Genomic DNA, 243793 nt, shown 5'->3' on the forward strand with positions numbered 1-243793 from the left:
CGATCTGAGAAACAAGGCCAGAAGGGCATTTTATGCCATCAAAAGGAACATAAAATTTGACATACCAATTAGGATCTGGCTAAAAATACTTTAATCAGTTATAGAACCCATTGCCCTTTATGGTTGTGAGGTCTGAGTGTCGCTCACTAACCAAGAATTCACAAAATGGGACAAACACCAAATTGAGACTCTGCATGCAGAATTCTGCAAAAAATATCCTCCGTGTACAACGTAAAACACCAAATAATGCATGCAGAGCAGAATTAGGCCAGTAACCGCTAATGATCAAAATCCAGAAAAGAGCCATTCAATTCTATAACCACCTAAAAGGAAGCGATTCCCAAACCTTCCATAACAAAGCCATCACCTACGGAGAGATGAACCTGGATAAGAGTCCTCTACGCAAGCTGGTCCTGGGGCTCTGTTCACAAACAGACCCCACAGAGCCCCAGGACAGCAACACAATTAGACCCAACCAAGTCATGAGAAAACAAAAAGATAATTACTTGACACATTGGAAAGAATTTTGAAAAACAGAGCAAACTAGAATGCTATTTGGCCCAATCACATGCTGGTATTTTCAGTCAGTCGGGCTGGTACTAATACAGCCTGGACACACACACTTTTTTTCTCTCTCTCTCTCTCTCTCTCTCTCTCTCTCTCTCTCTCTCTCTCTCTCTCTCTCTCTCTCTGTCTCTCTCTCTCTCTCTCTCTCTCTCTCTCTCTGTCTCTCTCTCTCTCTCTCTCTCTCTCTCTCTTGCTCTCTCTCTCTCTCTCTCTCTCTCTCTCTCTCTCTCTCTGTCTCTCTCTCTCATTTGATTACAAATTAAAGGGATTGGAATGTAATGGCATACTGTTCTGATGAGAGAGAGCGAAAGAGAGAGAGATCTGATCCTAGCCCCTGCTGTGCTGAGTTAATACAGTATAATGGCTTCTGATTAATTCTCATCGTGCCAGTATAAAGAGATGTAATGACCTGCATTTCTGCCCCCTGCAATTTCTCACTCTCGCTCTCCTGCTCTCTCCTCTCTTTCTTACTCTCTATCTTTCTCTCTCTCCATCTCTCTCCTTTTTCAGTTTTTGATTATGAATTAAAAGGATTGTAATGTAATGGCGTACTGTTCTGTTGAGAGAGAGCGGTCTGATCCCAGCCCTTGCTGTGCTAAGTTAATACAGTGTAATGGCTTCTGATTAATTCTCATTGGGCCAGTATAAAGAGATGTAATGATAACTCTCTCTCTCTCTCTCTCTCTCTCTCTCGTTGCATTTGAGCGGATCGCTTTTGTCAAGTTGTTGACCACCACCCTTCAAAGTGTGTTGCATTATGGTTATAGAAAATGTCAGACTACACTGCATGAACTTTACAAAAAGCTACGGGATCATTTCAACAGACACACTTCTATAAACAGTAGAAGCTATGTTGACACTGCCATGTTGATCTGAGCCTTGCTGTTACAATGTCCGACTTCCGGCTGCCGCAGATGAACATCCCCGACTTCACGCACCGACTTTCATTTACAGTCAGCTTTTTTTTTTTTAAATTTTATTTTATTTTTTTTTTTTTACACCTTTTTCTCCCCAATTTCGTGGTGGATTGCACTGCGCCCGGCACACCACAGGAGTCGCTGGTGCGCGATGAGACAAGGTCATCCCTACCGGCCAAGCCCTCCCTAACCCCGACGATGGGCGTCGCCCCACGGACCTCCCGGTCGCGGCCGGTTACGACAGCCTGGGCGCAAACCCAGAGTCTCTGGTGGCACAGCTGGCGCTGCAGTACAGCGCCCTTAACCACTGCGCCACCCGAGAGGCCTACAGTCAGCTTTTTTAGGCTTACTGCTCTCTCTCTCTCTCTCTCTCTCTCTCTCTCTCTCTCTCACAGTCTCTCTCTCTCTCTCACAGTCTCTCTTTCTCTCTCACTCTCACTCACTACTCTCTCTCTCTCTCTCTCTCTCTTTCTCACTCCCCTCTCTCTTTCCTCTCTCCATTTCTCTTTCATTTTTCCAGTTTTTGATTATGAATTAAAGGGATTGTAATACAACGGCGTAGTGTTCAGTTTAGTCTCCTGATTGCCGTATTAGATTAAGAAATGTCAGTGTGCATGTTTCCTCTTCCCTGCTCTCTGTTCAACAATACCATTCTACCATCACACACAATGGCCTCCAATTCCACCATGATTCTTCACAGAACATCAAACCTAACGCTAATCAAACGCATTCTTCCACCGCATTCTTCCACCTCTTTCTTTCTTCTCTCGTGTTTTCCTTTTGACGAGACTTTGTGGTGTTTAGTGTAGGAGACAGCAACAAGTGAAAATCAGGTTTAATCACAGTCTCCACTTGTCTTATCCTTCAAGATGTCTTGAAACTCTGGACCAGGGCTTTCCAACTCAGCTTTCTTGTAATCTTGTTATCTTAAACACCGGGAGCTTCTGGTGACAGTAGTTAAGCAAAAGTAAAAAAGTATACACAATTATTTATGTTCCTCTTGGGTTATAGATCGTTGGAACCAATTCTGTTCATTTCACTTCTATGACCTTCCTGCTCTCAATTCCAGAACATGTACTCAACCCCCCCCCATCCTAAACCTCAATCACAGAGCAGACAGCTATAGTCCATGTTAATCTCTTCTCCACACCGACCCCCCCCCATCCTAAACCTCAATCACAGAGCAGACCGCTATAGTCCATGTTATTCTCCACACCAACCCCCCCCATCCTAAACCTCAATCACAGAGCAGACAGCTATAGTCCATGTTAATCTCTTCTCCACACCGACCCCCCCCCATCCTAAACCTCAATCACAGAGCAGACCGCTATAGTCCATGTTATTCTCTTCTCCACACCGACCCCCCCATCCTAAACCTCAATCACAGAGCAGACCGCTATAGTCCATGTTATTCTCTTCTCCACACCGACCCCCCCCATCCTAAACCTCAATCACAGAGCAGACCGCTATAGTCCATGTTATTCTCTTCTCCACACCGACCCCCCCCCGCCAATCCTAAACCTCAATCACAGAGCAGACCGCTATAGTCCATGTTATTCTCCACACCAACCCCCCCCATCCTAAACCTCAATCACAGAGCAGACAGCTATAGTCCATGTTATTCTCTTCTCCACACCGACCCCCCCCACCCATCCTAAACCTCAATCACAGCGCAGACAGCTATAGTCCATGTTATTCTCCACACCGACCCCCCCCCCCCCCCATCCTAAACCTCATTCACAGCGCAGACAGCTATAGTCCATGTTATTCTCCACACCGACCATCCCCCATCCTAAACCTCAATCACAGCACTGACAGCTATAGTTCATGTTAATCTCCACACAGCTGAGCCCCCAGTATACCTCTGTGCTGTAAAGCTGTGTGTGTGTGTGTGTGTTCGTTTGTGCATGCGTGTGTGCTTGCGCACGTGTGTGTTCATGTGTGTGTGTGTGTGTGTGTGTGTGTGTGTGTGTGTGTGTGTGTGTGTGTGTGTGTGTGTGTGTGTGTGTGTGTGTGTGTGTGTGTGTGTGTGTGTGTGTGTGTGTGTGTGCATGCGTGTCTGTATGCCTGTGTCTGTGAAAGCCAGATTTATAATGGTCTGTGGCCATCAGTACACTGAACATGACCCTCAGTATCAGGAAGGAGACACACTTAATGCCTGCCACAGCCACAGGGACAGAGACCGGGACAGCCACAGGGACAGAGACCGGGACAGCCACAAGGACAGAGACCGGGACAGCCACAGGGACAGAGACCGGGACAGCACAAGGACAGGGACAGAGACCGGGACAGCCACAAGGACAGGGACAGAGACCGGGACAGCCACAAGGACAGAGACCGGGACAGCCACAGGGACAGAGACCAGGACAGCCACAAGGACAGGGACAGAGACCGGGACAGCCACAAGGACAGGGACAGAGACCGGGACAGCCACAGGGACAGAGACCAGGACAGCCACAAGGACAGGGACAGAGACCGGGACAGCCACAGGGACAGAGACCAGGACAGCCACAAGGACAGGGACAGAGACCGGGACAGCCACAAGGACAGGGACAGAGACCGGGACAGCCACAGGGACAGGGACAGAGACAGAGACCGGGACAGCCACAGGGACAGAGACAGAGACCGGGACAGCCACAGGGACAGAGACAGAGACCGGGACAGCCACAGGGACAGAGACCGGGACAGCCACAGGGACAGAGACCGGGACATCCACAAGGACAGAGACAGAGACCGGGACAGCCACAGGGACAGAGACAGAGACCGGGACAGCCACAGGGACAGAGACCGGGACAGCCACAAGGACAGAGACAGGGACAGCCACAGGGACAGAGACCGGGACAGCCACAGGGAAAGAGACCAGGACAGCCACAGGGACAGAGACCAGGACAGCCACAAGGACAGAGACAGAGACCGGTACAGCCACAGGGACAGAGACCGGGACAGCCACAAGGACAGAGACTGGGACAGCCACGGCCACAAGGACAGAGACCAGGACAGCCACAGGGACAGAGACCGGGACAGCCACAAGGAGAGAGAACGGGACAGCCACAAGGAGAGAGAACGGGACAGCCACAGCCACAAGGACAGAGACCGGGACAGCCACAGGGACAAAGACAGAGACCGGGACAGCCACAGGGACAGAGACCGGGACAGCCACAAGGACAGAGACCAGGACAGCCACAAGGACAAAGACAGAGACCGGGACAGCCACAGGGACAGAGACCGGGACAGCCACAGGGACAGAAACCGGGACAGCCACAAGGACAGACACGTGAACACACACGACAGAGACCGGGACAGCCACAAGGACAGAGACCGGGACAGCCACAAGGACAGAGACCGGGACAGCCACAGGGACAGAGACCGGGACAGCCACAGGGACAGAGACCAGGACAGCCACAAGGACAAAGACAGAGACCGGGACAGCCACAGGGACAGAGACCGGGACAGCCACAAGGACAGAGACCGGGACAGCCACAGGGACAGAGACTGGGAAAGCCACAGGGACAGAGACCGGGACAGCCACAGGGACAAAGACAGAGACCGGGACAGCCACAGGGACAGAGACCGGGACAGCCACAAGGACAGAGACCGGGACAGCCACAGGGACAGAGACCGGGACAGCCACAGGGACAGAGACCGGGACAGCCACAGGGACAGAGACCGGGACAGCCACAAGGACAGAGACCAGGACAGCCACAGGGACAGAGACCGGGACAGCTACAAGGACAGAGACCGGGACAGCCACAGGGACAGAGACCGGGACAGCCACAGCCACATGGACAGAGACCGGGACAGCCACAGGGACAGAGACCGGGACAGCCACAGGGACAGAGACCGGGACAGCCACAGGGACATCCACAGCCACAAGGACAGAGACCGGGACAGCCACAGGGAAATAGACCGGGACAGCCACAGGGACAGAGACCGGGACAGCCACAGCCACAGGGACAGAGGCCGGGACAGCCACAGGGACAGAGACCGGGACAGCCACAGCCACAAGGACAGAGACCGGGACAGCCACAGGGACAGAGACCGGGACAGCCACAGGGACAGAGACCGGGACAGCCAAAAGGACAGAGACAGGGACAGCCACAGGGACAGAGACCGGGACAGCCACAAGGACAGAGACCGGGACAGCCACAGGGACAGAGACAGAGACCGGGACAGCCACAAGGACAGAGACCGGGACAGCCACAAGGACAGAGACCGGGACAGCCACAAGGACAGAGACAGAGACCGGGACAGCCACAGGGACAGAGACAGAGACCGGGACAGCCACAAGGACAGAGACCGGGACAGCCACAGGGACAGAGACCGGGACAGCCACAAGGACAGAGACCGGGACAGCCACAGGGACAGAGACCGGGACAGCCACAAGGACATAGACCAGGACAGCCACAGGGACAGAGACAGAGACCGGGACAGCCACAAGGACAGAGACCGGGACAGCCACAAGGACAGAGACCAGGACAGCCACAGAGACAGAGACAGAGACCGGGACAGCCACAAGGACAGAGACCGGGACAGCCACAAGGACAGAGACCGGGACAGCCACAGGGACAGAGACCGGGACAGCCACAGGGACAGAGACCAGGACAGCCACAAGGACAAAGACAGAGACCGGGACAGCCACAGGGACAGAGACCGGGACAGCCACAAGGACAGAGACCGGGACAGCCACAGGGACAGAGACTGGGAAAGCCACAGGGACAGAGACCGGGACAGCCACAGGGACAAAGACAGAGACCGGGACAGCCACAGGGACAGAGACCGGGACAGCCACAAGGACAGAGACCGGGACAGCCACAGGGACAGAGACCGGGACAGCCACAGGGACAGAGACCGGGACAGCCACAGGGACAGAGACCGGGACAGCCACAAGGACAGAGACCAGGACAGCCACAGGGACAGAGACCGGGACAGCTACAAGGACAGAGACCGGGACAGCCACAGGGACAGAGACCGGGACAGCCACAGCCACAAGGACAGAGACCGGGACAGCCACAGGGACAGAGACCGGGACAGCCACAGGGACAGAGACCGGGACAGCCACAGGGACATCCACAGCCACAAGGACAGAGACCGGGACAGCCACAGGGACAGAGACCGGGACAGCCACAGGGACAGAGACCGGGACAGCCACAGCCACAGGGACAGAGGCCGGGACAGCCACAGGGACAGAGACCGGGACAGCCACAGCCACAAGGACAGAGACCGGGACAGCCACAGGGACAGAGACCAGGACAGCCACAGGGACAGAGACCGGGACAGCCAAAAGGACAGAGACAGGGACAGCCACAGGAACAGAGACCGGGACAGCCACAAGGACAGAGACCGGGACAGCCACAGGGACAGAGACAGAGACCGGGACAGCCACAAGGACAGAGACCGGGACAGCCACAAGGACAGAGACCGGGACAGCCACAAGGACAGAGACAGAGACCGGGACAGCCACAGGGACAGAGACAGAGACCGGGACAGCCACAAGGACAGAGACCGGGACAGCCACAGAGACAGAGACCGGGACAGCCACAAGGACAGAGACCGGGACAGCCACAAGGACAGAGACCAGGACAGCCACAGAGACAGAGACAGAGACCGGGACAGCCACAAGGACAGAGACCGGGACAGCCACAAGGACAGAGACCTGGACAGCCACAGGGACAGAGACCGGGACAGCCACAAGGACAGAGACCGGGACAGCCACAGGGACAGAGACCGGGACAGCCACAGGGACAGAGACCGGGACAGCCACAGCCACAAGGACAGAGACAGAAACGGGGACAGCCACAAGGACAGAGACCGGGACAGCCACAGCCACAAGGACAGAGACAGAAACGGGGACAGCCACAAGGACAGAGACAGAAACGGGGACAGCCACAAGGACAGAGACAGAAACGGGGACAGCCACAAGGACAGAGACAGAAACAGGGACAGCCACAAGGACAGGGACAGAGACCGGGACAGCCACAAGGACAAGGACAGAGACCGGGACAGCCACAAGGACAGAGACCAGGACAGCCACAGAGACAGAGACAGAGACCGGGACAGCCACAAGGACAGAGACCGGGACAGCCACAAGGACAGAGACCGGGACAGCCACAGGGACAGAGACCGGGACAGCCACAGGGACAGAGACCAGGACAGCCACAAGGACAAAGACAGAGACCGGGACAGCCACAGGGACAGAGACCGGGACAGCCACAAGGACAGAGACCGGGACAGCCACAGGGACAGAGACTGGGAAAGCCACAGGGACAGAGACCGGGACAGCCACAGGGACAAAGACAGAGACCGGGACAGCCACAGGGACAGAGACCGGGACAGCCACAAGGACAGAGACCGGGACAGCCACAGGGACAGAGACCGGGACAGCCACAGGGACAGAGACCGGGACAGCCACAGGGACAGAGACCGGGACAGCCACAAGGACAGAGACCAGGACAGCCACAGGGACAGAGACCGGGACAGCTACACGGACAGAGACCGGGACAGCCACAGGGACAGAGACCGGGACAGCCACAGCCACAAGGACAGAGACCGGGACAGCCACAGGGACAGAGACCGGGACAGCCACAGGGACAGAGACCGGGACAGCCACAGGGACAGAGACCGGGACAGCTACAGGGACAGAGACCGGGACAGCCACAGGGACAGAGACCGGGACAGCCACAGCCACAAGGACAGAGACCGGGACAGCCACAGGGACAGAGACCGGGACAGCCACAGGGACAGAGACCGGGACAGCCACAGGGACATCCACAGCCACAAGGACAGAGACCGGGACAGCCACAGGGACAGAGACCGGGACAGCCACAGGGACAGAGACCGGGACAGCCACAGCCACAGGGACAGAGGCCGGGACAGCCACAGGGACAGAGACCGGGACAGCCACAGCCACAAGGACAGAGACCGGGACAGCCACAAGGACAGAGACCTGGACAGCCACAGGGACAGAGACCGGGACAGCCACAAGGACAGAGACCGGGACAGCCACAGGGACAGAGACCGGGACAGCCACAGGGACAGAGACCGGGACAGCCACAGCCACAAGGACAGAGACAGAAACGGGGACAGCCACAAGGACAGAGACCGGGACAGCCACAGCCACAAGGACAGAGACAGAAACGGGGACAGCCACAAGGACAGAGACAGAAACGGGGACAGCCACAAGGACAGAGACAGAAACGGGGACAGCCACAAGGACAGAGACAGAAACAGGGACAGCCACAAGGACAGGGACAGAGACCGGGACAGCCACAAGGACAAGGACAGAGACCGGGACAGCCACAAGGACAGAGACCAGGACAGCCACAGAGACAGAGACAGAGACCGGGACAGCCACAAGGACAGAGACCGGGACAGCCACAAGGACAGAGACCGGGACAGCCACAGGGACAGAGACCGGGACAGCCACAGGGACAGAGACCAGGACAGCCACAAGGACAAAGACAGAGACCGGGACAGCCACAGGGACAGAGACCGGGACAGCCACAAGGACAGAGACCGGGACAGCCACAGGGACAGAGACTGGGAAAGCCACAGGGACAGAGACCGGGACAGCCACAGGGACAAAGACAGAGACCGGGACAGCCACAGGGACAGAGACCGGGACAGCCACAAGGACAGAGACCGGGACAGCCACAGGGACAGAGACCGGGACAGCCACAGGGACAGAGACCGGGACAGCCACAGGGACAGAGACCGGGACAGCCACAAGGACAGAGACCAGGACAGCCACAGGGACAGAGACCGGGACAGCTACAAGGACAGAGACCGGGACAGCCACAGGGACAGAGACCGGGACAGCCACAGCCACAAGGACAGAGACCGGGACAGCCACAGGGACAGAGACCGGGACAGCCACAGGGACAGAGACCGGGACAGCCACAGGGACAGAGACCGGGACAGCTACAAGGACAGAGACCGGGACAGCCACAGGGACAGAGACCGGGACAGCCACAGCCACAAGGACAGAGACCGGGACAGCCACAGGGACAGAGACCGGGACAGCCACAGGGACAGAGACCGGGACAGCCACAGGGACATCCACAGCCACAAGGACAGAGACCGGGACAGCCACAGGGACAGAGACCGGGACAGCCACAGGGACAGAGACCGGGACAGCCACAGCCACAGGGACAGAGGCCGGGACAGCCACAGGGACAGAGACCGGGACAGCCACAGCCACAAGGACAGAGACCGGGACAGCCACAGGGACAGAGACCAGGACAGCCACAGGGACAGAGACCGGGACAGCCAAAAGGACAGAGACAGGGACAGCCACAGGAACAGAGACCGGGACAGCCACAAGGACAGAGACCGGGACAGCCACAGGGACAGAGACAGAGACCGGGACAGCCACAAGGACAGAGACCGGGACAGCCACAAGGACAGAGACCGGGACAGCCACAAGGACAGAGACAGAGACCGGGACAGCCACAGGGACAGAGACAGAGACCAGGACAGCCACAAGGACAGAGACCGGGACAGCCACAGGGACAGAGACAGAGACCGGGACAGCCACAAGGACAGAGACCGGGACAGCCACAGGGACAGAGACCGGGACAGCCACAAGGACAGAGACCGGGACAGCCACAGGGACAGAGACCGGGACAGCCACAAGGACATAGACCAGGACAGCCACAGGGACAGAGACAGAGACCGGGACAGCCACAAGGACAGAGACCGGGACAGCCACAAGGACAGAGACCAGGACAGCCACAGAGACAGAGACAGAGACCGGGACAGCCACAAGGACAGAGACCGGGACAGCCACAAGGACAGAGACCTGGACAGCCACAGGGACAGAGACCGGGACAGCCACAAGGACAGAGACCGGGACAGCCACAGGGACAGAGACCGGGACAGCCACAGGGACAGAGACCGGGACAGCCACAGCCACAAGGACAGAGACAGAAACGGGGACAGCCACAAGGACAGAGACCGGGACAGCCACAGCCACAAGGACAGAGACAGAAACGGGGACAGCCACAAGGACAGAGACAGAAACGGGGACAGCCACAAGGACAGAGACAGAAACGGGGACAGCCACAAGGACAGAGACAGAAACAGGGACAGCCACAAGGACAGGGACAGAGACCGGGACAGCCACAAGGACAGGGACAGAGACCGGGACAGCCACAAGGACAGAGACCGGGACAGCCACAGGGACAGAGACAGAGACCGGGACAGCCACAAGGACAGAGACCAGGACAGCCACAGGGACAGAGACAGAGACCGGGACAGCCACAGGGACAGTGACCGGGACAGCCACAGGGACAGAGACCGGGACAGCCACAAGGACAGAGACCGGGACAGCCACAGGGACAGAGACAGAGACCGGGACAGCCACAAGGACAGAGAGGAGAGAAGGAGAGAGGAGGGTGTTAATGAGCGGAAGGAGAGAAGGAAAGAGGAGGGTGTTAATGAAGGGAAGGAGAGAAGGAAAGAGGAGGGTGTTAATGAAGGGAAGGAGAGAAGGAGAGAGGAGGGTCTTAATGAGGGGAAGGAGAGAAGGAGATAGGACGGTGTTAATGAGGAGAAGGAGAGAGGAGGGTGTTAATGAGGGGAAGGAGAGAAGGAGAGAGGTGGGTGTTAATGAGGGGAAGGAGAGAAGGAGAGAGGAGGGTGTTAATGAGGGGAAGAAATGAAGGAGAGAGGAGGGTGTTAATGAGGGGAAGGAGAGAAAGAGAGAAGGACAGAAGAAGGTGTTAATGAAAAGAAGGATATAGGAGGGTGTTAATGAGGTGAAGGAGAGAAGGAGAGAGGAGATTGTTAATGAAGGGAAGGAGAGAAGGAGAGAGGAGGGTGTTAATGAGGGGAAGGAGAGAAGGAGAGAGGAGGGTGTTAATGAAGGGAAGGACAGAAGGAGAAATGAGGGTGTTAATGAAGGGAAGGAGAGAAGGAAAGAGGAGGGTGTTAATGAAGGGAAGGAGAGAAGGAGAGAGGAGGGTGTTAATGAGGAGAATGAGGGAAGGAGAGAAGGAGAGAGGAGGGTGTTAATGAAGGGAAGGAGAGAAGGAGAGATGAGGGTGTTAATAAAGGGAAGGAAAGAAGGAGAGAGGAGGGTGTTAATGAGGGGAAGGAGAGAAGGAGAGATGAGGGTATTAATGAAAGGAAGGAGAGAAGGAGAGAGGAGGGTGTTAATGAAGGGAAGGAGAGAAGGATAGAGGAGGGTGTTAATGAAGGCAAGGAGAGAAGGAGAGAGGAGGGTGTTAATGAAGGGAAGGAGAGAAGGAGAGAAGGAGAGAGGAGGGTGTTAATGAAGAGAAGGAGAGAAGGAGAGATGAGGGTGTTAATGAAGGGAAGGAGAGAAGGAGAGAGGAGGGTGTTAATGAGGGGAAGGAGAGAAGGAGAGAAGGAGAGAGGAAGGTGTTAATGAAGGGAAGGAGAGAAGGAGAGAAGGAGAGAGGAAGGTGTTAATGAAGGGAAGGAGAGAAGGAGAGAGGAAGGTGTTAATGAAGGGACGGAGAGAAGGAGAGAAGGAGAGAGGAAGGTGTTAATGAAGGGAAGGAGAGAAGGAGAGAGGAAGGTGTTAATGAAGGGAAGGAGAGAAGGAGAGGAGGAGAGGAGGAAAAAGGTTCCAGTGTATTTTCTCTCTCTCTTTTTTTTTGGGGGGGGGGGGGGGGGGGGTTGTGAGTGGCGGGAGGTGCGGTGGCCTCTTGTATTATGCTCTTGACTCTCCTCTGGGAGGGCCTAAGAAGCTCTCTAGTCACACTGGACCTGAGGTGACACAGAGGGATGGGAGAAAGAGAGGAGAGGCACGCCAAGAGGAAGGGGAAGCTCAAGAGAGAAAGACGAGGGGGAGAGACGCAAGCCAAGATGAAGAAACAGCACACAGCACTCCTGGGGTAGAGCGAGAGCTAGGTGGGGGAGAGGGGGTACATGAAGGATGAGTAGAGAGAGAAAAAACATGTCAAAATAAGAAAAGAGAGAGGGCGTGGGGGGGGGGGGGGGGCAAGAGGAAGGCTCGTCATGCAAGAGGGCCTCTCTTTCTCAAGACTCTCTGTACCCCCATGTTGTCCTCCTTTGCTCTCTATCCAACCTCTTCAACCTATCTTTCTCTCCCCCCCTCTTACAAAATCCTTCTCCCTCCACCCTTCTCTCTCTCTCTTCCCAGTGGAACAGGCTGGTCACACACAGAACTTCCTTCTCACATACATTACTGTCAAAATGAGACCCTGCATGCGATTTCCACAAAATGTCTTGAATATCTGAAGAATTTCACGTTGTCCATGTTCATGGTATAGACAGGCATAACGTACACAATTGCATTATATCAATGGCAATTTGAATGCACAGAGATACCGTGATGAGATCCTGAGGCCCGTTGTTGCGCCATTCATCTGCTGTCATCTCCTCATGTTTCAGTATGATAATGCACGGCCCCATGTCACAATGATCTGTACACAATTCCTGGAAGCTGAACATGTCACCTATCGAGCAGGTTTGGGATGCTCTGAATCAACGTGTATGACAGCGTGTTCCAGTTCCCACCTTTATCCAGCAACTTCGCACAGACACTGAAGAGGAGTGGGACAACATTCCACAGGCCACAATCAACAGCCTGATCAACTCTATGTGAAGGACATTTGTCACACTGTATAAAGCAAATGGTGATCACACCAGATACTGACTGGTTTCCTGATCCACGCCACTCTGCCATTTTAAAAAGTATCTATGATCTATGACCTGTTGGTATCTGTATTTCCAGTCATGTGAAACCCATAGTTTAGGGCCCAATGAATATTTCCATTGCCTGATTTCCTCATATCAACTGTAACTCAGTAAAATCTTTGAAATGGTTGCATGTTGCGTTTATATTTTTGTTCAGTATAAATCAGAGGGTACGGTAAGGTCTCTAATCAAGGCAATCAGGGCTGTTTTGAGTGATAACACACACACACATGTAGCACACACACACAAACACATAACATACAGGATCAGATGAGTGTGTGTGTGTGTGTGTGTGTGCGTGCGTGCGTGCGTGCGTGCGTGTGTGTGTGTGTGTGCGCAAGACACTGACAGAGGGAGATTGTGCTTTATCACCTATCTCCCAGTATAAAGAACTCACTAATTACACTGTTTGGATGCTAATGATTGTGTTTCATTAGTAGCCTGCTCTCCTGCTCTTAGCCCTCCTCACCCGCTTAAACAGATGAATATGCTGTAATTTCAATTATTTGAATTATGAAAATTGCTTTTTAAAAAGACGCAGTTCCGCCGAGGCGGGTATCATCAGTTCTCCGCTGTGACATAATGTCAGTTTAATTTCTAGAATGGTTTTAATTGTGGGTGGCCCCGCTGAGCGTTAATCATTTAATTGTATTGTCTTTTTTTCTTACTAAACACATAGGGTTGTGTCCCAAATGATACCCTATTCAATTTATAGTGCACTTATTTAGACCAGGGCTGGTCAAAAGTAGTGCACTATATAGGGAATAGAGTGCCAATTCAAACTTACGCCCTCTCCATCCTCGCCAGCACAGATCACTCCACCACTCCAGTCTAGCCAAGCTTTGACCATACACATCCCTTCGCCACTTCGATCTAGCCAAGCTTTGAACATACACATCACTCCGCCACTCCACTCCAGTCTAGCCAAGCTTTGACCATACACATCACTCCGCCACTCCACTCCAGTCTAGCCAAGCTTTGACCATACACATCACTCCGCCACTCCACTCCAGTCTAGCCAAGCTTTGAACATACACATCACTCCGCCACTCCACTCCAGTCTAGCCAAGCTTTGAACATACACATCACTCCGCCACTCCACTCCAGTCTAGCCAAGCTTTGACCATACACATCACTCCGCCACTCCACTCCAGTCTAGCCAAGCTTTGACCATACACATCACTCCGCCACTCCACTCCAGTCTAGCCAAGCTTTGACCATACACATCACTCCAGCACTCCAGTCTAGCCAAGCTTTGACCATACACATCACAATCAGTTATCTTTATCTCAGGAGTTGATGAAGACAAGAGAACGAAAGTTGGAAGGAGGATTCAGAAGTTTGAACGTGTTGATAGTCACCATGGTTTGGCCTACATGACCAATGTCATGGAACAAAGGCCAGGGACACTGCTGTCCCTCTCTCTAAAGCATCAAGGAGAGAGAGAGTGTAGGCAGGCCTACATGACCAATGTCATGGAACAAAGGCCAGGGACACTGCTGTCCCTCTCTCTAAAGCATCAAGGAGAGAGAGAGTGTAGGCAGGCCTACATGACCAATGTCATGGAACAAAGGCCAGGGACACTGCTGTCCCTCTCTCTAAAGCATCAAGGAGAGAGAGAGTGTAGGCAGGCCTACATGACCAATGTCATGGAACAAAGGCCAGGGACACTGCTGTCCCTCTCTCTAAAGCATCAAGGAGAGAGAGAGTGTAGGCAGGCCTACATGCGAGTGGACCGTGTCAGTTGGCAAAGAAAGCTATATAAAACAATGTCATGAAATGAATGTAGAGCAGATATTGACAGAAGATTGAAAATATATATAAAGAGTTGGTAGTTAGAGGAAGCTTTACCTTGTCAGTTAACTGGTTTATCCCTCTCTGATTGAATGGGTGAATGAGAATAAACCATAAGAGCAAATTGTTAGACTTCAGTGCAGCTTTTGACATTATCGATCAGAATCTACTGGAGAAAAAAACGTAAGTGTTATGGCTTTACACCCACTGCTATAATGTGGATAACGAGTTTACTTGTCTAACAGAACACAGAGGGTGTTCTTTAACGGAAGCCTCTCCAACATAATCTAGGTCAGGCATTCTCCAGGGCAGCTGTCTAGGCCCATGACTTTTTTTCAATCTTTACTGATGACCTGCCACTGGCTCTGAGTAAAGCCTGTGTATCTATCTATGCTGATGACTCAACATTATACAGCTACCACAGCACTTATCAAAGAGTTGCAGCCAGTTTCTAAATGGGTGGCAAGTAATAAGTTAGTCCTAAATATTTCAAAAACTTTAAGCATTGTATTTGGGACAAATAATTCACTAAACTCTAAATCTCAACTAAATATTGTAAGTGGATAATGTGGAAATTGAGCAAGTTGGGGAGACTAAACTGCTTGGAGTTACCCTGGATTGTAAACTGTCATGGTCAAAACATATTGATGCAGCAGTAGATATGATGGGGAGAGCTCTGTCCATAATAAAGCATTGCTCTGCCTTCTTAACAGCACTATCAACAAGGCAGGTCCTAGTTCTGTCACACCTGGACTACTGTCCAGTTGTGTGGTCAGCTGCCACAAAGGAGAGGAGAGGAGAGGAGAGAGGAGAGGAGAGGAGAGGAGAGGAGAGGAGAGGAGAAGAGAAGAGAAGAGAAGAAAGGAGAGGAGAGGAGAGGAGAGGAGAGGAGAGGAGAGGAGAGGAGAGGAGAGGAGAGGAGAGGAGAGGAGAGGAGAGGAGAGGAGAGGAGAGGAGGAACAGGGCTGCACGGCTGGCCCTTAAATATACAAAGAGAGCTAACATTAAACAGACAGCTCGGTGCATTCAACATGTCAATACTTCTCACAAATACAAGAAGTGATTAAGTCAATCTCTCCTCTATTTTGAGCCAGGAGAAATTGACAAGCATATTGAAACTACTAGCACACAGCACAGACAACAAGACATACCCCACAAGACATGCCACCAGAGTTCTCCTCACAGTCCCCAAGTCCAGAACAGACTATGGGAGGCGCACAGTACTGCATAGAGCCATGACTACATGGAACTCTATTCCAAATCAAGTAACTCATGCATGCAGTAAAATATGATAACAGATAAAAATACACCTTAAGGAACAGTGGGGATTGTGAAGAGACACACACATAGGCACAGATTCGCATATGGACACATGATAACATACACACTATAGACACGCACACAAGAACATTGTCATAGAGAATCTGAAGAAATCACAATAACAAAATATTGAAGATCGTTTGTCTGCTCCCCTGTACTGTACTCTACTGTACTGTACTCACCTTTTCTCTACTGTACTCTATTGTACTCTACTCTACTGTACTTGCCTCTACTCTAGTCTACTGTACTCTACTCTTCTCTACTGTACTCTACTCTTCTCTACAGTACTCTACTGTACTCTACTCTACTCTACTCACCTCTACTATACTGTACTCTAGCATACTCTACTGTACTCTACTGTACTCTACTGTACTTACCTCTTCTCTACTCCACTCTACTCTACTCTACTCTACTCTACTCTACTCTACTGTACTCTACTGTTCTCTTCTCTACTCTACTGTACTCGCCTCTACTATACTGTACTGTACTGTACTCACCTCTTCTCTATTCTACTCAACTGTACTGTACTGTACTGTACTCTACTCTACTGTACTCGCCTCTACTATACTGTACTCTACTCTACGGTACTCTACTCTACTGTACTCTACTCTACGGTACTGTACTCTACTGTACTCACCTCTTCTCTATTCTACTCAACTGTACTGTACGGTACTGTACTCTACTCTACTGTACTCGCCTCTACTATACTGTACTCTACTCTACGGTACTCTACTCTACTGTACTCTACGGTACTCTACTCTACTCTACTCTACTGTACTCTACTCTACTCTACTCTACTGTACTCGCCTCTACTATACTGTACTCTACTCTACGGTACTCTACTCTACTGTACTCTACTCTACTGTACTCTACTCTACTCTACTCTACTCTACTCTACTCTACTGTACTGTACTGTACTCTACTGTACTCACCTCTTCTCTATTCTACTCAACTGTACTGTACTGTACTGTACTCTACTCTACTGTACTCGCCTCTACTATACTGTACTCTACTCTACGGTACTCTACTCTACTGTACTCTACTCTACGGTACTCTACTCTACTGTACTCTACTCTACTGTACTCTACTCTACTCTACTCTACTGTACTCGCCTCTACTATACTGTACCCTACTCTACGGTACTCTACTCTACTGTACTCTACTCTACTGTACTCTACTCTACTCTACTCTACTCTACTCAACTGCACTGTACTCTACTCTACTCTACTGTACTCTTCTCTACAGTACTCTTCTCTACTCGCCTCCACTTTACTGTACTGTACTCACCTATACTGTACTGTACTGTACTGTACTCTTCACTACTGTACTGTAGTCTACTGCACGCACCTCTACTACACTACTGTACTCTACTGTATTCACCTCTACTGTACTCTATTGTAATCACCAATACTCACCTCTACTCTACTGTACTCACCTCTACTATACTGCAATGTACTCTTCTCTACTGTACTCTTCTCTTCTCTTCTCTAATCTACTCTACTCTACTTACCTCTACCATACTCACCTCTACTCTACTCACCTCTACTCTACTCACCTCTACTCTACTCACCTCTACTCTACTCACCTCTACTGTATTCACCTCTACTCTACTGTACCATACTATACTCTACTCACCTCTAATCTACTCACCTCTACTCTACTCTACTCTACTCTACTGTACTCACCTCTATTCTACTCTACTCACCTCACCTCAACTCTACCCTACTCTACTCTACTCTACTGTACTCACCTCTACTCGACTCAACTGTACTCAAGTCTACTCTACTCTACTTTACTGTACTCACCTCTACTGTACTGTACTGTACTCTACTCTACTCCACTGTACTGTACCCACCTCTACTCTACTCTACTCTACCGTACTCACCTCTACTCTACTGTACTCTCCTGTACTCACCTCTACTCACCTCTACTCTACTGTACTCTACTGTACTCTACTGTACTCACCTCTATTCTTCTCTACTCTACTCACATCTACTGTACTCTACTCTACTGTACTCACCTCTATTCTACTCTACTCTACTGTACTCACCTCACCTCACCTCTACTCTACTGTACTCTACTGTACTCACCTCTTCTCTACTGTACTCTACTCTACTGTACTCACATCAACTCTACTCACCTCTACTCTACTCTACTGTACTCTACTCTACTGTATTCACCTCTATTCTACTCTACTCACCTCACCTCAACTCTACCCTACTCTACTCTACTCTACTCACCTCACCTCTACTCTACTGTACTCTACTCTACTGTACTCACCTCTTCTCTACTGTACTCTACTCTACTGTCCTCACCTCACCTCACCTATACTTTACTGCACTCTACTGTACTGTACTGAACTCTACTCTACTGTACTCTAATCTACTGTACTGTACTCTTCTCTACTCTACTGTACTATCCTCTACTCTACTGTACTCACCTCTATTCTACTCTACTCTACTGTACTCACCTCACCCCACCTATACTCTACTGTACTCTAATGTACTGTACTCTACTCTACTCTACTGTACTCGCCTCTACTGTTCTCGCCCCTACTCTACTCTGCTCTACTCTACTCACCTCTACTGTACTCACCTCTACTGTACAATAACTCTACTGTACTCACCTCTACTCTACTCGCCCCTACTCTAATGTACTCTCCCCTACTCTAATGTACTCGCCCCTACTCTACTGTACTCGCCCCTACTCTACTCAAACTCTACTGTACTCGCCCCTACTCTACTGTACTCACCTCTACTCTACTGTACTCACCTCTACTGTACTGTACTGTACTCTACTCTACTCACCTCTACTCTACTGTACTGTACTGTACTGTACTGTACTGTACTCTACTGTACTCTACTCTGCTCACATCTACTCTACTGTACACACCTCTACTGTACTGTACTGTACTGTACTCTATTCTACTGTACTCTACTGTACTCACCTCTACTCTACTGTACTCTTCTCTACTCTGCTCACCTCTACTCTACCGTACTCACCTCTACTCTACTGTACTCTCCTGTACTCACCTCTACTCACCTCTACTCTACTGTACTCTACTGTACTCACCTCTATTCTTCTCTACTCTACTCACATCTACTGTACTCTACTCTACTGTACTCACCTCTATTCTACTCTACTCTACTGTACTCACCTCACCTCACCTCTACTCTACTGTACTCTACTGTACTCACCTCTTCTCTACTGTACTCTACTCTACTGTACTCACATCAACTCTACTCACCTCTACTCTACTCTACTGTACTCTACTCTACTGTATTCACCTCTATTCTACTCTACTCACCTCACCTCAACTCTACCCTACTCTACTCTACTCTACTCACCTCACCTCTACTCTACTGTACTCTACTCTACTGTACTCACCTCTTCTCTACTGTACTCTACTCTACTGTCCTCACCTCACCTCACCTATACTTTACTGCACTCTACTGTACTGTACTGAACTCTACTCTACTGTACTCTAATCTACTGTACTGTACTCTTCTCTACTCTACTGTACTATCCTCTACTCTACTGTACTCACCTCTATTCTACTCTACTCTACTGTACTCACCTCACCCCACCTATACTCTACTGTACTCTACTGTACTGTACTCTACTCTACTCTACTGTACTCGCCTCTACTGTTCTCGCCCCTACTCTACTCTGCTCTACTCTACTCACCTCTACTGTACTCACCTCTACTGTACAATAACTCTACTGTACTCACCTCTACTCTACTCGCCCCTACTCTAATGTACTCTCCCCTACTCTAATGTACTCGCCCCTACTCTACTGTACTCGCCCCTACTCTACTCAAACTCTACTGTACTCGCCCCTACTCTACTGTACTCACCTCTACTCTACTGTACTCACCTCTACTGTACTGTACTGTACTCTACTCTACTCACCTCTACTCTACTGTACTGTACTGTACTGTACTGTACTGTACTCTACTGTACTCTACTCTGCTCACATCTACTCTACTGTACACACCTCTACTGTACTGTACTGTACTGTACTCTATTCTACTGTACTCTACTGTACTCACCTCTACTCTACTGTACTCTTCTCTACTCTGCTCACCTCTACTCTACTGTACTCACCTCTACTCTACTGTACTGTACTCAACTCTGCTCTACTGTATTGTACTGTACTGTACTCTACTCTACTCTACTGAACTCACCTATACTCTACTCACCTCTACTCTACTGTACTCTACTGTACTCTACTCTTCTCACCTCTACTCTACTGTACTGTACTGTACTCACCTCTACTCTACTGTACTCACCTCTACTGTACTCACCTCTACTCTACTTACCTCTACTGTACTCGCCCCTACTCTACTCAAACTCTACTGTACTCGCCCCTACTCTACTGTACTCACCTCTACTCTACTGTACTCGCCCCTACTCTACTGTACTCACCTCTACTCTACTCTACTCTACTCTATTCTACTGTACTCTACTCTACTCTACTCATCTCTTCTGTACTGTACTCACCTCTTCTTTACTGTACTGTACTGTACTCTACTCACATCTATTCTACTCTACTCTACTGTACTCACCTCACCTCTACTGTATTGTACTGTACTCTACTCTACTGTACTCACCTCTACTCTACTGTACTCTATTCTACTGTACTCTACTCTACTCCGCTCACCTCTACTCTACTGTACTGTACTGTACTCTACTCTACTTACCTCTACTTTACTCACCTCTACTGTACTCACCTCTACTGTACTCAAACTCTACTGTACTCACCTCTACTCTACTTGCCCCTACTCTACTGTACTCTACCCTACTCTAATGTACTCGCCCCTACTCTATTGTACTCGCCCCTACTCTACTCAAACTCTACTGTACTCGCCCCTACTCTACTGTACTCACCTCTACTCTACTCTACTCCACTGTACTCACCCTTACTCTACTGTACTCACCTCTACTCTACTGTACTGTACTGTACTCTACTCTACTCACCTCTACTCTACTGTACTCTACTCTACTCTGCTCACCTCTACTCTACTATACTCACCTCTACTCTACTGTACTGTACTGTACTCTATTCTACTGTACTCTACTGAACTCACCTCTACTCTACTGTACTCTACTGTACTCTACTGTGCTCACCTCTACTCTACTGTACTGTACTCTACTCTGCTCACCTCTACTCTACTATACTCACCTCTACTCTACTGTACTGTACTGTACTCTATTCTACTGTACTCTACTGAACTCACCTCTACTCACCTCTACTCTACTCTGCTCACCTCTACTCTACTGTACTCACCTCTACTCTACTGTACTGTACTGTACTCAACTCTGCTCTGCTCTACTGTACTGTACTGTACCGTACTGTACTCTACTCTACTGTACTCACCTATACTCTACTCACCTCTACTCTACTGTACTGTACTGTACTCACCTATACTCTACTCACCTCTACTCTACTGTACTCTACTCTACTCTTCTCACCTCTACTCTCCTGTACTGTACTGTACTCACCTATACTCTACTCACCTCTACTCTACTGTACTCTACTCTACTCTTCTCACCTCTACTCTACTGTACTGTACTGTACTCACCTCTACTCTACTGTACTCACCTCTACTCTACTCACCTCTACTCTACTCTACTGTACTCACCTCTACTGTACTCGCCCCTACTCTACTCAAACTCTACTGTACTCACCCCTACTCTACTGTACTCACCTCTACTCTACTCAAACTCTACTGTACTCGCCCCTACTCTACTCAAACTCTACTGTACTCGCCCCTGCTCTACTGTACTCACCTCTACTCTACTGTACTCGCCCCTACTCTACTGTACTCACCTCTACTCTACTCAAACTCTACTGTACTCGCCTCTACTCTACTCAAACTCTACTGTACTGGCCCCTGCTCTACTGTACTCTACTCACCTCTACTGTACTCTACTGTACTCACCTCTACTCTACTGTACTCTACTCTACTCTACTCACCTCTTCTTTACTGTACTCACCTCTTCTTTACTGTACTGTACTGTCTGTACTCTACTCACATCTATTCTACTCTACTATACTGTACTCACCTCACCTCTACTGTACTCTACTCTACTCTACTCTACTCTACTGTACTGTACTCTACTGTACTCTACTGTACTCTACTGTACTGTACTGTACTCTACTCTACTGTACTCTACTCTAGGGTACTCTACTCTGCTGTACTCTACTCTACTGTACTCTATTGTACTCTACTCTACTCGACTCGACTCTACTGTACTGTACTGTACTCTACTCTACTGTACTCTATTGTACTGTACTGTACTGTACTCTACTCTACTCTACTCTACTCTACTGTACTCACCTATACTCTACTCACCTCTGCTCTACTGTACTCTACTGTACTGTACTCTACTCTACTCACCTCTTCTTTACTGTACTCACCTCTTCTTTACTGTACTGTACTGTCTGTACTTTACTCACATCTATTCTACTCTACTCTACTGTACTCACCTCACCTCTACTGTACTGTACTGTACTGTACTCTACTCTACTGTACAATATTGTACTGTACTGTACTGTACTGTACTGTACTCTACTCTACTCTACTGTACTCACCTATACTCTACTCACCTCTGCTCTACTGTACTCTACTGTACTGTACTCTACTCTGCTCACCTCTGCTCTACTGTACTGTACTGTACTGTACTGTAGTCTACTCTACTGTACTCACCTCTACTCTACTCACCTCTACTCTACTGTACTCTACTCACCTCTACTCTACTCACCTCTACTCTACTCACCTCTACTCTACTCTACTGTACTCACCTCTACTGTACTCGCCCCTACTCTACTCTACTGTACTCTACTCACCCCTACTCTACTGTACTCTCCCCTACTCTACTGTACTCGCCCCTACTCTACTGTACTCACCTCTACTCTACTCAAACTCTACTGTACTCGCCCCTACTCTACTGTACTCTACTGTACTCTACTGTGCTCACCTCTACTCTACTGTACTCACCTCTACTCTACTGTACTGTACTGTACTGTACTCTATTCTACTGTACTCTACTGTACTCACCTCTACTCTACTGTACTGTACTCTACTCTGCTCACCTCTACTCTACTGTACTCACCTCTACTCTACTGTACTCAACTCTGCTCTACTGTACTGTACTGTACTGTACTCTACTCTACTGTACTCACCTATACTCTTCTCACCTCTACTGTACTGTACTGTACTGTACTCACCTCTACTCTACTGTGCTCACCTCTACTCTACTCACCTCTACTCTACTCTACTGTACTCTACTCACCTCTACTCTACTTCCCTCTATTGTACTCACCTCTACTGTACTCTCCTCTACTGTACTCGCCCCTACTCTACTCAAACTCTACTGTACTCACCCCTGCTCTACTGTACTCACCTCTACTCTACTGTACTGTACTCTACTCTGCTCACCTCTACTCTACTGTACTCACCTCTACTCTACTGTACTGTACTGTACTGTACTCTATTCTACTGTACTCTACTGTACTCACCTCTACTCTACTGTACTGTACTCTACTCTGCTCACCTCTACTCTACTGTACTCACCTCTACTCTACTGTACTCAACTCTGCTCTACTGTACTGTACTGTACTGTACTCTACTCTACTGTACTCACCTATACTCTTCTCACCTCTACTGTACTGTACTGTACTGTACTCACCTCTACTCTACTGTGCTCACCTCTACTCTACTCACCTCTACTCTACTCTACTGTACTCTACTCACCTCTACTCTACTTCCCTCTATTGTACTCACCTCTACTGTACTCTCCTCTACTGTACTCGCCCCTACTCTACTCAAACTCTACTGTACTCGCCCCTGCTCTACTGTACTCACCTCTACTCTACTGTACTGTACTCTACTCCGCTCACCTCTACTCTACTGTACTGTACTGTACTCTACTCTACTTACCTCTACTTTACTCACCTCTACTGTACTCACCTCTACTGTACTCAAACTCTACTGTACTCACCTCTACTCTACTTGCCCCTACTCTACTGTACTCTACCCTACTCTAATGTACTCGCCCCTACTCTATTGTACTCGCCCCTACTCTACTCAAACTCTACTGTACTCGCCCCTACTCTACTGTACTCACCTCTACTCTACTCTACTCCACTGTACTCACCCTTACTCTACTGTACTCACCTCTACTCTACTGTACTGTACTGTACTCTACTCTACTCACCTCTACTCTACTGTACTCTACTCTACTCTGCTCACCTCTACTCTACTATACTCACCTCTACTCTACTGTACTGTACTGTACTCTATTCTACTGTACTCTACTGAACTCACCTCTACTCTACTGTACTCTACTGTACTCTACTGTGCTCACCTCTACTCTACTGTACTCTACTCTACTCTGCTCACCTCTACTCTACTATACTCACCTCTACTCTACTGTACTGTACTCTATTCTACTGTACTCTACTGAACTCACCTCTACTCACCTCTACTCTACTCTGCTCACCTCTACTCTACTGTACTCACCTCTACTCTACTGTACTGTACTCAACTCTGCTCTGCTCTACTGTACTGTACTGTACTGTACTCTACTCTACTGTACTCACCTATACTCTACTCACCTCTACTCTACTGTACTGTACTGTACTCACCTATACTCTACTCACCTCTACTCTACTGTACTCTACTCTACTCTTCTCACCTCTACTCTCCTGTACTGTACTGTACTCACCTATACTCTACTCACCTCTACTCTACTGTACTCTACTCTACTCTTCTCACCTCTACTCTACTGTACTGTACTGTACTCACCTATACTCTACTCACCTCTACTCTACTGTACTCTACTCTACTCTTCTCACCTCTACTCTACTGTACTGTACTGTACTCACCTCTACTCTACTGTACTCACCTCTACTCTACTCACCTCTACTCTACTCTACTGTACTCACCTCTACTGTACTCGCCCCTACTCTACTCAAACTCTACTGTACTCACCCCTACTCTACTGTACTCACCTCTACTCTACTCAAACTATACTGTACTCGCCCCTACTCTACTCAAACTCTACTGTACTCGCCCCTACTCTACTGTACTCACCTCTACTCTACTCAAACTCTACTGTACTCGCCTCTACTCTACTCAAACTCTACTGTACTGGCCCCTGCTCTACTGTACTCTACTCACCTCTACTGTACTCTACTGTACTCACCTCTACTCTACTGTACTCTACTCTACTCTACTCACCTCTTCTTTACTGTACTCACCTCTTCTTTACTGTACTGTACTGTCTGTACTCTACTCACATCTATTCTACTCTACTATACTGTACTCACCTCACCTCTACTGTACTCTACTCTACTCTACTCTACTGTACTGTACTCTACTGTACTCTACTGTACTCTACTGTACTGTACTGTACTCTACTCTACTGTACTCTACTCTAGGGTACTCTACTCTGCTGTACTCTACTCTACTGTACTCTATTGTACTCTACTCTACTCGACTCTACTGTACTGTACTGTACTGTACTCTACTCTACTGTACTCTATTGTACTGTACTGTACTGTACTCTACTCTACTCTACTCTACTCTACTGTACTCACCTATACTCTACTCACCTCTGCTCTACTGTACTCTACTGTACTGTACTCTACTCACCTCTACTGTACTCTACTCTACTCTACTCTACTGTACTGTACTCTACTGTACTCTACTGTACTGTACTGTACTCTACTCTACTGTACTCTACTCTAGGGTACTCTACTCTGCTGTACTCTACTCTACTGTACTCTATTGTACTCTACTCTACTCGACTCGACTCTACTGTACTGTACTGTACTCTACTCTACTGTACTCTATTGTACTGTACTGTACTGTACTCTACTCTACTCTACTCTACTCTACTGTACTCACCTATACTCTACTCACCTCTGCTCTACTGTACTCTACTGTACTGTACTCTACTCTACTCACCTCCTCTTTACTGTACTCACCTCTTCTTTACTGTACTGTACTGTCTGTACTTTACTCACATCTATTCTACTCTACTCTACTGTACTCACCTCACCTCTACTGTACTGTACTGTACTGTACTCTACTCTACTGTACAATATTGTACTGTACTGTACTGTACTGTACTCTACTCTACTGTACTCACCTATACTCTACTCACCTCTGCTCTACTGTACTCTACTGTACTGTACTCTACTCTGCTCACCTCTGCTCTACTGTACTGTACTGTACTGTACTGTACTCTACTCTACTGTACTCACCTCTACTCTACTCACCTCTACTCTACTGTACTCTACTCACCTCTACTCTACTCACCTCTACTCTACTCTACTGTACTCACCTCTACTGTACTCGCCTCTACTGTACTCGCCCCTACTCTACTCTACTGTACTCTACTCACCCCTACTCTACTGTACTCTCCCCTACTCTACTGTACTCGCCCCTACTCTACTGTACTCACCTCTACTCTACTCAAACTCTACTGTACTCGCCCCTACTCTACTGTACTCTACTGTACTCTACTGTGCTCACCTCTACTCTACTGTACTGTACTGTACTCTATTCTACTGTACTCTACTGTACTCACCTCTACTCTACTGTACTGTACTCTACTCTGCTCACCTCTACTCTACTGTACTCACCTCTACTCTACTGTACTGTACTGTCTGTACTCTACTCACATCTATTCTACTCTACTCTACTGTACTCACCTCACCTCTACTGTACTGTACTGTACTCTACTCTACTCTACTCTACTCTACTCTACTCTACTCTACTGTACTGTACTGTACTGTACTGTACTCTACTGTACTGTACTGTACTGTACTCTACTCTACTCTACTGTACTCTACTCTGGGGTACTCTACTCTACTGTACTCTACTCTACTGTACTCTATTGTACTCTACTCGACTCTACTGTACTGTACTGTACTGTACTCTACTCTACTGTACTCTATTGTACTGTACTGTACTGTACTGTACTCTACTCTACTGTACTCACCTATACTCTACTCACCTCTGCTCTACTGTACTCTACTGTACTGTACTCTGCTCACCTCTACTCTACTCTACTGTACTGTACTGTACTCTACTCTACTCTACTGTACTCACCTCTACTCTACTCACCTCTACTCTACTGTACTGTACTCTACTCACCTCTACTCTACTCACCTCTACTCTACTCTACTGTACTCACCTCTACTGTACTCGCCTCTACTGTACTCGCCCCTACTCTACTGTACTCGCCCCTACTCTACTGTACTCACCTCTACTCTACTCAAACTCTACTGTACTTGCCCCTACTCTACTGTACTCTACTCTACTTACCTCTACTCTACTCTACTGTACTCTACTGTACTCTACTCACCTCTACTCTACTCTACTGTACTCTACTCACCTCTACTCTACTCACCTCTACTCTACTCTACTGTACTCACCTCTACTGTACTCGCCTCTACTGTACTCGCCCCTACTCTACTGTACTCGCCCCTACTCTACTGTACTCACCTCTACTCTACTCAAACTCTACTGTACTTGCCCCTACTCTGTACTCTACTGTACTCTACTCACCTCTACTCTACTCACCTCTACTCTACTCTACTCTACTGTACTCACCTCTACTGTACTCACCTCTACTGTACTCACCTCTACTCTACTCGCCCCTACTCTACTGTACTCTCCCCTACTCTACTGTACTCGCCCCTACTCTACTGTACTCACCTCTACTCTACTCAAACTCTACTGTACTCGCCCCTACTCTACTGTACTCTACTCTACTCTACTTACCTCTACTGTACTCACCTCTACTGTACTCTACTGTACTCTGCTCGCCTCTCAGTGACAGCCTTGAGCAGCTCTCTATCCGTCTCCGCCTGCGCCTCTCTCTAGCCCCGTTTATACCTGGTTCTAATTTGTATCCTGATCTTGTCCACATTCTGATTGTCTACACCTGTTTAAAAACGTGGGCACAATCAAAACACACATTGTGATCAGATCATCCTGCCCATCTCCAGAGGTAGTCAGACACCATTGTGTCTGTATATTTGTAGAGAGATCCGGACAGAGAAATCATTCAAATCGTCATTATTCCTCCCTCTAAAATAATTGACAGGTGGCGCCATTGACTGATAACATCAATATGTGTCTTACAATATATAAATTATTATTATTTTGAAAGAATTGCTGTGAAAGAATTTGTGTAAAGAAAGGGACCAGGAAATCTGGACACAATGCAGACACAGTGGACAGATAACAGACACATTTTGATATCATGTGTAGACACTTTCCTGGAAATCAGGTCACAATCGGAACGTAGACAAGATCAGGACAAAGGACGAATGTTAGCACCAGGTTTAAATGGGGCCTCTCTCTCTCCTCTCCTTCAAGAGAGACGGGAGGTGGGGGGGGGGGGGGGGGTGGTCAAGTGTACCCCTCAAACAAACATGAAAAAAGAGGTTCAGCTAAGATGGATACCCATGCAGAGCACCTTGCCAAACCTTTTAACCACTGCTACTTTTCTTAACCACAGGTCATCAAGAGAGACAGGCAGAAAAGATGGAGGGGAGAGAGTGAGTGAAAAGAAAGCGAGGCATGGAAAGAAGTGAGTAAAAAGAAATGGACAGAAAGCTGTGGATGCAGGGAATGGATTTGGAGAGGACTTGGCCTTGGTGAGTTTAGATTACAGGACTCCGTAAGAGGCACTCCATCTCTATCTGAGCAATAGATTATTCTCCCCGTATCTGACCCACAGCCATTCACTTGACATGGGGGAACAAGGCCATTCAGGCTGCTGCTGCTACATAACAACACATACAAACAGAGGCCTGTATAATGCAGACAAGACCCTGAAGATACTGAACTGAATGCATATACAAATGACACTACGAGCCATAAACTTTCCTCAGACAGGATGCTGCTCATTCTGCCACATACATTGTTATCAGGGCAGACGTCTCAGGAGACGGAGACAGCCAGAGACAACAGGGGCTGGAGACATGAGACGATAATGAATGACAGAGTCTGGAGACAGAGAGAGATAGAGACTGAGATGTAGTGAGGGGGAAGTGAGAAAGAGGGTATAAGGGCTGGAGACCTTGGAGGCAATCAGTTCCTATGCAAGTATGCCACCTGCTGGTAGAAAAGTGAAGCGACTGTCTGCAAATATATATATATATGCCCCCCCCAAAAAAACATTTCCCTCAAATAAATATAAATAAAAAATATTTATCAATTAGATGCATATAGACATGGAATGATTATGATAGCCAAAACGGGGCATTACAATCCTGTGAAGTTGCAATCTATACATATTCCTGACCAACATATAGCATGAACCCTCATATACAGGAATCTATTAACATAACCATACACACATACAGAACCTCACAATCATCTGATACTTTCATTTCCATTCATTGTATATCAAGATCAAAAAGATATGGGTTGGGCTGAAGGAGGAGGACATGAGAGGGGGGATGGAGGAGGGGAGAAGGGGAGGAGGGGAGGAGGGGAGAAGGGGAGGAGGGGAGGAGAGGGGGAGGGGAGAAGGGGAGGAGGGGAGGAGAGGGGATGGAGGAGGGGAGGAGGGAAGGAGAGGGGGATGGAGGAGGGGAGGAGGGGAGGAGGGGAGGAGAGGGGGATGGAGGAGGGGAGAAGGGGAGAAGGGGAGGAGGGGAGGAGAGGGGGATGGAGGAGGGGAGGAGAGGGGGATGGAGGAGGGGGGGATGGAGGAGGGGAGGAGGGGAGGAGAGGGGGGTGGAGGATGGGAAAAGAGAAGGAGGGGAGGAGAGGAGAGGGGGTGGAGGAAGGGAGGAGAGAAGAAAGGGAGGAGAGGGGGGTGGAGGAAGGGAGGAGAGAAGGAGGGGAGGAGAGGAGAGGGGGGTGGAGGAAGGGAGGAGAGAAGGAGGGGAGGAGAGGGGGGTGGAGAAAGGGAGGAGAGGGGTAGAAGAAAGGGGGCAGAAAGAAAAAAAAGCCTGGAAATGATTAAATCGCTCCACAAATGGATTTGTCATATAGAACCAGTCTCTCTGATCCTGATGGGTACACAGCTGGAGGACTGCTAATTGGAGAGGGGAGACGGGGAATGAGACAGGAACGAGAGAGGAGAGGAGAGGAGAGGAGAGGAGAGGAGAGGAGAGGAGAGGAGAGGACCTTGCTTGAAAGTAAACATATTCCAAGTATCAATAGGGTGCACTCTGACACAGAGGCTAACGGGAGGCCTGATTTAAGAGAGACTTGGGGAAATGTAACAAATCAATGACATTTTATTTGTTGCATGCTTCGTAAACCACAGTGAAATGTTTACTTTTTCAACAACGCAGAGTTAAAGATAAAATAAATACAGAGACATTGAGACAGGAAGAATACGTATAGAGTGAATAACGAATAACAATGACGAGCAGAATATAACATATATATATATATCTATATATAGGGAGTAGAATATAACATGGCTATATATAGGGAGTACCAGTACTGAGGAGATGTGAAATGGTGTGAGATAATTGAGGTAGCTATGTACATATAGGTAGCATTAAAGTGACTAGGCAACAGGATAGATAATAGAGAATAGCCATTTGATTAGCTAAAGTGAGCTCCAAAAGTATTGGGACAGTGACCATTGTTCTGTTGTATTGGTTCTGTACTCAACTTTGGATTTGAAATCATACAGATTCTTTTGTGCGCAATAGAAATGAATGATAAATCATGTAATATGTCATTTTAGAGTCGCTTTTGTTGTAAATAAGAATAGAATATGTTTCTAAACACTACTACATTAATGTGGATGCTACCATGATTACAGATAGTCCTGAATGAATCGTGAATAATGATGAGTGAGAAAGTTACAGACGCACAAACAGCATACCCCCAAGACAAGCTAACCTCTCACCATCACAATAACAGGGGAAGTTAGCATTTTATATCATACCCCCAAGACATGCTAACCTCTCACCATCACAATAACAGGGGAAGTTAGCATTTTATATCATACCCCCAAGACATGCTAACCTCTCACCATCACAATAACAGGGGAAGTTAGCATTTTATATCATACCCCCAAGACACGCTAACCTCTCACCATCACAATAACAGGGGAAGTTAGCATTTTATATCATACCCCCAAGACATGCTAACCTCTCACCATCACAATAACAGGGGAGGTTAGCATTTTTGGGGGGTATGATATTTATGCGTCTGTAACTTTCTCACTCATCATTATTCACGATTCATTCAGTATTTTCCGTTATCATGGTATTATCCACATTAATGTAGAAGTGTTAAGAAACATATTCATTTCTTATTTACAAAAAAGGGACAACAAAATGACAATACATTATTTACCATTCATTTCTATATTCAGAAACACACATGGGAAATAGGTATTGTGGGATACCAGGGCTGTTACCTACGACCAAAATACAGACAGACAGACACAGATAAACAGACACCTCTCCCCCCCTCCCTGTCCGTCCCTCCCACCATGTTTCCTTTGTGCGGTTCATTGTAACAGTTTTGTCTAGGCCATATGGAGGGCTTACAGAGCTGAACCTTTGTCCCGGGGTCACGGAGGTCACAGGGATTGTGTTCAAGGCTAATTCCTCCTTTCACTGACTCTAGATCTGAGTCTATAATGATCCGACAAGCACAGCACAGGGGATTTGGGTTGGATCTGACACCTACAGGGAGGGAGGGAGGGAGGGAGGGAGGGAGGGGAAAACCCCATAGGGATGACATCTTCAGATTAAACATTGTAGCCACTCCTTTCACAGCTGGGATCAATTGATATCCTGACGATACAGACCCAGGAGACACCCTAGAAAACCCTCCTCCCCTCACACTTTCCCACCTCAGCTTGGACCAACATTATCAAAAAAGAAAGAAAGAAAGAAAGAAAGAGAGAGAGAGAGGAAGAGGGAGAGGGAGAGGGAGAGAGAGAGAGAGAGAGAAAGAGAGAGAAAGTGAATTTGTTGAAGAGAAAGTATTGGTTTCTGTGACATTAATAGTGCTCATGAGACCATGTTTACCCTCCGTGGTTCAGAGTTAGGTTTACTACAGGAACACCACCATCACAGAGCAGAGGGCAGAGACGGGAAAAACGTTTATTTTTATTTTACATTCTGCTACTATTACTACAACTCAGTTCCATGTACACTGAGTGTACAAAACATGAGGAACATTCGTCGTGGCATGGACAAGGTGTGGAAAGCGTTCCTCAGAGATGTTGGCCCATGTTGACTCCAATCCTTCCCACAGTTGTGTCAAGTTGGCTGGATGTCCGGCAGGTAGCCTAGTGGTTAGAGCCTAGTGGTTAGAGCCTAGTGGTTAGAGCCTAGTGGTTAGAGCCTAGTAGTTAGAGCCTAGTGGTTAGAGCCTAGTGGTTAGAGCCTTGTGGTTAGAGCCTAGTGGTTAGAGCCTTGTGGTTAGAGCCTAGTGGTTAGAGCCTAGTGGTTAGAGCCTTGTGGTTAGAGCCTTGTGGTTAGAGCCTAGTGGTTAGAGCCTTGTGGTTAGAGCCTTGTGGTTAGAGCCTTGTGGTTAGAGCCTTGTGGTTAGAGCGTTGGGCTGGTAACAGAAAGGTTGCTGGATGGAATCCCTGAGCTGACAAGGTAAAAATGAGTCATTCTGCCCCTGAACAACGTTCCCAACGTGCCGAAGACATGGATGTCGAGTATGGCAGCCCGCCGCACCTCTCTGATTCTAAGGGGTTGGGTTAAATGCAGAAGGTGTTCAGTTGTACAGCTGATTAGGTATCCCCCTTTCCCTTTGAGTGGTGGACGCATGGGAAACCTTTGAGCGAGTAAAACCCAGCAGCGTTGCAGTTCATGACACAAACCGGCGAACCTGGCACCTATTACCAAACCCTGTTCAAAGGCACTTAGATCTTTCGTCTTTCCCATTCCACCCTCTGAATGGCACACATACACAATCCATGTCTCAAGGCTTAAAAATCCTTATTTAACCTGTCTCCTCCCCCTCATCTACACTGATTGAAGTGAATTTAACAGATGGCATCAACAAGGGATCATAGCTTCATCTGGATTCACCTGGTCAGTCTATGTCATATTCCTAATGTTTTGTCCACTCAGTGTAAATTGTAATAGAGTAAAACATGTAGTCACCATTTCAAGGTAAATCTTACCAGATGTAAAGATCATATTGTAGACATAGTTTTGAATGGATAAGTCCGTTTCAATGAGCCACCCCCCATACTTGCTTTTTCAAAATGTTGTATTTTTATCCATTTCCCTATATGCCTCTTTCCCAATTTCAATCTCTTTCTTCTCCTCCCTTGGAAAGCGCCGAGCTATCATTGAAATTAAATGAATGTTCTCAAGGACCTTTTCTCTTCTCTTCTCCAGTGGTGTCATTAGGCCTGGGCTTCCGGGGCTTCAGCCCCAGATGTTTTTGGGCCAACCCTGAACAGCACTGGTTTGATGTCACTGTCATCAGTCAGCAAAACGCCTGTCACTCAGTCAGAGTACAGAGCAAACATGGATATTCAGAATATCTTCCAAAAGAGTGGCAATAAAAAGCCAGCAGGTCACAGGTCGAGCAGGTCGTTGATCGAGCAGGTCGAGGCAGCAGTGAATGAGGTGAACGGGGCAGAACAGCCAGAAAGTCGAAGTGCAGCAGCAGCAGCAGAGTTATCCACAGATGTGTGTACAGTAGGGCTGGTGGTAGCTAACTGGCTACTCTCACCTCAGCATAAGGGCTGGTGGTAGCTAACTGGCTACTCTCACCTCAGCATAAGGGTTGGTGGTAGCTAACTGGTTACTCTCCCTCAGCATAAGGGTTGGTGGTAGCTAACTGGCTACTGTCCCTCAGCATAAAGGTTGGTGGTAGCTAACTGGTTACTCTCCCTCAGCATAAGGGTTGGTGGTAGCTAACTGGCTACTCTCCCTCAGCAAAAGGGTTGGTGGTAGCTAACTGGTTACTCTCCCTCAGCATAAGGGTTGGTGGTAGCTAACTGGCTACTCTCCCTCAGCATAAGGGTTGGTGGTAGCTAACTGGCTACTCTCCCTCAGCATAAGGGTTGGTGGTAGCTAACTGGCTACTCTCACCTCAGAATAAGGGTTGGTGGTAGCTAACTGGCTACTGTGAGGTTCTGTGTTATACACTATAGCCCTTACCATATCATATGTGATGGAATACTATTTGCTGTTGGCTTGTGTGGGTATATGTGCTATGCAACATAGCTGACTTGAGACATTGGTAACAGTTTCAGGGCCATGGGCCTTTCTCATGATGGAAAAATACAGAATAACATGAAGACAAGAACTGTGCAATGAGTGGTGGGGGCACATTCAGAACGTAGTGTTGCGAGAACAAACGGTCTTTTGTTAGATAACAGGAGCCAGGTGTGAGATAACTGTATTGAGTGTGTGAGCGCATAGATATTCTACACAACTACAACGACTGACCGCTGAAGCGCCTAGGAGGCTGGGACCAGCTCGTGCGCCAACAATCAACGATAGGCTGGATGAGTTTAAACCACGGCCAGTCTCTACTCTGACAGGCCGGCTCGGAAGCAGGAACTACTTCTGTCAAGAGTATATTACAATATCTTTGTCAGGAACAAGTCAGTTCTCTGTTTGCCCTGCGAGGTGTGACAGAAGTCACACAATTTTTTCAGAATGGCACAAATTCCCCGATATCAGGGTACTCATGTCAACATGTTTGCTTTCAGAGCATATTTGATCCCAAATTATAAGGGGGAGAGATACCTCGGTGTCTCAGTATATACGAAAATTGCATTTACCACTTATTGCTTAGCTAATAAAAAATACATAGTATACAATTCGGTGACTCAGTGCCATACTTATCCTGATACTGCTCAGCATCCTTAAGCTATTGTGTGTCAGTCAGAATTATTTAACAGTATATTTAGTGAATGGGAAAGCTAAGGATCTTGACTTAAGTCATGATATTAGCAAAAGTGTTTATTTCCAGGAAGTTTCTGTAGCTAGCTTGGCTGGCTAGCCACTTCGGTAGCTACTACCTGGCTAGCCACTTCGGTAGCTACTACCTGGCTAGCCACTTCGGTAGCTACTACCTGGCTAGCCACTTCGGTAGCTACTACCTGGCTAGCCACTTCGGTAGCTACTACCTGGCTAGCCACTTCGGTAGCTACTACCTGGCTAGCCACTTCGGTAGCTACTACCTGTCTAGCCACTTCGGTAGCTACTACCTGGCTAGCCACTTCGGTAGCTACTACCTGTTGAGGTGGTAGAACCGACAAAATGAAAGGAATCACAGACGTTTTATAACCAATTCCATTCTACAGGTAAAATGCATGGATCATATCTGTTTTTTCCATATAACAATTTGTAAACCGAGTTTTGTGACTTACCTCAAACCAACTATAAATTGTAGAAATGCATATATAAATATTGAAATAATTTAATGAGAAGACTAAAAGGTGTGCAACATGAAAATATTGACTAATTTCCATTGTGTCATTTATTGGCGGCCACTAACTAGCCAGGCTCTCCAAAGTGAGGTCGCACACCAGCCAGCTGAAGCTAATTGACTCAATAATTTGTCTAACTCTTCCGACCTGTGAATACACACACAAGACAGCCACATCAAACCACACCCTGAAACCAAATCACAGTTGAATTCAGTTATGGATGTGAGCATTTTTTAATGAACCAAATCTAAAACAGGGCCAAATCAGGAAGGGCAGTTGCCCTTTAAAACTAACTAATTAAATGTTGCACCACTATCTTGCTACCTTTCTGATGAGGAGGAGGAGGACAGCAGGTCAGTGGAGCACTGAGAACAGCAGCAGCCAGGGGCAACTGGTAGGGAAGAGGATGACTTGGGTGACAATGATACAGGCCCAAAACACTACCCCAGTATCCCTTTAACCGTTTTGGATTGCAAAACTAAAAATACACACCAGACAAGACACAGAGCCAGCAACAGAAGAATAGGATATGATGGAGAGAGACACCAGACAAGACACAGAGCCAGCAACAGAAGAATAGGATATGATGGAGAGAGACACCAGACAAGACACAGAGCCAGCAACAGAATAATAGGATATGATGGAGAGAGACACCAGAAGAACAGAACAGGCCATAACAGAATAATATGATATGATGGAGAGAGACACCAGAAGAACAGAACAGGCCATAACAGAAGAATATGATATGATGGAGAGAGACACCAGAAGAACAGAACAGGCCATAACAGAAGAATAGGATATGATGGAGAGAGACACCAGAAGAACAGAACAGGCCATAACAGAATAATAGGATATGATGGAGAGAGACACCAGAAGAACAGAACAGGCCATAACAGAAGAAGGTAGACAGAGCAGACAGTAACAAACTAGAACCTGAGAAAGCAACAGACGAGACACAGACAGCACTAGACAAGATACCGAGAAAGTGACAGAAGAGGGCAGATGGAGAAATAACAGAGAATGGTTTAGCACGCAGTAGACTGTATCACTTAAAACTGCTCTATAGATTCTAATTAGTTGTACAGGTGAAATACAGACAGTGAAGATGTAAAACATGGATTACAAAGAATTTGCAGGTGAGGTGAAAAAGTTAGTGAAATGATCATTAAAACAAGTGTTTACTTTTACACACAGGACAGGCTGAGAGATAGTAGAAAAGAGACATTAACATAGAATACTAAGAGACAGCAACAGAAGAGGGAAGACAAGACATCAACAGACGACACAGAGAAAGAGATGGAGAGGGGCAGAGGAGGGGTGAACACAGTACACTGTATCACTTAAGGCTGCTCTATGGATTCTAATTACTGCAATGTGTGTGTGTGTGTGTGTGTGTGTGAGAGAGAGTGTGAGAGTGTGAGAGTGAGTGAGTGAGTGAGTGAGTGAGTGAGTGAGTGAGTGAGTGAGTGAGTGTGTTTGGGTACTGTGGGATTATTTAATCAATTTAGATAATTGGACAGGTCAGAGTCTGTTTGAATATGTTGAGTGGTTTTTGGCAATACACTGTAGACGTATGTGTTCCAGAATAAAGAGAGCCCACAGTAGCAACAGTAATTGAGTACTGGCAGTGTCTGCTGTGGCTGGTGGGAAGGTGCAAGTTACCATAAAAATATGTTCTAATCTTTCGATTAATGTCGAAGCGCAACAAATATGTGTATTTAGGTGTTGAAATACTTGTTTTTTTTGCCAGGGATTGGACATTGGACTTGCAAATGTGATAGAAAAACAGAGGCAAGTACTGGGTCTGGGTGAACCAAAAGCCAGAGCCTGGGTCGGGTTGTGAAATGAATCTTGCCAGGGCATAAAAATCCCCTCTCCTTCGTCTCCACTGATCAGAAAGAACAGGTGAACCAGGCTAATGATGAGCACAATGAACACAGTTTTCACCTGTTAAGTATTGTATTTTCCAATGATTAGAAAAGAAAAGGAAGGCTACAAGGAAAGGATATAGCTATACTTTAGAGATGATTGAGAAAGAGCCCAGGACCAGGCCTGCAGGACAGGGCTCAGAGAGAGATGATGATGGAGAAACTCAACAAGACCAGGGAGAGGAGAGGAGAGGAGAGGAGAGGAGAGGAGAGGAGAGGAGAGGAGATGAGAGAGGAGAGGAGAGGAGACGAGACGAGACGAGACATGCAATGGCCTGTTCTGTTCTTCTGGTGTCAGACCTCTTGACTTTTTCCACATTTTGTTACGTTACAGCCTCATTCTAAAATTGATTACATTGTTTTTTTCCCATCATAAATCTACACACAATACCAAAAACAGAGAGAGAGAGCGAGAGACAGAGAGGGGGAAAGAGCGAGAGAGAGAGAGAGAGAGAGGGAAAGAGAGAGAGGATGCAGTAGGGTTCAAGTCCAGGCTCTGGCTGGGCCACTCAAGGACATTCAGAGAATTGTCCCAAAGCCACTCCTGCCTTGTCTTAGCTGTGTGCTTAGGGTCGTTGTCCTGTTGGAAGGTGAACCTTTGTCCCAGTCTGAGGTCAAGGATCAATCTGTACTTTGATCATTCCCTAAATCTTGACTAGTCTCCCAGTCCCTGCTGATGAAAAACATCCCCACAGCATGATGCTGCCACCACCAGGCTTCACCGTAGGGATGGTGCCAGGTTTCCTCCAGATTGGCATTCAGGCCAAAAAGTTCAATCTTGGTTTCATCAGACCAGAGAATCTTGTTTCTCATGGCCTGACAATCTTTAAGTGCCTTTTGGCAAACTCCAAGCGGTCTATCATGTTTCTTTTACTGAGGAGTGGCTTCCGTCTCGCCACTCTACCAGAAAGGACTGATTGGTGGAGTGCTGCAGAGTTGGTTGTCCTTCTGGGAGGTTCTCCAATCTCCACAGAAGATTCTTGGTCACCTCTCTGACCAAGGCCCTTCTCCATCGATTGCGCAGTTTGACCGGGCGGCCAGCTCTAGGAAAAGTCTTGGTAGTTCCAAACTTCATTCATTTAAGAATGTGTTTGTTGGTGACCTTCAATTATGCTGACATTTTTTGGTACCCTTCCCCAGATCTGTGCCTCGACACAATCGTGTCTCGGAACTCTACACACAATTCCTTCAACCTCATGGCTTGTTTTTTGCTCTGACATGCACTGTCAAAGGTGGGACCTTCTATAGACAGGTAGACTTATGTAAATACAGTTTTATTAGATTTAAAAAAAAATGCTATCCACAAATTTCAGAAGAACGGTTTTCACTTTGTAATTAATGTGATTGATGAGGAATTTTTTATTTGTTTAATACATTTTATAAAACACAGTCTGGAGGTGTGTTGGGTCATTGTCCTGTTGAAAAACAGTGCAAACCAAACGGGATGGCGTATCGCTGCAGAATGCTGTGGTAGCCATGCTGGTTAAGTGTGGTTTGAATTCTAAATTACTCACAGACAGTGTCACCAGCAAAGCACCCCCACGCTATCACACCTCCTCCTCCATGCTTCACGGTGAGAACTACACATGCGGAGATCATCCGTTCACCTACTCTGCATCTCACAACGACACGGCAGTTGGAAACAAAAATCTCACATTCGGACAGAATTCCACCAGTCTAATGTCCATTGCTCAGGTTTCTTGGCCCAGGCAAGTCTCTTCTTATTATTGGTGTCCTTTAGTAGTGGTTTCTTTGCAGAAATTTGAACATGAATGCCTGATTTACGCAGTCTCCGCTGAGCAGTTGATGTTGAGATGTGCCTGTTACTTGAACTCTGTGAAGCATTTATTTGGGATGCAATTTCTGAGGATGGTAACTCTAATGAACATATCCTCTGCAGCAGAGCTACCTCTGGGTCTTCTTTTCCTGTGGCGGTGCTCATGAGAACCACTTTCATCGTAGAGTTTGATGGTTTTTGCAGCTGCACTTAAAGAAACGTTTCACTTTTATTGGTTACTACATGATTCCATATGTGGTATTTCATAGTTTTGATGTCTTCACTATTATTCTACAATGTAGAAAATAGTACAAATAAAGAAAAACCCTCGAATGAGTAGGTGTGTCCAAACTTTTGACTGGAATATATATATATACAGTTTATATACACTGCTCAAAAAAATAAAGGGAACACTTAAACAACACAATGTAACTCCAAGTCAATCACACTTCTGTGAAATCAAACTGTCCACTTAGGAAGCAACACTGATTGACAATACATTTCACATGCTGTTGTGCAAATGGAATAGACAACAGGTGGAAATTATAAGCAATTAGCAAGACACGCCCCAATAAAGGAGTGGTTCTGCAGGTGATAACCACAGACCACTTCTCAGTTCCTATGCTTCCTGGCTGATGTTTTGGTCACTTTTGAATGCTGGTGGTGTTTTCACTCTAGTGGTAGCATGAGACGGAGTCTACAACCCACACAAGTGGCTCAGGTAGTGCAGCTCATCCAGGATGGCACATCAATGCGAGCTGTGGCAAGAAGGTTTGCTGTGTCTGTCAGCGTAGCGTCCAGAGCATGGAGACGCTACCAGGAGACAGGCCAGTACATCAGGAGACGTGGAGGAGGCCGCAGGAGGGCAACAACCCAGCCACAGGACCGCTACCTCCGCCTTTGTGCAAGGAGGAGCACTGCCAGAGCCCTGCAAAATGACCTCCAGCAGGCCACAAATGTGCATGTGTCTGCTCAAACGGTCAGAAACAGACTCCATGGGGGAGGTATGAGGGCCCGACATCCACAGGTGGGGGTTGTGCTTACAGCCCAACACCGTGCAGGACGTTTGGCATTTGCCAGAGAACACCAAGATTGGCAAATTCGCCACTGGTGCCATGTGCTCTTCACAGATGAAAGCAGGTTCACACTGAGCACGTGACAGACGTGACAGAGTCTGGAGACGCCGTGGAGAACGTTCTGCTGCCTGCAACATCATCCAGCATGACCGGTTTGGCGGTGGGTCAGTCATGGTGTGGGGTGGCATTTCTTTGGGGGGCCGCACAGCCCTCCATTTTGACTTGTTTTAAGGACATTACATCAAAGTTGGATCAGCCTGTAGTGTGGTTTTCCACTTTAATTTTGAGTGTGACTCCAAATCCAGACCTCCATGGGTTGGTAAATTTGATTTCCATTGATCATTTTTGTGTGATTTTGTTGTCAGCACATTCAACTATGTAATGAAAAAAGTATTCAATAAGAATATTTCATTCATTCAGATCTAGGATGTGTTATTTTAGTGTTCCCTTTATTTTTTTGAGCAGTGTATATATATATATAAATATATTGTTTTTGTTGTTGTTGTTGTTGTGAAGTGTGTTGTGAGTTTGTTAAATGCACTTTCAATAAATTGTGATTTGATTTTGATTGATTGTAATATACATCTACACAAAAACAACTTCTCAAAAGATGTTTTGTTCATATGAATGTGTTATTGAATGCATGGCCATGGTCATGGTCTCACTTTAAATGAATGAAAACTATGCATGAAGATATGCATTTTGGAAAAGGCTTTTGCTATGTATGCATGCTGTGTGAATAGATCAGGGCAAAACTGATTTTTTTTGGTGGAACTGTTGAGAGTAAGTATATAAAATACACAAGGTGCAATTTCTAAATTTGGTTGTGTATCAGCAGTCACTCAATTAGCCCATGTCAGCCAAAACCATTTAGATTGTTAAGTTAGTCTGGCGGCCAGCTATCTAAACTTGTAGTAGGAATGGTTGAATTACACACCGGGGTGGGGCCCATTGATCATCAGTTATCCTATTAAAACCTGCAAACATTTAACTCCATCCTATGGCAAAATGTGTAGAACTGAATGAAATGAGTTATAAAATTGCTAAATATTCTCTCCATCGCATGGCAAAATACGTAGAATTGCAAAGCCATTGCAAAGCTGCATTAAAATCAATACCCTGAGAGGATAGAAAGAAAATACCAAAAGAAAGAAAGAAAAAGGCAGGTGATTGTTCAGAACGAGAGCATAGAACCATTGTCATGGTAACCAGCAAGCACTTCAGACTAGTGGCAAAGCTCCGGACACGTGCACACACGGACACACAGATACGCACATGCACGCGTACAAGTGCACAGGCAAGGGTGTGTGTTACAGATGCTAGAAAGATATGGACAGAGAGAGAGAGGCAGGGAGGGAGAGAGAGAGAGAGAGAGAGAGAGAGAGAGAAAGAGAGAGAGAGAAAAAGAGAGAGAGAGAGAGAGAGAGAAAGAGAGAGAGAGGGAAAGAGAGAGAGGGAAAGAGAGAGAGGGAAAGAGAGAGAGGGAAAGAGAGAGGGGCAGGGAGGGAGAAAGAGAAAGAGAGAGAGAGAGAGAGAAGAGAGAGAGAGAGAGAGAGAGAGAGAGAGAGAGAGAGAGAGAGAGAGAGAGAAAAGAGAGAGACAGGGAAAGAGAGAGAGAGGGAAAGAGAGAGAGGGAAAGAGAGAGAGAGAGAGGGGGGAAAGAGAGAAAGAGAGAGAGAGAGAGAGAGAGAGAGAGAGAGAGAGAGAGAGAGCGAGAGCAAGAGTGAGAGAGAGCGATGATGCAGTAGGGCCAGTGTGCTGTTCATTGGCTCACAGGGCCACCGATCCACACACAAGGAAGACAAGTGAACAGACCAGGCCTTCTGAACAGGTTCTAGAGTGGCCATTCTCCTTCTGCAGCAATTCACCTACACACAGACATTCATATCTTCTTCATTCTCTCTTTTTTGTCTCACTTGAGAAAAAGCACAGTGGCTGCTTTATGGAGTCCCTATGTGGCAGGGTGACAGGGGACACTACTCCTTCCCTTTTTAGACAGAGGACAACTGAAAGGGGATCCTCAACTCCCTGCCCCCCCCAGGCCCCTTGTCTCCCCTTTCTCCCTCCCCTCTCATTGTGTGTGTGTGTGTGTGTGTGTGTGTGTGTGTGTGTGTGTGCGCGCGCACACATGCATATGTTTTTAACACCTCTGGTAGGGTATTGTGCAGACTATGTAAAGAACAGGAAGCTAGGAGATCATTGGGGCAGGACTGAAGGTCAGCTCAATCAGTTTCCTCTCCAGCGTGATGATGTCACAGTGGCAGTGTTGGTGTGATGGATTCAGAATGGGTGTCAGGTGGAACACGAACGACAAGATGGAACACACAGTACATACACACACATATCCCCCCTCTCTCTCCCTCTCACACGCAAACACACATCCTGTCCCCTGTTGTATCGATATCATTGAGTGAGTCATCCTGTCTGTATCTCTAGCATTAACAAAGTCCAACTTGTTGGTCGGCAGCAGAGCCATAAATACAGATATAGAGTTCAGCAAACTGACATGGTAGAACCACATGTGGACTAGCCAGCCATAGGACATTAGGAATACATTGAAAGTTGTCTAGATGGATGGTATATGGCTCTGGGTGGTCAACCTGGACTCAGGGGTAGAGTCCAGGTTTTAATTGAACCTTTATTTAATGAGGCAAGTCAGTAAAGAACAACTTATTATTTACAATGAAGGCCTACCCCGGCCAAACCCTAACCTGGACGATGCTAGGACAATTATACGCCATCCTATGGGACTCCCAATCACAGCCTTGTTGTGATACAGCCTGGAATCAAACCAGGGTCTGTAGTGACACCTCTAGCACTGAGATGCAGTGTCTGCATCTCATTGGGCTGTAGGGAGGGTTGTAGGGAGGGTTGTAGGGAGGGCTGTAGGGAGTGCTATAGGGAGGGTTGTAGGGATGGTTGTAGGGAGGGTTGTAGGGAGGGCTAAAGGGAGGACTATAGGGAGGGTTGTAGGGAGGGCTGTAGGGAGTGCTGTAGGGAGGGTTGTAGGGAGGGCTGTAGGGAGGGCTGTAGGGAGGGCTGTAGGGAGGGCTACAGGGAGGGTTGTAGGGAGGGCTATAGGGAAGACTATAGGGAGGGTTGTAGGGAGGGCTGTAGGGAGGGTTGTAGGGAGGGTTGTAGGGAGGGCTGTAGGGAGGGCTACAGGGAGGGTTGTAGGGAGGGCTATAGGGAAGACTATAGGGAGGGTTGTAGGGAGGGCTGTAAGGGAGGGCTACAGGAAGCTATAGTGAGGGTTGTAGGGAGGGCTGTAGGGAGGGCTACAGGGAGGGTTGTAGGGAGGGCTATAGGGAAGACTATAGGGAGGGTTGTAGGGAGGGCTGTAGGGAGGGCTACAGGGAGGGTTGTAGGGAGGGCTATAGGGAAGACTATAGGGAGGGTTGTAGGGAGGGCTGTAAGGGAGGGTTGTTGGGAGGGCTACAGGAAGCTATAGGGAGGGTTGTAGGGAGGGCTGTAGGGAGGGCTGTAGGGAGGGCTACAGGAAGCTATAGGGAGGGTTGTAGGGAGGGCTGTAGGGAGGGCTGTAGGGAGGGCTACAGGAAGCTATAGGGAGGGTTGTAGGGAGGGTTGTTGGGAGGGTTTTATGGAGGACTGGACCTAATGGGGACACATGTAATGGACTAGGGTTAGGACACCTGGGGGAGGAGGACTGGACCACATGGGGAGAAGTTCTCCTCCACTGGAAGGGATGTCTGTCAGGATTCTGGGGTTAGATTGAATATATCCCAGATACCTCTCCCTCCCTCTCACCTCCCTCTCACCCTCTCCCTCTCACCTCCCTCTCACCTCCCTCTCACCCTCTCCCTTTCACCTCCCTCTCACCTCCCTCTCACCTCCCTTTCACCTCCCTCTCACCTCCCTCTCCCTCCCTCTCACCTCCCTTTCATCTCCCTCTCACCTCCCTCTCACCCCCTCTCACCTCCCTCTCACCTCCCTTTCACCTCCCTCTCACCTCCCTCTCCCTCCCTCTCACCTCCCTCTCACCTCCCTCTCTCTCCCTCCCCTCACTCACTTCCCTCTCACTCCCTCTCACCTCCCTCTCCCTCCCTCTCCCTCTCTCTCCCTCCCTCTCTCTCTCTCACCTCCCTCTCCCTCCCTCTCACCTCCCTCTCCCTCCCTCTCCCTCTCACCTCCCTCTCACCTCCCTCTCACCTCCCTCTCTCTCTCCCTCTCCCCACCCCCCTCTCACCTCCCTCCCTCCCTCTCACCTCCCTCTCCCTCCCTCTCACCTCCCTCTCTCTCTCTCTCCCTCTCCCTCTCACCTCCCTCCCTCCCTCTCACCTCCCTCTCACCTCCCTCTCACCTCCCTCCCTCCCTCTCCCTCCCTCTCACCTCCCTCTCACCTCCCTCTCTCTCACCTCCCTCCCTCCCTCTCACCTCCCTCTCCCTAACCTCTCCAAATTCCTCCACTCTCCCCAGGACAAGACGACCAGTCAATTAATTAGACATTGTCTCCTCCCCCAGAGACTGGTGCACAAGGGGCCACCCAGGAACCAGCAGTCCTCCATCTAAAGCCGCTTCACTGGTGGCCCCCAGGAATGCAGCACATCGCTTTGGGAACGGGTCAGGGGGACGGGGGTCCGGGGGTACGGGAGGCTGGAGAGAATAGAAACAGCCCCATCATCATCATTCTGGGCAAGGGCCAGCCAGTCAAACCTGGAGGAAAACAAAAGGAAACAGTATCTAGGGTTCCAGTCTCTCTCCGGGATCCAAAGCCACTTCACTTTACCCTTCTATGCTCTGCAGTCCAGTCAAACCCCCCCACCACCATAACCCACCCCAAAGCACTCCATCACATGGCTGCCACAGTCTTATTAAATCCCCAGACAGTCCTGACCCTGAGATACCTCCCAGTCCCATGCCCTCTCCCACAGTCCCTGCCCTCTCCCACAGTTCTGACCTTAAGATACCTCCCAGTCCCTGCCCTCTCCCACAGTCCCTGCCCTCTCCCACAGTCTGACCCTAAGATACCTCTCAGTCCCTGCCCTCTCCCACAATTCTGACCTTAAGACACCTCCCAGTCTCTGCCCTCTCCCACAGTCCTGACCCTAAGATACCTCCCAGTCACCTGCCCTCTCCCACAGTCCTGACCCTAAGATACCTCTCAGTCCCTGCCCTCTCCCACAATTCTGACCTTAAGACACCTCCCAGTCTCTGCCCTCTCCCACAGTCCTGACCCTAAGATACCTCCCAGTCACCTGCCCTCTCCCACAGTCCTGACCCTAAGATACCGCCCAGTCCCTGCCCTCTCCCACAGTCCTGCCCCTAAGATACCTCTGTCCCTGCCGTCTCCCACAGTCCTGACCCTAAGATACCTACCAAGTCCCTGCCCACTCCCACAGTCCTGCCCCTAAGATACCTCCCAGTCCCTGCCCTCTCCCACAGTCCCTCTCCCACAGTCCTGACCCTAAGACACCTCTCAGTCCCTGCCCTCTCCCACAATTCTGACCTTAAGACACCTCCCAGTCTCTGCCCTCTCCCACAGTCTTGACCCTGAGATACCTCCCAGTCACCTGCCCTCTCCCACAGTCCTGACCCTAAGATACCGCCCAGTCCCTGCCCTCTCCACAGTCCTGCCCCTAAGATGCCTCTGTCCCTGCCGTCTCCCACAGTCCTGACCCTAAGATACCTCCCAAGTCCCTGCCCACTCCCACAGTCCTGCCCCTAAGATACCTCCCAGTCCCTGCCCTCTCCCACAGTCCCTCTCCCACAGTCCTGACCCTAAGATACCTCCCAGTCCCTGCCCTCTCCCACAGTCGCTGCCCTCGCCCACAGTCCCTGCCCTCTCCCACAGTCCCTGCCCTCTCCCACAGTCCTGACCCTAAGACACCTCCCAGTCCCTGCCCTCTCCCACAGTCCTGACCCCAAGATACCTCCCAGTCCCTGCCCTCTCCCACAATCCCTTTCCCACAGTCCTGACTAAGACACCTCCCAGTCCCTGCCCTCTCCCACAGTCCCTGCCCTCTCCCACAGTCCTGACCCTAAGACACCTCCCAGTCCCTGCCCTCTCCCACAGTCCTGACCCTAAGATACCTCCCATCACTCTCTGTCTTTCTCTCTCTCTGCCTCTCTGTTTGTCTTTCTGTCTCTCCCTTTCTCTCAGTCTCTCTCTTTCTGTCTTTCTCCCGCTCTCTCTTTTTCTCTGTCTGTCTCTCACTGTCTCTCTGTTATTCCGTCTTCCTCTCTGTTATTCCGTCTTCCTCTCTGTTATTCCGTCTTCCTCTCTGTTATTCCGTCTTCCTCTCTGTCTGTCCGTTTTTCACTCTCCGTCTTTCTCAATGTCACTCCGTCTTTCTCAATGTCACTCCGTATTTCTCTCTCCGTCACTCCGTATTTCTCTCTCCGTCACTCCGTATTTCTCTCTCCGTCACTCCGTCTTTCTCTCTCCGTCACTCCGTCTCTCTCTCCGTCACTCCGTCTCTCTCTGTCACTCCGTCTCTCTCTGTCACTCCGTCTCTCTCTCTGTCACTCCGTCTCTTTCTCTGTCACTCCATCTCTCTTTCTGTCACTCCGTCTCTCTCTCTGTCACTCCGTCTCTCTCTCTGTCACTCAGTCTTTCTCACTCCGTCACTCCGTCTTTCTCTCTCAGTCTTTCTCTCCGTCTTTCTCTCCGTCTTTCTCTCTCCGTCAGTCCGTCTTTCACTCCGTCACTCCGTCTTTCACTCCGTCTTTCTCTCTCCGTCACTCCGTCTTTCTCTCTCCGTCACTCCGTCTTTCTCTCTCCGTCACTCCGTCTTTCTCTCCGTCACTCCGTCTTTCTCTCCGTCACTCCGTCTTTCTCTCCGTCACTCCGTCTTTCTCTCTCCGTCACTCCGTCTTTCTCTCTCCGTCACTCCGTCTTTCTCTCTCCGTCACTCCGTCTCTCTCTCCGTCTCTCTCTCCGTCACTCCGTCTTTCTCTCTCCGTCACTCAGTCTTTCTCTCTCCGTCACTCAGTCTTTCTCTCTCCGTCACTCAGTCTTTCTCTCTCCGTCACGCCGTCTTTCTCTCTCCGTCACGCCGTCTTTCTCTCTCCGTCACGCCGTCTTTCTCTCTCCGTCACGCCGTCTTTCTCTCTCCGTCACGCCGTCTTTCTCTCTCCGTCACTCCGTCTCTCTCTCCGTCACTCCGTCTCTCTCTCCGTCACTCCGTCTTTCTCTCCTTCACTCCGTCTTTCTCTCCGTCACTCCGTCTTTCACTCCGTCACTCCGTCTCTCTCTCCGTCACTCCGTCTTTCTCTCTCCGTCACTCCGTCTTTCTCTCTCCGTCACTCCGTCTTTCTCTCTCCGTCACTCCGTCTTTCTCTCTCCGTCACTCCGTCTTTCTCTCTCCGTCACTCCGTCTCTCTCTCCGTCTCTCTCTCCGTCACGTCGTCTTTCTCTCCGTCACTCCGTCTTTCTCTCCATCACTCCGTCTTTCTCTCCATCACTCCGTCTTTCTCTCCGTCACTCCGTCTTTCTCTCCGTCTTTCTCTCTCCGTCACTCCGTCTTTCTCTCTCCGTCACTCCGTCTCTCTCTCCGTCACTCCGTCTCTCTCTCCGTCACTCCGTCTTTCTCTCTCCGTCTTTCTCTCCGTCACTCCGTCTTTCTCTCCGTCACTCCGTCTTTCTCTCCGTCTTTCTCTCTCCGTCAGTCCGTCTTTCACTCCGTCACTCAGTCTTTCTCTCCGTCACTCAGTCTTTCTCTCTCCGTCACTCAGTCTTTCTCTCTCCGTCACTCAGTCTTTCTCTCTCCGTCACTCAGTCTTTCTCTCTCCGTCACTCAGTCTTTCTCTCTCCGTCACTCCGTCTTTCTCTCTCCGTCACTCCGTCTTTCACTCTCCGTCACGCCGTCTTTCTCTCTCCGTCACGCCGTCTTTCTCTCTCCGTCACGCCGTCTTTCTCTCTCCGTCACGCCGTCTTTCTCTCCGTCACTCCGTCTCTCTAGCCGTCACTCCGTCTTTCTCACCGTCTTTCTCTCCGTCACTCCGTCTTTCTCTCCGTCACTCCGTCTTTCACTCCGTCTTTCACTCCGTCACTCCGTCTTTCTCGCTCCGTCACTCCGGAATCAGGAATCGCTCCGTCACTCCGTCTTTCTCTCGCTGTCTTTTCGGCATCAGTTTCAAAATGGCACAAATGTGACCAATGTTTATTAATTGAATAAGGTTTACCTTTATTGAACAAGTGCTGACAACTAAGGACTGTACGTGTCGCGAGAGTCCCAAGAAAAAAAATAGAAGAATTCAGATCCTGACTGAACAAGGAATTTAGGCTGAAACGGTCACATAAAAGTGATTCATTGCAAGCAGTGTGTAGAAGCTTCTTTTATGAATATCATGTCAACGTTTCAGTCAGAGGCACCTGCTAAGCTAAAGGAACCATCAAATGTGTGTGTGTGTGCATTGCATTTACATGGTAGAATGATGCTGCCATAATATTCACCTTGCGGATACCAATCCTGACAGTCATAGTCTGTCATGGATTGTCGTGGACTGACAGCCACTACAGCTCACACAGCACTCACTGGAACTACCACTGACACAGACCCATCTGCTGTTCCAATACTGAACAGTAACTATTGGCAGGAAAAGACCGTTTAAAAGACCAACTGAAAATGTGCAACAATCTCTATTAAATCAAGTCACCATGACGTAATTAAATAATCATATAGAGATCTATTCCTTATAACAAATCCTTATATTCATCTCTGCAAAATGTGTTAAATCATGTATCAGTCAGATTTAGCCCATCCAGCAATACCAAGACATCCTCACCACAAGAAATTGTGAACTTAGAAACTTTATTGAACATGTGACAAACATTAACAGTATTATATTTTCTATATAAAGGATTTGAAAACCTTAAAGCCCTTACATTTTTTTTTTATAAACATTTCTTCACAGAGATTTTCAACAATTCACAAGACAAGCAAAATCTGCAAATACAAACAATACAAACAGTATTGATTTATAAAAACTAAACACCCCAGTGGAGGCTGCTGAGGGGAGAACGGCTCATAATCTCTGAAACGGAGCAAATGGAATGGCATGGAAACCATGTGTTTGATCTATTTGATACCATTCCACTGATTCCGCTCCAGCCATTACCACGAGCCTGTCCTCCCCAATTAAGGTTCCCACCAACCTCCTATGACACCCTCCCTTAAACTCCGATTTAATGATACGAGTTGATTCAACTCGTTCTCACACAAAACAATCCAATACAAGACTTACACACCAAAGCTTTACCTTATTTTCCAGACAAACAAAATACATCAATTCTTCTTTTGACACACTGTTCATTAGTACAATGTCCTTTTCCCTCTATAAAGTTCCCACTTCAAGACAGCCCACTGCATTGCATACATGCAGTTGAGTGATATTTTTTTTAAATGTCATACTATTTAGAATCTTATGCCATACCATAATTACAGTATTTAAAGCCTTAAGACACACCAAAGAAAAATAAGATCATTATTTTGGTTCATTTTTTACATGTACACTTATCCACCAAACCACTAACTACCGTGATTCCAATGTAAATAACTTAATAAATGTACAATTCTAGCCCAGCTAGATGACAAAAAAAGAAAGAATATATATTTGATATATAATAGTTATGAAATAACTTCTTTCAAATATTTTCTAAAATCCTTTTTCTATGGATAAATATCAAATATATAGTAGCGAATGTTGCACAGTGAGTGGATGATGAGCTACAGAGAAGAGGTTTAGGACAGTCCCTCAGTAGTAGTTCAGTAGAGCCATGCTCTGGTCAACACTGCCCCCATGTGGCTGGACATGTCACCCTGAAACTACGGCACCTTGGAAGAGACAAACAGTGCCCTTTGAAATAATTTAGTTTCTTTTACTTTAAATTAAAATACAAAAATTATTTACATTTTCATTTTATAGACAACCCAAATAAATACAAATAAATGTTCTATAATGCTAAAGCTATTTAAAGCGATACGTAGGATTTATGAAGTAAAAAAGGTCCCTTGTAACTTGATTTTAGAATTAGAACAACTGTTTGTAAATCTGTCATTACTTATGTCAAACAAAAATCACCAACACATCTCAGCAAAACAAATGGATGCATGTAAGAGTCATTTCTTTTTAACAAGACAACAATAGGATCCGGTTGACAGAGAAAAACAGCTCATATACACACACACACACCATGTGACATGGATTGCCAACTACATGTGCCAATACATACAATATATATTATAGGAACAGGTTTCTCTTGACCAAAAGACCCAGACCACTGCTATGTGCTTCAATTCATAACATAATGCCTTATCTAATAGCAGCCATATGGTACAGCTGGCCTGCACACCTGAATGGTTGTTCACAGTGACCAATCCATATATGTCAATGGACCAAACACACAGGTTTTGTTTTCACAGTGACGGCTAGGCTACGTATGTCCTTGCAGTAACTAAAGGAGTAAACAGTAGTGGCATTCTTTACATGTAGTCTACCTATAATCCAAATGAAGGACAATTCGTGTCCATGAACCTGTCTACAGAGACAAAATATCAATTGAACCTTCAAAAAAACGATTTGGAAAAACAAGGGCCAAAGTAAATCAAAAGTGCAAAGGTTCATATTAAAGCTGATTTGCATGTTAGGTTGGATACTTAGGCTACAGCCTATTGAAGCAACCCGCCGTTACGGTACTATTGAAGGGACAGACCGTTACGGTACTATTGAAGGGACAGACCGTTACGGTACTATTGAAGGGACAGACCGTTACGGTACTATTGAAGGGACAGACCGTTACGGTACTATTGAAGGGACAGACCGTTACGGTACTATTGAAGGGACAGACCGTTACGGTACTATTGAAGGGACAGACCGTTACGGCACTATTGAAGGGACAGACCGTTACGGTACTATTGAAGGGACCCACCGTTACGGTACTATTGAAGGGACAGACCGTTACGGTACTATTGAAGGGACAGACCGTTACGGCACTATTGAAGGGACAGACCGTTACGGTACTATTGAAGGGACCCACCGTTACGGTATTATTGAAGGGTACCACCGTTACGGTACTATTGAAGCGACGGACCGTTACAGTACTATTGAAGGGACCCACCGTTACGGTACTATTGAAGGGTACCACCGTTACGGTACTATTGAAGGGTACCACCGTTACGGTAATATTGAAGGGACGGACCGTTACGGTACTATTGAAGGGACAGACCGTTACGGTACTATTGAAGGGACAGACCGTTACGGTACTATTGAAGGGTACCACCGTTACGGTACTATTGAAGGGACGGACCGATACGGTACTATTGAAGCGACGGACCGTTACAGTACTATTGAAGGGACCCACCGTTACAGTACTATTGAAGGGACAGACCGTTACGGTACTATTGAAGGGACAGACCGTTACGGTACTATTGAAGGGACAGACCGTTACGGTACTATTGAAGGGACAGACCGTTACGGTACTATTGAAGGGACCCACCGTTACGGTACTATTGAAGGGTACCACCGTTACGGCACTATTGAAGGGACAGACCGTTACGGCACTATTGAAGGGACAGACCGTTACGGTACTATTGAAGGGACCCACCGTTACGGTACTATTGAAGGGTACCACCGTTACGGTACTATTGAAGGGACAGACCGTTACGGTACTATTGAAGGGTAGGACCGTTACGGTACTATTGAAGGGACAGACCGTTACGGTACTATTGAAGGGACAGACCGTTACGGTACTATTGAAGGGACCCACCGTTACGGTACTATTGAAGGGACAGACAGTTACGGTACTATTGAAGGGACCCACCGTTACGGTACTATTGAAGGGACGGACCGTTACGGTACTATTGAAGGGACCCACCGTTACGGTACTATTGAAGGGACCCACCGTTACGGTACTATTGAAGGGACCCACCGTTACGGTAATATTGAAGGGACAGACCGTTACGGTAATATTGAAGGGACAGACCGTTACGGTACTATTGAAGGGACGGACCGTTACGGTACTATTGGAGGGACAGACCGTTACGGTACTATTGAAGGGACAGACCGTTACGGTACTATTGAAGGGACAGACCGTTACGGTACTATTGAAGGGACAGACCGTTACGGTACTATTGAAGGGACAGATCGTTACGGCACTATTGAAGGGACAGACCGTTACGGTACTATTGAAGGGACAGACCGTTACGGTACTATTGAAGGGACAGACCGTTACGGTACTATTGAAGGGACAGACCGTTACGGTACTATTGAAGGGACAGACCGTTACGGTACTATTGAAGGGACAGACCGTTACGGTACAATTGAAGGGTACCACCGTTACGGTACTATTGAAGGGACGGACCGTTACGGTACTATTGAAGCGACGGACCGTTACAGTACTATTGAAGGGACCCACCGTTACGGTACTATTGAAGGGTACCACCGTTACGGTACTATTGAAGGGACGGACCGTTACGGTACTATTGAAGGGACAGACCGTTACGGTACTATTGAAGGGACAGACCGTTACGGTACTATTGAAGGGACGGACCGTTACGGTACTATTGAAGGGACGGACCGTTACGGTACTATTGAAGGGACGGACCGTTACGGTACTATTGAAGCGACGGACCGTTACGGTACTATTGAAGCGACGGACCGTTACAGTACTATTGAAGGGACCCACCGTTACAGTACTATTGAAGGGACAGACCGTTACGGTACTATTGAAGGGACAGACCGTTACGGTACTATTGAAGGGTACCACCGTTACGGTACTATTGAAGGGTACCACCGTTACGGTACTATTGAAGGGACGGACCGTTACGGTACTATTGAAGGGTACCACCGTTACGGTACTATTGAAGGGACAGACCGTTACGGTACTATTTAAGGGACAGACCGTTACGGTACTATTGAAGGGACAGACCGTTACGGTACTATTGAAGGGACAGACAGTTACAGTACTATTGAAGGGACCCACCGTTACGGTACTATTGAAGGGACGGACCGTTACGGTACTATTGAAGGGACCCACCGTTACGGTACTATTGAAGGGACCCACCGTTACGGTACTATTGAAGGGACAGACCGTTACGGTACTATTGAAGGGACAGACCGTTACGGTACTATTGAAGGGACAGACCGTTACGGTACTATTGAAGGGACAAACCGTTACGGTACTATTGAAGGGTACCACCGTTACGGTACTATTGAAGGGTACCACCGTTACGGTACTATTGAAGGGACAGACCGTTACGGTACTATTGAAGGGTACCATCGTTACGGTACTATTGAAGGGTAGGACCGTTACGGTACTATTGAAGGGACGGACCGTTACGGTACTATTGAAGGGACGGACCGTTACGGTACTATTGAAGGGACGGACCGTTACGGTACTATTGAAGGGACGGACCGTTACGGTACTATTGAAGGGACTGACCGTTACAGTACTATTGAAGGGACTGACCGTTACGGTACTATTGAAGGGACAGACCGTTACGGTACTATTGAAGGGACAGACAGTTACGGTACTACTGAAGGGACAGACCGTTACGGTACTACTGAAGGGATGGACCGTTACGGTACTATTGAAGGGACAGACCGTTACGGTACTATTGAAGGGACGGACCGTTACGGTACTATTGAAGGGACCCACCGTTACGGTACTATTGAAGGGTCAGACCGTTACGGTACTATTGAAGGGTACCACCGTTACGGTACTATTGAAGGGTACCACCGTTACGGTACTATTGAAGGGTACCACCGTTACGGTACTATTGAAGGGACAGACCGTTACGGTACTATTGAAGGGACAGACCGTTACGGTACTATTGAAGGGTACCACCGTTACGGTACTATTGAAGGGACAGACCATTACGGTACTATTGAAGGGACAGACCGTTACGGTACTATTGAAGGGACAGACCGTTACGGTACTATTGAAGGGACAGACCGTTACGGTACTATTGAAGGGACCCACCGTTACGGTACTATTGAAGGGACAGACCGTTATGGTACTATTGAAGGGACAGACCGTTACGGTACTATTGAAGGGACCCACCGTTACGGTACTATTGAAAGGACCCACCGTTACGGTACTATTGAAGGGACAGACCGTTACGGTACTATTGAAGGGACAGACCGTTACGGTACTATTGAAGGGTACCACCGTTACGGTACTATTGAAGGGACAGACCGTTACGGTACTATTGAAGGGACAGACCGTTACGGTACTATTGGAGGGACAGACCGTTACGGTACTATTGGAGGGACAGACCGTTACGGTACTATTGAAGGGACAGACCGTTACGGTACTATTGAAGGGACAGACCGGTACGGTACTATTGAAGGGACAGACCGTTACGGTACTATTGAAGGGACAGACCGTTACGGTACTATTGAAGGGACAGACCGTTACGGTACTGCCCCCCCATCCTATCTTCTCATCCCCTGCTTCTTCTCTTCTGTGGCTGTGCTGTAGTCTATTAATAGATCCAAACAAAAGGCTTGAGGTTTAATGAGGCAGAAGAGAAGCAGGAAGGGAACTCATGCAGACTGAAGTCAGAGATGAGCTTTGTACCGTTTAGCTTCAAGGGAAGGGTTCAGCCTTTTTATTTCATGGAAAGCCATGTTCTTGGGGGTTTGGTGTGTGTGACCACGGTGTTCTCTTGACATATCAAGCTATAAGATCTTATTGGACAGCTTGACATGATGGATAGATCTAGAATATATGCATAGTTTCAGCATGAACCAATATATCATATGAAGCCCTTTACTAAAGCCTCTGTTTCGCTCGCTCTCTTTGTAAAGCAACATGTCAAGGTGTGTATCACAAGAGCAGAAAACAAACATGACAGTAAGTGGCAAGAGTTCAAACCACCTGAGAGAGAGAGAGAGATACAGAGAGAGAGATACAGATAGAGAGATACAGAGAGAGCGATACAGATAGAGAGATACAGAGAGAGATACAGAGAGAGAGAGATACAGAGAGAGAGATACAGAGAGAGAGATACAGAGAGAGAGATACAGAGAGAGAGATACAGAGAGAGAGATACAGAGAGAGAGATACAGAGAGAGAGATACAGAGAGAGAGATACAGAGAGAGAGATACAGATAGAGAGATACAGATAGAGAGATACAGATAGAGAGATACAGATAGAGAGATACAGATAGAGAGATACAGATAGAGAGATACAGATAGAGAGATACAGATAGAGAGAGATACAGAGAGAGAGATACAGAGAGAGAGATACAGAGAGAGAGATACAGATAGAGAGATACAGAGAGAGAGATACAGAGAGAGAGAGATACAGAGAGAGAGAGATACAGAGAGAGAGAGAGAGAGAGAGAGATACAGAGAGAGAGATACAGAGAGAGAGATACAGAGAGAGAGATACAGAGAGAGAGATACAGAGAGAGAGATACAGAGAGAGAGATACAGAGAGAGAGATACAGAGAGAGAGATACAGAGAGAGATATACAGAGAGAGATATACAGAGAGAGATATACAGAGAGAGAGATACAGAGAGAGAGATACAGAGAGAGAGATACAGAGAGAGAGATACAGAGAGAGAGATACAGAGAGAGAGAGATACAGAGAGAGAGATACAGATAGAGAGAGATACAGAGAGAGAGATACAGATAGAGAGAGATACAGATAGAGAGAGATACAGAGAGAGAGATACAGAGAGAGATATACAGAGAGAGAGATACAGAGAGAGAGATACAGAGAGAGAGAGATACAGAGAGAGAGAGATACAGAGAGAGAGAGAGATACAGAGAGAGAGATACAGAGAGAGAGATACAGAGAGAGAGATACAGAGAGAGAGATACAGAGAGAGAGATACAGAGAGAGAGATACAGAGAGAGAGATACAGAGAGAGAGATACAGAGAGAGAGATACAGAGAGAGAGATACAGAGAGAGAGATACAGAGAGAGATATACAGAGAGAGATATACAGAGAGAGATACAGAGAGAGAGATACAGAGAGAGAGATACAGAGAGAGAGATACAGAGAGAGAGATACAGAGAGAGAGATACAGAGAGAGAGAGATACAGAGAGAGAGAGATACAGAGAGAGAGATACAGATAGAGAGAGATACAGAGAGAGAGATACAGATAGAGAGAGATACAGATAGAGAGAGATACAGAGACAGAGATACAGAGAGAGAGAGATACAGATAGAGAGAGATACAGAGAGAGAGATACAGATAGAGAGAGATACAGAGAGAGAGATACAGATAGAGAGAGATACAGAGACAGAGATACAGATAGAGAGAGATACAGAGAGAGAGATACAGAGAGAGAGAGATACAGAGAGAGAGAGATACAGAGAGAGAGATACAGAGAGAGAGAGATACAGAGAGAGAGATACAGAGAGAGAGAGATACAGAGAGAGAGATACAGATAGAGAGAGAGAGACAGAGAGACAGACGAAACATGATAACCAGTCAACTGTTTACTATAGTCTAAAGCAGAGCCATACAGACTGTATATACATGTAACTGTCAAAATAAAGGAAACACTTGAATAAACAAGGGATACAAAGTATACTGAAAGCAAATCTTCCATACAGGTGTGGTTCCTGAGTTAATTACACAATTAACATCCCATTATGCTTAGGGGTCATGTATAAACATGCCCAGTTGACCATTATTTTGGCTACCATGGCTAGAAGAAGAGATCTCAGTGACTTTGAAACAGTGGTCTAAAAAGGATCATTGGGGGTTTAAAGTGTGTCACCAGATCGTAACTCAATTGAGCACTTACGGGAGAGTGTGGAGCGGAGCCTGAGACAGAGTTTAACACCACCATCAACAAAACACAAAATGATGGAATTTCTAGGTGGAAGAATGTCTTCACATCCAACAGTTCCAGACACTTGTAGAATCTATGCCAGGTGCATTGAAGCTGTTCTGGCTCAACACCCTATTAAGATGCTTTATGTTGGGCGTTTCCTTTACTTTGGCAGTTACCTGTATATACGTCTCTAGTCTGAAGCATACACAAGGGCAAGCCATCTAATAGAGAAAAGGCAGAGATTTTTGGTACAGTACTCTTTTGCCTCTTTCCAAGACAAACAATAACTATTCCTCCAGGAGCCGAGACAGAACAAGCTACAATACACCCATAAAAACAGTAACTTCACTAGAGACGGAGCGACAGGTTTTTTGGGGGGAGAAAACCTACCGATATATCCGCCTATATATTGTTTTACAGCAGGGAAATGAACAAGTGATCTTTCTCCAAACTGACTTCTCATAAAGGCTATCCAAAAGAGCCATTGTCAAAGAAATATACTTTACATACTGATGTCTTACATTGTGACAACAATGACACATCATTTGATTGGTCACATGCGTTCAGATCAGCATGAGACCCTCTTTTCTCGTTGGATAAAACCCCCATAAATACATGCTTACATGATCTGATCAACAAACAATTGCATCATGATCTCATTATGAGAGGTTGAAGCACTGAAGTGGCTGTTTGAAATATCTATTGTAGGAATCATCCTGAAACAACATTAACCTGCCATTGCAAACCTTCTGCGATGACTTGAAACTGCCTCTTTAGCTCAAGGGTTCTAGAGCTCAAGGGTTCTAAAGTTCTAGGTTCGAGCATATATACAGTTGAAGTCGGAAGTTTACATACACCTAAGCCAAATACATTTAAACTCAGTTTTTCACAATTCCTGATATTTAATCCTAGTAGACATTCCCTGTCTTAGGTCAGTTAGGATCACCACTTTATTTTAAGAATGTGAAATGTCAGAATAATAGTAGAGAATTATTTATTTCAGCTTTTATTTCTTTCATCACATTCCCAGTGGGTCAGAAGTTTACATACACTCAATTAGTTTTTCGTAGCATTGCCTTTAAATTGTTCAACTTGGGTCAAACGTTTCAGGTAGCCTTCCACAAGCTTCCCACATGTTGTGTGAATTTTGGCCCATTCCTCCTGACAGAGCTGGTTTAACTGAGTCAGGTTTGTAGGCCTCCTTGCTCGCACAAGCTTTTTCAGTTTTGCCCACAAATGTTCTATAGGATTGAGCTTTGTGATGGCCACTCCAATACCTTGACTTTGTTGTCCTTAAGCCATTTTGCCACAACTTTGGAAGTATGCTTGGGGTCATTGTCCATTTGGAAGATCCATTTGCGACCAAGCTTAACTGATGTCTTGAGATGTTGCTTCAATATATTCACATAATTTTCCTACCTCATGATGCCATCTATTCTTTTTCCTCCAAACATAATGATGGTCATTATGGCCAAACAGTTCTATTTTTGTTTCATCAGACCAGAGGACATTTCTCCAAAAACTACAATCTTTGTCCCCATGTGCAGTTGCAAACCGTAGTCTGGCTTTTTTTAATGGCGGTTTTGGAACAGTGGCTTCTTCCTTGCTGAGCGGCCTTTCAGGTTATGTCGATATAAGACTTGTTTTATTGTGGATATAGATACTTTGTACCTGTTTCCTCCAGCATCTTCACAAGGTCCTTTGCTGTTGTTTTGGGATTGATTTGCACTTTTCGCACCAAAGTATGTTCTTCTCTCAGAGACAGAACGCGTCTCCTTCCTGAGCGGTATGACGGCTGCATGGTCCCATAGTGTTTATACTTGCGTACTATTGTTTGTACAGATGAACGTGGTACCTTCAGGCGTTTGGAAATTACAAAAAAAAATTCTGAGGTCTTGGCTGATTTCTTTAGATATTCCCATAATGTCAAACAAAGAGGCACTGAGTTTGAAGTTAGGCCTTGAAATACATCCACAGGTACACCTCCAATTGACTCAAATGATGTCAATTAGCCTCAGAAGCTTCGAAAGCCATGACATAATTTTCTGGAAATTTCCAAGCTGTTTAAAGGCACAGTCAACTTAGTGTATGTAAACTTCTGACCCACTGGAATTGTGATACAGTGAAATAATCTGTCTGTAAACAATTGTTGGAAAGATTACTTGTGTCATGCACAAAGTAGATCTCCTAACCAACTTACCAAAACTATAGTTTGTTAACAAGAAATTTGTGGAGTGGTGGAAAAACGAGTTTTAATGACTCCAACCTAAGTGTATGTAAACTTCCGACTTCAACTGTATCTATCATAAACAGTTGTGAACCATTAATAAGTTAACATAAAAACAAATCATAAATAATTTCAGTCTGCATTATTGTCATATATAAATACCGCAAAGTATATGCTCCACTAGAAGTGTGCTCCAACAACAGGTTCCTCCCAATGTGATAAGCTGCAGTATTTGTGGCTGAAAGTAAAATGTCTTTACTAATGCAATACACCACAGTGTAAACAAAAGCAAACAACCAGGACTATGACCTACCTTCCAGACAAACAGGAAGACATGACTGAAACAGAGGTGTGGTTGTAGAGGGGTCTCTCCGCTGTCTGGCTCTGGATTGGTAGGGCAGTCCTTTTCATTTACTGTGTGTCTATTGCTAGTGATGATTGAGAGGTGGGTCCTGTTCCTGCTGCATGCTCAGCCAGGAGGCGTGTAGGTACTTGTGGTCCATGCATGTGGCTGATTGTGAACAATTGACTGGGAGCTGCCATGGAGGGAGAGAGAGAGATCTACATGCTGTCCATCTGAGTCTCTCTCTCTTTCTCTCTCTCAGTCTCCCTCTCAGTCTCCCTCTCAGTCTCCCTCTCAGTCTCCCTCTCAGTCTCCCTCTCAGTCTCCCTCTCAGTCTCCCTCTCGCTCAGTCTCCCCCTCGCTCAGTCTCCGTCTCTCGCTCAGTCTCAGTCTCTCTCTCAGTCTCTCTCAGTCTCTCGCTCAGTCGCAGTCTCTCTCTCAGTCTCTCTCAGTCTCTCTCAGTCTCTCTCTCAGTCTCTCTCAGTCTCTCGCTCAGTCTCAGTCTCAGTCTCTCTCAGTCTCTCAGTCTCTCTCAGTCTCTCTCTCTCTCTCTCTCTCAGTCTCTCTCTCTCTCTCAGTCTCTCTCTCTCTCTCAGTCTCTCTCTCTCTCTCTCTCAGTCTCTCTCTCTCAGTCTCTCTCTCTCTCAGTCTCTCTCTCTCTCTCTCTCTCTCTCTCTCTCTCTCTCTCTCAGTCTCTCTCTCTCAGTCTCTCTCTCTCAGTCTCTCTCTCTCAGTCTCTCTCTCAGTCTGAGAAGTAGAAGGCTGGAGGCGGCGAGCGTTCCGGGGCGGGGTCGTTGTCTGAGCCCATGGAGAGGGGTGTGGTGACAGGGGTGGTGGTGGAGCTGATGGAAGGTTGGGGTGGAGGGTCGGCGATACCGTCTCCCCCAGTCTTCTCCTGGTGGGACAGGGTGGAGGAGGAGTGGGTGTCCTGGTGGGACAGGGTGGAGGAGGAGTGGGTGTCCTGGTGGGACAGGGTGGAGGAGGAGTGGGTGTCCTGGTGGGACAGGGTGGAGGAGGAGTGGGTGTCCTGGTGAGACAGGGTGGAGGAGGAGTGGGTGTCCTGGTGAGACAGGGTGGAGGAGGAGTGGGTGTCCTGGTGAGACAGGGTGGAGGAGGAGTGGGTGTCCTGGTGGGACAGGGTGGAGGAGAAGAGGGTGTCCTGGTGGGACAGGGAGGAGGAGAAGAGGGTGTCCTGGTGGGACAGGGAGGAGGAGGATAAGAGGGTGTCCTGGTGGGACAGGGAGGAGGAGGAGAAGAGGGTGTCCTGGTGAGACTGGGAGAAGGAAAATGAGGAGTGGGTGTTGTGGTGAGACAAGCTGGAGGAGGAGGAGGAAGAGGTGGAGAAGGATGAGCGGGTGTCCTGGTGCGACTGGGAGGAGGAGGAGGAGGAGGAGGAGCGGGTGTCCGGGTGGGACTGGGAGGAGGAGGAGGAGGAGCGGGTGCTCTCTCCGGAGCTGCTCCTGGTCTCTGTGCTGGTGCTGGTCTTCTTCAACTTCCTCCTCTTGGCCAGCGGGGCCTTGTCCACCGTCTGCAGACGGAAACCCTCCCGCGTACACTTGTTAAACGCCTGGAGAAGCAGAGCACAACAAAACACATTCACATGAATAACAGTAACCTACAACACAATAAACATTCACTAAAAATAGAGTAAAAATACTGAAATAAAAACATGTTTGGATCTTTACCCACCAACACCATCCCCTTTGGAAGAGCTGATGAGAACAACTGAATAGGGGATATCTGATATTCTCAAACTCTTCCTGCAGCATCCTCTAATGCAAACCTGGCCCTCCCTCTCACCATGCCACGCTCTCCTGAATGAATGAATAAAGCTCACATTGAAGGTAGCCTTGACGTAGGTGTGTACAGACACGGTGGTGGAAGAACCCAGGATGTCAGGTGTCATCAGAGGGTTGGAGGAGAGCTGGCTGTCGTCTTGGAGCCAGGCGTTGTACCTCAGACCACACATCTTGATCCGCTTGTCAGGGTCCACAGTCAGGAGCTCTATAGGTACCACACAAACGTTGTAGATTAGACACACAATTAGACACCTCAACCCAGTTCTAACTAACCTGATTCGGCTTATCAATCAGTTAATTATAACAATCAGGTGTGCTAGATCAGGGTTAGAATGAAAACCTACAGGACAGTAGCTCTCCAGGAACAGGGTTGGAGAGCCTTGGAGCAGACAGAACCTGTGGTGAACATGACAGACAGAACCTGTGGTGAACATGACAGACAGAACCTGTGGTGAACACTGAGCAGCATCACCTGCACACTAGAAGATCCACAACTCCTACCAGACAACACCAAATGAAAACTAATACATCAACTTAATCAATAACGCTGTCATTCAAAACTTTGACCAAACTAGGGGTGAAAGACAAGAAAAACAAACGTTTAACTGGCCGGACATGCAGAATAATTATTTTAGTTATTCAGTAAGTTGAACCATTGAAGCAAGGTGCAACCTTCACCTTGTAGCAAAGCATGCCTGAAGTTCATATCAAAAGCCCTGATCAGGGTCAACTCGAATTGAAAGGGTAGGAAGCATGACTTTTTACTCACCAATGTAACAACACAGTATGGTCAAAGACTTAGTAACTTATTTGATGTCACAATCTGGTTACCTAGAAGTACAAACATAGTTATGTTTCTGGGTTATTACATATTTATTTACTTATTTCTGGATATCTTTGAAACTACCCACAGCGCGCTATTTCTCAATGTCATATGGATGATCTGTGCTTGCTGAAGCTGGCTAACGTTAGCAGTTAGCAATGCTAGCATGTAAATACATTCTGGACAAAGTGTTGGCGGTGGCGAACTACAATCCACCAATCACAGGAAGTGTGACGTAAACAAGACGCAGATGGGGCACGTGCGGCCATACAGCATTTCTTCCCGTGGGCTTAAAACGAAAGAGAAAATCATACCTGCTCTAATTGTGTAGTACCTCGTCTGTTGTCCTTTTTGTTTGGTCAACTTTCCGCGATGTTCTCTGTTTAAGTAGGCTGCGGGAGTTATGTCACTTTTTCCACCTCGTCTTAGTGCTAGCGCGCTAGCTGACGGACATCTGGAATCAATCTATTTGGGATTTTCCCTTCCCTTTGGTAGCTAACCCAGCCTGCAAGCTTTTATCATCGGATGGGCCCCAGCCATCAACCTGTAAGACTGCTCTAATATTATTTGATTACTGGTTAGATGGCGTTATGCATTTCCAAAACTTTGGTTTACTTTAATGTAGCTGTAAGTTAGGTGTTGATAGCAACTAGTTGTCTCATGTAGTGCTAATGTAACATTAGCAGGCTAGTAGGGCTAACGATTGCAGGCTAGTAAGGGCTAGAAACCTTGAAAGTTAATTTGTAACAATAACTTCATAAAGTATTTCCTTGTAAGTTGGCTGAAATTGTAATTGAAATCAGTAGTCATGCAAACGATTTGGTTAAGGCTGAAGTTATACATTTGAAGTTATTTCTGTTGTTTACTTTATAGGGAACAGGCTGGCTTGGCTCCATATTAAATCACCTCATTCTCTGACATGACTTCATCATTCTTCATCATTCTTCTTCATTTTGATCGCTTTTAAGTAATAACTCGATAAATAGAGAAGCGAGGAATAACTTTCCATTGAGACTTATCAATAGATTCCACTTTAATAAATAAATCCTTTTCAATTTTCTCAATTATTGAATTGGAATTTCAGTTAGTTCCTAAATTGACCGACTTCAATTCGAATTGACCCCAACCCTGCCCCTGATGTTCCATTTCCCAGGCTCACCTTGTATGAGGTCTTTGGCCTGCTGTGAGACACTCCGCCAAGCCTCTCCCTCGAAAGAGAAGTCTCCCTGTTTAATCTTCTTCATGATCTCTTCAGCACTGGTGCGGGCCAGACTCTTCCCCTGACACTGGAACGGCACCTGACCCGACAGCATGGTGTACTGAAATATAATAATAATAATAATAATAAATATATGATCCAATATAACAATAAATATTATGTTCCCTAATCCTACATGTAGCCTATATGTCGATATTGTGTATACTATGGTATGCATGTTCTCCATGCATGTGTACACATCTTTAAACCGTTAGCTTAGTAAATAATGTACCAGGTGTACTCTCACCTGATCTAAGCCTGATTGAGGTTGGCCTGGTTTCTAATTCCTCATTAAGCAAACAAAATTTTTCCATTGCCTGTTTGTCTCTGTGGCTCTGTGACATGTGTGCGTGTCCGCTCCTCGGCTCACTATGCTTCCAGGGTACTCTGCCGTACAGAGCCTGGCCTGTCAGGAAGCATCACATCACGGCTCTGTACACACATTCAGCCCAGCCAGCACACTACTATACTGTACCCCCAGGGGGCGACGCAAAGAGAGAAGAGAAAAGAGAGAGAGGCTGCACACTCGAGAGGCCAAGCGGAGAAATCGCTCTTCCTCCCTCCCCCTCTCTTCCTCAAGCTCAGTCTGATTAATAAAAACAACAACATCTGCTGAGGGATGGGGCTAGAGAAATGAAACCCGTCTCAAATTCATAGACAGCACTTTAAATGTAACGACGGACAGTCCATGACATCCCAGAGATGATTTATCCATCTTTAGACGCTACACATTGTTTACATTAAGAAAACCTCATGTTTTGGGTTATGATAAAAATCGGCAATTTAAATGAGCATTGAAAAGCTTCCCAACCGGCAGACTGTAGCCTAGGCCATTAACCAACTCCACTCTGAGTAGGACTGCAGCTGGAGTGCAGAGTGCTGCTCGTAGTGCTTCATTTACTGATGAATATTAAAGGGTTTCAGTACAGAACAGAGCACAGCAGAACAGAGCACAGCAGAACAGAGCACAGCAGAACAGAATAGAGCAGAACAGAGCACAGCAGAACAGAGTAGAGCAGAACAGAGTAGAGCAGAACAGAGTAGAGCAGAGCAGAACAGAGCACAGCAGAACAGAGTAGAGCAGAACAGAGCACAGTAGAACAGAGTAGAGCAGAACAGAGCACAGCAGAACAGAGTAGAGCACAGCAGAACAGAGTAGAGCAGAACAGGGCACAGCAGAACAGAGTAGAGCAGAACAGAGCACAGCAGAACAGAGTAGAGCAGAACAGAGCACAGCAGAACAGAGTAGAGCACAGCAGAACAGAGTAGAGCAGAACAGAGCACAGCAGAACAGAGTAGAGCAGAACAGAGCACAGCAGAACAGAATAGAGCAGAACAGAGCACAGCAGAACAGAGCACAGCAGAACAGAGCACAGCAGAACAGAGCACAGCAGAACAGAGCACAGCAGAACAGAACAGGGTAGAGCAGAGCACCACAGGATAAGAGCATGGTAACTGTACTGAATAAGACAGACGGATATCAGACAGGCCCTAACCACATAACACAATACCACAGCATGCAGAGAACACCAGAACAGCTCCACATGTGAATGGCCTGGTCACACAGAATGTTGACTCACAACTGCTGAATCAAGCTGGAATTTCTGTAGCTGTATCGACGCGTCAATGAAATGCCAGATCTACGAGAAGTGCAGCTAATAGGTATAAAGCAGGAGTGTCGAGCTCATTTTGACCACGGGCTGCATTCAGTCTTCACCTAGCTCCAGCAGCCGCACTGAAAATGTGTTAGATTTTCTTGCTATCAAAATGTGCAAAACACAGACCTCTGTCCAATTTTCCATGCTCCCTGACTGTCTAGCTTTCATTTTGGTGTTTTTTAGCGAGCTGGAAAGTGAAGAGACTGTATAAAATGTAAGTCCATTATTATTTCTACAGTTTCAATTTGGTTGTAGTATTTGAAAAATAGATTGAGGTAGTTTTCTCCAACCAATAATTTTTTTTATAAAAAATGTATTTATTTATATTTTACTCAAACCACCTGCGGCCGGATTAAATAAGCTTGAGTTTGTGTGAAACTCGGTTCCCTTGGTTCCCCAACCTCCTTCTCAAAACGCATTGGAGGAGAAGTTCTGAGGGAAGGACCTTCTCCTTCAATGCATTTGAAGGGTATACAGTGGGGAGAACAAGTATTTGATACACTGCCGATTTTGCAGGTTTTCCTACTTACAAAGCATGTAGAGGTATGATTTTTAAGTAATTAATTTGCATTTTATTGCATCACATAAGTATTTGATCACATACCAACCAGTAAGAATTCCGTCTCTCACAGACCTGTTAGTTTTTCTTTAAGAAGCCCTCCTGTTCTCCACTCATTACCTGTGTTAACTGCACCTGTTTGAACTCGTTACCTGTATAAAAGACACCTGTCCACACACTCAATCAAACAGACTCCAACCTCTCCACAATGGCAAAGACCAGAGAGCCGTGTAAGGACATCAGTGTTCAATTGTAGACCTGCACAAGGCTGGGATGGGCTACAGGACAATAGGCAAGCAGCTTGGTGAGAAGGCAACAACTGTTGGCGCAATTATTAGAAAATGGAAGAAGTTCAAGATGACGGTCAATCACCCTCGGTCTGGGGCTCCATGCAAGATCTCACCTCGTGGGGCATCAATGATCATGAGGAAGGTGAGGGATCAGCCCAGAACTACACGGCAGGACCTGGTCAATGACCTGAAGAGAGCTGGGACCACAGTCTCAAAGAAAACCATTAGTAACACACTACGCCGTCATGGATTAAAATCCTGCAGCGCACGCAAGGCCCCCCTGCTCAAGCCAGCGCATGTCCAGGCCCGTCTGAAGTTTGCCAATGACCATCTGGATGATCCAGAGGAGGAATGGGAGAAGGACATTTGGTCTGATGAGACAAAAATATAGCTTTTTGGTCTAAACTCCACTCGCCGTGTTTGGAGGAAGAAGAAGGATGAATAGAACCCCAAGAACACCATCCCAACCGTGAAGCATGGAGGTGGAAACATCATTCTTTGGAGATGTTTTTCTGCAAAGGGGCCAGGACGACTGCACAGTATTGAGGGGAGGATGGATGGGGCCATGTATCTCGAGATCTTGGCCAATAGCCTCAGTAAGAGCATTGAAGATGGGTCGTGGCTGGGTCTTCCAGCATGACAACGACCTGAAACACACAGCCAGTGCAACTAAGGAGTGGCTCCGTAAGAAGCATCTCAAGGTCCTAGAGTGGCCTAGCCAGTCTCCAGACCTGAACCCAATAGAACATCTTTGGAGGGAGCTGAAAGTCCGTATTGCCCAGCTCCGAAACCTGAAGGATCTGGAGAAGGTCTGTATGGAGGAGTAGGCCAAAATCCCTGCTGCAGTGTGTGCAAACCTGGTCAAGAACTACAGGAAGCGTATGATCTCTGTAATTGCAAACAAAGGTTTCTGTACCAAATATTAAGTTCTGCTTTTCTGATGTATCAAATACTTATGTCATCCAATAAAATGCAAATTAATTACTTAATCATACAATGTGATTTTCTGGATTTTTGTTTTAGATTCCATCCCTCACAGTTGAAGTGTACCTATGATAAAAAATTACAGACCTCTACATGCTTTGTAAGTAGGAAAACCTGCGAAATCGGCAGTGTATCAAATACTTGTTCTCCCTACTGTATGTATTCACTCCTCTGTACCCCCTCGGACCTCCACTCACCAGGATGACCCCCAGGCTCCAGAGGTCACATGACTCGTCGTAGCCGTCGTATTTGAGGATCTCCGGCGCGGCGTAGGCCAGGGTGAAACACGGTGTCTTCAGCAGCTGGTTGTCTGGAGGCTTCAGCCGGGCGAACCCAAAGTCTATGATCTTTATCTCAGCGTTCTCACTCTCATCTGTGAACAGCAGGTTCTGAAAAATGGGTTGCAAGAGAGAAACATGTTTGTGTTATTTCTACTCTGTCTAAATGTATCACTGCCATTTAGTAATGGCACATAGGTGGCATTTTCTAGCCTTGTGACGGGGAAGGATGAGAAGCAACACTTCTGAGATGTCAGTTTCAGATCCACTTGCCACTGCAATTTTATGTATTGATCACACACACACACACACACACACACACACACACACACACACACACACACACACACACACACACACACACACACACAGCTTCAATAGTACCTCTGGTTTGAGGTCTCTGTGTACCACTCCTACATCGTGCATGTGGCTGACGGCTGACACCAGTCTCCTCATGATGCGGCTGGCCTCAGTCTCACTGAAGTGCTGCTTCCTCCGGATCCTCTCCAGCAGCTCTCCACCACGCAGCAGCTCCAACACCAGGTACGTATGCAGCTAGAGAGAGACAGAAAGATGGACAGAGTTACTCCTAGTGTCTCCAGAGAGAAGCATTACAGTGTACAGTACAATATAATGAGTCATGTTTACTATGTATTAATAGTTAATATATGCATGGAAATATTCCTATAGATTTTGCAATTATATGTAATTATTTTGTAATTATATTAGATTTGTAATGAAATCATATGCTTTACTGAGTTAATATGATCCGTCCTGCTCGGAGTGCTCTGAGCCAAGGATGTAGTTATACAATAGCTGAAATAGTTTCGGAAAATCTAACAGTAGAAACCCTGAATCCACATTTACATATTCCTAACAACAATCCAGCTCTTACAGTGACTGAGAGATGAGGAACAGAGGGGTGGGGAGCGGGCGAGGGGGGTGGGGAGCGGGCGGGGGGGGTGGGGAGCGGGCGGGGGGGTGGGTGGGGAGCGGGAAGGCGGGTGGGTGGGTGAAATGCAGGGTGGAAAATTGGGAGGCAGATTGGGAGGGGGGGGGTTGAAAGGCGCAGCGAGGGGGCTTTGCTTTGATCTAGGTCAAAGCCCTCACTCTGCCTGCATCCCAAATGGCACCCGATTCCCTTTTATAGTGTACTTATTTTGCACAGGGCCCATAGGGCTATGGTCTAAAGTAGTGCACTATAAAGGGAATAGGGTGCCATTTGAGTCGCAACCCTCTCTTGAGGTACCAGTACAGTAACAATCCAGCAGAGCTCATCAGAGCTAGTGGTGCTCCTAGGCCTGAAGTGCCCCAGCTAATGAACCCCAGAAATATCAACCACACACACAGAGACATGAACACACACACACACTTGTTTGACCCAATTTGGAGAAAGTAGGTTTTTTTTGTTCACTAAACTCAAGGCCCACATACAGAAATATGTTCCATGTGGGTTTGATGAATCTATACCTATAGTGGGGATGCACCTATATATGGTTCAGGAGCTGTACTATACTGAGACAAATACAACCTGAACTATGAGGGGGATAGTATAGTCTTTATTATAGGATAATGGGAAGGAGAGAACAGAGGGAGAATGTCCCGGAAGGAGAGACAGAAGGAGAATGTCCCGGAAGGAGAGAACAGAAGGAGAATGTCCCGGAAGGAGAGAACAGAGGGAGAATGTTCTGGAAGGAGAGAACAGAAGGAGAATGTCCCAGGAGGAGAAAACAGAAAGAGAATGTCCCGGAAGGAGAGAACAGAGGGAGAATGTTCTGGAAGGAGAGAACAGAAGGAGAATGTCCCAGAAGGAGGGAACAGAGGGAGAATGTTCTGGAAGGAGAGAACAGAAGGAGAATGTCCTAGGAGGAGAGAACAGAGGCAGAATGTCCCGGAAGGAGAGAACAGAAGGAGAATGTTCCAGGAGGAGAGAACAGAAGGAGAATGTCCCAGGAGGAGAGCACAGACGGAGAATGTCCCGGAAGGAGAGAACAGAATGAGAATGTCCCAGGAGGAGAAAACAGAAAGAGAATGTCCCGGAAGGAGAGAACAGAGGGAGAATGTCCCAGGAGGAGAAAACAGAGGGAGAATGTCCCAGGAGGAGAGAACAGAGGGAGAATGTCCCAGAGGAATCTAGTATCCACATTCTTCTGCTCTGTTCTATCAGTGACTTAATTAGGCTGCCTGTCTGACGTTAGTCTTGTCTCCATCACTGGCTCCGTCAGATAGCGACTATTTCTGAAGATGGGCTTTTACTGGCAATGCTTGGGATACCAGGTCTCTCTTGTAAAATAGATTTTAGCACAATGAGAAGAACCTGTATAAATAAAAGTGAAATGAAAATATGTGGTTGCTTTGCTTACTTCAGCTGAATCCAATAAATATTGAGGTGAAAAATCCTTACCTGGTCATGGTAAATCTCGTGAGTCTTGATGATGTTGGGGTGGCCGTCGCAGAGCTTCAGAGCTGTGATCTCTTTCTGTGTCTGAGCCTCCATCCTAGAGGGGAGAGACAGGACACAGAGTCATCCCTGAACAGAAAGGAGCCTCCATCCTAGAGGGGGGAGACAGGACACAGAGTCATCCCTGAACAGAAAGGAGTCTCCATCCTAGAGGGGGGAGACAGGACACAGAGTCATCCCTGAACAGAAAGGAGTCTCCATCCTAGAGGGGAGAGACAGGACACAGAGTCATCCCTGAACAGAAAGGAGCCTCCATCCTAGAGGGGGGAGACAGGACACAGAGTCATCCCTGAACAGAAAGGAGCCTCCATCCTAGAGGAGAGAGACAGGACACAGAGTCATCCCTGAACAGAAAGGAGCCTCCATCCTAGAGGAGAGAGACAGGACACAGAGTCATCCCTGAACAGAAAGGAGCCTCCATCCTAGAGGGGAGAGACAGGACACAGAGTCATCCCTGAACAGAAAGGAGCCTCCATCCTAGAGGAGAGAGACAGGACACAGAGTCATCCCTGAACAGAAAGGAGCCTCCATCCTAGAGGGGGGAGACAGGACACAGAGTCATCCCTGAACAGAAAGGAGCCTCCATCCTAGAGGAGAGAGACAGGACACAGAGTCATCCCTGAACAGAAAGGAGCCTCCATCCTAGAGGGGAGAGACAGGACACAGAGCATCCCTGAACAGAAAGGAGCCACATGGTGACAGAGAGTGTCATCAGTCTCCCAAGTGGCGCTGTGGTCTAAAGCACAGCATCTTTACACATCATGCTCTAGCGGCTCCTTGTGCTGGGCTGGGGGTCTACAGGCTGACGTCGGTCGTCAGTTGAACAGTGTTTCCTCTGACACATTGGTGTGGGCTGGCTTCCAGGTTAAGCTTGCGGGTGTTAAGGAGTGAGGTCTGGCGGGTCATGTTTTGGAGCCCGTTGGGGAGATGCAGCGATGAGACAAGATCCTAATTAGTTATGATAAAAAGGAAGTAAAACACATTATGTATATACAGTACCAGTCAAAAGTTTGGACACAGCTACTCATTCAAGGGTTTTTCTTTATTTTTACTATTTTCTATACTGTGGAATAATAGTGAAGACATCAAAACTATAAAATAGCACATATGGAATCATGTAGTAACCCCAAAAAGTGTTATATTTGAGATTCTTCAAAGTAGCCTTAATAATAGCTTTGCACACTCTCGGAATACTCTCAACCAGCTTCATGAGGTAGTCACCTGGAATGCATTTAAATTAACAGGTGTGCCTTATTAAAAGTTAATTTGTGGAATTTCTTTCCTTCTTAATGCATTTGAGCCAATCAGTTGTGTTATGACAAGGTAGGGGTGGTATACAGAAGAGAGACCTATTTGGTAAAAGACCAAGTCCATATTATGGCAAGAACAGCTCAATTAAGCAAAGTGAAACGATAGTCCATCATTACTTTAAAAAATCAAGATCAGTCAATATGGAAAACATCAAGCGTCAAAATAAAACTTGCTCTCATGAGGACCGCCACAGGAAAGGAAGACCCAGAGTTACCTCTTCTGCAGACAATAAGTTCATTAGAGTTACCAGCCTCAGAAATTGCAGCCCAAATAAATACTTCACAGAGTTCAAGTAAGACACATATCAACATCAACTGTTCAGAGGAGACTGTGTGAGTCAGGCCTTTATGGTTGAATTGCTGCAAAGATACCACTACTAAAGGACACCAATAAGAAGAAGAGACTTGCTTGGGCCAAGAAACACGAGCAATGGACATCAGACCGGTGGAAATCTGTCCTTTGGTCTGATGAGTCCAAATTTGACATTTTTGGTTCCAACCGGCGTGTCTTTGTGAGATGCAGAGTAGGTGAACGGATGATCTCTGCATGTGTGGTTCCCACCGTGAAGCATAGAGGTGGTGGTGTGATGGTGCTTTGCTGGTGTCACTGTGATTTATTTAGAATTCAAGGCACACTTAACCAGCATGGCTACCACAGCATCCTGCAGCGATATGCAATCCCATCTGGTTTGTGCTTAATGGGACTATCATTTGTTTTTCAACAGGACAATGACCCAAAACACAACTCCAGGCTGTGTAAGGCCTATTTGAGCAAGGAGAGTGATGGAGCACTGCATCAGATGACCTGACCTCCACAATCACCCAACCTCAACCCAATTGAGATGGTTTGGGATGAGTTGGACTGCAGAGTGAAGGACAAAACAGCTAACAAGTGCTCAGCATATGTGGGAACTCATTTAAGACTGGTGGAAAAGCATTCCTCATGAAGCTGGTTGAGAGAATTCCAAGACTGTGCAAAGCTGTCATCAAGGCAATGGGTGGCTACTTTAAAGAATCTAAAATATATTTAGATTTGTTTAACAATTTTTTGGTTACTACATGATTCCATATGTGTTATTTCATAGTTTTGATGTCTTCACTATTATTCTGCAATGTAGAAAATAGTAAAAAATAAAGAAAAGCTCTTGAATGAGTAGGTGTGTCTAAACTTTTGACTGGTACTGTATATATAAAATTAAAAATAAGAATGTCATCCCTGAACAGTAAGGTCAGTTTCACCACTACAGCATTTTCCTGTCAGCCAAGAGGTGTTATAATCACAGAGCAGTCTCCTGTAATAGTCTGCTGGCCTGGAATTGATATATATATATATATATATATATACACACGTTTTATGTCTGGGTGGACTGGCCAGTCAAACCCACTAAAGAGCCATGCTCTACCAATAGGCTCTACCAATAGGGTCTACCAATAGGCTCTACCAATAGGCTCTACCAACCTACTGAGGACCACACTGGTGTCCAGAGGACCACACGGACCTCCAAAGGACCACACGGACCTCCAGAGGACCACACGGACCTCCAGAGGACCACACTGGTCTGGGCCTGGTACGTGTCAGTTTGGCTTGACAATGATCATACTGTATAAGCAGACCATTCAGCACCAACTGATCTGGGATCAAGCAGGACTATGGTAACAGTACCTCTTACTGACGATCTTCACAGCGTACATCTGTCCAGTCTTCTTGTGGGTGCACTGCCTACAGATAGAGAAGCTTCCTTCACCAAGGGCATTGTTCTTCAGGTCCATCTCATAGTTCATATAAAACAGAGAGTCCTAAAGGAAGGGAAATCATTGTTTAGGTCAAATCAAAGCCATCTTATTACAAAGTTTGTCTATACCTCATCACGCCTCAGACCAAGCAACTGATTAACAATCCTGTTTTCAATGTGATCCAATGCTGTAACTATGTTATATATATGTTATATTAGACACACCACAGTACACAGCCACACACATCAAGACTCATTATAGAGCTTAATGAAGCAAGGATGAGAAGAAAAAACTTAGTTAATGCTGCCTAGCCTAAGTGTGTGTGCGTGGAGGGAAGAGATAACCCTATCCATCTAACTGTACTGTACACACACACAGTAACGGTGCTGTACCTTCATCATGGTGTTGCAGGCCACAGCAATCCTGAACCCCCACCCAGCTGTGTGTGTGTGTGTGTTGTACCTTCATCATGGTGTTGCAGGCCACAGCAATCCTGAACCCCCATCCAGCTGTGTGTGTGTGTGTGTTGTACCTTCATCATGGTGTTGCAGGCCACAGCAATCCTGAACCCCCACCCAGCTGTGTGTGTGTGTGTGTGTTGTACCTTCATCATGGTGTTGCAGGCCACAGCAATCCTGAACCCCCACCCAGCTGTGTGTGTGTGTGTGTGTTGTACCTTCATCATGGTGTTGCAGGCCACAGCAATCCTGAACCCCCACCCAGCTGTGTGTGTGTGTGTGTGTGTGTGTGTGTGTGTGTGTGTGTGTGTGTGTGTGTGTGTGTGTGTGTGTGTGTGTGTGTGTGTGTGTTGTACCTTAATCATGGCGCTGCGGGCCACAGCAGCAGACCCTGGTCTCTGTGATCTTGATCCTCCACACAGCTGCAGCATGTCATCCATCACAGCATTTCTCTTGAACAAGATGGAGGGGGCCATGAACGAGTAACCCTGTAACCAGGAGACACAGAGAGAGATGAAGCAGGAGGGGGCCATGAACGAGTAACCCTGTAACCAGGAGACACAGAGGGAGAGATGAAGCAGGAGGGGGCCATGAACGAGTAACCCTGTAACCAGGAGACACAGAGAGAGATGAAGCAGGAGGGGGCCATGAACGAGTAACCCTGTAACCAGGAGACACAGAGAGAGAGATGAAGCAGGAGGGGGCCATGAACGAGTAACCCTGTAACCAGGAGACACAGAGAGAGATGAAGCCGGAGGGGGCAATGAACGAGTTGACACATACATAGGAAGACGAGGTTTAATACGCAGGACAGAGACTGGTATACCCTTCACAGTATAGTGTCTACCAGAGACTGGTATACCCTTCACAGTATAGTGCCTACCAGAGACTGGTATACCCTTCACAGTACAGTGCCTACCAGAGACTGGTATACCCTTCACAGTACAGTGCCTACCAGAGACTGGTAAACCCTTCACAGTACAGTGCCTACCAGAGACTGGTATACCCTTCACAGTACAGTGCCTACCAGAGACTGGTATACCCTTCACAGTATAGTGCCTACCAGAGACTGGTATACCCTTCACAGTACAGTGCCTACCAGAGACTGGTATACCCTTCACAGTACAGTGCCTACCAGAGACTGGTATACCCTTCACAGTACAGTGCCTACCAGAGACTGGTATACCCTTCACAGTACAGTGCCTACCAGAGACTGGTATACCCTTCACAGTACAGTGCCTACCAGAGACTGGTATACCCTTCACAGTATAGTGCCTACCAGAGACTGGTATACCCTTCACAGTACAGTGCCAACCAGAGACTGGTATACCCTTCACAGTATAGTGCCTACCAGAGACTGGTATACCCTTCACAGTATAGTGCCTATCAGAGACTTAGTTTTTTGTATAACCAGGACATCCCATTACAGCTCAGTCAAGAACTAATTATAACCTGTCAATACTGTAAAAAACTGGAGTGAGCGTGACAATGGCTGCCATTCATTGGTTGTCCATCTGTGCTCATTGTTAGAACTGTCATCTCTGATGGGATTGGGATGTGCTGCCTGGCTCCAGCTGTGCAGGGCCCAGGGTTTACACGCTTATATGCGTGCGTGCGTGCGTGCGTGCACACACACACACACACACACACACACCCCCCCCCCCCCCCCCCCATGTATGGACGGAAGGATTGACGGATGGATGAATGGGGATGGAAGCATGAGAATGCCCAAATTGCCAGGCTTCAATATCTGATTGCTCTGCTGTGAAATTACAACTCGTCGGGGCTATAATTAATATACCACGGCTGTCAGCCAATCAGCATTTAGGGCTCGAACACCCCAGTTTATAACGCAATTTAATTTTGTTTTGTGAGGCGAGTGGGAGAGCAGACCCCAGAGTTAAACGTTGTGATCTCAGCCACTAGCTCTATCTAACACTAAGGCATGGCTGTAAATGATAAAGACTAGCCTACAAATTCCAGTATTTGTGAAAGTGGGGAAATAAAACAAGACAAGCCAAGATAAAGTTGGCAATCAGAGGTTTAAGGCGTAATTGAGGCAGACATGGTGATTCTCTGGAACCATAACCTTTTATACCAGCAGAGAAAAGAGAGAGAAGCCCCTTTTAATGGGCCTATTGATCAGCCAGGCTCGAGGAGCCAGAAGGCATGGCAATCACAGCTGAGATCTCACGCAATAGACTACATCAATCAGACACGCGACCATAAGCTGGCATACAGCTGTATTCATAAAGCGCCTAAGTGTAGGAGTGCAGATCTACGATCCGGTCCCTCTGTCCTATAATTATGATCCAAAAAGAAAAACTGATCCTAGATCAGCACTCATATGCTCTGTGTGAAACGCTTTATGAATAGGGTGTGAAAGCCACATTATGGTTCAAAGCTATAGCATAAATAGTCATTCACATCTGTTAGGCCTATCCAAACTGCGTATGCTATAATTATGCTTTGAATGAAAAGCCCTTTAGTCAATTGGAATACCAATGTGCACACAGACAGGCTGGTATTGACCTTAAACGAGCTATTGAGGACACTTCTGTCCCACCTGAAAGACGCGGTCACAGTTCTGAGGCATCGCTGCAGGGGAGTAGGTGGGGTCCATTTCGGTGAACTCCTCCGCAAAGTTGCTGACATCCAGCTCATCCCTGATCACCGGCTTGAACGGGGCGGGCACCCGCTTAGCTGCCAGGTCCTCCCAGTTTATATTCTAAAAGGAGAGAAGACGAAACCCAACAGAACGCTATAAAATCAGAAACCATTTCTCCTTCAAGCACCATTTTATCAACAAAGGCAAATATACTGTATGGTATGTACCAATCGACCTACAATGTATCTGGACAAGATGTTCTCAATGTGTTAGAGGAGATACTAGCTCTGTCCCAGATCTGTTTGTGCTGTATAGCTAACTCATATGGTCCTTAGCAATGACAATGTCCACAGGAGTTGGATAAGCAGCACAAACAGATCTGAGATCAGGCTAAGGAAATGGCTCTGGTACCTGGTAGAATGGATGTTTCTTAACGTTGTCAGCTCCGTCAGGCCCAGAGCCCAGTCTCTTCTTTGGGTCTTTGATGAGGAGGCGCTGGATGAGGTCTTTGGCCAGAGGGCTCATGTCTTTGGGGAACGGAGGGTCCTTCTTGGAGATCCTCCTGAGAGGTGACAGAAGTCCAGGTTGGACAGTATTTATATTATAATAATACATACATCAAGCCAATTCAAATCTGGACCTTTGAAGGCAGTTCTACTGCTGATTTTCATTCTTCCCCTGGAATCAGGGACTGATTTAGACCTGGGACACCATGTAAAGCAGAAAACCAGCAGCACGGATTTGAATACCCCTCACTGACATACAGTACATCAACAGGATGAGTATTTAATTCCAGAGGAAACACATGAAAGAACTTACAGTATTTCCAAGTGGTTGAGACAATCCAGAAAGAGAACAACACAGCTACCGTTCTATACAGTTAGTGGCTAGTTCTAGAAGAATACTGTATTGTCCTTTTTTTGTTGGAGAACTTGGAAATGTGTCTATTTGTTTGATCAGACCAAACTGATTACACACACACACACACACACACACACACACACACAAAGTACTTCTCACTTGGTAAAGAAGACAAGTGAAAGATTGTTTTGTTTTCCAGCGTATCGGGAAATGGAATGGATGTCAAGTTCAGTTTATTAGCATCCCTAATAGCCACTGCTGATGCAGCATAAATTATTTCAGGGGTCCACATGTTAGGAGATAGATCTGGGATACTTACTTGGCAATATCTGTATGAGAGTTCTGGTCTCCATCGACAGTGAATGGTGATCCACCCGTCAAAAGTTCATACATTAACACTCCAAGACTCCACCAGTCTACAGCCTGGAACACAGGTACATGTGGATGAATAAAGTGTATTATTATTATTATTATTATGACAGAATATGATGAAGGCCTACATACGTTTCAGACTGCCTACATTGCAGACGCGTTGTACAAATGATGCACTGTAGGCAGTCTGGAACAGCACCCCAGACACCAGAGGCAGCCTTCACAGGTGTGCAGCAGACTACACCCAGTTATTAGTGAGCTACACATATCTGTCCGTGTACCATTGTGCATTTGGGTCAAGTACAGTACAACATAACAAGACCTCGGGGGGGGGGGGTTCTAAATAATAAATTACCATGTCATGGCCAGCCGCTCCTCCCTCTGCGATCTCTGGGGCCATGTACTCAATTGTGCCACAGACAGAGTAAGTCCTCTCCAACTGGACAACAACAAACGGACAAAACAAAGAGAAATAACCCAGGTTAGATTTGTCCCCCCTCTCCTTATTTGTCGTTCTCATCCCTGACATGTTGAAACACACTGGAATCGACAGGAAGGAAGCTTGAGACTAGGACACATTTGATCAGTTCAGGGTAGAACAGACATCATTGTTGTGGAGAAGAACCTACCAAGCGCCACTGGCTCTCATAACGATCAGACAATGTGTCTACGCGACGTAAGGATCAGACAATGTGTCTACGCGACATAACGATCAGGCAATGTGTCTACGCGACGTAACGATCAGACAATGTGTATACGCGACGTAACGATCAGGCAATGTGTCTACGCGACGTAACGATCAGGCAATGTGTCTACGCCACGTAACGATCAGGCAATGTGTCTACGCGACGTAACGATCAGGCAATGTGTATACGCCACGTAACGATCAGGCAATGTGTATACGCCACGTAACGATCAGACAATGTGTCTACGCGACGTAACGATCAGACAATGTGTATACGCGACGTAACAATCAGACAATGTGTCTACGCGACGTAACGATCAGGCAATGTGTCTACGCGACGTAACGATCAGACAATGTGTATACGCCACGTAACGATCAGACAATGTGTATACGCCACGTAACGATCAGACAATGTGTCTACGCCACGTAACGATCAGGCAATGTGTCTACGCCACGTAACGATCAGACAATGTGTCTACGCCACGTAACGATCAGGCAATGTGTCTAAGCGACGTAACGATCAGACAATGTGTATACGCGACGTAACGATCAGGCAATGTGTCTACGCCACGTAACGATCAGGCAATGTGTCTACGCCACGTAACGATCAGGCAATGTGTCTAAGCGACGTAACGATCAGACAATGTGTATACGCGACGTAACGATCAGGCAATGCGTAAAAAAAATAAGAATCTAACTACGCAAGTCAGTTAAGAACAAATTCTTATTTTCAATGACGGCCTGGGAACAGTGTATTAACTGCCTTGTTCAGGGGCAGAAAGACAATTTTTACCTTGTCAGCTCGGGGATTCGATCTTGCAACCTTTTGGTTATTGGCCCAACGGTCTAACCGCTAGACTACCTGCCGCCCCAACAATCAGACACTGCGTATACGTGATGTAACAATCAGACAGAATGGTTACATCCCAAATGGCACCCTATTCCCTATATAGTGCACTACATTTGACCAGAGCCCAAACGGGTCCCAGTTAAAAGTAGAGCACTATATAAGGAATAGGGTGCCATTTGGAACGCATCCAGCGCATAACCACCAGCTGCATAACATCTTCTCAAAAGGACTGGACATAAAACAAAGCCTTGAGGATAGGAGGGTGGGAAGCCTGGATGGTAGGAGGGTGAAAGGCCTGGATGGTGGGGGGGTGGCAGGGTAGAAGGGTAGGAGGATAGGACGGTGGGAAGCCTGGAAGGTAGGATGGTGGGAAGCCTGGAAGGTAGGAGGGTGGGAAGCCTGGATGGTAGGAGGGTGGGAAGCCTGGATGGTAGGAGGGTGGGAAGCCTGGATGGTAGGAGGGTGGGAGGTTAGGGGGCCTGGAGGGTGGCAGGGTAGTGGGACCTGGAGGGTGGCAGGGTAGGGGGACCTGGAGGGTGGCATGGTAGGGGGACCTGGAGGGTGGCATGGTAGGGGGACCTGGAGGGTGGCATGGTAGGGGGACCTGGAGGGTGGCATGGTAGGGGGACCAGGAGGGTGGCATGGTAGGGGGACCTGGAGGGTGGCATGGTAGGGGGACCTGGAGGGTGGCATGGTAGGGGGACCTGGAGGGTGGCATGGTAGGGGGACCTGGAGGGTGGCATGGTAGGGGACCTGGAGGGTGGCAGGGTAGGGCACCTGAAGGGTAGTCGCGTCAGGTTGCACATCAAACACGGCCTAAAAACACACACAGCACACACTCCTCCATTGACTGCTTGGGATGCGTCACCAGCGCGAATGCACCATAACACTAAAAGTAACCTAACCATTTTAAAGTACAAGACTCCTCTGTGTGATAATGATCATATGGATGTACGGTGTAGACCTCTTGCTCCATACATCTGTAATACATACCTCATCAAACTCTTTGCTGAGGCCAAAGTCGGTGAGCACTATATGTCCGCTGGAGTCCATGAGGATGTTCTCCAGCTTCAGGTCTCTGTAGACTATACCCAGCTGGAAAACATTCAGACAATTACAAGGCTTCAGGGGCTTCATTTATAAAAAGTTGCATAGTTGCACAAAATCTTGCCCCAAAACATATGCGCTTTTTCACGCAAAAGTTGGCATTTATAAAAACTGGACTTTTTGTGCTTATCCTTACGGAAACTTTAGACCATGCGTACACACAGTTTCTAGTGGTTGAAGTACTGCATTGCAAGAAGGCAAAAGTAGCCTAGTAGCTTTGTAGCCTTGTGGAAATGGGGAACACATGATGACTAATTCACAATAACAAAAAAACAGGTAGCTAAATATAATAACAAGACTCCATCGTTGGCTGTTAGTGAGAAAATCTATTTATTCTATCTCTGCTTTCTAAAATAATTAGAAATCTATTTCCGATGATTCATTTCACTCCCATGATCATTGCAGAATAAATTCCTCACCTTTTCTGACTGTGATGGTTTTATACACGCAAAATAGCCTATTTAATTGGACTCACTTCACAGTAGTAAACAGATAAGATACCAGTATTTCATGTATTTTGCTCTATGCGATCCGATCCGATACACAGTTTAAAGGTAGAACAGACTGTTCACCTTTTCCATTGATGTTTGTAGACTACGTATGAATACTGTAATGTCAAATTTCTCCAGTAGCCTAGACAATATTTAATATATAAATATAATACAGATATTATAACCATTGTCCCTTTTCTGGCCATGATAAGACAATATTCCCAAAGTAGCCATAAAACAAATGACCATCTCTAATTGGGCCTTTTAAATAGGCTATTGTATTTACACGCTTTCGCTCGATGCATCTGAAATGGAGCACGCTTTATAACATGCAGTAGAAATTAACTGGTGAATTAAAGTGTGTAGGTTACCACTGTAAGTAGGCCTCCTGTAGTCTAAACCTTTTTCAGAGTAGACAATGTTTCAGAATTCTCGGGCGATGCCGCATATTTAGGTTCAGGAGAAAGTAAATTCAAAACATTATTGAATTCAAACAATCGGTTGACAGAACCACAACAATTTGCAATTATTTTTGTGTTGCAGAAACTGTCAAATGTCACTGCAAAAGAAAACCTGTCAACACCTCCAAAGACATTTGATCAAGTTCGCCATTACTATTTCCTTCAGATATACTGTGTTGGCCTAATTCCAACAGTGCCAAAGTATTATTGTCACCATAAAAGGTGAATGATGGGCGTTTTTCAGACGGAGTTATAATGCTTGTTCACACACGTGCACAGTTTTACAACAGGTCTGATGTTTAAACGGGAACCATGCGTATGTCTGACGTGAGTCAGGATTATAAATCTAATACGTTTTACGCAACAGTTCTAAATTAGGTCCATGTCTCTGTAGACCAGTGTTTCCCACCTCCAGTCCTCCAGTACCCCCAACGGCAGTCCTCCAGTACCCCCCAACGCCAGTCCTCCGGTACCCCCCAACGCCAGTCCTCCGGTACCCCCCAACGCCAGTCCTCCGGTACCCCCCAACGCCAGTCCTCCGGTACCCCCCAACGCCAGTCCTCCGGTACCCCCCCAACGCCAGTCCTCCAGTACCACCCAACGCCAGTCCTCCAGTCCTCCGGTACCCCCCAACGCCAGTCCTCCGGTACCCCCCAACGCCAGTCCTCCGGTACCCCCCCCCCCCATCTCCAGTCCTCCGGTACCCCCCCCCCCATCCCCAGTCCTCCGGTACCCCCAACGGCAGTCCTCCGTTACCCCCCAACGCCAGTCCTCCGGTACCCCCAACGCCAGTCCTCCGGTACCCCACCATCTCCAGTCCTCCAGTCCTCCGGTACCCCCCCCCCCCATCTCCAGTCCTCCAGTACCCACTACCTCCAGTCCTCCCCATCTCCAGTCCTCGGGTACCCCCCAACTCCAGTCCTCCGGTACCCCCAACTCCAGTAACCCCCTCTCCAGTCCTCCAAACGCCAGTCCTCCAGTACCCCCAGCGCCAGTCCTCCAGTAACCCCAACAGTACACATTTCACATTTTTGTTGGGGGTATTGGAGAACTGGCGTTGGGGGTACCGGAGGACTGGAGGTGGGGATACCGGAGGACTGGAGAGGGGGGTACCGGAGGACTGGAGTTGGGGGTACCGGAGGACTGGAGTTGGGGGTACCGGAGGACTGGAGATGGGGGTACCGGAGGACTGGAGATGGGGGTAACGGAGGACTGGAGATGGGGGTAACGGAGGACTGGAGATGGGGGTAACGGTGGACTGGAGAGGGGGGTACCGGTGGACTGGAGAGGGGGGGTACCGGAGGACTGGAGAGGGGGGTACCGGTGGACTGGAGAGGGGGGTACCGGTGGACTGGAGAGGGGGGTACCGGTGGACTGGAGAGGGGGGTACCGGAGGACTGGCGTTGGGGGTACCGGAGGACTGGCGTTGGGGGTACCGGAGGACTGGCGTTGGGGGTACCGGAGGACTGGCGTTGGGGGTACCGGAGGACTGGCGTTGGGGGTACCGGAGGACTGGCGTTGGGGGTACTGGAGGACTGGCGTTGGGGGTACTGGAGGACTGGCGTTGGGGGTACTGGAGGACTGGCGTTGGGGGTACTGGAGGACTGGCGTTGGGGGTACTGGAGGACTGGCGTTGGGGGTACAGGAGGACTGGCGTTGGGGGTACAGGAGGACTGGCTTCAGGACTATCCCCAGCTGGGAAACAGTCAGCTAATTTACAAGTCTTGACTGTGACAACAATGTAGAAGAAACAGCCAGAGATCGATCCAAAAAGTATTTTAGGGCCGGTTTAAACATAGTCCTAGTCCTGGAATAAACTGCATGGAGACTCTCCATTGAAATAAATTCTTATTCCAGGACTATGCTTCATCTGTTTCCGGGAAACGGGCCCCTTTAAGTATAGCAGTTGAGATTACACACGATGATTAATGATTCTAGAAAACTGCACCATTTACTGCAATTGCATATAGGCTAAAATTCCAAACCTATTGTACCTCAGGAATGCCAAAACGGAAAAAAGACAACATCTACAGACACTCACCGTGTGTAGGTGTTCCAGCGCCAGGACTATCTCTCCACTATACAGAGATACCTCCTGCTCTTTGAACCGAACCCTCTGTACCAGGTGTGTGAAGAGCTCCCCACCGTTCACATAATCTGTCATAATAATAAATAAACAGCTATGAACAATCCTGGATGTCTTGCCTGGCTGGATATTTTATTTCAACATAGCAGGTATACATCCAAAGTCCAATTGGTCAGTCCAATTCACTGTAAAGGCGTTTACATGCTTCCCAGCCAAAACAGTTCAGAGGAGTTTGTGCGTATATTATGACGTCATTTTGTGATGTTTGATTGTTTTGGACTTTGGTAAGGGTTTTTGCGGTTGTTTAAGCAAACACAAAAATGATTGAGGCAATTCAAAGTTAGTAGCCGAAGTGTAAGCCCCTTCGTCTGTGATTGTTAACAAACTATAGTTTTGGCAAGTCAGTTAGGACATCTACTTCGTGCATGACAAAAGTAATTTTTTCAACAATTGTTTACAGACAGATTTCCCTGTATCACAATTCCAGTGGGTCAGAAGTTTACATACACTAAGTTGACTGTGCCTTTAAACAGGTTGGAAAATTCCAGAAAATGATGTCATGGCTTTAAAACCTTCTGATAGGCTAATTGACATCATTTGAGGCAATTGGAGGTGTACCTGTGGATGTATTTCAAGGCCTACCTTCAAACTCAGTGTCTCTTTGCTTGACATCATGGGGAAATCAAAATAAATCAGCGAAGACCACAGAAAAAAAGTCTGGTTCATCCTTGGTGAGAAAAGTGCAAATCAATCCCAGAACAACAGCAAAGGACCTTGTGAAGATGCTGGAGGAAACGGGTACAAAGTATCTATATCCACAGTAAAACAAGTCCCATATATCAAGATAACCTGAAAGGGCGCTCAGCAAGGAAGAAGCAACTGCTCTAAAACCGCCATAAAAAAGCCAGACTACGGATTGCAACTGCACATGGGGGAAAAAATTGGAGTTTAAATGTATTTGCCTAAGGTTCATGTAAACTTCCGACTTCAACTGTATATATGTATGTACAGTTGAAGTCGGAAGTATACATACACCTTAGCCAAATACATTTAAAATCAGTTTCACAATTCCAAACATTTAATCAGGGTAAAAATTCCCTGTCTTAGGTCAGTTAGGATCACCACTTTATTTTAAGAATGTGAATTGTCAGAATAATTGTAGAGAGAATGATTTATTTCAGCTTTTATTTCCTTCATCACATTCCCAGTGGGTCAGAAGTTTACATACACTCAATTAGTATTTGGTAGCATTGCCTTTAAATTGTTTAACTTGGGTCAAATGTTTCAGGTAGCCTTCCACAAGCTTCCCACATGTTGGATGAATTTTGGCCCATTCCTCCTGACAGAGCAGGTATAACGAAGTCAGGTTTGTAGGATCCTTGATCGCACACGCTTTTTCAGTTCCACCCACAAATGTTCTGTAGGATTGAGGTCAGGGCTTTGTGATGGCCACTCCAATACCTTGACTTTGTTGTCCTTAAGCCATTTTGCCACAACTTCGGAAGAACGCTTGGGCTCATTGTCCATTTGGAAGACCCATTTGCGACCAAGCTTTACTTCCTGACTGATGTCTTAAGATGTTGCTTCAATATATCCACATAGTTTTCCTACCTCATGATGCCATCTATTTTGTGAAGTGCACCAGTCCCTCCATCAGCAAAACACCCCCACAACATGATGCTGCCTGTCACGGTTGGGATGGTGTTCTTCGGCTTGCAAGCTTCCCCCTTTTCCTCCAAACATAACGATGGTCATTATGGTCAAACAGTTCTATTTTTGTTTCATCAGACCAGAGGACATTTCTCCAAAAAGTATGATCTTTGTCCCCATGTGCAGTTGCAAACCGTAGTCTGGCTTTTTTTAATGGCGGTTTTGGAGCAGTGGCTTCTTCCTTGCTGAGCGGCCTTTCAGGCTATGTCGATATAAGACTCGTTTTACTGTGGATATAGATACTTTGTACCTGTTTCCTCCAGCATCTTCACAAGGACATTTGCTGTTGTTCTGGGATTGATTTGCACTTTTCGCACCAAAGTATGTTCATTTCTAGGAGACAGAATGCTTCTCCTTCCTGAGCGGTATGACGGCTGCATGGTCCCATGGTGTTTATACTTGCATACTATTGTTTGTACAGATGAACGTGGTACCTTCAGGCATTTGTAAATTGCTCCCAAGGATGAACCAGACTTTTGGAGATCTTAAAAAAAAAAATCTGAGGTCTTGGCTGATTTCTTTTGATTTTCCCATTATGTCAAGCAAGGAGGCACTGAGTTTGAAGGTAGGCCTTGAAATACAACCACAGGTACACTTCCAATTGACTCAAATGATGTCAATTAGCCTATCAGAAGCTTCTAAAGCCATGACATAATTTTCTGGAATTTTCCAAGCTGTTTAAAGGCACAGTCAACTTAGTGTATGTAAACTTCTGACCCACTGGAATTGTGATACAGTGAATTATAAGTGAAATAATCTGTCTGTAAACAATTGTTGGAGAAATGACTTGCACAAAGTATGACACAAAACTACTACTTGCCAAAACTATAGTTTGTTAACAAGACATTTGTGGAGCAGTTTAAAAACAAGTTTTAATGACACCCACCTATGTGTATGTAAACTTCCAACTTCAACTGTATGTATGTATATATGTACATTTTTTTACCCCTTTTTCTCTCTAATTTCGTGATATCAAATTGGTAGTTACCCTCCCCTAACCCGAAAGACGCTGGGCCAATTGTGTGTCCCCTCATGGGTCTGCCGGTCATGGCCAGCTGTGACACCGCCTGGGATCGAACCCGGGTCTGAGGTGACTCCTCAAGCATTGAGATGCAGTGCCTTAGACCGCTGCACGCCTTGGCCTAGCCACCTCGCCTCGAGCTAGCTGCCTAAGGCTAGCCGCCAGCCAAACTGAAATAAACTGAATTTCTTTCTTAACAATCTTGGTTTCTTCTACTTGATATTCTTACTCATGTAGCCTATTTCATATTCATGTCTTCATTGAAAAATAACAACTTTCTGTAAAAAAGAGAGAGAAATAGAAGAGAAGACCGAAAGAAATGTAGAGAGAGATCCAGACCTAGTATGAGGTGCAGCTTGGTGTCTGTCTGGAAGGCATAGTGGAGGGTGACAAGGAACGGTGACTGTCTGATGTGCTCCAGAACCTGTCTCTCTGTGCGTGTGTGTTCTGCTGTCTTGGCCTTCTGTACGATTGTGGCCTTCTTCAACACCTTCATGGCGTATAGTTGACCTGCATCATGACCGCTCACTTTACGCACCAGGAACACCTTGCCATAGGCTGACATAGAAGCAAGAAAAACATTAAAACTCAGCAGCCAAAAGCTTTCAGTGCAGTTGTTTTAGCTCAACTGGAGGACCAGATGGGAGACGTTTGTACTTCAGAAGGACCAATGGAATGGTCTCAAATGTACAAAACCACCCACCCATCGCCCCCGGGAGAGATAAAATTAATGTACCTTTTTTAAATCTATGACAATCCCATCATTGGATTGGGTTTCAGAACTGTCACTGACCTCCAGTTCCTAGCACCTTAAGCAGCTCAAAGTTCTCAATTCCCACCCTCTCTACGTGGCCGGTCAGGTTGGCTGTGGGATGACAAAGATGGTGAGATATTTAGTTTACAAACAAGAAAGTATCACAAATTCTTACAAATACACACAGCTGCAGGTCTATAAAATAGGCATTGATCTAAAAAAAAAATATATAAATAATGTTCATCCCAAAGAAACTAGGACTCTGCATTATTGAGTTGTTCTGCAAATATCATGTTAACGTGTGTTATGTCAGTAAACACAACTCTGAAAGCAGTATGTAATCCTGGCCTAGGCTGATATATGAGAAAGAGGGCCCCGTGACAAAGAGGGAGGGCATAACAAGTATGCCTATTAGGGATTGACATTAAGGTCTGAAATAGAGGTCTTCACGGGTCCAAAACGTTGGAACCGTTCTGAAATGGATCCATGGCTTTCCACCCAACCCAATATACATAACTTTTTAAAAATATATATATATACAAATAGAGACCGTTCCGAATGGACCTGAGGAGTCAGACCCATTCCGAAAAGGCTCGTGGAAAAACAGACCCGTACCGGTTCGGATGCGAGAGCCCCGTTCAGATCCGAGAGTAGAAAGAGCGAAAGAAACCTCCGACTGGGTGCTACCAGCGCCATCAATAAACGAGTGGTATTGGCCAAATGATTCACAGTTACCGGTCCTTAACTGCCTAGGCTATGTCAAATTACAAAAAAAAAATGTTTTTTGTTGTGTAGCATATTCAAAACTTTATAGCCCATTGTTTTAACTTCCCTAAAAAAAAAATTGTCCACCTCACGGTTCAGCTGTTAGAGATTTATGTGCAAATGCATCAATGTATTGCATGCATATAGACCTACTGTATAGGCCTAGGCATCCACTGTACGATATTCATATTTCAAAATAATTATAAAAAGGAAAACACTCAACCATGCACACAGACACTCAAGCATGCACACAGACACTCAAGCATGCACACAGACACTCAAGCATGCACACAGACACTCAAGCATGCACACAGACACTCAACCATGCAAATTGACTGGATTATTATTTACTTGGACATCACACATTATAGTCTTACTCTTATCCAGACATCATACACACTCACTAAATCACATCCAATATCACAAACACACATCAACCTACTCAGATTTACTACACACATAATATGTTGACCCAGTTTTCTAACATCTGTGACATTGGCTAACAGGCAAGGGAATAAAAATATATTGCTAGAACCTGTTTCTGGAATATCAGACATTTAAAATCTCAAATGTTGACCGTCATAAGACCTCTGATGGCAGTAACTTAACAAGCAATAATTATGGTCAATTCATACTGAGAACAGTATCTAGTTATGGTAAGGGGTGAAATAAGTATAGCCAGTTATAATTGTAACGCTTTAGCAGATTATAAAAACAGATCAGTCTTTACGTGGTGTTGGGTTCTGAGAATATGACATATACCTATTCATGTCACTGAGGAAGAGAGGGTAATGTATAACGTTTACATTATGTCAGGATATGTTATTGTTAGCCATCAGGGATCCTATTGGAGGGAAGAGACACAGTCTGCTACCAATCACCATGACAACCTTGAGTTGGGGAGGAGTGAGCACTTTGGTGTAGAGGTCAGGTCAGATGAAGTGAGGAAGAATAGATATCACTAAGGTTCTGTCTAGCAACAGAGATGCATTGGCTGTTCAGACGTGTAGGAGGAGACTCAGCCTCGGAGAAAGGGTTAAAAATCAGGGCTTGTGTGAAAGAGATTTTGTCTAAATGCTGCTGTATTGATCCTCTGGGAAGAATAAACTTGGTTTTCATAGTGTCCGTTGTGTTTTTACTCTGAAAATTAGAACCTAACAGCGGCTAAAAGAAAAGGAATATAACATATACTGTTTCCAGGAAACTCAATCCACATCCTTAGATGAAGTTGTTTCCAGGAAACTCAATCCACATCCTTAGATGAAGTTGTTTCCAGGAAACTCAATCCACATCCTTAGATGAAGTTGTTTCCAGGAAACTCAATCCACATCCTTAGATGAAGTTGCGTGGCAAAAGGAATGGGGTGGTGAAATAATTTTTTGTCGTGGACAAAGGAACTCAAAAAGGTGTGATGATATTAATTAACAAAAAAATGTGTCAAGAATGATTCGCAAGGAAGGTGGATCTTTTTGAATATGAAAGTGGACGAAAAAGAGATTTGGCTCATTAATCTATATGGTCCAAATCAGGATGATCCATACTCTTCGAAAATATGTAATATTTAATTTACAGGCAACAAATGATCAAATCATTATGCTGGGAGATTATAACACAGTGTTAAGTACCTCAATGGACCGTAAAGGAAATCACTCTACAAACCATCATCACCGTTCCCTTATTAACCTCTCTAGGGTATGTGGGACACTAGCTTCCCACCTGGCCAACATCCAGTGAGATTGCAGAGCGCCAAATTCAAATACAGAAATACTAATTATAAAAATTCAGAAAAGATACAACTACTTAAACATAGGTTTAAAGATGAACTTCTTGTGAATCCAACTACGGTGTCAGATTTCAAACATGCTTTACAGCGAAAGCATACCTTACAATTATTTGAGAACATAGCCCAGCAGACAAATTATTACAAACAGTAACCAGCCAAGTAGAAGAGTTACACAAGTCAGAAATAGAGATCAAATTAATCCCTTACATTTGATGATCTTCATATTTTTGCACTCAGAAGACATTCATTAATTAAATAAATGTTCCTTTTGTTCGATAAAGTCTCTCTTTATATCCGAAAACCTCAATTTTGTTTGTGCGTTTTCTTCAGTAATCCACAGGCTCAAACGCAGTCACAACATGCAAACAAAAAATCCAAATTGTATCTGTAAAGTTCAACGAAACATGTCAAACGATGTTTATATTCAATCCTCAGGTTGTTTTTAGCCTAAATTATCTATAATATAGACAATAACGTCGTCAATATAAAAGGTAAACAAGAAAGGCACCCTCTCTTGTCGCATGCATGAAAAAACTCTGTGACACGGCAGTGTCCACTCATTCAGAGTGGTCTTACTCCCTCATTTTTCAGAATACAAGCCTGAAACAATTTCTAAAGACTGTAGACATCTAGTGGAAGGCATAGGAACTGCAATTTGAGTCCTAAGTCTATGGATACTGTAATGGCATTGAATAGAAAACTACACACAAAAAAATAAATCCTACTTCCTGAATGGATTTTTCTCAGGTTTTCACCTGCCAAATCAGTTATGTTATACTCACAGACATTATTTTAACAGTTTTGGAAACTAGAGTGTTTTCTATCCAAATCTACTAATTATATGCTTATCCTATCTTCTGGGCCCGAGTAGAAGGCAGTTTAGTTTGGGCATGCTTTTCATCCAAAATTCCAAATACTGCCCCCTACCCTAGAGAAGTTAAAGGAAATCACAAATATTATGGACATTAGAAAAAAACTGATATTTGGACACTAAAAAAAACAACCTAGTGAGATATACATGGAGGAGACTTAATCAAGCTAGTCGTCTTGACTACTACTACAAGGGTGTCCCCTGTCACCATATCTATTCGTTATGACCATCAAAATGCTAGCTATTAAAATCAGATCAAATAACAACAACATTAGAGGATTAGAAATCCAAGGCTTCAAAACAAAGGTGTGCCGTTGACTCAAGTTTTATATTAAGTCCGCAAGCTAGATTCCTGCAATGTCTCATTGAAGACCTAGATAACTAACTGGTATAAGGTATTGGATCTTAAAAAAAAAAAAAAACATTTTACATTACCCTGCAGTTTACCAATAAAATGGGCTGAAGGTGAAGTAGACATACTTGGTACTCATATCACAAAATATATAAAAGAGCATTCCACAATTAATTTCAATAGAAAACTTGTAAAAATTGACAAGATTCTGCAACCAGTGCTACAAATACCCCTTATTAACATATTTCCTAAGAAACAAGGCCTATGAAGTCAATAACTTACTTTTAACAGATAACATTCATATTCTGACTATCTCTGAAACTCACTTAGATAATACCTTTGATGATACAGTGGTAGCAATACATGGTTATAACATCTACCAAAAAGACAGAAATGCCAACGGAGGCGGTGTTGCTGTCTATATTCGGAACCACATCCCTGTAAAGCTTAGAGACTATCTAATCTTAAATACTGTTGAAGTAATACAGGTTCATTTGCCTCACCTAAAGCCCATTCTTGTGGGAAGCTGCTATAGACCACCAAGTGCTAACAATCAGTATCTGGATAATATGTGTGAAATGCTTGATAATATATGTGATATCAACAGAAAGGTATATTTTATGGGTGATTTAAATACTGACTGGCTATCATCAAGCTGCCCACTCAGGAAAAAAAATCTATCTGCAACCTGGATCAGGTTGTCAGTCAACCTACTTGGTTAGTTACAAACAGCACAGGAATGAAATCATCAACATGCATTTTTACTAACGCTGCAGATATTTGCCTTAAAGCAGTATCCAAATCCATAGGATGTAGTGATCACAATAGCCATATCTAGGAAAACCAAAGATTCAAAGGCTGGGCCTAACGTAGTGTATAAGAAGTCATACAATAAGTTTTGTATTGATTCATATGTTGATGATGTTTAGAATATTTGCTGGTCTGTGGTGTGTAATGAGGAGCAACCAGACAGTGCAATTGACGCATTTATGAAACCACTTATTCCAGTTACTATTAAGCTGCACCCATTAATAAAATGACTGTAAAAACTAAAATCCCCTTGGATTGATGAGGAATTGAAAAATTGCATGGTTGAGAGGGATGAGGCAAATGGTATGGCAATTAAGTCTGGCAGCCCAACTGATTCGCAAACATACTGCAAATTAAGTAATCATGTGACTAAATAAAATAAACTAACTAACTAAACTAAATAAAAAGTAAAGAAACTACACTAATCAAACAAAAATAAATTATATAAAGAATGATAGTAAAAAGCTTTGGGCACCTTAAATGAAATTTTGGGGGCGAAAAGACAACGCGGCGCCTTCATTTATTGAATCAGATGGCTCATTCATCACAAAGCCCACTGATATTGCAAACTACTTTAATGACTTTTTCATTGGCAAGATAAGCAAACTTAGGGATGACATGCCAGCAACAAACGCTGACACTACACATCCAAGTATATCGGACCAAATTATGAAAGACAAGAATTGTACTTTTGAATTCTGTAAAGTCAGTGTGGAAGAGGTGAAAAAATTGTTCTCTACCAACAATGACAAGCCACCAGGGTTTGACAAGCTAGATGGAAAATTACTGACGATAATAGCAGACAATATTGCCACTCCTATTTGACACATCTTCAATTTAAGCCTACTAGAGAGTGTGTGCCCTCAGGCCTGGAGGGAAGATAAAGTCATTCCGCTACCCAAGAATAGTAAAAAACCCTTTACTAGCTCAAATAGCCAACCAGTCAGCCTGTTACCAACACTTAGTAAACTTCTGGGGAAAAAATTGAGACCAGATACAATGCTATTTTAGAGTAAACAAACTTACAACAGAATTTCAGCATGCTTATAGGGATGGACACTCAACAAGAACAGCATTTACACAAATTACTGATGATTGGCTGAGAGAAATTTATGATAAAATGATTGTGGGGGCTAGACAGACTTCAGTGGAGCTTTTGACATTACTGATCATAGTCTGCTGCTGGAAAAACGTATGTGTTATTGCTTTACACCCCCTGCAATAATGTGGATAAAGAGTTACTTGTCTAACAGAACACAGAGGGTGTTCTTTAATGGAAGCCTATCAAATGTAATCAAATATAATCAGGAATTCCCCAGGGTAGCTGTTGAGGCCCCTTGCCTTTTAAAATTTTTACTAAACGACATACCACTGACTTTGAGTAAAGCCAGAGTTTCTATATATGCGGATGACTCAACACTATACACGTCAGCTACTACTGCGACTGAAATGACTGCAACACTCAACAAAGAGGTGCAGTTAGTTTCAGAGTGGGTGGCAAGGAATAAGTTAGCCATAAATATTTCTGAAAATAAAAGCATTGTATTTGGAACAAAATACTCACTAAACCTCAACTAAATCTTGTAATAAATAATGTGGAAATTGAGCAAGTTGAGATGACTAAACTGCTTAGAGTAACACTAGATTGTAAACTGTCATGGTCAAAACATATTGACGCAGTAGTAGCTAAGATGGGGAGAAGTCTGTTTATAATAAAGCATGCTCTGCCTTCTTAACCTGTTGGTACTAGGAGGCAGTATTTTCATTTTTGAAAAGAAAACGGGATATTTTGTCAGGACAAGATGCTAGAATATGCATATAATTGACAGCTTTGGATAGAAAACACTCTAATGTTTCCAAAACTGTAAAGATATTGTCTGTGAGTATAACAGAACTGATGTTGCAGGCCAAAGCCTAAGAAAAATCCAATCCGGAAGTGCCCCAGGTTTTGAAAGCGCTGCGTTCCAATGAGTCCCTATTGAGCTGTGAATGTGCCATCAACGAGCTTACGCTATCTACGCATTCCCCAAGGAGTCTACAGCATTGTGACATAGTTTTACGCATTTATGTTGAAGAATAGCTGTAGGCGGCTACATTGCGTAAGTGGTCACATGGTGGCTCCGAGAGAGATTCTCACGTAAAATACAGAGGTAGCCATTACTCCAATCGGTCCTACTGAAAAACGAATTGTCCCGCCGGATATATTATCGAATAGATATTAGAAAAACACCTTGATGATTGATTATAAACAACGTTTGCCATGTTTCTGTCGATATTATGGAGCTAATTTGGAATTTGACCGCAATTTCCGGGCGATTTCTCAGCCAATCGTGAAGAACAAACGGAGCTATTTCGCCTACAAAAATAATATTTGGGGAAAAAATGAACTTTGGCTATCTACCTGGGAGTCTCGTGAGTGAAAACATCCGAAAGTTGATCAAAGGTAAACGATTTAATTTGATTGCTTTTCTGATTTTCGTGACAAGGTTGCCTGCTGCTAGCAAGGCATAATGCTATGCTAGTCTATGATAAACTTACACAAATGCTTGTCTAGCGTTGGCTGTAAAGCATATTTTGAAAATCTGAGATGACTGGGTGATTAACAAAAGTCTAAGCTGTGTTCCAATATATTTCACTTGTGATTTTCATGAATAGGAAGATTTTCTAGGAAAATTTATGTCCGTTGCGTTATGCTAATTAGTGTCAAGCGATGATTACGCTCCCGGACCCGGGTTTGAGAGTCACAAGAAGTTAATTAACTTCTTATGGCTGGGGGGCAGTATTGAGTAGCTTGGATGAATAAGTTGCCCAAAGTAAACGGCCTTCTCCTCAGTCTCAGTTGCTAATATATGCATATTATTATTAGTATTGGATAGAAAACACTAACGTTTCTAAAACTGTTTGAATGATGTCTGTGAGTATAACATAACTCATATGGCAGGCAAAATCCTGAGGAGAAATCAAAACAGGAAGTGAGAAATCTGAGCTTGGTATGTATTCACCACAGTTCCCATTGAAATCCCCTTGAGATATTAATGATGTTGCACTTCCTAGGGCTTCCACTAGATGTCAACCGTCAATAGAAATTTGAATGAGACTTCTACTGTGTTGTGGGACTGAATGAGAGTAGAATCTATCAGGTGACTGGCAGTTAGCCATTTTCTGATTACGCGCATTCCTCATGGTATCCACTTCCGTTCCATTGCTCATCAAGACACAAAGGAATACTACGGTTGGAACTTTATTGAAGCTATATGTTAAAAACATCCTTATGATTGATTCTGTACTTAGTTTGATATGTTTCTTCTACCTGTAATATAACTTTTTGAAGTTTTTGTCTGATGTAACGCTGACCAGAATGAGCGTTTGGATATGTATACCAAACAAGCTAACAAAAGGAGGTATTTGGACATAAATAACGGACACTATCGAACAAAACAAACATTTATTGTGGACCTGGGATTCCTGGAGTGCTTTCTGATGAAGATCATCAAAGGTAAGGGAATATTTATCATGTAATTTCTTGTTTATGTTCACGCCAACATGGCGGGCTATTGTGACTATTTTTCTGAGCGCCGTCTCAGATTATTGCATGGTTTGCTTATTCTGTAAAGTTTTTTTGAAATCAGACACATTGGTTGCATTAAGGAGAGGTATATCTATAATTCCATGTGTATAACTTGTTATCATCTACATTTATGATGAGTATTTCTGTTGAATGATGTAGCTATGCAAAATCACTGGATGTTTTTGGAACTAGTGAATGTAACGCGCCAATGTAAACTCATATTTTTATAAATATGAACTTTATCAAACAAAATGTACATGTATTGTGTAACATTAAGTCCTATGAGGGTCATCTGATGAAGATCATCAAAGGTTAGTGATTAATTGTATCTCTATTTGTGCTTTTTGTGACTGCTATCTTTGGCTGGAAAAAATGGCTGTGTTTATTGTCGTTTGGTGGTGACCTAACATAATAGTTTGTGGTGCTTTTGCTGTAAAGCATATTTGAAATCGGACACTGTGGTGGGATTAACAACAAGATAACCTTTAAAATTGTATAAAATACATGTATGTTTGAGGAATTTTAATTATGAGATTTTTGATGTTTTGAATTTGGCGCCCTGCACTTTCACTGGCTGTTATCATATCGATCCCGTTAACGGGATTTCAGCCCTAAGAAGTTAACAACACTATCAACAAGGCAGGTCCTACAGGCCCTAGTTTTGTCGCACCTTGACTACTGTTCAGTCGTGTGGTCAGGTGCCACAAAAAAGGACTTAAGAAAATTGCAATTGGCTCAGAACAGGTCAGCACGGCTGGCCCTTGGATGTACACCGAGAGCTAATATTAATAATATGCATGTAAATCTCTCCTGGCTGAAAGTGGAGCTGTAGACAGACAGCACCGAGCTGCCTTGTTCAGGGGCAGAACGACAGATTTTCACATTGTCAGCTCAGGGGATTCAATCTTGCAACCTTAAAGTGAACTAGTCCAACGCTCTAACCACCTGCCTCTCATTGCACTCCACGAGGAGTCTGCCTGTTACGAGAATGCAGTAGAAGGCAAGGTAAGTTGCTAGCTAGCATTAAACTTATCTTATAAAAAACAATCAATCAATCATAATCATTAGTATTACTACACATGGTTGATGATATTACTCGTTTATCTAGCGTGTCCTGCGTTGCATATAATCGATGCAACGCTGGGGGATGATTTAACAAAAGAGCATTTGCGAAAAAAGCACAATCGTTGGACGACTGTACCTAACCAAATCTGCATATTTAGCTAAAAGAAATCCAGGTTGGCAGGCAATATTAACCAGGTGAAATTGTGTCACTTATATGTATATGGTATATGCAACAGTTTGGGTAGCCTGGCTCTCTGCAAACTAATTTGCCAGAATTTTACGTAATTATAACATAACATTGAAGGTTGTACAATGTAAGAAGAATATTTAGACTTAGGGATGCCACCCGTTAGATAAAATACTGAACGGTTCCGTATTTCACTAAAATAATAAATGTTTTGTTTTCGAAATGATTGTTTCCGGATTCGACCATATTAAATGACCTGAGGCTCGTATTTCTGTGTGTTATTATGTTATAATTAAGTCTATGATTTGATAGAGCAGTCTGACTGAGCGATGGTAGGCAGCAGCAGGCTCATAAGCATTCATTCTAACAGCAGTTTCGTGAATTTATCCAGCAGCTCTTTTCAAGCACAGCGCTGTTTATGACTTCAAGTCTATCAGCCTAATGGCTGGTGTATCCGATGTGAAATGGCTAGCTAGTTAGCTGGGTGTGCGCTAATAGCATTTCAAACGTCACTCGCTCTGAGACATGGAGTAGTTATTCCCCTTGCTCTGCAAGGGCCACGGCTTTTGTGGAGTGATGGGTAACGCAGCTTCGAGTCTGACTGTTGTGTTCCTGGTTCGAGCCCAGGTAGGGGCGAGGAGAGGGACGGAAGCTATACTGTTACACTGGCAATACTAAAATTGCCTATAAGAACATCCAATAGTCAAAGGTATATGAAATACAAATGATAAAGAGATAAATAGTCCTATTAATACTACAACTACAACCTAAAACCTCTTACCTTGGAATATTGAATATTGAAGTCTCATGTTAAAAGGAACCACCAACTTTCATATGTTCTCATGTTCTGAGCAAGGAACTCAAATGTTAGCTTTTTTACATGGCACATATTGCACTTTTACTTCTCCAACGCTTTGTTTTTGCATTATTTAAACCAAATTGAACATGTTTCATTATTTATTTGAGGATAAATTGATTTTATTGATGTATTATTATATTAACTTAAAATAAGTGTTCATTCAGTATTGTTGTAATTGTCATTATTACAAATAACTAAATAAATAAATATTTTTTTTATATATATTATTATTTTTTATTATTATTATTAATTATTATTTTTTATTTATTTATTTATTTATTTTTTTTTTTTTTTTTAAATCGGCAGATTAATCGGTATTGGCTGTTTTGGTCCTCCAATAATCGGTATCGGCGTTGAAAAATCATAGTCGGTCGACCTCTAGTACACATGCATATACACACACTCTCATTCAAATGCACACGTGCACATACACGGACACACACACAGGTAAATAGTGCCATACATACACTCAAACATATTCATTTGGCCTTGCTGTTATGATTTTTGTTGTCCTTGATGTCTTTGTTGTGTTTTTGCATTGTTGTTTTCTGTTTTCATTTGTCTTCTCTTTGCGTTCATTTTGTTGGTGCATAGGGGGGGCTCTTGGGGGTGGGGAATGGAATATATATATTTTTAATTATTACTATTATTAATTTTTTTCCTGGGGGGGGGCTCCGATGTTTGAGGGTCAGCTCATGGGGTACTGTGGTGGGGATCTTAGAGGGCTGGCGGTTGGGAGCTTGGGCCGGTGGCTGATGGATCCCTGGTTCAGTTCCCTGTTTTTTGCCCTTGTAGGGGGATCTGTCAACGTGCCCTTGAGTGGGGCGTTGAACCTGGTAGCTTCTGTGTGTCGCTCTGGATGGGAGTCCGTTAGATGACTAACGTGATGTAGTTGTTGAGCGGCTTCACTGCAAGTATATTGTATGATTTAAACATTCAATAAAACCATTTAATAAAAAATATATATAAAAAGGAGAGAAGCTTAGGCTTAGCCCTAGAGAGACCAAAGGAAACAGAGATAGGCCGGCACCATGTTCCCATTTCTTTATCAAAGAGGCTACTACTGCCCTACAGATATGGGCATATAGAAGGAGACTAATTCAAACATTTTCGATAAGAATATTTTTTTATAAAGATAAGCATCATATTGTTAGATTAAAGGGGTAACTCCGGTAGGCCTAAACCAGGGCCATTCAACTGTGAGCTAGATCCGGCCCGTTTATTAGGGTAGACTGGCCATTTGATTAATTCTGAACATTAACAAAAGACCTGCAAACAAATCCCGGACAGAATCCACTATTGTGGTTGTCTTTAGTGTGGTTTCTGACGGTTTTTAACACCTACGTTGATTATTTTTTCTTCATACGAATTTAGCTCGTGTTTGAACGGTTTAAGCTACAAAATATTATCACCCCATTCCTGAAAGCTACGACTCTCTCCATTATCCTCTCTGATGCTCACAAGGACTTTTTTAGAAAGGATTGTGACAAAATAAATGCACCTAATGACTGAGGGAAATTAAATGCGTACTTCCTTCAGACTGGAATTTGACATTACCTGACTTGACATATCTTTGTATTATTTATTGAGATGCTCAGATTTCAGATGATTTTAAAATTACTTTTAATAAGAAGAATTTAATATTTGTTTAAATAAAAAAAAGTGAGCGTTGAGGTTTTTCACTTTTCAATGATCATCACATTTTTGGGGTTGCACCTCGACTCACATTGGTTGAGCGCCCTCAACTTCTTTCCTAATTACTTTTAGCAACATTTACATTTTAAGAAAAGTGATATATTGGTGTGTGTGCATTGCTTTTTATTTATACAGTTCTTCCGAAGAATAATCACATGTGGAAAATGTCATGCCCCATTGTATTTAACCTGTTGCGACGACCAAACCCGGATCCGGGATTCTATTTATAGACCTAAGCTCATTACCATAACGCAACGTTAACTATTCATGAAAATCGCAAATGAAATGAAATAAATATGCTAGCTCTCAAGCTTAGCCTTTTGTTAACAACACTGTCATCTCAGATTTTCAAAATATGCTTTTCAACCATAGGAAAACAATCATTTGTGTAACAGTAGCTAGCTAGCGTAGCATTTAGCGTTAGCATTAGCGTTAGCATTAGCGTTAGCATTTAGCAGGCAACTATCACAAAAACAAGTAAAGCCTTCAAATAAAATAACTTACCTTTGAAGAACTTCTGATGTTTTCAATGAGGAGACTCTCAGTTAGATAGCAGATGCTCCGTTTTTCCAAAAATATTCTTTGTGTATTAGAAATAGCACCGTTTTGTACATCACATTTGGCTACCAAAAAAAAAAAAGAAAAAAAAAAAAAGAAAAGAAAATTCAGCCCTCAAAACGCGAACTTTTTTCCAAATTAACTCCATAATATCGACTGAAACATGGCAAACGTGGTTTAGAATCAATCCTCAAGGTGTTTTTCCACATATCTCTTCAATGATATATCCTTCGTGGAAGCCTGGTTTCTCCTTGCTCTCAAATGGAAAAATAATTGCACCTGGCTTTACGCTCCAATTTCGACGCAGGGACACCAGGCGGACACTTGGAAAATGTAGTCTCTTATGGTCAATCTTCCAATGATATGCCTACAAATACGTCACAATGCTGCTAACACTTTGGGGGAACGACAGAAAGTGTAGGCTCATTCCTTGCGCAATCACAGCCATATAAGGAGACAATGGAAAACAGAGCTTCAGAAATTCTGCTCATTTCCTGGTTGATGCATCATCTTGGTTTCGCCTGTAGAATGAGTTCTGGGGCACTTACAGACAATATCTTTGCAGATTCTGAAACTTCAGAGTGTTTTCTTTCAAAAACTGTCAAGAATATGCATAGTCGAGCATCTTTTCGTGACAAAATATCGCGCTTAAAACGGGAACGTTTTTTTATCCAAAAATGAAATAGCGCCCCTAGAGATCAAAGAGGTTAACTTCTTGATCCTACTTGAGACGCAGATGTCTCAACTAGGCACCTGGAAATGCAAATGCGCTACGCTAAATGCTAAATGTACTCGTTAAAACTCAAACCTTGATCAAAATTCACAAGCAGGGTATTGAATTAAAGCTACACTCGTTGTGAACCTAGCCAACAAGTCAGATTTTTAAAATGCTTTTCGGCGAAAGCATGAGAAGCTATTATCTGATAGCATGCAACACCTCAAAATGCCTGAATGCAACGTAAACAAAGACTTTGCTTATCCGGCGCTGCACAAAACGCATAAATAAAATATAAAACATTCATTACCTTTGACGAGCTTCTTTCTTGGCACTCCTATATGCCCCATAAACATCACTATTGGGTCTTTTTTTCGTTTAAATCGGTCCATATATACCCAAAATAGCTTTCTATGGAAGCTGTGTCATTCAGAAAAAAACATCGTTTTTAAACGCTGCGTCATTTTTTAAAATTAAAAAAGTCGACGATAAACTTTCACAAAACACTTCGAAATCCTTTTGTAATCCAACTTTAGGTATTAGTAAACGTTTATAATCTATCAAAATGATTACAGGGCGATGTATATTCAATAGCTCCTCGTCTGCAAATCAATGGCTGCCAATGTGCACATTGAAAACATCCTGGTGGAGACCGGAAGAAACGGAATCCAGATAGTTGGATTTTCCAACAAAAAATTCCATTGAAAATGACGACAATGGCGACATCGTGTGGAATTTGTATGAATTGCATGCAGGTCGATATTAAATTTTGTCCCCTTTTAACAACCCATGAAAGTGACTTATGGAAATTATTTTTAGCTTTCAGAGAGCAGTTTTTCTTGCGTTTTTCAATGAAACACACGATCTGTTATAGTCACAGCCGTGATTTAACCAGTTTTAGAAACTTCAGAGTTTGTTTTCTATCCACACATACTAATCATATGCATATACTATATTCCTGGCATGAGTAGCAGGACGCTGAAAAGTTGCGCGATTTTTAACAGAATGTTCGAAAAAGGAAGGGGTAGACTTAAGAGGTTTTAACCTTCTTTTAAAATTTTTTTTTTACATCTGGCCCCAAGTAAGAATATTTGTATGTACTATATATCCCCATTAGCTGCTGCCAAGGCACATAGACACATACAGTGCCTTGCAAAAGTATTCGGCCCCCTTGAACTTTGCGACCTTTTGCCACATTTCAGGCTTCAAACATAAATATATAAAACTGTATTTTTTTGTGAAGAATCAACAACAAGTGGGACACAATCATGAAGTGGAACGACATTTATTGGATATTTCAAACTTTTTTAACAAATCTAAAACTGAAAGATTGGGCTTGCAAAATTATTCAGCCACTTTACTTTCAGTGCAGCAAACTCTCTCCAGAAGTTCAGTGAGGATCTCTGAATGATCCAATGTTGACCTAAATGACTAATGATGATAAATACAATCCACCTGTGTGTAATCAAGTCTCTGTATAAATGCACCTGCACTGTGATAGTCTCAGAGGTCCGTTAAAAGCGCAGAGAGCATCATGAAGAACAAGGAACACACCAGGCAGGTCCGAGATACTGTTGTGAAGAAGTTTAAAGCCGGATTTGGATACAAAAAGATTTCCCAAGCTTTAAACATCCCAAGGAGCACTGTGCAAGCGATAATATTGAATTGGAAAGAGTATCAGACCACTGCAAATCTACCAAGACCTGCCCGTCCCTCTAAACTTTCAGCTCATACAAGGAGAAGACTGATCAGAGATGCAGCCAAGAGGCCCATGATCACTCTGGATGAACTGCAGAGATCTACAGCTGAGGTGGGAGACTCTGTCCATAGGACAACAATCAGTCGTATATTGCACAAATCTGGCCTTTATGGAAGAGTGGCAAGAAGAAAGCCATTTCTTAAAGATATCCATAAAAAGTGTCGTTTAAAGTTTGCCACAAGCCACCTGGGAGACACACCAAACATGTGGAAGAAGGTGCTCTGGTCAGATGAAACCAAAATTGAACTTTTTGGCAACAATGCAAAACGTTATGTTTGGCGTAAAAGCAACACAGCTGAACACACCATCCCCACTGTCAAACATGGTGGTGGCAGCATCATGGTTTGGGCCTGCTTTTCTTCAGCAGGGACAGGGAAGATGGTTAAAATTGATGGGAAGATGGATGGAGCCAAATACAGGACCATTCTGGAAGAAAACCTGATGGAGTCTGCAAAAGACCTGAGACTGGGACGGAGATTTGTCTTCCAACAAGACAATGATCCAAAACATAAAGCAAAATCTACAATGGAATGGTTCAAAAATAAACATATACAGGTGTTAGAATGGCCAAGTCAAAGTCCAGACCTGAATCCAATCGAGAATCTGTGGAAAGAACTGAAAACTGCTGTTCACAAATGCTCTCCATCCAACCTCACTGAGCTTGAGCTGTTTTGCAAGGAGGAATGGGAAAAAATGTCAGTCTCTCGATGTGCAAAACTGATAGAGACATACCCCAAGCGACTTACAGCTGTAATCGCAGCAAGAGGTGGCGCTACAAAGTATTAACTTAAGGGGGCTGAATAATTTTGCACGCCCAATTTTTCAGTTTTTGATTTGTTAAAAAAGTTTGAAATATCCAATAAATGTCGTTCCACTTCATGATTGTGTCCCACTTGTTGTTGATTTTTCACAAAAAAATACAGTTTTATATCTTTATGTTTGAAGCCTGAAATGTGGCAAAAGGTCGCAAAGTTCAAGGGGGCCGAATACTTTCGCAAGGCACTGTAAGCATGCATAGACAAACATGCTTTACAGAGCCAGTGGCAGGTCATTGATACCTGCTTTACAGAGCCAGTGGCAGGTCATTGATACCTGCTTTACAGAGCCAGTGGCAGGTCATTGATAAAGATTTTAAAAAGTAAGGGGCCTAGACTGCTGTCCTGGGAAATGCCTGACTACCTGGATTCTTTTGGAGAGGCTTCCATTAAAGAACACCCACTGTGTTCTGTTACAGGTAACTCTCGATTCACAATATAGCAGGGGCTATAGTTGAATAACCCAGGACTACAGTTGAATAGCCCTGGCCTAAACCATTCTTTTACACCTGTTGGAGTCAGTTGGCGCACCATTGCACACTGCCTTCATAGAGCTGCAGTATCTACTTGTAAGCCTACTAATATCCATACAATATCAAACATTCACAAAATGTTAACTTTATTAGGGAAATATCAAAAAGTAAGTCAAGTCATAGTTTATAGGGAAATGTGAACAGGTTATTATATTGCAGCATTAAATTACGTTTTGCATCTTTGGTTTTTCCTTTTCATGGTTTGAGTGCAAGTAGCCCTATAGTAGCCAGATAGACCTAGCAGTAATTATATTATATTGCGGCAAACATTACATTTGGAACTTCATTTGGCCAAAGAAAATGTCTCAAAATAATGAAACAAAACAATTGTTGCACGGTCCCCGCAGCCGGACAACTTTCTCATGGCTTCTGGAGGGAAATGCTGTAGGAATGCTCAATCGGTGTCGCTCATTCAGCCGACAGAAACTTACAACCGGTTTTCCCCATTAAGCAGCGAGTCGGAGTCTGAGGCCGAGCCTTCTCTTGTCTCTACTCCTCCCGTTACGGGGTCTGAGACGTCGAAGCTTCCCACCATTAGCTCTGACAAATTGAAAACCCTAGTCATTGGCGACTCCATTACCCGCAGTATTAGACTTAAAACTAATCATCCAGCGATCATACACTGTTTACCAGGGGGCAGGGCTACCGACGTTAAGGCTAATCTGAAGATGGTGCAGGCTAAAGCTAAAACTGGCGAGTGTAGAGAGTATAGAGATATTGTTATCCACATCGGCACCAACGATGTTAGGATGAAACAGTCAGAGGTCACCAAGCGCAACATAACTTCTGCGTGTAAATCAGCTAGAAAGATAAGTCGGCATCGAGTAATTATCTCTGGCCCCCTCCCAGTTAGGGGGAGTGATGAGCTCTAAAGCAGTCTCACAACTCAATCGCTGGTTGAAAACTGTTTTCTGCCCCTCCCAAAAGATAGAATTTGTAGATAATTGGCCCTCTTTCTGGGACTCACCCACAAACAGGACCAAGCCTGGCCTGCTGAGGAGTGACGGACTCCATCCTAGCTGGAGGGGTGCTCTCATCTTATCTACCAACATAGACAGGGCTCTAAGTCCTCTAGCTCCACAATGAAATAGGGTGCAGGCCAGGCAACAGGCTGTTAGCCAGCCTGCCAGCTTAGTGGAGTCTGCCACTAGCACAGTCAGTGTTGTCAGCTCAGCTATCCCCATTGAGACAGTGTCTGTGCCTCGACCAAGGTTGGGCAAAACTAAACATGGCGGTGTTCACCTTAGCAATCTCACTAGGATAAAGACCTCCTCCATTCCTGCCATTATTGAAAGAGATCGTGATACCTCACATCTCAAAATAGGGCTACTTAATGTTAGATCCCTTACTTCAAAGGCAGTTATAGTCAATTAACTAACCACTGATCATGATCTTGATGTGATTGGCCTGACTGAAACATGGCTTAAGCCTGATGAATTTACTGTGTTAAATGAGGCCTCACCTCCTGGTTACACTAGTACCATATCCCCCCGGCATCCCGCAAAGGCGAAGGTGTTGCTAACATTTACGATAGCAAATTTCAATTTACAGAAAAAAAATGACGCTTTCGTCTTTTGAGCTTCTAGTCATGAAATCTATGCAGCCTACTCAATCACTTTTTATAGCTACTGTTTACAGGCCTCCTGAGCCATATACAGCATTCCTCATTGAGTTCCCTGAATTCCTATCGGACCTTGTAGTCATAGCAGATAATATTCTAATTTTTGGTGACTTTAATATTCACATGGAAAAGTCCACAGACCCACTCCAAAAGGCTTTCGGAGCCATCATCGACTCAGTGGGTTGTGTCAGTGTCACAGTCATACTCTGGACCTAGTTTTGTCCCATGGAATAAATGTTGTGGATCTTAATGTTTTTCCTCATAATCCTGGACTATCGGACCACCATTTTATTATGTTTGCAATTGCAACAAATAATCTGCTCAGACCCCAACCAAGGAGCATCAAAAGTTGTGCTATAAATTCACAGACAACACAAAGATTCCTTGATGCCCTTCCAGACTCCCTCTGCCTACCCAAGGACTTCAGAGGACAAAAATCAGTTAACCACCTAACTGAGGAACTCAATTTAACGTTGCGCAATACCCTAGATGCAGTTGCACCCCTAAAAACTAAAAACATTTCTCATAAGAAACTAGCACCCTGGTATACAGAAAATACCCGAGCTCTGAAGCAAGCTTCCAGAAAATTGGAACGGAAATGGCGCCACACCAAAATGGAAGTCTTCCGACTAGCTTGGAAACACAGTACCGTGCAGTATCGAAGAGCCCTCACTGCTGCTCGATCATCCTATTTTTCCAACTTAATTGAGGAAAATAAGAACAATCCTAAATTTATTTTTGATTCTGTCGCAAAGCTAACTAAAAAGCATAATTCCCCAAGTGAGGATGGCTTTCACTTCAGCAGTAATAAATTCATGAACCTCTGAGGAAAAGATCATGATTATTAGAAAGCAAATTACAGACTCCTCTTTAAATCTGAGTATTCCTTCAAAGCTCAGTTGTCCTGAGTCTGCACAACTCTACCAGGACCTAGGTTCAAGAGAGACACTCAAGTGTTTTAGTACTATATCTCTTGACACAATGATGAAAATAATCATGGCCTCTAAACCTTCAAGTTGCATACTGGACCCTATTCCAACTAAACTACTGAAAGAGCTGCTTCCTGTGCTTGGCCCTCCTATGTTGAACATAATAAACGGCTCTCTATCCACCGGATGTGTACCAAACTCACTAAAAGTGGCAGTAATAAAGCTTCTCTTGAAAAAGCCAAACCCAGAAAATATAAAAAACTATCGGCCTTATTTCAAATCTTCCATTCCTCTCAAAAATTTTAGAAAAGGCTGTTGCGCATCAACTCACTGCCTTCCTGAAGACAAGCAATGTATACGAAATGCTTCAGTCTGGTTTTAGACCTCATCATAGCACTGAGACTGCACTTGTGAAGGTGGTAAATGACCTTTTAATGGCATCAGACCGAGGCTCTGCATCTGTCCTCGTGCTCCTAGACCTTAGAGCTACTTTTGATACCATCGATCACCACATTCTTTTGGAGAGATTGGAAACCCAAATTGATCTACACGGACAAGTTCTGGCCTGGTTTAGATCTTATCTGTCGGAAAGATATCAGTTAGTCTCTGTGAATGGTTTGTCCTATGACAAATCAAATGTAAATGTTGGTGTTCCTCAAGGTTCCGTTTTAGGACCACTATTGTTTTCACTATATATTTTACCTCTTGGGGATGTCATTCAAAAACATAATGTTAACTTTCACTGCTATGCGGATGACACACAGCTGTACATTTCAATGAAACATGGTGAAGCCCCAAAATTGCCCTCGCTAGAAGTCTGTGTTTCAGACATAAGGAAGTGGATGGCTGCCAACTTTCTACTTTTAAACTCGGACAAAACAGAGATGCTTGTTCTAGGTCCCAAGAAACAAATAGATATTCTGTTGAATCTGACAATGAATCTTAATGTCTGTACAGTTGTCTCAAATAAAACTGTGAAGGACCTCGGTGTCACTCTGGACCCTGATCTCTCTTTTGACGAACATATCAAGACTGTTTCAAGGACAGCTTTTTTCCATCTACGTAACATTGCAAAAATCAGAAACTTTCTGTCCAAAAATGATGCAGAACAATTTATCCATGCTTTTGTTACTTCTAGGTTAGACTACTGCAATGCTCTACTTTCCGGCTACCTGGATAAAGCACTAAATAAACTTCAGTTAGTGCTAAATACGGCTGCTAGAATCCTGACTAGAACCCAAAAATGTGATCATTTTACTCCAGTGCTAGCCTCCCTACACTGACTTCCTGTTAAGGCAAGGGCTGATTTCAAGGTTTTACTGCTAACCTACAAAGTATTACATGGGCATGCTCCTACCTATCTCTCTGATTTGGTCCTGCCGTACATACCTACACGTACGCTACAGTCACAAGACGCAGACCTCCAACTTCTAAGCAAACAACTGGAGGCAGGGCTTTCTCCTATAGAGCTCAATTTTTATGGAATGGTCTGCCTACCCATGTGAGAGACGCAAACTCGGTCTCAACCTTTAAGTCTTTACTGAAGACTAATTTCTTCAGTGGGTCATATGATTGAGTGTAGTCTGGCCCAGGAGTGTGAAGGTGAACGGAAAGGCTCTGGAGCAACGAACCGCCCTTGCTGTCTCTGCCTGGCCGGTTCCCCTCTTTCCACTGGGACTCTCTGCCTCTAACCCTATTACAGGGGCTGAGTCACTGGCTTACTGGTGCTCTTTCATGACGTCCCTAGGAGGGATGCGTCACTTGAGTGGGTTGAGTTACTGACGTGATCTTCCTGTCTGGGTTGGCTGCCGACTTTGGGTTGTGCCGTGGCGTAGATCTTTGTGGGCTATACTCGGCCTCGTCCCAGGATGGTAAGTTGGTGGTTGAAGATATCCCTCTTGTGGTGTAGGGGCTGTGCTTTGGCAAAGTGGGCGGGGTTATATCCTTCCTGTTTGGCCCTGTCCGGGGGTATCATCAGATGGGGCCACAGTGTCTCCTGACCCCTCCTGTCTCAGCCTCCAGTATTTATGCTGCAGTAGTTTATGTGTCGGGGGGGTAAGGTCAGTTTGTTTTATCTGGAGTACTTCTCCTGTCTTATCCGGTGTCCTGTGTGAATTTAAGTATGCTCTCTCTAATTCTCTCTTTCTTTCTCTCTCTCGGATGACCTGAGCCCTAGGACCATGCCTCATGACTACCTGGCATGATGACTCCTTGCTGTCCCCAGTCCACCTGGCCGTGCTCCTGCTCCAGTTTCAACTGTTCTGCCTGCGGCTATGGAATCCTGACCTGTTCACCGGACGTGCTACCTGTCCCAAACATGCTGTTTTCAACTCTCTAGAGACAGCAGGAGTGGTAGAGGGGTAATGATCGGCTATGAAAAGCCAAATTACATTTACTCCTGAGGTGCTGACTTGCTGCACCCTCGACAACTACTGTAATTATTATTATTTGACCATGCTGGTCATTTATGAAAATTTGAACATCTTGGCCATGTTCTGTTATAATCTCCAACCGGCACAGCCAGAAGAGGACTGGCCACCCCTCATAGCCTGGTTCCTCTAGGTTTCTTCCTAGGTTTTGGCCTTTCTAGGGAGTTTTTCCTAGCCACCGTGCTTCTACACCTGCATTGCTTACTGGGTTTTAGGCTAGGTTTCTGTACAGCACTGAGATATCAGCTGATGTACGAAGGGCTATATAAATACATTTGACTTGATAAACTAATGATAAATACAAAGTTCTAACTTAATTTAGCCAATGAAATTGTCTCAACAAAATTAAACAAAACACTTTTTGAATATTTAAAGAACTTGTGTACGCTGTGCCGGCAGGATAGAACAGCAGTTTCTGATAAGACAAGGGGCGGCGGACTATTTATTTTTGTAAATAACAGCTGGTGCACGATATCTAAGGAAGTCTGTACGTTTTGCTCGCCTGAGGTAGAGTATCTCATGATAAGCTGTAGACCACACTATCTACCTAGAGAGTTTATCTGTATATTTCGTAGCTGTCTACATACCACTACAGACTTATGCTGTCACGAAGACCGCACTCAATGAGCTGTATTCCACCATAAGCAAACAGGAAAACGCTCACCCAGAGGAGGAGCTCCTAGTGGCCAGGGACTTTTAATGCAGGGAAACTTAAATCCATTTTACCAAATTTCTATCAGCATGTTAAATGTGCAACCAGAGGGGAATAAAACTGGACCACCTTTACCCCACACAAAGAGACGCATAGAAAGCTCTCCCTCGCCCTCCATTCGGCAAATCTGACCATAATTCTATCCCCCTGATTCCTGCTTACAAGCAAAAATTTAAGCAGGAAGCACCAGTGACTCGATCAATAAAAAGTTGAAGATGTTGAAGATGAAGCAGATGTTAAGCTAGAGGAATATTTTGTTAGCACAGAATGGAATATGTTCCGGGATTCCTCCAATGGCTTTGAGGAGTACACCACATCAGTCATTGGCTTCATTAACAAGTGAATCGATGACATCATCCCCACAGTGACTGTACGTATATACCCCAACCAGAAGCCATGGATTACAGGCAACATCCGCACTGAGCTAAAGGCTAGAGCTGCCACTTTCAAGGAGCGGGACTTTAACCTGGAAGCTTATAATAAATCCCGCTATGCCCTCCGACGAACCATCAAACAGGCAAAGCGTCATTACAGGACAAAGATCGAACTACACCTGCTCTGATGCTCGTTGGATGTGGCAGGGCTTGCAAACCATCACAGACTACAAAGGGAAGCACAGCCGAGAGCTGCCCAGTGACACGAGCCTACCAGATGAGCTAAACTACTTCTGTGCTCGCTTCGAGGAAAATAACACTGAAAAATGCATGAGAGCACCAGCTGTTCCGGAAGACTGTGTGATCACGCTCTCCGCAGCCGATGTAAGTAAGACCTCTAAACAGGTCAACATTCACAAGGCCGCAGGGCCAGACGGATTACTAGGACGTGTACTGTGAGCATGCGCTGATCAACTGGCAAGTGAGTTCACTGACATTTTCAACCTCTCCCTGTCCGAGTCTGTAACACCAACATGTTTTAAGTAGCCACCATAGTCCCAGTGCCCAAGAACACTAAGGTAACCTGCCAAAATAACTACCGACCCATAGCACTCACATCTGTAGCCATGAAGTGCTTTGAAAGGCTGGTCATGGCTCACATCAACACCATTATCCCAGAAACCCTAGACCCACTTCAATTTGCATACCGCCCTAACAGATCCACAGATGTGCAATAGAGATTGCATCTCCACACTTCCCTTTCCCACCTGGACAAAAGGAACACCTATGTGAGAATGCTATTAATTGACTACAGCTCAGCATTCAACACCATAGTGTCCTCAAAGCTCATCAATAAGCTAAAGACCCTGGGACTAAACACCTCCCTTTGCAACTGGATCCTGGACTTCCTGACAGGACGCCCCCAGGTGGTAAGGGTAGGGAACAACACATCCGCCACAATGATCCTTAACACAGGGGCCCCTCAGGGGTGCATGCTCAGTCCCCTCCTGTACTCCCTGTTCACTCATGACTGCACGACCAGGCACAACTCCAACACCATCATTAAGTTTGCCGATGACACAACAGTGGTAGGCCTGATCACTGACAACGACGAGACAGCCTGTAGGGAGGTCAGAGACCTGGCCGTGTGGTGCCAGGACAACAACCTCTCCCTCAACGTGATCAAGACAAAAGGAGATGATTGTGGACTACAGGAAAATGAGGACCGAGCACGCCCCCATTCTCTGTAGAGGAGCAGGTTGAAAGCTTCATATTCCTTGGTGTCCACATTACCAACAAACTAACACGGTCCAAGCACACCAAGACAGTCATGAAGAGGGCACGACAAAACCTATTCCCCCTCAGGAGACTGAAAAGATTTGGCATGGGTCCTCAGATTCTCAAAAGATTCTACAGCTGCACCATCGAGAGCATCCTGACTAGTTGCATCACTGCCTGGTATGGCAACTACTCGGCCTCTGACCGCAAGGCACTACAGAGGGTAGTGCGTATGGCCGGCCCAGTACATCACTGTGGCAAAGCTTCCTGCCATCCATGACCTCTATACCAGGCGGTGTCATAGGAAGGCCCGTAAAAATTGTCAAAGACTCCAGCCACCCTAGTCATAGACTGTTCTCTCTGCTACCGCATGGCAGGCAGTACCCGGAGCTCCAAGTCTAGGTCCAAGAGGCTTTTAAACAGCTTATACCCCAAAGCCAATAGACTCCTGAACATCTAATCAAATGGCTACCCAGACTATTTGCATTGCCCCCCAACCCCATATTTTACACCGCTGCTACTCTGTTGTTGTTGTTGTTGTTGTTGTTGTTGTTGTTGTTATCTATGCATAGTCACTTGCATAGTCACAATAACTCTACCTATATGTACATATTACCTCAATTACCTTGACTAACCGGTGCCCCCGCACATTGACTCTGTACCGGTACCCCCCTGTATATAGTCTTGCTATTGTTATTTTACAGCTGTTATTTAACTACTTGTTATTTTTAATTCTTGTTAGTTATTTGTATTTTTTAACTGCATTGTTGGTTAGGGGCTCCTAAGTAAGCATTTCACTGTAAGGTCTACCAACACCTGTTGTATTCAGAGCATGTGACTAATACAATTTGATTTGATTCTTAAATAGGCCTTCAATAATAACAATAATGATATACAATAATAATAATGAGAAAACATCAAACCTGAATATCGAGTTGCATACAGTCTACTTGACAGCACCAATGTTCTTCTCATCTTTGTCCAATACAATATTAAAACGTGTCCCCACGGAGGTCATTTCCCTTGCTGGCTTCTGTTTACTATACTCTTTCTAACTTTTGTTTTACTTCAATGAAAAAGGCTTCCATCTTCGCAATCAACAGTAGCCAAGGACAAGGCTCCTCTCACTTGCTCTCCCTCTGTCCTCAGCAGCAGGCACATGCCATGCGAGTGGCCAGAACCAGTTTCAGCTGGACATAAGCTCTAAGTTTTATTGAGTTGCAATTGGCTGACACAGATGATAAGCTTGCGCAGTTCTCATCCCTTCACACATAAAATTAACAGAGGAAGGGCACAATCGGGTCCAGTCGGTAAAGGGTTGTTCCACCTCTAAAAGCATAAGGTGGATCGATACCCATAATCTCTGATTTTTCTGAAATTGTTTATGCTAGGATAAGCATTCCTGCAACATTTTGTTGAAATATAATTTTATCTCTGAGAAATTAAGATAATTGATTGCACTCAAAGCTATTTTCATTTATAGGATTCATATAGTATTCCATAAATATAGTGCCTAACGTCAGATTTGGACCAAACTTTTTTTTAACATTGAGTTAGACATAAGGAACCTAAAGAAATTTTCAAAAAGCCACCTATGGAACCCCCAAACCCACCCCAATATATATATAGTATCAGTTCTCTACACACTTCCGGCGCCGACAGAGATGGCCACCTCGCTTCGCGTTCCTAGGAAACTATGCAGTATTTTGTTTTTTTTACGTTTTATTTCTTACATTAATACCCCAGGTCATCTTAGGTTTCATTACATACAGTCGAGAAGAACTACTGAATATAAGAGCAGCGTCAACTCACCATCAGTACGACCAAGAATATGACTTTCGCGAAGCGGATCCTGTGTTCTGCCTTTCACCCAGGACAACGGAATGGATCCCAGCCGGCGACCCAAAAAAACGACTTCGTAAAAGAGGGAAACGTAGCGGTCTTCTGGTCAGACTCCAGAGACGGGCACATTGTGCACCACTCCCCAGTATACTTCTCGCCAATGTCCAGTCTCTTGACAACAAGGTTGATGAAATCCGAGCAAGGGTAGCATTCCAGAGGGACACCAGAGACTGTAACGTTCTTTGCTTCACGGAAACATGGCTCACTGGAGAGACGCTATCGGAGTCGGTGCAGCCAGCTGGTTTCTCCACACATCGCACCGACAGAAACAAAGATCTTTCTGGTAAGAAAAGGGGCGGGGGCGTATACCTTATGGCTAACGAGACGTGGTGTGGTCACAAAAGCATACAGGAACTCAAGTCCTTCTGTTCACCTGATTTAGAATTCCTCACAATTAAATGTCGACCGCATTATCTACCAAGGGAATTCTCTTCGATTATAATCACAGCCGTATATATTCCCCCCCAAGCAGACACATCGATGGCTCTGAACAAACTTTATTTGACTCTTTGCAAACTGGAATCCATACATCCTGAGGCTGCATTCATTGTAGCTGGGGATTTTAACAAGGCTAATCTGAAAACAAGACTCCCTAAATTGTATCAGCATATCGATTGCGCAACCAGGGCTGGCAAAACCTTGGATCACTGCTATTCTAACTTCCGTGACGCATATAAGGCCCTGCCCCGCCCTCCTTTCGGAAAAGCTGACCACGACTCCATTTTGTTTATCCCTGCCTACAGACAGAAACTAAAACAAGAAGCTCCCACGCTGAGGTCTGTTCAACGCTGGTCCGACTAATCTGATTCCACACTCCAAGACTGCTTCCATCACGTGGACTGGGATATGTTTCGTATTGCGTCAGACAACAACATTGACGAATACGCTGATTCGGTGTGCGAGTTCATTAGAACGTGCGTTGAATATGTCGTTCCCATAGCAACGATTAAAACATTCCCAAACCAGAAACCGTGGATTGATGGCAGCATTCGCGTTAAAACTGAAAGCGCGAACCACTGCTTTTAATCAGGGCAAGGTGACCGGAAACATGACCGAATACAAACAGCGTAGCTACTCCCTCCGCAAGGCAATCAAACAAGCTAAGCGTCAGTATAGAGACAAAGTAGAATCTCAATTCAACGGCTCAGACACAAGAGGTATGTGGCAGGGTCTACAGTCAATCACGGAAAAAGAAAACCAGCCCCGTTACGGACCAGGATGTCTTGCTCCCAGGCAGACTAAATAACTTTTTTGCCCGCTTTGAGGACAATACAGTGCCACTGACACGGCCTGCAACCAAAACATGCGGCCTCTCCTTCACTGCAGCCAAGGTGAGTAAAACATTTAAACGTGTTAACCCTCGCAAGGCTGCAGGCCCAGACGGCATCCCCAGCCGAGCCCTCAGAGCATGCGCAGACCAGCTGGCCGGTGTGTTTACGGACATATTCAATCAATCCCTATCCCAGTCTGCTGTTCCCACATGCTTCAAGACGGGCCATAATTGTTCCTGTTCCCAAGAAAGCTAAGGTAACTGAGCTAAACGACTACCGCCCCGTAGCACTCACTTCCGTCATCATGAAGTGCTTTGAGAGACTAGTCAAGGACCATATCACCTCCACCCTACCTGACACCCTAGACCCACTCCAATTTGCTTACCGCCCAAATAGGTCCACAGACGATGCAATCTCAACCACACTGCACACTGCCCTAACCCATCTGGACAAGAGGAATACCTATGTGAGAATACTGTTCATCGACTACAGCTCGGCATTCAACACCATAGTACCCTCCAAGCTCGTCATCAAGCTCGAGACCCTGGGTCTCGACCCCGCCCTGTGCAACTGGGTACTGGACTTCCTGACGGGCCGCCCCCAGGTGGTGAGGGTAGGCAACAACATCTCCACCCCGCTGATCCTCAACACTGGGGCCCCACAAGGGTGCGTTCTGAGCCCTCTCCTGTACTCCCTGTTCACCCACGACTGCGTGGACATGCACGCCTCCAACTCTATCATCAAGTTTGCGGACGACACAACAGTGGTAGGCTTGATTACCAACAATGACGAGACGGCCTACAGGGAGGAGGTGAGGGCCCTCGGAGTGTGTTGTCAGGAAAATAACCTCACACTCAACATTAACTTCAGGGAACAGCAGAGGGAACACCCCCCTATCCACATCGATGGAACAGTAGTGGAGAGGGTAGCAAGTTTTAAGTTCCTCAGCATACACATCACAGACAAACTGAATTGGTCCACCCACACAGACAGCATCGTGAAGAAGGCGCAGCAGCGCCTCTTCAACCTCAGGAGGCTGAAGAAATTCGGCTTGTCTCCAAAAGCACTCACAAACTTCTACAGATGCACAATCGAGAGCATCCTGGCGGGCTGTATCACCGCCTGGTATGGCAACTGCTCCGCCCACAACCGTAAGGCTCTCCAGAGGGTAGTGAGGTCTGCACAACGCATCACAGGGGGCAAACTACCTGCCCTCCAGGACACTTACACCACCCGATGTTACAGGAAGGCCATAAAGATCATCAAGGACAACAACCACCCGAGCCACTGCCTGTTCACTCCGCTATCATCCAGAAGGCGAGGTCAGTACAGGTGCATCAAAACTGGGACAGAGAGACTGAAAAACAGCTTCTATCTCAAGGCCATCAGACTGTTAAACAGCCACCACTAACATAGTGTGTTGGCAGCAGCCACTCAGACTCAACTCCAGCCACTTTAATAATGGGAATTGATGGGAAATTATGTAAAATATATCACTAGCCACTTTAAACAATGCTACATAATATAATGTTTACACACCCTACATTATTCATCTCATATGTATATGTATATACTGTACTCTATATCATCTACTGCATCTTTATGTAATACATGTATCACTAGCCACTTTAAACTATGCCACTTTGTTTACATACTCATCTCATATGTATATACTGCACTCAATACCATCTACTGTATCTTGCCTATGCCGCTCTGTACCATCACTCATTCATATATCTTTATGTACATATTCTTTATCCCCTTACACTTGTGTGTATAAGACAGTAGTTTTGGAATTGTTAGTTAGATTACTTGTTGGTTATTACTGCATTGTCGGAACTAGAAGCACAAGCATTTCGCTACACTCGCATTAACATCTGCTAACCATGTGTATGTGACAAATAAAATTTGATTTGATTTGAAAAGTATTGTCTCTTAAACCTATGTAATGTATTCCCAGTGAATTTGGTGATGTTTTTTCCTCCACATTGTTCAGAAAAATGTGTCATTTAAGTTGATCGGTTTATGTCCCATCCTACATCCTGATATTCACAGGTTCTGACCACCCCTCCCCCTCAATGTTAAAGGGATAGTTAAACCAGATTACAAAATGACAAATTGGTTTCCTTACCCTGTAAGCAGTTTTTGGACAAGGTATGACAGAAATCCATGCTTTGCTTTTGTTGTCCAATATTTCAAATGCTCTCTCTTTAGCACAAATCCAATGTAAGTCAATTGTACCTATACTCGCATTTTCACACTTCATGTCCAAATCATCAAAAATGTATGTTCAAATCTCTATGATGTTACTTATAGATGATTTGGATATGAAGCATGAAAATGCTAACATACAGTACTAGTCAAAAGTCTGGACACACCAACTCATTCAAGGGTTTTTCTTTACCTTCTACATTGTAGAATAATAGTGAAGACATCAAAACTATGAAATAACGCACATGGAATCATGTAGTAACCAAAGAAAGTGTTAAACAAATCAAAGTATATTTTAGATTCTTCAAAGTAGCCACCCTTTGCCTTGATGACAGCTTTGCACACTCTTGGCATTCTCTCAACCAGCTTGATGCATTCTCTTCAACCTGGAATGCATTTCAATTAACAGGTGTGCCTTGTTAAAAGTTAACTTGTGGAAGTTCTTTCCTTCTTAATGTGTTTGAGCCAATCAGTTGTGTTGTGGGGTGGTATACAGAAGATAGCCCTATTTGGTAAAAGACCAAGTCCATAATATGGCAAGAACAGCTCAAATAAGCAAAGAGAAACGACAGTCCATCATTACTTTAAGACATGAAGGTCAGTCAATGAGGAACATTTCAAGAACTTTGAAAGTTTCTTCAAGTGCTGTCGCAAAAACCATAAAGCGCTATGATGAAACTCTCATGAGGAACGCCACAGGAATGGAAGACCCAGAGTTACCTCTACTGAACTTATCCTCTGCAGCAGAGTTACCAGCCTCAGAAATGTCAAAGTTCAAGTAACAGACACATCTCAACATCAACTGAAGAAAATAGTAAAAATAAAGAAAAACCCTTGAATGAGTAGGTGTATATTTTTCATTTTTTGTGTAGATTTTTGGCTTTTACCTCTTTTTTTTTTTTTTTTACATTTAAATACATTTTAATCCCACTTTCTAACACAAACTGTGAAGAAATCCAAGGGGTCTCAATACTTTTGCAAGGCACTGTATATTTTGTGGAGACTTCAGTCCTCGGCCCATCCTTAAAATCAACACAAAACTCATACAAACACATGACCCACAGGTTGATGATGATCATTAAAGGCAAGGTCAGAGTTATAAACTGGGAAGCCACCTAGTGTATGAGAACAGAACATGTGTGATGCAACTTCACCCATTAAAACAACATTCAAGGACAGGGCACATTGTAACAAAATAGGCTAAATAGCCTGTGCTACAGCAGTCCTTCCTATCTAAAGCAGAAAACAGACACAGCTGTGAGCTAAAACAATGTTTTTTATTTTCAGTGAGACAATTTATTTCTCTCTCTTCAACACCCCTGTTTTTGAAAACACTTGATTTATTTATTATTCCTCCTGGGTTCCTGCATGACAACTTCTTTCTGTGTTTTTACAGCTGGCTAAAGCATTGGTACCAACTAAACTGACCTCTAATCTAGAACAGGGGCATATTATATTCAGACACAGCCTGGAATAGATCACTACACTTTGCATGCAGATATCAACAGTGATGGCTGATAGTGCTTTGTGCACATACACATTAAGGGGAGGGGAGGGGAGCGAGAGAGAGATATCAACAATGTTGGCTACTAATGCTTTGTGCACAAACACATTAAGGGGAGGGGGAGGGGAGAGAGAGAAAGAGAGAGAGAGAGAGAGAGATCAACAATGATTGCTACTAATGCTTTGTGCACAAACACATTAAGGGCAGAGAGAGAGCGGGAGCAAGCGAGAGAGATAGAAAGACAGGAAAGATAAGAGAGAGAGAGGAGAGATAAGAGAGGAGAGATAAGAGATAGAGACAGGGATAGGTGAGAGAGGGAAGATTGTATGTAGCCTTAGCCCAATAAGCCCATGCACATCACTCTCACACTGTGTGGACTGCTGCTCAGCTAAGAAACGACTAAGCAATAATGCTGAGGCTGCATAGTGCTGAGATTGAGCTAGCATCGTAGATAGATATTTGGCAGAAATGGGGCCACCTTCCTATCTAGAGGAAACAGAGTGATGTGCCTCGAGAACCTCACAGGGACGCATCCTCTATTTATCTTGTTTAATTGGAGTGCGTGTGTGTTACTAGGATGGATGCATTGGTGGTGCGGTGCCCTTCACTAGACAGGCTTTCCTCAGAGGGCTGTTTTTTACTTTACAGTCTCAACGCTTAGTGAAGTGAGCTAGAGGCAAGCTTTGGAAAATGCTGTAATTAAGCATTCATATATTATCTCAAGATGGCATAGCAGTTCAGACGTATTTTTGTCCTCGTCCTGTTGTGTCCCGTATATATATATATTTACAACTTTTTTTTCACATCCATTTTTAATTTTCCAAAAACTCATCTTCAGAACACTCTCCTGCAATCCGCTTCACCAATTTATATTTATATAAAAAAGTATTATTTACCTCAGATCTGTAATCCTCCGAGAGGCTAGCCAGAAATTAGCCAGAAGCTAGCCGGGAGCTAGCCAGAAGCTGGTCCAGAAGCTACTCTGAAGCTGGTTCAGAAGCTAGTTCAGAAGCTAGTTAGCTTATTTACTGGCTAATCGTTAGTACTCAGCTAACCACGGTTTGTGGTCATCGGCTGTCCTTTGGCTCGAGAATCTATCGCCAGTTTTGTACGGCGCGGTGCAGCGCAGCGCGGCTCGGAACGGAACATACCGGACCAATTTTTCTCTCCATGTCCCTGGATTTCGGCCGCTGGCTCTGGACATCCATACCTGGATCTCACAGCTAGCTAGCTGCTATCCGTGTGACTATCGGCTTTCGTCGATTCCGGAGCTAACATCAATTGTTCCGGAGCTAGCCAGCTGAAGAGTTCCATCAATCACTCCTGGGCTGCAGTCACCTATCCGGACCCGTTTTGCTGCCTATTTTTTTATTTATTTATTTATTTTTTCTTCTTGGGCCTCTACAACTATATCTATTGTTTTTATTTTTGTTGTTGTTGTGTGATTTGGATTAATCCCCTCTACCACACGGAAACCCACTAATCTACTGACGGAACGCAAGAGTTGGCTAATAACAGACCTCCATCCTATGCTAGCTTGCTCCTATGCTAGCTTGCTACCGATTTAGCTGTCTAAATCGCCGTGACCCCCAACCAACCTCTCCACTCACTGGACCCTTTTGATCACTCGACTGAGCATGCCTCTCCTTAATGTCAATATGCCTTGTCCATTGCTGTTCTGGTTAGTGTTTATTGGCTTATTTCACTGTAGAGCCTATAGTCCTGCTCATTATACCTTATCCAACCTATTAGTTCCACCACCCAAACATGCAATGACATCTCCTGGTTTCAATGATGTTTCTAGAGACAATATCTCTCTCTTCATCACTCAATACCTAGGTTTACCTCCACTGTATTCACATCCTACCTTACCTTTGTCTGTACATTATACCTTGATGCTATTTTATCGCCTCCACAAACCTCCTTTTACTCTCTGTTCCAGACGTTCTAAACGACCAATTCTTATTGCTTTTAGCCGCACCCTTATTCTACTCATTCTACTACATCCTCTGGCGATGTAGAGGTGAATCCAGGCCCTGCAGTGCCTAGCTCCACTCCTATTCCCCAGGCGCTCTTTTTTGACGACTTCTGTAACCGTAATAGCCTTGGTTTCATGCATGTTAACATTAGAAGCCTCCTCCCTAAGTTTGTTCTATTCACTGCTTTAGCACACTCTGCCAACCCGGATGTTCTAGCTGTGTCTGAATCCTGGCTTAGGAAGACCACCAAAAATTCAGACATTTTAATTCCAAACTACAACATTTTCAGACAAGATAGAACTGCCAAAGGGGGCGGTGTTGCAATCTACTGCAAAGATAGCCTGCAGAGTTCTGTCCTACTATCCAGGTCTGTACCCAAACAATTTGAACTTCTACTTTTAAAAATCCACCTCTCTAAAAACAAGTCTCTCACCGTTGCCGCCTGCTATAGACCACCCTCTGCCCCCAGCTGTGCTCTGGACACCATATGTGAACTGATTGCCCCCCATCTATCTTCAGAGCTTGTGCTGCTAGGCGACCTAAACTGGAACATGCTTAACACCCCAGCCATCCTACAATCTAAACTTGATGCCCTCAACCTCACACAAATGATCAATGAACCTACCAGGTACCTCCCCAAAGCCTTAAACACGGGCACCCTCATAGATATCATCCTAACCAACTTGCCCTCTAAATACACCTCTGCTGTTTTCAACCAAGATCTCAGCGATCACTGCCTCATTGCCTGCATCCGTAATGGGTCACCGGTCAAACGACCTCCACTCATCACTGTAAAACGCTCCCTGAAACACTTCAGCGAGCAGGCCTTTCTAATCGACCTGGCCGGGGTATCCTGGAAGGATATTGATCTCATCTCCTCAGTAGAGGATGCCTGGATATTGTTTTTAAATGCCTCCTAACCATCTTAAATAAACATGCCCCATTCAAGAAATTTAGAACCAGGAACAGATATAGCCCTTGGTTCTCCCCAGACCTGACTGCCCTTAACCAACACAAAAACATCCTATGGCGTTCTGCATTAGCATCGAACAGCCCCCGTGATATGCAGCTGTTCAGGGAAGCTAGAAACCATTATACACAGGCAGTTAGAAAAGCCAAGGCTAGCTTTTTCAAGCAGAAATTTGCTTCCTGCAACACTAACTCAAAAAAGTTCTGGGACACTGTAAAGTCCATGGAGAATAAGAACACCTCCTCCCAGCTGCCCACTGCACTGAAGATAGGAAACACTGTCACCACTGATAAATCCACCATAATTGAGAATTTCAATAAGCATTTTTCTATGGCTGGCCATGCTTTCCACCTGGCTACTCCTACCCCGGTCAACAGCACTGCACCCCCCACAACAACTCGCCCAAGCCTTCCCCATTTCTCCTTCTCCCAAATCTGCTCAGCTGATGTTCTGAATGAGCTGCAAAATCTGGACCCCTACAAATCAGCCGGGCTAGACAATCTGGACCCTTTCTTTCTAAAATTATCTGCCAAAATTGTTGCCACCCCTATTACTAGCCTGTTCAACCTCTCTTTCGTGTCGTCTGAGATTCCCAAAGATTGGAAAGCAGCTGCGGTCATCCCCCTCTTCAAAGTGGGTGACACTCTTGACCCAAACTGCTACAGACCTATATCTATCCTACCATGCCTTTCTAAGGTCTTCGAAAGCCAAGTCAACAAACAGATTACCGACCATTTCGAATCTCACCATACCTTCTCTGCTATGCAATCTGGTTTCAGAGCTGGTCATGGGTGCACCTCAGCCACGCTCAAGGTCCTAAATGATATCTTAACCGCCATCGATAAGAAACATTACTGTGCAACCGTATTCATTGATCTGGCCAAGGCTTTCGACTCTGTCAATCACCACATCCTCATCGGCAGACTCGACAGCCTTGGTTTCTCAAATGATTGCCTCGCCTGGTTCACCAACTACTTCTCTGATAGAGTTCAGTGTGTCAAATCGGAGGGTCTGCTGTCCGGACCTCTGGCAGTCTCTATGGGGGTGCCACAGGGTTCAATTCTTGGACCGACTCTCTTCTCTGTATACATCAATGAGGTCGCTCTTGCTGCTGGTGAGTCTCTGATCCACCTCTACGCAGACGACACCCTTCTGTATACTTCTGGCCCTTCTTTGGATACTTCTGGCCCTTCTTTGGACACTGTGTTAACAACCCTCCAAGCAAGCTTCAATGCCATACAACTCTCCTTCCGTGGCCTCCAATTGCTCTTAAATACAAGTCAAACTAAATGCATGCTCTTCAACCGATCGCTACCTGTACCTACCCGCCTGTCCAACATTACTACTCTGGACGGCTCTGACTTAGAATACGTGGACAACTACAAATACTTAGGTGTCTGGTTAGACTGTAAACTCTCCTTCCAGACCCATATCAAACATCTCCAATCCAAAGTTAAATCTAGAATTGGCTTCCTATTTCGCAACAAAGCATCCTTCACTCATGCTGCCAAACATACCCTTGTAAAACTGACCATCCTACCAATCCTCGACTTTGGCGATGTCATTTACAAAATAGCCTCCAATACCCTACTCAACAAATTGGATGCAGTCTATCACAGTGCAATCCGTTTTGTCACCAAAGCCCCATATACTACCCACCATTGCGACCTGTACGCTCTCGTTGGCTGGCCCTCGCTTCATACTCGTCGCCAAACCCACTGGCTCCATGTCATCTACAAGACCCTGCTAGGTAAAGTCCCCCCTTATCTCAGCTCGCTGGTCACCATTGCATCTCCCACCTGTAGCACACGCTCCAGCAGGTATATCTCTCTAGTCACCCCCAAAACCAATTCTTTCTTTGGCCGCCTCTCCTTCCAGTTCTCTGCTGCCAATGACTGGAACGAACTACAAAAATCTCTGAAACTGGAAACACTTATCTCCCTCACTAGCTTTAAGCACCAACTGTCAGAGCAGCTCACAGATTACTGCACCTGTACATAGCCCACCTATAATTTAGCCCAAACAACTACCTCTTTCCCTACTGTATTTAATTTATTTATTTATTTTGCTCCTTTGCACCCCATTATTTTTATTTCTACTTTGCACATTCTCCCATTGCAAATCTACCATTCCAGTGTTTTACTTGCTATATTGTATTTACTTTGCCACCATGGCCTTTTTGCCTTTACCTCCCTTATCTCACCTCATTTGCTCACATCGTATATAGATAGACTTGTTTATACTGTATTATTGACTGTATGTTTGTTTTACTCCATGTGTAACTCTGTGTCGTTGTATGTGTCGAACTGCTTTGCTTTATCTTGGCCAGGTCGCAATTGTAAATGAGAACTTGTTCTCAACTTGCCTACCTGGTTAAATAAAGGTGAAATAAATAAATAAATATGTATGTTGGATCATGGATATGACTATCAATTAATAGTAATTACACTGCCAAGCATTGGTCGGCATAATCAGAGTAACATCACATGAAGCTAATAAAGATGACATTCTTAGTAGCAACAGAAAACCGTTCAATTTTACTTGCAATAAATGATTCCATTGTGACATCCTCCAAAATCCATGATGGGGTGTGATAATGGAAACTTGAAAGACAGACAGGGCAGTGTATGCAACAACTGAAGATGCAACTCAGATGACAGGTCTCACTCAAGGTTCTCTCGCCTGACATCCATGGAATAATGACAGCCGAACAAAACAACCACCATGGCGGAACACAAGACGCGAATAGGCATATTACCTACTACTGTTATGTAACTACCGCAACGAATGGAAAACAGGTTTACACATACAGCTAGCTAGCAAACATGAGCTATTGGCCAACACTCCCCTGTCAAGCGCACGTCGGTCTTCTACTTCCAAGGGTTAGCTAATGTTTGATGTTTTGTACTTGTCATTTTGTGGACTGAATGATAACTAATGTCACAGTTTTGAAACATGAGCCTGCATGGCGACGGTCAAGTTAACTTAGTTTGCTTAGCAAATCGCATGGCTTGATACTTTACCTGCCTTTTTGGGATTTGACAGACTGCACTTGCAAATCCCAGCGGCAGAGTAACGTTAGCTAGTGTAGCTAGCTAAATTAGCTAACCGTTGCCATTTCATTAACTAGCTAACCGGTTATTTAGATAGCTAACGTTAATCACCGTCAGCAAATTTAGTAGCTAGATAAATTAATCTAACATTATTATCTAACGTTAGCTAGTTAGAAATATAGCTAGCTGGACAACTTACCATTTTTCAGCTCATGTTTCACAGTAAACGGTTCACCTTCTCTAGAAGATCCTTCCATCGAAGATGGCATTGTATTCCAAATGTGCCCAACGATACACTTGCTGGCTAGCACATCAGTAACATTACTTAGATCGTTTGAAATTACAGAAACACGTGTAGCTAGCTATATTTAGTTTCAATGTGGTGTTGACCAGCTAGCTTTGATTGAAAAAAATTGGGTTAGCTTGTCAAGCAAAACAAAAATGTGTCAAAACAAGACAGCTTAGAGGGGGAGGGGTAACCACTACTACACCTTCAAGACCAAGCCCCCCTTCAGCTGTGATTGGGGTTGCTATGTGGAGTATTAACATCTGATTGGGCCCATTTTGCTATACGTGACCGATAGGCCATACTTCCTGCCCCCTTATTGGTCAAATACTTGACAGCGAATATCAGTGTCCTCCTCCTCACGAGACGAGAGCAACGCCGGCTGGAAATATAGACGAACAGAGAACAGCATCTCAAACATCTCTCGTAGTTGTCTTTTGCCACCACCTTGTGGTGGTGAAATGAAAATAAATGTTGATAATCAACATTTAGCCTAACTAAACCCATATGATAGATTGTGTAATTTGTGATTTATACGAACTAACAAATTGAAACTTCATCAAATACTGCAACAAAAAGTGTAATGGATGATTATTTTGGTGCATCAGCTCTCAGCAAACAGCACTAATCCACTTCAGTTGTGTAACATTTTGTATTTTATTTAACCTTTATTTTATCAGGGAGTCTTGACACCAAGGTCTCTTTTACAGATAAACCCCGAATTACATAAATTACAGAAAATACACACATCAAAATATAAATGCAAGCAAAAAGAAAAACATGGTCATAAAAAAACACACATTCATCAGTAATAAGGTCCTCAACCCGGTTTCTGAATTACCCTAGAGGCACCAAAACATCACATTTAAGAACATATAGTTACTAACATGGTTGCATGCCATTTGGTCAATGAAGCACGAGGGAAACAAGCCGTTGCTTCTACAAGTTGCCCCTGGCGACCGGTTTGGTTGCTGTCCAAGGTGCTAGTTTGCCACTACAACTCGCAAGATAGTTTGAAGATACTCGACCAATTTTTGTTCGACTCTTTTATTGCTGCGGTGAAAATGGCTTGGGAACGAAATCGTCGCCGACTGCTCTGCATGCTGTCCATTACTTTTGCGTTTTTCATTGTTGAGGTTGTCGTCGGCCGTATGACTGCTTCCCTGTCAATGCTGTCATACTCTTTCCATATGCTGCCGGGTGTCATTGCCCTGGTTGTGGCCCTGATTGCTGTGCACTTCTCTGAGAAAACTCAAGCAACGAGTCAAAATACTTTCGGATGGATCAGAGCAGAAGTGATGGGTGCTCTGGTCAACGCCGTATTCCTAACTGCCATGTGCTTTACCATCAGTATTGAGGCAGGCGAGCGGTTCACAGTGCCTCACGAGATTGAAAGTCCCCGAGTGGTTATTGGAGTTGGAGCTGCGGGACTTCTTGTAAACTTGCTCGGTCTTTTGTTGTTCCACGAACACGCAGGATACGGTCACTCGCATGGTGGCTCTCATGGAATTAACACACTTCACAAATCCGAGAGAGTGGGGAGAGAATCCTTTGACGATGAAACCAGTAGGCCTATCCTGTTTGATTGCAGTCTGAAGACAGGGGATCTCAGAGCAGGTCCAGGAGGAGATCACGGTATGTCTGTTGTATTTACCTTTTCTTCTGTAGTTGTTTGATAATTGTTGCTGTATGAGTAATGTTCTTTGTGATCATCAATTAACACAATGTTTAGTGAAGGGAAATGAATGTACCACTGTTTAAAGGGATACTTCAGGATTTTGGCAGTGAAGCCCTTTATCTACTTGCCCAGAGTCAGATGAACTCGTGGATGGCATTTTTATGTCTCTGCGTGCAGTTTGAAGGACGTTGCTAACTAGCGTTAGCGCAATGACTGGAAGTCTATGGTAACTGCTAGCATGTTAGTTAAAAATCCAACAGAGGTCACAATCCTGCAAATTCATTTGTATTACATTTTTAGTAGACACTCTTATCCAGAGCAACTTACATGAGCAATTAGGGTTAAACACCTTGCTCAAGGGCACATTGAAAGATTTTTCACCAGCTCAGGGATTCAAACCAGCAACCTTTTGTTTACTGGCCTATCGCTCTTAACTGCTAAACTACCTGCTGGTCTAATCTGTTGCCCTAATCTGTTTGTAGATGAATACAAGGTAGCCTAATAGTTAGAGGGAAAATGAGGGTAGGCATATATAAATGAGAACGTATAGAAGGGTCTTTGTATAAAGGCCTGTATTATTCATCATTCAGGATTCTTATGCTTAGCCTGGGTACCAGTCTATTTGTGTTAACATTCTACTCATTGTACTCCATGTCATATGTTATCACCAATCAGGTCTTTTATGTTCAATACTCCACAGAAATCCCCAATAAGGACAACCTTGTGGTCCACATGAAGGACATCACCCTGGAGGATTGGAACGAGAGCCATCATGACTCTGCTTCACAGCTCAACATGCAGGGTGTCTTCCTCCACATGCTGGGTGATGCCCTCGGCTCTGTAATTGTTGTGGTCAACGCTCTAACCTTCACCTACGTGTGGCAGCCTTGCCATGCTGGAGAGACCTGTGTCAACCCATGCTACAACAGCCTCGACTACACTGACCACCACCAACAACATGTCAATGTTACACTGATCACCATGCTTGGTAGTAGTACCCAGACTACAGTGCACCTCGCTGGCCCTTGCTGGGTGCTCTACCTCGACCCCACACTCTGCATCATTATGGCGGGCTTCTTACTCTATACCACCTTCCCTCTCCTGAAGGAGTCAGTCCTCATCCTCCTGCAGACTGTTCCTAAACAGATAGACATGCCCCAGCTGCTGGGGAGGCTCAGGGGCCTGGATGGTGTGTTGGCTGTCCACGACCTACACATCTGGAAGCTGGCAGGGAGCACGATCATTGCCACGGCACACATCAAATGCCTAAACCCAGCTTCCTACATGGATGTGGCCATGCGAATCAAAGGCCTCTTTCATGATGAGGGTATCCATGCCACGACAGTTCAACCAGAGTTTGTTACTGTTAACTTTGAATCTAATATTTACGTCTGTGATCTGTCCTGTGGGAAGCAGTGTGCCCCGAAGCTGTGCTGTGGAAACTTTGACAGAACAGGACTGGGAGGACATGTTAGAGAAGAGGTTGTTTCTTATCAGTATCACTCAATACAACACGCCAACCTCAATACAACAGTCACCCTCTGCAGTGACCATCAAGCTACTGTAACTGCCATGCAGAGCCCCAAGGCTGCCATTTATACAGAGGCAAAATCCTCAGAGTCACAATGAATGTGATTATACATTGGGAACTTGAAACATGTTGAGAGGTTCAATTTAACTTTATATAGTATACTTTGTGCCACAGCAGGAGGCATCGTAAGTGATACTCATCCAACTACATTCCTAGTGTCTGGATATTCTGCCTACTGTGTCTTATGTGAAGCAGTTGGTGCAGACTGAGTGAACAAGTAGTATTACATTCTCTGTGTCATGTCTGGACTATCATTAAAAGTGAAGACTGTTATTTTATCAAATAAATTCTCTGTGTAATTTAATTACGCAATTAAACTAATCATGTAACTTTAATTAACTAGGAAGTCGGGGCACCATAGAAAAATAATGTTTACAAAGTGTCAATTTCCCAAATATAACTCTTCAGATATTTTCATATCTTATCGATTAGTCATTCTCATTCATGTATTATTATTAGCTCATCAGTTCTCATTACTGAACGTCACAAACCCTTGAATATCTGCACGAACCCTAGCCTAAATCACGAATCAGCGATATACAAATTGGCATAATTATTTATTTACTAACTAAGTAAATAATCACACAGAATTACATAACAAACAAACAGTAGATATCTGGGTTACTACATGATACAAAGAAAAAGTCCCTAGCAGACGAAGCTGATATGACGGCTTGGTAGACAAAGGAAGGGTGGGGACTGAGAAAGAGCGGGAAAGACAAAATTAATTCACTACACACAGTTAATAATTGTATTAATTGAAATGCTAATCCTTTGCACATAGACCCCCGCTCATTTGAGAATAATTGCAATGTATATATTTACGCCCGTATGTCGTTGTTGTCTTCTCTGTTGGAATCCAGTCTGTCTGCTGGAGAGTCAATCGACAGAAAGTCTTTGGTTGTGTTCATAATGGATACGTCAGGTGTACCCGTGGTTGACGCATAGAATAGATGTTTCGGCGGTTGTCGGTATTCTTGTCCTAGACTTACATAATTTCCAGCTGCAGACTAGTAATTATACGTCTAGGATTTACTCTTATTCTGTAGTGATCAATAGTCTCAGAGTTGAACCATTTCCAGCCGTGTAGCCAAAACTACAGCAGTATGGTCTCCGTGGCCTATAGAGTTTTAGTTATTAACCATTTAACCACCAGAGCATAGGGGCAGTGTATTATATGACCACCATAAAACAGCCGACTTCCCGCTCTCCCCCTCTACGAGAGAGAACACGCTGTAGAGAGGACCCACTGTAACCTGATCCTTCAGATCATCACAGGAGAGTCATGACATCCCCCTCTACGAGAGAGAACACGCTGTAGAGAGGACCCACTGTAACCTGATCCTTCAGATCATCACAGGAGAGTCATGACATTCCCCTCTACGAGAGAGAACACGCTGTAGAGAGGACCCACTGTAACCTGATCCTTCAGATCATCACAGGAGAGTCATGACATTCCCCTCTACGAGAGAGAACACGCTGTAGAGAGGACCCACTGTAACCTGATCCTTCAGATCGTCACAGGAGAGTTATGACAGTCCCCCTCTGGTGGATTCAACTTGGAAGGATTATTCAGATCGTCACAGGAGAGTTATGACAGTCCCCCTCTGGTGGATTCAACTTGGAAGGATTATTCAGATCGTCACAGGAGAGTAATGACAGTCCCCCTCTGGTGGATTCAACTTGGAAGGATTATTCAGAACGTCACAGGAGAGTTGTGACATCTGCCATGGCTTCATGAGCTCTTTAGCTGATTTTGTCATTGAATAGTAAGTCACCGTTGTGTCTGTAGGCTTTGCAGGCAACTTGAGTATGCAACTCTTAGAATTGTGCCAGCAATTAGGTCACTGTATTTACAACAATACAGACAAACAGAGACCAGTCTCAGCTGTAAGGATTCAGATACTACTGTACACTGTTCTCAGGGTCTGACACACACACGCACGCACACACATGCACACACATACTCACACACACACGCATAACCCAAGAGGCAAGGACTAAATACCTCCTTATTTTCTTAAACTGTTATCACTTTAACACTTGCTAAGCAACAGTTTGAAAATATTAAACTCTGTTCTGTACAAATTGTACCTGTTTCTATCTGTGAGTATTTATTTATTTGATTTATTTCACCTTTATTTAACCAGGTAGGCTAGTTGAGAACAAGTTCTCATTTGCAACTGCGACCTGGCCAAGATAAAGCAAAGCAGTTCGACACATACAACAGGTAGGAATGTGTGTCTATGCTCAAGGATCAAAACTTGACATAATCACCATAGTGGCCCACTGAGTATAAAGACAACACTAGTGTCTTTCACAGCATTCTATTAGAAAATACCTATTATTTTAAGGATAGGTCCAACATGCCCCTTCAAAACATGCCCCTTCAAAATTATTGAAATGATGTGAAATGATGAATGTTACATTTTTTCATAACCGTTCATGATTTGTTGCACATATCAGCTACAAGTGTCAAAATGATACACATTTTTCTGACAATATAAATAATTTTACGTCTCGCCTGTCTGCTAGGGCCTCAACAGACTAAGGAGTTATGTAGCAGCTATATGACAACAATGCCTACCATGGTCATTTCCCAGTTGCTGTGAATGTTCAAAATCGTAGTGTAAGAACACATTTAAAGCCTCAAAGGATAAGATGATCCAACTTTCAAAACAAGTCATTTTAAGCTAGCCACAGCATTCAACTAGCTACAGTAGGTAGCTATTTAGCTTTCTAGCACATTTATGAATTTGTTTGTAAACAATTAACAAGCTACTTAGCTACCACTTCATGTTCTTGTCAAACTGTCAACAGAGTAACTAGCAAGCAACAAGATATGCCAAATAACACTCCAAAAAACACTTGAGGGCAGATTTGACCATTCAGACACAAGTCGCATGGCCAGGGATAAGATTTGTAAGGTGGTTTGAAATGTGGCTTGAGATATCCGATTCATTGTGGCTTTATGCTGTTCAGACTTCCAGAAAAATAACAGATACAAATCGGATATGCCAAAAAATTGGATATGAGTCACTTCAAACTGCCAATGTGAACAAGGCAAATGTTTTTGTATATTATTTCATGTTTTATCTGTATGTTTATCTCATATAATATAATTTAAAACTATGCATTAAGGTGTCTTTAATAGTATACGCGTTGAAAAATGAATGTAGACATTAATAAATGCATTTCTATAGCTTCCAAAATATGATTTTCAATGGTGAGGGAGTGCCAAGACAAAGGCGCGGTGGCTTCAACACAGTGCCCCCTATTGGTCATCTAGTGTATTTATAAATTATTGGATTGTGCACTGATCATAAGAGCTCGACAGTTTGTAGTTCAAAAAACCCGGAAATAAATTAGCTCCGGTTCGTTCATCGTCCCTATTAAAACAAATATGAGGAATGGATATGGTTTTGGAATAAACCCCCACCACCTCTGTCATGTGCTCCCGCATGTCTTTCCGTTGTCGGCGTTGAAGTATATAAACCCTGGATTGAAGCCACCGTTCGGCCATATTGTCACTCCCCGGTAGAAGCAGTCGTCCATGGGAACGAATGGAATTCTACAGTATTTTAATTAAATGTTTCAAAGACAAAAAATACATGTATTTAGCTATTTTTGTTGTTGTAGTGGGGACAGTAACATTATTCATTTCTAAAAATATATACTTAAAGGAAAATGCTTATATATATATATTTATGTTCAGCTCACATAATATAATTTAAAAGTATGGATGAATGTGTCTGTAAAAAAATAAATGTGGCAAAAACGAATGTAGAAATTAAGAAATGCATTTCTATAGCTTCCAAATCATTTTTTTACAACGTGGGGGAGTGCCAAGATGGAGGCACGGTGTCTTTAACACTGCGCCCCCTTAATAGTCATCTAGTGTATCTATAAATCATTGGTTGTCAGCAGTCAGGTTGTTTCGGTGTTCTTGACCTCCTAAAATGGCTGGTGTTCGAGCCCTGGGTGCGCTGTCCAGAATTACAGCAAGGCGATATGTCCTCTCAGGTAAAATTGTGTTGAAGTGTGTGCAATTGATGCCAAAGTCAAATGTTATTCGATTGTTCAGCCACATTTTGTAAACCGGCGCCTTTCTACTGTCTGAGATGCTAGCTAGTGCTAATGGTGCAGCTAACTTGGCTAGCAAACATTAACTTAGCTGTCAGAAGTCTACCGGTAGCTAGCTAACACAGTTTACTAACTAATTTAGCAACGCAACTTTACTGGTACACACATCTGGCTTTAGGTCCCTATTTGTAATTCATTAACTAAGATTAAGATGGCTAGATAGTTAGCAGTTAACCGATGCGAGTGAACTTTCACCGAGTGAGCAAACTAGCTACGTCACATGAATTAAGTTAAATAACTTAGTTAACGTTAGTCTAGATATGAACACCCACCCATCGCTAAAATCAAACTTTCCATTCAATTTAATTGTTTTCTTGATTAGATGCTTCCCGTTGTCATTGTCTAATTTGCTGTGTAGACTGGGAATCTAGGTGAAAGTTCAGTGTCTGTCTTTGAGGTCAGACAACCCCCCCCCCCCCCATGAGTTATCTGTTGCAGGCCTAGAATAAATAAAGCGTGGCCTAAATATTTCACTCCCTACAGAGACACACCCCCTCAACCTTAGCTAGTTTTTGCTAGCTAGCTCCTTATCAGTAGCTAATGTATTGAATTTAGTTAACATTAACCCTCTTCTTATTTTGTATTTTTAGGTATCTCATGCCGTACCTTTTCAGTTGCCCTTGCCATGTCAGGTAAGTTGAACCACTACTTGTGATAATAACTTGATTATAAAATAGAAGTATGGAGTTCATTTGATCTCTCTTTCTTCTTAGCCCGAACCCATGTCAACTATGAAGTGAAAGAGGATGTGGCGGTCATTCGGATGAATGACCCAAATTCTAAGGTAATGTATTTTAAAAAATACATTTTCCATATACAGTACCAATCAAATTTCAATCTATCTAATGTATTTATAAATCCCTTTTTAAACTGCCCTATGGGATTGAACCCGGGTCTGTAGTGACCCCTCAAGCACTGCAATGCAGCGCCTTACATGCTGACCAGACCGGACACTTCGCGTGCGTCGCAAAATAAATGTAGAAATCCATTTTATTCAATTATTGCACCCCCACTGCTCTCGCACGCGAACGGGCGTCTGCGATGCCAAGGGCTAAAATAAAACTCCTTTCTATTTCTGACGCAGATCGCGCTGAAAGTCCTGCCTCTCCCATCTCCTCATTGGTTTATAGAAGCATGTACCCACGTGCCATTTCCTCATTGGTTATACCCACGTGGGGGATTGAAAGACGAAATGTTTTGCCTGACTGTCGTGGTAAAAGTGTAGATGCCAATCACCATAAGTTCAAAGATGAAAAAGCCTGGAAGGAGGAGAGATGACTAGAAACAATTTGGTTGGCTGTTTTATGTGTGGATTAATTGTCGAAGTAGAAGACCTTGTTATTTTACCTGAAATGCACAACTCAATGTTTATATCCCTGGACAAATTAGCTAGCAACAGCAAGCTACCTAGCTAAATTGCCATACATGTTTAATGCTTTTTGACCTGTCCCCAAATTGTCATTGGTTCAGAGTTTGTTTTGATATTTTAACCTGCGTTTGGTGTGGGGAACAAAATAAATGTATGCACGATGGCGCACGCGCGCAGCCGGTTTGGGTTCCGTGTTAGACCGCTGCACCACTCAGGAGGCCCCAGTATTGTATGTCTATCTATGTTTTTGCAGGTCAACACTCTGTCGGTCCGGATGCAAAATGAGATGATAGAAGTATTTAATGAGGTCTTGGCCAACGATGCAGTCCAGAGTGCTGTCCTCATCTCCTCCAAGCCTGGCTGCTTCATTGCAGGAGCTGACATCAAGTCAGTCACACCTTTCACATTATATGATATAAATATATAAATGTTAATATTTGGTGCCACCTTGGCTTACATGCTGTGTAATTAAAATGCTGTACTCGGATTAGAAAGTAGAACCTAGTTCAGGTTTACATGATTCTCAATGTTGCATATCAGTCTAGCGTAGTGCATTTCACCACTATGCAAGGTTTGGGTGTTCTAGGGTCCTAATTTCCATGTCTCTCCTTTGCAGCATGATCCAGGCCTGTAACACCTCCGAGGAGGTCACAAAGCTATCTCAGGAGGGACAGAAGATGTTTGAGAGGATTGAGAAATCGCCCAAGCCCATTGTTGCGGCCATCAACGGCTCCTGCTTAGGAGGCGGCTTAGAGGTGAACAAAATGACTTCCTTTTCACTAATACATCATCATTGAGAAAATACTATTCTAAGCGACTTGCAACAGCAAACGTCCCAGTTTAAATCTTTGTCATACCATAAACTTTTTATTTGGCATGCTACTCCGTTAGAAACAATTTTAAAATGTTGCTGTAATATTGCCTCAGCAAATTGCCAAGGATTCATAGCCTAGCCTGGGGCTAAGGACAGCCTGGGGCTAAGGACAGCCTGGGGCTAAGGACAGCCTGGGGCTAAGGACAGCCTGGGGCTAAGGACAGCCTGGGGCTAAGGACAGCCTGGGGCTAAGGACAGCCTGGGGCTAAGGACAGCCTGGGGCTGCCTGGGGCTAAGGACAAAGCAATGTGAAAAGGCCTATTGTGACTTGACACCGGCTTCTGACCACTTTCCCAACAACGTAGACAAATATTTAGAGGGCATGACATCTTGGTCTACTTCTCTGCTAATCAAATCTTAAATCGGAACAGAAATATATTCTACTGATCAAAAGATACAGCAGTTTTAGTAACTGCATCAACTACATTTAATCTAACCTTTTAAAGGGCTACTTTTTTTTAAAGCCATACTTCAGGAATTAGGCAATGAAGCCCTTTATTTCCCCAGAGTCAGATCAACTTGTGGATACCATTTATGTCTCTGCATCCTGTATGAAGGAAGTTGGAGGTAGTTTTGTGAGCCAATGCTAACTAGCATTAGCACAATGACCTGATGTCTATGGTAACATCTAGCAAGCAACTTCCTTCAAACTGCACACAAGGTATCCACGAGTTCATCTAACTCGGGGTAAGTAAAGGGCTTCATTGCCAAAATATCCCTTCACATTTTGTGTTAAAATGTTGACCACTTTCCCTACAATGTATGGCATCTTAGTCTGCTTTTCAAATCTATAATCAGAACACTTCTTCCACTACCACAAAAAAATACTTTTAAAGAGCTAAAGCAAGTCCCACAATTTTACCTTGTCTAGTATTACTCAGTATCGTAACAAATTACAAAATAATCTCGGGCAACAAGACATTTGACTTCCTTTCTTTCAAAGTTATTGATTTTCTTAACGTTATGTTTCAATGTATTGTCTTTAGTTTGCCATCGCCTGCCAGTACAGAGTTGCTACTAAGAGTAAGAAGACCGTGCTGGGAACCCCTGAGGTGATGCTTGGTCTTCTACCTGGAGCTGGAGGAACACAGAGACTCCCTAAGATGGTCAGTATCTGGAAAAATACTTTATACGTTCAGAAACCCTACCTGAACAGCACAGTAAAATATCTTTGCGGCATGGGGCTGTGCATTATCATGCTGAAACATGAGGTGATGGTGGGGGGTGAATGGCACAACAATGGGGCCTCAGGATCTCGTCACGGTATCTCTGTACATTCAAATTGCCACCGTTAAAATGCAATTGTGTTCGTTGTCCGTAGCTTATGCCTGCCTATACCATAACCCCAACACCGCCACCGTGGTTCACAACGTTGACGTCAGTAAACTGCTCGCCCACACGACTGCATACGCACTATCTGCCCGGTACAGTTGAAACCGGGATTCACCCGTGAAGAGCACATTTCTCCAGCGTGCCAGTGTACCATTGAAGGTGAGCATTTGCCTACTGAAGTCTGTTACGACGCCGAACTGCATTCAGGTCAACACCCTGGTGAGGATGACGAGCACGCAGATGAGCTTCTCTGAGATGGTTTCTGATAGGTTGTACAGAAATTCTTTGGTTGTGCAAACCCACAGTTTCATCAGCTGTCCGGCTGGCTGGACTCAGACGATCCTGCAGGTGAAGAAGACTGCTGTGGAGGTCTTGGGCAGGCCTGGTTACACATGGTCTGAGGTTTTGTGAGGCCGGTTGGACGTACTGCCAAATGATCTAAAACGACGTTCGAGTTGGTTTGTGGTAGAGAAATTAACATTCCATTTTCTGGCAACCGCTCTGGTGGACATTCCTGCAGTCAGCAGGCCAATTGCACGCTCCCTCAACTTGAGACATCTGTGACATTGTGTCGTGTGAAACTGCACATTCTAGTTGCCTTTTATTGTCGCCCGCACAAGGTGCACCTGTTTAATCAGCTTCTTGATATGCCACACCTGTCAGGTGGCTGGAACTTGGCATAGGAGAAATGCTCACTAATGGAGATGCACACAATTTGTGACATTTCTGGGATCTTTTCTTTTGGCTCATGAAACACGGGACCAACCCTACATGTTGTGTTTATTTTTGGTCAGTGTTGTGTTTCAGTGATATTGGTCGAGTGAAACTAAGTCACTACAGTATGTACACTGACTCTACTGCATAATGCTACAGTGTTTTTTTAATACATTGATCTGATTTGTAGCACTCTTTGCCTGTTGTAGTAGTAGTGTTTAATTTTCTTGATTTGTTGTCAGCAGTTAAAAATAAACGGAATGCTGTCTTAGTAGTGTAAAATATGTTCTCTTCAGGTCGGTATTCCTGGTGCCTTTGACATGATGCTGACAGGAAGAAACATCAAGGCAGACAAAGCCAAGAAGATGGGTCTGGTCCATCAGCTAGTGGACCCACTAGGTATAGTAACCACTGCACTAATGCAATCAATATTATAATCAATAAAAGTTACTGATAAGAGCATACCAGTATTCATAGAATGTTCTGAGATTACAATAGCTGGAAATTGTTTCCAGGTTAGATACTGTCAGTGAAGGTGTCTTAACTGCTGCTTATTGAGCCCTCTCTTTGATATTCCAGGACCTGGATTGAAGAGTCCAGAGGAGAGGACCATTGAGTACCTGGAGGAGGTTGCCATACAGTGTGCCAGAGGAATTGTCCACAAGAAGATCTTGCTCACCAAGAAGAAAGGCATGATGCAGAGTAAGTATTAGAGGCCAGTACCATGTAGAAATACAGTGCTCTTGGTATAGTGCAAAAAAAGACTCTACTATATATTTAATATGAAGGCAGGTTTAGAATTGTAAGCTTCTCATGTTTGTTGTTTTTCAACCTTTTACAATATGTTACATCACACTTTCAGTCCTTGTTTTTATGCATGTACACAACCTTTTTTGGGATTTTGTTTTTCTCTCCTCCCTCTGCAGAAGTCCAAGACTACGTAATGGGCATTGCGTTTGTGCGGCAACAGATCTACAAAAATGTTAATGGCAAAGTCATGAAGATGAGCAAGGGACTGTATCCTGCCCCCTTGAAAATCATTGAGGTAGGACTTTGACATATCTACTTATCTTATCTACATATCTACTGATTTTTAGTGAGTGAAGTATATGAATTGGCAGCAATTTTGCAAAAAATTGACACAGAGCTCCAGATGAAACTTCTTTCTCATGGTTCTATTGAAAAATATTTCTATTTGTTCCACTCTCTCCCTCAGAGTGTGAAGACTGGCTTGGAACAGGGCCCAGATTCTGGCTATTTGGCAGAAGCACAGGTCAGAGAGTATACATTGAGTTTAATACATTTCTGAATCATATGCTTATCAGTAAATGTAATGGTTTTGTATGGAACATGGTTTCTTTCAGTCACTGTTTTATCTTTCTTATTCATTCTTTACAGAACTTTGGCAAACTGGCAATGACTTCTGAATCACATGCCCTGATTGGACTTTACCATGGCCAAGTGGCATGCAAGAAGAACCGCTTTGGAGTCCCTGAGAGACCGGTCAAGTAAGTGATGACCTTTGACCCAAAACCAGTTAAATAGCTATTTTCATGTTTCAATCAGTGAAAAATGCAAACCTTATTACAAATATTGTAATACTGGTCAGATGATTCAGAGTTTCTTGAAGATCAAACCACTTATACTGATTTCATTATTAGAGAGGTCATGACATTAACCTTGTAACTGGAGATATGGTACAAACAAAATGATTTGGGGGGTGGGAATCCTTGGTGGACAATAATTCCATTCTATTGTAACAGCCTTTTTCTTCATTCTGCATCCACCAGGAACCTGGCTATCTTGGGGGCAGGTCTGATGGGTGCAGGCATTGCCCAGGTGACTGTGGACAAGGGCATCCACACTGTCCTGAAGGACACCACCGTGGAAGGGTTGAGCAGGGGTCAGCAGCAGGTCTACAAAGGGTGGGTTTACCAGAGCGCATTACTGCCCTACAAAGGCACGGTGCAGTAACTATGTATTTGGTCAGAAGTCTTTAATTTGTTGTAATGGCCAGATATATCTGATTTAATGTATTATTTAGTTTCCTGAAACAAGAACAAGCCAGTCAATCAGAATATATAATGAAGCACCAGAAGTTGCTGTCGGTCTATACAGAAAGACGAATAGCGCACCACTAATTAGCTATTGACTATTTCAGCTACACAATCTTCTGGCTGTCTGGCATATTGGGGGTTAAACTCCTAGGAACGGTTTCCTACAGATTAAGAGATTGCATTTTAGTCCAGGACTAGGCTTAATCTGTGTCTGGGGATCTGACCCTTAAAGCATAGCTGGAGTTGTTGATAAAGAAGAAACTAAATATTGTTGAACCTGCCCTAATCTCTCTCGACAGACTTAACATAAATGTTGATTGGGTAGCTAGTACAGAGATTAAACCTGCCCTCACTTTCATCACCAGCCTCAATGACAAAATCAAAAAGAAGGCCATCACGTCATTTGAGAGGGACTCCACACTGTCCAGTTTAACTGGCCAGTTGGACTACAGTGGTTTTGAGAAGGCTGACATGGTCATCGAAGCTGTGTTTGAGGACATCAACATCAAACACCGAGTCATCAAGGAGGTGGAAGCTGTAAGTAGTGCAGAATTTTAAAATTAGGGCACACAACAGAAAGCTTTTTCTAATACAAAACTAAAATAAGCGTTTCTTATTGGAAAACATTGTTCTAAATTAACTTTTTTTTCTGATTACAGGTGATTCCACCTCACTGTATATTTGCCACCAACACGTCTGCTCTCCCCATCAAAGATATTGCTGCTGCTAGCATGAGGCCAGAAAAGGTAGGTTTAGTAAGAGTTCAATGGGATTAACATTCCTGTTAAAAAAGGCCTTATTGCTCCTTCAAGCCAGATTCAAACCACTCACTAGAATCCCTTTGTCCACAATAACCTCTCAGGCTACATGTTTTGTGTGCTTTGGGCTGGTTATTGTCTCTGTATAAGTAAGCCATGTCCAAGCCAGAACATCCCATAGAGGCAGCAGCCAATCTCCTGTTTCTGTCACGTGAGGCAGCTTGATGTACAAGTACACCTCCTGGACAGGATGCTAGTCTGTTTCAGGGCCTTACCCCCAATCACCTCCTTAAAGGGATACTTTGGGATTTTGTCTATTTCCCCAGAGTTGGGTGAACTGGTCGATAAAATGTTTGTCTATGCAGGCAGTTTGAAGAAAGTTGCTTGCTAGCGCAATTGCTAACTAGGGTTAGCATAATGACTGGAAGTCTATGGTATCTGTTAGCAGATATCTGTAGACTTCGCCATTGTGCTAATGCTAGTTAGCATTGGCTCGCAAAACTTCCTCTAACTTCCTTCATACTGGACACCCCCGAGACAAACATTTATCCACTAGTTAATCTGACTCTGGGTCAGTAGATGAAGTGCCTCATTGCCAAAATCCCTTTAATACAGAGTGCCAAGCAGAGAGAAGGCAGGTCCTCCTGTCCCCCAATCTCTGGGTGGACACTAACCACAAGGCCACCGAGTAGTTTTGCCTGTATAACTGGAGCCATTGCAATACCTAGAGTTGTATCTTCTATTCCTGTAGGTTATTGGTATGCACTACTTCTCTCCAGTGGACAAGATGCAGCTGTTGGAGATCATCACGACCGATAAGACCTCTAAAGACACCACTGCCTCTGCTGTTGCTGTAGGCCTGAAGCAGGGGAAAGTCATCATCGTTGTCGGAGTGAGTGCGCGCGCTTCTGCTCAGTGCCCACTTCCCATGTTCTCCCTTAGCTTGTTGATTAACATAACGACACTAATACATGAATTTGATATAGTGTATACTGTAGTGCTTTTCATGGGCCTATAATAACTTGTGCTTGTTTGCAGGATGGACCTGGGTTCTACACCACCAGGTGTCTGGCTCCTATGTTAGCTGAAGCAGTGCGAGTACTACAGGTTAGTGTTGTCACATACACTGTCTCTTCATCTACAATGTTGGAATGGCGTGGGTATTGTCTCCAAAAAACTCAAATAATGTACCTGTATTTCTGTGCTCTGTGTGTGTGTGTTCTCAGGAGGGTGTTAACCCCAAGAAGCTGGATGCCCTGACCACAGGTTTTGGGTTCCCAGTGGGTGCAGCTACACTGGCTGATGAGGTGGGCATTGACGTGGCTGCCCATGTGGCTGAGGACCTCGGCAAAGCATTCGGCTCCAGGTTCGGCGGTGGAAACGTTGACGTGCTGAAGACTATGGTGGAGAGAGGATTCAAGGGTAAATTCTTGTTTGTAGGACTTTGAGACAAAGACTCTTTCTAAATGTTTTAAACTTCCCTCGATTTCTTGCATCCCTTCATCTTGCTTTCTTAATACATTGGAGGAGAAGGTAAGAGGGGCGGAACTTTGGAACTTCTCCACCAATGAGGTTTGAGAAGGAGAGTATGTGAAGAATCAAGGAAATTTTGGGAGAAAAATGATGTAATGGGAAGCGCATGATCCTCATTGGTTTTTATCTGATACCCAATTAGATGTTTTTTCCATCAACAGGCCGCAAATCAGGAAAGGGCTGCTACGTGTATACGCCAGGACTCAAAAGCAAAGATGTCAACCCCGATATTGACGACCTCCTGGAAAAATTCAAGTTGACACCAAACCCTTCAGTGTAAGTCGCAACCACTGTGGAAATGTCTCCTCTAAAGTGACTTGCTGTAAAGTGACTTGCAGTACAGTGAATGCATACATGTTTTGTGTGTGTGATCCCAGTGGGAATGGCATTTGCTAGCTCAACCCTCTTACCAACTGAGCCACACAGGATCATCTACTCTCCACACCACCACTTAACCGTCTGGGTCTTTTTTCTCCAGGTCTTCAGACTCTGATGTCCAGTACCGTCTGGTCTCGCGGTTCGTGAACGAGGCAGTGATGTGTCTGCAGGAGGGGATCCTGAACGGCCCCGTAGAGGGAGATATAGGCGCTGTGTTCGGACTGGGATTCCCCCCCTGCCTTGGAGGTAGGGATTAACTCTATAGCAAGGGTATTCAAATGAGTCTGGAGGTCCGGACGGAGTACTGCTGGGTTGCTGTTCTATAATTAATTCTGATAATGAATTGCACCAACCAGTGTTCCAGGTCTAAGTTGGTCCCTGACTAAAGGACAAGAATGAAAATCAACAGTGGAGCTTAAATGTTCCTTCTCTAGACGGCTCAAAATAATGGTTAGAATGGAGTGGATGGAATGGCATCAAACATGAACCATGTTTGATTCCATTTACTCCATTCTGGCCATTTTATTATGAGCTGTCCTCCCTTCAGCCTCCACTGGTCTTATACTATATACCACTTACAGTGTAGTGACTGCATACATTTTTGCTATGTATCTAATCCCTGTGGAAATTGAACCCATGACCTTTTACCAGCTGAGCCAGCCACACATACAGGATGATCACATGACATAAGCATAAACAGCTCTAATGACATTGCATGCGTTGCTGAACTCTTTTCAGGTTTAACAGCCGGCACAGCCTTTTTGTTGTGCTACAATTAGGACTTTTCTTTCAACTTCCCTGTTTAGTCCATTCCAGTTTGTGGAACCGGACTTGACTAAATTTGATTTATTGAATTTCGGTATTTTGGACAGCTATCTGATATCATGCTATCCATTATTTGTCCTTTTGAAAGATTGAATCCTACAAACGTTTTTAACCTTCTCTGTTCAGGTCCTTTCCGGTTTGTGGATACCTTCGGTGCCGATAAGCTAGTAGAGAAGATGAGGAGGTATGAGGAGGTTTACGGCAACCACTTCACCCCCTGTCAGCTACTGCTGGATCACGCCAAGGACTCCAACAAGCGATTCCACAAGTGACTTTCATCATCTACTGATACCATCTAATAGCAGGCTGCCATTAGAATGTGCCTAGGCTGTGTATTTGTCTGTTAACTTAAGCTCAGTGCTTATTTCTTTAAAGTTTGCAGAAGAGAAATCATGAGGGGCCTGTTTTTACAAATCAAAATGTTTCAAGTTCATAACTAACAGTTCTTTTTTTGAGGGGTGTTTTTTTTATTTTTATGTTTTAACATGATTTGAAAGTTCCCTTTTTTTTAAAAATAAAATTCTGCTGTAATATCCATCTGAGGCAGGTGTAGACCCAACTGGCAATCCTAGTCTTCTCAATGTAAAGTTAAATCCATGTCTTCATCTCAAAAGTGGACTCCTTTTGACCAGGATCACTACATAGGGTGCCATTTCAGCTTTCATAAGTGACCAGTCTTGGGCTGTTCAGTCATGTTTATTCATCTGAGGTGAATGTTTCTTTTCTTTTTTACATTTATGATTTTTTTGGTCTTTATGCCATGGTTTGGGCAGTGATGTATTTAATATTTAGAGCCAGTAAATTAATAAATAATGATATTGAAGTACATTCACATGCCTTATGTATATTCTTTATTTTCAATTAATGAAAATGTTGTGCTAATCGGTTAATTTGTTATGCCTATTAAATCACATGTATTAAATAATTGCATTAGGCTACACCTGTTTACAAGGTTTCGCTTTAATCCAATTCGTTTTGTTGGTCACATGCCTTGTTCCTATTGTCTGCAGCAGAGAGAAGGGTGTGTACTGGGGATGTGAGCTGGCTGGCTGGCTGACGGCAGTGTTTTCTAGCAGTGGTGGCGCAGCATCCTTTGTATCATGTAGCCTTGGTGCGGTGCGTGCGGATTAAGGGTGGAGACAGTTATCGTTGCCAGGATCAAGGATATTCATCAGTCGGAGGAAGTACATGTAGTCTACGTGGTATAGGCTATGTCCGTGTGATTAGGTGTGCCCAAGTACAGAATGTTACCATTTTCTGCGAGAGCTATGAATTGGCTTACCTGGGTACCGCTCGGCGGAGGATGCTTCGAGAAAGCGGGGCAACATGAGTCATGATGCGCGATTAACGACAGATACAGTGGCTTTTAATTGTGTTGCGGAGAAATCCATTTTTATGGTCAAGGATCAAAGGAATAAATATGTCGAGACCGAAACCGTGCGAGGCAGTAAAGGTAGTGGTGCGATGCCGCCCTTTTAACAGGAGAGAGGAGACTATGGACAACGATAACATATTGGATGTGAATTCAAAACTGGGCCAGATCACATTGAGGAACCCGAGGGCGTCACCTGAAGAAGTCATGAAATCGTTCACCTTTGATGCGGTCTACGACTTTGAGTCGAAACAGAGCGATATTTATGACGATACCGTCAGACCTCTTGTGGATTCCGTGTTACAGGGATTCAATGGTACAATATTCGCATATGGACAGACTGGGACAGGTAAAACATACACGATGCTAGGTATGCCCACAGACAATGAAAGAGGGATCATCCCAAATTCATTTAACCACATTTTTACACAGATCTCCAGGTCTCAGAATCAGCAATATTTAGTGAGGGCATCCTATCTAGAGATCTATCGGGAGGAGGTCAGGGATCTGTTATGTAAAGACAACAAGAAACTAGATCTCAAAGAGAACCCAGATTCAGGGGTTTATGTCAAAGATCTGTCTTCGGTTGTCACCAAGAATGTGATGGAGCTCGAACATGTCATGAACATAGGAGATGAGTCCAGGTCTGTGGGGTTCACCAATATGAACGAACGCAGCTCGCGGTCCCATGCCATCTTCATGATCACGGTGGAGTGCAGTGAGAAAGGTGCAGATGGAGAGGACCACATACGGGTTGGGAAGCTGAACATGGTTGACCTGGCTGGCAGCGAACGCCAGAGCAAGACGGGTGCTAAAGGGGAGCGCCTGAAAGAGGCCACTAAAATCAACCTGTCCCTCTCAGCACTGGGTAATGTCATCTCAGCTCTGGTGGATGGGAAGAGCACCCACATCCCTTACAGGGACTCTAAACTGACCCGTCTACTCCAGGATTCACTGGGTGGCAATGCTAAGACAGTCATGGTAGCCACTCTGGGACCAGCGTCCAAGCACTATGAAGAATCCCTGACCACCCTACGGTACGCAAACCGAGCCAAAAATATAAAGAACAAACCCAAAATCAATGAGGATCCAAAGGATGCTCTGCTGAGAGAGTTCCAGGAGGAGATTGCCCGCCTGAAGGCCCAGCTGGAGGAGCGAGGGACGCTGGCGAAGGAGAGGAGGAGAAGGAGGAATAGCAGAAGGCTGACTAAAAGTATGATTGTTGAGGATGTAGCCCACAGAGAAAGGGATGCAGAGCTGTGGAAGGCACTGGAAGCAGAATGGAAGCGGAATGAGGAATACTATATAAAGGAAGAAGAAGAAAGCAAGATGATAGAAGAGGATGAAAAGAGGGTAGAGAGATTCAACTCCATGGATAACTCTGTAGAGGCCAGTCCCCAAAAAACTGTAACCTCCAGAATACCGATACATAGATCTGTGGATGATAGCCCCAAAAAGGCTTTTCCCACCAGCACCCATAGCAGCCCAGGGGCCAGAGAGAAATGGAAGCCATTTGGTGAAAAAGAACAGATGGAAAAGGAAAGGATGATGGACGACATGCAGAAGGAACAGGAAGCTATGGAAAAGATTATTGAGAAATATAAGGTGACAATACATTATTTTCTCTGTTTCTGTATGAGACAATAATGTGCATTTTGATATGTTTAATATGATACATTATTTATTGGTGATACAGAGCGTCCGTCCTTCCAATAATCAGCCATCCATATGGCCATGTGTCTTTCTCTCCAGGCAATGGAGAGCAAAATATTGGCTGGGGGAAAGAACATTATTGACCACACTAATGAGCAACAGAAGATGCTGGAATTGAAGAGGCAAGAGATTGCAGAACAGGTGAGCGATCGTCTACAAACCAATAGGGTATGTTCATTTGATTGAGGGAGTCATGGAGAAGGCAAAAAACAACTAGGCTATCACTCTACTATAACACAAATAGTGCTGTGTCTGATGACCCTGATAAAAGTGGTAATTCAATATTTTTTCATGTTTCTCAATGTACAGTACCAGTCAAAGGTTTGGACACACCTACTCATTCAAGGGTTTTTCTTTATTTTTTACTATTTTCTACATTGTAGAAAGACATCAAAAGCAAAGCTTGGCTACTTTGAAGAATATAAAATATACTTAGATTTGTTTAACACTTTTTTGGTTACTACATGATTCTATACGTGTTATTTCATAGTTTTGATGTCTTAGTCTATGTAGAAAATAGTAAAAATTAAGAAAAACCCTTGAATGAGTAGGTGTCCAAACTTTTGACTGGTACTGTACATGCAGGTTTATTCATTGTTTAGTATCTCTGTGTTTACGTATCTTAGATTTTGGTCAGCACCTTGGAGTGCGGCTATGATATGAAAAACAAAATGTTGTATTGTTTGCGTGCAGGCTAGTCCTCACTTTATTGTGAAACACGACTACACAAAGGAAGTTCCCACATTGGAACATAAAAGTCATTTTTATTTGTATTTAGATAAGACGGGAGAGAGAGATCCAGCAGCAGGTGATGGCTCAGGATGAGGAGACGGGAGAGCTGAGAGAGACCTTCTCCTCCCTGCAGCAGGAGGTGGATCTCAAGACCAAGAAGCTAAAGAGGGTAAGATGGATTACTAACCAGCAGGGTTGGGGTCTATTCCATTTCAATTCCAGTCAATCCAGAAAGTAAACCAAACTCCAATTCCAAATTTTCCTAATTGAAAAGCATTGAAGATAATTTACATTTCAGTGTAAATCTGAATTGACTGGAATTTAAATGGAATTGACTCCAACCTTCCATATCCCTAAAGCCCATCAGAGATCATTATCATTATTATGTTTAATATAAAGGGATTTTAGACAGTGTTCTGATACAAAACCCTTTTCCCTAATTTCTGGTTATTTTGATTAGGATATTAACATTCAATGGTTGTGCTCTCCTATTGTGTTTCCTAACTTGTTGATCCAGTTGTATGCCAAGCTGCAGTTGGTGAAGGCAGAGATTGGGGATGTCATTGATGAGCATGTAGTTACTAGACAGGAGCTTGAGCAGACACAGAATGAACTCACCAGAGAACTCAAGTTCAAGTGAGTTTTAATAACGTATAATCACACAGACACACACAAACACACTACCCCAATTGGTTCACTTTTCATAATATTGTTTTATGTGTTACCTGCAGGTATCTCTTAATTGAGAATTTCATCCCTCCCAAAGATAAGAACAAAATTATGAACCGGCTTCACTTTGACAGTGACGAGGACCAGTGGAGGTTTAGGCCCTTCGTTCCTTCCGAAAGGTCAGTGAGTTCACATAGTCTACGCTAGTCTATACTATTCTATACTAGTCTTATGAGCTTAATATTCATTAAGTATTAAGTATTGCAATGGTAGCAAATATATTATTGACTGGTGCTGGAAGGACAGCCCTGCTAATCGGCCAGCCACTGCATAAAGGTATAGGTGGTCAGGGCAAACATTGTGGTGCTAGAAGGACAGCTCTGCAAAGCCAGTTACAATAATGTCACTGATGAGGGTCACAATTTGATTCAAATCCAAATCAAATTTGTATTTGTCACATGCACCGAATACAACGGGTGTAGCCCTTTACAGTGAAATGCTTACTTACAAGCCCTTAACCAACAATGCTTTAAGAAGTTAAGAGAAAAAAAGTGTTAAATTAAAAAATGTAAGTAACAAATAATTAAACAGCAGCAGTAAAATAACAATAGCGAGGTTATATACAGGGGGTATCGGTACAGAATCAATGGTACAGGGTCAATTATTTCCTTGTTTCACATGTTTATGAAATCGAAGTTACTTTGTCACGTTAAGATACTGTCTATTATTTTCTTTGCACTCCTTAACTAACTCCTAAACTAGATTTTCCTCCCTTGCACATCTTATTGCAGTAAATCGGCTCATCAGGTGAAGCGAAGGCCCACGTCTGTGGTGGGATACAAGAGACCAATCAGCCAATATGCACAGATGGCTGTCACAGCAGGAGCTCCATGTCGATACCGGGTGGGTTGATGCTTGTTTTTTTAATCCATGGTACATTTTTCATATCTGAGATTGAACATAAAGGAAAAGTTTTCTTTTTTTACAACCGAATCTAAACGTCTTATGTAAATGGAATTTTATAGAAGGGCACCTTTTTCTGATTTCACTTGTTTTTGAGAATCTTACCCTAAACGGCAAATCACTTCCTCATCCTCGTTGTGGAGTATGGGGGCCCTAAAAAAACATGAACAGACTCCAAAAACACACAACTATGTATTTTTTTAGAAAAGGTAAAGCTCTCAGTCTAGTGATGCAGGTTTAGATGTGGTACGCATGAAATTGTGTCATTCCAAACTAATTGAGGGCCATTAACATACTGAACTGATTAGTGTTAAGAAATCACTTTCCACACATTTATTTATCATCAATTGCAGATGGTTTCCATCGTCATTGTTCATTATATTAAACTCCCTCTCTCTTTCGCGCTCATTCATTATTTCTGTAGGCTGAGAATGTGATGCTCCTGGAGCTAGATATGAGCCCACCCAGCATGTACAACCTCAACCTTAACGGAGCACAACTGGAACAGAACTTTGGAGGTCACGGCAGTCCCAGGAGAGACCTGCTAGCCAACGTCCCATTCAGGGACAGGACCACTGCATCAGGAAGGGTCCGGAAGTCACGATCCTGGTGAGTTACAGTACCTGTAGGAACCTGGTGAGTTACAGTACCTGTAGTAACCTGGCGAGTTACAGTACCTGTATTAACCTGGCGAGTTACAGTACCTGTAGTAACCTGGCGAGTTACAGTACCTGTAATAACCTGGCGAGTTACAGTACCTGTATTAGCCTTGCGAGTTACAGTACCTATAATAAATAACCTGGTGAGTTACAGTACCTATAGTAACCTGGTGAGTTACAGTACCTGTAATAACCTGGTGAGTTACAGTACCTGTAGGAACCTGGTGAGTTACAGTACCTATAGTAACCTGGTGAGTTACAGTACCTATAATAACCTGGTGAGTTACAGTACCTGTAATAACCTGGTGAGTTACAGTACCTATAGTAACCTGGTGAGTTACAGTACCTGTGATAACCTGGTGAGTTACAGTACCTGTAATAACCTGGTGAGTTACAGTACCTGTAATAACCTGGTGAGTTACAGTACCTGTAATAACCTGGTGAGTTACAGTACCTGTAATAACCTGGTGAGTTACAGTACCTGTAATAACCTGGTGAGTTACAGTACCTATAGTAACCTGGTGAGTTACAGTACCTATAATAACCTGGTGAGTTACAGTACCTGTAGTAACCTGGTGAGTTACAGTACCTGTAATAACCTGGTGAGTTACAGTTCCTGTAATAACCTGGTGAGTTACAGTACCTGTAGTAACCTGGTGAGTTACAGTACCTGTAGTAACCTGGTGAGTTACAGTACCTGTAATAGCCTGGTGAGTTACAGTACCTGTAGTAACCTGGTGAGTTACAGTACCTGTAATAACCTGGTGAGTTACAGTACCTGAGGTAACCTGGTGAGTTACAGTACCTATAATAACCTGGTGAGTTACAGTACCTGTAATAACCTGGTGAGTTACAGTACCTGTAGTAACCTGGTGAGTTACAGTACCTGTAGTAACCTGGTGAGTTACAGTACCTGTAGTAACCTGGTGAGTTACAGTACCTGTAGTAACCTGGCGAGTTACAGTACCTGTAGTAACCTGGTAGTTACCTGTAGTAACCTGGTGAGTTACAGTACCTATAATAACCTGGTGAGTTACAGTACCTGTAATAACCTGGTGAGTTACAGTACCTATAGTAACCTGGTGAGTTACAGTACCTGTAATAACCTGGTGAGTTACAGTACCTATAATAACCTGGTGAGTTACAGTACCTGTAATAACCTGGTGAGTTACAGTACCTGTAGTAACCTGGTGAGTTACAGTATCTGTAATAACCTGGTGAGTTACAGTACCTGTGGTAACCTGGTGAGTTACAGTACCTGTAATAACCTGGTGAGTTACAGTACCTGTAATAACCTGGTGAGTTACCTATAGTAACCTGGTGAGTTACAGTACCTGTAATAACCTGGTGAGTTACAGTACCTGTAGGAACCTGGTGAGTTACAGTACCTATAGTAACCTGGTGAGTTACAGTACCTGTAGTAACCTGGTGAGTTACAGTACCTGTAGTAACCTGGTGAGTTACAGTACCTGTAATAACCTGGTGAGTTACAGTACCTGTAGTAACCTGGTGAGTTACAGTACCTGTAGTAACCTGGTGAATTACAGTACCTGTAGGAACCTGGTGAGTTACAGTACCTGTAGTAACCTGGTGAGTTACAGTACCTGTAGTAACCTGGTGAGTTACCTGTAGTAACCTGGTGAGTTACAGTACCTGTAATAACCTGGTGAGTTACAGTACCTGTAATAGCCTAGTGAGTTACAGTACCTGTAGTAACCTGGTGAGTTACAGTACCTGTAGTAACCTGGTGAGTTACAGTACCTGTAGTAACCTGGTGAGTTACAGTACCTGTAGGAACCTGGTGAGTTACAGTACCTGTAGGAACCTGGTGAGTTACAGTACCTGTAGTAACATGGTGAGTTACAGTACCTGTAATAACATGGTGAGTTACAGTACCTATAATAACCTGGTGAGTTACAGTACCTGTAATAACCTGGTGAGTTACAGTACCTGTAGTAACCTGGTGAGTTACAGTACCTGTAGTAACCTGGTGAGTTACAGTACCTGTAGGAACCTGGTGAGTTACAGTACCTGTAGTAACCTGGTGAGTTACCTGTAGTAACCTGGTGAGTTACAGTACCTGTAATAACCTGGTGAGTTACAGTACCTGTAGTAACCTGGTGAGTTACAGTACCTGTAGTAACCTGGTGAGTTACAGTACCTGTAATAACCTGGTGAGTTACAGTACCTGTAGTAACCTGGTGAGTTACAGTACCTGTAGTAACCTGGTGAGTTACAGTACCTGTAGGAACCTGGTGAGTTACAGTACCTGTAGTAACCTGGTGAGTTACCTGTAGTAACCTGGTGAGTTACAGTACCTGTAATAACCTGGTGAGTTACAGTACCTGTAGTAACCTGGTGAGTTACAGTACCTGTAGTAACCTGGTGAGTTACAGTACCTGTAATAACCAGGTGAGTTACCTGTAGTAACCTGATGATTTAAAACTGTAGAGGAGGACACTCAGAGTTCCTTCAGTGTTTGCTGATTAACTGTTAGGTGATTTGTCCTATCTACTTACTTCGATTTGTCCTATCTACTATTTAGAACCATGCATATTGTAATTTGATTTCTGACACGTTTCAACAAAACAGAATAGATGTACAACTATATTTGCTATGTTAGGCCTACTCTTGGGACAGCATTTTTGTGACAATCTTTGTTGCAGCTAAAACAATTCCATATGAAAGGATCCATATAAGACACTCAAGTTGCCAGCTGAATACGTAACATGTATTCCCTCTTCTTTATTCCCAGGTACCAGGCACCACGCTCATCCTCTTCATGCGTCTCATCCTCTTCATCATCCAGCTCTATAACATCAGGGCCCCAGACCCAGTGCTCTCCTCACCCCCAGAGACCCTCCTCAGTCATATACACTCCATTGGAAGGTTCCATTCCAGGGGGTCCCTGAGTCCAGATTCTAGAACATTCCAACATTCCAATGTATATCAAATATGCTTATTTGCTAGGTCGAAGATATACAGGTTAGGACAATGTAATAATTCCATGCAGCAGTGTTAGAAAATAAACAATTTCATTGGACCAGCGCCTACAGGATTAGCATAAAAATAATTGACCAGTGGCCAGGAAATCAAGTAGTAAAGTGACTGTAGATCATTTGAAACGTAGATAATTTAAACGTTTGAATTAATAGAATGACAGTAAAACAGTTATGCTATGTGTTTGATGAGTAGTTAGCTGAAATGTACTACGATTGTGGTTATTTTCCAAGTTTGATGACAAACTTTCTGTACTGCTAACATTCACTTCCAGTCATTTTCACTCGCATTGCTAGTAATGAGGTACAATAGATTGCTAGTCCCATTGTTTATAATCCTTTTGCATTTATAGAGACATTCATGGGATTTTAGAATCCTCTTGTCCTAACCTGTATATCTGACCTGTCTGCATTATCAACAATTTCATAGTGTATTATTTCACCAAACACAATTGGTCTGTAACCAAAAGTAATTTGCATTTGTGGAAAATATTGCACCGCTGAACTTTGACTAAAGTATATGACTAAAGTAATGTTTAGCTTTTGATGTACAGAAACATCAGAATAAATGGTACAAACTGTTACATAACATAACTTGTATGAGCCTACATTGTTTAGGGAATAGAGAAAATACCTGTCTTTCAGATTGAATGAACTGCCATTGGCCACAACAAATAGGGAGAAAAGGAAAAACACCTGCCTTAACGTTTTTCTTTTGTTGAGGATTTACTCGGTAATATTCTATTTTATTATATTATATTTTAGTCTGAGCACCCAATCTCCCCAAAATGTTCTAATTTTCTCACAGTAATTACACTATTAATTATTGTGAGAAAATAACGGTATTATTTTTTATATAACAAAGATCATCTTTAAGATGTAAAACAAATGTGTATTCTATCAAAACTCCAGTGTTTAGTGACAGCTCCATTTGTACAGTAAGATGACATCTCTCTCGGGGTCACATGACACTCTCCTTACAGTAAAATACCAATATGGCAGAAGCGGTGGGTCTTGCGCGGTAACTAAAGCAACATAACACAGGAGCACACTGTCAAATTCAACACTAATCAGTACAAGACCGCAGCGATGAGGGAGAGACAGAAGAAAAAGAAGGGGAGGACATGGGCAGAAGCTGCTAAAACGGTATTTACTCTCGCTCTATTCAACGTTTGTTGTGCTTGTTTTCCCTTCGCTCCCACTAGTACAACTGTGTTTATGAGTTCATGACCCACTGGTGCAGACGAAATGTTGCTTATGCAATGCAAGGCCTTCTTGTCGTCTAGATAAGCACTGGAAGTCCATCAAGATTTGCTTGATAGTCTTGTGGCTTCATTTACAGCAAATAGCTATATCAATGTGTCCATGTAGCTTACAATTGTAGATAGGAAATTGCGAAGAGACATAATTCTTGTTTCGACCGCATACCTATAACGTCTGTCTTGCGCTGTAAAGTAAACACCAAAGTGTTGCGCTAGCGTAGAGCTAGCCAGTTAGCAAGCTATGTTAGCTCTAATTACTAAATTGTTAGAATTAATAAAATATATTGAAACATGCCCGTTGTCAAGTGTCCAAGTTAGATCTCCAGTTTAGCTCTAATCGCCCTATGTTGGTGGACACAAGCTCTAATGTTGAATAATGACCGATGAAAGACAGCTAGCATGGTAGCCAGCATTGCTAAGCTACAGTAGTTGGGTAGCTAGTAACTTAACTATAGCTAGCTAGCTAACGTTAGTACATCAGTAGAGTTTATAAACAATTTATAAAGGTGTTTTAGCTACCTGGTCACTGTATTGGCCATTCAGTAATAGTAAAATGCTTAGCTATAGCTACATGTATTAGCAAATCATTGCTGTTACATTGTAAGCAAAACACACTGACACACACTATATATACAAAAGTATGTGGACACCCCTGCATTCGGTTATTTCAACCCCACCCGTTGCTGACAGGTGTATAAAATCGAGCACAACGCCATGCAATCTCCATAGACAAACATTGGCAGTAGAATGTCCTTACTGAAGAGCTTAGTGACTTTCAACGTGGTATCATAGGATGCCACCTTTTCAACAAGTCAGTTTGTCAAATTTCTCCCCTGCTAGAGCTGCCCCGGTCAACTGTAAGTGCTGTTATTGTGAAGTGGAAACGTCTAGGAGCAACAACGGCTCAGCCGCGAAGTGGTAGGCCACACAAGCTCACAGAACGGGACCGCCGAGTGCTGAAGCACATAGCGCGTAAAAATAATCTGGCCTCGGTTGCAACACTCACGAACGAGTTCCAAACTGCCTCTGGAAGCATTGTCAGAACAAGAACTGTTCATCGGGAGCCTAAGATCACCATTCGCAATGCCAGGCATCAGCTGGAGTGGTGTAAAGCTTGTCGCCATTGGACTCTGGAGCAGTGGAAATGCGTTTTCTGGAGTGATGAATCAGGCTTCACCATCTGGGTTTGGTGGATGCCAGTAGAACGCTACCTGCCCCAATGCATAGTGCCAACTGTAAAGTTTGGTGGATGAGGATTAAAGGCCTGGGGCTGTTTTTCATGGATCATGAATTATCATGTATTATTTCCAGTGAAGGGAAATCTTATCGCTGCAGCATACAATGACATTCTAGACGATTCTGTACTTCCAACTTTGTGGCAACCGTTTGGGGAAGGCCCTTTTCAGCTGTGCACAAAGCAAAGTCCATACAGAAATGGTTTGTCCAGATCAGTGGGGAAGACCTTTACTGGCCTGCACAGAGCCCTGACCTCAACCACATCGAACACCTTTGGGATGAATTGGAACGCCGACTGTGATCCATATTTTAAAGTACTTTATTGGTTGTCCTTGCTGTTGGTCCTTTTGCTGGTAGGAATGTGAGACAATATCAACAAGAAAGTATGATTACATTAACTTTATGTAATTATACTTTCCTGTGGATTCCTTTTCTCACATTCCAACCCCCCCCAAAAGAACCAACCGCACCGACAACCGGTAAAGTGCTTTTAAAATATAATTTTATTTAACATGTTGGCATGTAGATGTCATGAAAGGACACTTTCCTGATTCAAACACTTATTTCTGCTGACATACAATTCAATGCAATTCAACGTCTGGTTTCCAGGCTACTTGCTAGGTAGCTGACATGACTACTATTCATATGAAAATCTTTGTGACATCTCATGGCTATGATGGTGGTGGGTGGTGTGATGGTCGTGCTTAGTCTTTCTCTTCTTACACAAATACACACACAAAGGAAGTGAATCATGTTTTGATGAGGTCACTTAGCTCTGTCTTATTCCCAGCAAGACATCTATTCTTTTGACACTGGGCAAAGGCATGCAGTACATAGCTACATCATTGGGCGGGAGTTGTCGACAGGCTCAGTCCCAGAGGTTGACTTTCTTGTCTAAATCAACCACACCACTAATGACTTAAAAACTCAGGGGTCGTATCCGAAGGAGTGCTTATCTAGGATCAGGCCCTCCCTCTCTGCCTAATATTATTCCTTGTGATCTAAAAGGCTAAACTGATTCTAAATCAGTACTTGTATTCATAGTCAGAGCTATAACATGACAGCAGCGAAACTATAGAACAGCTCAGTAGAAGCTTGCTCATTTGGGCATGCTGTAGCGTTTTTCATTTGACCTCATACGTCAGAGCAATTTTATACTCCTAGGTACAACTATAGAATCGTGGGTTGATGATAATGTGTAGTAACACCGTAAGCAATGTGAATACTAGGACAGGTGGAAGTATGTTGTTGTCTATAGGCTAGATGTTGTTTACATTCCTCAAGTGGTTTTACGCATGTATTACACTGCAATCCATTGACAGATTTTGTGCTGTATTTTTTCAGGTATTGGAAAAGTACCCGAACACACCCATGAGCCACAAAGAGATCCTACAGGTGATCCAGAGGGAGAGACTGAAAGAGATCAGGTAAATGAACCGGTTCTCATGTTTTCTGTGTGTTCTCAAAGGGAAAGGTACCTTAGACTACTTCTTAGACGCCTTCTTTAGCTTCCTTTAGTCCCCATCTCTGTTTGGACTTCAGTTTTGATACACAGGATCGGGGCCCCGTATTCATAAAGTGTATTGAGTACGAGTGCTGATCTAGGATCAGTTTTGTTCTTTTAGATCACAATGAGTAAGATTACATGTACAGGGTGGGACCTGATCCTAGATAAGCATTCCTACTCTGAGACGTTTTATGAATAATTTCCTATTGTATGATTGATTGCTCATGTTCTTTCTCTTTTTATGTTTATTTTCTTGTTGGTAATTATTACATTCACATAATTCTAATTATTTAATTTCTTTTTTTGCTGAATTTTTTAAATTCTTGTCATCCAGAAGGTAAGAGAAAGCTAGTTGTGCCCAACCCCCGTCCCTTGACAAACTCACTAAAATGTTGTTTTATTTTTCCTATTGCATGTTATTTGCAACTTGTAACAACAACTTGTAACAACAAGTTTCAGCATGGCATTACGAACATGTTATTGCATGTTATTTACAACTTGTAACAACAAGTTTCAGCATGGCATTACGAACATGTTATTGGATGTTAGGTATTGTTATTTCAGCCAACACAGCCTAATAATTTCATCAGTTGCTGTTATACTCAGAATACAGTACATTGGTGCTTGATTCACACTATAGGGCCAAACTGAGCCAGGCCAAGCCGAGCTGTACTGGGTTGACCTGCTTGGCCTGGCTATGGTTCCACCATAGTTGCTGAAACTATGCTGGAAAGGGCAATGTGAAATCAAAAGGTCAGAGCGAGCACAGTACAGTTCAAGTCATCTCTTTATTGTGAATCAGGCATTACTGTCTCCTCCCTCCGGTGGCCAGTCAGCTGTCTGCTTCATTGAGTGTAACTGGCTGTGTTCCCTTTTCCCCTGTTACCTAGTGGTACTTCCCCGCTGGCATGTCTTAATGCTATGCTCCACACCAACTCTCGCAGTGAAGAAGGGATCTTTTACAAAGTACCTGGACGAATGGGGGTCTACACACTGAAGGTCAGTTTGTAATTTCTATGAATCAAACGCATGTAACAAATGAATGCTGACAAGTGAGATTGACATAGAGTTTTCAGATATGCCCTAGATGTTTTACTAATAGTCAGTGCTACATTGTACAAAATGATATGTTAAAATCATTTATGATGACACTGCTTCTCTTTGTAAGGACATTTGAAAAGTAGAGCAACATTATGACTCACAAAGCGAGCTTATCAGACAATTAGACATTCACATGAATCATTGTTCATTGCTCTGAATGTTAGGAGGCACTCAAAGAAGTCCGTGTTATGGGAGTGTGTACTATCTTATGGTGGTGTGTACTGTATATACACGTATATATATATATACAGTGGGGCAAAAAAGTATTTAGTCAGCCACCAATTGTGCAAGTTCTCCCACTTAAAAAGATGAGAGAGGCCTGTAATTTTCATCATAGGTGCACTTCAACTATGACAGACAAAATGAGGGGATAAAATCCAGAAAATCACATTGTAGGATTTTTTATGAATTTATTTGCAAATTATGGTGGAAAATAAGTATTTGGTCAATAACAAAAGTTTATCTCAATACTTTGTTATATACCCTTTGTTGGCAATGACAGAGGTCAAACGTTTTCTGTAAGTCTTCACAAGGTTTTCACATACCGTTGCTGGTATTTTGGCCCATTCCCCCATGCAGATCTCCTCTAGAGCAGTGATGTTTTGGGGCTGTTGCTGGGCAACACAGACTTTCAACTCCCTCCAAAGATTTTCTATGGGGTTGAGATCTGGAGACTGGCTAGGCCACTCCAGGACCTTGAAATGCTTCTTACGAAGCCACTACTTCGTTGCCCAGGCGGTGTGTTTGGGATCATTGTCATGCTGAAAGACCCAGCCACGTTTCATCTTCAATGCCCTTGCTGATGGAAGGAGGTTTTAACTCAAAATCTCACAATACATGGCCCCATTCATTCTTTCCTTTACACGGATCAGTCGTCCTGGTCCCTTTGCAGAAAAACAGCCCCAAAGCATGATATTTCCACCCCCATGCTTCACAGTAGGTATGGTGTTCTTTGGATGCAACTCAGCATTCTTTGTCCTCCAAACACGACGAGTTGAGTTTTTACCAAAAAGTTATATTTTGGTTTCATCTGACCATATGACATTCTCCCAATCTTCTTCTGGATCATCCAAATGCTCTCTAGCAAACTTCAGACAGGCCTGGACATGTACTGGCTTAAGCAGGGGGAGACGTCTGGCACTGCAGGATTTGAGTCCCTGGCGGCGTAGTGTGTTACTGATGGTAGGCTTTGTTACTTTGGTCCCAGCTCTCTGCAGGTCATTCACTAGGTCCCCCCGTGTGGTTCTGGGATTTTTGCTCACCGTTCTTGTGATCATTTTGACCCCACGGGGTGAGATCTTGCGTGGAGCCCCAGATCGAGGGAGATTATCAGTGGTCTTGTATGTCTTCCATTTCCTAATAATTGCTCCCACAGTTGATTTCTTCAAACCAAGCTGCTTACCTATTGCAGATTCAGTCTTCCCAGCCTGGTGCAGGTCTACAATTTTGTTTCTGGTGTCCTTTGACAGCTCTTTGGTCTTGGCCATAGTGGAGTTTGGAGTGTGACTGTTTGAGGTTGTGGACAGGTGTCTTTTATACTGATAACAAGTTCAAACAGGTGCCATTAATACAGGTAACGAGTGGAGGACAGAGGAGCCTCTTAAAGAAGAAGTTACAGGTCTGTGAGAGCCAGAAATCTTGCTTGTTTGTAGGTGACCAAATACTTATTTTCCACCATAATTTGCAAAACAATTTATTAAAAATCCTACAATGTGATTTTCTGAATTTTTTTTCTCATTTTGTCTGTCATAGGTGAAGGGTACCTATGATGAAAATTACAGGCCTCTCTCATCTTTTTAACTGGGAGAACTTGCACAATTGGTGGCTGACTAAATACTTTTTTGCCCCACTGTACAGTTGAAGTCGGAAGTTTACATACACTTAGGTTGGAGTCATTAAAGTGGCATATGTACAGTTGAAGTCGCAAGTTTACATACGCCTTAGCCAAATACATTTAAACTGAATTTTTCACAATTCCTGACATTTAATCCTAGTTAAAATTTTCTGTCTTAAGTCAGTTAAGATCACCACTTTATTTTAAGAATGTGAAATGTCAGAATAATTGTAGAGAGAATTATTTATTTCAGCTTTTATTTCTTTCATCACATTCCCGGTGGGTCAGAAGTTTACATACACTCAATTAGTATTTGGTAGCATTGCCTTTAAATTGTTTAACTTGGGTCAAACGTTTCAGGTAGCCTTCCACAAGCTTCCCACAATATGTTGGGTGAATTTTGGCCAATTCCTCCTGACAGAGCTGGTGTAAGGTTTGTAGGCCTCCTTGCTCACACACACTTTTTCAGTTCTGCCCACAAATTTTCTATAGGATTGAGGTCAGGGCTTTGTGATGGCCACTCCAATACCTTGACTTTGTTGTCCTTTAGCCATTTTGCCACAACTTTGGAAGTATGCTTGGGGTCATTGTCCATTTGGAAGACCCATTTGCGACCAAGCTTTACTTCCTGACTGATGTCTTGAGATGTTGCTTCAATATAGTATCCACATAATTTTCCTGCCTTATGATGCCATCTATTTTGTGAAGTGCACCAGTCCCTCCTGTAGCAAAGTACCCCCACAACATGATGCTGCCACCCTCGTTCTCCATGGTTGGAATGGTGTTCTTCGGCTTGCAAGCATCCCCCTTTTTCCTCCAAACTTAACGATGGTCATGATGGCTAAACAGTTCTATTTTTGTTTCATCAGACCAGAGAACATTTCTCCAAAAAGTATGATCTTTGTCCCTATATGCAGTTGCAAACCTTAGTCTGGCTTTTTTATGGCGGTTTTGGAGCAGTGGCTTCTTCCTTGCTGAGCGGCCTTTCAGGTTATGTCGATATAGGACTCGTTTTACTGTGGATATCGATACTTTTGTACCTGTTTCCTCCAGCATCTTAACAAGGTCCTTTGCTGTTGTTCTGGGATTGATTTGCACTTTTCGCACCAAAGTACATTCATCTCTAGGAGACAGAACGCATCTCCTTCCCGAGCGGTATGACGGTTGCATGGTCCCATGGTGTTTATACTTGCGTACTATTGTTTGTACAGATGAACGTGGTACTTTCAGGCATTTGGAAATTGCTCCCAAGGATGAACCAGACTTGTGGAGGTCTACAAAAAACAAATTCTGAGGTCTTGGCTGATTTATTTTGATTTTCCAATGATGTCAAGCAAAGAGGCACTGAGTTTGAAGGTAGGCCTTGAAATACATCCACGGGTACACCTCCAATTGACTCAAGTGATGTCAATTAGCCTATCAGAAGCTTTTTAAGCCATGACATCATTTTCTGGAATTTTCCAAGCAGTTTAAAGGCACAGTCAACTTAGTGCATGTAAACCTCTGACCCACTGGAATTGTGATACAGTGAATTATAAGTGAAATAATCTGTCTGTAAAGAATTGTTCAGAGAAATTACTTGTGGCAAAATGGCAGATGTCCTAACCGACTTGCTAAAACAATAGTTTGTTAACAAGAAATTTGTGGAGTGGTTTTACGAGTTTTAATGACTCCAACCTATGTGTATGTAAACTTCTGACTTCAACTGTATATGTGTATGTTGTGTGTCTGTGAATAGAAGGACATTGGGGACGTGGTGAAGGAACTGTCTGAGGAGGGGTCGGATGTGAATGAGCTGTCTGAGGGGTCAGAGGAGCTGTCTGAGGAGGGGTCGGAGGTGAAGGAGCTGTCTGAGGAGGGGTCGGAGGAGGGCGGTAGTGATAATCTGTCTGATTCCCAGAGAAGCACCGAGAACAACAACTACAACGCTAACAACCAGGAGGGCAGGAGGGGACGGTGGAGGAGGAGAGGTACGCTACTACGTCACAATATATTTACAACATCACTCTCCTTTTAATGAGGCAATGGGGAGGAGGAGAGTTAGGATATACAGATACCTGACAATACAAAGGAAACACCAACATACAGTTGGGCCAACACGAGCTAGAACAGCTTCAATGCACCTTGGCATAGATTATACTGTACAGGTTCCTGGAATTCCATTGGAGGGATGCGACAATATTCTTCCATGAGAAATTCCATAATTAGGTGTTTTGTTGATGGTGGTGGAAAACGCTGTCTCAGGCACAGCTCCAGAATCTGGTGACTGAGATGGAAATGGCATATTGTTAAAATAGTTTTCATGCTCATCAAACTATTCTGTGACCACTCGTGTCCTATGGAACGGGGCATGGTCATCCTATGGCCTGCCCCAGAGAGGAAGAGGCGAAGCGAGAGGTTTTACTCCACCAAAAATCTGTCCATGAAAAGAAGCCCACGAAATGAAGAGTCTTTGTATGGAGGTCAATGATAGAGAGAAAAAAAATGCTAATTTGCTACGTGACGCTTATTTGGTCAAATAAAAGTTTTGAAATGGTTAGGTTGTTACGAATGCACTGACATAAGTGGACGCACATGGCATTTCAGCAACTTGACAAAAAAAAACGGCTTTATAATCGGAGTTGTTCCTGTTGTCGTAGAGATAGATAGAGGACTCTTCATGGATATAACCCGTTTTAGCATGGGCATTGCCAATGAGGGCTTCCACCATTTTAAAGTAGTCAACTAGGGTGGGGATTCCTATGAGTTGGGAGCAATCAGCCAATGAAGAAGAATAAGTGACAGCATGGTGCTGCCCATGCTGTCACAGATGCATTTTTTCTTTTAAAAATAATTCCATTTCAACCTTTATTTAACCAGGTAGGCCAGTTGAGAACAAGTTCTCAATTACATCTGCGACCTGGCCAAGATAAAGGAAAGCAGTGCTACAAAAACAACACAGAGTTACACATGGGATAAACAAAAGTACTGTCAATAACACAATAGAAAAATGTATATACAGTGTGTGTAAATGGAGTAATGAGGTAAGGCAATAAATAGGCCGTAGTAGCGAAGTAATTACAATTTAGCAAATTAACACTGGAGTGATAGATGTGCAGATGATGATGTGCAAGTAGAAATACTGGTGTGCAAAAGGGCAAAAAAGTAAATAAAAACAATATGTGTCACGACTTCCGCCGAAGTCGGTCCCTCTCCTTGTTCGGGTGGTGTTCGGCGGTCGACGTCACCGACCTTCTAGCCATCATTGATTGATCCATTTTTCATTTTCCATTGGTTTTGTCTTGGACTTCCTACACACCTGGTTCCAATCACATTCATTACATGTTGTGTATTTAACCCTCTGTTTCCCCTCATGTCCTTGTCAGAGATTGTTTGTTGTATGTAGGTGTGTTATTTGTTCTGGTGTGAGACGGGTTTTGCACCCTATTATGTTATTTTTGTATACTTTGGTTTTCTGAGTTTAAAAAAAATGTTTATTAAACAGCTCCATGTTTGCCAAGTTCATTCTCCTGTGCCTGACTTCCCTGCCACCAGCACGCACCGCATTACAATATGGGGATGAGGTAGGTAGTTGGGTGTGCTATTTACAGATGGGCTATGTACAGCTGCAATGATTGGTAAGCTGCTCAGATAGCTGATGCTTAAAGTTAGTGAGGGCGATATGTCTCCAACTTCAGTGATTTTTGCAATTCGTTCCAGTCATTGGCAGCAGAGAACTGGAAGGAAAGGCGGCCAAAGTGGGTGTTGTTATGGTGACCAGTGAGCAGAGATTAGGCAGAGCTTTACCTAGCAAAGACTTATAGATGACCTGGAGCCAGTGGATCTGGCGACGAGAGCATACAGGTCGCAGTGGTGGGTAGTATTTGGGGCTTTGGTGACAAAACGGATGGCACTGTGATAGACTGCATCCAGTTTGCTGAGTAGTGTTGGAGGCTATTTTGTAGATGACATCGCGGAAGTCGAGGATCGGTAGGATAGTCAGTTTTACGAGGGTATGTTTGGCAGTGTGTGTGAAGGAGGCTTTGTTGCAAAATAGGAAGCTGATTCTAGATTTAATTTTGGATTGGAGATGCTTAGTATGAGTCTGGAAGGAGAGTTTACAGTCCAGCCAGACACCTATATATTTGTAGTTGTCCACATATTCTAAGTCAGAACCGTCCAGAGTAGTGATGCTAGTCGGGTGGGCGGGTGCGGGCAGCGATCAGTTGAAGAGCATGCATTTAGTTTTTACTAACGTTTAAGAGCAGTTGAAGGCCTCGGAAGGAGTGTTGTATGGCATTGAAGCTCGTTTGGAGGTTTGTTAACACAGTGTCCAAAGAAGGGCCAGATGTATACAGAATGGTGTCGTCTGCGTAGAGGTGGATCAAGGAATCACCCGCAGCAAGAGAGACATCATTGATATATACAGAAAAAAGAGTCAGCCTGAGAATTTAACCCTCTGGTACCTCCATAGAGACTGCCAGAGGTCCGGACAACAGGCCCTCCGATTTGACACACTGAACTCTATCTGAGGTGAACCAGGCGAGACAGTCATTTGAGAAACCAAGGCTGTTGAGTCTGCCGATAAGATTACGGTGATTGACAGAGTCGAAAGTCTTGGCTAGGTCGATGAAGACGGCTGCACAGTACAGTCTTTTATCGATGGTGGTTATGATATCGTTTAGTACCTTGAGCGTGGCTGAGGTGCACCCGTGACCAGCTCGGAAACCGGATTGTACAGCGGAGAAGGTACAGTGAGGTTCAAAATGGTCGGTGATCTGTTTATTAACTTGGCTTTCGAAGACTTTAGAAAGGCAGGGTAGGATGTTACAGTTTGGGTCTAGAGTGTCTCCCCCTTTTTGGAGAGGGGGATGACCTCGGCAGCTTTCCAGTCTTTAGGAATCTTAGACGATACGAAAGAGAGGTTGAACAGACTAGTAATAGGGGTTGCAACAATGGCGGCGGATAATTTTTAGAAAGAGAGGGTCCAGATTGTCTAGCCCAGCTGATTTGTACAGGTCCAGGTTTTGCAGCTCTTTCAGAACATCTGCTATCTGGATTTGGGTGAAGGAGAAGCTGGGGAGGCTTGGGTAAGTAGCTGTGCGGGGTGTGGAGCTGATGGCTGGGGTTGGGGTTGCCAGGAGGAAAGCATGGCCAGCTGTAGAGAAATGCTTTTTGAAATTCTCGATTATCGTGGATTTATCGGTGGTGACAGTTTTTCCTCGGTGCAGTGGGCAGCTGGGAGGAGGTGTTCTTATTCTCCATGGACTTTACAGTGTCCCAGAACTTTTTGAAGTTAGCTACAGGATGCAAATTTCTTTTTGAAAAAGCTAGCCTTTGCTTTCCTAACTGACTGTGTGTATTGGTTCCGTACTTCCCTGAAAAGTTGCATATCGCAGGGACTATTTGATACTAGTGCAGTACGCCATAGGATGCTTTTGTCTGGTCGAGGGCAGTCAGGTCTGGAGTGAACCAAGGGCTATATCTGTTCTTAGATCTACATTTTTTGAAAGGGGCATGCTAATTTAAGATGGGGGGGGGGAAATTACTTTTAAAGAACAACCAGGCATCCTCAACTGTTATAGCTATAATGGCACAGATATAAAGATGATTCCTCTGTCTATCTCTATGGCCTGGTGTGTACACATGTATGTGCCCTCTCATTGGCTAGAGTGGTCCCACCTGATCTCGCCTCTTTCATCTTTGAGGACATGTATTTACATTATTAGAGTGGTCACTATAATATCTTGTCAATATAATAGACAAACTTGGCCTGCCCATTATTTTTATACATGACCCTAAGCATGATGGGATGTTAAACTTAATTAACTCAGGAACCACACCTGTGTGGAAAGCATCTTCTTTCAATATACTTTGTATCTGTCGTTTTCTCAAGTGTTTCCATTATTTTGGCAGTTGCCTGTATGTCAGCTTCACCTTTTTCCATGATGACTAGGCTATATAATTGCACTACTTGTGCCAGGCCAACCCAAATATGAAGTTATTGTGGTGTTTCTATTTTCCCTATTGAGTTTGCAGCTTTACATCTTGTGATAAATACTGTACATACATCAGACTGTTTCCCATCTTAGTAACACTTTAGAAGGAGTTGTAAGTTTCGGCCATTTCTGTCATTATTTCTTTCCTGTTATAACAGGAAATAGTTTTTTTTTAAATTACGTTTGAGCCACACTTCCTCATGTACACATATGAATGAGTTAAGGAAGTAATAGCTTATCTTCTGAACACAAGGACATCTTGTTTTCTGTTTTTGTTTTCTATTGTTATTGTTTTTAATACCATTGCAAAAAAAAATCAATCAGAGCAAATGCTATCAAAAGAACCACAGAGACACAAGTCAAAGGGTTACAGCTACGGTGAGTGAGAAATGAACATGCAAGCCTTGTAAAAAAAAACAGGAAATAGCTGTTGTTTTAAGTAATATTGCTACTAGCAGGTGGGTTTTTGGTGGTTGAAAAGGCAATTCTTCATTTAAAAAGGCAAACTGTTGTGTATGTTTTCATCAATCTTTTGATGAATTCATTAACTAGATGCAACATATTTGATAGTGTATGATTTCAAAAAAACATCTACTTTGGTGTATCCATCTTAAAGATGAACTGAAACACTAAAATAACATCAATTTCATGTTGATGTTATCAGCTTTTTGGATGTGAACATTTCTAAGCCTAATAATGTGTTGTTGACTGTCTATCTAAGTTGTGCTATGTTGTGTTTCCTTCCCAGGGCCTTCCAAGCTGCCGCCCGATCCGTTGTCTCCTCAGCCACGCTGTTCATCTCCCTCTGTCCCCAGCAGCAAGCTCATCTCTCCTTCACAGAAACACTGCAAGAAGGCCCTCAAACAGGTACAGTAGGCTAGTGTGCTGATGCTCCATCGTCTTCGGTCTCAATTTCACTGATTAATAGAGATGTAAAAGAGATATTTTCTCAAAAAGACTAACCTAATAAAGGTTAAACAAGGTACTGCTGCTGACCTGTTGCCTCCTGAGTGCCTATCAGTGTCTCAGTGATGCTCCCTGTGCTAATATAGCTCTAATTTCTGAAATGTGGCTAATAAAATACCAGTTTTGTCAAATAAATGCAGACATGACGTTCACGGTGCTTGTTAAATTTAACCGCTTCTTTGTTACAAAAACATATTGTGTAAGTTATTTGAAAAACTCAATGGGGTGTGGGTGAGAGGGGAAAATAAACACCTTTTGCTGAGTTGTATTAATTTCCTCACAAACCTTCCCATTGGTCTTCCTTAGCTTGCATCTGAAATGGCAACCTATTCCCTATATAGTGCACAACTTTTTACCCGAGCCCTGCTGGCCCTGGTTAAAAGTAGCGCACTATATTGGGTGCAATTTTGGTCGCACCATTAGCCTTTTGTGCTCTGCATAATTAGATTTCAGTTGATTGCAGATCGTAATGAGTTCCATCTGCAATGCTGTGGAATTTTCAGCTGTGTGTGTAAGAACAGTTTTATGGGTTTATTAGGCAAAAAGAAACCCTAGTCAGATGAAGATTTGGCTCCAAGGTGAGGCACACAGAGTAGACATTGGGTTTATTTTCCATCTGTAACTGTTATATACTGGGACGGCAGGTATACTAGTCGTTAGAGCGCTGGTTGCAAGATCAAATCCCTGAGCTGACAAAGTAAAAATCTGTCGATCTGCCCCTGAACGAGGCAGTTAACCCACTGTTCCTAGGCCGTCATTGAAAATAAGAATTTGTTAACCTTTTCGGGCTAGGGGGCAGTATTTTCACGTCCGGATGAAAACCATGCCCAAAGTAAACTGCCTGCTACTCAGGCCCAGAAGCTAGGATATGCATATTATTAGTAGATCTGGATAGAAAACTCTGAAGTTTCGAAAACTGTTTGAATGATGTCTGTGAGTAAAACAGAACTTATTTGGCAGGCGAAAACCCGAGGACAAACCATCCAGGAATTATTATTTTTAGGTCACTCTCTTTTCAATGGGGTTTCATTGGGAATCTAGAATTCTAAGGCAGTTGCTTGCAGTTCCTATCGCTTCCACTGGATGTCAACAGTCTTTAGAAATTGGTTGATGTTTTTCCTTTGTGTAATGAAGAAGTAGCCCTGTTCAGGACGAGGGTCGAGTGAAGTGTACTGTTTGATAGAGGCGCGTGACCTGAAAAGCACGCTCCACTTTGTTTTCCTCCGGTATTGAATGCAGTTTATCCCGTCTTTGTTTGAAATGTTTGGACAAAGATTACAGATACTGTGGCGCGAGTTGGAACCTGTGTTTTTCTGGATCAAACTAGCCAAATAAATTGATATTTTGGATATATAACGACGGAATTAATCGAACAAAAGGACCATTTGTGATATTTATGGGACATATTGGAGTGCCAATAGAAGAAGCTCGTCAAAGGTAAGGCATGAATTATATCTTTATTTCTGAGTTTCGTGTCATGCCTGGCGGGTTGAATTGTGATTGTCTGTCTTTGTTTGATGGGGTGCTGTCCTCAGATAATAGCATGGTTTGCTTTCGCCGTAAAGCCTTTTTGAAATCTGACACAGCGGCTGGATTAACAAGAAGTTTATCTTTAATCCTATGTATAACACTTGTATCTTTCATCAATGTTTATGATGATTATTTCTGTAATTTGATTTGGCTCTGCAATTTCACCAGATGTTATTTGAGAATGCATTACTGAACATAACACGCCAATTTAAACTGAGGTTTTTGGACATAAAGAGGGACTTTATTGAACAAAACAAACATTTATTGTGTAACATGGAGTCCTGGGAGTGCCACCAGATGAAGATCATCAAAGGTTAGTGATTAATTTAATCGCCTTTTCTGACTTTTGTGAGGCCTCTCCTTGGCTGGAAAATATCTGTATGGTTTTTGTGGCTAGGCGCTGTCCTAACATAATCGCATGGTGTGCTTTTGTCGTAAAGCCTTTTTGAAATCTGACACGATGGCTAGATTAACAAGAAGTTAAGCTTTAATTTGGTGTATTGCACTTGTGAATGTATGAAAGTTAAATATTTCTAATATTTTTTTTTGAATTTCGCGCTCTGCCATTTCACCGGATGTTGTCGAAACGTTCCGCTTGCGGAACCCCTAGCCGTAAAAGTTTTTAACTGAATTGCCTAGTTAAATAAAGGTTAAATAAATAAAATAATAAATACTGTAAAAATAGAAAGAATGAAGAATAGTGAATGATTTGGTCTCGTGAAAATGTAGGCTAATGCAACTTATTTCATTGTGTAATTTTTAAAAATCATTTACCTGATAGACAGTACGACTAATTTGCGATAGTGATGATTCTAAACTCATCAAAAGAAGAAACGTCCCTCTTTCAGGACCTTGTCTTTCAAAGATAATTCATAAAAATCCAAATAACTTCACAGATCTTCATTGTAAAGGGTTTAAACACTGTTTCCCATGCTTTTTCGATGAACCATAAACAATTAATGAACATGCACCTGTGGAACGGTCATTTTGACACTAACAGCTTACAGACGGTAGGCAATTAAGGTCACAGTTATGAAAACGTAGGACACTAAAGAGGCCTTTCTACTGACTCTGAAAAACACCAAAAGAAAGATGCCCAGGGTCCCTGCTCATCTGCATGAAGGTGCCTTAGGCATGCTGCAAGGAGGCATGAGGACTGCTGATGTGGCCAGGGAAATAAATTGCAATTCTGTACTGTGAGACGCCTAAGAGTGCTACAGGGAGACAGGACAGACAGCTGATCGTTCTCGCAGTGGCAGACCACATGTAACAACACCTGCACAGGATCGGTACATCCGAACATCACACCTGCGGGACAGGTACAGGATGGCAACAACAATTGCCCGAGTTACACCAGGAATGCACAATCCCTCCATCAGTGCTCAGACTGTCCGCAATAGGCTGAGAGAGGCTAGACTGAGGGCTTGTAGGCCTGTTGTAAGGCAGGTCCTCACCAGACATCACCGGCAACAACGTCGCCTATGGGCACAAACCCACCGTCGCTGGACCAGAGAGGACTGGCAAAAAGTGCTATTCACTGACGAATCGCGGCTTTGTCTCACCAAGGGTGATGGTCGGATTCGTGTTTATCGTCGAAGGATGGAGCGTTACACCGAGGCCTGTACTCTGGAGCGGGATCGATTTGGAGGTGGATGGTCTGTGGCGTCATGGTCTGGGGTGGTGTGTCACAGCATCATCGGACTGAGCTTGTTGTCATTGCAGGCAATCTCAACGCTGTGCGTTACAGGGAAGACATCCTTCTCCCTCATGTGGTACCCTTCCTGCAAGCTCATCCTGACATGACCCTCCAGCATGACAATGCCACCAGACATACTGCTCGTTGTTAAGTTTGCTGAAAATAAACGCAGTTGACAGTGAGAGGAAGTTTATTTTTTTGTTGAGTTTAGAATACATCACATGATATACACTACACATTTGGTTCAAAATGTTAATTATAAACTGGGTGGTTCGAGCCCTGAATGCTGATTGGCTGACAACCGTGGTATATCAGACCGTATACCACGAGTATGACAAAACATGTATTTGTACCGCTCTACTTATGTTAGTAACCCATTTATAATAGTAATAAGGCACCTTGGGGGTTTGTGGTATATGGCCAATATACCACAGCTAAGGACTGTATCCGTGTTGCGTCTTGTCTAAGAACAGTCCTTAGCTGTGGTATATTGGCCATAAACCACACCCACTTGGGCCTTAATGCTTAATTATGCCACGTAGAGTCTAAGACAGGAGCTGACATTCATCTTGGCACTGGTAAATAATCTATAATTTTCCTTCTTCCTCTTCTCTGTCCCCCAGGCCCTGAAGCAGCAGCAGCAGAGGAACCAGCGGAGACAAGGGGGCATGCCCACAACCTCCAGCCCTAGACTACTGCTTAAGACGGACACCATTGCCACTAAGTCCGGTAGGTGACAGACTTCCACATATCCAGTACACTACGTTGTTGATATACATCCTTAGTAGAAGCCTACAGGAAACACAAACAATCACTGTCGATGGTGATCAGTGGTCATCTCAAGTCTAACACTAGTCTCTTTTTTATTTTTATTTTTGTTATTTCACCTTTATTTAACCAGGTAGGCTAGTTGAGAACAAGTTCTCATTTGCAACTGCGACCTGGCCAAGATAAAGCATAGCAGTGTGAACAGACAACACAGAGTTACACATGGAGTAAACAATTAACAAGTCAATAACACAGTAGAAAAAAAAGAGAGTCTATATACATTGTGTGCAAAAGGCATGAGGAGGTAGGCGAATAATTACAATTTTCTCTCTTATACAAAGCAGTGTGGTTATGGCTTTCTTATCCAAGTTCTAAAAAGGGGGGGCAAACATATTAAATGCAGTGTATCCACTTGTGTGGCTAAATTGTGTTTAAATCGAATCGTGTTCCTCTCTCTCTGTCTGACCAAGCAGACTCCTGTCCTGCTGCTGGTACCAGGAAGATGTCCCAGAGGTCCAGTCGACTCAGTGCACGTCAGTAGTAGACTCATCCAGCTCGTCTTTGTCATTTACATATAGCAGGCCAGTATACATGCCAGTCTGTTGGACTGGTCCCAGATCTATTTGTGCTGTCTTGCCAACTCCTATGGTTAATGACACGTCAAACATAGCAACAACCATAGGAGTTGTCTACAGCACAAACAGATCTGGGACCAGGCTCAGTATAGTACCAAGTCTCTGTATCCTCTCTTGTTGTTTTGTATGATTTTACTCTTCTCTTGTGTTGTTGTCTCCAGGGCAACTGAAGCGTACCAAGTGTGCAGAGATAGACGTTGAGACACCAGACTCTATCCTGGTTAACACCAATCTGCGTGCCCTGATCAACAAACACACCTTCTCTGTTCTGCCCACAGAGTGCCAAGAGAGGCTACTGACGCTACTGCCTGAAGTCGACCAACAGGTGGGGCCATACTAGATATCATCAGGTCTCTAGCGACAGAGAGGTTTAAAACCAAGAGACTCAACATGCGATTAATTCCTGTAATCGTCCATCTGTATAATTCCTGTTTTCATTATTCGGATTCCGTTGCAAAATGTTTAGTCTGTTGCGAAACATTTTGCAATGGAAACCTTTTACTCCAAATGGAAAATGTTTTGCTAAGAAACCTAAAGTTTATGGTGGACACTTTCAGGTAGGTTCCTCCCCGTTTCCTTCCTTTTGCTCTGTTTGGTTCCTGGGGTAAACGGTAAATGATTTCTGTTGCAAAGCGTTTTGCAACAGACAAAACATTTTGCAACAGAATCCGACTAATGAATACACCCCAGGTATTTGCAGGACATAATCGCATGGTGAGTCTCTCTTTATGTACTGATGATGGTGATTATAGTGATGATATTATAGTGATAATGATGATAGTGATTATATTATAGTGATAATGATGATGATGATAGTGATGATGGTGATTATAGTGATGATGATTATAGTGATGATATTATAGTGATAATGATGATTGTAGTGATAATGATGGTGATGATGATGATTAGTGATAATGATGTTGATAGTGATGATGATGATTAGTGATGATGATGATAGTGATGATGATGATTATAGTGATAATGATGTTGATTAGTGATAATGATGATAGTGATGATGATGATTGTAGTGATAATGATGGTGATGATGATGATTAGTGATAATGATGATAGTGATGATGATGATAGTGATGATGATGATTATAGTGATAATGATGTTGATTAGTGATAATGATGATAGTGATGATGATGATTGTAGTGATAATGATTAGTGATAATGATGATGATAGTGATGATGATGATTAGTGATGATGATGATAGTGACGATGATGATTATAGTGATAATGATGTTGATTAGTGATAATGATGATTGTGATGATGATGATAGTGATGATGATGATTGTAGTGATAATGATTAGTGATAATGATGATGATAGTGATGATGATGATTATAGTGATAATGATGTTGATTAGTGATAATGATGATTGTGATGATGATGATAGTGATGATGATGATTGTAGTGATAATGATTAGTGATAATGATGATGATAGTGATGATGATGATTAGTGATGATGATGATAGTGATGATGATGATTATAGTGATAATGATGTTGATTAGTGATAATGATGATTGTGATGATGATAGTGATGATGATGATAGTGATAATGAGGATTATAATAATGATGATGATGATGCAGTTTGTCATGATGATGATGTACATAATGCGTCTCTGTCTGTATCTCTAGGCCTGTATGGATGGTCTGTTGAAGGTAACCAGTTCTGCCTTAAACAATGAGTTTTTCACATCAGCAGCTCAGTCCTGGAAGGAACGACTGGCGGAAGGTCAGTGCTTCTAACCTAATCCGAGATCTGTTTGTGCGTTCTTGCTTGATGGTCTTTGGCTTGATAATGACCATTGGCAAGAGCGCACAAACAGATCTTGGACCAGGTGATTGTATTTCTGCTTCAAAATAGAACATGGATAAAATGTGTTAATACTCAACTTTTAAAGTTTTCATAAAAATGGCTATTTTTCATATTTCTAGTAACTTTAAAAAAAATGTCTCGTAAACCTTTTTATATTTTCCAAACCACCCAGGTGAGTTCACTCCTGAGTTGCAGCTGAGAATGCGTCAGGAAATTGAGAAGGGGAAGAAGGTGGAGCATTGGAAGGAGAGCTTCTTTGAGAACTACTATGGTGAAAAGTAAGTCATTTTTTTCAGGGCTGGAATCTTTAAAATATAAAGCAATTATTGTTATATCAAGCTTTCTTTCTCAGAGACCAAACTTGCTACTTGTAATTTATATACTTTAAACATTCTTGAGTTATCCTTTCTTTATGAAGTTGGCTGATCTCTCGCTCTCTATGTCTCCCTCCCTCTCTTTCTATCCAGCTCTGGACTCAGCTTAGAGGAATCCAAAGAGCTGCTTGAGTCTGGTCTCAGTTTGGAGCTCTCAGCCACCAAAGCCCAGTCGTCTCCTCCATCACAACCACGTCCTGCTGGCCAAGTACTGCAAGACGCCAAGATCCCATCGAACAGCTGCCAGACTCGCTCTTCAGAGAGGAGGCTCCGATCATCATCACTGCCCATAAACCCGACATGTAAACCCATCGAACCTACCAAGTCAAGGCCAGAGCCTGTTCAAGAGGAAACAGTAGCAGTCCCACCCTTTGTACTACCGGTGCTGCCAGCAAAGATCGTTCAGAAGACACTGGAGGTTGAGTACCCCAGACACAGGACTCGTAGTAGAGGTTTATCCCTACCAATAGTGGCAGTGGAGGCAGCTCTTGTGCGGAGACATGATGTGGTGGATTCAACCTCAACGGTTACTCCACTTGGAGAGAAGCAGAAAGAGGAAGATGAGGAGCAGGATTTGAAAGAAGCCCAGCCAGACACCCCCCAGTACCCTGAGATCCCCCCGTCCCCTGAGATCCCCCCGTACCCTGATATCCCCCCGTACCCTGAGATCCACCCGTCCCCTGAGATCCCCCCGTCCCCTGAGATCCCCCCGTCCCCTGAGATCCCCCCGTCCCCTGAGATCCCACCATCCCCTGCCCAGGAGAGTCCTCCAGAGGTCTGCCCCCAGATTAAGCTCAGTTCATCACTGCCCATCGACCTTCCAGAGCCTCTGGGCGTGGACAAGCATAGTGGGGAGAGGAGGGAAGATGTTGACGTTACACCAGAGAGAGGAGCATCAGCCCCTGTGTCAGTCACCTCTGTATCCGCCCCTGTATCCACCCCTGGAACCACACCTGTACCCACCACCCCATCCCCGGAGCCGTTGAAAAGGAAGTCCTCGTCCAGTGAACAGGAAGTAGAGCTGACTCCAGAGAAGAGGGCCCGCATCACTCCACCATCAGTATCTGTGGTAACCTCTCCAGCAGCCACAGTAACAACAGCACAGAGAGTGCCTCCGCTTCAGGTAACAATTTAATATTGTATATTGGAATGTATTTGTGGTGAATAAAAGCGTCAGGTAAATTTAGACCAAATGTGTCTACTAACACCAGGAAGGCCCACACATTTTTTTTTAAATGTCTTGTTCACTTTGTTTTTCAGATTACTGTGTCGCAAATCCTATCAGTCCCAGCCATTGCGTCTCCAACCCAGGTGTCCCCTAGGACGCCTCTCCCTGTCTCCCTCAGTCCCAGTCCTAGCCCTGGTCCTAGCCCTGGACGCATTGGTGCTCGCACTCTGGCTGACATCAAGGCTAAAGCCCAGCTAGCCCGGACCCAACGTGCAGCAGCAGCTGCAGCGAGCTCCTTCTCTAAAGGTGCAGTACCAGGCCCAGGACCAGGAGGAGGCAGTGGAGAGCAAGGAAACCATAGAGCTTCAGCCCAGACCCTCCACTCCAGACCCTCCTCCTCCACCCAAAGCTCCACCCAATCTCAGTCAACCACCAAGCTGCCAGCAAGCAGCACCATTGGTCAATCTACCTGTCAATCACCCGATGCAGTCACCACACCAGCCCACTCCAGTTCTGTCCAATCAGGCTCCTCTGTGCCCTTTGACCTTAGCCTGTCTCAAAGATGCTCCAACACCAGCAGAGCGTCTCTCACTGATGGCCGACAGAGAGGCTACTCTGCTGGTAACATGAGCCCAGGTTTTCTGATGAGGCCTCAACATGGGAACACTCAACTTATATCACACCCATCAGGTCCCCAGTCAACCTCTAGCCTCACTTCATCTGTGTGTGATGTGAAGAGCCAGTATGTATCTGGAAGCTCCATGGCAGCCAGGGCTAGCCACTTCATCCCAGCCAACAACCCCCTGGTCACGTCTCTCCTCCAGGGGAAAGAGGTCCCTCTGGAACAGATCCTCCCCAAGCCACTGGACAAGGCAGAGGTCCAGCTGACCCAGGCCAAACCCTCCCATGATGACAAATGGAAGATCAAGTCCCACAGCACAGCCGGGACAGCCAGTGGTGAAAGCCAGAGTCAGTACCTGCACTCTGGTGGTGTGGAGGACAACAGTAGATCCAAACAGCAAGGATCTATAGGCCCCTCCCCCTCCACCATACCTGGAACAAGAGCAGGTAAGTTGGCAGAGCTCCAGCACCATCAAAGAGAAACACCTAACAAAGACATCCAGGAGCAGATCCTCAGGGCTCTGATGCAGAGGGCCACCCAGCAGCACCAGAACCAGCTGTATGGGGTCTCAAGCGAGGCTCAGCGTGCCCAGTTTGGAGCCTGCAATCTAGGGCACCAGGAGGAGTGTGGGGACCATCCCCGGTTCTCCGCGGGGTTCCCTGGAAGGAAGAGGATGTCCAGGCCTGCCTTGTCAGGGCACTATCTCCTCAATGTTTCCACGTACGGGCGAGGCTCAGAGAGCAGTAAACGCTCCCACCCATTGGCTACCGCCAACACCTCACTGACCCCTCTGGCCAATCTGAAGAGAGAACACACAGAGGGAGAGGAGCTGGCTAACGATGGGGAGGAGTCCGTGGAGAATAAGCCTCATTCTCATTCTAACTCAGCCGGAGGAGTCAAGATGGAACAGCAGGGCTTCTCAATCACAAAAATGGGTGAAGCTCTGGGCTTTCAGCGCTGTTCCAGGATAAAGTCTGAGTCTCCATCAGTGGAGGGCTGTCTACCGGAACGGAAGGACAACAGTTTAGCCAGTACAGAGAGAGACAGTGGCACTTCTGAAAGAGCCAAAGAAACCAACCTTTTCACCCAATCACAGCACAGGAGGCACCTGGAACTTTGCAATAGTAAACAGGGTGGTCATTCTGAGCCATATCGGGTATCTGTATCTCCCCACATGGGGACCGTGGACCCCAGTCACACCAGTACTTACCAGCATCCGTCTGCCTTTCAAACCCAGAGACCTCCAATCAATAATCAGGAATCCATGGTGGGGTCCTGCTACAGTGGCACCATCAGCATGTCTGTACCTCACACTCTGAGTCTGAACCACAGTGCTGCTGTTTCAGGTAGCGCTTCCAGCACCTCCCTCTCTGTGTCAGGTAGTGGTGGGGACAGCGGCAGTGGCACCGGCAGTGTCATGTCTTTCTCAGTGACCGTCACTACCATACCTGCCGGTCACCCTTTGGACCACATAAACCAGGGGGAGGGGTCTCCAGAGCAGGGGTGTATGGAGGGATCTGGTATAGAGGACGTTCAGTCGAAATGCTACTGCCGACTCAAAGCTATGATCATGTGTAAAGGGTGTGGGGCCTTCTGCCATGACGATTGCATTGGCCCTTCGAAACTCTGTGTCTCATGTCTAGTGGTACGATAAAACGAATGTTAGAAATGTAGAAATGATTTGTTTCAAATCTTTATTGTTGCACCAAGGAACAAGTCAGCATCAAGTAATCTACCATTGTCAAGAAGTAGTTACCAGCAGGGTTGGGGTCAATTCGATTTCAATTCAGGAAGTTAACTGATTTGATTTCCGATTCTAATTTTCTCACAGAAAAAAGGGGGAATTGCAAAGTCAGTTTATTTCTTGAATTGATTAAATTGAAGTGGAATTGACCCGAACCATGGTTACCAGGGTAAAATGCACAGTGGCCATACTAAACCCAACCCATGGTTTTCAGTGGGGAGGCAAAGCATTTACGCTAGACGATCATAGTCTTGTTTAATCTGTTCCATCTGAAAAAGGCTGGTTTGTTTTGGGCAATGCAAATCAAATCTGCACCTTTCAGACTTGAGACATGTTGAATCTTGGCAATACTTTGCACTTGGACATGTTATTGTTCTATATTTTTGTAAAGATAGTTTAGATTTTTAAAAGGAAAGAAAAAAATGAATGTTACTATTTTTGTAGAACGTAATAACACTGTTGTTATGTTAAAGACTGCCACACCTTGTTGTGGAGTTTACGTTATGATGTTTTAAACGGTGAAGAAGGGAGTTCAATGGGGTTTGCGTGTAGGTGAGAGAGTACAAATATACTGATTTATATCGATTTTAAAGGTTGCAATCAATCATTTACATATTTACAGTACTAGAAACAGTCTTACAGATATATAACAAGATAATAGATATTTGAAATTATTATTTTGATTATAAAAAACATGTCACAATTATTGCACTTAGCTTTTCTAAGTACTAACACTTACTGGGCAAAGGACTTGAATGACAGCTCTACTGTTTGTATACTGTACACTATACATGTAGTGTACACTGTACATGTAGTGCACACTATACAAGTAGTGTACAGCCTTCGTATTCTAACATGGTGTTGAAAAGTTAAAGCACTTCACTGATAAATAGTGCCCTTCGAGGAGCAAGCTGAGTAGCCTGGTTCCAGATCTGTTTGTATTGTTTTATGACAGTGGCCATAGGAGTACTAACAGTACTAACAGATCTGCGGCAAGGCTACGAACTAAAATCTTTCCCATTTCAGTCTAAGGTCATTGGTGAAGTTTTACCGACACCGTGAACCTTCATTAAACCTCGACTGAAAGATATTCTGTCTCATTATGTTTCATACGTGGATGCTTGTTTGTGGATAGCAACGTAACCATTAGCCCTGCTGTACAGTTAAAACACTCAGAGAAAGAAGGGAGTAAAATGTATTATTCTTTTGCTTTGTAAATATTGTCTTTAAGCTATATTTAGAAATGAATTCTCTATCTAAGCTTTATGTACGTTGCTTAAGCATATCCAACATTATATCCAATGTTCTATGTTTTTATTGCAAAACAGTTTATATCTCTAAAAGAAACTACGCAAAAATTTGTATTTAAACGCTAAATGCTGTACTATCAAGAAACCATTCAAAGTATAGGTGATAGAGAGGTACAGTTTACTACATATAAAGCAAAGGCACATAATATTGGTATGCATGGTGATTGCAATTATAAAATCTAAATGTATCAATCATATTTTTGAATGATCTGACTAAAACTAAAGATAGTTGCTGAGTACCGGTATATTTTATAGAAATCATTTCCATGGTAACATGCCAAAGTCACCTCATGAAAACTAAAAGATCAGATCTCGTTTTTTAAAATGTCTGACTAGTTAAAGAAATTAATATATTTTAAGTCATATATTTTAATATAAAAAATCTATTTACAAATCTTTTTTTTTTAAGAACAGGGTATTTTTTTGAACGTTTTTGTTTGAGTGGACAGACCAATTACTTTTGTAACAAAAAAAATCCCCAGGTTTTCTGATTCTGTATGTCCTTTTCCACTGAAGTCCTGCCTGGAATAATTTAACCCTCTGAACTGAATGCTCTTGTAATGACTTTGGTTAATAAAGGTCTTTGTTTTATGTCTTACACATATTTTCTGCATTAACTATGTGCTTTATTTAGGGAAAACTTAATGCCTGTAAATGAACAATACAATTTCATGGCACCGTTTGTAAGTGGTCGGTGGATTGGATCCAGGCCCTGTGTGTGCGTGTGTGTCACATGATTCTCAAAAGGTTTGAAGTCTACGTCCCAAATAGCACCCTATTCCTTTATAATTTTGGGAATAGGGCGCCAATTGGGAAGCAACCAAATGATTCATAAATGGAGGGTTCATATTTTGTAAGGATATAAAAGAGACCTTATATTTATGATTTCCCCTCTATCGTTGCAAACTTTTTAATTAAGTTTAGTATTGAGTAAAAATGGTTTTAAAAACAACAAAAGTTCTGTTGACTGACTTGTGATGGTGACTGGATTGCAAAGAGAAAGTTGTTTTTACCTACAGTACATTTTGTAAACAGGCAGCTAACGTCTTTATTGATGAATAATTGGTTTAGTAGCCTACTCAACTTTGTCCTTTTTCTCAAACCTTGATTGACTTTTTTTTTAAAGCAATTGATAGCCTAAATTCAGAGGGATATATTGATTAGATTAATTTTGAAACCTAAGGACAACGAATAAAGGTTGAGGATAGATTTGGAGGAAAAGTGTTTTCTAAGTGTCATCGGGCAATCAATAATGGTTTGAAAATATCTGTCTGTTTGTCTTGTGAAGGGTGCAGTCCCCTCAGTCTGTGTCATTTTTGCTGTTTTTAGATTTTAAACTCTCCATTTTAAAATGCAGGTGAATGTAATATAGTAATCAGCACTTGTCAACAAAGAATAAATAACAATGAGAAAACATTTTGTGTGTGACATTTGTATGTCAATCAAATTCAATCAAACATATTTTATAAAGCCCTTTTTACATCAACAGTTGTCACAAAGTGCTTGACAGAGACCCGGTCTAGACCCCGAAGAGAAAGCAGTGCAGAAGCACAGTGGCCAGGAAGAACTCCCTAGGTGGAAGGGATCGAGGAAGAAACCAAGAGAGGAACCAGACTCATGGGTGGAGCATACTCTTCTGGCTGTATCTGTAATGTGACTCTACTCTAATACTAGTACAACTTACACGATAGGCATACTATCAGTACCACATCACATTATGACAGTAGGCTTTTACACTTGCCTCATCTTTTTCACACTCCACTAAGAAGAGATACAATCCCCAGTTCAGATGCATGTTGTTTCCATATTACACATGATAAAAATATGCTACAGAGAAAGTATATTGTTGATTAGAATGTTGTAGCATACCTGCTGACTATCCCATATATCATACAATTATTCGGGTGTTCGGTTGTTCATGATGCTGAGGAGAGAGCGCGGCGCTCGTACATTTTTATGAGACGCCATCACCGAAGATGTTTACAACTAACACAAGATAGACCAGAGCCTGTCGTTTCCAATGAATCATAGTGGGCAGAGCCAAGCACGAGTTAGTGAGATTCTATTTGTGCGTTCTAGACTGTTCATACTGTGTGAAGTGCGCGTGTGCAGTAACTAAATTCGCCCTAAACAGCGGCATTTTTAGAGACTTTGGCAAAGGCTCCTACTGCCAACCACCGGGCTTCCTCTCATCACCATATTTGGTAGTGATTGGAAACGCCAACCGGATGCTTCACAATTATACATCCGGTGAAATATGTGTCTCATTGTTCTATCTGTGCCACCACCGTAATTCTGAGTCGTAGGCTATGAAACAGGAAACGCACTGGATATGGTACAGTGTTTGTATAATATCAATCGTTTTGCATTGCTCGGACTGCAATAACGAACGAATGCGGACAGACAGGTGAGACTGAGTGCAGCGATGATTCACGAAGGAAATATCCTGACTACTTATATCCTCTTCATCTGATGTTGATGCTATTAACGTCACTGGCGTGATTTTCAAGCTGGTAAGGCTAATTGTATGTACAATTATCATTTAAATAGCCTATAGAGTGGAGAAGGCACATCTAAATTAGGCTACTACACATTTATTAGGGTAGATATTTAGGGTACATTATCATTTCGCATATTCCTTTAAGATGCATCACACGACAATCTCATATTGCGGAAACAATGTAAATAGAGAGTTAAAACAGCAATATGGCCGCGTAGGTCGTTCGGTTCCTTCCAGATCTGAGACGCATAAAGTTTTGTAAAGCTAATGATTCGTCACCGAGAGCGTGGATGATGTTTTCGCCTTTCGAGCCCTATAAGCCCTAGTCCTCCGTATGTTGACTCACTTAAAATGATGTTGTCATTAGCTAGGCTACCTACTCGGCAAGGTGCGATAGATATATCACTGCGTTATTCAACTGACACGTGTATTATTTTAGTGTGTGCTGTGATGCTCCTATAGAGGCTGATGCGCTTGAGTTCATTCTTTGCAAATGAAACCCGTGGAATGACGTAATGCTTGGCGATAGGCCTAATATCACCTATGTATTTGCATTTCGTTTAGGTTGACCTTATTATATTAAAAACGCTGATATGCCTAATAATGCAGATGATATAGCCCAGGCCGTTTGGCATTTGATGATAGGTGATCATCACCGTCATCTATGGAGCGCAGTTTGGGTTGGACAAAAAATATATACCTCAAATAACACTAATTGACGTGTCAAATAAGCTTTTATTTTGAAGAGTCAAATAACAAAATTATATTTTAGACTGTCTTGTGCGCTGAATTTGCATGCGCAAGCACTATGGTCTGTAGCACTGTCAAAGTGAAACAAAAAGTCTGCAAACAAGCACACGCAGGCCACGATGTGTTTACAGTACCGTGTTGGTAATAAACCATTATTTGTTCGATCGAATGGGACAACGTCTGTGTGAGAATCTGAAATGTTAGCCAAGTAGTGCAACATTCTCCCAGACATGCAACCAGACACGGGGAGAAAAGATTGATCCTGCAGCTTCTGCCAGCCATATCTCAAACAGTTGCATATAATTAATCCTAGCTAGTCAAAATGCAGAATAAATAAGGATTTTGTCAACATTGATGACCGTTTGGAAACTGGAGGTAGGCTATTTCTCTGCTGCGTTGACTTCGGTTTGCAGTATGACAAAGTCACTCACATATCTTTGATGCAGATGTTTTTAGCAACTTATTGGGGGTACCTAGTTAACACTCAATGTAAACAGCCTGAAAACAATGAGCAGAAACTACAATAATTGTCAATATTCTTAGCAATGGTATTACTTAGGCAGCCACGTGTTGTTCTCCTATTAAAATCGAACTTCCATTCATGAAAATAACTAGCTAGTTAACGAACTAAAGCAGCTAGATAGTAGGCCTTTTGCCCCGAGCCACAGATACTTTGAGGAGATAGGACACTCCGTTGGAATTGTATTCACGTCCATTGTGTACGTTGCCCAGACGTCGTCAATGGGTCGCGCGTTGCATTCTGGGACAAGGAGTGTCCAAGGACTGAATTGGAGTAATTTGGGCACTAGCTCAAAAACCCAACAAAAAGTATAACATTACAAATATTTTCCGAGATTTGAGATCATTTTCTTGTTCTTTGTAATATCGTATAGCTTTGTAATCCTGACATTGCGTACGTTCGAGGAAAATATGCACATTAATCGACTCATACCTCGACTCTGAGTAGGGGGTTGAATGACGATAGGCTTAGCAACCGTGGTACCTGGCATGACAACGTGAACGCGATTGGTCGACAGTATGCTGAGTGGGGCGTTAAACGTTTTGCAGGTTCATTGGCCAATGGGATCTCCTTTCAATTCAATTCAAGGGCTTTATTGGCATGGGAAACATGTGTTAACATTGCCAAAGCAAGTGAGGTAGATAATATACAAAAGTGAAATAAACAATAAAACAGGTCACAAATCTTGCTGCTGTGATGGCACACTGTGGAATTTCACCCAGTAGATATGGGAGTTTATCAAAATTGGATTTGTTTTCGAATTCTTTGTGGATCTGTGTGATCTGAGGGAAATATGTATCTCTAATATGGTCATACATTGGGCAGGAGGTTAGGAAGTACAGCTCAGTTTCCACCTCATTTTGTGGGCAGTGAGCACATAGCCTGTCTTCTCTTGAGAGCCATGAAACATGTTCAATTTGGTTTAAATAATGCAAAAACAAAGTGCTGGAGAAGAAAGTAAAAGTGCAATATGTGCCATGTAAGAAAGCTAACGTTTAAGTTCCTTGCTCAGAACATGAGAACATATGAAAGCTGGTGGTTCCTTTTAACATGAGTCTTCAATATTCACAGGTAAGATGTTTTAGGTTGTAGTTATTATAGGAATTCTAGGACTATTTCTCTCTATACCATTTGTATTCCTTATACCTTTGACTATTGGATGTTCTTATAGGCACTTTAGTATTGCCAGTGTAACAGTATAGCTTCCGTCCCTCTCCTCGCTCCTACCTGGGCTCGAACCAGGAACACATCGACAACAGCCACCCTCAAAGCAGTGTTACCCATGCAGAGCAAGATGAATAACTACCCCAAGTCTCAGAGCGAGTGACGTTTGAAACGCTATTATTGCGCACCCTGCTAACTAGCTAGCCATTTCACATCACATCGTTACACCAGCCTAATCTCGGGAGTTGATAGACTTGAAGTCATAAACAGCAGAACTGCTGGCAAAACGCACAAAAGTGCTGTTTGAATGAATGCTTATGAGCCTGCTGGTGCCTACCATCGCTCAGTCAGACTGCTCTATCAAATCATAGACTTAATTATAATATAATAATACACAGAAAGGTCATTAATATGGTCAAATCCGGAAACTATCATCTCGAAAACAAGATGTTTATTCTTTCAGTGAAATACGGAACCGTTCCGTATTTTATCTAACGGGTGGCATCCATAAGTCTAAATATTCCTGTTACATTGCACAACCTTCAATGTTATGTCATAATTATGTAAAATTCTGGCAAATTAGTTCGCAATGAGCCAGGCGGCCCAAACTGTTGCATATACCCTGACTCTGCCTGCAATGAATGCAAGAGAAGTGACACAATTTCACCTGGTTAATATTGCCTGCTAACCTTGATTTATTTTAGCTAAATATGCAGGTTTAAAAATATATACTTCTGTGTATTGATTTTAAGAAAGGCATTGGTGTTTATGGTTAGGTACACGTTGGAGCAACGACAGCCCTTTTTCGTGAATGCGCACTGCATCGATTATATACAACGCAGGACAAGCTACATAAACTTGTAATATCATCAACCATGTCAACTAGTGATTATGATTGATTAAGTTTAATTCTAGCTAGCAACTTACCTTGGCTTCTTACTGCATTCACGTAACAGGCGGGCTCCTCGTGAGGCAGGTGGTTATAGCGTTGGACTAGTTAACCGTAAGGTTGCAAGATTGAATCCCTGAGCTGACAAGGTAAAAATCTGTCGTCCTGCCCCTGAACAAGGCAGTTAAACCCACCGTTTCTAGGCCGTCATTGAAAATAAGAATTTGTTGTTAACTGACTTGCCTCGTTAAATAAAGATTAAATAAAGGTGTAAAAAAAAAAAATCAGCAAAATCGGCGCCCAAAATTACCGATTTCCGATTGTTATGAAAACTTGAAAATCAGCCCTAATTAATCGGCCATTCCGATTAATCGGTCGACCTCTAACCATTACTACAATCAATTTCATAATAACCACGGCTTTACCCTTAAGATGGCTTAGTAGACGTTACCGCACTCGATGCCTAGCAGTGGCCGTTTCCGCCAGTGAGTGGACATTTGGAAAGTAGTTTGAGGTCAGTAGGTCATATTACCAAGGAGCTATTGAAATGATAAAGTTTGAAACATTTATGTAAAATCATGTGAGATGAAAAATAGACAAACCTAAAGGGTGTGCAATATACAAGGATAGTACAGTGGACATTCTGAACCTTGTTTACATTTAAATAATTCATTTTAAATAGTGCGAGATGTAAATCAACAAAAAACAGTGGGTGCAATGTGTGTCTATGCCATCGGGTTAGCTAGAACCAGTTTTTAAAGTTTTTAGGCTTAATGGTTAAAGAGCTATTGAAATTTGAAAATAATGATTTGTCACTATGTTGACGGTCCCTAACTGTGGTTGGTGGACGAAAGGAAAACTACAGTCGAATGTCCAATCTGAATCAGTCTTTACCTCGGTAATTTAATGGTATTTGATGATTGTGCACCTGCAGGCCTGTCACCACTGTACTCAGAAGTGACTAATAATCCAACATATAGTATCTAAACTTCGTTAGGCTACTTGACTTTTAATGCCTACAGGTGCAATTTTTAAGAAGCCTTTCAATGATTTATCAAACTATATTGTCATCCTCCCAAAACCAAATATTGTGTATAATGTTATGTCTTGTCTGCCCACAAGAGTTCAGTCAGGCTCTGATATCCTATTAAGGTATATTACATTTCACAATGGCCAATCAAGGTTTGACATTTTCCTCAATATCAACAGAAGTTATTTGTTTTGGTAGCCACTTTCTCATTCAGAGTCTTAGTTGCCTATATATGAAACGCTCAGACAAGCTTAGTCTTCAGTAGGTCTACTGCGTATTTTAATATTACAGAGGGCCATTGTACAATTACTGCTGACTTGCTTCTGTTAGTTTTCCTCTTGAGCACAGCTGGTGTTTTCTTCCATTCTACATACTATCTACTACATGTCATAATCTATTATCTAACAACCATTTCTTGCACATTATGTGGACAACAATTTATTATGATTATTATTATTATATTTAATCTGTATATCAATATCTTTATGGGACTGGAAACTATGGCTGTCCAGCTACACGAGTGAGAAGAGAGGCATATAAAGGCCATGTCAACAGAGTTCCTGAGGGTTCAACCTTGGCTTGGCTTCACTGACTGTGCCCGAAGTGGCACGCTATCCCCATAGGGCTCTGGTCTAAAGTAGTGCACTATAAAGGGAATGGGGTGCTATTGGATATGCAAGCACTGACTGCTTACGTTCAACTGTTCAGCTGATGAAGATCTCTGGCTGGTCTGATGGGATGTTGATACGGTACTGTATTTGAATAGAGCCCTCTGCCAGCCAAGCAAACCCTGGGTTCAATTACTATTTGAAATCATTTCCGATACTTTCTGGGTTTCATTGAGCTTACCTTGCTGAATTGAACCAATATAATAGTTCCAACAGTGCAAGCCTCATCCACCTGTCACTCCAGGCAAGCTAGAGGAAACACTGCAAGTATTTGAACCCAGGTCTGGTCCCATCCAAGCCTATCGTGTCATTTCCCGGGTTTCAGAACCAATCATTGAATAGTTGTAATGTGTTCTGTGTCTATCATCATTAAGTGTCTCCTCTGTCTGTACCCCCGGCTGCCTTTCGGGACCATTAATCCACAGGTTTTAGCTGAGGGGCGATGCCAAGGAGAATTATCATTTGTAGAGTACAGACAGGACGTGTGTCCCCCAAATGGCGCCCTATTCACTATAAAGTGCACTACTTTTGACCAGTGCCCTATGGGCCCTGTAGTGTACTATAAAGAGACAGAGCAGGAGAACTCAAGTGTGTTCCCCTTTGCAGGAAGAACCCCCCCCCCCCCTCATTTAGTCCTTGAAGGGAGGGTGTTAAAAGTCAAACCCATTTTGTCTGGAAGGATTGCTTATCCTACTACAGAACATAACAGACACAGAATATTAAGGAACCAACTAGCTAACTCTCTGATTGTTCTTCTCTCCACAGGGGAAGCAGCAGTTAATGCTTCACTTTGTTTAATATTCAGACAGCGACAGGTAAATAAATACCTCTGGGATTTTTATCTGATAAAATCATCAGTAGATTAAGTTCAATTTTTCTGAAAGGTGCAATATGGAGAAATCGCTCCATTTCCTGGTTACTAAATATCTTAAAGGTTTGCCTAATTTCACTTTGTGACAATGTATTCCCAATGTGTTGAGAATCATTGTACCATCTAAACTACTGTGAAATATATTTTTCAACAACCCAAAATATTGTATTTGTAGCTGGTGTACAAAACCGAAAGTATAGGATGCAAAAACAGAACTTAAGAACTGGAAACATCGAAATAGCGCACATAGAACAGCTCTACCGCTTTTTAGACTTGCTTTCAATGGAAAAATTACAGATCTATAACTCTTTTTGAGGAAAATCCTTTGAATAACCCTTTTTGGGTCCAGGTAGAACCGTTTTGGTTCCAGGTAGAACTCTTTGGGTTCCATGTAGGAACCTTTCCACAGAAAGGGTTCTACCTGGAACCAAAACAGGTTTTTCAAAGAGTTCTCCTATGGGGACATCCAAAGAACCATTTTTCTCTAAGAGTGTATGTGTTGTACATTATGGAACATTCCATATATGATACATACATACTTAGAGTGATGAGTGTATAGAGTATACAGGATCAGTTAGATTCATATTTTACACTACTGCTTTAACTTGAATGTACAAAGGCTATAATGGACCTTGATAATGTATACAATGGTTTCAATGATGTATAGTCATTACATGTATGTAATGAGTAGGTAATGCATGCTTGCTGGTTTATTTCCCTAAAAAAGAGTAATATGTCTAATGTATACAATAATTATGCAATTACTGAGTGAGAAGGTAGTAATGCTTGCTGGTTTATTTCCTCAGAATGATAGAGGGCAGAGAAGACTGATAATGTATAGTATCTACAATGATGATGTAATTACATAGTGAGAAGGTAATGTGTGCTTATTGCCTGTTGTGGTATCCCCCCCCCCCCCCCCCCCCCCCCCCCTCCCAGAATGATAGAAGAACGCAGTAAACGAGGCAAGGCCATGGTGGAGAGGAGACAACTCTTCATGGAGATGAGTGAGTAGACAGAGCTCCAGGGCCAAACTATTACTATTCATTTACACACTGTTATAATCTGCTGTGCACAGTAAAGCATTATACTGTACATTCCCCTTTACATCAGGGATTCCTCAAAGGGGGTCTGCAGAGGTACTGCAGGGGGTCCGAGGCCAGATCTCCAAATGCATATGTTCTTATTTTTTGTTTTTACATTAGCAACAGCAGATTAAACAAGTTTACAGGGTGTAATACAATACAATGTCATATTATTCATCTACAATGTATGGTCTTAACCCTGGGCAACATGGGCCTGGGAGGCTCACAGGATATTGGTATCCACAGTTACTCCACCAATTATACATTTTTCAACTCAATAGTTCTTGTATTCCCCCAAAATGATTTTATTTTCACATACAGTTCAAGTCGGAAGTTTACGTACACTTAGGCTGAAGTCATTAAACCTCGTTTTTCAACCACTCCACAAATGTCTTGTTAACAAACTATAGTTTTGGCAAGTCAGTTAGGACATCTACTTTAAGTCATTTTTCCAACAATTGTTTACAGACAGATTTCCCTGTATCACAATTCCAGTGTGTCAGAAGTTTACATACGCTAAGTTGACTGTGCCTTTAAACAGCTTCGAAAATTCCAGAAAATGATGTCATGGCTTTAGAAGCGTCTGATAGGCTAATTGACATCATTTGAGTCAACTGGGGTGTACCTGTGGATGTATTTCAAGGCCTACCTTCAAACCCAGTGCCTCTTTGCTTAACATCATGGGAAGTCTGGTTCATCCTTGGGAGCAATTTTCAAACCGCTGAAAGTACCATGTTCATCTGTACAAACAATAGTACACAAGTATAAATACCATGGGACCACTCAGCCGTCATACCTCTCAGGAAGGAGACGCGTTCTGCCTCCTAGAGATGAAAGTTATTTGGTGCGAAAAGTGCAAATCAATCCCAGAACAACAGCAAAGGTACAAGAGGTACAAAAGTATCTATATCCACAGTAAAACGAGTCCTATATTGACATAACCTGAAAGGCTGCTCAGCAAGGAAGAAGCCAATGCTCCAAAACCGCCATAAAAAGCCAGACTACGGTTTGTAACTGCACATCGGGAAAAAGATCACACTTTTTGGAGAAATGTCCCCTGGTCTGATGAAACAAATATAACTGTTTGGCCATAATGACCATTGTTATGTTTGGAGGAGAAAGGGAGAGGCTTGCAAGCCGAAGAACACCATCCCAACCGTGAAGCACGGGGGTGGCAGCATCATGTTGTGGGGGTGCTTTGCCACAGGAGGGACTGGTGCACTTAAAAAAATAGATGGCATCATGAGGCTGGGAAATTATGTGGATATATTGAAGCAACATCTCAAGACATCATTCAGGAAGTTAAAGCTTAGTCTCAAATGGGTCTTCCAAATGGACAATGATCCCAAGCATATTTCCAAAGGCAAAATGGCTTAAGGACAACAAAGTCAAGGTATTGGAGTGGCCATCACAAAGCCCTGACTTCAATCCTATAGAACATTTGTGTGCAGAACTGAAAGTGTGTGCGATCAAGGATCCTAAAAAACTGATACAGTTACACCAGCATCATGAGGAATGGGCCAAAATTCACCCAACTTATTGTGGGAAGCATGTGGAAGGCTACCCAAAACGTTTGACCCAAGTTAAACAATTTAAAGGCAGTGCTACCAAATATTAATTGAGTGTATGTAAACTTCTGACCCATTGGGAATGTGATGAAAGAAATGAAAGCTGAAATAAATCATTCTCTCTACTATTATTCTGACATTTCACATTCTTAAAATAAAGTGGTGATCCTAACTGACCTAAGACAGGGCATTTTTACTAGGATTAAATGTCAGGAATTGTGAGTTTAAATGTATTTGGCTACGGTGTATGTAAACTTCCGACTTCAACTGTAAATGCACTGTAATTTAAGCTTTAAAACGGAAAAGCTTTCTTTCTGCCTCATGGCAAAATGTGTAGAATTGCAGGGTATTAGCTTTAAAACGGAAAAGCTTTCTTTCTGCCTCATGGCAAAATGTGTAGAATTGCAGGGTATTAGCTTTAAAACGGAAAAGCTTTCTTTCTGCCTCATGGCAAAATGTGTAGAATTGCAGGGTATTAGCTTTAAAACGGAAAAGCTTTCTTTCTGCCTCATGGCAAAATGTGTAGAATTGCAGGGTATTAGCTTTAAAACGGAAAAGCTTTCTTTCTGCCTCATGGCAAAATGTGTAGAATTGCAGGGTATTAGCTTTAAAGCTGCAACATTTACTTTTTATTCCCCTTGACAAAATGTGTATCATTGCGTTAAATTTGCTTGAAAACTGCTAAAATGTATATACGATGCCAAGAGAGAGCCTTTAAAATTGTCTTTCCCAGGGCCCTAGACTTGGTTCATCCGGCAAAGCACTGCCAAAGTCATAGTACAACTCCTTGTATGCTATTGTTTTTTTTTACTTGAGTTGTGTTCTGACTATAAAGGGGTCCCTGATGAATTTGCTATCACAAAAGGGGTCCCCGGCCCCAAAACGTTTGAGAACCACTTCACATCATGCACTGTCTGAGTGAAATCTCCAGAGGAAAACCAGTACTAATCATTCACACTGCTGTGTCTTAGCCAAGCCATTCACGTTACACTGTACAGTACATTCCCCTTCCCCATACAGTGGGTTTTGTGTGTGTGTGGTTGTGTTAGTTTGTTGATTCATCTTTTTATTTTTATCAGGGGGACAAAACTTTGACGTCATCAGACTGTCAACCTATAGGACGGCTTGCAAGCTAAGATTCGTGCAGAAAAGATGCAACCGTAAGTACTCGCTGTCGGCCTCTTTTAGTTCCCTTTACTGAAGATCTTACTCTCCTAACTTATTGAACTGTACACACAACAATGTCACATATGTTTGTTTCAAATACGGTACACTTGAACGTAATTAGTTCATTTAGAAGAAATCTATTATTTTGTCTATCTTTCCCCTCCTTCCCCCAGTGCACCTGGTGGATGTGTGGAACATGATTGAGGCGTTCCGTGACAGCGGTTTGAACACACTGGACCACAACACAGAGATTAACGTGTCTAGACTGGAGACCATCTTGTCCTCCATCTACTACCAGCTCAACAAGCGTCTTCCCACCGTGCACCAGATCAACGTAGAGCAGTCCATCAGTCTGCTCCTCAACTTCATGGTGGCTACATATGACAGGTGCACTACATTAGACACTGGATATACATTAGATATAGAATATTACATACACTGAGTGGACAAAACATTAGGAACACCTGCTCTTTCCATGACAGACTGACCAGATGAATCCATGTGAAAGCTATGATACCTTATTGATGTCACTTGTTAAATCCACTTCAATCAGTGTAGATGAAGGGGAGGAAACAGGTTAAAGAGGGATTTTTAATCCTTGAGACAACTGAGACATGGATTGTGTATGTGTGCCATTCAGAGGGTGATTGGGAAGACACAATATTTAAGTGCCTTTGGAGTATGATAGTAGGTGCCAGGTGCACCGGTTTGTATCAAGAACTGCAACGCTGCTGGGTTTTTCACACTCAACGGTTTCCCGTGTGTATCAAGAATGGTCCACCACCCAAAGGACATCCAGCCAACTTGACAACTGTGGGAAGCATTGGAGTCAACATGGAACGCTTTTGACACCTTGTTGAGTCCATGCCCTGACAAATTTAGGCTGTTCTCAGGGCAAAAGGGATGCAACTCAATATTAGGAAGATGTTCTTAATGTTTCGTACATTGTGTTGTAACGACGACGCAGGGAGTCAGGAAGAAGGTGCAGATGGTGAGTTTTAATAATAACGAACATGGAGAGTTACCAAACAAGAGAAGTGTCAGAACCAAAAAACAGAACCAATACTGCCTGATGACGGAGGTTGGTGAGGGCTATCTGAAGGGAGAGTAATCAGGGTCATGATGAAGTCCAGGTGTGCGTTACCATAGGGAGCAGGTGTGTACAATGATGGTTGCCAGGTGTGCGCAATGTGGGTTGCCAGGACCGGTGGTTTGTCGACCGGCGACGTCGAGCCCCAGAGGGAGCAGGATGACGTGTATACATTTGCTTTGAACTGCTGTATGAAAAGTGCATGTACATGTCTGTAGATTTAAGTATGGTGCAACACCTTATTTTCAGAACTGGAGATGTTTTTATTTGTATTTTTTTTTACCCCTTTTTCTTGATATCCAATTGGTAGTTAGTCTTGTCCTATCTCTGCAACTACCCTACGGAATTGGTAGTTAGTCTTGTCCTATCTCTGCAACTACCCTACGGACTTGGTAGTTAGTCTTGTCCTATCTCTGCACCTCCTCCACGGACTTGGTAGTTAGTCTTGTCCTATCTCTGCACCTCCTCCACGGACTTGGTAGTTAGTCTTGTCCTATCTCTGTTACGGTGCGTGAATGAGGACCCAAAAGCGAATTAACGTAAACAGAGCTTCTTTAATAACAAAACAAAACGTAGGCTCGGATGGACCGGCAGGTTCCGACAGGACAAGGTTGCAGCAAACATGACGATAGTCTGGTTCAGGCATGAACAACACAAACAAGAATCCGACAAAGACAGGAGCAGAAACAGAGAGAGATATAGAGGACTAATCAGAGGGAAAAAGGGAACAGGTGGGAAAAGGGGTGACGAGGTAGTTAGGAGGAGACAAGGCACAGCTGGGGAAAAGAGGGGGAGAAAAGGTAACCTAACAACGACCAGCAGAGGGAGACAGGGTGAAGGGAAAGGACAGAAACAAGACACAACATGACAGTACATGACAGTACCCCCCCACTCACCGAGCGCCTCCTGGCGCACTCGAGGAGGAAACCTGGCGGCAACGGAGGAAATCATCGATCAGCGCACGGTCCAGCACGTCCCGAGAGGGAACCCAACTCCTCTCCTCAGGACCGTACCCCTCCCAATCTACTAGGTACTGATGACCACGGCCCCGAGGACGCATGTCCAAAATCCTACGGACCCTGTAGATGGGTGCGCCCTCGACAAGGATGGGGGGGGGGGGGGGGGAAGACGAGCGGGGGCGCGAAGAACGGGCTTGATACAGGAGACATGGAAGACCGGGTGGACGCGACGAAGGTATCGCGGAAGAAGAAGTCGAACTGCGACAGGATTAATGACCTGAGAAATACGGAACGGACCAATGAACCGCGGGGTCAACTTGCGAGAAGTGGTCTTAAGGGGAAGGTTCTGAGTGGAGAGCCAAACTCTCTGACCGCGACAATATCTAGGACTCTTAGTTCTACGCTTATTAGCAGCCCTCACAGTCTGCGCCCTATAACGGCAAAGTGCAGACCTGACCCTCTTCCAGGTGCGCTCGCAACGTTGGACAAAAGCCTGAGCGGAGGGGACGCTGGACTCGGCGAACTGAGATGAGAACAGCGGAGGCTGGTACCCGAGGCTACTCTGAAAAGGAGATAGCCCGGTCGCAGACGAAGGAAGCGAGTTGTGGGCGTATTCTGCCCAGGGGAGCTGTTCTGACCAAGACGCAGGGTTGCGAAAAGAAAGACTGCGTAAGATGCGACCAATAGTCTGATTGGCCCGTTCTGCTTGACCGTTAGACTGGGGGTGAAAGCCGGAAGAGAGACTGACGGAAGCCCCAATCAAACGGCAAAACTCCCTCCAAAATTGAGACGTGAATTGCGGACCTCTGTCCGAAACGACGTCTGACGGAAGGCCATGAATTCTGAAAACATTCTCGATGATGATTTGTGCCGTCTCTTTAGCAGAAGGAAGCTTAGCAAGGGGAATAAAATGAGCCGCCTTAGAGAACCTGTCGACAATCGTAAGAATAACAGTCTTCCCCGCTGACGAAGGCAGTCCGGTGACAAAATCTAAGGCGATGTGAGACCACGGTCGAGAGGGAATGGGAAGCGGCCTGAGACGGCCGGCAGGAGGAGAGTTACCGGACTTAGTCTGCGCGCAGACCGAACAAGCAGCCACGAAGCGACGCGTGTCATGCTCCCGGGTGGGCCACCAAAAGCGCTGGCGAATGGAAGCAAGCGTACCCCGAACGCCAGGGTGGCCGGCTAACTTGGCAGAGTGAGCCCACTGAAGAACGGCCAGACGAGTAGGAACGGGAACGAAAAGAAGATTCCTGGGACAAGCGCGCGGCGACGGAGTTTGAGTGAGTGCTTGCTTTACCTGCCTCTCAATTCCCCAGACAGTCAACCCGACAACACGCCCCTCAGGGAGAATCCCCTCGGGGTCAGTGGAGGCTACTGAAGAACTGAAGAGACGAGATAAAGCATCAGGCTTGGTGTTCTTAGAGCCCGGACGATAAGAAATCACGAACTCGAAACGAGCGAAAAACAGCGCCCAGCGCGCCTGACGCGCATTAAGTCGTTTGGCAGAACGGATGTACTCAAGGTTCCTATGGTCAGTCCAAACGACAAAAGGAACGGTCGCCCCCTCCAACCACTGTCGCCATTCGCCTAGGGCTAAGCGGATGGCGAGCAGTTCGCGGTTTCCCACATCATAGTTACGTTCCGACGGCGACAGGCGATGAGAAAAATACGCGCAAGGGTGGACCTTGTCGTCAGAGAAGGAGCGCTGAGAAAGAATGGCTCCCACGCCCACCTCTGACGCGTCAACCTCGACAATGAACTGTCTAGAGACGTCAGGTGTAACAAGGATAGGTGCGGATGTAAAACGATTCTTGAGGAGATCAAAAGCTCCCTGGGCGGAAACGGACCACTTAAAGCACGTCTTGACAGAAGTAAGGGCTGTGAGAGGGGCTGCCACCTGACCGAAATTACGGATGAAACGACGATAGAAGTTCGCGAAGCCGAGAAAGCGCTGCAACTCGACGCGTGACTTAGGGACGGGCCAATCAATGACAGCTTGGACCTTAGCGGGATCCATCTTAATGCCTTCAGCGGAAATAACAGAACCGAGAAATGTGACGGAGGAGGCATGAAAAGAGCACTTCTCAGCCTTCACAAAAAGACAATTCTCTAAAAGGCGCTGGAGGACACGTCGAACGTGCTGAACATGAATCTGGAGTGACGGTGAAAAAATCAGGATATCGTCAAGGTAAACGAAAACAAAGATGTTCAGCATGTCTCTCAGGACATCATTGACTAATGCCTGAAAGACAGCTGGAGCGTTAGCGAGGCCGAAAGGAAGAACCCGGTATTCAAAGTGCCCTAACGGAGTGTTAAACGCCGTCTTCCACTCGTCCCCCTCCCTGATGCGCACGAGATGGTAAGCGTTACGAAGGTCCAACTTAGTGAAAAACCTGGCTCCCTGCAGGATCTCGAAGGCTGAAGACATAAGAGGAAGCGGATAACGATTCTTCACTGTTATGTCATTCAGCCCTCGATAATCTATGCAGGGGCGCAGGGACCCGTCCTTCTTCTTAACAAAAAAAAACCCCGCTCCGGCGGGAGAGGAGGAGGGGACTATGGTACCGGCGGCAAGAGCTACAGACAAATAATCTTCGAGAGCCTTACGTTCGGGAGCCGACAGAGAGTATAGTCTACCCCGGGGGGGAGTGGTTCCCGGAAGGAGATCAATACTACAATCATACGACCGGTGTGGAGGAAGAGAGGTGGCCCTGGACCGACTGAACACCGTGCGCAGATCGTGATATTCCTCCGGCACCCCTGTCAAATCACCAGGCTCCTCCTGTGAAGAAGAGACAGAGGAAACAGGAGGGATAGCAGACATTAAACATTTCACATGACAAGAGACGTTCCAGGAAAGGATAGAATTACTAGACCAATTAATGGAAGGATTATGACAAACTAGCCAGGGATGGCCCAAAACAACAGGTGTAAAAGGTGAACGAAAAATTAAAAAAGAAATGGTTTCGCTATGATTACCAGAAACAGTGAGGGTTAAAGGTAGCGTCTCACGCTGAATCCTGGGGAGAGGACTACCATCCAGGGCGAACAAGGCCGTGGACTCCCTTAACTGTCTGAGAGGAATGTCATGTTCCCGAGCCCAGGTCTCGTCCATAAAACAGCCCTCCGCCCCAGAGTCTATTAAGGCACTGCAGGAAGCTGACGAACCGGTCCAGCGTAGATGGACCGACAAGGTAGTGCAGGATCTTGAAGGAGAGACAGGAGTAGTAGCGCTCACCAGTAGCCCTCCGCTTACTGATGAGCTCTGGCTTTTACTGGACATGAAGTGACAAAATGACCAGCAGAACCGCAATAGAGACAGAGGCGGTTGGTGATTCTCCGTTCCCTCTCCTTAGTCGAGATGCGGATACCTCCCAGCTGCATAGGCTCAGCACCCGAGCCGGCAGAGGAAGATGGTAGTGATGCGGAGAGGGGGGCAACGGAGAACGCGAGCTCCTTTCCACGAGCTCGGTGACGAAGATCAACCCGTCGCTCAATGCGAATAGCGAGTTCAATCAAGGAATCCACGCTGGAAGGAACCTCCCGGGAGAGGATCTCATCCTTTACCTCTGCGCGGAGACCCTCCAGAAAACGAGCGAGCAAAGCCGGCTCGTTCCAGCCACTGGAGGCAGCAAGAGTGCGAAACTCAATAGAGTAGTCTGTTATGGATCGATTACCCTGACATAGGGAAGACAGGGCCCTGGAAGCCTCCTCCCCAAAAACAGATCGATCAAAAACCCGTATCATCTCCTCCTTAAAGTCCTGATACTGGTTAGTACACTCAGCCCTTGCCTCCCAGATTGCCGTGCCCCACTCACGAGCCCGTCCAGTAAGGAGAGATATGACGTAGGCGACACGAGCAGTGCTCCTGGAGTAAGTGTTGGGCTGGAGAGAAAACACAATATCACACTGGGTGAGGAACGAGCGGCATTCAGTGGGCTCCCCAGAGTAACACGGCGGGTTATTGATTCTGGGCTCCGGAGATTCGAAAGCCCTGGAAGTGGCCGGTGGATCGAGGCGGAGATGGTGAACCTGTTCTGTGAGGTTGGAGACTTGGGTGGCCAGGGTCTCAACGGCATGCCGAGCAGCAGACAATTCCTGCTTGTGTCTGCCTAGCATCGCTCCCTGGATCTCGACGGCTGAGTGGAGAGGATCCGAAGTCGCTGGGTCCATTCTTGGTCGGATTCTTCTGTTACGGTGCGTGAATGAGGACCCAAAAGCGAATTAACGTAAACAGAGCTTCTTTAATAACAAAACAAAACGTAGGCTCGGATGGACCGGCAGGTTCCGACAGGACAAGGTTGCAGCAAACATGACGATAGTCTGGTTCAGGCATGAACAACACAAACAAGAATCCGACAAAGACAGGAGCAGAAACAGAGAGAGATATAGAGGACTAATCAGAGGGAAAAAGGGAACAGGTGGGAAAAGGGGTGACGAGGTAGTTAGGAGGAGACAAGGCACAGCTGGGGAAAAGAGGGGGAGAAAAGGTAACCTAACAACGACCAGCAGAGGGAGACAGGGTGAAGGGAAAGGACAGAAACAAGACACAACATGACAGTACATGACAATCTCTGCAACTACCCTACGGACTTGGTAGTTAGTCTTGTCCCATCTCTGCACCTCCTCCACGGACTTGGTAGTTAGTCTTGTCCTATCTCTGCAACTACCCTACGGACTTGGTAGTTAGTCTTGTCCTATCTCTGCACCTCCTCCACGGACTTGGTAGTTAGTCTTGTCCTATCTCTGCACCTCCTCCACGGACTTGGTAGTTAGTCTTGTCCCATCTCTGCACCTCCTCCACGGACTTGGTAGTTAGTCTTGTCCTATCTCTGCACCTCCTCCACGGACTTGGTAGTTAGTCTTGTCCTATCTCTGCACCTCCTCCACGGACTTGGTAGTTAGTCTTGTCCCATCTCTGCACCTCCTCCACGGACTTGGTAGTTAGTCTTGTCCTATCTCTGCACCTCCTCCACGGACTTGGTAGTTAGTCTTGTCCCATCTCTGCACCTCCTCCACGGACTTGGTAGTTAGTCTTGTCCTATCTCTGCACCTCCTCCACGGACTTGGTAGTTAGTCTTGTCCTATCTCTGCACCTCCTCCACGGACTTGGTAGTTAGTCTTGTCCTATCTCTGCACCTCCTCCACGGACTTGGTAGTTAGTCTTGTCCCATCTCTGCACCTCCTCCACGGACTTGGTAGTTAGTCTTGTCCTATCTCTGCACCTCCTCCACGGACTTGGTAGTTAGTCTTGTCCTATCTCTGCAACTACCCTACGGACTTGGTAGTTAGTCTTGTCCTATCTCTGCACCTCCTCCACGGACTTGGTAGTTAGTCTTGTCCTATCTCTGCACCTCCTCCACGGACTTGGTAGTTAGTCTTGTCCTATCTCTGCACCTCCTCCACGGACTTGGTAGTTAGTCTTGTCCTATCTCTGCACCTCCTCCACGGACTTGGTAGTTAGTCTTGTCCTATCTCTGCAACTACCCTACGGACTTGGTAGTTAGTCTTGTCCCATCTCTGCACCTCCTCCACGGACTTGGTAGTTAGTCTTGTCCTATCTCTGCAACTACCCTACGGACTTGGTAGTTAGTCTTGTCCTATCTCTGCACCTCCTCCACGGACTTGGTAGTTAGTCTTGTCCTATCTCTGCACCTCCTCCACGGACTTGGTAGTTAGTCTTGTCCCATCTCTGCACCTCCTCCACGGACTTGGTAGTTAGTCTTGTCCTATCTCTGCACCTCCTCCACGGACTTGGTAGTTAGTCTTGTCCTATCTCTGCACCTCCTCCACGGACTTGGTAGTTAGTCTTGTCCCATCTCTGCACCTCCTCCACGGACTTGGTAGTTAGTCTTGTCCTATCTCTGCACCTCCTCCACGGACTTGGTAGTTAGTCTTGTCCTATCTCTGCACCTCCTCCACGGACTTGGTAGTTAGTCTTGTCCTATCTCTGCACCTCCTCCACGGACTTGGTAGTTAGTCTTGTCCCATCTCTGCACCTCCTCCACGGACTTGGTAGTTAGTCTTGTCCTATCTCTGCACCTCCTCCACGGACTTGGTAGTTAGTCTTGTCCCATCTCTGCACCTCCTCCACGGACTTGGTAGTTAGTCTTGTCCCATCTCTGCACCTCCTTCACGGACTTGGTAGTTAGTCTTGTCCCATCTCTGCACCTCCTCCACGGACTTGGTAGTTAGTCTTGTCCTATCTCTGCACCTCCTCCACGGACTTGGTAGTTAGTCTTGTCCCATCTCTGCACCTCCTCCACGGACTTGGTAGTTAGTCTTGTCCTATCTCTGCACCTCCTCCACGGACTTGGTAGAGACGAAGATCGAGAGCCATGCGTCCTCCGAAACATGACCTTGCTAAGCCACACTGCTCGCTTTACCCGGAAGCCAGCCGCACCAATGTGTCGGAGGAAACACTGTCCAGTTAGTGACCAAAGTCAGCTTTCAGGCGCCTGGCCTGCCACAAGGAGTAGCTAGACTGTGATGGGACAAGGAAATCCCATCCTGCCATACCCTCCCCTAACGCGGACGACGCTGGGCCAATTGTCTGCCGCCTCATGGGTCTCCCAGTCATGGCCAGCTGTGAGACAGCCTGGGATCAAACCCAGGTCTGTAGTGACGCCTCAAGACCTGAGATGCTGCACCACTCGGGAGGCCCACAAGATATAATTTCTTACTATGGAATACATATATTTAACAGATGTTATTGCGTGTGTAGCGAAGTGCTTGTGCTTTCCTAGCTCCAACAGTGCAGTAATATCTAACAATACACACATCTGAAAATAATGGAGTTAATTAAGAAATATAGAAATATTAGGACGAGCAATGTTGGAGTCCAGACTGTAAATATATCAAATTAATGTGTCTGTGTCTACCTGGACTAAAGTAATCAGTGTGCTGGACTGAACTGTGAGCTCTCCCCTTCAAATGATTCTGGGCCTTCAGACAACATGGTCAAGATAGATTCAGAAGTTCTGGTCAACAAGCTAAAGCTATCAAATCATGGGAAAAAAAGTATTTGCTTTATTGAAAAGGGAAGATGCTTCTCCTTTGTCGGTATGATGAGTGTGTGTGTTTCAGTTGTGAATAGATACATTTTCCAAATTGTTTGTTTGTGTGTTTAGTGAAGGCCACGGGAAGCTGAGCATTTTCTCGATGAAGTCAATGTTGGCGACTATGTGTGGAGGGAAAATAGTGGACAAACTACGTTGTAAGTATATCTTCATGAACTTAGCCCAGGGTAGAGGTCACAGTTAAAGCAACCTAAAGGACAGTTAACAGCAGTAGTCACACTTTTTAATTTGATGGCTAAGTTTGTATCAGACAACAGGAAATCCTGTGAGACATTTGAATACATGTAGGCTACAACAGGGGTTCTTAAAGTAGGGGGGGACTCAAAGTTGCGTCCGTGGCCAGATCTCAAAATTATATGTAAAAAAAAAAAAAAAAAAAAAGGTTTTCTTATTTTATTTGAATGAATATTACTAACAACATATTAGACATGTTGGTCACATGGAAGGGTGTAATGCAATACAATGTCATATTATTCATCTACAATGTATGTTCTTAACCCTGGGCAACATGGGCCTGGGAGGCTCACAGAGATATTAACATTGATTACATTTAGATATTTTTGTTACTGGCCTACACGCAATACCCCATAATGTCAAAGTGGAATTACGTTTTTTGCAATGTTTACTCATGAATAAAAATTTAAAAGCTGAACAAGTCACATAAGTTGCATGGACTCTGTGTGCAATAATAGTTTAATGACTACCTCGTCTCTGTACCCCACACACAAAAATTATCTGTAAGATCCCTCAGTCAAGCAGTGAATTTCAAATATAGATTCAACCACAAAGACCAGGGAGGTTTTCCAATGCCTCGCAAAGAAGGGCACCTGTTGGTAGATTGGTAAAAATGTTTTAATAAATCAGACCTTGAATATCCCTTTGAGCATGGTGAAGTTATAATTTACACTTTGGATGGTGTATCAATACACACAGTCATTACAAATATACAGGTGTCCTTCCTAACTCAGTTGCCAGAGAGGAAGGAAATCGCTCAGGGATTTCATCATGAGGCCAATGGTGACTTTAAAACAGAGTTTAATGGCTGTGATAGGAGAACTGAGGATGGATCAACAACATTGTAATTACTCCACAATATTAACCTAAATGACAGAGTGAAAAGGAAGCCTGTACAGAATGAAAATATTCCAAAACATGCATCCTGTTTGCTACAAGGCATTAAAGTAATACTGCAAAAATGTGGCAAAGCAATTCACTTTTTGTCCTAAATACAACGTGTTGTGTTTGGGGTAAATCCAACTCAACACATCACTGAGTACCACTCTCCATATTTTCAAGTATAGTGGTGGCTGCATCATGTTATGGGTATGCTTGTAATCGTTAAGGACTGGGGAGTTTTTCCAGGTTAAAAAAATTATAAATGGAATGGAGCTAAGCACAGGCAGAATCCTAGAGGAAAACCTGGGTCAGTTCCCTTTCCTCCAGACACTGGGAGATGAATTCATCTTTCAACAGGACGAGAACATAAAACACAAAGCCAAATTTAGGCTAGAGTTGCTAGAAGACAGTGAATGTTCCTGAGTGGCCGAGTTACAGTTTTGACTTAAATCGTCTTGAAAATCATGGGCAAGACCTGAAAATGGTTGTCTAGCAATGGTCAATAACCAATTTGACAGGGCTTGAAGAATTTTGGAAAGATGTGTGGAAAGCTCTTAGACTTCCCCAACAATTCACAGCTGTAATCGTTGCCAAAAGTGATTCTAAAATTGATTGACTCGGGTTGAATACTTATCTTATCTAATTTTGTGTAGACAGTTGACAATTTTTTTTTTATAAATACATTTTAATCCCACTTTGTGACACAACAAATGTGCAAAAAGTCAAGGGGTGTGAATACTTTCTGAAGGCACTGTAATTTAAGCTTAAAAACTGAAACGTTTTCTCTGTTATTTTTTTAAAATTGTAGGATATTATCTTGAAATATTTGCTTAAACTGAAAGATGTTCTCTCCAATGCCAAGTGGAAGGCCTTTAAAATGTTCCTTTCCAGGGCCCGAGACTTAAGTAAAATTCCTATTATCCTTATATATATTTTTAATCTTACTGGATTTGTGTTCTGATTTTTAAACTGGTTTCCTGATGAATTTGCTTTAACAAAAGGGGTACATGGCCCCAAAAGTTTGAGAACCCCTGGGCTACAGTGTCCGCAGTTGCATAAATTATACACAAAGGGACGCTGTTGAGTCACATTTCTAGCACTAACGTTGTTGTAGTTTAAGATGGAAGTGTGAAGAAGGATCATAGCTCATATTCAATACATTGTAGAAATGGTGTAGATGTATGTAAACTGATGTACTGTACATCAATCTGGTGTACTCACCACCTTTCTCTCTCCCTCTCTACTTCTCTCTCTATCTCTCTCTCTCTCTCTCAGGTATCTTCTCCCAGATCTCTGACTCTAATGGTGTGATGGCCTTTGCTAAGTTTGACCAGTTTCTTCGTGAAGTTCTGAAGCTGCCCACAGCTGTGTTCGAGGGCCCATCGTTTGGATACACAGAACACTCCGTACGGACATGCTTCCCTCAGCAGGTAGGTTGGACATACCAAGAGGGTTTTTCTCACTGAAATAATATACATGTATATATACTTAGAGAGAGAGATATGAACATAGGATGAACCTTGTAAATACAGTCCACAGACCATAAAAAAATCACTCTCCAAAAGGTTGTCTGCAATAAGCAGGGCACGTTCATCTATTATTGAAGATGACCTTTTGCAGTGGTGTCCATTTCATTCACTATGGGTTACGTCCCAAGTGGCACCCTATTCCCTATATACTGCATTACTTTTGACCAGAGCCCAATGATGATGTGTTTCTATTTAGAAGTTATTCTCTGTCTAACTGAATATAGAAGAAGATCTTGCTGAACACGTTTTTGGACATTTTGATGGCAGATCCTCCCCCCCAGTGTCTCGTGTGGCTACCTCTCATGCACCGACTTGCTAATGTTGAAAATGGTAACGTTTCCCCTGTTATTAGTTCTCTTGACTTTATTTTCACAGTGATTTGCCGAACACCAATTATAGTCATTCTAATCTAAGCATTTGTATCGAGAAATGGGGTAAGATTTGACTTAAAACCTGTAGGTATAATGCTTTATAACTTATTTTTAAGCATATATGTGCTATTAAAATGTCTTATAATAAATATTATATGTTATGTCTCACTGTATCAACATTTCATCAGTGACCTACTAACCATTTCTCGGTGGTTTCCTTTAGCCTTCCATCCCGTGGAATGTTCTTATTGCCGGAGTGAAAGTATGATGGGGTTCCGTTACCGGTGCCAACAGTGCCATGGCTACCAACTCTGTCAAAGCTGCTTCTGGCGTGGCCATGCCAATGGTCCCCATAGCAACCAGCATCAGATGAAGGAGCACTCCTCTTGGGTAGGCACGGCAACCACAAAGTCTCTCTCTCTCAATTGCTTATTAAAATCCCTCCTGTCCTTTCTCCTCCCCTTCATCTGCACTGGTTGGAAAAAGAATGGACAGGTGAAAACAATATGGTGGAAGCTCATTATTAGACTGGCTTTCAGCTGCTCAGTTCTTTCAGGTCAGTACAATGAAGGAGAGGAGGCGAAGAGGAGACAGTCCTTTGAGAAAGAGACCACCTCCCACAATCACACTTATACACACCAAAGATAAGTTATGATAGTTTCATCGAATACCAAGATTCAGCCTTCCTTTGCGCTCTGACAATCCAATAGCCGCCTGCATACATAAGCAGAGCATTGGGCTTGTTTCTACCTGCATACATAAGCAGAGCATTGGGCTTGTTTCTACCTGCATACATAAGCAGAGCATTGGGCTTGTTTCTACATGCATACATAAGCAGAGCATTGGGCTTGTTTCTACCTGCATACATAAGCAGAGCATTGGGCTTGTTTCTACCTGCATACATAAGCAGAGCATTGGGCTTGTTTCTACATGCATACATAAGCAGAACATTGGGCTTGTTTCTACCTGCATACATAAGCAGAGCATTGGGCTTGTTTCTACATGCATACATAAGCAGAACATTGGGCTTGTTTCTACCTGCATACATAAGCAGAGCATTGGCCTTGTTTCTACCTGCATACATAAGCAGAGCATTGGGCTTGTTTCTACCTGCATACATAAGCAGAGCATTGGCCTTGTTTCTACCTGCATACATAAGCAGAGCATTGGGCTTGTTTCTACATGAACTAACCTTTTTAAATATTCTGATTTATGGGTTTTTACTCATTTCAGCTAATTCAATTGAATGCTATGCCAATGCCAGCATTCTCCCAATTTTCAATCAGTGTGATGTAAATTGAAGCTGGGAGAATGATTTACACTGGTTCCAAATCCAATCCTGAACTCTGTGTGCCTGCGATCAGGATGGTAATGATTATTTTATTTTGAGGGCATCATGCCCAGAATGAAATGGCTGAGCATATTTGGAAGTAGAAAAAGGTTATTTCAATTGTCAGAGTAAACATCTAGGACAAAGCAAAGAGAACTATGAATTCGGTCCCATTCTGCATGAAAAAACCTTGTAATTCTCGGTACACTATGCATTGCATAATGTAACTGGGTATTTTAGAAATAGTTAAGGTCAATTACTATACATCTCTTTACACTACTTCTATAAGCAGTTTCCACATTATAACAGACAGGGTTGGGGTCAATTCCATTTCACTTCAATCAATTCAGGAAGTAAACTGGAATTTCCGTTTACTTCCTGAATTGACTGAATGTCCTGAATTGAACGAATTCAATTCTAATGAACCCCTAACTGTGATAATAAAAAATAGTGAATATGATGTCCACCGTCTTGTTTCTGCCTCTCCCAGAAGTCTCCAGCTAAAAAGCTAAGTCACGCCATCAGTAAGTCTCTGGGCTGCGTCCCCATTGGAGAGCTACCTCACCCAGTGTTCCCTGAGCAGTTAGAGAAACCCCAGGACAGCGTGCCACACACTGTGTAAGTACATTTGGACTCTTCTACCACCACTGGACACAGATTAAGCCTAGTACTAGACATACATTTACAGGAGTCATTTAGCAGACTCTCTCATCCAGAGTGACTTACACTAGTGCATTCATCTTAAGATAGCTAGGTCATAAAATAACATACCACAGTCGTAGTAAGTTCATTTTCCCTCAACAATGTAGTTGTCACCAAAGTGAGTGCTAGTAGGGAAAGGCAAGTGCTTATCATTTTTTGTTTTGTAATTTTAAGATACTTCTTAAAGAGGTAGGGTTTCAAATGTTTTGGGAAGATAGGCAGGGACTCTGTCCTGACATTAAGGGGAGACTGGTTCCACCATTGGGTTGCCAGGACAGAGAAGAGCTTTGACTGGGCTGCGTGGGAGCTGCCCACCTAGACTAAAGAGCATGTTCAAAGGAGATTGCTCATGGAACGTCTAGGCCTAATATGTGTCCATGAAACTGCCCTCTTATGTCTACTTCACCAAGAGAGTCCATCTGTCTCTGACGTCATCAAGTGCTGCACTGTAAGTTGTCCAAACTCCATAGGATAAAATCATTGGCTTTCAAGCTCGCTGCCAATTGATGGTGCAATTGTCAATAGTTTCTGACTAAGATTGGAGGGCCATGATTATTTAGATATATGTGAGAAAGCTGATGTGTTACATTGGTTTATTGAGAGATGGGTGCTTGCATAGAAATATAATGATAGATTATATTCTAAGTAATTAGATTATATACAGGGCCTTCAGAAACTATTCACACACCTTGACTTTCTCCACATTGTGGGGTGTTACAGCCATCATTTAACATGGATTAGATATAGATTTGCTTGTCTCTGGTCTACACACGATACCCGATAATGTCAAAGTGGAATTGTTTTTTCGAAATGTTTACAATTTATTTAAAAATGAAAAGATGAAATGTCTTGCGTCAATAAGTATTCAACCCCTTTGTTATGGCTAGCCTAAATAAATTCTGGAGTAAAAATGTGCTTAACAAGTCACATAAGTTGCATGGACTCACTCTGTGTGTAATAAAAGTGTTAAATGTGATTTTTGAATGACTACCTCATCTCTGTACCCCATACATACAATTATCTATAAGGTCCCTTAGTCGAGCAGTGGATTTCAAGCACAGATTCAACCACAATGACCAGGAAAGTTTTCCAATGCCTCGCAAAGAAGGGCACCTGTTGGTAGATGGGTAAAAATGTAAAAAGCAGACGTTGAATATCCCTTTGAGCATAGTGAAGTTATTAATTACACTTTGGATTGTGTATCATCAATACACCCAGTTACTACAAAGATACAGGCGTCCTTCCTAACTCAGTTGACGGAGAGGAAGGAAACCACTCAGGGATTTCACCATGAGGCCAATGGTGACTTTAAAACAGTTAGCTTAATGGCTGTGGTAAGATAACTGACCTAATGGACAGAGTGAAAAGAAGAATGCCTGTACAGAATAAAAAATATTCCAAAACATGGATCCTGTTTGCTACAAGGCATTAAAGTAATACTGTAAGAAATGTGTCAAAGCAATTCACTTTTTGTCCTGAATACAAAGCGTTATGTTTGGGGAAAATCCAACTCAACACATCACTGAGTACCACTCTCCATATTTTAAAGTATAGTGGTGGCTGCATCATGTTATGGGTATGCTTGTAATCGTTAAGGACTGGGGAGTTTTTCCAGGTAAAAATAATAATAAATGGAATGGAGCTAAGCACAGGCAGAATCCTAGAGGAAAACCTGGGTCAGTTCCCTTTCCTCCAGACACTGGGAGATGAATTCATCTTTCAACAGGACGAGAACATAAAACACAAAGCCAAATTTACGTTAGAGTTGCTAGAAGACAGTGAATGTTCCTGAGTGGCCAAGTTACAGTTTTGACTTAAATCGTCTTGAAAATCTAGGGCAAGACCTGAAAATGGTTGTCTAGCAATGATCTACAACCAATTTCACAGAGCTTGAAGAATAATAAAAACATTTTAAAAAGTAATGATGGGCAAATGTTGCACAATTCAGGTGTGGGACAGTCTTAGACTTACCCAGAAAGACTCGCCGGTGTTTCTGCAAAGTATTGACCTAGGGGTGTGAGTACTTATGTAAATGAGATATTTCTGTATTTCATTCTCAATAAATTTGCAAGCATTTCTAAAAACATGTTTTAACTTTGTCATGGGCTATTGTGTATAGATTGGTGAGAGAGGAAAAAATATATATATTTGATCAATTCTGAATTCAGGCTGAAATACAACAAAATGTGGAATAAGTCAAGGTGTATGAATACTTTCTGAAGGCTCTGTTGCCAATTGGGTGTTTTGAAAAGCGGTTCTAAGTGATTCTATTTCTGTAGGTGCTTTGAACAACATTTTGGTCCCCATCAACTTGTTGTTTGTTATGTAATGAAGCTGGAGCTGGAGCTTTGCTATGAATCTAAGGCTTTGGTTGTGAAGCCTTTCTTAAATCATTATAGAAACAGTTTTATATCCTACTGGCTGTCACATAACCGAAGTTACATTTCTGTACATTTCATGTTATTTCAGAATAATATCTACTGTGTTCCATATCAAACAGTAACTGAATGCCTCGATGCCTGTCTGCCTGCTTTTATATAGCAAGCCACAGCTACTTGACTCACTGTCTGTAGGAGCGATCCATTTTCATGAATGGGGTGGTGTACCTAATAAACTGACCGGTGAGTGTATATTGCCTTACATGTGTAGATTGTAGCTAAAACTGACCTCAAGTTGACTATGCCCCACTAGTAACCAGATTTGCTATAGCCTATAGCTAGTTTCTGTAGCCTGGATGCCAGTCTGTTACTGGTTTCTTGCCAACTCATTATGGAATTGTCATGGAAAACATGAAGTCTGACTTGACAATGACATTGGAGTAGGCAAAAGATCTATTGGTGCTTTCTTGCTTACTCCTACCATATGATTGTTTGGCATGACAGCACAAACAGATCTGGGACCAGGCTATTGTTAGTGTACTGCTTTGTTGCTATTTTGGAGTCCCAGTAAAAGTTGACGCAGGATGAGGGTTATTCAGAGTTCCTCCCTCTCCTGGCTGTCATCTCCCTCCATCGCTCTCTTCTCCACCCTTCTTTCCTCTCTCCCTCTATTCATCACTTTCCCTTCCTTCCCTCCCTCTATCCCTCCCTTCCCTTTTAAATAGGAATGATGTTGAAAACTAGTTTCTGGGTTCAACCAAACCAAACACACAATTGTTATCAGAATGTGGTGACAGCAGGGAATGAGTCTGAGTCGTGCAGTATTATGGACCATAATGAAGTTAGATGGGGCTGAAAAGTAATATTCAGACTGTAAAACCTCAGCCTTAGAAGTAAATCTCATAAAACCAGACTCTCTCATCACCATATCGGCTCTGACCAGATGGCACAATGTTCCGTTTCTTTTGCACATGGATTCTACTTCTTAATTTTTATATTTCAATTTAAAATCTGAGGCAATTACACTGCTCTTCCTTCCAGTAATATTCCCTGGAACCCTTTTTGGAATACATTTTTTGGGGAAAAACATCCACTATCTCAAATTATCTTTAGCAAAGCCCTAAAGGTGGTTCCAAATGGCACTCTATTCCCTATAGTGAATTACTTTTGACTAGAGCCCTATTGGCCCTGGTCAAAAGTAGTGCACTATAAAGGGAATGAATGAAACAGTGCAATTAGGATGATGGTGTTTAAATGGAACTCTGGCTGCAGTGTTAAAGACATGGCCAGATGTAATGGCTGCCATTTAGGATGTTGATCTAGTCTTCTGTTTTCTAATAAGGACACATTTATTCTGAGAGGAAGAAGTTTTTGAAATGTCCTGAATTTGTATTAGTAGGCCTGAACCGAAAGGAAACCGTGCAATTAGGATGTTTAAATGTCCTTGATAGTTTATGTGTATGCATTGATATGTAGGCTACGTACGCCTTTAAAAAAAAATTGTTAACCACCATTCAAAAGTTTGGGGTCACTTAGAAATGTCCTTGTTTTTGAAAGAAAAGCCTTTTTTTTTTTTCTTTTTTTTTTCATTTAAAATAACATCAAATTGAACAGATATACAGTGTAGACATTATTGTTGTAAATGGCTATTGTAGCTGGAAACGGCAGATGTCTTATGGAATATCTATATAGGCGTACAGAGGTCCATTATCAGCAACCATCCCTCCTGTGTTCCAATGGCACGTTGTGTTAGCTAATCCAAGTGTTTATCATTTTAAAAGGATAATTACTCATTAGAAAACCAGCACAGCTGAAAACTGTTGTGCTGATTAAAGAAGCAATACAACTGGCCTTCTTTCGTTGAGTATCTGGAGCATCAGCATTTGTGGGTTCGATTACAGGCTCAAAATGGCCAGAAACAAAGAACTTTCTTCTGAAACTCATCAGTCTATTCTTGTTCTGAGAAATTAAGGCTATTCCATGCGAGAAATTGCCTTGAAACTGAAGATCTCGTACAATGCTGTATACTACTCCCTTCACAGAACAGCGCAAACTGGCTCTAACCAGAATAGAAAGGGTGGGAGGCCCCGGTGCACAACTGAGCAAGAGGACTAGTACATTAGAGTGTCTAGTTTGGGAAACAGACACCTCATAAGTCCTCAACTGGCACCTTCATTAAATCGTAACCACAAAATACCAGTCTCAACATCAACAGTGAAGAGGCGACTCCGGTATGCTGGCCTTCTATGCAGAGTTGCAAAGAAAAATCCATATCTCAGACTGGCCAATAAAAATGAAAGATTAAGATGGGCAAAAGAACACAGACACGAGACAGAGATACTCTGCCTAGAAGGCCGCATCCCCGAGTCGTCTCTTCACTGTTGACGTTGAGACTGGTGTTTTGCAGGTACTATTTAAAGTAAGTGTTCATTCAGTATTGTTGTAATTGTCATTATTACAAACCAAAAAAATCTGCCGATTAATCGGTATTGGCTTTTTTTGGTCCTCCAATAATCAGTATCGGCGTTGAAAAATCATAATACGTCGACCTCTAGTGCGATTGTCTCATGTTGTTTTATTCCTTTTGTCAATAGTGTCATTGCAATTGGAAATAGCCATGCAATTCACTTTGTTGTGAGTACGATTTGATTGAAGTAGTGGATTCATTAGATTTTTTTTTTGCAGCCTGCAGATTGCATATATTATTTCCAAATGCTTTCCTTCAAGCTGATTTCTGAAGTCAGAAATAGAAGGAAAGAGATGTCTCACCAGGAATAGAGGCGAGACTGATATGAAAGCTAGGGGACATTTATGAAAGTACAGCCTTCTCTTCTCTGTCCTCGATGCCACAAGCAATGCACAATGAGTAGAATCTCATACATTGCCATTAGATGTCCACTCTTCGGCAGAACTTTGATCATAGAATGCCTAAATATACTGTTGACTTGTTCTTATTATTATTATTATTATTATTTACCTAACTCCGACACCAAAGGATTTTCCAGAGTTATCAATCCCTGAGACCAGGGGTGGTAACTCCTATATCTGAGGTTTAGTAGTGATGTTAGGTACAGTGGGACTTTTTTATAAAGGGCTTTACACATTGCTATGTTTTCATGTATCAACCTATGTGACATCAGAGGGCCATACAACTTTCTGGTAGAGAATGCAGTGATGACATCACAGAGGGCCAGCCAACTTTCTGGTAGAGAATGCAGTGATGACATCACAGAGGGCTAGCCAACTTTCTGGTAGAGAATGCAGTGATGACATCACAGAGGGCCAGCCAACTTTCTGGTAGAGAATGCAGTGATGACATCACAGAGGGCCAGCCAACTTTCTTGTAGAGAATGCAGTGATGACATCCCAGAGGGCCATCCAACTTTCTGGTAGAGAATACAGTGATGACATCAGAGGGCCAGCCAACTTTCTGGTAGAGAATGCAGTGATGACATCACAGAGGGCCATACAACTTTCTGGTAGAGAATGCAGTGATGACATCACAGAGGGCCATCCAACTTTCTGGTAGAGAATGCAGTGATGACATCACAGAGGGCCAGCCAACTTTCTGGTAGAGAATGCAGTGATGACATCACAGAGGGCCAGCCAACTTTCTGGTAGAGAATGCAGTGATGACATCACAGAGGGCCATCCAACTTTCTGGTAGAGAATGCAGTGATGACATCACAGAGGGCCATCCAACTTTCTGGTAGAGAATGCAGTGATGACATCACAGAGGGCCATCCAACTTTCTGGTAGAGAATGCAGTGATGAGTACTAAACATGTCTCCCGTAATAAAGAGCAGTGCGTTTTATAAGAAACTGCACCTGACGGCTTTAATGAAGTGGCAGAAAGTCAACGGAATAATCTGCTTTCTACTATTTAGCAAGAGGCAGGACCGACTTCTAGAAAAGAAGCCCATTTCTATTCTTAGCTTCTTAACTAAGTCATCGGTATGCTTTTTAAAAGACAGCTTTCGGTCTGTCCAGATGTTTGTAAGCAGGGACAGAATCAATATGGACACCATCTAGCTCTAGAGAACAACATATACGGAGTTTTACCTGCCTAGAGAGAGATTCTCAGAGCACGTCATTCTTAAACCTTTTATATAAGAGTCTTTTACCCCACTACTCTTAATAGCACTCAGTAAATAGGAGTTCTATTTGTACACTGTTTGCTGAAAGGTTTGATGGTTTACTTCTCAGAGGATAGTATAGTGCTGTATATGAAAGACCTTTTATGTAATGGGCCTTGGATAAGTGTCAGCGCTGCCTGGGCGGAGGAACTGTACACGTATGTAAATGTCATTGTCAGAGAAGGCAGTCATGCATTTATTTCACAGAATGACAAAAACAAAATGATGGGAGAAAAAATCTAGTCTATTTAGAGGTTGAGATGAAGTGCGGTATTGAGAAAAAGTTTATTTTATTATTATTTTTATTTTTTGGAATTGTTTTATTGTTTATTTCACTTTTGTTTATTATCTATTTCACTTGCTTTGGCAATGTAAACATATGTTTCCCATGCCAATAAAGCCCCTTAAATTTAAATTGAATTGAGGAGAGGAGGGGAGGGGACTGTATCGTCATAGTCATGTGACTGCTGGGTCTCCTTGGAGACAGCAGCAGTGTAGTTCATTAAGATGCTGCTGGCTCAGTTAAGAGCAGAGCGGACCAGGGTAGGCAGCTGGCTACAGCAGCGCTTGAATGGTTGGCTGTATTTGGCTAGCCGGACTGTTGCTTTCTACCCTCTAAAGGAGGTGAGTGAGATCTCATTATATCCTCTCATTATATCCTTATCTCAGTTATTATAGAATTAGGGTCCTGGATGAAAGCGGACACTGGCTTTTTACACTATTGTGAGTCGTAAATATTTGAGTTGAGATTTAACTTGTCAGAATTTTACTAAACTAGAGATATATTTTTAGGGACACTATATTCCTATAACATTCCCCTTTTCCTTGTCTGAACTGGATCAACATACTCTTTTATTGTTTTTGGACTTGGGATTTTATATGGAGGTTTAAAAAAAGTAGTTAAAAATATGTTCCGTATTATAAACTGAGTGGTTTGAGTGCTGAATGCTGATTTGCTGACAGCCGTGGTATATCAGACTGTATACCACTGGTATGACAAAATATCAATTTTCACTGCTCTAATTTTGTTGGTAACCAGTTTATAATAGCAACTCGGGGGGGGGGGGGGGTTGTGGTATATGGCCAATATATCATGGCTAAGGGCTGTATCCAGGCACGCCACGTTGCGTTGCGCCTAAGAATAGCCCTTAGCCCGGGTCGTATACCACAACCCCTCAAGCATTATTGCTTAAGTGTGCCTTCAAGTTATTAGCTGGACTCTGGGGGATCTAATATTGGATCTCCATGTTAATACTCTGCTGACCACCTGTGTGCCCCCTCACTCATTAGTAGTACTGTGAGTGAATCATGAATTCAGTTGCTTATTAAGATAAATACTGATGAAAATATGATGCAGTACTATAAAGGTTGAACATTCTTTGAAAACATTTTAGGAGAAACGAACAGTATGCTAATACTATTATGATATCAGTACTCAGTTGTGTTGTGACAAGGTAGGGGTGGGATACTTAAAAAAAATATATATATATAAATATATATATATATAACCTTTATTTAACTAGGTAAGTCAGTTAATAAGAACAAATTCTTATTTACAATGACGGCCTACCAAAAAAACTCCTGTGGGGACGGGGGCTGGGATTAAAATTTAAATATAGGACAAAACACACATCACAACAAGAAAAACAGCAACACTATATAAAGAGAGACCTAAGACGACAACATCACATGGCAGCAACACATGAAAACACAGCATGGTAGCAACACAACATGACAGCAACACAACATGACAGCAACACAACATGACAGCAACACAACATGACAGCAACACAACATGACAGCAACACAACATGACAGCAGCAACACATGAAAACACAGCATGGTAGCAGCACAACATGACAGCAGCACAACATGGCAGCAACACAACATGACAGCAACACAACATGACAGCAGCAACAAATGAAAACACAACATGGCAGCAACACAACATGACAGCAACACAACATGGCAGCAGCACAACATGACAGCAACACAACATGGCAGCAGCACAACATGACAGCAACACAACATGACAGCAGCAACACATGAAAACACAACATGGCAGCAACACAACATGACAGCAACACAACATGGCAGCAACACAACATGGCAGCAACACAACATGACAGCAGCACAACATGACAGCAGCACAACATGACAGCAGCACAACATGGCAGCAACACAACATGACAGCAGCAACACATGACAACACAGCATGGTAGCAACACAACATGCCAGCAGCACAAAACATGGTACAAACATTATTGGTCACAGACAACAGCACAAAGGGCAAGAAGGTAGAGACAACAATACACCACACAGAGCAGCCACAACTGTCAGTAAGAGTCCACCCACACAGACAGTGTGGTGAAGAAGGTAGAGACAACAATACATCACACAGAGCAGCCACAACTGTCAGTAAGAGTCCACCCACACAGACAGTGTGGTGAAGAAGGTAGAGACAACAATACATCACACAGAGCAGCCACAACTGTCAGTAAGAGTCCACCCACACAGACAGTGTGGTGAAGAAGGTAGAGACAACAATACATCACACAGAGCAGCCACAACTGTCAGGAAGAGTCCACCCACACAGACAGTGTGGTGAAGAAGGTAGAGACAACAATACATCACACAGAGCAGCCACAACTGTCAGTAAGAGTCCACCCACACAGACAGTGTGGTGAAGAAGGTAGAGACAACAATACACCATGCAGAGCAGCCACAACTGTCAGTAAGAGTCCACCCACACAGACAGTGTGGTGAAGAAGGTAGAGACAACAATACATCACACAGAGCAGCCACAACTGTCAGTAAGAGTCCACCCACACAGACAGTGTGGTGAAGAAGGTAGAGACAACAATACATCACACAGAGCAGCCACAACTGTCAGTAAGAGTCCACCCACACAGACAGTGTGGTGAAGAAGGTAGAGACAACAATACATCACACAGAGCAGCCACAACTGTCAGTAAGAGTCCACCCACACAGACAGTGTGGTGAAGAAGGTAGAGACAACAATACACCACACAGAGCAGCCACAACTGTCAGTAAGAGTCCACCCACACAGACAGTGTGGTGAAGAAGGTAGACACAACAATACATCACACAGAGCAGCCACAACTGTCAGTAAGTGTCCATGGCTTCAGTCCAAACACTTAAAAGACACACCCTATCCCCTCAGCCCTCAAAGTGGACACTTCTGATGACATATCATGACGTCTGACGAGTATACACTTGCACAGGGCAAGGGGCGAGGGAGGAAATAATTATTTTTAAATGAACCGCCCTTGCCCAGAAATGTGTCACTCATTCATCCCGCGATGATTGTATTTTCAGCCACTGGGTGCTTTATACGCGCTACAGTCAATTATGATTGCATGTCTACTTATATTAAATATATTATAAATTATTAATATACGCCGACTGTAGGATAGCTAGCAAATGAATGAGCTAACTAACGTTAGCCTTGCCTAGCTAGAACTTCTGAAGAAGGAAACTGTTTTATTTTGACAATTTCCAAAAGATAACCAAACAAAAACATTATTACTTTTACGAGATGTGTTTGTGGCGTCGTGAATTAGTAGCACAATGTCTAACCTTTTTACATTTGTTTTTACTTGCACTTGTATGTTGACTTCTCCATTGATGTTTTTAAGTTTTTGCAGCCTTTTCTTAGTGGATGTACAATGGTCGAAAATTTGAATTATGAGGAGTTTCAGGCCCCGGAGTGAACATAATTATACACTCGCAAACTCGACTAAAACAAGGGCTCAGTACCTTACGTTGCAAACTTCCTTTGCTTGTGACTGGGATTCCCCCATTGGCATAAGCCGAGTGTAAGTAGACCAGAGTGTGTGAGTAGACTAGAGTGTGTCTTTCATGAGTTTGAACCGCAGCCCACGATTGAATCTTTGAATAAAGATATGGAGATAAAACAGTCCAGTTTGCAGTGGTGGAAAAAGTACCCAATTTTCATACTTGAGTAAAAGTAAAGATACCTTAAAAGAAAATGACACAATAAACGTGAATGTTACCAAGTAAAATACTACTTGAGTACTTAAGTATGAAAAGTAAAAGTATAAATCATTTAAAATGTATTATATTATTTTTTTTTGTGTACAGATAGCCAGGGGCACAGTTCAACAAACATAGCATTTGTGTTTAGTGAGTCTGCCAGATCAGAGGCAGTAGGGATGACCGTGGATGTTGTCTCGATAAGTATGTGAATTAGACAATTTTCCTGTCCTACTAAGCATTCAGCATGTAATGAGTACTTTTGGGTGTCAGGGAAAATGTAATGAGTAAAAAGTAAATTATTTTCTTTAGGAATGTAATGGAGTAAAAGTTGTTCAAAATATAAATAGTACAGTATAGATACCCCAAAAAAACTACTTAAGTAATACTTTAAAGTATTTTTACTTAAGTACTTTACAGCGCTGCCAGTTTGAGTGTGTGTTGCAGTTCGTTCCAGTCTCTAGCTGTAGCGAACTGAGAAGATGAGCGACCCAGGGATGTGTGTGCTTTGGGGGACCTTTAACAGAACTGTGATGGATAGAACAGGTATTGTATGTGTGAGGATTAGGGCTACAGTAGGTATCTCAGATAGTGAGGCCTAAGAGGGGTTAATAAAGAAGCATCAACCAGTAGGACTTGCAACGGGTAAACAGAGATGACCAGTTTACAGAGGAGCATAGAGTGCAGCGATGTGTTCTATAATGAGCATTGGTGGCACATCTGATGAACATCTAGCCTCTCGAGAGCACCCTTACCTGTCGATCTATAAATTATGTCTTCGTAATCTAGCATGGGTAGGATGGTCATCTGAATCAGGGTTAGTTTGGCAGCTGGGGTGAAAGATGAGCGATTACGATAGAGGAAACCAAGTCTAGATTTAACCTTGATATGTGCTGAGAGAAGGACAGTGTACCGTCTAACCATACTCCCAAGTACTTGTATGAGGTGACTACCTCAAGCTCTAAACCGACAGAGGTAGTAATCACAGCTATGAGGAGAGGGGAATTCTTCTTACCAATCCACAGGACCTTTTTGTTTTGGAGGTGTTCAGAACAAGGTTAAGGGCAGAGAAAGCTTGTTGGACACTAAGAAAGCTTTGTTGTAGAGCGTTTAACATAACATTTGGGGAGGGGCCAGCTGAGTATAAGACTGTATCATCTGCATATAAATGGATGAGAGAGCTCAGGAGGTACGAAGCTATGTTGTTGATGTAAATTGAGAAGAGCGTGGGGCCTAGGATTGAGCCCTGGGGTACTCCCTTGGTGACAGGCAGTGGCTGAGACAGCAGATGTTCTGACTTTAAACACTGCACTCTTTGAGAGGTAGTAAGAAAATCAGGCCAAAAGAGAGGCGCCAATACTCCTTAGCCGGCCAACAAGAATGGAATGGTCTACCGTATCAAAAGCTTTGGCCAAGTCAATAAAAATAGCACCACAACATTGCTTAGAATCAAGGATAATGGTCACATCGTTGAGGACCTTTAAGGTTGCAGTGACACATCCATAACCTGAGCGGAAACCAGATTGCATACCAGAGAGAATACTAGTCAGTTGATTGACAAGTTTTTCCAACACTTTTGGCCTATAACATTTAGGATCAGCTTGATCTCCCCCTTTAAATAAAGGACGCACTGTGGCTGACTTCCAAGCAATTGGAACCACCCCAGAGAGGAGAAACAGTTTAAAAAGGTCAGAAATAGGCTTGGTGATGATAGGGGCAGCAACCTTAAAGAAGAACGGGTCTAAACCATCTGACCCAAATGTTTTTTTGGCGGTTAAGTTTAAGGAGCTCCTTTAGCACCTCGGACTCAGTGACTGCCTGCAGGGAGAAACTTTGTAGCGGGGCAGGGGAAAAAGAGGGAGGAGCATCAGGGCTAGTCGCATTAGAAGGGGTGGGAGATGAGGAAATGTTGGCCGGGCAAGGAGGCATGGCTTAGTCAAATAGGATACAGAAGATAGCCCTATTTGATAAAAGACCAAGTCCATATTATGGCAAGAACAGCCCAAATAAGCAAAGAGAAATGACAGTCCATCGTTACTTTCAGACATGAAGGTCAGTCAATGTGGAACATTTCGAGAACTTTGAAAGTTTCTTCAAGTGCAGTCTCAAAAACCATCAAGCGCTATGATGAAACAGGTCTCCCCGTAGAGACGGAACCCTCAGGTCTCCCCAGTGAATAGCATCAATATACAATATACAATGTAGATTTCACATACAGAGGGGCCTCCCGAGTGGTGCAGTGGTCTAAGGCACTGCATCGTGGTGCTAGCTGTGCCACTAGAGATTCTGGGTTCGAGTCCAGGCTCTGTCGCAGCCGGTCGCGACTGGAAGACCCATGGGGAGGCGCACAATTGGCTTATCGTTGTCCGGGTTAGGGAGGATTTGGCCGGAGGTTTCCTCCGACACATTGGTGTGGCTGGCTTCCGGGTTAAGTGGGCATTGTGTCAAGAAGCAGTGCAGCTTGGTTGTGTTGTGTTTCGGAGGACGCACGGCCCCCTCGAACTTCGCCTCTCCCGAGTCCGTGCGGGATTCACAGCGATGGGACAACAGAGAGAGCCTGTAACTACCAATTGAATACCACGAAATTGGGGAGAAAAAGGGATAAAAAATAATATAGGTTTTAAAAAATGTATTACGATTTCGCATACAGTGTAGCAATAAAGTGGTGTAATCTTTTGTTACTACATACAGCACAGTAGTTTTGTATGATAATGCTTACAGTCATGGTGGTATATTCAGGACTCCTACAGTAATGTAATCTAACCCCATATTCGGTGTATAAGTCTGTGTTCACAGTGTAAAAATAATGTGGTGTAATCTTGTGTTTTACTGCAGTCAGCCGAAGCCAGTAGCCAACAACATGAACAACACAATGTTCATGTCCTCTGGTGTACCTACTCCTACTCAAAGGTAAGTGCCTCAGTATTGGCTTTGATATGCCCCTATAGCTAGCTATCATTTCTAACTTACTGTATTTCCTCTGAGTTCCTCGCAGAACACCAACTGCTACTAGCCTCTTATGTCCTGCTCCTGTGTCTTTAAAGATGTCTTCCCCTGTGTCTTTAAAGATGTCTTCCCCTGTGTCTTTAAAGATGTCTTCCCCTGTGTCTTTAAAGATGTCTTCCCCTGTGTCTTTAAAGATGTCTTTCCCTGTGTCTCCAAAGATGTCTTTCCCTGTGTCTCCAAAGATGTCTTTCCCTGTGTCTCCAAAGATGTCTTTCCCTGTGTCTCCAAAGATGTCTTCCCCTGTGTCTCCAAAGATGTCGTGCCCTGTGTCTCCAAAGATGTCTTTCCCTGTGTCTCTAAAGATGTCTTCCCCTGTGTCTCCAAAGATGTCTTCCCCTGTGTCTTTAAATATGTCTTCCCCTGTGTCTCCAAAGATGTCTTCCCCTGTGTCTCCAAAGATGTCTTCCCCTGTGTCTCCAAAGATGTCTTCCCCTGTGTCTCCAAAGATGTCTTCCCCTGTGTCTCCAAAGATGTCTTCCCCTGTGTCTTTAAAGATGTCTTCCCATGTGTCTTTAAAGATGTCTTCCCCTGTGTCTTTAAAGATGTCTTCCCCTGTGTCTCCAAAGATGTCTTCCCCTGTGTCTCCAAAGATGTCTTCCCCTGTGTCTCCAAAGATGTCTTCCCCTGTGTCTCCAAAGATGTCTTCCCCTGTGTCTCCAAAGATGTCTTCCCCTGTGTCTCCAAAGATGTCTTCCCCTGTGTCTTTAAAGATTTCTTCCCCTGTGTCTTTAAAGATGTCTTCCCCTTGAGTCCTGAGACAACTCATTATTATTTGTTTACTGATATAGCAGCCCTAATGAAGAAGTCCTTAACAACAGTTGATTGAAGTAACATGTATGCAAGGGTTCAATGGCTTTGTCATTAGAAGTAGAATAGTACCGTGTGTAGTACCCCAGTACCCAGTACCGGCGCGTGTAGTACCCCATGTAGTACCGCGATGTAGGCAGGCATTGGCAGCAGCTCCGGGGCAATTTGAGAGGCAAGATTCAGAACACATTCTCCTCCAGGAGGACATCCACACACACAGACACACACACACTTCCTTAGTTTGCTTCTTATCTGATAATGCGAGAGAAAACACTACGTATCTCCTGGGATCACTGCTTTTTTCAGCATGTACTGCATGCTCTCTCTCTCTCACTCACTCACTCACTCACTCACTCACTCACTCACTCACACACACACACACACACACACACACACACACACACACACACACACACACACACACACACACACACACACACACACAGTATTTAGATTAGTGTCAGCAGGCAGTCTAAAGGAAGCTGTCGTTCTATCGTCACCCCAGGCAGTCGCTATAGAAGTTACATGATGCTGTGTGCATTTAGATGAGGGAGGTCAACAGGAGGTGTGTGTAAGAGAGCATGGAGTACATGCTGAAAAAAGCAGTGATCCCAGGAGACAAGGTAGTGTTTTCTCTCGCATTATCAGATCAGAAGCAAACTAAGGAAGTGTGTGTGCGCATGCGCGTTCATGTATATTTGTGTGTGTTTGCGAAGCAGCAATCCAGTCTGTCCCCTCCCAGATCCTCCTAGCGTCTGATTGTGTGCGCTGACATACTGTCACTTTTCCTTTGTAAATATGAATCCATGTCATTATTACTGTGTTCTGCTTGTCTTCCACTGAAGGACGTCCGAGATGTCACTACAGCTGAGAAATGGGCCTTTGCTTTAACTCACTGGCTCTTAGCTGAGTGTCACGCACCAAAAGAATTCAAGCTTCAAGTTTATTTGCCATATACTGTATGTTATAAAAACATAGGAACTCTCTCACTAGAGCTCTCACATTAAAAACACTGCCTACAGTATCTTAATTGTTTTATGTCCCAAGTTATACAGTGTAATATTTGTATATTTTTATATATATATATATATATATATATATATATATATATATATATATATATATATATATAATTCCTGATTCTAGTTGATGATGCTATTTTGTCTTTTAGAGTTTAGAGATTTTAAATTTTTTAAGTCCATCAAAAATGTGTGTGATTATAGGCCCAACTTTTACAGAATCCGTCTTGCACCTGAAGCGATTCTCTGTGTCTATTTTAAGATGAATGAACTAATTGTAAATTACTCTGGATAAGAGGGTCTGCTAATTGACTAAAATGTCTTCAGTGAATGTTACATTGGCTACATTATAATAACAGGCTATAATAACATCTATCTACAGTGCCTTGCGAAAGTATTCGGCCCCCTTGAACTTTGCGACCTTTTGCCACATTTCAGGCTTCAAACATAAAGATATAAAACTGTATTTTTTTGTGAAGAATCAACAACAAGTGGGACACAATCATGAAGTGGAACGACATTTATTGGATATTTCAAAATGTTTTAACAAATCAAAAACTGAAAAATTGGGCGTGCAAAATTATTCAGCCCCCTTAAGTTAATACTTTGTAGCGCCACCTTTTGCTGTGATTACAGCTGTAAGTCGCTTGGGGTATGTCTCTATCAGTTTTGCACATCGAGAGACTGACATTTTTTCCCATTCCTCCTTGCAAAACAGCTCGAGCTCAGTGAGGTTGGATGGAGAGCATTGTGAACAGCAGTTCAGTTATTTCCACAGATTCTCGATTGGATTCAGTTCTGGACTTTGACTTGGCCCTTCTAACACCTGGATATGTTTATTTTTGAACCATTCCATTGTAGATTTTGCTTTATGTTTTGGATCATTGTCTTGTTGGAAGACAAATCTCCGTCCCAGTCTCAGGTCTTTTGCAGACTCCATCAGGTTTTCTTCCAGAATGGTCCTGTATTTGGCTCCATCCATCTTCCCATCAATTTTAACCATCTTCCCTATCCCTGCTGAAGAAAAGCAGGCCCAAACCATGATGCTGCCACCACCATGTTTGACAGTGGGGATGGTGTGTTCAGAGTGATGAGCTGTGTTGCTTTTATGCCAAACATAACGTTTTGCATTGTTGCCAAAAAGTTCAATTTTGGTTTCATCTGACCAGAGCACCTTCTTCCACATGTTTGGTGTGTCTCCCAGGTGGCTTATGGCAAACTTTAAACGACACTTTTTATGGATATCTTTAAGAAATGGCTTTCTTCTTGCCACTCTTCCATAAAGGCCAGATTTGTGCAATATACGACTGATTGTTGTCCTATGGACAGAGTCTCCCACCTCAGCTGTAGATCTCTGCAGTTCATCCAGAGTGATCATGGGCCTCTTGGCTGCATCTCTGATCAGTCTTCTCCTTGTATGAGCTGAAAGTTTAGAGGGACGGCCAGGTCTTGGTAGATTTGCAGTGGTCTGATACTCATTCCATTTCAATATTATCGCTTGCACAGTGCTCCTTGGGATGTTTAAAGCTTGGGAAATCTTTTTGTATCCAAATCCGGCTTTAAACTTCTTCACAACAGTATCTCGGACCTGCCTGGTGTGTTCCTTGTTCTTCATGATGCTCTCTGTGCTTTTAACGGACCTCTGAGACTATCACAGTGCAGGTGCATTTATACAGAGACTTGATTACACACAGGTGGATTGTATTTATCATCATTAGTCATTTAGGTCAACATTGGATCATTCAGAGATCCTCACTGAACTTCTGGAGAGAGTTTGCTGCACTGAAAGTAAAGGAGCTGAATAATTTTGCACGCCCAATTTTTCAGTTTTTGATTTGTTAAAAAAGTTTGAAATATCCAATAAATGTCGTTCCTCTTCATGATTGTGTCCCACTTGTTGTTGATTCTTCACAAAAAAATACAGTTGTATATCTTTATGTTTGAAGCCTGAAATGTGGCAAAAGGTCGCAAAGTTCAAGGGGGCCGAATACTTTCGCAAGGCACTGTATCTGTATGAGAGACGGAGGCTGGGAGAGTGAGAGAGATAGAGATGTGATTGTGTTGATAAACAGATTGTGTGTATGAGCAGTCATGTAATATTTTTTAGTAGCACCTAACAACAACAAACTACTTTATTGTCCAATGTGAATAAGAAATTTGTATTTTTTTCGGTCTTGTGAGAGGCTCTACACAGCACATTCATCCACAGAGCTGCAGCCCTTGGTTGCAAACTTTCTCCTAGATCTCGATGTTCTGTCTTGCCAACTGCTATAGTTATTGCCATGCCAGTTTGGTATGACAATGACTATAGGAGTTGGCAGGACAGCACAGTGGATTTGGTACCAGGCCATGACAAAGACGATAAGAATTGGCATGACAACACAAACAGATCTAGGAAGAGGCTATTATTTAACATGACAACAACCATAGAGGTTACTAAGACAAGACAGCACAAACTGATCTGGGGCCAAGCTAGCAAACAAGGTTGTCTGTGAACATGGAGGTTACCAAGACATGACAGCACAAACGGGCATAGGACCAGGCCATTGTCTGCAGGTAGCAGCTGGAGTGGTGCCAAGAACCTCTCTGTCTGACGAAGCAGACGCAGCGAGACTCAGAGTGGTCTGTAGAAGAATGACCCTTAGAGGAACAACTAACAGGCCAGCTCTTTAATGTGCTCTGTTCTAGAAACCCCTCAGATGTTCGTTAATGTATAACTTTCAATTGACCACTCAGAACTCAATCTAGAGTTCAAAAGCCGGATATAAAACCATAGTTGGTTTCTAACAGGACTGACCTCTCAGACTTAATACTGACTCCTAGGGCTGGTTTCCCCGACACAAACTCTCCATTGATGTAAAGCCAAAGGGACAGATTGGTAGTGATAGACTCTAAACATGCACTCCATGACACACTGGAAAGTACTGGGGGGAGGGCACAAACTGAAGGGCTTGAAATTTAAGTCATAGTTGGGTCTCAACAGGTGTGTATTTACTAGGAACCAAACAGAACGAAACGGGGAGGGACCTACCTGAATTTGTCCAATAGAAACTATTGTTTAACTGTTTGGACTAATGATTACACCCCTGGACTGACCTCTCAGAAACTGAATCTAAAGCAGGGATCATCAACTAAATTTTTTTTAAATTGGGTGGTGCAGAACATAATTACAATTTGAACGCAAGAAGCACAGACATCTGTTCAGACCCAATCTGCATGAAAACCAAAGTCACACACATAGTTGACTTTTCCGGGTAAATGGTTTGGAATGAGCAGAAAAGTGGAATCTGAAAATGGTGTCCTGTTGCTGTATTGTTTATTTGTTTTATTTAACCTTTATTTAACTAGGCTAACTAAGTATGTTAAGAACAAATTCTTATTTGTTCTTAACGGCCTACCAAAAGCCAAAAGGCCTCCTGCGGGGCCTATTTTTTTGTCAGATGTTACTATGGAATACTGAAGTATAATTACAAGCATTTCATAAGTGTCAAAGGCTTTTATTAACAATTACATGAAGTTGATGCAAAGAGTCAATATTTGCAGTGTTGACCCTTCTTTTTCAAGACCTCTGCAATCTGCCCTGGCATGCAGTCAATTAACTTCTGGACCACATCCTGACTGATGGCAGCCCATTCTTGCATAATCAATGCTTGGAGTTTGTCAGAATTTGTGGGTTTTTGTTTGTCCACCCGCCTCTTGAGGATTGACCACAAGTTCTAAATGGGATTAAGGTCTGGGGAGTTTCCTGGCCATGGACCCAAAATATCAATGTTTTGTTCCCCGAGCCACTTAGTTATCACTTTTGCCTTATGGCAAGGTGCTCGATCATGCTGGAAAAGACATTGTTCGTCACCAAACTGTTCCTGGATGGTTGCGAGAAGTTGCTCTCGGAGGATGTGTTGGTACCATTCTTTATTCATGGCTGTGTTCTTAGGCGAAATTGTAAGTTAGCCCACTCCCTTGGCTGAGAAGCAACATGAATGGTCTCAGGATGCTTTACTGTTGACATGACACAGAACTGATGGTATCACTCACCTTGTCTTCTCCGGACAAGCTTTTTTGCGGATGCCCCAAACAATCGGAAAGGGGATTCATCAGAGAAAATGACTTTACTCCAGTCCTCAGCAGTCCAATCCCTGTACCTTTTGCAGAATATCAGTCTGTCCCTGATGTTTTTCCTGGAGAGAAGTGGCTTCCTTGCTGCCCTTCTTGACACCAGGCCATCCTCCAAAAGTCTTCGCCTCACTGTGTGTGCAGATGCACTCACACCTGCCTGCTGCCATTCCTGAGCAAGCTCTGTAATGGTGGTGCCTCGATCCCGCAGCTGAATCAACTTTAGGAGGCGGTCCTGGTGCTTGCTGGACTTTCTTGGGCGCCCTGAAGCCTTCTTCACAACAATTGAACCGCTCTCCTTGAAGTTCTTGATGATCCGATAAATAGTTGATTTAGGTGCAATCTTACTGGCAGCAATATCCTTGCCTGTGTACATCCACAGGTACACCTCCAATTGACTCAAATAAAGTCAATTAGCCTATCGGAAGCTTCTAAAGCCATTACATCATTTTCTGGATTTTTCCAAGCTGGTTAAAGGCAGTCAACTTAGTGTATGTAAACCTCTGACCCACTGGAATTGTGATACAGTGAAATTATCTGTCTGTAAATAATTGTTGGAAAAAGTAGATGTCCTAACCGACTTGCCAGAACTATAGTTTGTTAACAAGAAATTTGTGGGGTGGTTGAAAAACGAGGTTTAATGACTGCAACATAAGTGTATGTAAACTTCTGACTTCAACTGTACGTATTATATATACACTACCGTTAAAAAGTTTGGGGTCACTTAGAAATGTCCTTGTTTTTTTTTAAAGAAAATCACTTTTTTTTGTCCATTAAAAAACATCAAGTTGATCTGGAATACAGTGTAGACATTGTTAATGTTGTAAATTACTATTGTAGCTGGAAACAGCATGTTTTTTATGGAATATCTACATACAGTGGGGCAAAAAAGTATTTAGTCAGCCACCAATTGTGCAAGTTCTCCCACTTAAAAAGATGAGAGAGGCCTGTAATTTTCATCATAGGTACACTTCAACTATGACAGACAAAATGAGAAGAAAAAAATCCAGAAAATCACATTGGAGGATTTTTAATTAATTAACTTGCACAATTGGTGGCTGACTAAATACTTTTTTGCCCCACTGTATGTTAACATAAGCAAAAGTGAAATAAACAAAAATTAACAGTAAACATTACACTCACAGAAGCTTTCTCTCTCTCCAGTGTCTTAGAGAGTCCCAGCAGGCTAGAAGAGGAGCATCGTCTCATTGCTCGCTATGCAGCGCGCCTTGCAGCAGAGGCAGGCAACTCCACAGTGAGTTGCTCCACAGTGAGTAGTGAGTGTGTGTGCGTGTGTATGTGTATAGGCTGCCCCAGGGTGGTATTCTGTCAGCCTTTATTTATCCACTTATTATTATGTAACTGCAGAATGTCCATGAACAGAACAATCCTCTCTGCACCCAGAACCAAAGCAGATGATGTTAAGGCTGTCACCAGACACTAACATAATCATTACCCACAGTGTACTGTCACCAGACACTAACATAATCATTACCCAGTGTACTGTCACCAGACACTAAGGTAATCATTACCCACAGTGTACTGTCACCAGACACTAACATAATCATTACCCACAGTGTACTGTCACCAGACACTAACATAATCATTACCCACAGTGTACTGTCACCAGACACTAACATAATTATTACCCACAGTGTAGTTTATCAACGTGAAAGATTAAATAAAAGTGCAGGTTGGCTGACATGGCCAGATGTTAGAATAGTCACTCAAAAGTCTAAAGCACAGCACACAGGACTTTTACTTCTGGGCTGTAAGATCATGTTTGATGTGTTTCTCTTTTATTCGCTCAGTTTTGTTAACTCTTTTTAATTTGCAATTTTTTCTTTTAGCAATGTCCTCCAACCGATCTGAGTTTCAACTTAGATGCCAACAAACAACAGAGGCAGCTAATAGCAGAACTAGAAAACAAAAACAGGTGGGAATGTATTTGACTGTCACTTTATGAAGAAACATTAAGCAATTTAAAAAAAACTGTACTAAATATTTTCTCTATTAGTTAATCAGATTTATTGTATGCTCATAATTTAAGAATTTTGTGAATTATAAGTAAATAGATTTCAGTTTATGTTGGTCACAGGGATTTGCTTTCAGAAAATCATTTTCCGGCAGATTTTAAATCCCCATTTTGTTGTGTCTTCTGGTCCCTCAGAGAGATCCTCCAGGAGATCCAGCGGCTACGTCTGGAGCATGAGCAGGCCTCCCAGCCCACCCCAGAGAAGGCCCAGCAAAACCCCACACTGCTGGCTGAACTCAGGCTCCTTAGGTACCACATATCCAGCTATATTACCCACATACACTGTATCTTATAGGAGAGATCATTACCCACCTAAATATAATAGGAGGGATCATTACCCACCTAAATATAATAGGAGAGATCATTACCCACCTATATCTAATAGGAGGGATCATTACCCACCTAAATCTAATAGGAGGGATCATTACCCACCTAAATCTAATAGGAGGGATCATTACCCACCTAAATATAATAGGAGAGATCATTACCCACCTATATCTAATAGGAGGGATCATTACCCACCTATATCTAATAGGAGGGATCATTACCCACCTATATCTAATAGGAGGGATCATTACCCACCTAAATCTAATAGGAGAGATCATTACCCACCTAAATATAGTAGGAGGGATCATTACCCACCTTCATCTAATAGGGGATATCATTACCCACCTATATCTAAAGGGAGATATCATTTCCTGACTATATTTAAAGGGAGAGCTCATTACCCACCTACAATATATCTTATAGGAGAGATCATTACCTACCCACCTACAGTATATCCTATAGGAGAGATCATTACCCACATATCTAATAGAAAAGATCATTACCCACCTATATCTAAAAGGAGAGATCATTACCCATCTTTATTTAATAGGAGAGATCATTACCCACCTATATCTAAAAGGAGAGATCATTTCCTACCTATATCTAAAGTGAGGGATCATCACCTACCCACCTACAGTATATCTTATAGGAGAGATCATTACCCACCTATATTTAATAGGAGAGATCATTACCCACCTATATCTAAAAGGAGAGATAATTTCCTACCTATATTTAATAGGAAAAATCATTACCCACCTATATCTAAAGGGAGAGATTATTACCCACCTACAGTATATCTTATAGGAGAGATCATTACCCACCTATATTTAATAAGAGAGATCATTACCCACCTATATTTAATAGGAAAAATCATTACCCACCTACAGTGCATTCGGAAAGTAATCCGGAAATGTATTAAAATAAGATACTGAAATATCACCTTTACATAAGTTTTCAGACCCTTTACTCAATACTTTGTTGATGCACCTTTGGCAGCGATTACAGCCTAGAGTCTTCTTGGGTATGACGCTACAAGCTTGGCACACCTGTGTTTGGGCAGTTTCTCCCATTCTTCTCTGCAGATCCTCTCAAGCTCTGTCAGGTGTGGATGTGGAGCGTCAATGCACAGCTATTTTCAGGTCTTTCCAGAGATGTTCGAACGGGTTCAAGTCCGGGCTCTGGCTGGGCCACTCAAGGATATTCAGAGACTTTTCCCAGTAGCCACTCTTGTGTTGTCTTGTCTGTGTGCTTAGGGTTGTTCTCCTGTTGGAAGGTGAACCGTCGCCCTGTCTGAGGTCCTGAGCGCATAGGAGCAGGTTTTCATCAAGGATCTCTCTGTACTTTGCTCTGTTCATCTTTCCCTCGATCCTGACTAGCCTCACAGTCCCTGCCGCTGAGAAACATCCTCACAGCATGATGCTGCCACCAGCATGCTTCACCATAGGGATGGTGCCAGGTTTCCTCTAGACGTGACGCTTGGCATTCAGGCCAATGAGTTCAATCTTGGTTTCATCAGACCAGAGAATCTTGTTTCTAATGGGCTGAGAGTCCTTTAGGTGCCTTTTGGCAAACTCCAAAGGGATGTCATGTGCCTTTTTCTGAGGAGTGGCTTCCATCTGTCCACTCTACCAAAAAGGCATGATTGGTGGAGTGCTGCAGAGATGGTTGTCCTTCTGGAAGATTCTCCCATCTTTAGAGAGGAAATCTGGAGCTCTGTTAGAGTGACTATTGGGTTCTTGGTCACCTCCCTGACCAAGGCCTTTCTCCCCCGATTGCTCAGTTTGGCTGGGCGGCCAGCTCTACGAAGAGCCTTGGTGGTTCCAAACGTCTTCCATTTAAGAATGATGGAGGCCACTGTGTTCAATGCTGCAGACATGTTTTGGTACTCTTCCCCAGGTCTGTGCCTTGACACAATCCTGTCTCTGAGCTCTACGGACAATTTCTTTGACCTCATGGCTTGGTTTTTGCTCTGACATGCACTCTCAACTGTGGGACCTTGGATAGACAGGTGTGTGCCTTCCCAAATCATGTCCAATCAATTGAATTTACCACAGGTGGACTCCACATCTCAAGGATGATCAATGGAAACAGAATGCACCTGAATGCACCTGAGCTCAATTTCGAGTCTCATAGCAAAGGGTCTGAATACTTATGTAAATAAGGTATTTCTGTGTTTTATTTGTAATACATTTGCAAATAATTATAAAACCTGTTTTTGCTTTGTCATTATGGGGTATTGTGTGTAGATTGATTGAGGACAAAAATGTATTTAATCAGTTTTCGAATAAGGCTGTAACGTAACAAAATGTGGAAAAAGTGAAGGGGTCAGAATACTTTCCGAATGCACTTTATATCTTCCTGCTATAGCTACTGTGTGTCTAGCTGTGTGTCTATAGTTACTGTGTGTCTATGGCTACTGTGTCTCTATAGCTACTGTGTGTCTAGTTGTGTGTCTATAGTTACTGTGTCTCTATAGCTATATATCACTCCAGTGATATATGGGTGGGGGGGGGCAGAGCTGTTGGTTGGTGTAGTCAGGTGGAAAGCATGGCCAGCCGTAGAGAAATACTTATTGAAGTTCTCGATTATGGTGGATTTATCAGTGGTGACAGTGTTTCCTAGTCTCAGTGCAGTGGGCAGCTGGGAGGAGGTGTTCTTATTCTCCATGGACTTTACAGTGTCACAAAACTTATTGGAATTAGTGCTGCAGGATGCAAATTTCTGTTTGAAAAAGCTAGCCTTTGCTTTCCTAACTGACTGTGTATTGGTTCCTGACTTCCCTGAAAAGTTGCATATCGCAGGGACTATTTGATACTAGTGCAGTCCGCCACAGGGTGTTTTTGTGCTGGTCGAGGGCAGTCAGGTCTGGAGTGAACCAAGGGCTGTATCTGTTCTTTAGTTCTACATTTTTACCCATCTATACCCATCTATACCCATCTATACCCATCTATGCCTCTAAAACAAACGTGTTATAAATGCTTATCACATGTTTATACACTCTTTATAAACTCAGAACTAATCATTTATTAAGTATGCATTAATGTAAAGTGTTAACTACCTATGCCTTCATCAGCCCTTTAACAGTACTAACAGCCAGTGGATTCAGGGCTGAGACTCCCAAAGAAAGTCTATGTAACCTTTTGATTGCCAATCAATCAGTGAAAGTGCCTGTGGCTATCTGGCTATAATATCTGTCTGTATTGTAGCCTACAGCTCTGCATTGTAGCCAATAGCTCTGTATTGTAGCCTATAGCGTATAGCTCTGCATTGTAGCCTATAGCTCTGTATTGTAGCCTATAGCTCTGCATTGTAGCCTATAGCTCTGTATTGTAGCCTATAGCCTATAGCTCTGTAGTGTAGCCTATAGCTCTGTATTGTAGCCTATAGCTCTGTATTGTAGTCTATAGCTCTGCATTGTAGCCTATAGCTCTGTATTGTAGCCTATAGCTCTGTAGTGTAGCCTATAGCTCTGTATTGTAGCCTATAGCTCTGTATTGTAGCCTATAGCTCTGTATTGTAGCCTATAGCTCTGCATTGTAGCCTATAGCTCTGCATTGTAGCCTATAGCTCTGCATTATAGCGTATAACTCTGTATTGTAGCCTATATCCTATAGCTCTGTATTGTAGCCTATAGCTCTGTATTGTAGCCTATAGTTCTGCATTGTAGCCTATAGCTCTGCATTGTAGCCTATAGCTCTGCATTGTAGCCTATAGCTCTGTATTGTAGCCTATATCCTATAGCTCTGTATTGTAGCCTATAGCTCTGTATTGTAGCCTATAGCTCTGCATTGTAGCCTATAGCTCTGCATTGTAGCCTATAGCTCTGTATTGTAGCCTATAGCTCTGTATTGTAGCCTATAGCTCTGTATTGTAGCCTATAGCTCTGCATTGTAGCGTATAGCTCTGTATTGTAGCCTATAGCCTATAGCTCTGCATTGTAGCCTATAGCTCTGCATTGTAGCCTATAGCTCTGTATTGTAGCCTATAGCTCTGCATTGTAGCCTATAGCTCTGCATTTTAGCCTATATCTCTGCATTGTAGCCTATAGCTCTGCATTGTAGCCTATAGCCTATAGCTCTGCATTGTAGCCTATAGCTCTGTATTATAGCCTATAGCCTATAGCTCTGCGCTGTAGCCTATAGCCTATAGCTCTGCATTGTAGCCTATAGCTCTGCATTGTAGCCTATAGCTCTGTATTGTAGCCTATAGCTCTGCATTGTAGCCTATAGCCTATAGCTCTGCATTGTAGCCTATAGCTCTGCATTGTAGCCTATAGCTCTGTATTGTAGCTTATAGCTCTGTATTGTAGCCTATAGCCTATAGCTCTGCGCTGTAGCCTATAGCTCTGCATTGTAGCCTATAGCTCTGCATTGTAGCCTATAGCTCTGTATTGTAGCCTATAGCTCTGCATTGTAGCCTATAGCCTATAGCTCTGTATTGTAGCCTATAGCTCTGCATTGTAGCCTATAGCCTGTAGCTCTGCTCTGCATTGTTTCGGTGCCCGATGGACCTGTTCAATCATCTCATCACATTAAAAGGGATCTTGCCAGTGGTGTGTTGTCTCTTTGTGTTACCCTGGAATGTGACCAGGCTCAGAGAAGAGACTATGTAGTGCCATGGTTGGTAACCCTGGTCCTGGACTGCTGCAGGCGCTTCATGTTTGTGTTTTAACTGACCTGGAAGACCAGGTGTGTTGAATTTAGGCAGTCACTGAACTGATCAATTAGCTCGGTTGGTCAGGTGTGGTGCCTAGTTGGAAGAAAATCCTGCAGGACCTGTGTCACTCCAGGAACAGGGTTGTCTCACCCTGAGGTAGTGTAACCAGGCTCAGAGAAGAGACTGTGTCTGTGTAGTGGTGTGATATTAGGAAAGACATGGACAAGGGACTGACCAGCGTCTTCCATCATCACCACTCAGCGTCTGCAGTCTGCACTCAGGGACTGACCAGCGTCTTCCATCATCACCACTCAGCGTCTGCAGTCTGCACTCAGGGACTGACCAGCGTCTTCCATCATCACCACTCAGCGTCTGCAGTCTGCACTCAGGGACTGACCAGCGTCTTCCATCATCACCACTCAGCGTCTGCAGTCTGCACTCAGGGACTGACCAGCGTCTTCCATCATCACCACTCAGCGTCTGCAGTCTGCACTCAGGGACTGAACAATGTCTTCCATCATCAATACTCAGCGTCTGCAGTCTGCACTCAGGGACGCCACCTAACGGAAGACAGTTGGGACTTCTCAGGCCAAGGACGGATCATTGTTCATGTGGGAGGCAACCCTAGGGAGCCTAGTGACTGACAAACTTTCAGGCTTTCACCTTTCAGGAGGCAATAGAGACTAACAGCTGGTGTGTGTGTGTGTGTGTGTGTGTGTGTGTGTGTGTGTGTGTACGTGTGTGTGTGTACGTGTGTGTGTGTACGTGTGTGTGTGTACGTGTGTGTGTGTACGTACGTGTGTGTGTACGTGTGTGTGTGTGTGTGTGTGTGTGTGTGTGACAACAGGCACAGGAAGGATGAGCTGGAGAGGCGCATGTCAGCCCTACAGGAGAGCAGACGGGAACTGATGGTCCAGCTAGAGGGACTGATGAGGTTACTGAAGGTAGGAGAGGACTCTGACAGACAGATTATTATAAACACTAGCTGATACACTATCTGTTTATTTTTCTTCAGACTTTTATATACTGATGCTGTCATTTTTTACTATATAGTTAGTAGTATATCAAATTGATATATAGTATATCAAATCAAATGTTATTGGTCACATACACATGGTTAGCAGATGTTCATGTGAGTGTAGGGAAATGCTTGTGAGAGAGAGTACAGTTATCAACCTCAGTCATTATTGCATTTTATGCCATCTGGTATTCGTTAACATCAACCATGAATTTGTTCCAACTGTTTAGAACGTGTTGGACGCTGCATTGATTGTAGTTGACAGTTGCTCCCCCTCAGGGTCCATTGATTGTAGTTGACAGTTGCTCCCCCTCAGGGTCCATTGATTGTAGTTGACAGTTGCTCTCCCTCAGGGTCCATTGATTGTAGTTGACAGTTGCTCTCCCTCAGGGTCCATTGATTGTAGTTGACAGTTGCTCCCCCTCAGGGTCCATTGATTGTAGTTGACAGTTGCTCTCCCTCAGGGTCCATTGATTGTAGTTGACAGTTGCTCCCCCTCAGGGTCCATTGATTGTAGTTGACAGTTGCTCCCCCTCAGGGTCCATTGATTGTAGTTGACAGTTGCTCTCCCTCAGGGTCCATTGATTGTAGTTGACAGTTGCTCTCCCTCAGGGTCCATTGATTGTAGTTGACAGTTGCTCCCCCTCAGGGTCCATTGATTGTAGTTGACAGTTGCTCTCCCTCAGGGTGCATTGATTGTAGTTGACAGTTGCTCTCCCTCAGGGTGCATTGATTGTAGTTGACAGTTGCTCTCCCTCAGGGTGCATTGATTGTAGTTGACAGTTGCTCTCCCTCAGGGTCCATTGATTGTAGTTGACAGTTGCTCCCCCTCAGGGTCCATTGATTGTAGTTGACAGTTGCTCTCCCTCAGGGTCCATTGATTGTAGTTGACAGTTGCTCCCCCTCAGGGTCCATTGATTGTAGTTGACAGTTGCTCCCCCTCAGGGTCCATTGATTGTAGTTGACAGTTGCTCTCCCTCAGGGTCCATTGATTGTAGTTGACAGTTGCTCTCCCTCAGGGTCCATTGATTGTAGTTGACAGTTGCTCCCCCTCAGGGTCCATTGATTGTAGTTGACAGTTGCTCTCCCTCAGGGTGCATTGATTGTAGTTGACAGTTACTCTCCCTCAGGGTGCATTGATTGTAGTTGACAGTTGCTCTCCCTCAGGGTGCATTGATTGTAGTTGACAGTTGCTCTCCCTCAGGGTCCATTGATTGTAGTTGACAGTTGCTCTCCCTCAGGGTCCATTGATTGTAGTTGACAGTTGCTCTCCCTCAGGGTGCATTGATTGTAGTTGACAGTTGCTCTCCCTCAGGGTCCATTGATTGTAGTTGACAGTTGCTGTCCCCCAGGGTCCATTGATTGTAGTTGACAGTTGCTCTCCCTCAGGGTCCATTGATCGTAGTTGACAGTTGCTCTCCCTCAGGGTCCATTGATTGTAGTTGACAGTTGCTCTCCCTCAGGGTCCATTGATTGTAGTTGACAGTTGCTCTCCCTCAGGGTCCATTGATTGTAGTTGACAGTTGCTCTCCCTCAGGGTCCATTGATTGTAGTTGACAGTTGCTCTCCCTCAGGGTCCATTGATTGTAGTTGACAGTTGCTCTCCCTCAGGGTCCATTGGTTAACTTGTAGAAACCTGTCTTTCCTGATATTGAAGCTCCTGACTCTTTGCCACTGTTTTCTCTTTTTCTCTCTCTCTTTCTGTCACTTTCTTGCTCTCTTTCTCTCTCGTTCTCGGCCTGTACCTCTCTCTCTGTCATTTCTCTCTCCCTCCCTGCTCATGCTTTCTATCACTGCTTACCATTGACTGACTGATAGGATGAGGAGCAGAACCAGGCAGTAAGTGTGTCTCTCTTAAGTTTACATTAAGGAAGCAGTAGTGGCAGCACCAGACCCAGTCACTCTCTAACCATAATATTACATGTCACACTACTGTCCACTCTTAATGCACGTGTTGATATGTCTCCGATGGATTGTGTTTAAGGAACTCCCAGTAGCAGCATTTTTTATGGACATATTATGTTATGCACTTGCACTGGTCGGTTTGAGGCAGCACTGTTTTCCTACAGAGATTTGGCATAGTACTTTTATAGATGGCTTATTTGTCCCATCATGCAGGCCTGGACCAGACTGGCTCTAAGCCATACAGTCATGGACCCCCGTGCAGGCTGGCTCTAAGCCATACAGTCGTGGACCCCCGTGCAGGCTGGCTCTAAGCCATACAGTCGTGGACCTGGGCTCAAACGCTATTCGAAATCTTTCAAATACCTTCAGCGTTTGCTCAAGCCTGCCTGGAGTGCAAGATACGCGGGGTTTGATGTTTTGGGACTATTCTAATGGTCCATTTAAGCTAAGCAGGCTCAATCAAGCACAGATGTAGTATTTGAAATAATTTGAATAGTCTTTGAACCCGGGTCTGCTCCTAGGCCCTGCACAGTGCCCCTTTCTCCAGCCCGAACAGTACAGTCTCTCCTTAATCGCTGCAGGCGGGGGGGGGGGGGGGGGTTTATGCTTGGGCGGTATTCAGATTGTCATACCTTCATACCGACCTTGTGCCGTACCAGGATATTCTGTAATACCGGCATTGCACACAAGGGGTGCTATTTTCAAACCCCACTGAGCCTTTGTAATCTGAAGGTTAGCAATGCTAACAAGTACATGTAAAATCCCATAGCATTCTCTATCTAAATGCTAACGAGCGCATTGCAGACATTTTATAGTCTCTAAGCAGCTCCGTCTTGTTCTAAGTTGAGCTTGAGGTGGTGAGCCGACATCCAAGCTGAGATATCTGCCAGGCACGCAGAGATGCATTTCGTCACATGGGTGTCAGAAAAGGGAAATGGGAAAGGAGAAAAGTAGTTGCGTCATCCGCAAAGCAATTATAGGAGACAACATGTGAGGATATGATGAGCCGAGTGACTTGGTGTATAGAGAGAAGAGGAGAGGGCCTAGAACTGAGCCCTGAGGGACACCATTAGTGAGAGTACGTGGTGCAGACACAGATCCTTTCCACGTCACTTGATAGTGGCCTGCCAGGTGGGACGCAATCCAAGAGTCTGCAGTCTGAGACACTCATCCCTGAGAGGGTGGAGAGAAGGATCTGATGGTTCATAGTGTGGTTCATGGTGTTAAAGCTTTGGCAGTGCGGAGAGCCTCCGGGACACAGATGAGAGCAGTGACCCATCTTATAGCCTGACTGGTTAGGGTCAAGAAGATCGTTCTGAGAGAGATAATGAGAGAGTTGATCAGCGACAACACGCTCAAGTGTTTTGGAAAGAAAAGAAAGCAGGGATACAGGTCTATAGTTTTTGACATCAAATGAGTCGAGTGTTGGTTTCTTGAGGAGCGGAAAGACTCAGGCCATTTTGAAGTCAGAGGGGACGCAGCCAGTGGTCAGGGATGAGTTGATGAGGGAAGTGAGGAATGGGAGAAGGTCTCCAGAGATGGTCTGGAGAAGGGAGGAGAGGATGGAGTCGAGCGAGCAGGTTGTCGGGCGGCCAGATCTCACTAGTCACAGGATGTCCTCGGGATAGAGAGGGGAGAAAGAGGTCAAGGCGTAGGGTAGTTCTGTGTGAGTGAGACCAGTGGACTCAATAGTCTAAGTGAATGAGGAGCGGACTGTCTCATCAACCTTCTTTTCAAAGTGGTTGACAAAGTCGTCTGCAGAGAGGGAGGGAGTGGAGCATTAAGGAGGGAGGAAAAGGTAGAAAATAGTTTCCTAGGGTTAGAGGCAGAAGTTTGAAATGTAGAGTGATAGAAAGTGGCATTAGCAGTGGATTCAGAGGAAGAGAAGGTAAAGAGGAATCAGTGAAAGGATGATAGGTCCTCCAGAAGTTTTGTTTTCCTCTATTTTCGCTCAGCTGCCCACAGCCATGTTCTGTAAGCTCGCAATGAGTCACTCAGCCACGAAGCAAGAGGGGAGGGCCGAGCCAGCCCGGGAGGACATGGGGTAGTGTGAGTCAAAGGATGCGGAAAGGAAGGAGAGTAGGGTCGAAGAGGCTGAATCAGTACACAGGAGAGAAAAGGATTTAGAAGGGAGAGATGATATGTTAGAAGAGGAGAGAGTACTGGGAGAGACAGAGCGAAGATTGCAACGGCACATGGCCATCTGGGTAGGGGCTGAGAGGGTTGGAGGAAAGAGAGACAGAAAAGGAAACAAAAGTAGTGATCCTCGACCTTGACGGCGGTTGCAGTGAGATTAGTAAACGGCCAGCATCTAGTAGAGATGAGGTCAAGCATATTGCCTTGTGAGTTGGAGGGGATTGGAAAAGGGTGACATCAAAAGGCAAAGAGGGGAACGAGAGAGTTGCAAATAAATGAATCGAAGGGAGAGGTTGGGAGGTAGAAGTCGCCCAGTAAAAGAGTGGTGAGCCATCATCAGGAAATAGGTTTATGAAAGTGTTAAGCTCATTGAGGAAGTCTCCAAGGGCACTTGGTGGGCGATAGATGACAACAAGCTTGAGTGGACAAGTGACAGTGACCGCATGGAATTCAAATGAGGAGATGGACAGGTGAGAGAGTAGATGGACAGGTGAGAGGGAGAAAAGACCACATCTCCAGTTAGGAGAAATGAGTAGCCCTGTGCCACCACCGCGATGACCAGATGCTCTTGGACTATGAGAGAAAACGTAGTCAGGTGAAGGGAGAGCAGCTCTGAAGGGCATCATAGGCTTAGATTATCTCAGTGTTCTTTTTTTAATTTGTAATTTGTTTTACCCCCTTTTCTCCCCAATTTTCGTGGTATCCAATTGTTTGTAATTACTATCTTGTCTCATCGCTACAACTCCCGTACGGGCTTGGGAGAGACGAAGGTCGAAAGCCATGCGTCCTCCGAAACACAACCCAACCAAGCCGCACTGCTTCTTAACACAGCGTGCCTCCAACCTGGAAGCCAGCCGCACCAATGTGTCGGAGGAAACACCGTGCACCTGGCTACCTTGGTTAGCGCGCACTGCGCCCGGTCCGCCACATGAGTCGCTGGTGCGTGATGAGACAAGGATATCCCTACCGGCCAAACCCTCCCTAACCCAGACGACGCCAGGCCAATTGTGTGTCGCCCCACGGACCTCCAGCTATTGCTGCGATGCAGTGCCCTAGACCACTGCGCCACCCGGGAGGCATCTCAGCATTCTTAACTGTAGATCAACAGTTCCAAATGCTGCAAAATATTTTTTTTCATAAAATAAAAAAATCACCTGGTCCTGATGAACTAGACCCCCGCCTCCTACACCTAGCTGCAGACATCATTGCTCCCCCTTAATATGTATTTTTAACCTCACACTTGATGTTAAGGAAATCCCCAAGTTATGGAAATCTGCTTTTGTACTCCCTCTTCTGAAAGGTGTAGATCCTTCGCTACTTGACAACTATCGACCCATATCAAAATTGTCTGCACTGTCAAAGGTACTGGAGTCCTTAGTTAGTTGGCAGCTAAAGGTCTACTTCCAAGAATACAACATCATAAATGGAATGCAATCAGGTTTTAGGTCTGGCCAGAGCACTGTTTCAGCAACACTGTGCTCTTGATAAGAAGTTACATTGTGTGTCTGTTTTTATTGATTTGTCGAAGGCTTTTGACACCGTGGACCATGCTGTGTTAGTGCAAAGGTTAAAATGTTGTGGAATTACTGGTCATGCTCTAGATTGGTTTATTAATTACCTATCAAATCGTACACAATGTGTAATGGTGGATGGTTGTAAATCTGAGTCCATAGAGGTGTGCTCAGGTGTTCCGCAAGGTTCTATTTTGGGCCCACTGTTGTTCATTTTGTATATCAACAACATTGGGGATCTTATTGAAACAGCGGATGTTCATTTTTATGCAGATGATACTGTTCTTTATTCAAGTGGTAGTAGTTTATCTTTAGCTTTTGAAAATGCCCAAAGAGCATTTAACATCATACAACAGAATCTGTATGATTTAAAGCTGATTCTAAATTCGGGGAAAACAAAATGCATGGTATTTTCAAATGCCAGGCATGTTACAAATCATGTCATTGCTGGGCATGCTATAGAGCAAGTTAAAGTGTACAAATATTTGGGTGTGTGGGTTGATGATAAGCTGAGCTTCACTGTGCATGTAGAGAACTTGATAAGGAAGCTCAAGCTGAAAATAGGATTTTATTACCGGAATACGGCTTGTTTTTCTTTTGAGGCCAGGAAGGAGCTGGTACGATGTACATTACTGTCGGTTTTAGATTTTAGTGGTGTTATATATATATATATATATATATATATATGCAGGCCTCAGCCACTACCCTGAGAGCACTTGATTCAGTGTATCATGCAGCCCTCTGGTTCATTACAAATCAGAAACGTCTGATCATTGTGATCTCTACAGCGCTGTTGGCTGGTTGTCATTGACCTTGCGTAAGCTTAAACACTGGTATACACTGATTTTTAAGGCCATATTGGGTAAAATGCCATTTTATCTCTGTTCTTTTTTAGTCAGGTCAGTAAATAAATATCAATTACGGTCCCATTCTGATTTGCTTCTAACAGTACCAAAAATTAGAACAGGACATGGTAGAAATAGTTTGTTACTTAGCTCCGTGGTCCTGGAATTCTCTCCTGAACATTTTAAAATGTGATGATCTAGTTTCGTTGGTGGAGTTTACACTTGATCGATGAATATATCATAGAAGTGTGTAATTGTTTTTAGGCCAGCTGTTTTTAGTCAAGACGTTTGTGTTTTTAATGTACAATGTTTTTGTTGTACTGTATGTGTGTTTATAGTTTTGTTTAATGTTGTGTTAGTGTATGTAAATAGTTTTGTCTGAAACGTTGTTCCCTCTGCTGCTATTGGACCAGGTCTCTCTTGGAAAAGAGTTGTTATCTCAATGAGAAAAAAACCTGTATATTTAAAGGTAAAATAAAAATAATGAAAAAAGAGACCTGGAGGGTAAATGAAAAGGGTTGCAGTCAAGGAGTGGGGAGCTCACAAGAGTGAGCTACTCACAAAGCTCCAGTCTCTCGTTATTGTGTGTTTCTAAACAAACACCACTTGACTGGGAACTACTGGTGAGCTTCATAATGAAAAATGATGTGACAGGTGAAACGAAGAACGCAATCTTCTTTCTCTCTTAACGTATTGCACAAGATGACTGCAGGTATTTACTTAAAAAGTAGCTACAAATATTAATTAATATTTTTTTTTAACTTAAAGTAAAATATTTTACTTCTTCATAGTTTCAACGGTATTGAAAAACCATCCTGTGGCTATTTCCAAATACCCCGGTATACGGTATATATGGCATACTGCCCAAGCCGTGTGTGTGTTTTGTTAGCAAAGATAACAGGTGGTGGTCTAGGCCTCTTCTACTCCTAACCTATGGTAATATTGGTATGTGTCCTAACCTATGGTAATATTGGTATGTGTCCTAACCTATGGTAATATTGGTATGTGTCCTAACCTATGGTAATATTGGTATGTGTCCTAACCTATGGTAATATTGGTGTGTGTCCTAACCTATGGTAATATTGGTATGTGTCCTAACCTATGGTAATATTGGTATGTGTCCTAACCTATGGTAATATTGGTATGTGTTCTAACCTATGGTAATATTGGTATGTGTCCTAACCTATGGTAATATTGGTATGTTTCTATAGTTTGTTTCCTAACCGGTGGTGATGTTGGCATGTTATCAGGCCCAGACAGGAGGCTCAACCCACTCCTCCCCCAGCCACGGGGCAGTCTGCTCCATGCCCATGCCGATCCGCTCCACCTCAGCTGGGTCCACCCCCACCCACACACCCCAGGACTGCCTGGCCGGGTTGGGGGGCGACGTGCTGGAGGCCTTCGCTCAGGGTGAGTCCTGGACCTCCGCCCAACGGGAAAAACAGTACAAAACTAGTTGAAATGACATCAGTTTCTGGTTGAAAAGGCATCATGATGTCATTTCAACTCGCTATTTCCACTGGACAATGTCCTCCTTTAGATCCAGTACATCTGTTGTTAGTTATCCATTTTCTGACCTTTTTTGAGTCAAGGACAACACAACATTTTGATCTGTGATTGAGCTGTGACAAATTCGATTAAAGTGCATTCCAAATCCAAAAATAGTAGCCACGAAATGCCATGTACAGTTTGAAGTTGGAAGTTTACATACACCTTAGCCAAATACATTTAAACTGAGTTTTTTACCATTCCTGACATTTAATCCTAGTAAAAAAATCCCTGTCTGGGTCTCCCGGGTGGCGCAGTGGTTAAGGGCGCTGTACTGCAGCGCCAGCTGTGCCATCAGAGTCCTGGGTTCGCGCCCAGGCTCTGTCGTAACCGGCCGCGACCGGGAGGTCCGTGGGGCGACGCACAATTGGCCTAGCGTCGCCCGGGTTAGGGAGGGCTTGGTCGGTAGGGGTTTCCTTGTCTCATCGCGCACCAGCGACTCCTGTGGCGGGCTGGGCGCAGTGTAAGGTGGCCAGGTGCACGGTGTTTCCTCCGGCGCATTGGTGCGGCTGGCTTCCGGGTTGGATGTGCGCTGTGTTAAAGAAGCAGCGGTTGCAGCAGTCGTTGGTTGTGTATCGGAGGACGCATGACTTTCAACCTTCGTCTCTCCCGAGCCCGTACGGGAGTTGTAGCGATGAGACAAGATAGTAGCTACTACAACAATTGGATACTACGAAATTGGGGAGAAAATATATATTTTTTTTTAAATACAAAAAAATATATATAAAAAAAAAAAAAAATCCCTGTCTTAGGTCAGTTAGGATCACCACTTTAGTTTAAGAATGTGAAATGTCAGAATAATAGATGAGAGAATTATTTATTTCAGCTTTTATTTCTTTCATCACATTCCCATTGGGTCAGAAGTTTACATGCACTCAATTAGTATTTGGTAGCATTGCCTTTAAATTGTTTAACTTGGGTCAAACGTTTCGGGTAGCCTTCCACAAGCTTCCCACAATAAGTTGGGTGAATTTTGGCCAATCCTCCTGACACAGCTGTGTAACAGAGTCAGGTTTGTAGGCCTCCTTGCTCGCACACACTTTTTCAGTTCTGCCCACACATTTTCTATAGGATTGAGGTCAGGGCTTTGTGATGGCCACTCCAATACATTGACTTTGTTGTCCATTAAGCCATTTTGCTACAACTTTGGAAGAATGCTTGGGGTCATTGTCCATTTGGAAGACCCATTTGCGACCAAGCTTTAACTTCCTGATCCACATAATTTTCCATCCTCATTATGTCATCTTTTGTGAAGTGCACCAATCCCTCCTACAGCAAAGCACCCCCACAGCATGATGCTGCCAACCCTGTGCTTCACGGTTGGGATGGTGTTTTTTGGCTTGCAAGCATCCCCCTTTTTTCTCCAAACATAACGATGGTCATTATGGCCAAAACAATTCTAATTTTGTTTCATCAGACCAGAGGACATTTCTCCAAAAATTATGATCTTTGTCCCCATGGGCAGTTGCCAACTGTAGTCTGGCTTTTTTATGGCGGTTTTGGAGCAGTGTCTTCTTCCTTGCTGAGCTGCCTTTCATGTTATGCCGATATAGGACTCGTTTTTACTGTGGATATTGATACTTTTGTACCTGTTTCCTCCAGCATGTACACAAGGTCCTTTGCTGTTGTTCTGGGATTGATTTGCACTTTTCACACCAAAGTACGTTCATCTGTAGGAGACAGAACGCGTCTCCTTCCTGAGCGGTATGATGGCTGCGTGGTCCCATGGTGTTTATACTTGCGTACTATTGTTTGTACAGATGAACGTGGTACTTTCAGGCATTTGGAAATTGCTCCCAAGGATGAACCAGACTTGTGGAGGTCTACAAAAAACAAATTCTGAGGTCTTGGCTGATTTCTTTAGATTTTCCCATGATGTCAAGCAAAGAGGCACTGAGTTTGAAGTTAGGCCTTGAAATTCATCCACAGGTACACCTCCAGTTGACCCAAATGATGTAAATTAGCCTTTGAAATTCATCCACAGGTACACCTCCAATTGACCCAAATGATGTAAATTAGCCTATCAGAAGCTTCTAAAGCCATGACATCATTTTCTGGAATTTTCCAAGCTGTTTAAAGGCACAGTCAACTTAGTGTATGTAAACTTCTGACCCACTGGAATTGTGATACAGTGAATTATAAGTGAAATAATCTGTCTGTAAACAATTGTTGGGAAAAATACATTTTATGAATCATTTATGATCATGATCATTTATGATCATTTATGAACATTTGAACATCTTGGCCATGTTCTGTTATAATCTCCACCCGGCACAGCCAGAAGAGGACTGGCCATCCCACATATGCTCTCTCTAATTCTCTCTTTCTTTCTCTCTCTCGGAGGACCTGAGCCCTAGGACCATGCCCCAGGAATACCTGACATGATGACTCCTTGCTGTCCCCAGTCCACCTGACTGTGCTGCTGCTCCAGTTTCAACTATTCTGCCTTATTATTATTCGACCATGCTGGTCATTTATGAACATTTGAACATCTTGGCCATGTTCTGTTATAATCTCCACCCGGCACAGCCAGAAGAGGACTGGCCACCCCACATAGCCTGGTTCCTCTCTAGGTTTCTTCCTAGGTTTTGGCCTTTCTAGGGAGTTTTTCCTAGCCACCGTGCTTCTTCACCTGCATTGCTTGCTGTTTGGGGTTTTAGGCTGGGTTTCTGTACAGCACTTTGAGATATCAGCTGATGTACGAAGGGCTATATAAAATAAATTTGATTGATTGATTGTGTCATGCACCTAGTAGATGTCTGAACCGACTTGCTAAAACTATAGTTTGTTAACAAGAAATTTGTGGAGTGGTTGAAACACAAGTTTTAATGACTCCAACCTAAGTTTATGTGAACTTCTGACTTCAACTGTAAGTCACTGACTATTTTCATTGACTGTGTTTCAGGTGTACCTAGAAATCTACGTAATGATCTGTTGGTCGCTGCAGATTCAATCACAAACACCATGTCATCACTTGTCAAAGAACTCCACTCGGGTTAGTTGAGAGGCACATGACTGCTATGTTGCCTGTGATTGGTTGATAACTCTCTGGGACTGAAGTTATATTCTCTTTAATAAAGTAGATGATGCTGCAGAGGAAGAGGACAACCAGATGAGGAACGGAGGCCTAAGGGACAGGCGTGAGGAGGACAACCAGATGAGGAACGGAGGCCTAAGGGACAGGCGTGAGGAGGACAACCAGATGAGGAACGGAGGCCTAAGGGACAGGGCAGAGGGTGAGGACAACCAGATGAGGAACGGAGGCCTAAGGGACAGGGCAGAGGATGAGGACAACCAGATGAGGAACGGAGGCCTAAGGGACAGGCGTGAGGAGGACAACCAGGTGAGGAACGGAGGCCTAAGGGACAGGGCAGAGGGTGAGGACAACCAGGTGAGGAACGAAGGCCTAAGGGACAGGGCAGAGGGTGAGGACAACCAGGTGAGGAACGGAGGCCTAAGGGACAGGGCAGAGGGTGAGGACAACCAGGTGAGGAACGAAGGCCTAAGGGACAGGGCAGAGGGTGAGGACAACCAGGTGAGGAACGGAGGCCTAAGGGACAGGCGTGAGGAGGACAACCAGATGAGGAATGGAGGCATAAGGGACAGGCGTGAGGAGGACAACCAGGTGAGGAATGGAGGCATAAGGGACAGGGCAGAGGATGAGGACAACCAGGTGAGGAACGGAGGCCTAAGGGACAGGGCAGAGGATGAGGACAACCAGATGAGGAACGGAGGCCTAAGGGACAGGCGTGAGGAGGACAACCAGGTGAGGAACGGAGGCCTAAGGGACAGGGCAGAGGGTGAGGACAACCAGGTGAGGAACGAAGGCCTAAGGGACAGGGCAGAGGATGAGGACAACCAGGTGAGGAACGGAGGCCTAAGGGACAGGGCAGAGGATGAGGACAACCAGGTGAGGAACGGAGGCCTAAGGGACAGGCATGAGGAGGACAACCAGGTGAGGAACGGAGGCCTAAGGGACAGGGCAGAGGGTGAGGACAACCAGGTGAGGAACGGAGGCCTAAGGGACAGGGCAGAGGATAAGGACAACCAGGTGAGGAATGGAGGCATAAGGGACAGGCGTGAGGAGGACAACCAGGTGAGGAATGGAGGCATAAGGGACAGGGCAGAGGATGAGGACAACCAGGTGAGGAACGAAGGCTTAAGGCACAGGGCAGAGGATGAGGACAACCAGGTGAGGAATGGAGGCATAAGGGATAGGGGGGGAAGCCTTGGCTCACTATTATCTTATTAACACCGTTTTTTTCCTGTATCAAGCTGTTTGGGAATTTAATTAGTAATTTCTTTGAAACAACATTCTAGAATTCTAATTGTTTGGACACACCTACCCATTCAACGGTTTTTCTATAATTTATATCTAAACTACAAAATAACACACATGCAATCATGTAGTAACCAAAAAAGTGTTAAGCAAATCAAAATATATTTTCTATTTTCAAAGTAGCCACCCTTTGCCTTGATGACAGCTTTGCACACGCTTGGCATTCTCTCTACCAGCTTCACCTGGAATGCTTTTCCAACAGTCTTGAAGGAGTTCCCAAATATGCTGAGCACTTGTTGGCTGCTTCACTCTGCGGTCCAACTCATCCCAAACCATCTCAATTGGGTTGAGGTCAGGTGCTTGTGGATGCTAGGACATCTGATGCAACACCATCAGTCTCCTTCTTGGTCAAATAGCCCTTACACACCCTGGAGTTGTGTTTGGTCATTGTTGGGTCACCATTGTTGGGTCACTATGAATGATAGTCCCACTAAGCACAAACCAGATGGGATGGCATATCGCTGCAGGATGCTGTGGTAGCCATGCAGGTTAAGTGTGCCTTGAATTCTAAATAAATCACTGACAGTGTCACCAGCAAAGCACCCCCACACCATCACACCTCCTCCTCCTTGCTTCACGGTGGGAACCACACATGCAGAGATAATCCGTTCACCTACTCTGCATCTCACAAAGACACAGCGGTTAGAACCAAAAATCTCAAATATGGACTCGACAGATTTCTACCTGTCTAATGTCCATTGCTCGTGTTTCTTGGCTCAAGCAATTCTCTTATTATTATTGGTGTCCTTTAGTAGTGGTTTCTTTGCAGAAATTTGACCATGAAGGCCTGATTTACTCAGTCTCCTCTGTTGATGCACAAGCATTTCGCTACACTCGCATTAACATCTGCTAACCATGTGTATGTGACAAATAAAATTTGATTTGATTGATGTTGAGATGTGTATGTTACTTGAACTCTGTGAAGCATTTATTTGGCCTGCACTTTCTGAGGCTGATAACTCTAATGAACTTGTCCTCTGCAGCAGAGGTAACTCTGGGTCTTCCTTTCCTGTGGCGTTGCTCATGAGAGCCAGCTTCATCATAGCGCTTGATGGTTATCGACTGCCCTTGAAGAAACTTTAAAAGTTGTGGAAATTTTCCACATTGACTGACCTTCATGTCTTAAAATAATGATGGACTGTTGTTTCTCTATGCTTATTTTAGCTGTTCTTCTCATAATATGGACTTGGTCTTATACCAAATAGGGCTATCTTCTGTATACCACCCTTACCTTGTCACAACACAACAACTGATTGGCTCAAACCCATTAAGAAGGAAAGAAATTCCACCAATTAACTTTTCTCAAGGCACACCTGTTAATTGAAATGCATTCCAGGTGACTACCTCATGAAGCTGGTTGAGAGAATGCCAAGAGAGTGTATCAAGGCAAAGGGTGGCTACTTTGAAGAATCTCAAATGTAAAATATATTTTGATTTAACACTTTTTTGGTTACTACATGATTCCATATGTGTTATTTCATTATTCTACAATGTAGAAAATAGTACAAATGTAAGGGGAAAACCCTTGAAAGAACTTTTGACTGGTACAGAGTATTAGACTTTTATGTTACTGCAAATAAAGGAACATTTTTCACTTTTGTTTTCAAGACGATGCAGAATGAAAAGAAAAGTATTAATATACCTATACTTTTAACATTGTTTGTATATCATTGCATAGTCATTAATGAGTCATTCACAATGTAAATCAACAAATCTCTCAATGACCTATAAACATAATAGAAATCACAGGAACTTTTTCAGTCCCACTTGTTCATCAAAATCCTAAATCCTTAATCTGTGAATATTTATAGTTATGTTGTGCCCCAGTCTAATACCTCCCCGTCTGTCTGTCTCTGTCTTCAGGCACAGTGAGAGATCTAAAACATAATTGAGGGAACAACAACCTCCCCAAACACCACTCCATTGATCTAGACAGGATGTCAGACTGGAGAAGAAGAATCAGAATGAGAATCTGCCACACCGACCAAACCCTTCTATCAGGAATTAGCACGTAGAGTAATGCATGCTGTTATCAAACAGGATTTCACTGTGTGAACTCTTATTCAACATGTTTGTTACACCTTGCTGTGGGTTGTCTGTTGGCAAGTGTATATGTCATTCTGTATAAAACTTGAAGCTGTAATTATTGTGTAATGACTGATTCCCCCCGTCATGACTGCAAGGGTCAAATGTCTAAGGAATGGCTTCCTGTGCTTTCTCTCAATCTGTCTTGTTAAATACAGATCACCCTGTGTGCATCATAAATGGCAGGTGCACTACATAGAGAATAGGGTGCCATTTTGTGCACTACATAGGGAATAGTGTTCCATTTGGGATGCTACCTCTATCTGCATAAACTGTACATATTATATATGACCTTGGGAACACAGCACTGAC

At 44.1% G+C, this 243793-nt stretch overlaps 6 protein-coding genes across 10 annotated transcripts; 5 read left to right on the forward strand and 1 right to left on the reverse strand.

Annotated features, from left to right (window-relative positions):
- Positions 1-60504: 60504 nt before the first annotated feature.
- Positions 60505-123422, reverse strand: LOC139383268 (ribosomal protein S6 kinase alpha-5-like). Its single transcript, XM_071127716.1, has 18 exons — positions 123206-123422; positions 86478-86549; positions 86024-86242; positions 82909-83024; positions 79802-79903; positions 77629-77712; positions 77221-77324; positions 76452-76602; positions 75999-76160; positions 73789-73920; positions 72904-73037; positions 69874-69967; positions 67854-68024; positions 67389-67580; positions 63602-63761; positions 61658-61824; positions 61063-61387; positions 60505-60894 (listed from the first exon to the last, which is right to left on the reverse strand). Exons 1-18 carry the CDS (start codon positions 123273-123275, stop codon positions 60563-60565), a joined length of 2787 nt encoding a protein of 928 aa, XP_070983817.1. The 5' UTR covers positions 123276-123422; the 3' UTR covers positions 60505-60562.
- Positions 123423-124356: 934 nt separating this feature from the next.
- On the forward strand, positions 124357-126599 carry LOC139383632 (proton-coupled zinc antiporter SLC30A1-like). The gene is made up of 2 exons (XM_071128178.1): positions 124357-124927; positions 125671-126599. Exons 1-2 carry the CDS (start codon positions 124357-124359, stop codon positions 126597-126599), a joined length of 1500 nt encoding a protein of 499 aa, XP_070984279.1.
- A 3791-nt stretch (positions 126600-130390) lies between these two features.
- Positions 130391-141372, forward strand: LOC139383901 (trifunctional enzyme subunit alpha, mitochondrial-like). Its single transcript, XM_071128505.1, has 20 exons — positions 130391-130584; positions 131295-131336; positions 131418-131488; positions 132327-132460; positions 132690-132828; positions 133934-134053; positions 135290-135392; positions 135573-135695; positions 135920-136038; positions 136210-136266; positions 136392-136501; positions 136784-136918; positions 137416-137587; positions 137710-137796; positions 138560-138700; positions 138847-138915; positions 139035-139230; positions 139503-139617; positions 139820-139965; positions 140671-141372. Exons 1-20 carry the CDS (start codon positions 130521-130523, stop codon positions 140814-140816), a joined length of 2289 nt encoding a protein of 762 aa, XP_070984606.1. The 5' UTR covers positions 130391-130520; the 3' UTR covers positions 140817-141372.
- A 242-nt stretch (positions 141373-141614) lies between these two features.
- Positions 141615-150215, forward strand: LOC139383397 (kinesin-like protein KIF3B). Its single transcript, XM_071127931.1, has 8 exons — positions 141615-143521; positions 143669-143770; positions 144408-144530; positions 144879-144997; positions 145093-145209; positions 145822-145933; positions 146418-146602; positions 149408-150215. Exons 1-8 carry the CDS (start codon positions 141965-141967, stop codon positions 149562-149564), a joined length of 2472 nt encoding a protein of 823 aa, XP_070984032.1. The 5' UTR covers positions 141615-141964; the 3' UTR covers positions 149565-150215.
- A 348-nt stretch (positions 150216-150563) lies between these two features.
- Positions 150564-176609, forward strand: LOC139383267 (putative Polycomb group protein ASXL2). 2 transcript variants are annotated; one of them, XM_071127714.1, is made up of 12 exons: positions 150564-150797; positions 153494-153576; positions 154547-154655; positions 158330-158561; positions 163318-163436; positions 167385-167490; positions 168003-168062; positions 168326-168489; positions 169811-169907; positions 170164-170269; positions 170459-171488; positions 171626-176609. In XM_071127714.1, the coding sequence occupies exons 1-12, from the start codon at positions 150741-150743 to the stop codon at positions 173807-173809; spliced, it is 4347 nt and encodes a 1448-aa protein (XP_070983815.1). In that variant the 5' UTR covers positions 150564-150740; the 3' UTR covers positions 173810-176609. The 2 variants fall into 2 exon arrangements, with proteins under 2 accessions (XP_070983815.1, XP_070983816.1); XM_071127715.1 differs by having other exon boundaries at positions 150627-150797; positions 168443-168489.
- Positions 176610-177500: 891 nt separating this feature from the next.
- LOC139383308 (dystrobrevin beta-like) lies at positions 177501-243539 on the forward strand. Of its 4 annotated transcripts, XM_071127786.1 has the most exons (19): positions 177501-177722; positions 184541-184608; positions 187334-187414; positions 187595-187808; positions 196604-196689; positions 198944-199098; positions 199422-199527; positions 199792-199958; positions 201389-201516; positions 214967-215041; positions 222241-222346; positions 222927-223012; positions 223247-223360; positions 228942-229038; positions 230931-230951; positions 236760-236919; positions 239963-240052; positions 240138-240400; positions 243260-243539. In XM_071127786.1, exons 2-19 carry the CDS (start codon positions 184542-184544, stop codon positions 243266-243268), a joined length of 2025 nt encoding a protein of 674 aa, XP_070983887.1. In that variant the 5' UTR covers positions 177501-177722; position 184541; the 3' UTR covers positions 243269-243539. The 4 variants fall into 4 exon arrangements, with proteins under 4 accessions (XP_070983887.1, XP_070983888.1, XP_070983890.1 ...); XM_071127787.1 differs by lacking the exon at positions 230931-230951; XM_071127789.1 differs by lacking the exons at positions 228942-229038; positions 230931-230951; positions 243260-243539 and having other exon boundaries at positions 177525-177722; positions 240138-240341.
- The last annotated feature ends 254 nt before the right edge of the window (positions 243540-243793 follow it).

This window comes from Oncorhynchus clarkii, chromosome 25 (genome assembly GCF_045791955.1).
Source record: "Oncorhynchus clarkii lewisi isolate Uvic-CL-2024 chromosome 25, UVic_Ocla_1.0, whole genome shotgun sequence".
Classification (NCBI taxonomy): domain Eukaryota; kingdom Metazoa; phylum Chordata; class Actinopteri; order Salmoniformes; family Salmonidae; genus Oncorhynchus; species Oncorhynchus clarkii.

Excerpts from the sequence above, each read along its gene's own strand:
- LOC139383268 (XM_071127716.1), bottom strand. The coding sequence starts at position 123,275 with ATGCCATCTTCGATGGAAGGATCTTCTAGAGAAGGTGAACCGTTTACT. Across the intron at positions 76,161-76,451 it reads AGAAACATCCATTCTACCAG|AATATAAACTGGGAGGACCT; the intron begins GTACCAGAGCCA and ends CTCTCCTTTTAG. Across the intron at positions 60,895-61,062 it reads CACCCTCTTCTCCTCCTCCT|CCCTGTCTCACCAGGACACC; the intron begins CCCTGTCCCACC and ends ACTCCTCCTCCA.
- LOC139383632 (XM_071128178.1), top strand. The coding sequence starts at position 124,357 with ATGGCTTGGGAACGAAATCGTCGCCGACTGCTCTGCATGCTGTCCATT. Across the intron at positions 124,928-125,670 it reads AGGTCCAGGAGGAGATCACG|AAATCCCCAATAAGGACAAC; the intron begins GTATGTCTGTTG and ends AATACTCCACAG.
- LOC139383901 (XM_071128505.1), top strand. The coding sequence starts at position 130,521 with ATGGCTGGTGTTCGAGCCCTGGGTGCGCTGTCCAGAATTACAGCAAGG. Across the intron at positions 134,054-135,289 it reads CACAGAGACTCCCTAAGATG|GTCGGTATTCCTGGTGCCTT; the intron begins GTCAGTATCTGG and ends TGTTCTCTTCAG. Across the intron at positions 137,797-138,559 it reads CTAGCATGAGGCCAGAAAAG|GTTATTGGTATGCACTACTT; the intron begins GTAGGTTTAGTA and ends CTATTCCTGTAG.
- LOC139383397 (XM_071127931.1), top strand. The coding sequence starts at position 141,965 with ATGTCGAGACCGAAACCGTGCGAGGCAGTAAAGGTAGTGGTGCGATGC. Across the intron at positions 143,771-144,407 it reads GGCAAGAGATTGCAGAACAG|ATAAGACGGGAGAGAGAGAT; the intron begins GTGAGCGATCGT and ends ATTTGTATTTAG. Across the intron at positions 145,210-145,821 it reads CCCTTCGTTCCTTCCGAAAG|TAAATCGGCTCATCAGGTGA; the intron begins GTCAGTGAGTTC and ends ATCTTATTGCAG.
- LOC139383267 (XM_071127714.1), top strand. The coding sequence starts at position 150,741 with ATGAGGGAGAGACAGAAGAAAAAGAAGGGGAGGACATGGGCAGAAGCT. Across the intron at positions 150,798-153,493 it reads GGGCAGAAGCTGCTAAAACG|GTATTGGAAAAGTACCCGAA; the intron begins GTATTTACTCTC and ends GTATTTTTTCAG. Across the intron at positions 158,562-163,317 it reads GGGACGGTGGAGGAGGAGAG|GGCCTTCCAAGCTGCCGCCC; the intron begins GTACGCTACTAC and ends TTTCCTTCCCAG.
- LOC139383308 (XM_071127786.1), top strand. The coding sequence starts at position 184,542 with ATGATAGAAGAACGCAGTAAACGAGGCAAGGCCATGGTGGAGAGGAGA. Across the intron at positions 196,690-198,943 it reads AATAGTGGACAAACTACGTT|GTATCTTCTCCCAGATCTCT; the intron begins GTAAGTATATCT and ends TCTCTCTCTCAG. Across the intron at positions 230,952-236,759 it reads ATGAGGAGCAGAACCAGGCA|GCCCAGACAGGAGGCTCAAC; the intron begins GTAAGTGTGTCT and ends GCATGTTATCAG.